Consider the following 236924-nt stretch of genomic DNA (forward strand, 5'->3'; position numbering starts at 1 on the left):
GAAAGGAATTGAAGACACAAATAAATGAAACGACATTCCATGCTCAGGGACGCAAGTATTGTTAAAATGGCCATACTATCCAAAACAAGCTAGAGAGTCAATGCGATCCCTATCAAGAGTCCAATGGCATCTTCCACAGAAATAATCCTAAAATGTGTATGGAACCACAAAAGTCCCCAAACAGCCAGAGCAATCTTAAGAACAAAGCTAGAGGCATCACACTATGTGATAAAGCTACAGTAATCAAAACGGTATGGTGTTGGCATAAAAACACACAGATGAACAGAACAGAGAGCCCAGAAACAAACCCACACCATACAGGTTTCCCCTGCTATCTGAAAGTACAGCGTTCCTGTGAAACCTTTTGTACACCAAAATGACTGATATAAAGTGAAAACTCAATTACCGTTAATTTAGACGGAGAAATTTTTGAGAATTCCCAGACCCCACAAATAATCTCTTTTAGGCGTCTCAGACACATCTTGCTAACGGACATACAAAATAAATTCAAATAAGGCACAGATGCTCCTAGTCCAAAGCTCTGGCATTCGGATGCTGCATGTATGCCTAGGAAGAAACTTGGGGGGCCACTCTCCCAGTGTGGGGTGCTCACTGCCTCCATGATGGCTCACTGGCAAAACAAAAGCTGAATGACATTTTTGCTTTTTAACCTTCTTCGTAAAAGCAAAAATTCCCTTCGGATTTCTTTTGGTTAGTGAAAACAAGTCTTAATGTAGGTCTTTCTTAAAAGCAAAGTGGCCTAACATGAACTTTCACAAAGCAGGGGTTATCTGCGTAAGGCTAACTACTTTATGACAAAGGAGCCAAGTATTCTAGAGAATGGGGAAAGGACAGTCTCTTTAATAAATGGCACTGGGAAAACTAGACAGCCACATGCAAAAACAATGAGACTAGACCACTATCTTACACCCTACACAAAAATTAACTAAAAATGGGTTAAACACTTGAATGTAAGACCAGAAACCACAAAACTAGAAAAAATATGCGATAAGCTCTTTGACATAGGTCTTGGCAATGACATTTTTTAATGTGATACCCAAAAGCAAAGGCAACAAAAGCAAAAATAATCACCTACATCAAACTAAAAAGTTCCCACACCGCATACGAAACCAACAAAATGAAAAGGCAAACTACCGAATGGGAGAAAATATTTGCAAATCTGATAGGGCATTAATATTTGAAATATATAAAGAACTCACACAACACAATAGCAAAAAAAAAAAAAATCCAATTAAAAAATGGGCAGATCTGAATAGACATTTTTCCAAAGACGTACATATGGCCAACAGGTACCTGAAAAGATAGTCACCATCACAAATCATCAGGGAAATGCAAGTTTAAACCACAATCAGACGTCACCTCACACCTGTTAGAATGGCTATCATCACAAAGACAAGAAATAACAAGTGTGGGTGAGAAAAGGAACCCTCGTACACTGCCGGTGGGATATAAACTGGTGCAAGCACTAGGGAAAATAGCATGGAGGGCCCTCAAAAAATTAAAAATAGAACTGCCATGTGATCCAACAATTCCACTTCTGGTATACATCTAAAGGAAATTACCTCAAAAAGATACCTGAACCCCCATATTCACTGCAGCATTATTTACGATAGCCAAGACAGGGAAACAACCTAAGTGACCACTGAAGAATGAATGGGTAAAGAAATGTGGGGTGTGCATGTGTGTATACACACACACACACACACTCATACACACACATTGGAATATTATTCAGTCATGGGCGCCTGGGTGGCTCAGTTGGTTAAGCGACTGCCTTCGGCTCAGGTCATGATCCTGGAGTCCCAGGATCGAGTCCCGCATCGGGCTCCCTGCTCGGCAGGGAGTCTGCTTCTCCCTCTGACCCTCCCCCCTCTCATGCTCTCTCTCTATCTCATTCTCTCTCTCAAATAAATAAATAAAATCTTTATAAAAAAAAAAAGGAATATTATTCAGTCATAAAAGGAAGGAAATCTTACCACTTGCAACAACATGGATGGACCTCGAGAGCATTATGCTAAGTGAAACAAGTCAAAGCCAAATACTGTATGATCTCACTTACATGTGGAATCTAATAATAATACTAAAAAAAAGCTCATAGATACAGAGAACATATTGGTGATTCCAGAGGTGGAGGTTGGGGGATGGGAGAAATGGGTGAAGGGGGTCAAAAGACACAAACTTCCAGCTATAAAATAAGACCTGGGACGCAATGTACAGCATGGTGACTATGGTTAATAATGCCATACTGTATATTTGAAAGTTGCTAAGGCAAGAGATCTGAAAAGTTCTCATCACAAGGAAAAAAATTTGTAACTACGTAAGGTGATAGATGTTAACTGTAACTAGACTTACTGTTCATCATTTTGAGATGTATACAAATATTGAAATAATATGTTGGATACCTGAAACGAATTTAATGTTCTATGTCAATGTTAATTTTTTTAAATAAAAAAAGGAAAAAATGCAAGCTAAAATTAAAAAAAAAAAAAGGCTTTCGATTTATGAATCATGTCAATTTTTTTTTTTTAATATTTTATTTATTTATTTGAGACAGAGAGAATGAGAGAGACAGAGCACATGAGAGGGGGGAGGGTCAGAGGGAGAAGCAGGCTCCCCGCCGAGCAGGGAGCCCGATGCGGGACTCGATCCAGGGACTCCAGGATCATGACCTGAGCCGAAGGCAGTCGCTTAACCAACTGAGCCACCCAGGCGCCCCTGAATCATGTCAATTTAATTAGTGGTCACAACCTACTGTGGATGCAGCCACTGAGAATGTTGGTTCCATTGAGGAGTCAAGGGACCTGTGTGAAGTAGCTCCTTTTGAGTTTCTCAGTAAGACTCATTCCCAGTCACAGGGACGAATGAAGGCAGTTACCCGTCTGCTGTCCGCTGTCCGTTATGATCTCGTGGGCTGTGCAGGGAAAGGACTCCTAAGCTGTGAACCTGGAAGCTCTGTGCCCCAGCACGGGCCCACAGTGTGTCTTAGTGGCAGGTATCACCATATCCACAAAGGCTTCAGGCCTACGTGATGGGCTGCAAAATGAGAAATATTTTCTAACCATTCAGATATGCTCACTTTGAGCTCTGCTCCCTTTGGACCCTTCCTTAAATGGCAGCTAGAGAAGCTGCACTCCGTCCAACTACCAGATGGAAAGAGAGTGGGGGGGGGGGGAGGAAGAGCAGATTACTGAAAATAGGCTCAGTGGACCAGGTGATTTCAGAACTGCCTTTGGAGGGGGGGATGCTTTATCATCTTCTCTGGAAGAATATAAACCTTAGGATGCTGTCCACTGGGAGGAGAGGAAAGGCTCAGGGGAAAAAAACTAAACTCAGTTCCACAAGGTGTTGTCAAAATTCACCTTATTAACAAAAGCTGAATTTCAACTTCAGGCCACCCATGAACGAAGCTCCTATTTTTTTTTCAATAACTCTTGTGTACTCACTGCTGGTCTTCTGCTGTCTCCGTTTCCTTCCCATCAACTTAAGAGGATTCTCAAGGGGCGCCTGGGTGGCTCAGTCGTTAAGTGTCTGCCTTTGGCTCGGGTCATGATCCCAGGGTCCTGGGATTGAGCCCCACATTGGGCTCCCTGCTCGGTGGGAAGCCTGCTTCTCCCTCTCCCACTCCCCCTGCTTGTGTTCCCTCTCTCGCTGTCTCTCTCTCTCTGTCAAATAAATAAATAAATTTTTTTTTTTTCTTTTTTTAAAGAGGATTCTCAAGCCTTGACCATGAGCAAGAGGACACAGCTGCCCTCCCCCCAACCCAGAAACTTAATTAAGGAAGGAAAACCCAAAAAACACAGGGCAGAGAAACTTACATTTCTAAAGTCTCTTATCGAGTTGTTCAATACTGGGCATGTGGCCCAAGGCCTGCTGGCCTAGCTGGCTTCAGATAATACAAACAGGGATCTTGCAATGTGTGATTTTAAGAAGCACTCTTGGTCTAGTTCATCATTCAAGTAATTACACTTCCAGAAAACTAGAAGACATGGCACAAATTCTCCCATCCAGAAGGTCCCTAATCTTTCCCAACCTTTGCCAGTTAGGGCCATATAAGGGAGGAGGTACTGATCTACATACTAAATGCAAGACGAGACACAATTCAGTACATTGTTGTACTTATATAGACAAAGATGGAACAAATTAAGGGTCATTAATCACAAGAATTAAACAAATGTACATCTGTTACTTCTCAAACAGCCGGCCTTGGACACTAACACATACAAGATGCCTACCTCTTCCGGAGAAAGGCAGATACCACTGCGTACGGGGACACTGTCACCGATGTCTGCAAATATGACCCTCTTTTTTTTTTTTTTAAGTTTTATTTATTGGGGTGCCTGGGTGGCTCAGTCATCAAGCGTCTGCCTTCGGCTCGGGGCATGATCCCAGGGTCCTGGGATCGAGCCCTGCAACAGGCTCCCTGCTCCGCAGGAAGCCTGCTTCTCCCTCTCCCACTCCTCCTGCTTGTGTTCCCTCTCTCGCTGTGTCTCTCTCTGTCAAATAAAAAAAAAAAAAAAATCTTTAAGTTTTATTTATTTAAGTAATCTCTACCCTCTGTGTGGGGCTTGAACTCACAAGCCAAGATCAGGAGTCATAGGTTCGGAGCTCGCCAGGCGCCCCACAAATACTACTCTCTTGAAATGTGGCTTTACAGGCCCAGCGTGCTGTGGTCCACTGGGTGTGGCAGTACCGTCGTCTGCCCAACAGCCGTTTCCCCTCTTCCCGACATACGGAATCCCAGGGCATTCCTGGTGGCAGTGTGCCGGCCCCGGGGCGCTCATCACGATCCTCTCTGCTAGATACTCTTTCCCAGCCTCCCCTGTAACTTGGGGTGGCTCTGTGTAGCCCCAGCTTTAGTCAGTAAGATGTAAGAGGAAGTCAGTTGGGGACTGGAGTGTCAACAGAAGAAAGCCCTCACTGCCTCCTTCCTTTCTGGTTGGGTCACTGTAGGAAGGATGTGATGCCTGGAGCTGAAGCAGCCTTCTTTAAGGCCATGAGGTGACTAACATAAGGAGGAAAAACTAACTTGATTAAGGAATACATATTTTAAAAATTAGGATCATGCGGCATATACATACAATGAAATATTATTTAGCCATTAAAAAAAAAGGAAAACTTGCCATTTGCAACAATATGGATGGACCTCTAGGGCATTATGCTAAATGAAGTAAGTCAGAGAAAGGCAAATACTGGGGCGCCTGGGTGGCTCAGTCATGAAGCGTCTGCCTTCGGCTCGGGTCATGATCCCGGGGTCCTGGGATCGAGCCCCACATCGGGCTCCCTGCTCCGTGGGAAGCCTGCTTCTCCCTCTCCCATTCCCCCTGCTTGTGTTCCCTCTCTCGCTGTGTCTCTCTGTCAAATAAATAAATAAAATCTTTAAAAAAAAAAAGGCAAATACTGTATGACCTCACTTAACTGTAAAAACAAAACACTGAGCTCACAGATTCAGAAAACAGAATGGTGCGGGGAGGGGAGGGACAGCTCCGATTGTAGGAGAAATAGGCGAAGAGGGTCAAAAGGAACAAACTTCCAGTTATAAAATGAATAAGTCCTGGAGATGTAATGTACATGTGCATGGGAACTATAGTTAATAATACTGTAGTGCATATTTGAAAGTTGCTAAGTTTAGAGATAAGTTTTCATCATAAGAAAAAATTTTTTTTCTAACTATGTGTGGTGATGGACGTTAATTAAACTTATTGTGATTATCTCACAATGTATAAAAATACAGAATCATGTTACACACCTAAAACTAATGTTACATGTCCATTATACCTCAATAGAAAGAAAAACGACTAAAAATCTAGGATCAGGCAAATAGAGTGATTATATACACAAAACTGAACATAAGAAAGGTACAAAGAATAAAGGGGAGCTAAGAGAGCATCTGAGGGGCCTTACATCACCTCTGCAAACCTATGTCTACCTAACACTTCCAACCCACTCTACCCCTTAAAATTCTTTACCTTTATTTACACAAAGCTCACCTGGCCTCCTCTGAAATCTGGCTCACCTCCCAAGAGACCTCACTCACCTGGAGCACCCTCAAGGGGAGACTGCTCCCTTCCGTGAACTCCATATTCTTATACTGGGAGGTGGGGTCCACATTCTCCTTGCATCCCAATGCTGCTTCCCCACTGTTATTCTCAGAGCAGTAAAAATCTCAGCTCCTTTGCAGTTGATGCCAATCTGTTACACCGTCTCTACCTTCTCTCATCTCGGTCATTCACTAAATACACGGGCACTCAATAGTTACTGAAGGGTATGGTACCCGGAATACTGTTGCCATCCCGGCGTCTTCAATGTATAATGTAGGTTATTCAATAATTAACATCATAGTTCCTCACTGGGGTGGACAATGTAGGTTCCCTCCCCAATGTCCTTTCTACTCCTCCCCATTTGGACTGACTCCAATACACCTCCAATGGCAGACAAACCCTGACTGGCCCGTCAGAGTAACACCATCCTCCTTGTCACAGGGGCGGGCAAAACCCCCATGCCTAAGCCAAACAGGGCACGTTATTTCCCTAGTCATGGTGATTAATTCAAGGGTTGATGGGCATTTTTCTGTCAGTCTAGTCAGAGTGAAGTTCAGGAACTGATTCCAATGGTGAAGAAAAGCTCACTCTGCTGCGCCTGGCTGGCTCAGTCAGTAGAGCATGAGACTCCTAATCTCAGGGTCATGAGTTCAAGCCCCATGTTGGACGTAAAGCCTATTTAAAAATAATAATAATAAATACTTCCAAATTAAAAAAAGAAAAGCTCCCTCTCTTCCTCTTGTGGTATAAGGATGTGATAATACCTGTGCAGCTGAGCCAGATATGGGGAATCCAAGTAAGAAGCTAACAAATGGAGGACAGTGACAAGAAAATTAGAAAATCCCTTTGCGATGTCATGAAATTTCTGGATCAAAATGAACTTGAATCCCACCCTACCTCTTGACTTTTCAATTGCATAAGCCAATAAATCCTCTTTATTGGTTAACCAGTTTTAGTCAGATTTTTGCTATTTGCAATTGAAAAAGCCCTAAGGAACATTCTGCTCAGATCCAATAACCTTCACCTCCCTACCCTTTCAATCATTCACTCTCATGGCCACTCAACCTAGTTCCTGTCTTCCTCTATATCCTTTGAAATTTTAATCTCAAATGCACTATTTTCTCCAACTATCTTACTTCTTCAACCTCGAGACCCAAGCCTGTTGGTGACTTTCTATAGTCTCTCAATCTAATAGGCCACTTTTTTTTTTTTTTAAAGTAAGCTCTACACCCAATGTGGGGCTTGAACTTACGACCCTGAGATCAAGGGTCACATGCTCTATCCTCTGAGCCAGCCAGATGCCCCAATAGGCCACTTTTATACTCATTTCTCTATGTGGCCCGGACCACAAACCCTCTTGGACTCAGACTCCCAATCGCTTCCATGGTCATCCATCATCCCTACCCCACAACACTGTTCTAGCTCATTCATCCAAGCAGCTGAGTACTGCTGGACGGAGGAGATCACTCCCTCGTGGGCTGGTTCCATTACAAGCTCGATCTCCCACAGCAACCGCCCTCCATGCTGCCCAGCAAGTTCATGCAGGGAGCACACAGCAGACACTCGGGAAATGTCAAATGAGTATCTGTGACGGGGTCCCCAGTAAGCCGTCTCCCGCTTTTCATCACACCTGTTTCAAACCTTCACGACTTTCTCAAGCCACCTCCTCCCTTTCTTCTTTTAGGAAATCAATCACCTCATGTTCTACTACAGGGTAAAAATACCTGGGAACTCTCTCAATCTCCTGAATCCCGAATCTATCTCCTTATAAGTAACTTACTAGTGTCAGTTCCCTTTTATCCAGATAGCCATTCATTCTCCAGATATTTGACTGCCCAGTACATGCCAGGCACTGTACTCTGCTCGGCCCTAGAAAGGGTGTGTGTTGGCAGGGAGAGGGGGCAGAGACAGAAAGGATGTGGCAACAACCTGAGAAAAGGGAACATGGCCCCTTTGAAGATCTGAACGCTAGTAGATGTGGCTAGTATAGAGGTGGGGCCGGAACAAGCAGTGTTTGAAGCTGCCGGGGTTTGTGGGCCAACTAAAGATTTAGTCTTTATCAAAACACATGGAAGGATTTTAGGTAGGGAGATGACATGATCAAATGCACATTTTGAAAAGATCACTCCTCTTATTAAAGCTGTAGTTACCTATGTTAGTTTGTTCTCTGTCCTTTCCGTAGCTAAAAATATTTCAAATAGATTCCCAGGCCCTAACACAGACCTAGAGTCAGAATCTTTGGGGGCAGTCTGGAAGTTTGTCTGTTTACAAAGCTCCCAGGAGATTCTGAAGAACAGCTAAGTCTGAGAACCACTGTTTTAGAGCATTAAAAAAATGAAGCTAGCGTACTTACCATAAAATGTATTTTTCTGCTTGTATCTTGCATCTAGTGTGGGCTTACAAAAATGGGACTTGGGGCACCTGGGTGGCTGTCAGTTAAGCGTCTGTCTTCCGCTCAGGTCATGATCCCAGGGTTCTGGCATCGAGTCCCACATCCAGTTACCTGCTCAGCGGGGAGTCTGCTTCTCCCTCTGCCCCTCCCCCGCCCCCCGCTTGTGCTCTCTCTCTCAAATAAATAAAATCTTTAAAAAAATGGGACTTGGAAAAGACTTTATAAACTACCCATGTATCATAAAACATCCTGGTTATGGGTTACCATGAATACCACTTCCTGGTCAAAATGCCAAAGGACTGAAGACATTTTTCCTAATAAATTCTCTCCTATTTACTTAGGAAATAGTGTTCTCTCTTCCTAAACTATTATGCACCTTAACACATTAGCTAGTGTTTAAAGAGCTAGTTAAGCTCTATAGGGTGAACCCACAATTATAGTTAAGCTCTACAGGGTGAACCCACAATTATTCAAGTAACTGAAGATCTATAAGTGCCGTGAAATTCCTAAAGTTGTTCTACTAGTTTTTGTTTTTTTGTTTTTCTTGTTTTTTAAGAGAGAGAAAGTACATGCACAGGCATGCAGGGGGGAGGGGCAGAGGGAGAGAGAGAACGTTAAGCAGGCCCCAAGCCCAGAGTGGAGCCCACATGAGATCATGACCTGAGTCAAAATCAGGAGTCAGATGCTCAACGGATGCTCAACCGACTGAGTCACCTAGGCGTCCCTGTTCTTAGTTTTGTTTTTTTTTTTTAAAGATTTTATTTATTTATTTATTTGAGAGAGAGAGAGAGAAACCACATGAGAGGGGGGAGGGTCAGAGGGTGAAGCAGACTCCCTGCCAAGCAGGGAGCCCGATGCGGGACTAGATCCAGGGACTCCAGGATCATGACCTGAGCCGAAGGCAGTTGCTTAACCAACTGAGCCACCCAGGCGCCCTGTTCTTAGGTTTTTTAATGTGTATTTTTCTTTTACTTTTAAAGACTTGCCCTTTCTAATTATTTTATGTTGAGATAATATTAGAATAAATATGCAATCCCTAAAAACATACAAGTCACATGCTATGCAGGGAGAGAGGAGAGAGGCATTTGTCACAGAAAATCCACATACATGTTGTAGAAATCACCTATGCCCGGTTAAGATCATGTTCAGTACAGTTTGCATTATTTATGATTAAAAGACAAGAATGTACAAAAAATGAAGGCCATTCCTCCGATCTGTTTGCCAAGAGCCTTCATGTTTTCTCTTTGCACTACTTTTTTTTTTTTTTTTTTAAGATTTTATTTATTTATTTGACAGAGAGAGACACAGCGAGAGAGGGAACACAAGCAGGGGGAGTGGGAGAGGGAGAAGCAGGCTTCCCGCCGAGCAGGGAGCCCGATGCGGGGCTCGATCCCAGGATCATGACCTGAGCTGAAGGCAGACACTTAACCATCCGAGCCACCCAGGCGCCCCTGCACTACTTCTTTATAAAGCAGACAAAAATGCTAGAAAGTCAGATGATGCCATAACCGCTTCTACTTGACAAAGTGCCAAAAGAGGGCTACAGCTAGACAAAGGGGAAGAGGAAAAAAAAATCAGATAAACCACATTTTCCAAATCAACTACTGCTGACATGATGAAAGACACAAAAAGGCACTTGTGATACAGCTCTTCCCAGCCTTGTAACCAAACACTTAATAAGAAACGTATTTCTTCTTGCTGCATTTCTTCAGGCCCAGTGAGCCTTTATGGGTATAAAATGGGGAAATACCAACTACTTCATATATTGGGAAGAGTAAAGGAAATTTATTTCACAAACACTTACACACTACTTACTCTGTGCCAGGCCCATTCTATTTTACAAATATTAACACATCTCCTCCTCCCGACAGCCTTATGAGCTAGGTACTATTATCCTTATTTTACAGACGGGGGAACTGAGGCACACAGAGGTAACTACATTTGCCAGAGGTTACCAGCAGATACCTGGTAGAACCTGGGTTCCAATCTAAACTGAGGGGTGTGAGCCCATTCTCTTAAGCTCCCCCTTTGCTGCCTGAGATAATTTAGCCCCTCGAGCGCTAAGGGCTCGCTGGTGGCCTCTGGGATAGCTGCTAACATTTTTACTCTTCCGAGCAGCTTGCCCCAAGCAGCAAACATCACTTACTGCCCATAAAGTTTATTTATACCTCTACTCTGAACCTCTCTGCCCGCACGCCCAGGTAGCCCCAGCCTCCAGCCCCAGGGGCACGGCCAGGGCCCTTCCTGAACCAGGGCCTGACCGGCTGGTACCCTCCCAGCCCAGGGGGGACCTCTGATAATGGTTTGGGGAATGAGGTGTCCAATGCTGGCAGAGATGTCACCGACTGAAAGGGCCGGACGGCCAAGCCTCCGTTCCAGGCGGGCCCGCGAGGTCCCGGCCGCAGTATGGAGAAACTTCAACTTGGGAGAAACTGAGGCAGGTGACCATGCTTAATTCCAAATCTTAACATTTACTTCAACTACCAGCTCATTTAAAAAAAGAAGAGAAGAAAAAGAAAAACCTTGGAGTTACTGTCCCAAGTCACACAGCGACTCAGTGGCCTCTGCCCTTACTACCAAACCGCGCGGTTAAGCTAAGCCGACCGCACCACCGTCCCCGCGGCAGTGAGCGCCGGCCACGGCGCCTTCCATCCGGCCTGCGGCAGCTTCGCCCTTCCCCTGGTTCGGCGTTCTCCCACCGGCCGATCCGGGAACACACCCCAGCCCACGCCAAACGGGGAACGCACGGCTGGGCAAGGGAGACATCCCTTGTGCGGGGGGCTCCCCGCACGGTTTTAGGGTCAGGGGAGTGGACTGTAGGTTGATCACTGCCTTTTAGTTCCGGGACAAGAAGAGCGCCAAAACAGCCTGAGTCACCAACCGCCGCCACCTGCCGGAAGCCACTGTTTGGGCGTCCTCTTCCAGCGAGAGAGCCGCGTTTCCCGTGAGCCCGCGGGCGCTCGAGGACTACGACTCCCGGCATGCTTCGAGGCCGCTGGAGTTAACCCTTCGGGGCCCGCAGCCTCCTCCCAGCGCCCCGCCTCCGCCCTTACCTGGACCCCGCAGGGTGAGTTTTTGGGAGCTGGGGAGGGACTCTTTCCTTTATTTAAGCTTGATTTAAGGTGTGCGTGCGTGCGTGCGTGTGCGTGTGTGTGTGTGTGTGTGATGTATTCTGGGAGGGTGGAATGATTCTGATTTTTCTAAAATGGGACAATGTTCAGTAATGAGATTCAGACGCATTTTTTGCAAGTGGGAGACAGATTCAACTCTCTGAACCCCAGGGTCTAAGTGGAATCACTACTATCTTCCTCAGAACGCTGCCTAAATCCTTTCCTTCCTTATCCCTAGAACAAAATAGCCAGCAACCTCTCCCCTCTCCCAACCCACCTCTGACTTAGACCCTACCCTGGTGTCCCCGGCAAGGTTTGGGACCTGGCGCCAATGTCAGGGTTTTTATTATTCTCTGGTTGGGGGTTAAGTACCTGGAGAGCCCATAGGACCTCCCACATCCTTTTTATTAGAGATTTTAGAATTTAGGCCCTTTGCCTCTCAGGGCCTGCCCTTCCCCTCAGGTGCCACCACAGAGCGAGTCCCTGCAAGTTCAGCAGGCACCCTGCCTTTGTCGGACTTGAATGACCGTGGGCTTGTGGAAAAGGGTTCCTTCCTTGGGATTATGGGTGGTGGGTGTTAAACCTGATCTTTGTCCCCACCCTTACCCTTAATACAATACTGGGAAAGGAGACAATGGGGGGTGTCACACTCCTCTTTCTGTTACTATTCTTTATCTACATTGTGCACAATCCCAGTTCTGGGCTGGGAGGGAGGGCGGCAGGGACTGTAAGATTTGGGGATTATTAGTCTGTGGGGTCAACTACCCCTGCTTCTCAACCGTGGTCAGAGGGAAGTGGAGGACCTGCTTGTTTTTTTCACCTTTCACTGCTCCCAGACCCCAATTTTTTTTAAGATTTTATTTTTGAGTAGTCTGCACACCCAATGTGGGGCCCGAACCCACAACCCGGAGAGATCAGGAGTTGCATGTTCTACTGACTGAGCCAGCCAGGTGTCCCTCCCAGACCCCACTTTAACAATCCTACTTCACAAGGCCCTCCTCCCTGCCTCAGCCTTTAAGAACCTAAAGCTGCTAGGGGCGCCTGGGTGGCTCAGTTGGTTAAGCGACTGCCTTTGGCTCAGGTCATGATCCCGGAGTCCCGGGATCAAGTCCCGCATCGGGCTCCCTGCTCGGCGAGGAGCCTGCTTCTCCCTCTGACCCTCCCCCCCTCATGTACTCTCTCTCTCATTCTCCCTCTCTCAAATAAATAAATAAATCTTTAAAAAAAAAAAAAGAACCTAAAGCTGCTAGAAAAAAGGGCTACTCTGTGTCAGGGGCTTGAGGCCTGGAATACCTGGATCCTCTTCTTTGCTTCAGCCCTATGTCAGTGTCTGTCGCTGGCAAGCATCCTATCCTTACCCCGGAGGTTAACTCCCTCATTCTGGGCAGTCTCTGGCTTCCTTCCCCTGCCCCCAAAGGGGCCATTGTTCTGGCCAGCATTTGGGGCCGGGTGAACAGAAGAGAGAAGACCTTGGGGCAGGAGTCCTGAACCATAGGAGTCCAGGGCAGGCCAGCATATCTCTCCTCTATCTCACCCTCCCCACCGCCAACTGGCTCCCTGCCCCTGCCCCCGCCCCTTGACATCCCAGACTCCCTGGCTATTTAAACAGAGATGGGTGCCCCCATCGGCACACTGTCCTTTGGCCACCGGACATCATGCCTCCCAAGAAGGATGTTCCCATGAAGAAACCAGCGGGACCCTCTATTGCCAAGCCTGCTGCCAAACCAGCAGCAGGAGCCCCTCCAGCCAAGACCAAGGCTGAGCCAGCTCCAGCTGCCCCTCCTGCCCCTCAGAAAACCCAGGAGCCCCCCATCGATCTCTCCAAAGTGGTGGTGAGTCCCGGGAAAGTGAGGAAAGGATTTGGAAGGGATGATACAGGGTGGGAAACAGCCTAGGGGATTTGGGGGTATCTAGAAGACAGGGCATCAGTAAGCACTGGACAGATATTAGAGATTTCTCTTAGTCTCCCCTTTGGAAGCATCCAGGCTTATGACTCTGCTGTTCTTTTTTGTTCTCTCCCTCTAACCTATAACATGTGTGTGGGTACGTACACACATTCTCACTGACCCCCCTGCTGGAGGCAGGGACCCGTGAGATGGGGAACATCTGGGTTCTGAGGACAGTTTCAAGGTGAAGAGAGGGAACTGGTGCCTGTTTCTGGCTGACAGTTCAATTCTAAAAGCCACAGCCCTGAACCCCAGGAGGGAAGGCTGAAGAGGACAGACTTGTTAGACAATCACAGCTGGGGGCCAGGGGTAAATTTAGCTTTTGTTCAGTCCCCAGTTATGTGAGGGATGCAGAGCTCAGGGCACTGGAGGGAGGGAAACAGGTGGCATGGGATTAACCCTGTTCCCAGGAAACCCTCCCCCCCATAATTCCCCCTCTTGGGATTCTCCCAAGGTCCAGAGCTGGGAATGGGACTGAGGTGGCTGGGCTCCCCGCCTGGTCTCGTTGAGCCCCTCCCCAAAAGTGGCTGCCAGTTGGTTGGGAGGAGTGCTGGAGAGAGATTGAATGAGCCCTGTCATCCCTCCTCACCTGCTCTTTTCTTCCACAGATCGAGTTTAACAAGGATCAGCTGGAGGGTGAGGAGAAGCTGGTCCCTTAAGCTCCATGGTCTAGTCCCAAGCCCCTGGTCAGATCCTCTTTCTATTCCCCTGACTCCAGTCCCAACCTTGAAAACTTCCACGCTAGTGGTCTTTGTGTCCCCTATTCTGCCCAGCTCTAGCACATAGTTTCTGAACCTCCTTTCTGTCAGGGGTGGGGGAGGGGTGGTGATGGGAAACCCTGGTCCCAACACTGACCTCTTCTTATACTTCAGAGTTCAAGGAGGCCTTTGAGCTGTTTGATCGAGTAGGGGATGGCAAGATCCTGTACGGTCAGTGTGGGGATGTGATGAGGGCCCTGGGCCAGAACCCCACCAACGCCGAGGTGCTCAGGGTCCTGGGGAACCCCAAGAGTGATGGTGAGGGGGACGCCTGGAACAATGCGGGTTTTCGGGGTGGTGGTCGAACCGAGGAATGTTGGCAAGATGACAAAGGATGCTGGGGTGGGTCTCAGGACTTCAAAAACTGTCAAACTCCGGGTAGAAAAACAAACTGAATGTTGAACAGGATGAAAGCCTTCGTGGTAGGGATGGGAGCTGGGTGCAAGGTGACTCTACAGTGACCTCTCCCTCCCCTTTCTAACCTCTAGAGCTGAAGTCCCGGCGTGTGGACTTTGAGACTTTCCTGCCCATGCTCCAGGCCGTAGCCAAAAACCGGGACCAAGGCTCATATGAGGACTACCTGGAGGGGCTTCGGGTGTTTGACAAAGAGGGGAACGGCAAAGTCATGGGAGCAGAGCTCAGACATGTCCTCACCACCCTGGGTGAGGCAGGGACCAGAACTCCTGTGGGTTGGAGAGGAGGGGGTGGACCAAGAAGGTTAGCCAAGTAGGCAGAGCCAGAGAAGGATTATCGGCCTATAGGTCATGGGCAGGAGACTGAGAAGGTCAGAGCCATGGGGGCAGAATCTGAAGGGCTTCTTCCTGCAGGAGGTGAAGTGAGGGTACATGCAGATGCCTCCCAAAGGACAGAGGAAAGGGGATGAGGTGGAAAACCTGATGTTCTGTGGTGGAAGAGATGCTTGTGCTCTGTGATCTGGTAGCCCCTTAACCCTCTGGAATCCACTTTCCCTCTGTCAAAGCTTTCACCAGGTGCTAATGCAGATGAGATGGAAAGCAAGATGCAGGGACACATTCGAGCTGTTACCATTACAAGGAGAGGATCCCTTTGGGGTTCTGTTGCTATGAGCAAGTTTCCAAGGGTGGGAGAAGAGAAGGTACCACCCAGAAGAGAAAGGCCTGGTTGGGGAGGGAGGGAGGGCAGGGACTAAAATTCTATGTCTGGGGCTCAGGAGAGAGGATGACTGAAGAGGAGGTGGAGACTGTTCTGGCAGGACACGAGGACAGCAATGGCTGCATCAACTATGAAGGTGAGGAGCCAAAGGAGCTGAAGGACAGGGGAGGAGGGGAGGCAGAAGGCTCGCGGTGTGTGGGTGGGGACACCCGGGGCCTGGATTGTCTCAAATCAGATGGATTATCGAAGGGCCTGCTTCTGAACCTCTCTTGCCTCCTCTCTACAGCCTTCCTGAAGCACATCCTAAGCGTCTGAGCTCTCCAGGTAGGGCTCCCCACACCCCACCTGGAGAGGCAAGTTTCCTTTCCTTCCCGCAGCCAGGGCAGAAAAGCAGGGAAGTGCGTTTTCGTGTCCTGCTGCGCGCGAGCGACAGGCCCTGGCAGCTTTCGTCTTTTTCCACAGATGCGGCGGGGTCGGATTCTGCCCCCCTTCCCTGGCAGGCGGAAGCACGTTCCTGCCACTAGGAGGCCACCTCTTGTTTCAAAATAAAGAGACGATTCCTCCCTAGGCGTCCGACTGTTGCTTTCTTCAGTCGTGGGACGGGGGTGGGGTGGGGGAAGGGGGGTTCGGGAGGGAGGGGGCGGGCAGGGTGGGCTCTCCTCTCCCCAATCCGATATCCTCTGATCTTCCCGCTGCACGGAGGAGCAGCTTCCCCACGCCCCGCTCGACCCGCTTCTGCGGTTTCCTCCCCCCAGGTAGCGCTATGCGGGAGGAAGCAGCAGCGGGCCCCGCCCACCTCATTACTAATGTAGCGATATTATCTGCATAAAGCCAGGCCGGGACTCCTATTGGCTGGATCAGCTGAGGGTGACGTCACTGGGACGTACTAAGACTAGGGTTGGGCCGGGAACCGGAGCCATTACTGCAGGAAAAGGTCCCGCGGAGCGGAGCCGTCAAGATGGTGGGGCCCGGGACCTGGAACGATGAGCGGGATTTGGGGCGAGAGGCGGGAAGTCGGGGGTAGGGGTTTGCAAAGGGAACCTGAGGGCCTGGAAGGTCGGGGGTGGGGTTGGAAAGTTTGGGGGTCCGGTCCTGTCGGGAAGCGAGTCCCCAGCACGGAACAGGAGTTTGTGGTTCAGTTTGTGGGACTGGGATAGAAGCTTGGGGGATTGGGGTTCAGATGCTGACTGCTCCCCTCTTCTCTGAGCAGTGTGACTTCACCGAGGACCAGACTGCAGGTAAGTAATCTCTGACCCCTACTGAGGTCATGTTTAGGGAGAGGGACCCCCGCCTCTAGCACCTACCTCCTAACCCCAACCTGTCATCTCTTCAGCACCCCCAGGGAAGTACTTCCTGGATTCCCTTCTCCTTCTTTCTGGATCCTCCATTTTCTTTTCTCACTCTTTCTTCCTCCCTCCCCTTCCACTCTAGATCCGAGCCCCAAGCCCCGGGTGAGTTTTAGGTGGTGTGGGTATGTGAAACAACTTGGTCGCCTAATGCCTGCTGTGTGTGTGGTGTGGGGAGGGTGTATTAAGTTGCCTGTGGTCCTGTCCTTTAATCAGCTTCTGCCTCTTTTCTCCTCCTGTGATAACCCCCGCCCCAGCTTGGAATCGTTAAGATTGTAAAAAGCAGTGACCTGGAATTTTGAGGAAATGGGGACAGGGGGATTTGCCGAGGATACTTCACAGCTGTACCCTCTGCAGGTCTCTTTCTGTACAGGAGGGGTTGGAAGTGGCAGGCTGGGATGACCCCAGTCCCAGGCTGCTGCTCCCACTTCCTTATAAGGACAGGGCCCAGACAGGGCGGTGGCAAATTCCTGCCGAGCAGAGGAGTGAGGAGGCTGGGCAGGCTTGCTGTAGGCACAGGGGCCTGTGAATGGATGTTACCTTTCTGCCCAGGGGGGAGGAAGGCTGTGTCATCATGTGGGACACCTGTGTTGGGAGGCAGGGACACTAGGTCCCTCTCAGTGGACTTGGGTGTACAGTGGTACAAACACCTGGTTTCCTCAGCATGAGCAAAGTTGAATGGGCAGAAGGGGTTGTGAGGGAGAGTATGGGTTAACCCCCATATGCTCAGTGCTGCTGTGTGTCTGAATCTTCAGAGTTCAAGGAGGCCTTTCAGCTGTTTGACCGGACAGGGGACGGCAAGATCCTGTACAGCCAGTGTGGGGACGTGATGAGGGCCCTGGGCCAGAACCCCACCAACGCCGAGGTGCTCAAGGTCCTGGGGAACCCCAAGAGTGATGGTGAGGGTCCTCACGAACAATTTCTCAGTGTGGTAATGGGTCTGCAGTTCTTCAGCTGAGAGCTTCCCTTTATCTTCATAGGCCCAGAACTCAAGCAGGTTTGTCTCAACTAGCGAATCCCACAGATTTCTCCTGCTTTGAGTGGGAGCCACCTGCTCACTTGCGGTCCCCGTAATCTCCTCAGTCCTGAGAACCCGTGTGACTTTCCTTCCACCTCCTTTATGGCAGAGATGAACGTGAAGGTGCTGGACTTTGAACACTTCCTGCCCATGCTGCAGACTGTGGCCAAGAACAAGGACCAGGGCACCTATGAGGACTATGTCGAAGGCCTTCGGGTGTTTGACAAGGAAGGGAACGGCACGGTCATGGGTGCTGAAATCCGGCATGTTCTTGTCACCCTGGGTAAGGCTCTGCCCTTGCTCCTCGCGCGCAGGTGCCACCTGATACACACGGGCCACCCAGTTCCCAAAATGCTTTTTCGCTTTCCCTCTGCAGGTGAGAAGATGACGGAGGAAGAAGTAGAGATGCTGGTGGCAGGGCACGAGGACAGCAATGGTTGTATCAACTACGAAGGTGAGGGATGAACTGGGGCTCTCGTGAAAGTGAAGCAAGTTGTCCAGGCAGGTCATGCCCGGCGTTTGGGGCTCTCCCTGTCCCTGGGCTCCAAAAAGCCAGGCGGCAAGGAGCAGGGCCCAGCCCGGCCCAGGAGTGGGAGGCCATGGGAATAGGACAGGAAAGGAAGGGATAATGTGTGAAGGGGGTGTGTGTGGGGGGGAAGGAACGGGGAGTCAAATCAAGGGAATGTCTGTTCCCCCACTGCCTGACCCCTTCACCCCATGTCTGTGTCTGGTCTTCACCATGAATGTCTCTTCCTTCCTGCAGCATTTGTGAGGCATATCCTGTCTGGGTGACGGGCCCAGTGGGGCGGGTACGGCTCCTCCCAGCCTCCCCTTCTCTAGTTGCCCCCTCCCCAGTGTTTTTCTGCCCAAGCTCTGCTCTCTAGCCCTTGCCCTACCCCTACTACCATCTGACTTCCTCCTAGCATGTTTCTGCATGGAGCTGACTGGGGAGGGGAGGGGAGGGGTTCCTCAAAGAGGAAGACAGCCTGGGGGTGTGGTACCTCCTTTTCTCCTAGAATGGGCTCTGAGGTTTTGCTTATAGGGCCTGGGGTGCTAGTGTCTGGGAACTCGCACCAGCCTGTCCCCATCTTGCTTCAGGGTGATCCTTTGGCCCTGGGGATAGGTGGTTGCACAGGGGGGTTGGTTGCCTGCCCCATCGTGCTGCTATAGCTGATTAGTCTTTTCTTCTTCCTTCTGCTGGGCAGCTTGGAGGTACCCTAACCCAAACCTCTGTCTTCTCCTGCCAATGGCTGACAGTAGCTGTAGGTGTAGTTGAGAACTTCTCTGCCTCCTGCTGTGTCCTTGCTGCTCAGGGTGGGGTGGAGGAGCTAACAGTGGGTGGGAGGGGAGCTGGGGGCCGAGAGAACTGGGCAGACTCAAGGTGGCTCCTCTGCAAAGCCAAGGTTGGTTTCTGCGGGCACGCTCCTGTGCTACCCTTGTGGTCCTATGGTCTCCTGGCCCCTGGTGGACCCCTCCCCGCAGCCCTACTCCCTGGCTCACCCGTCTCTCTGATCCACAGAGCTCGTCCGTATGGTGCTGAATGGCTGAGGACGTTCGAGCCCTGTGTCTTCCCCTGTGTGAGACTGCATGTAGCCCTGAAGGCGTCCTAGGTCCTCTTGTCACAGCACCTTCGCCAGCTCGTCTCTCTTGGATGATATTTGCTGTCAGCGTTCACCAAATAAACTTGCTCTGTGCCCTAAGCATGGTTCTGCTTTCCTTCGTGAGCAGGGTGAAGGGGAGGAGAGACCATCTAGGGTCAATAGACCAGGGGCTGGGGGAAGGGCTGGTAGGATCCATCTTTGTGTCATTTAAGAAATGCTGGCCCCATTCATTGATGCTACTACAAAGGCTACCCCTTGGGGGATTAAGGAAGCCATATATCCCTGTAGGACCAGGGCTGACCGTCCTCATTCTGTCTCTTACCCAGGAGGTCCTCCTAGCCCTCCGACTGGTTAAACCCAGCCCTCACCCTCCCAAGCACTGATGGCCTTTGGTGGGGAAAGCCCAGGGAGTGTCTGATGGAGAAAAAGCCAGGCCCAATCAGCACTGCCCGAGCCTGTCACTTCGGCAGGGCTAGGGGCCAATAACAACACAAGTACGTGAGATGCCTGCCTTCTTCCCGCCTAATAAGGGAAGGAATGAAGCCCTTACTTCTGCAAGGATAAATATACAAAATCTCCAGGTTGTGAGGATGTCCTTCCAAGTCTCAAACAGCTATTTTTGGGGCAGGTGAGGGCCGGTACCCGGCTCCCGTACCCGCGCACAGCCCCACAGTTGTGGAGAGAGGCCCAGTGTCTGCGGGCCCGTGGTGGCGAATGCCCCTGGGAAGGACTCCGGGAAGGCTGCCCCCAGCCCGAATCCCCCTGCCTGACAGCCACGGGTCAGAGAACACAGAAGGCATTCACAAGATGGAACTGAAAGCAAATTAATTTATAAAAAAAAAAAAAAAAAGAAGAAAGAAAGAAAGAAAAAGGAAAAGAAAAGAAAAAAGAAAATTTACAGAAAACTTTTGAACAGAAGAAAGGTGCCAAGACGCAGAGGAAGAGAAACACGGGGACGTGAGGAACAAAGGCCTGGTGGGAGGGGCCAGGAAGAACCGGTGGAGAGCCTGGAGTCCGGGCTGCCTTCACGTCAAGGATGAAGAAGGGAAAGGTGGTAGGGGAGGCAGTGGAATCCAGGAGCAGAGCCGAGCTGCAAGCTGGGGGTAGGCACTACCCGGGGTCTGGCACCCCTCCTCCACTGTCCCCAAATCCCAGGGAACCCCTAGCTACCAGTCAAGGTTCTGACGGTCTTGGTGGAAGAGGTTAGAGGGGTGACCCACCAAGTCATAAGAAGGAGGTGCTTAAGTGCTTTTTGAAAAATTCAGGTTTTTACAACTCCCCCTCCTCTCTAGCTCCCCTCTCCATGTCTTCTAAGAGCCCAGGGAAAGGGCCCAGGGAGGAGGGACAGGGCCCTTTTTTCCTCTATTACCTACCACAGGAATCCCCAAAATACGTTTCCCCACCAAATACACATACGCTGACATCAACTACGCAGGTGACTTTTAAAAACACAAAACTGACATTCAGGGGGAAAGGGGTCATTGGCTGCGCTGGGGTGGCCTAAAACAGCAACACTGAGGAGGCAGCAGGAGAGATTAGTAGGAATAAACTGGGGTTGGGGTGGCTGAGGGGGTTTAGGAGTGGATTCGGTCACTAATGAGGGACTGGAGGAGACAGATTTTGCACCCTATTCTATCCCCAGAGCTCTCCCAGAACCTTAATTCCCCTTTCCTGTCACCTCCCTCCTCCAAAAAATGTAAAAGTTGGATTTTTTTTTTTTTCTTTTTAGTGGGTGGAGGGAGCTCCAATGTGGCCTTTTTATATCTCTCTACTTCCTTTAAAGGGCTTCGTTGTTGTTTTTTTTTCCATCCATAAAAAATGCAGTAGTTTTGAGGGGGTGCACCCTTAAAAGTGGTTAATTAGAACCTCGTATAAACACCTTTCCCCAGCCCTTTCTTTGAGGGCAGCATCCCCATCCTATCCTCTCTCCCAGACATTAGAAACATCTTTTAAACAGAAGTCCTTGAATAATCCGATATAAAAATGCATGCCTCTGACAGGCATGGTGGGGGCTTTGGAGGGGCAGGAGGAGCTTTCCTTACGTAGTGATGAACTCTCCAGGCTGGGGAAGGGTCCCAGTGGTGGGGAGAGGGCTGTTCCTGGAACCTTGATCTCCATAGGGGGTGAGGGAGAGAGATGTCTGGCTGGCTCCTCACTGTGGAGGTGGCACAGGGGTGACTGTGCCTGGGCTCGGGGCCGTGGGGTCTGGAGGCAGGGGGGTACCTGGGTCTGTGGAGAAAAGGAAGAGGAATCAGCCAGGGTGAGCAGGAGAGGGATCCAGACGCAGGCCACCTCAGACAAACAGAACTGGGCATGGCATGCAATGGGTGGGTAGGTGACCGAGGTAGCCTTTCCCCAACGCCCTCTCCCACCTCACACTGGGAAAACTGAAATACCCCAAATCTTCCTGCCCCCAAGGGAACTCTCTAAACGGGGCACTGGAACGTGATGGGAACAAGCAAAGGGGGTGCCGATCATCATGCAAACGGGTAGCTGTTTTGCAAGTTTACAACTGAGATGCTGTGCCTTAGGACTCCTCCGTGACCCACCAGTGAAAGGCCCCAACGTCATCCCAGAGCTGGCAGCTGCCGGGTGGGGAATGGTGGAGGACAGCCAGAGAGGCCCTTCCCCCTGTGTTCTCATTTACCAGAGCGTTCAGAAAGGGTTGTGCAAGTTCTATTAGCTAAGCCCTTCCCCTACCTGCCCCCGCCCCCGCCCGTCCCTCCGTGTGGACCCCTCTCCCTCCCCCTCCTCCCCTCCAGGATGCTGCTCACCTGGCAGTGGGCTGGCACTGGGCAGGAGGTTGCCCTGAACAGCTGCCACAATGGCAGGGCTCTGGGCTGCGGCGGATCCGAGCCCCGGCCCGAGAGGCAAGGAAGATGGCATGGTGGTGGTCGCCGGCAGGTTAGGATGTAGAGGGTTCGCCATGGACACAGGCAGGTTAGGTGGGGGGAGAGTGCCCGGGGCAAACGGGAGATGGTGCTGATGCCCATGCAGGTTAGGAGGAGGGGGCAGGTTAATACTGATGGAGTCGGCTAGACTACCAAATGGGATGATGGATGGAGCGGGAGGAGGAGGAGGCGGCATGCCAAAAGGCAAACCCAAAGGAGCATTACCCGCCACGCCTGGGTGCCCGCTGCCTGGCACTGCCCCTGGCATCATTGCGGGAGGAGTTGGTTGGTTGGGGAACGGCGAGGGGCCTGGGAACAAAGAGCAGAGACCAAGAAGGTTAGAGGCAGAAAGTCTCCCTGGCATAGCAAGGATGATGTAGCCACGCCTCAGCACCGCTTTTCCCGACCCGGGACTACGTGGTACATCCTTGGAACAACACCTCAAAGATCTGGATGTGGGGAGGAAGCCCTGCTGGCTCAGGGATGTCACAGAGGTGAGCCCATCTGTAGAAATCTCCAGTCCTGTCCTACATCCCTTTCGAGGGCGAATCGGAACGCTCACCCGGAGCCCCCTGGCCAGCAAGCGTTCGGGAAGCCATCACTTACCATGGGGTCCAGGGGGGGGTACCCCTGGTGGGACTGCCCCAGGCTGGGGGGCTCCAGCTGGTTGCTGCTGCTGCGGCCCCGCGGCTGACCCTGCCTGCCCAATCTGTTCAGAGGGGCCCAAGCTTCCGGGGGGAGCCCCGCCGCCAGCAGGGGCAGGGGCGACGGAGGCCGGAGCCATAGCCAGGCTGTGAAGCGCGGGCGGCCCGGCGGTGCCCGCCGGTGGGACGGGCTGGGAGCCTGGCGGCAGGGCTGGCGGGGGCTGCTGCTGCTGCTGGTGCATCTGCTGGAAGTGCTGCTGCCGGGCCCTCATCTCTGCGTACTTCAGCTGCTCCATGTGGAAGGCTTGTCTGTCGGCCAGGAGCTGCTGCCTCTGATACTCCAGCTGCCGGAGCCAAGTGAGCACCGGTGCCCGTCAGCCGCGTGCACGGGCCGCGCCCTGCTCTGCCCGCCGACACACCCCGCCTCTCAGTCGGGCAGCTCCCCACACCAAATGCCAATCTTGGGCTTGGGTGTCCCGGGCCCTGCCCCGTCCTCCCTCCACTATTCCCACCACCGAGTCTTCTGGTGCCCGCATGGCTTCTCACTGCAATGGGGTTCATCTAGTGGGAGCCCTTATTCGTTTCAGCTCCAAAGCTCTGACTCTGGCATTCTTTTCTTTCTTTTTAAGATTTTATTTATTTGAGAGAGAGAGAGAGAGAGCACAAGCAGGGGGAGCGGCAGGCAGAAGGAGAAGCAGCCCCCCCACCCCCCAGCAGGGAACCCGATGCAGGCTCCATCCCAGGACCCTGGGACCACGACCTGAGCCGAAGGTAGATGCTCAACCCACTGAGCCACCCAGGTGCCCCTCTGTTATTATTTTCTTTCTTCTTTTTAAAAAAGACTTTATTTATTCGTCAGAGAGAGAAAGAGAACAAGCAGGGGGAGCGGCAAGGCAGAGGGAGAGGGAGAAGCAGGCTCCCCACCAAGCAGAGAGCCCGATGTGGGTCTCGATCTCAGGACCCTGGGACCATGACCTGAGTCAAAGGCAGACACTTAACCAGCTGAGCCACCCAGGTGCCCCTCTGTCATTAGTTTCATTTGGAAAATGCTTCCAGTTCCTCTTGTCAACTCATGTTCTTTTCTTCCCTCAAAATTGACTAAACACTCACCATTCTTAGGAAGCCATCCCAGATCAACTCTTTAGCCTCTGAGCTTTGCCTTTATTTTGTTATCTCTCAGGACTTACAATCTGAATTTGTCAGATACTTGAAACATTCACTGTTTTTGATGCGTCCGTACTGAATATTGGATGTCTCCAATTAAACCGTAGGTTCTGTTAGGATCCCTGTCTTATATTTCTTTTTATATCATCTCAAAAACAAAATGGTTCAATACCTTGCCCATCCCATCCCCTTTCCAAGTTCACCTCCTGGGTCTGAAGCCCCTTCCCTCTCATCCCTTAAACCTACTCGATGGCTGAACAGATATTTATTTACTGAGAGTCTACAATGTGTCAAACACTGTTCAAGGACCTGGACGTGAGGCAATGAAAAAACCGACTAGACTCTCTGCCCCAGGATGCCAACATTCTGTGGGACCTCGGGCTCCAGGCTTCGCCTGTGGGCCACTGTGTCCCCTACCGCTCAGGGCAAGCTCCTCCTGCTCCTCTATGCTGAAGCCAGGTCACTCTCAGGCTTCCTCCACTGCTGCTGACCCCCATCCTAAACCCAGGCCCGGCTCGGTGTCAAAGTGTGGCCCCTGGCTCCACTGGCCCCCACGGGGTGCTACTCACTGCCTCTCGCTCCCGGTCCATGATGGTCTCCAACTCTTCAAAGTGCCGGAGTTTGATCTCCAACTTTTTCATCTGGGTCTCCACCAGCAGGGCCACCAGTGATTTGATCTTCCTCTCCTCCACAGCGGCCAGGTGCTAGGGAAGGCAGGGAGGGCGGGGAGGGCGGCACATGAGCGGGAGGGCCCACCGGAGGCGGGCCGGGGACAGAGCGCTAGGGCGGAGGCCGGCGGATTTTAAGAAAGAATTTGCTGTGGTCACAACCCACAGAGTAGCAAAGGCTTCATATTCTTAAAAGAACATGAAAAGAAAGAGAGTGGCAAAAGATAAGACAAGGTCAAATAATTAGAGGATAAAAACAGGCCTAATGGTAAAAAGCTTTGAAGAGCTTAGAGAAGAGATGACCAACTCTCCCTCTCAGATCAAACTGAGAAGGAAACGGGCCAGCACCATGGAAGTGAGCGTGGGAAGTGAGATCAGAGCAGGGGGCAGCGCCTTCCCTGGGGGTCTTCTGGGCCCTTGGCCCTCACCTTGGCCTTCACGGCGGCGGCGGCCAGGGCGGCAGCGGCGGCGGTGGACAGATTGCCCTCACCGATGTCCCGCTCCACCTTTGTCTTCCTCTCCCCCTCCGACTCCACCACGTCCTTCAGCACTTCCTCCTGCCCTTCCTTTGGCTCCTTCTCCTTGTCCGGGTCAACTGGGCCAGGAAGAAGGTGGGGTCAGGCCTGCCGCCCATTTCTCTCCCCTAGACACCCAACCACCATGCTGGGAGGCTCACCTATGGGGTCCCCGTCGCTCTTCTCTGACTCCTTCTCGCTGTCACCTTGTTTCCCTCTCTCTTCGTCCTTTTTGGGGACCTCGCTGGTCTTCTCCTTTGTTTCTTCTTCGGCAGCCCCAACTCCTTCTCGGGGTTCCTGAGGTGCCCATGAAAGAAAAGTGGACAGCGTCAGGGTGGCCGGTCCTCACACAGAGGGCCAGGCTGGGAGGCGAACCTCCACCTCCTCCGTCGGAGGTACTCTGGCTCCCCTCCCCACGCTGCCGCGCCCAGCACCTCCACCCTCCCGGCCCAGCTCAGTCCCGCTATACCTTGGGCTCCTTCTTCTCCTCCGTGGCCTGGCCCTCTGCCCGCGCCTCATCCGTCCCGCTCTCCTCTGGGCCCAGGGGTTTGGGGGGCGGGGGGGAGAAAATGGAAATGTCTGATACAGAGTCTGTCTCCGTAAGGCTTTTCCAAAAGCCCGCTCTCCTAGCCAAAATCCTAGTGAGAGGGCCGGGAGGGGGCCGCAGTCGCCAAGGTGGAGTCCTGGGGACCATAAAAGCCCCACCCGTTCTCCCCGTGGGTCTCGTGCTGTGAGGACGAGGCGAGGCAGGGACTCCCAAGGGGAGGCCTCGGGGCAGCCGGCAGCCTCACCGATCCGCTCAGGCTCATCAGACGTGGTTCCTGCGATACCGCTGCTCTCCAGACCGAAGGCCGGGTCTGCCTTGCCCGTCACTTTGGCTGCCTCCTCCACTTTCCGGACGTGGGCCTCCACCAAGGCTGTGGGCACTTCCTCCTTCATCTTGGAGAACTCCTCTGCAAGATCCAGAGAGGACAAGGCTGGGGGCAGGGGCGGGCAGACCGTCGCGGCTGTCCCTGCGAAAGCTGCCTCGGAAGCCCATCTCTTCATCTAGACCCGCGTGGAGCTCGACAGGTGCCTGAGCCGGCGCCAGCGGCAGACAGGGCCAGCAGGGCGGCCAAACGTGAGGGCCTTGCTGGGTCTGAGTAATCAGCCTTTCAAACCAAAGAGGCCAGGACCCCTCCACATTACCTAGGGCCGACTTCGCAGCAGCAGAGGCGACTCGAGGATCGACGACAGAGGCCAGGAAGGCAACAGTGCTCATAACAGGGTTGCCTGACTGACTGAAGGGGATAGGCTGGTAGGCCAGGGGGCCCAGGGAGGCCTCTGAGTCCTCCAGGTACGGGTCTTCAATGGGAAGACGAAGAAAATGCAAGATGCACTCATCCTGCGTGCGGCTTCCCACGTGCTCTGACACTTTGTTCCAGTCATCTTTGTACATTTCCAGTGCCTGGTGGTAGTGGTGGAGACACAACTTCCTTACTTAGCCACTTTCCTTGAAGGTCAACTCCCCCCATCCTACTAAGGGCAGCGGGCTTCAAAGCTCTCTGTGTTGTGGTATTTGTGGATTCTGCTGGGTCCCAGGGGAATCTCCAAGTAGCACTACGAGAGGATACGGAGTTAATGAAATGGCCCAAATGCCTGGCCTGGAGCTGTTCCCTGGGGCAGGTGTGGCAGGCATCAGGGAAGAGAGAGACTGGGGACAAGGTCACGCTCTGCCCACTCACGAGTGCGGCTGGCAGCCTGGCCACTTCCGTTTTCATAGAAAACTCTCCTTTTCCTTGCCCCAATTACCTCCAGGAGGAGCAGGGTCTCCTGTTCCGTCCACTCTCGAGTGGCACTGGCTGCAGCTTTACTCTGCAGGAGAAAGAGGCGGGTCAGAGAGAGGAGCCCGTGACTTCTGAAGGCTGAAGGCGCTCCCCACCTGGAGTCAGCCCACACCTCCATACCTTGGAGGGGACGTTCTTCTTTGTGTACATGTCTGTGCGCAGCCCAAAGTTCTGCATGTCTGTCGGCTTCTCTTTGCCTTTGTCAGGGAAGGTGAGCATTTGCTGGGAAGCAGAGGTCTGCTATTTGTGGAGGGGAAAGGAAGAGGTGAGGACGAGTGACCATGGGAGCCAGGGGCGGACAGAGAGAGAAAACAGACAGAAGGAGCTTCCTTCCCGAAGCCAGGGACACCCCTGGGCGGGGGGGGGGGGGGGGGACTTCCTCCCTCACTGCTGTAGCTCCTCGCTCTCACGTCTCTTCTCCCCGCGCAGGGGCCCCCCAATAAAGGGGCAAATAAGAAGCCCAGCGGGGTCTACACCCCACCTACCAGCTCTGGCTTGCCCTTAGCCGTCTCTGGCACCAGGTCATCCAGCTCTTTGCCCTTTCGCCCAGCCTTGGTATCAGCATCAACCTGGCGGCCCTGGGGGACAGAGCTTGGCGTCATGGAGGCTGGGCGGAAAATGACCAGGCCAAGGCCCTGGAGGCCTCAAGACCAAATGCTGGGCGGCCCACAAGCTCTGGGGGCACTCATGCCACTGTTCCGTGTTCCCTTAATGATTAATTAGATCTGTAGTTGGCATGATCCCCATTTGTATTCACATCGAACTTTATAGGTTCCCTCAGGAGCTGGACAATTGGGTTCTAATCCTAGATTTGGTACTCTGTGACCCTGGGCAAGCCACATAATCTGTCTCCACTTAATTTTAGTAATGTATGGAATGGAAGTGGGAAAAAAATGGAAGTGACAATAATTATGAGGCAAAAATGAAAAAAATGTTGGAAACACAACAAAGTTCAAAAATTTCATGCAACTTAATTTTCCGCCATTTTTCTCTATCTGCTCCATGCCCTACACTGGCCTGTCTGCTCCTCGAGGACAAGGAGCATCTCTTCTCCCTCAGCAAGTCCTCACAGTCTTAGGTGCGGAGGCTGAGAGAGGGTGCTAAACACACAGGGCTGCCTCCTGTAGCCCTCTGCATCCCACGGAAAAGGAAGAAGCCTCAAAACACTCCTGAACCATTACCCTAAAAAACCAGGAAAAGAAAAGTCCAAAGAAGCCCAGTTTTTCCCAGCGCCGCCCCGCCCCCGCCCCCACAGCCCCTCACCCTACCTGCGGGGTCTTGGGCTGCAGAGGCACCAGCCCTGACGGCGTGTCTGCCAAGACATGGAAGTGAGAGGTGGGCGGAGGCCCCATTGGGGTTGGTCGACTCTCAGCATCCACCTGGTAGTTAATAAGACCCCACTGTTCTAGGAAGGCATGGACCCTGGCAGGAGAGAGGTGGAGACAGGGTCACGTGGGGCCGCCAGAAAGGGCCAGAGGTGGGGGTGTAAAGCTCCCTTTCCCCAGCCCTCTTCCCTGCCCATTCTACTCGCTGGCAAATCCCTAAATGCCAGTGACACCCAGGCCTCCGTCTCCAGTCGGGACCTCTCTCCATATCCGCCCACCTAGTAATCATCTCTTCCAGGAGAGCCAGGAAAATTGAACCAGGATCCTTCAACTACACGCGCACTCCTCCTTTCTTCCACACGCCAGAGAACGTCACTGCCATTCCCTCAAGTCACACACATGCCCTGAACGTGAACTGTGCCTTTCTCTACAAGTGTTTTTTTTTTTCCTGCTTGTTCCTCTACGCTCTTTGCTGGCAGCTCTCCTTCTGCCAAGAGACCTCTGTGGGCAGACATCCTTACGGACCCCCTCCCCTCAGCTGCAGACCCACCTCATGATGGCACAGACATCACCGGCCAGGTTCCTGCGGCAGGCGGTGGAGGTGAGATACTCTTGGGGGTTCAGCCGGTACGTGTCAATCATGAAGTTTCGATAAGCCAGGTAGCTTAGGGGAGAGAGAGATGAATGAGAGGAAGAAAAATAAGTCTGCTGAGGACTGAGGGGTAGGAAAGGTGATAAAAGAGCTGATGGTTCCTCCTGTGTGACAAAGAGAACAGAGTGGATTGTCTGCCTCGGTAAACACTGCACGTCTACTACGTGCTAGATGCAACGGGTTCAACCGTTGCCACATTTTCCTTGATGGCAGTTGTTCAGTTAAATGAATCATCTCAGGATGCCCGGGTGGCTCAGTCGTTAAGCGTCTGCCTTCGGCTCAGGTCATGGTCCCAGGGTCCTGGGATCAAGCCCCACATCGGGCTCCCTGCTCTGCGGGAGGCCTGCTTCTCCCTCTCCCACTCCCCCTGCCTGTGTTCCCTCTCTCGCTGTGTCTCTGTCAAATAAATAAATAAAATCTTTAAAAATAAAATAAAATAAAATAAATCATCTCCTTGGCTGTACTTGGGGAAGTTTCATCAAACTTTTGAACAAGCAATCAAAAAGCAAGAAAAAGTGCCCTTATTTCCAAAGGCAGGTGTTAAGGGGAAGTCTCTATCCATGCATCCAACTAGTCAGCATGACGTGCTATAAAGAATATATGTTTTTGTTTCTTAAGTAAGCCCCACACTGGGTGTGCAGCTCACTGAAAAAAAAAAAAAATATATATATATATACACACACACACATATGTATTTATATTTATTTCTATTTTTTATTAGAGAGAGCGTGCACAGGGAAGGGACAGAGGGAGAGAGAATCTTATTTTTTTTAAAGATTTATTTGAGAGAGGGGCGCCTGGGTGGCTCAGTTGGTTAAGCGACTGCCTTCGGCTCAGGACATGATCCTGGAGTCCCGGGATCGAGTCCCACATCAGGCTCCCTGCTCAGCAGGGAGTCTGCTTCTCCCTCTGACCCTCCTCTCTCTCATGCTCTCTGTCTCTCATTGTCTCTCTCACAAATAAATAAAATCTTAAAAAAAAAAAAAAAAAAAAAAAAAAGATTTATTTGAGAGAGTGCACGGGAGGAGGGGCAGAGGGAGAGAATCTCAAGCAGACTCCCCACTAAGCCCAATGCAGGGCTTGATCCCACAACCCATGAAGTCATGACCTGAGCTGAAATCACTAGTTGGATGCCTAACCGACTGAGCCATCCAGGTGCCCCAAGGGAGAGAGAGAATCTTAAGCAGTTCCATGCCCAGTACAGAGCCTGATGCTGGGCTTGATCACATGACCCCAAGATCATGACCTGAGCCAAAATCAAGTCGGACACTTAATTGACTGGGCCACCCAAGCGCCCCTAGAATATATATTTTGAAGGTGGAAAGCTCTAAGTTCAAATCCCAGTTCTTCCATGATGGCCTCGGGCAAGTTACTTAAATTTTTTGAACCACGGTCTCCTAATCTGTAAAGTGGGAGTGTCTGCTGAGGAATAGAAAGACCTGTAAAGATCTAGTACAGTGCCAGGCACATTTCAGCAGCTCAGCAAATGGTAGCTATTGGGTGGTATAGCATGAAGTTTGAGAACATGAGCCAGTCTAAAGGATTCAGATCCCGGTTTTTCTACTCACTGGCTGTGTGACCTTAATCAAGTGACTTAACCTCTCTGTATCTCAGTTTCCTAATCAGTAAACTGGAGAGGATAATAGCACCTACTTCTAAAGCTGATATAAAGATTAGTCAATGCCTGTAAGACACTCAGGATAGTGCCTGGGAGATAGTAAGCTTTCAGTAAACGCAGGCAATTATCACTATTTACTATCTCACACGAAGAGAACCAAGTGTAGAACAATTCTAGATCCAGCCCTGCCTACAGACCAGGTTGAACTCCTGTCACCAGGTCGTTACTCCCTTTTCCTCTGGAGAGAGCAAGCTTCTTCATATATACAGCTTTCCCCGGGAGGAAGAGGAGAGAACCATACCAGGCTACAGGGAAAGAACCATGGTGGAAAGGCAAGATGGCCCCAGGGAGGGGAAGCTGAGGAACAGCTGGGAAGCAAACCCATTCAGTTCCCAGGGAGATCAACACCTTCTCCCCCTTCTCATTATGATATTTATCCTGGAGCATCCCTAACCATAGAAGATTGCCAAGACTCATTCAAAGCCAAACAGGTTTGGCTTGAGGCAACACCTTGGCGAAGACGAAGACTTCCAAGCCCCAAGCCTGCACTTTACACAACACTTCTCTCCATAGAGCCTTCTCCAGCCCTTAGTTCAGAGTCTTGGATCTTCATAGTTCCTCCTATTGTCTTTTTTTTTTTTTAAGATTTTATTTATTTATTTGACAGAGAGAGACACGGCGAGAGAGGGAACACAAGCAGGGGGAGTGGGAGAGGGAGAAGCAGGCTTCCCGCCGAGCAGGGAGCCCGATGCGGGGCTCAATCCCAGGACCCTGGGGATCATGACCTGAGCTGAAGGCAGACGCTTAACGACAGAGCCACCCAGGCGCCCCCCTCCTCTTGTTTTTCTATTAAAACCTACTCTCAGGGACCAGCATGGTCATATACATTTTAGTCAAAGCTATTATGAATGCCGGGGATATCTGCGTTTTAGATATCTTAGTAATGATGGATTGGAAGGCTCTGGACTCTGTTGAAAGAAATGGAGGCATCAGAGCGGGTACCCGTTTTGTACAGAAGACCATGCTTAATCCTGCCCCCAGGCAATTCTAGAGAGCAGCTACTGTGGCCATGGTGCTGGGCTGGGGCTGCCCGTGGGCAGAGATCACGTCTTGTAAGAGTAGCCCGGTGCCTGGCTCTTGGAAGGAACTCAAGAAATATTTGCTAAACAGGATATTGCTGGGTCAGGAAGGGTGATCAGGGACAGGAGGGAGAAAGAGAGTCGTGTGCTGAGGTTTCCTTACATTTCTGGAGTCTTGGACTTGTTCTTGCCGTTAAAGAACTCGGGGAGAGCCCTCCGCTCAATGGCATGAACACTGCAAGAGAAGACATAATACATTCAGAAGGCACTGGTGGAGAGATGGGAGCCTTGGAAGGAAAAGCCTAGAAGGAAGGGAGGGAGGGAAAACAAAGCAGTTTTCCCTTCCTTGGGGAGAACTTCCCCCAGGGCACTAATACTCAAAGAGACCAGGAACTCCCCTAAAACCGAACTGTTCCCCAGTCTACCCGGCTGATGAAGAAATAACTTATGTGGAGACAGGAAGAGGAACAGCTCGTTGGCCCCTGGAGGCAGGGAAATAGAGAAGCAGTGAGAAGCTGGAGCAACAATACCTATTATAGTCAAACCAGGCAGCGTAGCTGGGAATGATGATGTGGTGGGTCTGTTCAGTCACGTTGTCCTCATGTAGGTCTGGATTCTTCGTCTGCTCCCCCTTGTTCCCCGTACTGTTTTCATCTTCATCCTACAAGTATGGAGGCTGCTGGACACTCAGCATTCCCATTTTGCCCCTGGCAACCCTCTGCTTCTCCCACACCCCAGGAAAGTGGGAGCACTAAAGATGGGTATAGGAATGAACAGTTATACGCCCTGGAACTTGGAAAGGGTCAGAGTTTTGAGTTTTGAACAACAGCTAGAACTAGTCTAAGGTGGGAAAACTCCAGGCAATGGAAAGCTCTGGGTAGAAGGAACTTAATAAGCACAACTCAGAATCCCATAGAGAGGCAGAGAGGGCCTTTCTAAACTGGCTCCACCTTGCCCGTGGTCTCCATGCTTTCATCCTCCTGTTCATCTGAAAGAGAGAGACAGCAAAAGAGAAGGTTGGAGCCTCCTGAGGGGCAACAGGACCCCACTCTCTGAAAAGCCCCGGCGGGCTAGGGGAGGCTGGTGGCTGAGCCTCCCTCCTCCTTACCCAGGTCAGTCATGGTGCCTCCTTTGACTGGGGCGGACTCTGAATCCTTCTTAGTGTTGACTGCCAGGAGAGAGACAGTCATTTTATCAGACAGGTTCTGCCCAAACCAAGCCCCTACCTCTCTACTGTTAACAATTCTAGAGACCTCGTTCCCCCGCAAAAACTTTCTCCATCGGATCACAAAAGGTGGTAACTCCCTCCAGGCGCAGTCATTCTAGCCCTTGAAACTCACTTGCCATGCTCCCTCCTTCCACCGCCAAAAATTCACTTAACTTTTTTCCTATAAAGAAGCATCTTCTACTCTATGGACACTCATAAAGCATTCCTCTCTCTGCCAGGCCCCTCTTATCTCCATCTATGTGTCTGTGAGCCCTTAATGGACCGAGACAGAGTCTGACCAAATCACTCTGTAGAGGAGTGGTTGGATCTTCAACCTTTTTTTTAGAGCAGAGGGCTTCCCTTAACTGAATCCGTACCCACCAGCTCAGGAGAAAACAGAAGAGAGCCGCTGTGCTCTCTGCTGTGGTTGCCGAGGGGCTGGAAGCCGGCCCTCCTCTCTCTCCGTGGCCCCCCTCCCCGCCCCTGAAATACACTCCTGGGTATCTGGAGCTCGTCTACGGAATACAGGTGGCAGTCCACCTTTGCAGCTGCTCCACTCTCTAACACTGCAGAGCAATGGTCTCCAAAGTGGGGTTTTCACACGGGATATAAGAGATGGTCCACTGGAATTCAGGCAGAGAATCGCAGGACTTCTCTTTATATTGGTTTTTTTAATCTTATCCTTTACATTTTCCCACTTTTAGGTAACGTTTGCATGTGTCTTATAATGTTCCTAAAATAGCCGTATAGTAGCACATACACAGAACTTGTGCTTAAATAGTTTACTGACAGGGCTGTGTGATCAGAAGCCGTCTGGAGAGAACTACCGCCAGGCACACGGCACAGGCCACGACGCTGATACGGACAAAGTCAGAGCACTGTCCGTGGTGATGAAAATAATTTTAATAACCAGCTAAATGGAAGGGAAAGATCCTCCAGACCTGAAGCGGGGTGAGGGAACTCAGCCCTGACAGAAGGTAGGTCCCAGGAGCTTGGTGTGGCCCATACCTGTTTTAGGCAACGTCACCTCCTCTACATTGGGGACTGGTGAAGGCTCATCCATGTCCTTTGTCAGGTCTTCTTGCTCCTCCTCTCTGTGGCCACGCTTCGACTTGGTGTAAGGTGTCGAGGGACTGGGAAGGAAAGGGAGTGAAAGATAACCCAGTCATCCCTGGACAAGGAGTCCCTGGAAGTTGAGGTTTCAAGGGCAGCGAGCAAGAGAGAATCCCAAAGGTGGAGCTGAGCACACACAGAAACCAGTCACTACAGAGTACTGGGAAAGGCAAGGGCTTTCACTTGAAGATTTAGCTCCCTCTGAGTTCACTGGGGGCTGCAACTAGAACTAACAACCGGGCAGCTAGATTCGACCTCATCCTCCCTCTCAGGACACCTGCAGGGACCTGGCCTACCCTGCTCAGGGCCAGGTGGCTACGGGGAGGCGTTTGTCCTTCCTGCCTTCACCATGGTGTGGAGAGAATGGCGAAGGTGGGGGCAGGGCAGGGGCCAGTATACCCTTTCTTAGCGTTTTTCTTCTTGGCTTCCGGGGTTGGTGAAGGAGAGGGAGAGCGCTTCCTCTTCTTATAGTTCCCCCCTTTCTTGTCCCGTCGATCTGAATCTGGGCTGTTCACCTGCAGGTTGGAGAGTGGGAACAAATGTCAGCCAACAAGCCCCACTGAAGACCTGTCCCAAGACTTAGGCTAAGGGATCAGGGAAGAAAGAAGAGGACTTTTCACCTCATCCGTCAGCGTCTTGGCTGAAATCTTCTTTCGGCGGGAGACGGGGCTTTTGTCATCATTTACCTCATAGTCTTCCTCGTTCATCCACTCGTTGAAAGTGTCTGTGTCCAGAATCCACTTTGCGTGAACCTGAAGTACAAAGGCAGGCTGTGCTGGGGAGGAGCCTGAGAGCCACAGCTGTCTCAGTGCCCTTGACCGAAAAGCCCAAGGACGCGGGAGCCCGGGCTTCACCTCCGAAGAGTGCTCTGGTCCCGGTCCTCGTCTTTTTTTTTTTTTTAAATATTTCTAAGGAATACCTACACATAACGTGGGGCTCAAACTTACAACCCCAAGATCAAGAGTTGCACGCTCTACCAACTGAGCCCCCCAGGCGGCCCCTGGCATACTTTCTGGGGTCAGGGGACAAGAAATGCTCACCTTCCTAGGTTTCTCAGGAGTTGGAGCATCTTCCACAGATGCTTCAATTTCACTGGCTGGGATCCACGTGTCGTAACTGCCACGGGAAATTGAGTGTGAAGTACGACCAACAGGACGGAGTCACAGAAAAGTAAAGTGTGTATCTTTCACCTTTTCCACTTATAAGAAGCATAGGGTTGTTGGGTTCTTTTTTGCTATGACTATTTTTCCAATTACACTTGATCTTAGCCAAAAGGCTGAGAAGCGATTATTTTTCCAATTAATATTGGGATTCCTTCCATCACAAAGTAATAAGAGCAACTCCAAAAAAAAAGGAAAGAGAAAAAAGAATAACCCCAACACAACTACTTGGTATATATATTTTTCCCAGTAAATTTTTCCTGTATGATTTTGTTTTTACATAATTGCAATGTCACTAGATATTATTTTATAATCACACTTTTTTGCATTTAATATTTATCTACAAATTATCCATGTGATTTCTTTTTTCCCCCATGTTATTTCTATCAGTTCGATGGCTGCATAATAGTCCACTGAGTAGATATACAAATTGCTGAAACATTTTCGCACTGTTAGACATTTAGATTGTTTCTATCATTTATCACAGATTATACCAGAATAACCATTTCACACATAAAGCCCCAATCTTTTTAGCCTAACCCTCATCGAGTAAGTCCAAACCTCTCCCAAGACAGAAAATTCTCATAATAGAGAGGAGGAGAACAAATGAACAGACCTAGAAATAACCCCAAAAGAGTGTCTGCTTGCTTTGCTAGATGTTCTAAGGCTTCTCAGTCTGGCTCCTATACTTAAACCTGTCCCAGGACCCTGTCCTCACCTGTCAGGATAGTAGCCCCAGTGCAGAAGAACCTGCTTATCCCGCTTCATGACTGGCCGTACCCATTCCTCTGGGGACAGAGACAGAACAAGGAGAGATATAAGCTAAAGGGATACACAGAAAATAACTGTACACAACTCGTGTTGCAGCCAGGGACCTGGAAATAGGAACGTAAGGCAGTAGGAGGGCTCAGGGCTGAAAGGAGAGAGGAGGAGCCCAGGCACTGTGCGGGGGCTGAACAGTCCCCCACTCCTAGTCCAAGCCGTCCACTGCAGAGGCCAGGAAAACCCAGGTCTCACCTTCTTCCAGGTTCCCTGGGACAGGATACACAACATGGGAGGCATTGTTCTTATCTTCAGTGACTGTTCCCTGGATGGCATGAGGAAAAGCAGGTGAATAGTCCCCTCTGAATTACTCACAGGTGTAAATGAGCCAAAGTAAGATTTAACCACAGATCTGCCTTCCTAATCATATTTTGCTCAGAATGGTATTAAAGTTAATTTGCATTCTTTAAACACACACCAGCTGAGACGCAGAGGCAAAGAGCTGGGACAGTGCTAAAATGAAGAAAAACTAGGGGCGCCTGTGTGGCTCAGTCGTTAAGCATCTGCCTTCGGCTCCGGTCATGATCCCAGGGTCCTGGGATCGAGCCCTGCATCGGGCTCTGTGCTCTGCGGGAAGCCTGCTTCTCCCTCTCCTACTCCCCCTGCTTGTGTTCCCTCTCTTGCTGTGTCTCTCTCTGTTAAATAAATAAATAAAATCTTTAAAAAAATAAATAAACATAAAATAAAATGAAGAAAAACTAAAGAACTAAAAGTTGCTACAGATAATCCTCCGAACAGATAATCTGCACATGGGAAATGTAAAGTTGACTGTATGTCCCCAGCAATGGCATCTGCCGGTTATTACAGAGTTCCAAGGTAAAGGTTTCATTTCTCTGAAATCAGGCAATCTCTGGCTTTCCTAATCCTCAGGCCAAGGCAGTCTCTAGGAACAGTGATTCAAACCTGTCAAGACCGGGAAATGGGAGGAGTGAACTGAGAAAGAGACGCTCAAGGCTTTAACTCTAGTCTTTTTCCAAGTAGGGAGAGCGCCTTTGCAATAGAAAACATGTCACCCAAAGGGATGCTTATTGTACTGAAAACATCAGGAAAAGAGTCATGGAGTTTCCAAAATGTCTTCTGACCCACCCACTCACCTGGTGTCTCTTGATAATGTCCTTTAATTTCCCTAGCAGTTTAGGTTCAATTTCTGGGCACAGAAAAATGTTAGGTCGAGACAGGCAGTTATTCTGTGGGGAGAAGAAATAGATGGGATGAGATCATGGGGAAGGCGTGTTTTAGATTTTCACTGAGGGAAAGGAGATGGACGGGGAAGGTTCTTGACTATTACCTGCACCAAGGACTTCTCAATGGTCATGAACATTTCCACGTTGCGGTCCATGCGTGATGGATTCTGGAAATCGTAACGCCGCCTTGAGAAGAGGCAACAATCTAGTGAGTGGTTTAGATCAGGTCTGAAGATGAGGTTAGGGTATGTGACTTTTTAGCATGGGAAATCAGGAAGCAATGTTGCTCACAACTGTTGCCAAAATGGCCTGGGATCTGGGGTTCACTAAGCTCAACTCCATGAATCATTTTGTACTTTATCCGAAAGGACAAAGAAAAGTTGAGATGCCAACCGAAGAATCCCCTTTCCTCTACAATACACACACCGACGCACACATACATGCTCATTCACTCTTGGAGACTATTTTGGCTCTGACTCTCAGCCACTTTTCTGACCCAGCAAGTCAGGCCTACCGACCTAGCAAAGTAAGAGACTCACAAGAATGTCTACCTATGCTCTCCCACCCCCAGAAAGACCTAGGAAATCATAAAGGGGGAGTCCCCCTAAAGGTAAGAAGCATAGAGAAGAAGGCATCTCACCATCCCTGGTCACTCTTGAATTTGTAGGCAGCTGCAAGTATGTGGCACAGGGAGCCTCCTGCTTTGAAATCTAAGAAACATTTGATCTACAAAATTGAGACAGGAAAGAAGTTTGTGAGAGTTACATCCTAAATTCTCTTATTAACAATCCTTTCACAAAATCCCATACTGAACTAATCTCTCTCTCAAAGCTGGAATTCTTTTTTTTTTTTTTTAAGGTTTATCTATCTATTTGAGAGAGGAAGAGAGTGTGTGGGGGGAGAGGCAGAGGGAGACAGTCTTAAGCAGACTCCTCACTGAGCACGCAGCCTGATGGCAGGGCTCAATCCCATGACCCTGAGATCACAACCTGAGCTAAAATCAAGAGTTGGAGGCCCAATCGATTGAGCCCCAAAGCTGGAATTCTTTAACCTCTATGCCACGGTATCACGTGGCCTGGAAGAAGTGGGGGAGAAAGAAATCAGTATTCACAAAGTCCCAATTTGTGCCACATACTTACTGGGTTACCTCATTGACCATTACAGAAACCCTATAAGGTAGAGATATTAATCCCATCTGGAGATGAAGGAACAGATACTCAAAAGGTTTAAATGGCTTGCCTAAGATCACAGAGATACCAAGTGGCAGGGCTAGGATTTGAACACAAGCCTACGTAAATTCAAATCCCGTACCCTTTTAACCGTGCCATTAGAGTTTCGTATAGGAGCTTAGACACTCTCAGATAACCTGTTGAATGAAGTATTTCTTTTTAAGATTTTAAGCAACCTCTCCACCCAACATGGGGCTCGAATTCGCAACCCCCAGATCAAGAGTCGCACGCTCCACGGACTCAGCCAGCCAGGCGCCCCTTGCTGCACGAAGTATTACGAAGACAAAGAAAGGGAGTGGTAAATTGGGGACTAGGGAAGCCAGTAATGCCCTGACCCGGGATGGGGATAAGAGGCAATTACCCAAATCTCAAAAAGGATGAAATTTACAAAAAACCCACAACTCCCTCTCCAGTTTGGAGAATTCATCTCTGCGTTTGCACTCACCGGCAGTTTTGTGAGCGGTGCATTGCTGACATGTTTGCCAAAAACTTCTTCCTGAAACTGTAGCAACTGTACAACCAGGCTAGACAAGGACTTGTTGGTAGGTGGTTCAGCTTGGATATACTGGGGAAACAGAGGCAAAGGGAAGAAAAGCAGACCCCAGATAAATTGTCCACTATCTCCCTTATTTCTTCCCAGGGGACTCTGGAAGCATCTGGGGGAGAAAAAATAGTGTCTTTTTCTCCCACGTGTCTAGTTTTTATCATGAAAATGGCAGAAGGGAAGCCCTCTAAGCCCCTCACAGGAAGTTGAAATTCTGCTGACCCCCAACTGAGCCTGCCAGCATTGGGTGCTGGAGGCAAGTGGGGCTTCCTAGTCCTTCTCAGCTACACTCTGAAATCCGAGTTGCAGGACCCTGATTTCTAGCCAACAGCACTGAGGGCAGTAAAATTCTGAAGGTTCATTAAGTTCAGGCAATGGAAGCAGTATCTTTGAGGCTCTAAGCAAGACAACAGTGTATTTCTTGGGGGTAACTTTGTGAAAGGCCAAGACTCTCCCTATAACGTAGCCTAATAAGAAAGGTGCAAGGAAGTGAGGCAACGCAAACGGACTGAGAGCGTAAGCTTGTGCATTCTGCTTCTGCTAGGAACTGGGCACAAATGTCTTTGTAGGCTCTCCTAGATGGCAAGGACCAGCTACTACCCAGCCCGGTGAGAGACTAAGAAAACATCTATCCTTTCTGAGGAAACTGTATCTGAGACAAGCAACCCTGGGCCTCCTTACACATTTCCATGTTATGCTACCTAGTATCCTAGCCTCCTGTTCTAATTTAAATCTGAGCCAGGAGGCTAACTTTCTCTTTACCTTTTGACCCCTGTTTCCTCAACCCTAATCACAGAGAAAAGTGCTCCTCTCAGTGGGAGATGTAAAGAGAGCCTTGAAGGAAAAGGTAAACGACAAAGAGCTAAGAACTTGAAAGCTGAATTTGAAAGCTCACAGGCTGTCAATCCCCCCAGGGCCAGAGACTAAGCCCCTAGACTGTTCTCCCTTCCAAAAGGTCAAAGGTGGAGGCCTGGGAACCAGAGCCTCACGCTGGGGTAGAGGCAGACCACAGACCCAGCAGCTGTTTGTCAGGATTCTGACATTCAGAGAGACCTCCGAGATGGGGCCAGAACCAGGATCAGAGGGGTGTACTCCTAAACCACCCATCACACTTCTGACAGGCTGCAAAGCTGGGCAGGAAGAACTGGGGAGCTAAAGGAAAGCCAGAAAGAGAACCTCTAACTGGGGGTAGTGAAAAGGAAGAGGCAAACCATCTCCATAGAAAACCCCCATGCATAGATGTTCCTTTCAACCAGGCCTAAAGACAAAGACAACACCAGGAAGAGGTTTGATAGAAAAGTCAGGTAAGGCTTTTTGAACCCTTTGTTCACTACCTTATTCTATCTCCAGTTACGGGCTGGGGGGCTGGAGATATAAAGCGTGTCTTAGCCTCTGAACCCCAAACCAAAGGCAATGCAAGGCCAGGTGGCCGGGTGACTTCATTGTGAAGCTGAGGAATGGTTTAAAAGGTCGCTGCCCAGGAACTGCTACAACCTGACTCCTAAGGGGTTTGTTGCCCCTTGGATGGAGGTGGGGGACGAGCGGTAGAGACAGGTGGGGGGGGGCTTCTTCAGGCTGATGAGCAGCCAAAGGCCTGCTCTGTGGCTGTTTACCCTCCTGCTTTCATCATCTCTCCGAACATACACAAAGCACTAGGGAGGCCTCAGCCCTGCCGGTACCTGGCTCCGTGGGGAGCTCTGGCGGGCACCGTGGCGGGCACGCTGGGGAAGGGGGGGGCATCGGGCACCCCGTCCACCCTCGGCCGCCTCTCCCGGAAAAGCCCGGAAAGCTCTGGCCCAGGGGAGGGTGGGCGGCTGGCACCGGGACCCGCCGGGCAGTGGAGAAAAACAAGGGGCAGAGGGCGCAGGAGGGAGGGCGGGGGCTGGAATCCCAGGCTGCGGGGGGCGAGCGGGGGGGGGGCGGTAAAAGAGGCTGGGGGAGGGGCGCGGGCGCCGGCGGGCGCGCAGGGGCTGCTCCCGAGGCCGCGGGGGAGGGGCCGCGGGCCGCCCGAGGGTGGGCAGGATCCGGGGGGGGGGCTGCGGGGCCGCGGTCCCTTTGTCCCGCCCCCGGCCCCCGCGCGGCCCTGCCCGCGTACCTTCTTGTAGTTCTTGCCGAGCCAGAGCCTCACGTTGTCGAACTGGGTCACGGTGTCCGCGGCCTCGTAGTACTTCACGTTGGGGCCGCCGTCCTTCTTCCGCACCGCCATCTTCTCGGGCTCGGGCCCCGCCGCCGCCGCCCGCCCCGCTCAGCTCAGCTCCCGCCTCCTCCGCCTCCTCCTCCGCCCGCCTCCCGCCGCCTCCCGCCGCCGCGGCCGCCGCCTCCCGCCGCCTGGGCCGGCCCCGGCCCGCGCAGCGCCCCCTGCCGACCGGTCGGGCGCGGCGGCGGCCAAGCTCCCGGCGCGGGACCCACCCTGGCGGCCTCCCTGGCGGCGGCGGCGGCGGCGGCGGCGGCGGCGGCGGGAGTGTTGGGAAGGCGGCTGCTTCCTGGAGGGGGCGCCCACTCCCCTGAGATCGTTCTCTTCCAGACGCGAAGCCGTTCCTCACTCTTTGCCTCTCAGCCCAGGGAGTGGGGTACCTCTCTAGCTTACCCCAAGCGGACGTCCGTCGCTGGAGGAACCCCCAGCTCATAGCTCCGAGTGGTCCTTACCTTGCACATTCCCAACCCCACGGAGCCCTTAATCTCAAGGAACCCCAGACCCCTTTCCCCAGGAAGTTCCTTTCTTTCTTCCATCCCCAGGACTTCCCCGTTTCAACTCTTCCTGAGCCTCCCTCACTCCTAACACCTTGCCTCAGCACCCCCTCTCACTCCTTAACCCGAGGAGTCCTCTAGCCGCCACCCCGGGGCCCAGCCCCTTCCCTCCAACTGATTCCTCTGCAGGCCCCGCCATCGCCTTCTAAATAGCTTTGCGCTCTTTGAGACCCCGATCGTGTCTGGGCGGGAGGACACTCCCCGCTCCCTCCCTGGGTCACCCGGCCCACCCGCCTGTTCCTTTGAGTGGCGTAGAGGCGAGGTAAGGGGCGGAGGGCGGGGGTCACAGGGTGTGTGTGTATGGGGTCGGGGCCGGCTTCCCATTGCTACACTCCCTCTGTGGTCGCAATGCGGACCCCTTCTGTAAGCGCGCGGCGAAACTTGCTTTTGGAAGTCACGGTGGCCGAGTGGTTAAGGCGTTGGACTCGAAATCCAATGGGGTTTCCCCGCACAGGTTCGAATCCTGTTCGTGACGGCTACTTTTTTCCCCCTCCTTCAGGATACGTAAAGGGGACCCCCCGCGCACGTGTCTTTCGTGCACTTCCCTTTCTTTCTCAGAAATAGAAGCCGAGAGGTCTCACCTCTGGATTGGGAGGGATGGAGGTGATCATGGGAAGCTTAATCGTGCACAACTGTATTGGCTGCTAGGACACAAGGCACTTTTCCGAATTCTGTAACTTCAGGTTTCTTAGAGCTTTGGCACACGTTTCATTCTTGGGGAAGGGAATGAATGGCAAAGGATTTGAAGAAGGGTTAGGTTTTTTTGAAATTTGAATGCCTTTTGTGCCATAATAGTCAAAATTAGAGTTTCCAGGAAAAGAGGGCACCTCTGGATTTCATGACCGGAAGTGTGATTATAGTTGAGACCCAGGAAAAGGCATTTCTCTCATTTGGATTTCTTTGAGGAGGCGCATCTCGGCTATCACTGGGCTAGGAGGAAGTCGCCTGTTGAAACGTAAACACTACAGATCTAGCTGGAGCTTGAGTGTGGGGAGATAATACTTTTTACTGAATGCTCATTATGTGCCAAGTACTGTTCTAAATTCTCCGTGTATTAACCAAGCTAGGGAATTAATTCTTTAACCTCTAACCCCCCTGTACTCACCTTATCTGGTTCTTCCTATCCCCCAATTTCTGATCATGGGGAATATGTATGATACTTGTTGAGGATGTTCTTTTTGTATTTCATTTCTTGCACAGCATCATCTTCTCCAAGAAGGATCTCCCAAAGGGCAGGGAGTTCAAGACTAATTCACAGAGCTTTCTACACAATTCTACTTCGCAGTTTCCTGCCTTCGTACCCTTTCTCGTGCTCTTCTGAGATCATCCTCAAGACTGTCTCCTTCCCACCCCAGCACCCCCATCATTTATAACTTCCCATCCTGCACATCCTTTTATCCTTCCTCTTTGAGGCTCTTGATTATTCCAGGTGGAACCCGTCATTCTACCACCACTATCAACTCGGTTGCATGCAAAGCATCTCCTTTGACACCCCTCTGCAAGAACTAATTAAAATAAAAGTTATATTTATTCTGCTTCCTAAATAGATCTTAAATCTGTTCACGTTTCTCAGGGTGAGTGCAGGCTAGGCCGACCACGTGCTGGAGTGATTAGGAAAGTAGGCTGTGAGGACCACATGAGTTAATATATGTGAAGCTGCACTAAAGCATCCAGTTGCAGCTGGAGACCTTAAGCCCTCCCATGGCTGCTTTTTGTGTTTCATGACCTGGTCCCTTTTCACTCACCATTCTTTCCTATTCACTACTTTCCAACCACTGGCATTCTTTTAGTTTCTGGTATGGTATTTGTCTGTGTTCATGCTATTCCCATCCTCACCTTCTACTCAGCCTCCACATCAATGTCGGTTCTCCTGGGAAGTCATCTCTAACCCCTTGCCACCCACCATACCCTAATCATGTTTTGTGAAGTCTTTCTTCCCCAGTAGAACATCAACTCTTGACACTATAAGCCACCCAATTAAAAAAAAAAAAATCTTTGTTGAGTAAATGGATTTTTTTTTACACTAGTTATGTATATGTTTTAATCTTCACTCACACTTAACTACTAGCTTCTTAAGAGTTAGGACTGCGTATTTTGTTTTTGTATGTATTTCCTTTACTAGGCCTTTATACACAGATGTGATCAAGTATGTACTGAATGAAACAGACTAACAAGGCTCAATACTCAGCTTCCTGCCAAGTGCCATTTTGCGCATGCTCTCAGATTTAAGTGTCTGGCGAGGCAAGACCAAAATTGACCAGCAGAGGGCAACCAACAACTGTTGCGAAGGGAAGAAGGCACCGTGGCTTACAAAATGGAGGACCTGGACGGAAAAGCTAGCAAGAGGTTGTTCGGTACTCGGAGATCCTACCTTTGGCTCTCAGATGCTTCCATTGTAACTGTCATAGATGAGAGGCCAAGGCTTCAAACCTTAATGTACAACAGATAATTTCGAATTTCTACCATCCCCACAGCCCACCTGAACTCCCCAATTCCTTCACCTTTCCTCTTCCATCTCAACAAATCCTCTGTCCTTATACACTTCCTTGGGTTATATGATCAGGTACCCCCAGGCATTCCTTAGTTTCTGGTTCGGTATTTGACTTTGCTTATCTGCCCTAAAGCTACCTTCTCCACCTAGGCTTGTGATCCCACTCATTTCAACCTCCCAAGGAAACTTCCATTCACATCCTTCCATAACATGTTCAAATTCTATCCCACTGGATCAATCTGTTAAATCAGAACTAAACTACACCCCCACTTGACAATTCCAAATGATCACATTGTTTTTTACTTCCTTTTTTTTTTTTTTAAGATTTTATTTGACAGAGAGAGACACAGCGAGAGAGGGAACACAAGTGGGGGAGTGGGAGAGGGAGAAGCAGGCCTCCTGCAGAGCAGGGAGCCCCACTCGGGCTCCATCCCAGGACTCTGGGATCATAACCTGAGCCAAAGTCAGACGCTCAACGACTGAGCCACCCAGGCACCCCTACTGCCGTGTTTTTCTTTAGATTTTAAGTAATCTCTACACTCAACTTGGGACTTGAATTTACAACCCCAAGATCAAGAGTCCCACAGCCCGTACTTCTATTTTTTGAATAAAATGTATACTCTCTTCCTCCAGCTTCATACTATCTTAATACCCTGTTGTAAAAACTTTGCTATGTTTGGAACCATTGATTTCTTACTGGACTTGAGAGACATTGTACTTGCGTTTTTCTCTTAGAACATTGTTTCTTCATCTCGTTTGTTTTCTCCCTCCTTCTGTGGAATTCTGCCAAAAGCTTCATTCTTTTCCCTCCTCCCAAGCCAAACTGTGGTCCTATACCTCCAGCTATCTATACATCACCTAAAATGCAAACAAAACTTCTCTGTTCCCAGAATGACATTCTTGACTTTTCCCATTTCTGTTAACACCATTCTTGCAATTCCATTGTTTCCAACCTTAAGAATTAATCTGGCATTTTTCTTTCTCCCATGCCTGACATTCATCAATCATTGCTTCTTCCACCACATCATCTTATTTGTTACAATGGCCTTCCAGGTGCCCCAGTTTCACCATACTCAGAGCTCTGCAACACTGCTTTCATCATATTCCCCTGCCCAGGGACTTCAGTGCCCCATCTGATCACACACATGCTCCTCTGGTCAACACACTCTGCCTAAATCACCCATTTTTAAAAATCCTTAATTCTTTCCAGCAAGATACCCCCAATCTATTCAGGCTGAGTATCTCCACATGACAGCTTAATTCCTTCTCTCATGCAGCTCCTTCACCTTATAACCAAATAGCTAATGCCACCCTATACTGATCTTTTCAGCGACAAATTCTTAGATCTTAACCAAAACTGCTTTTATGTGACTAAAAAGCTAATGTGGGGACATCTGACACACAAGAACTTATTGTCCCCTTCCAAGTTGCTGACTTGTTCCAAATTGTTAAGAGGTCTGGATCTCTGTAGTTTATCCAGTAATCATTAGAGGACTTCAGCTGAAATTATCTCAACCTACACTTACCTCAGGAATGTGGTCATTGCGCAAAAACATTTCTGGGAACTCCTTCACGGCTAGTTTATGAGCCACATTTAAATGATTCATTACTTGTCAACTGTACTCAAAACACACACACCATAATCTTACTATCATACCAAAAAAAAAAAAAAATTCCTTCAAAATTACTTTTAAAAAAGCTGAGGCATTCGCCAACTTTATCATTCATCTATTTTTCAGATTTTGTTCCAGATTACTTCTGGAATTCCCCAAAGTCCCATTCTTAGCCTTCCTCCTATCCTTTTAGTGTTTGCATTCATTCCTAGAATTTCTTGATCACCTTTGGGCAGATAATTCCCAAAGCCACATCTTTAACCCTAACTTCTTGCTCTTAAGCTCCATATCCACGTTTCTATTTACTGGTTAATACCTTTATGTGGAAGCATTTTAACCCCAAAGTTCCCCACATGAGCTCATTACTTCACCCCTGAAACCTGCTCATCCTCTCCTCCTCCCTATTCAGGTTAGTAATGACCCTATCTTTCTCACGGACAAGAAATCTTAGTCTTTATCTGTGATTCCTCTTTGGTTATGTGCCTCTTGTTAGGTGCAGTGGTTAGGAACTCAGGCTCTGAAATGACTTTCTGGGTTCAAATCCCAGTTCTGATATTACCCATGTTAATTTTGTTGTCTATTTCCCCACATAGAAAATGGAGATGGCAATAGCGCCTTTTAATAAAGTTTTGGGAAGTCGAAATGTTTGATACTTAAAATAATGCCTGACTCAACAGTAAATGCTCAACCCCCTTTCCTCACTGCCAGTATCTGAACCTGTTCAGAACTCAGTTCAGTGATTCTTCTGAGAAGCATCTCACCATTGGTAGTAGGTAATTGACCCCTTTCCTCCTCATTGTCCCATTGTACTGAATCTTTATTAGCAATGTATTGTTCTGTATTTCCCATTCCTTACTTAAGTGCATGTCACCTACTAAACTACAAATTCCTTTAAGGACTTGTTTCTCAAGTATTTGTGTATCTTAAATGCCTAACACCACACGTGACACAGGACATGTAAGCTATAAATGTTGGCTGAGTGAATCTAGTCAGTTACTAAGGCCGGTCAGTTTTCTTCCCTGATGTCTCTTGTTCTTTCCTACTCTTTCAAGCTCTAAACCTCTTGCATGAATTACAGCAAAGCTTATTTAATATTGCCACCAGACTCATGAGCTGGAAGTTACTCTTGTCAAAAACTTACCTGTAAAATTAAAGTCAAAATACCCTGCCATGTAGTCAAAGCCTCCCAGAATTGGCCCCAAAATAATTTTCTAGTCTAATCTTTCATTATTTCCTCCAACAAACTCAGTGCTCCAGATGACACTAGTCTCTTCTTTCTTCAACATATCCTTCACCTCCACTTGTTTTTATTCATGCTATGATTTAAACCCAAAGCAGAGGTTGCAAACTGATGGACCCTAGATTTTTTGGGGGGCCACAAGTGTTTTTTTTTTAATTGAGCCAACACTTAAAATTTGTGATACTTGGCATAAGCACTAGGATGGCCAATGGTTCTTGGAAAGTAAGATTTGGCAATGTGGGGCCCCCGTTCTAGTGTGGCAGCAACCGAGCTGAGCTGCACTGCTGGCTGTCCCCTTCTCCCAGGACACGCAGCCAGCTTTTAAAAACCCTCTCAACAATCCCAAGTGTAGATGAAGAAACCAGGCTAACGGTGGGACAACTGGACCTATCTCCTGATGTTACACAACATAAAGAACATCTCTCCTGTGATGTCTTCTATCCCCAGAACTGCTTAACTTGAATCTCTCAGGCTCTAGATCTAATTGTTTAGTAAAAATAGGGGTAAAGGAAGTTAAGGGGCACTGTGAAGAAGCAATCAATCAAATCCAAAAGACTACTCTCCAGGACAACTGGCCCACTCTCTTCAAGAGATCGCCGTTACAAAAAAGGTTGTTCCAGGAATTTAGATTAAGAGTATAAATGGGGCGCCTGGGTGGCTCAGTCAGTTAAGCATCGGAATATTGATTTCGGCTCAGGTCATGATCTCAGGGTCCTGAGATGGAGCCCCACATCAGGCTCCACGCTCAGCACAGAGTCTGCTTGGGATTCTCCTTCTCCCTCTGCCCCTCCCCCCCAACTTGTGCATACTCTCTCTCAATAAATAAAATCCTTTTTAAAAAGTATAAAAGTAGGGCACCTGGGTGACTCAGTTGGTTAAGTGTCTGCCTTTGGCTCAGGTCATGATCCCAGGGTCCTGGGATCAAGTCCCATATCAGGCTGCCTGCTCAATGGGGAGCCTGCTTCTCCCTCTCCTCCCCACTTGTGTGCTCTCTTGCTATCTCTCTCTCAAATAAATAAAATCTTTTTTTAAAAAGTATAAAAGATAGTTAAGACACATAACCTAGTGTAATGCATGCTTCCTGGATTGGATCCAGGACTGGACAAAAATTAACTCTAAAAGTACTTTTCTTGGGTGCCTGGGTGGCTCAGTCGGTTAAGGGTTTGCCTTTGGCTCAGGTCATGATCTCAGGGTCCTGGGATCGAGCCCCATGTCGGGCTCCCTGCTCAGCAGAGAGCCTGCTTCTCCTTCTCTCTGCCCCTCCCCCTGCTTGTGTGCTCTCTCTCTCTCTCAAATAAATAAAAGTACTTTTCTTGAGACAACTGGAGAAATGTGAATATAGATTAATTTTAAGCATTTGTTATGGCAGCAATGTAGAAAAATGTTCTGATTCTTCAAATTAGAATACTGAAGAATCGAAACCAACCTTCATGCTTCCCCCGCCCATTCTCCGGACCTTAAAAGTCTAGAATGGGTTGGCAAACTTTCTACAGAGCCAAGTAGCAAACATTTTAGGCTTTGTGGGTCAGAGTTCTGTGGAACGACTCCACTCTGCTGCTGTAATCTAAAAGCAGCCAGACAATACATAAGCAAACAGGCATGGCTGTGTTCCAGTAAAACATTTTTACAAAAGCAGGCAGCAGGATGCCAACCTCTGATCCAGAACAAATACCATGTCTCCGAAACAAGTCTTTCCTGGTACCCATCAGAGTCAGTGCCTTTATCTTCCCCCTGCTCACATATTGCTTGTAGATCTACTTACCACATTTATTACGTCTTACTCTAGTATATATTTATCTCCCTTATGGAGTAAGTTCTTTCAAAGTGGGTGCTGCCGTGCTGCATGACACCCATCCCCACCTGAGTTCCTTGCAGAATACAGCCAATGAATAGTGTTCCCCAAAACCAAATCTACCCCAAAAGAAAGATTGGCACCATTTGTGACATTCAAAAGAACGGAAAGCAGGTTCTGAAAGTAATTTTGAAGGAGCTTCAGGGAAAAAAAGAGCACTCCTGGTATCCCTAGGTACTATATATATACTAGATACTATACCTGTTCCCTCTGCCGCTCTACAGTGTCATGTGTTCACCAGTATCTTAGAATCAGAGCTTGAGTGCATGCAAGTGTAAAAGACTCAGTGGGCCCAGGGATGTCCTTATGCCCTTTTGCTTTTTAGCCCCACTAGAGTATCTAGAGTGCTAATGGATTTACACTAAGTGCATCATAAACACTCAACAAATTTAAAAGACACTACTGGGGGAAAAGATTTCCTTTTTCTCATGACCGAAGAGCAGGTGGCAGCAAATGCCTAGGTAAGGCTTTATCGAGATTTGACAACCAGAGCAGTAAAGTCATCCCACGCTCCTTCCCCGTGTTTACTTTCTTGGTTAGGACACACTGGGCGATGGAATCCCAGATTCCGAAACAAAGGTGCCTGTGGGACAAGGGAGAAGGGTGCATGCATTCCTTCTGTAGAAACGGTCCTAAAACTCCAGGAGCACTTAGGGAAGACATGGAATTTGGGGCAAAGGCAAACTCTGGAAAGAACACAGTTCAGATCACTGGTGAGAACATGTCGGCTGCTACAGACCAGGAGACAGGAGGGAAGGTGGTAGGAGGGCACAAAGGTCAAAAAAGTGAGGTGCACACCCCCAGACAGACATTGTGCTAAAACAGAGGTTAGTTCTAAGACAAGGGTAGGTTATAAAGCAAAATAAGGGGAATCAGGGTGAGAGAAAGGCCAAAGCAGAGGAGAAAGCTTCACAAGAAAGGGAGTGATGTTGGATTAAGAACTGAGAGTTGAGTAAAAGGTTTATTATTAGTGCAGTCAACACCATGGAACAGCACATATAACACAACCAGCAACCCGCAGAGACACTAGTGCAAAGGGGAGGGAAGCCTTAACTGAGCTTCCTGGCTCTGTCTGAGGGTGACGACAGGAGGGTATGGGCCTTGGTAAGGCAGGCAGGGGCAGAGGGGAGTGGAAGAAATGTAGTAACCAGACTAAGTATAGCAGCGTTTTCAAATTCCTGAGCACAATGTCCTGGAGCTGGAACATAGGACTGTTCCCTACTCCCTTCAAGCTGTATCCCTCCACCCCATTCCCAGTGGAGCATGACCCAACTCCCCAGACCCACAGCAAGCTGGCCTGGAATAAAACTCCAAAGAGAGAAGTAGCTGTTATATGGCCATATCTCTTCAACCCCACTCACACCTGCCTATTAAAATAATCACACCCTCTATCCCTCCCCTTCTCTTATTCTACCAGCCACCCTAAAGATCAAGGAATGCCCGGGTAGCTGAAAATGGAGCTGAAGTCCTTAGAGGGCATGCGTGAGACCAGAGCACAGCCTGTCCTCAGAGACACAGAGACATCATGTCTCTCCCATCTTGCCTGGTGAAGCTTAGAATCCAAGTCTGGATCTCCAAGGAAACCGGGGCTTGGGGGGTGGAAATGTCTTCAAAATTAACACTCTATGAATACAGAGTTTTACAAGAAGACCCGTGGAAGGGCTGGGAGCAAAGTTCTCCAGAGGGCACAGGCATGGATATTGGACCGTCGCATCCATCACTGGAATAGAGGAAGCGCCTCATCTCAGATGGGGTGATGGAGGGTTGGGGCAGACATAGGTTCAGCCGAGGACTCCCTTGGCCCTTCCTATATTAAAGCCAACGGTTGTGCTGAAAAGGAAAAATATAAAACAGATCCCCCATCCCTGTCCCACCCTATCCAGAATCCCCACAATAGGAACATCAAAAAGAAAGTTTTGAGCTTTGTTAATTTTTTTTTCTTTTTCCTTTCTTAAAAAAAAAAAGTAAATAAATTAGATTGCCAACAATGTGGCTGGGCTGGAAAAGTGGGGTAGCCATAACCAGGCCATTCTAAAAAAAAAAAAGTGGGAGGGGGGAAGGAAATACAAACAACAATGGCCAAAGGAAATTATCAAAATAACTAGTTACAATCACAGGGTTGGAGAGGGGTCTGTGGAACTATTACGGCCCATGCCAGAGCAGTGCCTACCTGATATCAGCAAAAGCCAGAGAGCTGCTTCTTGCTGAGCACATCCACCCCAACAGACTAATCCTCTACCCCCAACCCTGACATTCCCTAACTATGAGGAAATGTCGGAAAGCAGAACTCATCTGGAAAATCCCGGCATCCCAGGCTGCACAGCTGCAGAAGCAGCAGGAACCTGCACCCGGAAGGTGGGCCGGACAGGGTATTGCTTGGCACAGAGGTCCTGTCTTCCCCTAAGGGCCATCAGTTCCCCTCAGGGCCAGTTCCTGGCCTCACTGCCTATTTCTAGGGTTTTGATCCCACCCTTACCATTTCTTCAGGATGTCTGCTCCCAGAGCTGCCCTCGCATGCTGTTTAGTGTCAACAGGCCTGCCCGCTCTGATTCCCTGGTTTTGGAGGAGGGGGAATGATCAGATAGTCCTCACTCCGCCCTGATCCTCTAGAGAAAATGAATTCTTTGTGCTTTCTAAAAATAGCTAGAACCAGGGACCCTAGGCAGGAAAACAGATATAGAGGTGGGGACTTTTCCCAAACTGACTGAAAATTTACAGACATCTTAGGGGAAGAAATTAGGCAAAAGGAAGGAATCTGGGTTTCCCACCTGAAAGGCTGAGCAAAGTGCCCTGGGCCCTTCAGTGCCAGAAGTGTAGGGAAACGTGCGGCCCACGTGTAGGCCATGGTACTGTGGATAGTAGGGAGGACTCAGAAGCCAGCTGCTGGAGTGATGGGTTTTCTGGTCGCCATCTCTTCCTGCTAGCCCGTTGAGAGCTCCTATATCTCTTCCACACCATGCGCAAAGATCATGACAAGCCCTGGCTCCTGCACCATGTCATCGCCCATGTGCTGGTTCTCACAGGCCATCACGACCACAGCCTGCTTGCCAGGGATGCGCTTGGCCACGTAGTTCTCATAGTAGCGCCGGTTCATCTGTCTTGTCTCTAGGGTGGCCAGACCCTGGGGCCAGCTCCGCTCGTGGGCATTTTCAATCAGCTCGTTCACAATAGAGGCAGGACAGCCACTCTCCACCAGGGAGCGCTTGATTACAGCCTGGAGTACAGCATCTGGGGTCGAGATCATCCCTCCCCAGCGGGTCACTCTTGCAGGCTGCAGGGAGTTCACCCACCTGTGTGGAGGGCGTGGGAGACGGTCACTCCAGCTCATCCCCCTTCTCTGCACTGGCTTTTTCTCCTAATAGGAATGACCACCTGCTCTGTGCTCGGCTCAACCCTGATCTTCCATCTTCCTTTTTCCATCACTGGTTCAGAAACTCCAAATCTCCCCCTAGTTGGTCCCCTGTGAGTCACTACACGTCACTCACTCACCAGATTAAACTCTACAAGTGAAGAGTTTCTGTCATTTTTCTTAAAATCCCAATACTTAGGGGCACCTGGGTGGCTCAGTCATTAAGTGTCTGCCTTCAGCTCAGGTCATGATCCCAGGGTCCTGGGATCGAGCCCCACATTGGGCTCCCTACTCCGCAGGAAGCCTGCTTCTCTCTCTCCCACTCCCCTTGCTTGTGTTCCCTCTCTCGCTGTGTCTCTCTGTCAAAAAAAAAAAAAAAATCCCAATACTGAGCACATACAGTGCCTGGCACGTACTAAGTGCTCAATAAATGTGTATTGGGGGCGCCTGGGTGGCTCAGTCGTTAAGCGTCTGACTTCGGCTCAGGTCATGATCCCAGAGTCCTGGGATCGAGCCCTGCATCAGGCTCCCTGCTCGCCGGGAAGCCTGCTTCTCCCTCTCCCATTTCCCCTGCTTGTGTTCCTGTTCTCGCTGTCTCTCTGTCAAATAAATAAATAAAACCTTTAAAAAAAAACAAACAGGGGCACCTGGGTGGCTCAGTCGGTTAGGTGGCTGCCTTTGGCTCAGATCATGATCCCAGTGTCTTGGGATCGAGCCCCGCATCGGGCTCCCTGCTCAGTGGCGAGCCTGCTTCTCCCTCTCCCACTCCCCCTGCTTTTCCCTCACTCGCTGTCTCTCTGTCAAATAAATAAATAAAATCTTAAAACAAACAAACAAACAATCATGTATTGAATGGAGCAATGGTTCCTCTACACTGTGCCCCACACAGCACTGTTGGCACGACATATACTGATTCACACTTAGAATCTGAATTGTACAGGACTCCAGCACTGAAAGAGATTTTCAACTTTGCTTGTTTATGTTTGTTTATGCTGCACTTTAGATCACTCTCGTGGATTTGCACTCTCTTCTCTGGACTGTAAGCTACCTGACGACAGGGGCAATATCTCTTCCTTCGTGGCCCTCCTAGCACTCCACAGCCTTTAATACAGGGCTCTATGTGGGCACTCACTTAAGTCTGGATGAACTGCGTCCTTGTGTAAGCTTTCCCCTCCATCCACCCCAAAGAATAAGAGATCCTATAGTGGGGCTGAAAGTTATCCTCTTCTCTGTCCCTGTCCATCCCAACATCTGAAAAGTGGTGGCCCCATCCCAGCCCTCTTATTACCCTCCTCCTGCCACTCCCCTGCTCCTCCTCCTCTCAGGGCTCAGTGCCAGGACGTGGGGCAAGTGACTCCACGTCCCGAGTGACACTCACTCTAGGATCTCGTTGTATTCAATAGTCTCCTCCAGGTTCTGAAGGTTGGGGTTGACACTGCGGATTGCACGCATGTATGCCTTTAGCAGCTGGATATCTCGCTTCTGTGGGCGTGAAGAAGAATCACGGACGATGGTTAGGGCAGACAACAAATGAAAGACAAAAGTTTGTCTTAGAATGAGGGCAACTGAGGCATCTGAGGAACACCCAGACCTGTAAGCGTCACAAAGATGGGGATGTGACTGTCTCATTCGCAGCTCTATCCCTAGTGCTTAGCAGAGTACCCCCTTAGAGGAGGCAGTTAATAAATGTTTGGTGAACGAATGACATTGATGCGATGAAGGAAAGGGAGAAGAGCTCCAATCTGATTCCCTACCAAAGCCACAGGCAGAGCATCTACTCACCCAGCCGTGTGCATGCACGGGACTGTGCGCGTGCGCTCGCGCGCACACACACACACACACACACACACACCTGCATGCTCACACTGGTGCTCCTCGCCCCCAGTTATCCGCATATATACACAGCGTATACACACACACACGTGTAGTCACACACAGTTACATATCTGTTCTATGCCCTTATCCGCACATTAGGGACAGGTTCTCTCCTGCGCTCGCCGGGGCCTACCTGCTCCGCCAGCTGGTGTTTGTGCTCAGCGGAGGTCTTCTCCAGCTCTGCGATGCGGGTCTGCTGCTGCTGCACCACGGAGCGCAGGTGCTTAATGCAGTTGTGGTTTGGCAGCTCATCTTTGGGCATCTCCAGGCTGCCACCCAGGGTGGGGGAAAAAGCAGAACAGAAGCATTCAATGGGACATGTGGGCAAAGGCAGAAAATTGCTGAGACGGCCTTCTCCTAGCCCAGATTTCGAATATTCGGGCCTCCCTCTTATTTATTCCCTTCACTTCCTTCCCCCTAGCTACCCCCTTCCCCCTGTACTCCTTTGCTCTCTACTTTCTCTGGGCCTCCTTCCCTTTCTAAGACAGTGTTTTATCTACCACATGAGTCTCCTTTCCTCCTACAGATTCTGCCTGTGCACTCATTCCTTCTGAGAAGCCCTAGATTCACAGCCCTAGCGAGCAGTATTTAATCAAATACTTCACACCCCAAAGGAAAAAAAAAAAAACAGGGCAAGAGGAAATATGAGAAGCTTAGAAATCAGAGCAGTTAATCTGACAAAGAGAAAGGAGTACCGGGCTGACAGGGAAGAATAAAGGAAACCAGTCCGTAGTATTAGCACACAGACTGGGAATTGTTGCCTCCTCTCTTTTATTAAAGCAAGAGCGAAAAGCATCATGGAAGTGCGGTCTCGGGACAGGGAGCCAAGGAGGCCAAGGACACTCCTGCGTACATTCCGAGGAGACCTCCTGAGCTGCTAAGCAGGGGATCCGGAGACGCAGGAGTGGGGATGGGGAGTGTGGGCAGCGTGTGGGGCGGGTCACAAACTGGAAGGCCCTCATCTGTGCGGGGCAGAGGAAGGGAAGCAATCTCACCCGCAGCCCTGCTCACAGGTCACAGGCCGTTTGGGGTTGTGCTCGCAGTCGCTGAGGTGAGACATGAGGTTGTCAAGCCGGACAACAGCACTACAGCCAAACACAGCGTTGTCGCAGGCAATCTGCAGCTTTGACAACATGTTCCGCATGATCCGAGGTACCGGGCGCAGGTGAGCGACCGTCACGACGCTACGGTCCACCGGACACGTCTGCTGCTGAGAGAACCACTGGGTGATGCAGGCGTTGCAGAAAGCATGCTCACAGTGAGGCGCCTAGAAGGAAAAGCAGGGCAGAGGGGGCACAGGAGAATTAGCAGCAGCTAAGAGCCTGAATACGATAACTCCGCAAAGCCACTCAAGCCTCCGAGCAGCTTCCAGGACCAGAGGTCCCTGGGGTCACAGCTAAGTACAGAGGCGCCACGGGCGAGGCATGGTGCAGGGACAGGCTTCAGATGGATTTCCTGTGCTCAGGATTCCAAATGGATTGTGACATAAGACAAACAAGTAAAAAGTTACATAACAGGGGCGCCTGGGTGGCTCAGTCGTTAAGCGTCTGCCTTCGGCTCAGGTCATGATCTCAGTGTCCCGGGATCAAGTCCCACATCGGGCTCCCTGCTCCGCGGGAAGCCTGCTTCTCCCTCTCCCACTCCCCCTGCTTGTGTTCCCTCTCTCGCTGTGTCTCTCTCTGCCAAATAAATAAATAAATAAATAACCTTAAAAAAAAAAAGTTAAATAACAGTAAGAGGTATAAATAATATTCCAGGACAATAGGAGAGATGACATAAGACAGCTGATTGTTAATTGCCAACTGGACTGCATACACAATAAATGCCAAAGTCCAGAGGAGGACGAGATCTTTCTAGGCTAGGTCAGTCAGGGCAGGTATTTATGGAGAGGACAGAATTTGATACAGGTCTTGAAGGATGAGTAGAGAGGACACAGGGAAGGGATTTACGGGCAAAAATGCAATGTAGGAAAGCAAAGCAAAACAAAACAAAAGCCTGGAACCCCTGGTGAGAGGCTGAGAGTACTCTCTGTAGGGTCCCAAGTTCCTGTCTTCCGAGGGCTGACCTGAGGCAGCGCCTGCATCCTAATGGCAAGGCCGAGCCTCCAGAACACAGCCAATTCCTCATAGAATCACATTCTTTTCAGTTTCATAAAGATCCTATTTCAGCTTCCGTCCCTGATAACTCAGATAATCTCTGAAGTGAATCCCTCAAAGTGAGAGGATTCCTGGGCTTCCGTGGAGACACCATCTGGCTTCTGGCATGGGACAAACAGTACACACTTAGTAGTTGATGAATAAATGGCATGCCATGTCCCAAACACTCTGCTAGGTGCCTAAGATACAAAAACAGGTTCTGTCTTCAAGGTGCTCACAGATACCAAAGACTGGAAACACAGAAAGGCCTCGTAAAGGAAGAAGTCATTTTCAGGGCGCCTGGGTGGCTCAGTTGGTTAAGCGTCTGCCTTCGGCTCAGGTCATGATCCCAGGGTCCAGGGATCGAGCCCCATGTAGGGCTCTCTGCTCAGCGGGGAGCCTGCTTCTCCCTCTCCCTCTGCCTGCCGCCCTTCCTTGCACACTCTCTCTCTCTCCGTCAAATAAATAAATAAAATCTTTAAAAAAAAAAAAAGTCATTCTCAATGTCACTAATTCAACTGTCAATAGATTTTTATTTTTCACTCAAAGACATATTTGAGTCTTTTCAAAATCTTTACAGATCTCAAAAAAAAAAAAAAAACCCTAAATTTGTCCACTTTTCCCCATCTGTCCTGCCACGAACCCAGGTCAAGCTATCATCTCTCACCTACATTATTTAGTACGTCTTCCAGCTGGCCTCCCTACTTCTACCCCACCCCTTTATAATTCAGTCTACTTTCATCAGCCAGAGTGATCACTTCAAAATGAAAACTAGATCTTATCACTCCCCTGCCTCAAACTTTACAATGGCTTCCCACTGTACTTAAAATAAATCCAAACTCCTACTCAGGACCTATAAAATTCTGCTGGATCTGGCCCTGTGCCTCTGACCTCTCCTCACCTCACACCACGCTCCCAGCACTGTGTTCAGGCTAGTCTGGCCTCCTTTCTGTTCTTTGTTTACATCCAGCTCACTCCTGCCTTGGGAGCTTCACTTTTGAGGCTTCTTTGCCTGAAATGCTCTTCTGCTCAATCTCAGCATGAACGTCCCCATATTACTCAGATCTCATCCCAACTGTCACCTCTCTCATGACCATCCCATCCAATCCTGCCACCCCTGCAAAAATATACAGAATGTGCTATGTTCTGTGTAAGAAAAGTTGGACAAATAAACTACTACAAAGAGTTAACTATGGGGTGGGTGGGTTACATGGGCTGGGACAAGGATGGAGTAAGAGTTCTCACTGTATGCCTTTTTATACTGTTTTGATTTCTGAACCATATGAATTTATTACCTATTCAAACTTAAATAAATATGTAGAGGGGCACCTGGCTGGCTCAGTCGGAGGAGTGTGCAACTCTATCTCAGGGTCGTGAGTTTGAGCCCCATATCGGGGGTAGAGATTACTTAAAAAAAAAAAAAAAAAAGATGTAGGGAAATCAGCATTCCTAACAGGTGCCTTCTACCCTTGGATATGTGTCTAGTAACCTGGCATCCTGAGGTCTGCCTGACCTGTTCCTCAGAAGGCGGAGGTGGGGGGTGGCTCCTGACTTGGACTGTCACGAACCCACATTGACTTCTCCACACGTGACTCACCTCAAATGACAGTGCCAGGGGAAGGAAGGAACTGACACAGCCCATGACCTCTTGACACCACCAGGAGAGCTTGCTCCACACCCAGCCAATCTGCTTCTAATGGCAGGTGGCTGCAAAGGCCTGGATAGGGGTTAGGTCCAGGGCTAGCTGCCGCTGGAATGCAGTCTGATTTTCAGTCAGCTCAGGCATCTGCGCTCCTTTGGGTGGGTGAAAACTGGAGTAAGAATAAACTCAAAGGATCAAGAGGAGCCCCTGGGAGTTGTATAAGCAGTGAGTAGGGGAAGGGCCATGAGACCTCACTGACTAGTGTCCTGGTTTGGAAAATGGGATTAGGTCTAGCTAGCGAGGAGTGGCAGAGGATTAATTGGTATTTACAGAAGGCGAGCAATAAGAACCATGCAGGGTGATGTCCATGAATACTGTTGCTAAGAATTCATCTCACGCATTATACTTACCTGTTAATCATGAGTTTCTCCTCGTACTTGCCCCAGGAAGATACAACTGACTCTGGTCTGGCAAGGCTTATAGAGAAATGACCTATTGAAGGTGGCAGCTTTCATATCAAAATGCAGAGTACAAGGCTGCCTCAAAAACTGTTTTTTCTAATAAATCCCAGGAAGAAAAGAGGACAATACATAGAGTCCCCACTCCTTGTTTGTTAGTTAGTAAGCAGGCTGAAAAGGCCTGTAGGCAGACCAGCTGATTAAGCAAAACATTACATCATCACAGAGAGAGAACTTATCAGGAAAGTCTGGAAGTTCAATCATAGCTAGGAAGATGGAACCTAGTCAGAGCCCCTGCAGAGGAAAGGAAGTTCCTGAACTACTGTCAAAAGACAGAAAAAAGGTGACCATTTTACAGCAGAAAAATCTCAGCGCAACCTCTGAAGAAAATCTGAAGCACAGGACTTCTGTGGCACCAACCTCTAGACAGACTCTGGAAGGCCCTATTCCTTTTGCAGCCACCACTGCTTCTCTGCACCAAACCTCTCATCCGTGTACGTGTGGCGTCAAGGCGGTGGGGGAAGGGGAGCCAGAACACGGTGCCTTATATTTTCTATTAGCTCCACTGTCGTCTATGGCCCCCACCAAAACTGCCATCAGACCAACTCACCTGGACTGGCTCCTCCAAGACTCCACTGCAAATAGGACAGATAAGGTCTTCGTCAACATCCCCCTGGAAACGGGTTACATCATACCCCATGTCTCATCACTGAAACCCAGGTCCTGGAAGGAGCGAGAGGAAAAAAAAAAAGCCTAGTTCAAAAGAAGCCACAAATATGTGCCAATCTGAACTCACTGCCAAGATCCATTCATTTGTTCAACAATTATTTATTGAGCGCCTACTATGTGCCAGTCATTTGGGGGGGAAAATCTGACTCAAGAAACTTAATTCTAACAGGAGAAGATACTACATAAGCATACATTTAAAATATGAAATGGGGGGGCACCTGGGTGGCTCAGTCGTTAAGCATCCTGCCTTCGGCTCAGGTCATGATCCCAGGGTCCTGGGATCGAGCCCTGCATTGGGCTCCCTGCTCAGCGGGAAGACTGCTTTTCCCTCTCCCTCTGCTGCTCTCTCTGCCTGTGTTCCCTCTCTCTGTCAAATAAATAAATAAAATCTTAAAAAAATAAAAAAATTAAGTATGAAATGGGGGCGCCTGGGTGGCTCAGTCAGTTAAGCACCTGCCTTCAGCTCAGGTCATGGTATCAGGGTCCTGGGATCGAGCCCCATGTTGGGCTCCCTGCTCAGTGGAGAGCCTGCTTCTCCCTCTTCCTCTGCCGCTCCCCCTGCTTGTGCTCTCTCACTCGCTCGCTCATTCTCGCTCTATCTCAAATAAATAAATAAGATCTTTAAAAAATAAATAAGGGTGCCTGGGTGGCTCAGTTGGTTAAGCAACTGCCTTCAGCTCAGGTCATGATCCTGGAGTCCCGGGATCGAGTCCCGCATCGGGCTCCCTGCTCAGCGGGGAGTCTGCTTCTCCCTCTGACCCTCCTCCCTCTCGTGCTGTCTCTCATTCTCTCTCTCTCAAATAAATAAATAAAATCTTAAAAAAAAATAAAAATAAAAAATATAAAATAAAATAAAATATGAAATGATAAATGCCTTGACAGGGTATTATGAGGGCAAAAGATGTGGATACCTAACCCAGGCTGAGAGGAGAGGGTGATTTTGACAAGTTTTACAGGAGTAGGTGTCATCAACAGGACAAGCAAGAGTAGCTGGGTGTTGGGGATGGGGGCAGGGTGGGGCGTTATCTTTAGGGCTTTAGGCACATGAAACTGTACATTCAAAAGCCCAGAGGTAAGAGGACATATGATGGGTTCAGGGAGCTCTGAGTGGTTCAGAAAAAGGCTGATCTGAAGGATCCAAAGGAGGGAGTGTCTAGATACAAGGCTAGAGAGGCAAGCAAGGGTCAGGCCATGAGAAATCTTATGTAAGGAGTTTGGGCTTTACCCTGAAGGCTATGGGAAACCACTGAAAGACTTCAAAGGAATGATGCAATAGAAGTACTCTTCACTCTGTCAACAGGGGTGAGATTGGAGACAGGAAGAACATGAAGGCAGGAGAGAGAGAGTGATAGTCTGAACTTAGTGGTGGTGATGGGGATAAAGAAGGGAGGTTCAGGAGAGCAAGGACTCAAAGCGCAGTGAGGCTGCCATGCCTCCTCTTCGGACTTTCTGAGGGTCAAACCCAAAGAAGTCGCTGAACAGTGACTGAAACCCTCCTGTGGATTTCCAACTGGTGGGCTAACTGGATCGAGGATGGGCACCTAATACAAGGGCAGCCACGCAAGAGACCAGCCATCAACTGTGATGTCCTAGAAAAGATGAGCTAAGTCAGATAGTTCTCAGGAATTTAGAATCATGGTGTCCGACTTAAAAGGGTAGAAAGAATGGGATGCAGAAAGACCTTGCTAGGTCAGTGCAAGCTAAAGTACAGCACTGGATTGAGTCAAAACTGATTGGATTCATCGGCTACTCTTCACTAGCTATGTGACCTTGGGCAGGCTACATAAACTTCCTAAGCCTGTTTATTTTTTTTTAAATAGATAAAATGGGTATAAATAAAAATAGAAGTGACTTTCAGAGTTATCCACAAAGAGATTATGTATATAAAACATTTAGGGGCGCCTGGATGGCTCAGTCAGTTGAAGGTCCGACTCGATTTCAGCTCAGGTCGTGGTCTTGGGGTCATGAGATCAAGCACTGTTTTGGGCTCCAAGCTCAGCAAGAAGTCTTCTCCTTCTCTCTCTCCCTTTGCCCCCACCCCCAGCACGTGTTCTCTCTAAAATATAGAAATAAATCGTAAAAAACAAAACACATTTAACAAAGTGCCTACTGGCCCATAGTAGGCACTCAACACATGATAGTAATCATTATTTATATGTATGTTTAATTTCTATTACTTGATTAAAAATTCCTTAAGAGCAGGGGCGCCTGGCTGGCTCAGTCAGTAGAGCATGCGACTCTTGATCTCAGGGTCATGAGTCTGAGCCCCACGTTGGGTGTAGAGATTACTTAAAATGAATAAATAAATTAAAACTTAAAAACAAACAAATAAAAATAAAAATTCCTTAAGAGCAGAAACTTAGGTTCTGCATCCAATGTAGCACCAAGCACAGTTCCTTACAAATCAATAAAACGTTTGGTGTGTTCAAATGCTGCTTTCAGTAGAAGCTTCCAGCAGTGAGGGCATAGTGGACATCTCCTACTTCACCTATCTAATATCCCATTTTCTGTAAATAGCACCAGTTTTCCTTTAGGAATCGTAGCCTGCTTCCTGTGGACATGTGACCCAACCCAGGACGGTGAGAGTGATGCCTGGCACTTCTGTGGAGCTCCCAAGAGTGGCTCTTTCCCCTAGGGTTGCACAGCTGGTAGGATGAGGTGTTGAGATCATTTCTGCCATTAATGAGGAGAGCCTGCTTATAGAATGAAGCAAATAATAAAGAAAGCAGAGCTGAGAGACAATTCAGATGAGATCATTTGAGGTCCTGGATTCAGCCATGCCTAAAGCCACAATCACCTTTTGAACATCAGTTACATGAGCCAACAAATTCTCTATTATGTGTAGGCTAGTTTGAGCTGGGTTTTTGTCTCTTTCAACTGAGAAAAATCCTGGGGCGCCTGGCTGGCTCAGTTGGTAGAGCATGCGACTGTTGATTTTGGGGTTGTGAATTCGAGCCCCATAATGGGTGTGGAGATTACTTAAAGCTTATAAACAATCCCTCTGAAATTGTCACTGTAAACCACCTTGGCCAGACTATCGCCTATAAAATGGGGTGGGGAGGGGGGTACCTACCACGTATGTGTCTCCCCTCAGACCTCTGATCTGTTCCAAGACCAACATAATAGGAAAAAAAAATGGAAGCAAAGGATGTAATTCTCTTGAATCCATAAACAGTGATGGGTTAGGGTGAGTACATGAACGGTGATACTGAAGACATGAAGACATGTAAAACCCAGAACTAAGGTCCCTGTGATTCTCCTTGTCACACCTCACTGAACTGAACGAGGATGGTAGTCAGAGAACAAGAGCAGCCCACAGTGTCTTTGTTCTGTGTAACGTAATTATTATTTTTTTAAGATTTTTATTTATTCATTTGTGAGAGAGAGAGCACAAGCAGGAGGCGAGGCAGAGGGAGAGGGAGAAGCAGACTCCCCGCTGAGCTGGGAGCCTGACATGGGGCTCGATCCCAGACCTGAGCGGAAGGCACTTAGCCATCTGAGCCACCCAGGCGCCCCATGTGTACCTCAATTATAGAGAGCTGCAGTCCACCCCATGACACCGGTCACCCAGCAGCCACGCTACAGGGCTTATGCTCCTGTGTCTCTCATCCATGTGGCTCCAGTGGGAGTTGCCCCACTTTACTTAGACCTCACCCTAAGCGACAACTGATTGGGCAGAGGGTTATCCTATCCAGGTGGGGCCAACAGATCCTATCCCTGAGAATTTATTTGAGCTGAACACCAAGAAAGTTAACTTGGTCTTTCTCTGGCTGTCATGTGGACTGAAAAGACAAAAATCTACAGATGGAAAGAAAAGCTTGGAACAGACACAGTGAGAAAGGCTTAGATAAGAGCTGGAAAGAGTCCTGAGGCTTCAAGTGCCTGGTTTGTTCCCAAGGCCTTCCTGTCTTTAGTTTCTGTGAAACACCTTAGTATCCTCTTTTTGCTTACCCTACTTTGAATTGGGTTTCTCTACTTTACAACCAAAAGAATCCTGGCTTCTACAATAGCAAAGAAATAGCATATTAATATCAGAAGTCGGGCAGGGAAGGATAAATTAAGAGCAATGTTTTCCTTTAATCCTAAAACCTCGTTTTTAAAAGTTTAGCCAAAAAACCATACTGTAAAACAATCTACATAGTATTCATTTACTAGACATTTACTGAGTAGTAGCTATACATCAATAAGCCTAATAAAACCTAGTCCCTGTGAGATTAAGTGATGAGGAGAAAAGCACAAGGTAATAGAGGAACACAGAAGAGGGAGTTCTACCATCAAAAAGAATGAAATCTTGCCATTTGCAACGATGTGGATGGAAGGAGAGTGTATTATGCTAAGCAAAATAAGTCAATCAAAGAAAAACAATTATCATATGATTTCACTCACATGTGGACTTTAAGAAACCAAACAGATGAACATAGGGGAAGGGAAGGAAAAAGAAAATAAGATAAAAACAGAGGGGGAGGCAAACCATAAGTGACTCTTAACTATAGAAAACAAACTGAAGGTTGCTGGAGGGAAGGCAGATGGGAGGATGGGCTAACTGGGTGATGGGTATTAAGGAGGGCACTTGATGTGATGAGCACTGGGTGTTATGTGTAAGTGATGAATCACTAAATTCTACTCCTGAAACCAATACTATACTATATGTTGACTAACTTGAATTTGAATTTAAAAAAGGAGCGGGGGGCGCCTGGGTGGCTCAGTTGGTTAGGCGACTGGCTCAGGTCATGATCCTGGAGTCCCAGGATCGACTCCTGCATTGGGCTCCCTGCTCGGCAGGGTGCCTGCTTCTCCCTCTGACCCTCCCCCCTCTCATGCTGTCTCTCTTTCTCTCTCTCAAATTAATAAAATCTTAAAACAAAAAAGAGGGAGATCTAAATCAGACTGGGGATGGTCAGAAAGACTTCTCAGAAATGGCTCTCACAATATGTTTACAACAAGGGTTCACAGCTACAGCACTATAGTCATTTGGGCTAGAAAGCTCCTTATTGTAGGGGGCCGGCCTGTGCACTGAAGAATGTTTAGCAGCATCCCTGGCCTCCACCCACTAGAAGTTGGCAGTAGTCCTCCAGTTTTGACACCCAAAATGTCTCCAGACATTGGCATATATCCTCTGGGGGACAAAAATCACCCCTGGTTGAGAACCACTGTGTTAAAAAATGAGGAGTTAGCATAATGGAGCAGGGCATGGGTCTTCTAGGGTAGATAAAATAGCATGAAGCAAGAAGCAAGAAGTCAGCTAAGGGTTTGTGCAGAGATATGCCAGAAGATGCACAGAGAGGCGGGCAGGAGCCAAGCACTGAAGGCCCTGGGACACGTGACCAGACTTGGAATTAACCTGAAAGCTATGGGAGGACCTGAAGATTTCCTTTGTTGACATACACTTATACTTTTTAATCTTTTCTTTTGGGCACCTGTGTGGCTCAGTTGGTTAGCGTCTACCTTCGGCTCAGGTCATGATCCCAGGGTGCTGGAATTGAGCCCCGCATGGGGCTCCCTGCTCAGTGGGGAGTCGGCTTCTCCCTCTCCCTCTGCCCCTCCCTGCTGCTTGTGCTCTCTCACTCTCTCTCAAATAAATAAACAAAATCTTTAAAAAAAAAAAATCTTTTATTTTGACAATTTCAGACTTTCAGAAAAGTTCCACAAATAGTAAAACGATCCCATATGCCCTTCATCTAGATTCCCTAAATGTTAACATTTTACCACATTTTTTATAATCCCTCTCTATATACATGAATAGATAAAAATTTTCTAAACTGCTTAAGAATAAATTATATACTGGATGCCTTTATCCCTAAATAACTTTATTGTGTATTTCCTAAAAAGAGTATTCTTTGGGGCGCCTGGGTGGCTCAGTTAAGCGTCTGCCTTTGGCTCCGGTCCTGATCCCAGAGTCCTGGGATCGAGCCCCACATCGGGCTCCTTGCTTAGTGGGGAGCCTGCTTCTCCCTCTGCTGCTCCCCCTGCTTGTGCTCACTCTCTTCCCCCGCCCTCTCTGTCAAATAAATAAAATCTCAAAAAAAATTTTGTTATATAATGATAGTAAAATTATAGAAATCAGGATATTAACATTGACATAATACTATTATTTACAAACCCTCTTCCAATTTTGCCACTTGTCCCAATAATCTCCTTTAACAAAAGAACATTCAAGACTACGTGCTGCATTGAGTTGCCAAGCTTCTTTAAACTTTTATGTTTTAAGATTTTTTTTATTTGAGAGAGAGTGCGTGCAAGCAGGGGAGAGGGGCAGAGGGAGAGAATCTCAAACAGACTCCCCGCTGAGCATGGAATCCCAAGCAGGGCTCAATCTCATGACCCTGACCCTGGGATCATGACCTGAGGCGAAATCAAGAGTCGGACGCTCAACCGATTGAGCCACCCAGGTGCCCCTTTAAACTCTTTTAATCTGAAAAAATTACTAATGCTTTTGGGTCTTTCATGACCTTGATTTTTCTTTTTTCTTTATTATGTTTTAAAGATTTATCTATTTGACAGAAAGAGAGAGAGCACAAGCAAAGGGAGAAGCAGGCTCCCCACTGAGCCCGACACAGGGCTGGATCCCAGGACCCTAGGATCATAACCTGAGCCAAAAGCGGAGGCTCAACCTAGTAAGCCACCCAGGCGAGGCGCCCTACCTTGATATATTTTTTTTTAAAGATTTTATTTATTTATTTATTAGAGAGCAAGCGAGAAAACAGCATGAGAGGGAAGAGAGTCAGAGGGAGAAGCAGGCTCCCCGCTGAGCCGGGAGCTCAATGTGGGACTCGATCCCAGGACTCCGGGATCATGACCTGAGCCGAAGGCAGACGCTTAACCAACTGAGCCACCCAGGCGCCCCCCACCTTGATATTTTTTAAGAATACAGGCCAGTATAATGAGAAGGTCTCTCAGTGTGGGTTTGCCTGATGTTTCCTCCTGATTAAATTCAGGTTTCAGGGCACCTGGGTGGCTCAGTTGGTTAAGCAACTGCCTTCAGCTCAGGTCATGATCCTGGAGTCCCAGGATCGAGTCCCACATCGGGCTCCCTGCTGAGCAGGGAGTCTGCTTCTCCCTCTGACCCTCCCCCCTCATGTGCTCTCTCTCAAATAAATAAATAAAATCTTTAAAAATAAATAAATAAATTCAGGCTTCAATATGGGCAAAAATGCCATGGAAGTAATACAGTATTCTTAATATATCACATTAGGAGCACATGTTGATTTGCACCTTTCCTGGTGACACTAACTCTGATCCTTTGGTTAAGTGCTGCTGGTAAGTTTTCTCTACTGTAGAGTTACTATTTTATTCCTTTGTAATTAATAAGAATCTTGTGAGGAGATTCTTTGAATCCTGAAGGATTAAGAAATTGACATGATAAAGAAATTGACACAATCAGTTTTCTGTTTTAGTCAGATAATTCTGGCAGCTGTGTAGAAAAAGTAGGGGGATAGGGAAGATAAGAGAAAGTGAGACCTTTTTAGGACGTTATTGTAAAAATTCAGATCAAAAAAGTATAAAGGCATTTCAAATCAAGGCATTTAGGAGAAACAGTCTAGGGGCGCCTGGGTGGCTCAGTCGTTAAGCATCTGCCTTCAGCTCAGGTCATGATCCCAGGTCCTGGGATCGAGCCCACATCGGGCTCCCTGCTCGGCAGGAAGCCTGCTTCTCCCTCTCCCACTCCCCCTGCTGTGTTCCCTGTCTCGCCGTCTCTGTCAAATAAATAAAAATCTTTAAAAAAAAGAATAAAAACAGAAAATGAGTGGGGGTGGGGGGCGTCTGGGTGGCTCAGTGGGTTGAGCGCCTGCCTTCGGCTCAGGTCATGATCCCAGGGTCCTGAGATCAAGTTCCACATCGGGCTCCCTGCTCAGCAGGGAGTCTGCTTCTCCCTCTCTCCTACTTGTGTTCTCTCTCTCAAATAAGTAAAATCTTGAAAAAAAGAAAGAAAATGAGGGTGGGTCTGAAGAATACAGAACCCTGGGCAGCACTGATTCTTTGCTTTCTTTCTTTTTTGTTTTTATTTTTTTTAAAGATTATTTATTTGAGAAAGAGAGAGGACAAGCAGGGGGAGAGGCAGAGGGAAAGGGAGAAACAGGCTCCCCACTGAGCAAAGATCCCGAAGTGGGGCTCGATCTCAGGGCCCTGGGATCATGACCCGAGCCGAAGGCAGATGCTTAACCAGCTGAGCCACCTTTGCTTTATTTCTTAGCCTTCCTTTTTTCGCAAGTAATATATGACTATATTCTCATTTTAAAAGACTCGGAGAATGTAATTATTAGCCTTTCTTCCCACTTTCCTCTCCCCCATCCATTGCTTGGTGTACACTCATTCTTTCAATTCACCTTCTTTGCTGTACATAGATTCATGTATGGACAAGACAGACAAGGTCCCTGCTCTCATGTAGTTTATATTCTAGTGATAAAAATTTCCAGGGGCACCTGGCTAGCTCAATCGGTGGAGCATGTGACTCTTGATCTTGGGGTTTTGAGTTTGAGCTCCATGTTGGGTGTAGAGATTACTTAAAAAAATCTTTAAAAAAAACAATTTCCAGGGGCGCCTGGGTGGCTCAGTCGTTAAGCGTCTGCCTTCGGCTCAGGTCATGATCCCAGGGTCCTAGGATCGAGCCCCGCATTGGGCTCCCTGTTCAGCGGGGAGTCTGCTTCTCCGTCTCCTACTCCCCCTACTTGTGTTCCCTCTCTCGCTATCTCTCTGTCAAAGAAATAAACAAAATCTTTAAAAAAAAAATTTTTTTTCCAGGGGCACCTGGGTGGCACAGTTGGTTAAGTGTCCAACTCTTAGTTTGGGCTCAGGTCCTGATCTCAGGGTCTTGGGATGGAGACCCACGTCAGGCTCTGCACTCAGCTAAGTCTGCTTGAGATTCTCTCTCCCTCTCCCTCTCTCACTCATGCTCTCTCTAAAAATAAATAAATCTTAAAAAAAATTTCCAATCTACCAGTCTAAACCTTGATTACAGTGTATTTTGCCATTTGCCTCAGGACTTTAGTTTGCCAGGTTGCCATTTTTCCCCCTGAAACAAATCATGTTGCAATTAACATCCTGGTAACATGATTTTTTTTGGAACACAAGATCAAATCTCTCTCCTAGGACAGATACCTAGAGGAACTGCTGGGTTTAATGGTGTGCCTACTATTTATTTTTCTAGATAATATACTTCTATACTATCCTCTGGAAAGGCATTTTCAATTTAGACGCTACCAAAAGTGCTTGAGAATACTTTAACAATGACATTTAAAAGGAAAGAAAAAAAAAAAGAGCCTGCCAAAAAAAAAAAAGACTGAGAGGGGCCGGAGTTGCTCAGTAGATTAAGCACCTGACTTTGGTTCAGGTCGTGATCTCCTGGTCCTGGGATCAAGCTGGCTTCAGCTCTCTGCTCAGCAGGGAGTCTGCTTGTCCCTCCACTCCCCCCCGCCCCACTGCTCACCTGCGCGTGCTCTCTTTCCACCTGCGCGTGCTCTGTTTCTCATATAAATAAATGGGTAGTGTCTTAAAAAAAAAAAAAAAGACTGAGAAAGATTGATCAGAGATGAGAGAAAATCCTGGACAGAAGAGGCTCATAAAAGTCAAGGGAGTTGGAGGAAGGGGACTTTTTGTTTAATGAGTACAGAGTTTCAGTTTTGTAAGATAAAAAAGTTCTGGAGATGTTTCACAACATTGTGAACATACTTAACATTCTGAACTGTACATTCAAAAATGGTTAAGATGGCAAATGTTATGTTACGTGTTTTTACCACAATAAAAAAGTCAAGGAAGTGGAATGCTTGGAGGAGGGAAGGGAAGTGTCAAAAGCTGCAAACAGTCAAGTCTGATAAAAAAACACAAAAATGGCCAGGATGTGGGACCGGATACCAGGGCAGAGCGCGGCTGCCTGCAGCTGGGAGGCGCCCTGAAGAGCAGCTGCGGTGGAGCATGGAAGTGGACCCAGACCGCAGTGGTCCCAAGTGAACGCGACGGGAGGCAGAGGGGCAGGGATGCAGAGAACTCTGTCCAAAGCTTGATTTCCCAAAGGAAGGGAAAGAGAACTACCCTGAGGAGGACAGGAGGTTGAGGAAGTGGGTTGTGTGGGGGTAGTTTCCTTCCAATGAGAAACGCCTCAGGATGTTGATGTACAGAGACGAAAGGGCTAGTGAAGGGGGAGAGGTAAAGACAGGAGAGAATATGGTCACTGAGGAAGCGCTAGGCAGGAGATCTGGAATGATGTTAAACAGGAAGAGGGACACCTCTGAAGCAGGAAGGAAGAATGGTACTAAAAGCAGTCCAGATAGGTTTTCAAAAATCATGTCAGTAAACCTTAAAAAAAAAAAAAATCAGATGATCCCTTACTCATTTACATGACCAGGAAAGTATATAGTTGAGTGATTATGGTAATGTAAGCCCATTTGATGGAATAATGTATCTATTTGAAGTGATGCTTATGAGGAATACGCAATAGAATAATGAAAAGTGAAAATAGAAGGACACAAAATTGAATACTGAGCTGTTTAAGAACATCATATATTTATAAATAATTCATACATAAAGAGACCAGAAAGAATGACCAAAATGTTACCAGTGGTTTTATTTGGGTGTAGGATAGGATGGTTTTTTTCTACTTTTAGTTACCAAAAACTTTAGTAGGTACACATTTTTTTAGAAGTCATAATTCAACTTTAAACAGTCTTCCACGTTATGAAAAAAAACATGTACTTTTTAAATTTAGAAATTACTCGAGAATAAAAAATACAGGAATGCTTTTACTTTTGAGGTACAGTAATAAAAGATGACAGAATTTGATCATACCTGGAAGTGTCTCCCATGGACCTGGTTTCTTAACCTTATGGCTTATATTTGCCTTTAGAGTAAGAATGGACTATAAGAGACCATGTGGTTTAACACCCAGGGCAGGAGAGGATTCTCCACAGCACCCCATAGTCAGTCACCCTGCGCTGAGACACTCCTGGGAAAGGTCAAGGGTGCAGCAAGAGCACAGATGAGAAATACCTACCTAGCCCAGACTCATTTCTCTCACAGCATTCTAGAATGCCCTTGTCCCTCTAAAACAGGGGACCCAGAGCTCTACATGCGGACTGACCAATATGGACACAGTGAAACTATTACCACCTTTCCTCTCTACTTCAAGTAATGCAACCCAAGACTGGTTCGTCTGTTCTGGATGATAGCTACTGCCACTCGTGTAGAGCAGACCCACACACAGGGCTGGGAGAAAGAGGTGGGGAAGAGAAAGAGTCAAGAAGAGGAGCTATGTGAGGTGGCTTCTATAGGATAGCAAAAATATCCCCAAATAGCCTAATTCATTTGTTCAACTGCTGACTTTACAATTTCTACCTCAATTAAATAAATAAATTATGATTTGATATCTCTACAATAGCTAGAACATTCATCAGAAGGGGAAATAAAAAAAAAAAAGGCATTGCTGCCTTTAACGCACCAGGTATGAGAAGACTGCCCTATTAAGAGAAAAAAACTAAGGTACACACAGTATACGTAAAGTATGCCACCATGAGTGACAAAACCAACATGTATGTATTATACGCTTATGTAGGCATGGAACTCCCCAGGATACATAAGAAATTGCCAACAGCGCTTGCTGCTGAGGAGGGGTAACTAAGGAACAGGAATAGGAGGATCTATTTTAATTTCCTGGATTATCTCTTTGAACCTTTGTAAAAGATTTTCTTGGGGGGCCTGGCTGGCTCAGCTGGAAGAACGGGAAACTCTGGAACTCGGGGTCATGAGTCCAAGCCCCACGCTGAGTGTAGAGATTACTTAAATAAATAAACTTAAAAAAAAAAATTTCTTGTGTATGTGTGTATATCTAATACTCAAATAAAGAAATAAGTCTGTAACTATCCTAATTTATGAAAGTAAAGTATTAAGGTTAAAACATGTCCAAAACATTCACTAAATGGGTCATACACTATACATGTCTTATGTCATACATGACATACACACATAACCGGTCATATTCTTTTTTTTTTTTTTTAAGATTTTATTTATTTATTTGACAGAGAGCGCGCACAAGCAGGGGGAGCAGCAGAGGCAGAGGGAGAAAGAGACTCCCTGCTGAGCATGGAGCCCGATGTGGGGCTCGATCCCAGTACCCTGGGATCATGACCTGAGCCGAAGGCAGACGCTTAATGACTGAGCCACCCAGGTGCCCCTAAGCTTTTATTTTTAAGTAGTCTCTACACCCAACGTGGGACTGGAACTCACAAACCCAAGATCAACAGTCGCATGCTCCACCAACTGAGCCAGCCAGGCGCTCCTCCTTCTAGTACTTTTAACTTCACTCACAGTTTTGCTTTATTGTTTTTTTCCTACTTTTTCTATAATGGTCATGTTTTAGTTATACAATTAAATAATAATGAGGGCACCTGGGTGGCTCAGTTGGTTAAGCGACTCAGGTCATGAATCCTGGAGTCCCAGGATCGAGTCCCGCATTGGGCTCCCTGCTCAGCAGGAGTCTGCTTCTCCCTCTGACCCTCCCCCTTCTTGTGCTCTCTCTCTCATTCTCTCTTTCTCAAATAAATAAAATCTTAATAAATAAATAAATAAATAAATAAATAATGAAGTAAAAAATAATAATAATGAAGTCAACATTTACAGAGCATTTCTATATGCTAGGCACTATTCTAAGCATTTCTTGTATATTAACTCATCTAATTCTTACAACTCTTTAAGTTACTCTATGAGGTCAGTACTGTCATTATCCACATTTTACAGATGAGTAACAGATGCATAAAGGTTAAAAAGCTTGTCTAAAATCATACAGTTCACAAGTGGTGGAGCCAGATTCAAACCCAGGCAGACTGGCTGCAGAGCCCAAGCTTTTAACCACCATGCTAAACTGCCTCTCAATTTGAAAAAATGCAAGTTGCAAAATGCATGTTGTACAAACAGTATGGTTCCATTTTAATAAGAACAATTTTCTTTAAAGATTTATTTATTTGAGAGAGCGAGAGAGACCGTGTGCATGAGTGGGGGCAGGGGGTAGGGGGAGAGGGAGGAACAGACTCCCAGCTGAGCAGGGAGCCTGACATGGGGCTCGATCCCAGGACCCTGGGATCATAACCTGAGCTGAAGGCAGATGCTTAACTGACTGAGCCACCCAGACACCCAAGAACAATTTAAAAACTAAAAATTAGGGGTGCCTGGGGGCACCTGGGTGGCTCAGTTGGTTAGGCATCCGACTCTTGATTTTGGCTCAGGTCATGATTTCTGGGTCGTGGGATCGAGCCCTGCATCAGGCTCTGCACTCAGTGCAGAATCTGCTCGCCCCCCACCCTCTGCTCCTCCCCCTCCCCCCCGCCCGGGCTGAGTCTCTCTTTCTCAAATAAATAAAATCTTTTTTTTTTTGGGCGCCTGGGTGGCTCAGTTGGTTAAGCGACTGCCTTCAGCTCAGGTCATGATCCTGGAGTCCCGGGATTGAGTCCCGCATCGGGCTCCCTGCTCGGCAGGGAGTCTGCTTCTCCCTCTGACCCTCCCGACCCTCCCCCCTCTCATGTGCGCTCTCTCTCTCAGTCTCTCTCTCTCAAATAAATAAATAAAATCTTTAAAAAAAAATTTTTTTTAAGATTTTATTTATTTATTTGAGAGAGAGAGAGAGAGAGCAAGCATGAGTGAGGGGCAGAGGGAGAGGGAGAAGCAGACTCCCCACTGAGCAAGGAGCCTGACATGGGGCTCAAGCCCAGGACCCTGGGATCATGACCTGAGCCGAAGGCAGACACTTAACCACCTGAGCCACTCAGGTGCCCCTAAATAAATAAAATCTTAAAAAAAAAATTAGGGGTGCTTGGTTCAGAGATTACTTAAAAATATAATCTTTAGGGGCGCCTGGGTGGCTCAGTCGTTAAGCGTCTGCCTTTAGCTAGGGTCGTGATCTCAGGGCCCTGGGATCGAGCCCCACGTCGGGCTCTCTGCTCGGCGGGAAGCCTGCTTCTCCCTCTCCCACTCCCCCTGCTTGTGTTCCCTCTCTCGCTGTGCCTCTCTCTGTCAAATAAAGAAATAAAACCTTAAAAAAAAAAAAAAAAGGAGGAATACAAATTGTGAAACTTATCTTAATGGGGTCTCAGATCTCATTTCCCAAAATAAATAGCAGAGAACTTGTCTCTGTTGGCAAAGGGATGGCCAGAGGGGGTGGGAAGCCACTAGTCAGGGTTAAGTGGGAAGCCACTAGTCAGGGTTAAGAACTGTAAGGTTCCCACCATAAAGTCAGCATTTACAAAACTACAGAGATGCTGGGCACTGTTCTTTCTAGTTTTTTGTTTGTTTGTTTATTGATTGATTGATTGTAATCTCTACACCCAGTGGGGGCCTCAAACTCACAACCCAGAGATCAAGAGTCACACACTCCAACCGAGCCAGCCAGGCACCTTGGCATTGTTCTTTCTAAATCAAAACCCCCTTTATCAGATTAGAGATTCTCCTGTTTTATCCACTCTTACACAACTGCATTCTTTCAGGGGTACGGCCTCAAGAATTAAGGGGAAATTTAGATTTATATTCTGATGAGGGTATTCCCTATTTGTCATCTATGGGAAACAAATGTCATATACAACCTTGGAAGCCAGCTCTCTGGTCGGCCTTGTCCTACCCCTAGACAGACCGCCAACCTGATGGGCTAGGCTCCTTGATTATTCCTTCGGCTCTCCAGGACTCTCAACACTGCCATGGGGCTGTCACAGGAGCAGGTTATCATTCCAAGGGGGATGCCTCACAAGAACTCAACTGCTCACTGCCCTGGGGGTAGAAGCTTTAATAAAACTGAAACCACGAGAGACAATGAGAGAGAGAGAGTATGAGCGGGGGGAGGGGCAGAGGCAGAGGAAGAAGCAGACTCCCCACTGGGCAGGGAGCCTGGTGCAGGGCTCAATCCTATAACCTGCTCCAATGTAAGGAAACAGGTGACTTCCAGGAATTTCAACATAGTGAAGAAATTAACTGGTGAAGGGTCTCACATTTCATTACAAATCTCCCAATGAAGGAATAGGTATGGAAAAAAAGAAAACATAGTTGGGAATCCAGAAACTTGAGACCCAGTTCTAGCTCTATTACCGACGAAATGTGTGACCTTGGGCAAGTGACCTAACTGCTCTGGGCCTCAGTTCCCTTACCACACAAGAAATGAAGCATCTTGGACTACATACGTTCTGAGGTACTCTACAAATTGCAGGATTCTGAGATTCAGCATATAAAACAAAAATAGCTAAATTAAGGGGTAATTAGATTATAGAAGGTCTCCTGGCTTTACCACTAACTGACCTTGCTCTCTTTAGACAACTCTCTTGACTTTTTAAGTGAAAGGAAGTGGTCTTGGGGCACCTGGGTGGGTGGCTCAGTCGGTTAAGCGTCTGCCTTTGGCTCAGGTCTGGGCCTGGGATCAAGCCCTGCATTGGGCTTCCAGCTCAGCAGGGAGCCTTCTCTCCCTCTCCCTCTGCCACTCCCCCTGCTTGTGCTTGCTCTCTCTGTTAAATAAATAAATAAAATCTTTAAAAAAAATAAAGAAAAGAAGTGGTCTTTTTATTTAAGCAGTAGAGTCCTTAGACTGAAGTCACTACTTCTCTTAGAAAAATAACTTCTGAGGAGGAATTCAGTTTCCTCACTTATGAGATGAGGGGGTGGGATACAATGCCCTAAAGATTGTTTAATTCTAGAATGCTAGGATCCATGCTGGATTTACCACAGGGGATGGATGGATGGATGGATGGATTTATTTATTTATTTAGTAAGTAAGCAAGCAAGCAAGCAAGCAAGCTCTACACCCAGTGTGGGGCTTGAACTCATGACCCTGAGATCACGAGCCTCTTGAAATCAAGAGTCGCATGGTCTACTGACTGAGCCAGCCATGTGCCCCACCACAGGGAATTTTATTTTACTTTTTAAAAAAATTTTATTTATTTATTTGACAGAGAGAGACACAGCGAGAGAGGGAACACAAGCAGGGGGAGAGGGAGAGGGAGAAGCAGGCTTCCCGCCGAGCAGGGAGCCTGATGTGGGGCTTGATCCCAGGACCCTGGGACCATGACCTGAGCCGAAGGCAGACGCTTAACGACTGAGCCACCGAGGCGCCCCACCACAGGGGATTTTAAAATTAAAATTCTTTAGGGGGCATCTGGGTGGCTCAGTTGGTTAAGTGTCTGACTCTTGGTTTTAACTCAGGTCACGATCTCATGGTCGTGGGATTAAGCCCCACATCCGGCTCTGTACTGAGCTTTGCATGGAGCCTGCTTAGGATTCTCTCTCTCTCCCTCTGCCCCTCCCTGCTGGCTCATGCTCTCTCTCATAAAAATAAATAAATAAATAAAATTTTTAAAATTAAATTAAATTCTTTAGTACATTTTAATTGGTTCAATTTACAGAAGAATCCAGAGGGCACACAATTCCTCAAGAACTCATTAACACTTGAAGTGAGGCCTATCAGGCCTAAAGGCCAGCAAGGACCTCCCACTTAGTCACCAACTGCAAGCACTATTTGTGTGGATGCCCCAAACCTCAACTTCATCGTCTACGCACAGCCCCTTTGCCAGTAGAGATGTATAAAACATACAGAAAACACAATCCTTGTCCTCAAACTAAGGTGTAGGCTTGCGCCCAATGAGTATACAAGACATAAAACACATAAAAAGACATAAAATTGACTGAGCAATTTACCAACAAGTAAAAGTTAATAGTTACTGTCAGGCGTAAATATGCACAGAAGAACAGACTGATGTGGGTTAATCACAGAAAGTTTTATGCAGAAGAATCTTAAGAATCAGGTTTTCAAAAGCAGAGGGAATCCAGAAAGGCTGAGAAGAGACCTGAAGCCTGGAATGGGATTCTGAATCAAGGCTCTTTACCTTCCAAGTGTTGGGGGGTAGGTTCCCTGTTCACAAGGCTCCAACCCCCTGAGGCCTCCACTCAGTGCCACTCAGGAGACGCTCCCAGTAACCCATCTTGTTGGCTATTGTCCGACTGAGTCTTCCTTCCTAGTGACAAGCTCCATCGCCAAGGGGATGGATGTGATGTCACAATCAGGAGCACTCTATTAATAGGAACAAGGTAGAAAAGGGTGAGTCAGGGGAACTACCTCCACCTGGCAGGGAGACTAGACAGACTTGGATCTGGCGGCTGGTTGGGGAGGATGAGGTGATTCCATTAAGGGCAACAGGTTTCAGGGCTAGGGCCACAGGACTGCCTTCTAAAGATCAAGATCACTGGCTAAGGAATCACATACACACACAGTCCAGGAGATTCAAACACAGCTGAGAGAGGCAGAGAAAGGAACAAGGAAAAAGGTAAAGAACAGCTGTTTGAGACAGAAAAAGATTCTCTTATTCAGTGCACACAACCACAAGCAATGTCAATGATTCCAGATCTGTGGCTACACAATGCAGAGACCAGTGCTAGCTTACATGCACAGTACGATGCTTTGATGTTTCCCAAATGCTTTCACATAAATTACTGAAGTCATGTAAAAAGAATTCTAATCCTACCCTCCAAACTGGAAAATATCTTCATAAGGAGAAGATACTCAAGAATTCGTACAGGTGTGATTCTACTTCCCAAGTCAGAAAATACTCCTGAGGGGATCAGCCTTTTAAAAAAAAAAAAGAGAAGAAGAAGAAGAGGAGGAGGAGGCGGCGGCAGTGAAATGGGAAATCACTCCCAAGTGGGCGACTGGGAAGACTAGAGGTATGATTAGGCTGACTAGACTATCATTACTAAAAGAATGGGACCAAGTAAAGGGGGACAAGGCTTCAGATGAAGGGTGCTGTGAGATCTACTCAATACTACACAGGAGAACAGTAACTATTCAAACTCGTTACCTCCCCATCACATGGCTATCAACAAATTAAGGGCTGTGTTACAAAGCAATATGATGAGGATCATTTTTACACATAAAACTGAGACCATTTCATCTTCTGAGTCCCGTACACATGCTCATTAGTTTCCTATGCTCATCAGCCACAACACGTTTAGTGTAATATTATTAAACTAACCAGAGAGATAAAGGTGCAATGTCAGACACACTTGCTCTTTGGGGGGTAGCAAGGAAGTTGTTTCTCCCTCATCCATAACACAGAGGAGACTATAATGCTGTTTCCATTTTGACAACACCCTATTTCCCAACAGCCTGGCATATGCACCTGTATTTCATGAAATGCTTCCAGGAGCCACTGTTGCTGGTTATGCTCAGTCTTCTAGTGACAAGCTCCAGACTCAGAATCTTGCCCATGCTGGGATGTTCCCTTAGCCAGAAGAAAACAGGATTTTTCAACTGAGAGGAGGACCAGGAGTCAGGAGACTTGGGTTCTGGTCCCAGCTCTGCCAACTGTAGGACTTTAAACAAGCCACGTATCTCTTCTGCAGTTTTCAATGTCTTCACCTGACAAGTAGGGAAGATACCTGCCTTTATCTACCTTATATGTTGTCCTGGAAAGTCAAAAACATAATAAATGTGAAAACATACTGAATACAGCTATGTTTCAGGTAAGATATTTGTAGTAATAAAATGCAAAATAAATTTAGAGTACTGAAGGCTAGTGAGGAAATGCTTGAAAGGAGCTTTTCGATTACCAGGAACCAGGCCCAGACACAGTCAGGTGGACACACAGAGTAGTAATATCATCACGTCACTCAGATTGCCTACCACTAGTCTACCCCATTCCCATCTGGGGGAAAACTACCAACCAGCAACCCTATCAGCTTCTTGCCCTATTGTCAGACTCTAAAACCACCTGTTTAGGAAGTGGTTAAACTATCACTATCACAGCCCTGTCCCCATGAACAGTGGCTCCTTCAACAGCCACAGATGCTATTACGGAGAATGAAGTCAGTTTCTGAATGGGGAAGATGTCTGTCAGTCCCCCGGGCAAAACACTCTCACCTCTCTCAGCTTTCTGCTCCTTCTCCAGCCCCCTCCTCCCCATTACCCAATTTCGCAGAGTTCTGGGTTGGGGAAGGCTTTCCGGTGTGTGAAGCCTGCGAAAGGGCCCGGCTGCAACGCCAAGGAAGGGATGTAAGGAATGTGAGATTCCTTCAAGGAGGGGTGAGAGAGGGAGGGGGGAAAGGAATGGAGGAGGAAGACAAGGCTGCCAAAGACAAGGCACGGGAGAGGAGCCAAGCTATGGCGCTTCGAGGGCGGGGGTTCAGATTCCGCCGCCCCTGCCCAGGCTAGCCCCCAGAACGTTCCCTCCCTCCCCTCCCGGCCCGTCGTCACTGCCCATTTAAACACCACGTTGTAGCCCCAGGTCCCCTCCTCCCTGTCCTCCAGTCAGCCCAGACCCCCTCCCGCACTTAAGACTCCACTACTCCAATGCACCTCCCCAACAACCCACCCTCCAGCGCCCCTTTCTCACCTCCGGACTCCTCCCTATTCCTGCTCCCTTCCTCCATTTTTCATCTTTACTCCTATCCCTTCTCCTGACCTCCAATATCTTGAACCCCCGCCCCAGTCCCCGTGGGACATCGGCCCTCCCGTCCCACACCCTTTTTAAGGTGGGAGTCGGCGCAGGCGCAGTACGCACCGCCCTGGAAGCGGTCTGGACTCTCCGTACCCCGGCCCGGCTGGAGCTGAGGCCGCAGCGGCCACGGGATAGCTCCGGTGCCGGGTCCCAGCCTATCCTGGGAGGGGAAGGGGAAGGGGAAGGCGAGGGAAGGTTCCAACCACTCGTCGCCTTGTGAGACGGGTCCCTTGCCCCGCCCACCGCTGCTACGCAACCCGGCGGAAGTTCGTCACCAAACTCCGCCTCTTTGTTTAACTCGGATCTAGATTAGAAGCCAAGAGCGACCAACGAGGAGGGGGGACGATTACCCGGGCTTCCTCTCTACACCGGAAATCTTTGTGATCCCAACTAGGACCATATAGCCATTTGGGAGGGAGAACTCTATGTTCTTCCCAGCGTGAATGTAGGGGGCGGAGCCCGAGGCCGCCTCCCGGGAGGGCTAGACTTCGCTTTGCAGGAGCGTACGAGTCCCGACTCCTAAGGTTGATGCGGCGAGGTGCGAGATCATTGCGAGGAGGCTGACCTGCAGTGTGACCTGCCATCTCCTGTTTCCAGAGCGGTGGTCAGCATCCCGGAGCCTCCCGACCCTATGACTCATAGTCACGGGAGTGGATACTGTAGTCTACAGGGCGACCACTGGGTGGAGAATGGGGGAGTGTGTAGCCGCAAAGCTTTGATCTAGGGTGCCCAACGGATTGCCCGCCTCTCTCCCAGCGGCACTCCTGCTGTATCTACGTTGGCTCTCCGGACACTCCTAGAGTTCCCTGAAACATCTAAGGGGAGGGGAGATAAGATGTCCCTCTTCCTACGTTATGCTTTGATTTCCTTAGGATATAACACCGTAATTGGGGGTGTGGGCGGGAGAGAACCTGGGATCCGAGGAAGGTCAAGGCGGAGCCTAAAGGGCTCCGGAAGGTAAGGAAATAATCAAGCCAAGACATTACTACATGACCTGTTAGGCTAATCTGATATTAAATAGTATTTGTTATGGCTATTCGCTAAACAAATGGTTGTGGTTTGTATATATGTAACTGGTTTATACACATTACAGAGATAGAAACTTTTGTTGAGTTCCTAACAAGTCCCCAGGGGAACTAAAGGTTCGGGCCTCCTCTGTTAAATCCTCTGGGGGCGGGGGAGACCCTGGGATCTAGGGAGATAAGTGCATTAGGAAGAGGTGCCTTTCATACTCTGAAAGGGACTAATGCAAATGCTGTCCTCTGTGTCCTGGTTCCATTCTTCCAAAAAGGGTGGGTCGGCCTCTGGTGTGAAGGCTACTTTTTCCAAAACCCTGACGAAGCTGGGTAGTGCATTAAAGATGAGGACCCCAAATCAGGAATAAAGATAAGGGTTATACAATGAGAAAAGAAGAAACTGTGCCTACTGCGTGCTAAGCACTGCTTTTTATATAACTTACGTTTTCTTGTCTGCAAAAGGGAATTACATATTTAAGAATTGTCGAGAAAATAAGTGAAGTGCTGAGCGTGTTTCAGACTTTTGTCCACCGTCTTCCAAAACCCCTGGCCCTTTTTCCAGGGTCACGTCTTAGAAATGAAATCTTGGAGCCTAGCTGTAGTCTCCCAGTCAAGTAAGGAAAATTGGGCCCGAGGCGCCCCCTGGTGGTCAATCTTTCTCGCAGCGCCAACCATCTGCGGGGCTCCTTTAATACTTAAAATCCGCCCCTTTCGCGGCGCGTGAATCTTGGGTCCCGATTGGCTGAGTCGGGGCCGGCGGCGGGGCGCGTCGGGACAGTGCTGATTGGTCGGAGGAGGCCAACCGGAAACTTCCGGGAATGTCCGCACTCCCGCGTTCCACCGGGCGCATCCGGCGGCGGCGGGGCCTGTGGCTCCCCCTGCGGGCGGCTCTGCGGCGTGCGCTGTCCGGCCCGCTGGCTGGGTGGGTGGTGGGCTGTGGGTGGGGGAGGGGATGGACCGAGTCCTGGGTTGTCCGGATGAGGGTTCGGGAAGGTTTGGCGAGTAAGATTCCATTCCTTGGATCTGCACCAGTTTCCCTACCCCCGTCTCCGTCAGCTCCCCGACTTCTGGGCTTGAGATTGAAAGAGCATCCCGGGACGGGGCCTTTCAGCCCCGAAGCAGCCTATCCAGAGACCCTCAAATTCTGATCTTGAAGTTGGAGGCTCCTGGGGAAGTTCGTTTCCTACCTTTTAGAAGAATTAGAGGATTTGCGGCTGCCTGACCCCAGCCTAGAGTGGTAGGTAGGCCTTGGGAAGTGGAGTATGGGGGCGAAGACTCCAAGCCTTGAGCCTTCATTCCCTTTTCCCCCTTCTAGTGTAGTGCCGAGGCTCGGGCAGCATGACGACGGAGACCTTCGTGAAGGATATCAAGCCCGGGCTCAAGAATCTGAACCTCATCTTCATTGTGCTGGAGACAGGTGGCTATTCTGGGATGGTGGGCCCCCTGCGCGGCTTCTCCCGGTTGGGGGGGGGTCGGAGGGGGAGAACACCACCTCCGCACTTAACTAGCTACAGGGGTGTCAGGGCGCACCCCAAGAAACTGCTCACACCCAATCTCTCCTAGACCCTGGCCTGGAGAGTTGTAGTCGAGTGTAGGGTAGATGGAACTCACCAGATCCAAGCCTCCAGGGCCACTTGGGCCTCTTTCCACTCAGGGCCCTCTCCATGGTGCTGTCCCTCCATTCCCCCTCGCCCCACCAGTGTCTAGATCTCATCCCTCTGACCATTTCTTCCTCCCACCCGCCCCAACATTTATCTGTTCTCTCCAGGCCGAGTGACCAAGACAAAAGACGGGCACGAGGTTCGGACCTGCAAAGTGGCAGACAAAACAGGCAGCATCAATATCTCTGTCTGGGACGACGTGGGCAACCTGATCCAGCCTGGAGACATTATTCGGCTCACCAAAGGGTACTTCCTGGTTACTCCTGGTTATCCAAGGGCAGTAACCGCCAAGGGGGTAGAGTTAAGAGTTAACAGCCCCTGTGACTCTTCTGAGTATTCTGAGTCTTACTTTTTTGTGCCCCCACAGGTACGCTTCGGTGTTCAAAGGTTGTCTGACACTGTACACTGGACGTGGGGGTGATCTTCAGAAGATTGGAGAGTAAGTGTCTTGGGGTGGGGATGTAGAAGCACCAGGCCAAGGGGGTAAGTTTAAGGTTTGCAATGAGGCAGCAGAAGGGTGCACAGTCTGTGTCTTGTATCTGGACCTTTCTGAGGCCTCCAGCAGTGGCCCAGAGACTGGGTCTGAGGCTTTAGCCAATTTCTCCCCTTGCAGATTCTGTATGGTTTATTCCGAGGTTCCTAACTTCAGTGAGCCAAACCCAGAGTACAGTGCCCAGCAGACACCCAACAAGACGGTGAGTCCCATGGCCTCGATGTAGGGAAGGAGGGCAGGTCAGGCCAAGAAGCATGGTGGAAAGCAAAGTCTGAGTATTTAATTTGTGCCTTCAGTTGCAGAACGACAGCAGCCCTACGGCTCCCCAGCCTACCACCGGACCTCCTGCCGTTTCTCCAGGTACACCTGTTCCCTTCCAGCCGCTGGTTCTCCTAGCTCCCCTTCTCTCTCCAGCTTGGAAAGATGCATTGCCTTCATCCCAATTTCTCTTCCCTCAGTGTATCCCCATCCACCCAGTTCTTCTCCCAGTTCTTTTGCAAGTCCTTGTGGGGAAAAGATTTAGGGACCTGTTTCTATCACTGATAGAGTTCTGGTATTCTTGTGTCACTACCACTCAAGGACACAAATGAGAACAGTCTCTCTGCAAAGATTGCACTCCTTCCTTCCAGCTTGTTTCTCCCTGCTGCTTTGGAGGGTCCTTGCCCTTTTCCCCTTGCCCTTTCAGTTCATTCCACGGTTCTGATATGGATGTATAGGACTTAACATGGAGTCCACACGGTATAGCTTTAGAGCACCAAGTAGTTCCCTTTTAGGGTCATCACTCTTCTTGAAACTAAAGACCCTTCTTCTACGCCTTGGACCTCAGGATTATGATTCTTTCATCTCCTATACTTCAAGCCCCTGCTTTTTGATCTCTTGCTTTTGATTAGAATCACTCACCAACATCATCTCCTTCATCCGCTCGCTTTTCCTTAGGAACTGGGTTTTTACTGCTCTTTTTTTCCTTTTGGGTCCTCTCCCAGCTGACCCTAGTACTCCCTGGGATTTGGCTGTCTCTTGCCTCTGATCCGTGCCTTAGATTTCTCCCTGTGTTACTGGGCTCCGGGCTGCTTCTGCCCTTCCTCAGTCTGTGTCTACACCCCCAGTTGCCATGGTTTTCAGAATTGTTTGTGTCAGAACCACCAGGGTCATGGGGCTTTTTGGACACATCATGAAATAACATTTAATTCCACCACAAAAATCAGCATCCACGTTTTCTTTTCTTTTCTTTTCTTTTAATTTAAGATTTTATTTATTTATTTATCGGGGGCAGGGGGAGAAAGCACAAGCAGGGGGAGCAGCAGGCAGAGGGAGAAGCAGGCTCCCCGCTGAGCAAGGAGCCTGATGTGGGACTCGATCCCAGGACCCCGGGATCATGACCTGAGCTGAAGGCAGACACTTAACCGACTGAGCCACCCAGGTGTCCCAACATCCATGTTTTCAATGGAAAATATGACATATTTTCAGGTCTCCATAACTCTATAATTTGTAAAAAGCATTTTAAATAAGGTACACATAAGCCTGTTGGCCCCTCGTATTCATCTGCCAGATGTTTATTCACTTGGTTATCTGACAGGTACAAAGGCATAACAAAAAACATGGATGGCATGAAAACTTAACTTTCTATATACTCTCCTAACATTTTCTGTGAATTGAGGAAAAGGCATTATTTTTCCCTCTTGGCTACAGGTGTCTTAGTCTGGAGCAGCCGGGTTTAAGCAGGGATGTGGTTGGAGAACCACTAGCCTATGACTCCTAGCGCATGTAGGGTTCATAGTGCCCTCTGCATATGAGAGGCAGGCCTCTATCTTCACTTAGCAAGGATGTCTAGAGGAGAGGGCGCCTGGGTGGCTCAGTTGGTTAAGCGACTGCCTTCGGCTCAGGTCATGATCCTGGAGTCCCGGGATCGAGTCCCGCATCGGGCTCCCTGCTCGGCAGGGAGTCTGCTTCTCCCTCTGACCCTCCTCCCTCTCATGCTCTCTGTCTCTCATTCTCTCTCTCTCAAATAAATAAATAAAATCTTTAAAAAAAAAAAAAAAGGATGTCTAGAGGAGGATTGCCAAGGAATAAGACGCAGCACCTGCCTTTAGGAGCCAGTAGTCTATGAAGGAGATAGTCCTACATACGGTAACACTGGGAGCGGCAAGGTTAGTCATGTGCGCTGTTGTGGGCGCTCGGGGAGATCATCTCACACACCTGGCTCCCATCAAACATGTAAGCTACCCACAAAAATGTTACTTATTATTTGGGGGGTGTGAGTAATCATTGTTTTGCTCACTCTTACCTAGATTTTCCAAAATGAACATGTGTGTATCATTGTGATACCCACCACCCTTTTTTTTTAAAGATCCTTCTTACATTTTAACACAGAAATTTCGGGCCCTTCCCCTACCCATGCTTCTCCAGTTTTACAGAGACTTTTGATAAAGGGGCATTTTGTCAGAGGTCCTTGAGTAGAACTAAACAGCAAATTCTAGGTCTGACCTCCCTGATACAAAGCTGAATAAAAGAGAAAAATACCACACTAGGGCTCATGTAGCAACTTCCCAAATGATTACTCGAGGCTTCTCTGGGGCTCCGTGCATACAACCTCCACTCCTCGCAATTGGTCCAGTTGGCAGGAACGTGCAGCTATGCTTGATGGAGACTGTGCTCCTCTCTGGGAGCGGGAGGGAGGCCTTGGGGCTGGACCTCTCTCCTACCTTAGTTCTCTAATTCCTGTGTTTCTTCCCCTTCTCCCACTGCTAGCCTCTGAGAACCAGAACGGGAATGGACTGAGTGCCCCACCAGGCCCTGGTGGTGGCCCGCACCCCCCTCACGCACCCTCGCATCCCCCCAGCACCCGAATTACCCGAAGCCAGCCCAACCACACACCTGCCGGCCCTCCGGGCCCGTCCAGCAACCCTGTCAGTAACGGCAAGGAAACCCGGAGGAACAGCAAGAGATAGCAAGACGTCCTTCCTCCCTTCCTGCCACCCACCATAGCCCCAGCGTCTCCTAGAGCACACAGCCTTCTACTAGGCTGCTGGCTTTTGGGGGGCTGGGGGTGGGTAGCTAGTAGTATTTTAGCCACTAAATTTCACTGGAGGGGTGGTGAACAGTGGCCTTATCCACCCTAAGCCCGTACTCCCTGCCTTGCCCAGCTGAAGCTGCCTATCCCCTGGGATTCAAGGCTCTCTGCCCAGCCTCCTTCCTCTTAGAAACGACAGTCACAGTCTGTTTCTGGTGTGTGTGATGTGGAAGTCAAATTGAATCCCTCCTTCCTAATAAACGTTACCACTCTGTACTGGACTCCTTTGCTTTTTGTGGGAAAATGAAGAGGTTAGCAGTGGGACATTTGGGAAAGTGGGCTATCCCTAGGAGGTGGAAGGAAGACAGGTTACAGGTAACCAGGCCTAAGCAAAGCAGGCCTGCCCCTTTAAGGTAGTTCCCTCCCCTGCCCCCTCCCTGCAGGTGACCCTTGCCCGCCTGCCTGCCTACCCCCCCCACAGCTGGAACCAAGAAGGCTGTGTCCCCCTTCCTCTGGGCGTCCTTCCAGTCTCTCGCGGTCAGGTAACGCCAACCTCAACCCCCTGGACGATTGCCCGAATCAGACTGTGCTCCCCTGATCTTAAGCCAGGTCAGACATCTGAGGGGAGCCCCAATACTTCGTTCCTCTTTCCACCAGAGCTTCCCCTTTCTTGGCCACTGGTTCCCAGAGCTCTGGCTCTTACTCGGCTGGGACAAGGAGTTGCTAAGAACGGTTTCTTCGGTTTCTTCCCCACGCACCTGGGCTTGCCACTTACCTGCCTCTTTAACCCCTTTCCAGCCGAGGGACCCCCGGATCCCACTTTCCCAGGGAATGTGGGGAATGGGGGTTGGAAATGAAGGAAGCCCAGTACCAGATGTAAGGTGGGGGGGGTGGTGGTGGTGAGAGGATATGCAGGGAAAGGCTAAAATGGTACCAACTGGGTCAGTGGGGTGAATTATTTAGAAGAAAAGACCAGACTCAGGTTTTCCTTGGCCATGTGGCTTTTCCAGGGGCAGAGGGTGGCCCCTCCCTACTCAGGGGCCCAGCCAAGACTGACCTTTGACCCCCACCCCAGAGACCAGTGAACCATTAACTCCTCTCTGACGTGAGCCTTCCCACACTGGCCCCTCCCCTCCCTGACCCCGCCCCAAGGCAGGTGGGCTAGGAGTTGGGGGGGCTGTCCATCCCAGCCTTCTATCTGACGTGGCCTCCATTCCACCTGACCGCCTGGAGGCTGAGCCCCGCTCCCCTTCCTGACTCAGGAGTGCTTTGGCGTCCACAGTAAGACCTGCCCAGGACCTGAAGTGACAGCTCCCAGACTGCCAGTGAGTGTGAGGCCCTGTGGTCTAAGGGGAGACCCGAGAGGTGGGGCAGGATTGCGGGTGGGGTTTTGGGGACAGGATGGGCAGTCAGCTCTGGATCAGGTGAGGGAGGCACTCTGGGTCAAGGAAGGTGTTCTAGGAACTGGCAAATAAGAGGCTGCTCCAGAAGGAGGCGAGGGGGAGGGAGAAAGGAGGCTAGGAAGGGGGCTGCTGCTAGGTTCAAGGCCGGACGGTCCAGGGAATGAGAGTTCCCTGGGCCTGAGCTGGACAGCAGAGCAGAAGCCCAGGCCCTTCCTCCTTGTTCTTCCAGGGCACAGTCCTCAGGATGCTCCAAGGGGAATAGAAGCCAGAACAAGAGCCTCTATCCCATCCCCCCCAATAATGGGGCCCCCAGTGAGTCATCTGCTGGCTGGCTTGTGTGTGTGGATGACCTTGGGCTGGGTAGGGGGCTCAGCCCCCAACCTGGGCCCTGCTGAGCAGGAGCAGAACCATTACCTGGCCCAGCTGTTTGGCCTGTATGGGGAGAACGGGACCCTGACCGCAGGGGGCCTGGCGCGGCTTCTCCACAGCCTGGGGCTAGGCCGAGTTCAGGCCCTCCGCCTGGGACACCACCACGGGCCTCCAGCTGGTCGAGCTGCAGCCCCAGCGGGAGACAATTCCACGCACAGGTACTGACCCTTCCCCCACCCCGAAAGGCCACATGCCTCGCTCTTCTCAGGGCTTGCATCAGTCTCCAGTTGCCTAGCTCTGGCTTCCTAAAATCAGATTCCTGGAATTACAAATTTTTCCAAATCTGATTCCCTGTATTCCTTCATGGCCCCCTTTGCCTCTGCCTTTTAATTCTCCCCTCTTCCAAATCCCTGGGCCCTTCAACTCCTTGCTCTTAGTCCCAGTGCTCAATGTCTCCAGGCTGACTTGGCTCCCAATTTGTAGCACTTCTGGCTGTGCCCCCCCAAATTCTCTCACTCTCACACACCCCCCCCCATTCCTAGACCCTCCTATAAATCGACAATTCTCAGATCCTCCTAGAACTGACATTCCACGGTTTCTGGGTCCCAGGAACTCCAGCTAGTGGCTGTTCCTTCCTTTCCCCCAAAGCGTGCTAGGAGCCTCAAGGGGAGTGTCTTTCTTCTTTTTTAAAGATTTATTTATTTGAGAGAGAGAGAGCGCACGAGTGAGTGAGCGGGGGGTGGGGGGGCGGGGGGGAGGGGCAGAGAGAGTCTTAAGCGGACTCCACGCTGAGCTCAGAGCCCGACTCAGGACTGGATCTCATGATCCTGAGATCATGACCTGTGCTGAAACCAAGAGTCCGTCGCTTAACAGACTGCACCACCCAGGCGCCCCTCAAGGGGAGTTTCTTAAAGAACATGAGCCAGTCTGACTTGCTATCCCATCCATTCCAGATCACAGGACCCCGAGCTGAGTGTGGATGTCTGGGCGGGGCTGCCTCTGGGTCCCTCGGGGTGGGGTGACCCAGAGGAGCCAAAGGCCCCAGCATCACCCCATGGGCCAGCGCCCTCGGGCCTGGACCTGTTTCACAGGCTCCTGCTGCTGGACCATTCACTGGCTGACCATCTGAATGAGGATGTGAGTCTGATGATCTCCCAGTGTGGGGGAAGGACCATGGGATTTGGATGGCCTGAAATGTTTAAAGAGTAATTTATTTTTTAAGAAGATTTTATTGATTTATTAGAGAGACAGAGCAGGAGCAGGGGGAGAGGGAGAAGCAGGCTCCCCACTGAGCAGGGAGCCCGACGCAGGCTCGATCCCAGGACCCTGGGATCATGCCCCGAGCTGAAGGCAGACACTTAACCGACTGAGCCACCCAGGCGCCCCTAAAGAGTAATTTAATACAGTTAATTTAAAAACCCAGTCCAGGTGTGATCTTAGGGCATGTTATTCCAGTAGTGGGATACGGTTCCTCTGGGCTCAGCGCACACGAGCCCACACCCAAATCTCCAAGACCTGGTTTAGGGACCACACTTGGCAAAGCAGAGAATCCAGAGAAACAGCCCAGGGTAAGATTTAGGGCTGGCTGGCTGGAGAGGAAACCTGCAGGGAAAGGAAGGCTGTGTTCAGCCAGGAAGTGGGCTTGTTCCATGTACACCAGAGGGCAGCAAAAGCTAACTCTGAAGCGGGCCTGGAGAGGGTGAGCACCCCTTCACAGGGGGCATTCAAGCCAAGGCTGGATAAACATGTGACAGGGCTGTTGTGAGGAAGGTTGGATGGCATTTAGAGTTCTTTCCCTTCTAAGATTCTGCAATGGAGGGCTCTGGTCCAACCAACTCCCTCACCAAATCGATGAAGTCATCAGGGGCTTGGGAGAGAGGGAGATGGTGGCATTGTTTACTGGCCCCTAATCTGTATTGAGTTGAATATCTGCACTGGATTGAATATTCACTAATAGTTAACACACACTGATCATACAGAACTATCCCTAATCCTTGATGCACCTGCCGGGGTGAGCAAAGGGGACCCAGGAGAGAGACCCAGGAGTCCATGCAATGGAAGGACAGACATTAAAGATCTGAGTCACAGTTCTCAGCGATGCCCCAATGTATGACCTCCAACTCAACTCCCCTAGTGTCTGAATGGCTCCCAGCTGCTGGTCAATTTTGGCCTGAGCCCCGCTGCTCCTCTGACCCCTCATCAGTTTGCTCTGCTGTGTCCAGCCCTGCTTTATCAGATCGACAGCCGTGTCTGCATCCAGGCCGCAACCCCAGCTCCCCCAGGGGATCTTCTGTCTGGTCAGTGGGTGACAGTGGGTGGCAGGGTGCCTGGAGTCCTGGTAGGGCGTGGGCCCTTAGCCAAGCAAGGGGGTTCACTGGGGGTGCTGTCTCCCCTCGCACTGTATCTCTGCCCCACCTTGCTTCTGAGGCCCTCCGGCCGTCCCTAGCCTAACTTCAGTCCCTGCTTCTCCCCAGCCCTGGTCCATAGTGCCCTGGCAGTCCTGCTGCTCAGCCTCCCTTCTCCCCTCTCCCTGCTACTGCTGCGGCTCCTGGGACCACGTCTGTTGCGGCCCCTGCTGGGCTTCCTGGGGGCCCTGGCCGTGGGCACGCTTTGTGGGGACGCGCTGCTCCACCTGCTGCCACATGTACGTGAAGCCCCTTCCTCGCTCCGCCCGCCCCGCGGAGGTGGACAGCCTCCGTGTCCCCAAGGGGTTCCCTCCCCCTTCCTGTCAGCCCCCACGCTGCACGCCCCAGCCCCGGCTGCGGGCCCCGGCTGCCTTCTAGTAGAGAGCGAAGGCAGGCTTGCCGCCGCCCGCACAGGAGGGGGCTGTGGTCGGCGCGCGGGCTTCTGGGGTCTGCCCTGACCCCCTCGCTGGCAGGCACGAGGAGGGCAGCACGCTGGACCCAGCGGACCACCGGAGGAGGACCTGGGACCGGGACTGTCAGTACTCGGAGGTCTCTTCCTGCTCTTCGTGCTGGAGAACGTGCTGGGGCTTTTGCGGCGGCGCCGAGGCCTCAGGCCAGTGAGTGATACCCTCTTCTCCTCCTTCTGCCCAAACCGCAGTTCTGGCCAAGGGCGGGCCACACAAGCCAGGACGTGAGGCGCCCGCGGTCTGCTCCTGGCTCGGGGGGCTCTGCCATTTGCCTGAGGGGGCAGGACCCGACAACTAACAGGGAGTGGGTAGGGGCTCCTCAGCATAGACCCAGGATTTCTGGCCGAAGGGCCTTCTCTCCCAAGTCCAAGTCAACAAGAAACAGGGAGGTGCCAGCCCGGGAAGGGAGTGGAGAGGCCCCAAAACACCCCCAAGTGCTAGAGGTGAGCCCAGGTGTTCATTTCCCCAGCTGGGAGCCTGGCCTCTCCTTAGCCCCCGGCTCTGCTGCCTCCTCCACCAGGAGGGATACCCTCCCATTTCAGAGATGCTGCGGGCAAAAAAGAAAGGATCTCAGAGTACCGGCCCTGGAGCTGGAGGATGGCAGTGGGACGGCCCTTCAGCCCCTACAGGCAGCTCCAGGTAAGCAGAGAAAATGAAGAGTAGGCTCCCGGCTCCCAGCTCTCCCCCGCAGCCACCGGCACTGTCCTTGTCCTTCCTGCAGAGCCAGAAGCTGGGGGCCGCAGGGAGCAGGCCAGCCAGCCCCCACCAGCCCCAGCCCCCACTGGGCACCAAGGCCACAGTCACGGGCACCAGGGTGGCGGTGGCGCCAACATCACGTGGATGGTCCTCCTGGGAGACGGTCTGCACAACCTCACTGATGGGCTGGCCATAGGTGCGAGGGGAGCGGAAGGAGGGAGGCAGGGCCCAGGAGAGGGCTCCCAGGAAGTGGGGGCGAGGAGGAAGCGGCGGCCGCGCCCCTGGCGAGCGCTTTCCCCCAGACTGCCCACCTCCAACCCTGCCAACCCCAGGCGCTGCCTTCTCCGATGGCTTCTCCAGTGGCCTCAGCACCACCCTAGCAGTCTTCTGCCACGAGCTACCCCACGAACTGGGTAGGAACGGCAGAAGTGGGGTGGGGTGGGGTGGGCTCCAGAAAGGAGAGGCCTGGGCGGGGGCGGGGGCGGGCGGGGCAGCCCTGGCTCCTACCCTCCCACCCTGTCCTCTCTTCCGCACAGGTGACTTCGCGGTGCTGCTCCAGGCAGGGCTGCCCTTCCAGCGCTTGCTGCTGCTGAGCCTGGTGTCTGGAGCCCTGGGACTAGGGGGTGCAGCCCTGGGGGTGGGGCTCAGTTTGGGCCCTGTCCCCCTCACTCCCTGGGTGTTTGGGGTCACTGCTGGGGTCTTCCTCTATGTGGCCCTTGTGGACATGGTGAGAGGTGTGGGGCGCTGCAGAGAAAAGCAAGGGAAGCGGGGAGGTGGGTTCGGCGGGGAGGGAAGTACGGGTCTCTCCACCTCCACCCCTGGCCACCTGGAAGGGTGCTGGAGCCCAGGCCCGGGGGAGTCTGAGGAACAAGGGCCTGGAGGAGTTCGGAGGGGCTGCTGGTACTTTCCGATGCCTCCCTCTCGTGCTTCAGGGGGGGCAGAGACAAGGCCAGGATCCTGACGTTCTTCCTTTCTTTCAGCTACCAGCCCTGCTTCGTCCTCCCGAGCCCCTCCCTACGCTCCATGTGCTTCTGCAGGGGCTGGGAATGCTGCTGGGGGGCGGCCTCATGCTCACCATAGCCCTGCTGGAGGAGCAGCTATGGCCCCCGGTCTCTGATGGCTGATGGGGGCCGGTGGAAAGGCGTCCGGGTTGCCCTTCCTTCCCCCCAACCACAGGAATGGAGGCGGGACACAGGGCCAGTAGGAGCAATAGGATTTTAATAAACAGAACCCATCCCAAAGCCATGACTACGACAGTTGTACTTGCACCAAAACAGCATAGAAAACCAGGATGTGGTGGGAGGAGGGCTCAAAGCAGGTGGGGGCGGGGGGAGAGGACATGAGCAGGGGCCTGGAGGGTGCAGGGTGCATCCATCTGCAGGGAGAGCATTGTGCTTTAGCCCAGGGAGGTGGGGGAAGGGTGGGGCAAATGCACCGCAAGGTCCCCACTTTTTCCTGCTGCCCTCAGCACCCTGGGGATACAGGCATCTGGGCAGATCTGCCCTTTATTGCTGCCCACCAGCATTAAACACCCCCGACCCCAACACTAGCACCACAGGCGGATCCGGGGCAGGGAGAAGGACGGGAACGGGAAAATTGCTTAGAGAAAGATTCGACTAGAATCCAGTGAATTGTGCTCAGTTCTCTTTACTTCCTACAACCGAGTACATGGGTCACGGGGTGGAGGGTGCGACAGGACATGAAACATGCCCCTCGGTGCCCCCAACACACCCCTGCACACAGGATGGTGGTGTCTGCAGCATCACAGGTCATGCAGGGCACGGGGAAGGGGGGGTTCACACACACAGAGACGCCCACAGCGGGTACCAGACAGAGAACACCCCTGAATATACACAGCTGTACACAGGGAACCCCCAGGTCCCCAACCCAACCCTCTCCCCTGTCTTGCCGTCCCCCAGGCCGGAGGAACTGTATTGCTTTGAGAGAGCCGCCCTGGGGGCCGCTCTGCCAGGCACCCTCCCCTCCCCTCCCTTCCCCTCCCCCCCACGCCCATTTTGGCACATCTGCAAGACACGCGGCAGCGAGAGTAGGCACCCTCCCTCCCAGGCTTCTGTGGCTTGGAGTTGAGGAAGGGGGTAGGAGACTTAGTCCTCCATCTTGCCCCTAGCCCTTCCCAAACCCCTACCAAACCCACTCCAGCCAGAACCCACCCCCACCCCCCGAAACACACACATACAAAGCTGAGCTATCCAGGAATACAGGGGAACAAGGAGATTGTCCGGGACAGGAGCGGAGGCAGTCGGGGAAGAAAGGACTGGAAGCAGAGACCCCACCCTGGTGTGGGGGTAAGACTGGCACAACAGCTACTTTAGTGCAATTGGAGAGGGTGCCCAGAGTGAGGGATGGAGATGGGAGGGGAAGGCTCTCCCCGACTTCCCTGGGAGGGGGGGCAAAGCCAGGCTCCCCAGGGAAAGGGCCTAGCAGGAGCGAGCGAGGGCCAAGGGCAGATGCTCTCGTCACCCGCCACCCCCTGCCCTCCCAAATGCAGTGACAGTGTCCCCCTCACACCTAAGTGGGCAACAGCAGCCTCGGAGTCAGTACCTTCAAGTAATTCATAGAACAGACCCTCCCCACCCCAGCTTCCTCCCATCTCTGGGATTTGGTCGCTTCTCTAGGGTTGGGTCGGGGGAGGAGGGAGATCCCAGGTCAGGCCCTTCCCTCTCCACCTCCCTCTTCCCAGACCACTGGGCTTGGTCCTCAAAGATTCCTTGCCTCCGCCCCTTGCCCAACCTGGGTCAAGGCCACGGAGGGCTGGAGCCACCACAATTCGAAGGGAAGGGGCTGCCTTTGCTCCTTATCCCTCCTTCTTAAAAGGTAGGGTTCAAACTAGGCAGGATGGGGCCCCATACTGGTTTGCCCCAGGAGGAGGGCTTCTGGGCTAGGGTCTGTAAGGCTATTTTCCTTTGCGGTGGGAAGGGGAGGTGGGGATGAACACGGGGTGTGGGGAGAGGGGGAGAAATGGCGGAGAGGGACGGAGGAAGGGGCCTCCCTGCTGGAGCGCAGTCGCTGGAGTCATCCGGACAAAGAAACACTCCTGTGCACAAGACACAGAGTGGGCCTGCTCCCAGCCCCTCCAGCCAGGGCCCACCCTCACCTCTCGGGGTCCCTTCCAAGACCCCAGAGGAGGTTTCGGGGGTACAGCTGCAGAACCGTTCACTCTGGCCCCACCCCCCCCACCCCCCCCCCAGCCTCTCCTCCCCTTCTAGGTCTGGGGAGTAAGAAGGTGCTCGGGTGGGCAGACAGCGGTGGAAACAGTATTGAGTTTTCCTTTGGTTACATATTGAAGGCAAAGGTGAGCTGGACTTACAGTCAAAACGGATAGGGATGAGGAAGGAAGAGGGGCCATGCTGGGGTTGGAGAGGGAGGTAGGCCCTCCTCAGCCCCTCCACCCCAAGGAACACATGTCTGAGTGGGGTGGCAGTCCCTCAGTCTCATCTCTCCCACCCCCCACAGCACCAAACAGAAGGAGAAGCCCCCTCCCCCAGGGGCTGCTCCCCACCCCAACCTGGGCTGTACATTCAGTGGTTGTCAGCAGTCCTATGGCTCAGGGGGCCACAGCGGGGGAGGTGGCCCGTCAGTCTCAGCTGGACAGTGGCAGTGACCCGGGTCTGTTGGCCCATCCTGGGACCCACAGTTTGTGCCATTTGTTTTTCTGAAGGATAGTACACAACCCTACCAAAGCCACCGCCCAATCAGAAACGTCTCCCCAAAAATCAGAAACTAAAAACTGGCTCTTTTCAACTCGCCCTCTGATTCACAAGCCTGTTTCCCTGTCTCCTATGTCGCCCTCGCTCTGTCTCCTTTGCTGGGACCTGGGGCTGCTCCCAGGGTCCTCATGTAAAATAGGCCTTTTCTCAAAAGTGCTTATTACTTGAAGCAAGTGCTTTAGAGCTGCGGTGGGGAGAGGGGGAGGGAAGAGGGAGGGCGAAGGGAAGGAGGTGTTTCCTCCCCACCCTACCCCCTAAGATTGGGGGGCATTCTGCCTGTTTTACTTCTCCACACCCGTTTAAGTCAAAGAGGTTTTAAAAAAAAAAAAAACTTAACATTAAAATAAATATGCAGTGCGCACGAGAATGGTCAAAACACTTCAAAAAACACTAGGGGCTGGGGAGCCCGGGGTGGGGTGTGGGATTTCCTTTGGCATAAGGAGAGGAGGCTGCGCGTCCTCCACGCCCCCTCACAGCCACACGAGGAGGGCCGAGGATCCCCCCGGCCTACCCCAGCACTGCTGACCATGTGCTGAAGGGGCAGCAGGGGAAGAGGCAGCCACCAGAAATCTCATCTAGCAAAACAATGGGGCTCCTGACAAATACTCAGGTTCTTCCTGTCATCGCCAAACATTGATAAAGGAGAACACGACTGATACCCCAAGAGTCTTCTCTGGAGGACCCACCGCTCTGCTCCCCCTGCCCCCCATCACCTAATTCCCAGCACCAAAATGAGAGGGAGGGGGTGGAATGGGAAGATTTCAGGAGAGAGAGCTGAAGTTAGGGGCAAGCTTTGCAGAACCAGCAGGGTTGGGGGCGGGGGGCTGCAGCCCTTAAGAGAGGTCACATTGATTGTCGTATAGGGGAGGACAGGGCGTGAAGGGAGGTGGGCAAGAGGGGCGTTGCAAGGCCCTTTGGCTTTGAAAACAAACCTAAAAACTAAAAGCTGCACAATCCTTCTCACCAATAATGGTCATTTGGAAGCTTTGAAATGGTTTAGGAACTGAGGGTTGGGGGAAGCAAGACACAGACAGACGGGATAAAGAGAGACCATAACAAAAAGAATAAGGACTTGGACAAACACCCCAGGCTTCAGGGAACCAGCATGAGGTATGGTTAAGGGTATCTGGTAGGGAGGGAGGGGTCCCTGGGATGCCCCCCCTCTCCCCTCAGCCCCTCCTTGGCGAAGGCGGCAAGACTTGCAGGGGACACAACTGAAAAGTGGGTGAGGTCGTGAACAAAGCAAGCGTGGGTGGGGGAAGGAGACTGAGGGCTCCCCCGGGGGGGGGGGGGCGGGAACCCTGTACTGTGTAAACGAAGCCTGTCCAGTTCTCAGGGGACAATACTGATGGCAGCCAAACTGGGCAAGGATGCACTGTGGGGGTGGAGGGGGCATGACCTCTATTCAAGTTCTGTGTCTTGGCCCCTGGCTGAGGTATTGAGTGTGAGGAAGGGAACACTGGGCTATGGGAGTGGATCCAACTGTCCAGGAGGCTTAGCTGGGAGATGGATGGACAGGGTGTTGGAAGGGACCAGGGCCAAATTCAATGCTACATTTAGAGAGAAAACTGCCCCCTCCTCACTCTGGCCCAGTTTGGCTTTTGGGGATCTTCTCAGTGCAGCCCCTAGCTCAATCCCATCTCTCCCCGCGGCCGGGAGGACAGGGACCAAGCCTCAGCGTGTGTATTCATTGCTCCCTAGGTCAGAGCTTCATCCTCACACCGGAGGGGAAGCTGGGGTCCCGAGTAGCCACGGTCCCTAGTCTGCCCTGCCCCTCCCACCATCTTTGGCTTCAGATCAGGAGTGACTGGGGGCAGTGGGTACTCTTGGACATAACGGACAGTGGGGGCACAGAGGAACTATGGGTTTGGGGGGGCACAGGAGGAAGAACATGGTCCTTCCCTCCCCACACATGCAAACACATGCCTGAAACACACAGGACATACTGGGGCTGTGGTTTTGAAATGGGCAGGAAATTAATTTGTTTCTTCCCCTAAAGGATAAAATGCTTACTTAAAAATTCATGACAAGCCTCAAAGTTAAGGGAGAGGGGAGCCAGGGAAGGAATGGCCACAGGCTCTGCCCTCCCAAAAGAAGTTAAAAGAAAGAAGCAAGGTTAAAGTGCGTGGTTAGGGGGCCAGGCCGGGAGTGGAAGGGAGTCAGGGAGGAGGAGCAGGCTGTGGGGGCAGAACCAGCCCTTGATTTGCATATGAGGAGCCAGGGGAGAGTGCAGGACTGGGGCCCAGGTACAGTAGTTGCTGCTTCAAGTGTTCTGCATTTGAACTTTAGGGGTGATGGGGTACAGAAGTGGGGGAAAAGCTCCAGGCCCCAGTGCTAATACCCTCCCCCCTCATCCACTAGCTGCCCCTGAAGGGGGAGGGGGACACCCCCAGAGTGCTCACACAGTACCAGAAATTAAGGCTTCTCACTGCTGCGGGGATGGAGGGGCCAGCCGAGCAGGGAGGCAGTGATGGGTATGGAAGAAGAGGAGGGATCTGCCTGGCAGTAGGGGCAGGGGCAGGGGGAGGGGGACACAGAGAGGAGAGGCAAAGGGAGGGGAGGGGTGGGGGCAGTTGGCAGCAGAAAGGGGGAACTGAGAGATGGGGTAAAAGAGAGGGTAGCCAGGCATTTAGCAATCATTTGGGGACACTTGGCAGAAGGGGTTGCCCTGGGGGTGCCAAGGGCCTGGGGTGCTCCCTGTCGGTCCCAGACCCCTGCCAGGCCAGGATGGTGTGGCAAAGGGGTGAGCAGCTGCTCCCCAGTGCTTTCCCCCCCCCCTCCGTCCCCCCCACCCAGTCGTGTTCTCCTTTAAAGTGCCCTAAATGTATAGACTTTTTCTAAATAAATAGAATAAGGTATCAAGCCACCGGCAGGGGGAGGGACACTGAAGGGGGGCTACTCTGAGTAGCAGCCGTCTAACCCGATGGCGCCGTGCCGCTCCTGGCTGTAGGGGCAGGAGGCCCCGTGGGGCAGGGCGCCACAGCCACCCACCGTCTTGGCCGCCGCAATGCCGCAGTTCTTGAGCAGGCTGAAGCTGAAAGGACTGACGGCGTCCTTGGGTGGGAAAGGCTTCATGGTGGAGAGGATCAAGGCCAGGCAGTCTGCCACATCTTTGTTGGGGGCGCAGGCCAGCGCTGGGGTGTGACCTGCAGGGCAGAGGGGGAGAACTGAGGCACGGGGTCCTGCATCCCCAGGTCCCCACCCACTTTCCCCCAGGCCCTGAGCTCTCATCTGAGGAGGGGAGCCGAGGCAGACAAGCACCCAGCGCCGTCAGAATCCAAGGTTGACGAGGGCCCGGGGCGGGGGGTGGTGGTGGTGGTGACAGGCAGACTGTCAGAGTGTGGGGTAAAGGGCGGAGCACAGGGGACACAAGGCTGGGAGGCTGAGGTGTGTGGGAGGTCTTCCTGAGGAGCCTGCTGGCTCCGCCTAGTTCTGTCAGACTGCCCTCAGAGACTCTAGCGTATTGGTATTGGGTCCCTGCTCTGAAGAGTTCCCCTGGGAAAAAAAAACCCCAGTTTATAGCAAGGTTAAGAAGTCACCTCCTGAAGAATGTCCCTGACCCCAAACCCGGGAGAGGCGGGGGGCTCTGGACCCCACCCACCTTCTTCATCCACAGCCAGCACTGTGGCCCCACGACTCAGCAGGGCCTGCACCACAGAAGCTAGACCGTTCCGGGCAGCAATGTGGAGTGGCCTTGGAAGAAAGGAAAAAGGAGCGAGAAGTCAGCGGGGTCCGCTGCCCTTCCACACCCAGCCGGAGTAGCACGAGTGCTGAACAAATACTCTGAGTTCCAGAGAACCCCTGGAAGGCAGGTGGCTCTTTCCTCACCCACCTGCCTCCCCCAGCCAGGAGCCCCCTTCCCCAGGCACTCACATCTGCAGCGCACTGTTGGTAGCATTGATAAGGCCAAGGTCTTGGGTTTCTGCCAGGATCATGAGGGCACATTTCTCATGGCCCTGAGGGAGAGGAACAGAGATGGAGTGGAAGCAGACAGGCTGCAGAGCGGGAGTTGGGGAAGGGGGTAGGGAGGACAAAGAGGTGCACAGGCTGGACAATGCCGATGGCCACTCCAGTCCGCCCTCCAGCTGGGCAGCCACCCCCCCGCCCCGCCCCCGTCAAGCCCTGCTCCTTATGCGGCCCTCGCCACCACCGATCCAGACCATACCTTGCTACAAGCCAAGTGGAGGGCAGTGTTCTTGTTCTCATCCAGCACAGTAAGGTCTGCCTTCCCTCGATACAGCAGAAATTCTGCAAGAGAGGGGGAGGAGGACTAACGCCTGCCGTCCAGGGCAGCAATCCTCACGGCTGCTGGCCCTCCTGCCTGCGTACACTTTGCAGGCCATCTGCAGAGGCTGAGCTGTCCAAAGACATGCCTCCTGCTTCCTGAGCCCCGCCACAGGCAGGGCTGCCCCATCCTGCAGAGACCCGAGGGGAGAGGGCAGCCCCCCGCTCCCACGCACGGCCCCTACACACCCACAGCAGCGGTCTGGCCGTTCTCAGCCGCCGTCATGAGCGCCGTGCGGCCAGTGTGGTCCGTGGCGTTCACCTCGGCTTGGTGCTGCAGCAGCATCCGGAGCCCAGATACGTGGTCCGCGAAGGCAGCGGCGTGAAGAGGGGTCCTGGGGGGGAGGGGCAGAGTGAAAAGGGAAAGCTTGTTTGCCTGAGCAGAAAGAGGCCGGAGGCAATCGAGGCTTCTCCCTAAGCCTTCCGCCACTCACCGTCCTTTGGCATCTCGGCTGTTCACAATCTTGGCACCCAGAGCTCCCAGCAGCATCTCTGTGGTGCTGTCCTGGTTATTAATTCTGGGGGAAGAGAAAGGGTCAGCAGGAAGGACAAGGGAAACGGAATGCCTGTCCTAAGCCCCGGTCACAGACAGACCCTCGGGCGGGGCTGAGGCGGAGGAAGGGACTTACACTGCACAGTGCAAAGGAGTGAAGGGGTTTCCCTCCAGGTATGAAAACGGGCTGTGTTCAAGTAACAACTCCAGACAATCTTCATGTCCTGAGCAGGAGAAAGGAAGAGCAGGGGGGGTGGAGAGGGACAATGACCACCTCTGTCCGGTGCCATCTCCGGACACTCCACTTCCAGATCCGGCTTAACCCGGGTCCCTCCCTCACACCCACGGGGCCTCAGTCTCTGTTCTGCTCTGCCCTCCTCCACGCCGCACCCCCACTCCCGCGCCCACCAAGGCCCCAGGCCCGCACCAGTGTAGGAGGCCCAGTGCATGGGCGAGTATCCACTGTAATCCACGCCAGCATCCAGGGGGTCCGTGGAGAGGGCGGCCTGCAGCAGGGTCCGCAGCACGGCAGTGTGGCCGCAGGCTGAGGCCAGGTGAATGGGGGTGCGGCCCTTGAAGTCTCGGCACAGCACAAATGCGTCGTGGTCCAGCAGGGCGGCCAGGCAGTCCTCGCAGCCAGTCACTGCCTGTGGGTGACGCGATGGTGTGAGGGAGGGTGCAGGGCCACTCCCTGCCCAAGAGCCAGTCGCCGGAGCTCCCCCCGGAATGAGAACCATTTCCAGGGTGCCCATCCTCATCTTTACAATGACTCTGAGTGCTGGTAATCAGCATCTCCTGCCTCCATCGTCTCTATGCCAACAGACAACCAGAATGGCAAGGGTTGATTCTGGCACTGTGGAGTAGGGGACAAACGGCGGTGTCGGAAGACTAAGGGATCGACGCATCCCCTGGGGATGAGGAGGAGACAGCTTGAGGCCAGGTGATGGTGGAGAAGGCCTGAGACAGTGGCATCATTAGCCAGTGGGCCAGGATAAGGGTCTGGGTATCCTGGAGCAGGGTCTGGGTAGTGAGCATGTGGCTGTATGAGATTACAAAGCAAGGGAATCAGGGAGACCTGCTACGGATGTCAAGTACTCATCCTGGAGCAAACACAGTAAGGCCCAATAAGACCCTGGGCACAAAATACTGGCCCACCTGCTAGACAATCTGCTGTCCTACTGCTGATGGGTCCTGTGCTCCCATGTCCAGGCCTGTCTGTGAGCAGCCCCACCCAGGAGGTCACTTACCCCACGGTGGAGGGCAGTGCGGCCCCGGAGGTCAGCAGCATCAGCTGTGGATCCTTTCTCTAGCAGCAGATGGACACAATCCACGTGGCCATTCATGATGGCCAGCATCAGTGGGGTTCTACAGAGGGGGCAGGAGAAAGGTGAGGGCCTGCAGGGACAGGAAAAGCTGCATCCTGCCCCTGGCCCACACTCACTGTCCATAGGCATCCATGACATCTGTGATGTCAGCTCGTTCCCCACTGTCGATCAGCAAGTGCAGGGAATCAGTGTGGCCAGAGGCAGCTAGGAGTAAAGGGTCTGTGTCAGGGTACGGTCAAGGGGAAGGAGGCAGCCAGGTCAAGCATAAAGGACTCAAGGGTGATGACGGGAAGACCCGGGGGGGCAGGCCGAAGTCTTGGGAGATAGGAAGGCATGAATCAGGACATGAAGTTTCCATTCTCCTCGCCCTGCTCCACTCCCAACTCTAACCCCATCCAGGAGGGATCTGGGCTCGGTCTCCAAGGCCTGGTGTGGCAAGGGGAGGGAAGAGCGTGACGGGCGTACTAACCAGCAGCGTGCAGGGGCGTCCACTTGCGTTTGCGCTCCTTGATGAGTGCAGAGGCGCCGTGGGCCGTAAGCACCTCCACACACTCAGTAGAGCCTCGCTCAGTGGCCAGGAAGAGCGCGGTCCGGCCCTTGTGGTCCCTTACATCCAGATTCACCAGCGTCTCAGCCAGTGTCTTCAGGGCTTCACAGTGACCATTGTAGGCCTGGAGGCGGGGTGGGGGGCAGGAAACCAATGAGTACAGCTCGGGACACTGCCCCCACTCTGCTCTTGGGCCCAATGGGGAAACTCCAGCGGCAGTCCTCCCCAGGAGTTCTCGGGCCCCTTGGGCTCTCAACCTGCACCATGCCCACCCCTCCCGAGACCACTGCCTGCCTGCCACATCCCCACAAGAAGGCAGAAGCCAGGACAGAGTCACAGTGCTCCCGCCTGCGTGTGGGCCTGGGGCAGGTAGGGACAAGGAAGGCAGGGGGATAGGACTGAGGACTCACAGCTAAGTGCAAAGGGCTGACTGGAATGGTGCTCTCCACATCCTCCAGGCAGTTAAAGGACATTTCCAAGAGCTGCAATGGACAGGAAAGTAGGGGCTGAGGTTCTCAAACTCCTAAGATGTTATCCCCCATCCCTCCCCACAGTAATCCCCTAAGCTCCTAGAGCTAGAGACATCTGAGTCAACCACCCCTTGGTTTCAGAATCCACAAACACAAAGGTGCCTGCCTGCCCTGCCCCTGCTTCCTCTGCTCCAGGCCAGACCCCACACGTACCAGTTCGAGGTTCTGTCTGTTGCCGTAGGCGGCTGCATAGTGCACGGCTGTGTAGCCCTGCCTGTCCCGCAGGGAGGGGTCTGCACCGTTATCCAGTAAGAACTCCAGACAGCTGGGGGACAGGGGCACACTGTGAGGCAGGGACAGGCCCAGCTGGCGAGGAGCCGGTTGTGGGAAGAGCAGAGGACAGGGGCAAGGGAGCCCCTCCAGGCCTCGCTGGCCAACACCCATCCTCTGCTCCACGGAGGCCACCTCCTGCCCATTCGACCCCGGCTCCAGACCTGCCACCTCCTTCACATCACCCCGGAACTACTCTGGCTTCAATGCCTTCCTTTATCCTTGGAATGCTCTCCTAGAGAACCTAGAGCACAATTATCAGTTATCAATCTGCTGATCAACATTTTCTGCCCACCTCTAGACACGCTGACGTCCTGCCTTCTCCTTCCAACCCATTTAAAGAAGTCCTACTCATCTCAAACTCGCTCCCAGCCTCCTCCCCTCTATGGGGCCTTCCCCAACCTTCCCTGAGGTGCCTCTTCCTCTGTACTCCCTTGGCACCCTTCTTAGTAGGGTCAGCTTAGAAGCACTAGCAGTAATAGTAATATTTAGCACTTACTACGTGTCAAGCATTGTTCTAAGCACTTCATGTGTATGAAACCATTCAGTCCACATTATGATCCTATGTCCTATTCTTATTCCTACCATGGTTAAGGAAATTGAGGCACAGAGAGGTTAAGTTATGAAAGGTCACACAGTTGAGTTTCTTCGATTGTAATTATCCTTCTTTTTTTTTTTTTTAAAGATTTTATTTATTTGAGAGAGAGAATGAGATAGAGAGAGCATGAGAGGGGGGAGGGTCAGAGAGAGAAGCAGACTCCCTGCCGAGCAGGGAGCCCGACATGGGACTCGATCCCGGGACTCCAGGATCATGACCTGAGCCGAAGGCAGTCGCTTAACCAACTGAGCCACCCAGGCGCCCTGATTGTAATTATCCTTCTTTAAAAAAAAACAATCCTTTCATTTCAGAACACCTGTAGATTTACAGAAAGACTGAAAATAGTCTAGAGTTCCCATGTACTCTGCACCATTCTCTGTGTTGTTAACATCTTATGTTAGAATGCATAAGTGCCCTTTCATTTACATTTCCCAACAGATTATGAGTTTCAAAGGGCAGAAATTTGGGGTAATTCATCTTTTTTTTTTTAGAGAGGAAAAGGGGAGGAGCAGCGAGAAAGGAAGAGAGAGATTCTCAAGCAGGCTCCAAGCCCAACACCGAGCTCGACGCGGGGCTCGATTTCATGACCCTGAGATCCTGACCTGAGCCCCGAATTCAAGAGTCGGATGCTTAACTGACTGAGCCACCCAGGCGCCCCAAGGGTTAATTCATCTTTTATCCTCGGTACCTAGCACAGTACTTAGTACCTAGTAAGTAAATCCTCACTTAATTCTTACGGAATGGAATAGATAAATGACTTGGAGCGTTTAGCTCTTCTGATTCTCTCAGGAAGACCATCCGTTCCCTGAGGAAGGAACCAGGTCTCATACTTCTGTTCTGACCCCAGTACTCGGTCCAGGACCAAGCTCGCTCCAATCGCCCCGCCGGCGGGCCAGCTGCGAGCCGCGGCGGCGAGCGCCAGGGCCGGAGCGGACACTGCTGCGCAGGCGCAGCCCGGGGCCCGGCCCAGCTACTCACAAGAAGGCCTCCTTCCTGCGGGACTCCTTCAGCGGCTCGTCCTCTTCAGCGTCGTGGCTGGAAGGTGAGTGGGCTTCCGCTCTGGAGCACAGACAGTGAGGTCGGGGGAGGCCCGGGGGAGGGAGTGGGGCGCAGAAGCAGAGCGGGGGGCTCTCACCTCCTGTAGGTGTCAGAGGCAGCGGCGTAGTGCAGCGGAGAGCAGCCTTTACAGTCGGCCTCGTTGACGCCCGCGCCCGCCGTCACCAGCGTGACCGCACACTGGTAGCTGCCGTTGGCGGCTGCGTAGTGCAGGGCCGTCCTGCGGCGAAGGCAAGGAGGGTGGGCGGGAGAGCCGGGCCCCCGAAGCTGCTCTGTAATGCTGTCCCCGCTTAGTCCCCGCCGCCGTCCGTCTGTCTTACCCGGCATCCCCCACGCCTACCCCTGCGGACCGACCCACCTTCCAAACTTGTCTCTCCTCCTCAAGTCAGCTCCACTGCTCAACAGCAAATTAAGACATTCAACGTTCCTAAAAGGAAAGAGGATGAGGGTTAAGAGAGCGAGAGCCTCAAGGAGAAGCCACAGGCACAGGGAGGGGCAGAGGAAGGACGGCGCCGGACAGCCCTTTGTGCCGTGACAGGGGGAGACATCTGGGCAGCAGAGAAGGGCCCACACCCTTGGCCAGATCTCTTCTCAGCGCCTGGGAGGGAGAGAACGTACCCTCCAGAAGCAGCAGCATGAAGACAGGTGCGGCCAAGGTTGTCAGGCGTATTGATGTCAAACCCAGCTGAAAGCACGTGCTCATTGCTGAGTGAAGATACAATGCTGTACAGCTGACCTGCGGGGCCAGAACAGCCACGGATCCCATCTGAGGGCCCTGAGCGGAGTGGGGAGAGGCCCTGACCCGCCTGCACACCTGCCCAACCCCCCAGCCGGTCAGCACATACCTGAGGAAAGAAGCTTACGACAACAGTCAGAGAATCCAAAGAGAACAGCTAAGTGCAGAGGGAACATGTCGTGAATGCCGCGCCTGGGGAGAAGTTGAGGCACTCAGTCCTCAGGTCCAGGAGAGACCAGTTATAGACCTCTTTTCTGTGGGCCCCCCACCAGCCCAGGAGACAGCGAGGTTTGGCAAGCTTCCTTTCGGCGAGCTTCTTCGTGCCTCCACATTTGACGTGAGCAGCCTGGACAGACCCGAGGGGCCCCGACTCACCGGGCGGTATCCGCGCCATTGGTCATGAGGGTGCTGATGAGCAGCTCGTGTCCGTAGCGAGCAGCCACGTGCAGTGGCGTGTTCCCAAATTTGTCGGCACAATCAATCTCGCTGCCTGAGAGGGGAGGCACACGAGCTCAGGCCAACCTTAGGCTCCAGACCACTCACACTAGCTAGCTACCGGGGGAGTGCTTGTTACGTGCCAGGCCCCAGGCTAAGCTTTCCACGGGTGTTATCTTATTTGTAAGTCTTAGGGGACGGGCCAGGCAGACCAGGGCCATTTCCACAGGTGCCTTGCTCAGAGCTCCAGGTGCCCATCCTCACTGGAAGGTGGTGTGGGAGGTGGAATCAGGACACAAAGGGGCTTCTAGGGATGAGTTCTCTGGGGGAGAGGAGAGCACAAAGTCTCCTGAGTCCGTACCATTCTGGATGAGGATCTGGGAGCGGGTGAAACGACCATGGATGGCAGCCATGTGCAGAGGACTTTTCCCTTCCTTGCTCTGTGAAAATATGGCAATTTTTTTTTTTTTTTTTCCAGTGCAAGGCACTGAGAAGGCCCTGTTCCCCCTTCAAAAGGACACATCTCTGAGGACGGACTGGTCTTAGGGACATCTGCTCAGCCCACACTCTCCTGGGTCCCTGGCAAGGTCTGATCAACCCAGAAAGCAAATGGACAATTCCCCAGAGTTATCCAGAGGGGAAGATATGGTCAGGAACCCCAGAGCCAGGTTTCTCTCCCAGGACTCCCAGAGCCAGGCTGCGGCCTCATCCCTTCAGGCACCTGGTAGTTGACATCAGCCCCGTTATTGACCAACAGCTCCAAGCAGAGAGCGCCGTTGGTGGAGACTGCAGCCACATGCAGTGGCGTGAAGCCCTTGTCATTCGGCTGGTTGACATTGGCTCCTGCATTCACCAGCTCAATAGCCACAGCATCCTGGCCCAGGTAGCAGGCGATGTGCAAAGCTGTGTTTCCAAAAGCGTTGGGCTCATCGATCTGGATTTCCAGGGGTGCAGGTAAGGGCATAGGGAGGTATCAGTTTAAATAAAATGGAAGCCGGCACAGATAGGCTAGAGACTCCCAGAATTCCAACAACCGCCCGAGACACCCCAGGTTCCTGACTCAACAGACTGAGCCTATTCCTTATAGCAAGCATTATTCACCACGTCTCACCGTATCCTGCCGACCTCCCCAAACCACTCCAACCATCCCAGCACGCTTCTGTCTCCACACACAGACTCTGACCTCCACCTCCCTGCCCGTGGTGCCTGGCCCCCTGACCTCAGCCCCCATCCGGAGCAGGTACTTCACCACTTCAATCTGGCCACTGGCAGCAGCTGTGTGGAGTAGCCCATAGCCCTTGCGGTCCTTGCAGCCGAGGTCGGCGCCCCGTGCCACCAGCAGTTTCAGGACCTCCAAATGCCCTAGGAAGAGCGAGAAGGCTCTCAAGGGGGTGGAGGGTGAACTGAGACCCCAAGCGCCTCTCTCCAAAGGCTGCAACCCCCACCCGTGCCTTAGAAATCCTGTCAAATTCTTCCTCTTTCCACGACCCCTTTCTCACCTAGAAAAGCTGCCCAGTGCAGAGGCTGCCGCTCCTTTTTGTCACAGACATTCAGGCTGGCTCCCTTGTTCAGGAGCAGGTTCACCGTCTGTATGAGGAGATGAAAGACACCTGTTCAGAGCCGGGTTCATGCTTTCAACGTACCTAAGGGCAGAAGCCTCAGCTCCTGAAAAGGCTGAGGCAGCCACATGTCTTTGTTCTTGAACAGAACAATCTGGAGAACTAGAGGGAACAGAGGAAGCAGACAGTAAGAAGGAGATCCCATATAGATTTGGAAGTTTGAGGGAAACTCAAGGGAGTCTCTTCATATGATCCGGTGGTTCCTAAATTCTTTTGAAAAATCTTCTAACACATTTTGAAAAACATGGACACTCGCTCCAGAAAAAGGCATGTACACAAACATTTTCCAGGCAACTTCAGACAGTTTACCTTGGACTTCCAAAGTCCAAGTCAAGAATTTCAATCTAACCCAACCATTCCTTTGGTGCTTGAGCCCAAGTGTCTATATAGTCATCCAGGCCGCTGCTGCCCAGACCTGAGGGCCCAGAAGCAGAGGGAGGTGAGTGGGGTGGGGTGGGGTGGGAAGGGAAGGCAGGGACAGGACTGGGCTGGGTATGGGCTGGAGCAGTCCTCACCTCTAGATGCCCACTGTGCACTGCGTGGTGCAGGGCGCTGCGCCCACTCCTGTCAGCCACGTTGAGGCTACTCAACAGGGGCGCCAGAGCCTCAGCACACTTGGTGGCCCGGTTGGCGGCAGCCACGTGCAGCGGGGTCTGCCACAGCTTGTCCCGGGCATTCACATCTGCTGAATGTGCCAGCAGCAGTCCCAGCACCTTCTGTTACGGAGCAGGGGACAGGAGAGAAGACAGAGGGGAAGTAGGAGGTAAAACTAATAGTGGAGGGAAGAACCGGTCAGCATGGCACATGTAGCCCCATCCCCCCAAACCCCCAGCACAGAGTCTCTTCTCGTTTTTCCAACATACGTAGCCTCTCAACGCCTCTCAATGCCTACTTCCCATCTTCTGGATCTTCTGAGAGTTTAAAATCTTCCCTACGTTGCTGAGGAAAGCATGGTCCCTTCCTCTTCCTCAAGCCACTCGGTATCACTCCCCAACCCCGACCCTGAAAATCTTCACCCACACATACAGCTCCAACCAAGCAAATCCACATATATAGAGGATCCCAATCCCTCGCTACTTTTCACTGGGAAAAATACACACTCCTGCTACCCTTAATACTCTCCTTCAGTCCTTCCATAGGCACCAAAATCATTTCCATTACTTCAGTAAGCAAACAGATGCTGGTTCCTCTCTAAAACTCAGGCTAAAAGGTCCATCCTAATCACAACCCACCCCATTCCCATTGGCCTTAGTCCCTCCCCCTGGTGGTTGGAGCCAGGGAACTGACGGTCGAACCAAGAGAGAGGTCTCCTTCCCCGCCTTCCCCCACCCCCCCAGGGTTGATGAACCCAATTGATGAGGCATGTTTGACCTCTGTGTGTCAACTTTCATGCTGCTTGAGGGTCAGGGACGCAACAGATCACTACCCTCAATCCCTCCATCACAAGGTAAGAAATCTCAGTGCCCAGAGGGGGATCAGACTCCAAGGTGGCCCCCCAGGGACGGATGAGTCACTCAGGCCTGGCAGCAGGGCCCCCTGCAGTCTGCCAGCCCAGTGTTAAGCTCTCCCCTGACGTCACATCAGCTGGCAACACTCAGCCCCCCCTTACCAGCCAGTTCCAGGGGTAGGAGGGAGGGGCCAAGGTCTAGTCTCCTGACCTAGGGGTAGACCAGCTTGTAAGCAGACAGCTGAGGCTCTCCCATCCTTAACTTCCACCTTTAACCAACTCATCCTCTTTGAAAGGGTGAAAGGACAGAGGAGGCCGATACCTCATTTCGGGAAGCAGCAGCGCGATGAAGAGGGGTCAGCCACAGTGTGTCCTTAGCATTGACATTAGCACCTGTGGGGATATAATTTCCTCTTTTGGTGGGAGGTGGACAGCAAGTGGGGAAGGAAGCCAGTAATCAGGCCAAGGAATACGGATAGAGATGAAGGCTCTCCCGGACCAAGTACCAGAGAACAATTCTTGGATATGAAAAAAAAAGAAAAGAAAAAAGGCTCTTCCCTCAGGTCCCCTCCCTAGGTGCCACACCTTCCAGCTCCCTACTTTCACCTGACATCAGTAGCAACTGGAGGATGGGGACATCGCCTACGTAGGCAGCAGCATGCAATGGGGTCCGCCTCTCTTGGTCCTGGGGAAGGCAGAAAAGGGCAGCAGTTGTGGTGGAGGGTGAACTATCAAGGACCCCAGCCCAAGTCTTAGAGCTCCAGGCCTTTCCCCACCTCTTCCCATAGGTTCTGCAGCCTCCTAAATCCCTATCCTAGGTCAAAACAAGCACCTAGGGAGGGTGGAGTCAGGGAGTCAGGGGGTCAGGGCCAAGGGGCTGTGAGGCAGTCTCCTTCTTCCAGGAGGGGTGGGGGCGCTGCAGACACTGATGGTTCAGAAGAGAACACCGTTTCTGGGCATCCTCAGCTCCACTGGTCTATGCTTCAAGCCTGACCTGCTCTGCATCTCCAAATGTAGAGCAGGCGCCCATCCCTGGGCAGAAAGAGCTGCGGCCTCATCCGAGCCAAGGAGCCACGGAGCCGCCCCACTGGTTGGGAGGGGTCCAGAACACCAGGGCCCAGATTACTGGCTCCCCATCCTCCCTGATCCCAACTCACCAGTACATTGATGTTCTCCTTCTGCGAGAGGAGGGAACGCACTTCCTCCACATCTCGGCTAAAGATGGCCTGGACCAGGGGCGGCTGCAGGAAGAACCGGCGTTCAGAGAGCGGGCCGGAGCGGAACCAGGGGTGGGGGCGAAGGGGGGGACACCCGGTTTGATGAGGGGCGTCGCTGGAGGGGCTCCGCTCTGGGGTCCTGGCTGCAGGGGACTCCCGCGGCATGTTGGCCGGTCGCCAGGCCCCCAAGGACACCGGCTCGGTTGAGGGGAGCACGGCGTGGGGCGGAGCGGGAGCCGCGGGAGCCCCGGGCTCGGGCCCAGCCTAGGCCTCACATCCCCGGGCTCGCGTGGCGGCGGCGCCGGACCCTGGAAGGAGGAAGCGGGCAAGGACAGGAGGGCTGACCTGGTCCGTGATGCTGAGGATCCCCATGGCCCGGCCCGGGCTCCGTCCGCATCGAGCTCCCGGCGGCGGCGGCGGCGGCTCCACCGGGGACACGGGGCGGCCCAGGCGGCGGCTGCGGCGGCGGCTGCGGGGAGAGCGCGGCCCCGCCTACCGGGGGGCGGGCGAGCGGGAGCCCGCAGCGCTCCCTGGCGGCCGTCCTGGGCCGGGCCGCGGGGCGCTTGCCGCGCAGACGGCCCCGGGCCTGGCGCCCTCCGCCCCGCCCTGGCGCCCGGAACGGCCCCGGCGCCCCCCACCTCGCGCGCTGGTTCCCCGGCTCCCCGAGCCGGCCGCGCTGTGCTCTCTGCTCCAGTCTGGAGGCTCGGGGGGTTTTCTCACAAGACGCAAGCGGCAACTCGGGCCTTGGCCCCGCGGCGCCTCCCACCACCCAGCCCACCACAATGCCTCCGCCGGAGCTGACTCCTCCCGTCTGCGATTACATACCCCCAAATCCGCCTCAGACTTGGGGAAACAGGGGCGTGGAGATCTGGGGGCTGCATATGGCAATAGCGCCAGAGAGAAGGAAGACGCGTATCTCCACTGGCGGTGACATGAGTTGGGTAGGAAGGAAATAGCGAAAGTGCTCAAACTGCTGAGAGAAATCCCGAAAAGGACTCCCCAGCGGCAGAAAATCCCCACAAAGAGGCTGGGACAGCTGGCAGCTGAGGAAGGGGCCCTTCCCGAATTCCTGATTACTCCATTGCCGGGTTAAGGCGGTAGGGTGGCTACACTTTAAGAGGCTCAATGGCTTCTCCCCAGAAAAGGGTGGGGTGCTTTCCCTCCTCCATTGGCGAGGCCGGAGAGCAGCCAATCAGGCAAGATCTGGATGGAGGTCATCCCAGCCCAGAAAAGGAAAAGAGGGAAGAAAACTGGATATTGAAAACTTGGTGCAATTTATAAAAGGTGATTCAGGGTCCTGTTAGAGCTCAGCCACTCAGTATGAGTGTTCTAAGAGGGAACACATTTAGAAGAAGTGTAGCAAGTTGGCCCCCTGTCAAGGCACAGATATAATGAAAGCTCTCCTTTGCTCTCTAACAATCTATGCCCTTCGTTGCCTTTGGTGTCTTGATTCCCACCAGAATAGATACACAAGACACCTGTGCTTTTTCCTGGGGAGAGAAACTGGGAACCAGGGAATGAGGAATGAGAGGGAAAAATACCTATCACTACATACCTTCAATAATTTTTTTTTTAAGGATTTTATTTATTTATTTGACAGAGAGAGACACAGTGAGAGAGGGAACACAAGCAGGGGGGAGTGGGAGAGGGAGAAGCAGGCTTCCCGCTGAGCAGGGAGCCCAATGTGGGGCTCGATCCCAGGACCCTGGGACCATGACCTGAGCCGAAGGCAGTTGCTTAACAACTGAGCCACCCAGGCGCCCACCTTTAATAATTTCTTAACTTTTACCACATTGAAAATAAAATTTACAATATTACTTAAAATTTAACCTCTCACGAGGAGTCTTACCCTGGTTAACGGGTTCTTTCCCTTACGTTAGGCTTCCTTAACACTTACAAATTAGTTTACACTGTAGCAGTCAGTTTTATTTTTATTTATTTATTTTATTTATTTATTTGACAGAGAGAGGCAGCGAAAGAGGGAACACAAGCAGGGGGGAGGGAAGAGGGAGAAGCAGGCCTCCCGCGGAGCAGGGAGCCCGATGCAGATGCGGGGCTCCATCCCAGGACCCCGGGACCATGACCTGAGCCCAAAGCAGACGCTGAACGACTGAGCCACCCAGGGGCCCCTGTAGCAGTCAGTTTTAAATTGCACACCTTTGTGGCTTGTTTCACCTTACATCTTTGACATACAAGGGTCCAACATTTCAGAATAGATTTTAAACTCCTTCTTTGCCGATCTTCCAACACAGGGCTGTACCTTGCTTTGGTTTTGTTTGTTTTCCTATGACAAAAGGATTTTGAGCCCTCCTACGGTAAAGGTATACATTATTCTTTGTAGCTCTCACAGAGCAGGAACAGGCACTTAACATTTGAGGAGGAGGAGGAGGAAGATGAGGCTGAAGAAGTAGAAACTGAAGGTAGCTGGGGATCAGATGGGTATGGGTGTTGGGACATGTTGACTTGACTATTGGACCTTCCAGGAAGGGCTGAGCTAGGATATGGCCCAGAGGATGGGGAGGAGGGGACTACATGGCCTTCATTGCCTGAAATAGCTCTTGGTAACCTGAGGAATTGGAGTCAGGGGTTGAGCTGGGGTCACGTGCCTGGTTCTGGCGTGGGAGTAGAGGTGAACAAGCAAAGGTTGCCAGCTGGGTTCTCTGGGCAGCTGGAAGAAGGAGGAAGGGCTAAAGAGTTATTTTTAATATTATTCAGAGCACAGAAAGAGGATTTCCCAATAGGGAAAAAAAGGGATATGATGTAGGTAACACAGATACTTCCAAGGTTCAGGGAGATGCACAGGGTTGGGGGGGGTGGGGGAGTATTCAGGCTGGACGTGGTCGCAAAGCCCTTCTATGAAGACAGTCCTGTGAGTCAACTACTGAATTCACATTTGGGTAACTCTACGCAGATACCTGCCTATTTTTAAGCCTCAGTTTTCATTCTTTTAACAAATCCTGATTGAGGACTCAACCATTATAGAATGCATAGTACAGCACTATACTAACTGGTTTGGAAGTAGAAACTTAGAAGTAATAGTTATGTCTATTTTTATGGAACTTAGAAGAATATACATATATACATATGAAACAACTAGAGAATATAGGATACATACTATTTTACATGGCATTATGTGTTTGGGATAATGTTCAGGGATGGGTTCAGTCAAGAGAGGGTCTTCCTCGAGTAGATGTGTTTTGAGTTAGTACCTGAAGGAAGTTACTGATGTAGAATGACGGGGAAATGGCAGGAAATTGGTTGTTCAAGTACGAGGAATGAACTAGGAAAAGTTTAAATGGCAGTAATTAGCTAATCTAATTAGTAAGGGGACAACAAGCAAATTGGCTTGGCAGGCCTATTGTACCTTGGGGATTCTGCAGCAGTTAACTCGGTTAAGGCATAGTGTTAATGAGGTCACAGTTCAGTCATGTATTCTGGTTAATTTCTGTCTTTTATCCAGCCAGATCCTTTCTCCTCACTCTAAGCAGCTATCTTACACGTGTAAGCCCTTAGTCAGAGGGAGTGGGTCTGGACAAGAAAGCAGAGTTGGAAAGAGTAAATCTGTCCCTCAAGGTCACATGCCCATCTCAGAGTGGCTCCAGATTACCATCTTTGAACTGGAAAGCAATACTGTATCCTGGTGGTGGGGATAGGGGTGCTGAGGGAAAAAGGAGAAATGTTAGGAGAGAAAAAGAGGTAAGATCATTCCCCAATCTGGGGCTTCATGTATATATAATACAAATATAAAATAAGGATTAAAATGCCTTCTTTTAAAAAAATTTTTAAAAGATTTTATTTATTTATTTATTTTAGTCAGAGAGAGAACGCAAGCACAAGCAGGGGGGGAGCAGCAGGCAGAGGGCGGAGCAGGCTCCCTGCCGAGCAAGGAGCCTGATGTGGGACTGGATCCCAGGAGGCTGGGATCAGGACCCGAGCGGAAGAAAGATGCTTAACCAACTGAGCCACCCAGGCATTCCCCAAAAATGCCTTCCTTAAAAATGTTGAATGTAAGGCAGAGTTCAAGGGAGGGCTCTTGCTCTTTGACATTCAAATAAAATAGGCTCAAAATTTAAAGCAATCCAGGGGCACCTGACTGGCTCAGTCGGTAGAGAATCTCAAGGCTGTGAATTCGAGCCCCACGTCGAGTGTAGAGATTACTTTAAAAAATAAAATCTTTTTTTTTAAGATTTTATTTTTTTTAAAGATTTCATTTATTTATTTATTTGACAGAGAGAGACAGCGAGAGAGGGAACACAAGTAGGGAGAGTGGGAGAGGGAGAAGCAGGCTCCCCGCTGAGCAGGGAGCCCGATGCGGGGCTCGATCCCAGGACTCTGGGATCATGACCTGAGCCAAAGGCAGCCGCTTAACTGACTGAGCCACCCAGGCGCCCCAAGATTTTATTTATTTATTTGTCAGAGAGAGAGAGAGCGCAAGCAGGGGCAACGACAGGCAGAGAGAGAAGCAGGCTCCCCGCTGAGCAAGGAGCCTGATGCGGGACTCGATCCCAGGACCCGAAGGCAGAGCTTAACCGACTGAGCCATCCAGGCATCCCTAAAAAATAAAATCTTAAAAAAAAAATTAAATCGGCATTCCTGGGTGACTCAGTCAGTTAAGAGTCTGCCTTCGGCTCAGGTCATGATTCCAGAGTCATGGGATCAAGCCCCGCGTGAAGCTCCCTGTGGTGGGGAGTCTGCTTCTCCCTCTCCCTCGTCTCCCCCCCCCCACTCATGCTCTCACTCTCTCTCTCTCAAATAAATAAAATCTTTAAAAATTAAATCAATCCATATCCAACGGAAATCCCCCCAAAAATGCCAATCTCAAGGAGGAGTGGGGAGATGGAGGATTTCTGTTTCCAGGGCCCCGTTTCTAGGGAAGCTGTTTCTCTTCCAAACCAATTAGACCCCAAAGGCGACACAGTCTTGAATTACTTTATCCTCCTTCCCCCTTCCACACTTACTCAGACAAAACTTTCCTGAGTGTGGAAATGAGACCACAGATTTAGAACAAAAGCAGAGGAAGGGCTCACACTGTAATAAAATAAACATCTCTCAATGCAACAGCAGGCGCCACAGTTTTTTTTGTTTTTGTTTTTTTTGGGTTTTTTTAAAAGATTTTATTTGTTTAGGGATGCCCAGGTGGCTCAGTTGTTAAGCATCTGCCTTGGGCTCAGGTCATGATCCCAGGGTCCTGGAATGGAGTCCAAGAATGGAGGCTTAGCGGGGAGCCACTTCTCCCTCTGCCTCTGCCTCTTTGTCTCTCATGAATAAAATAAAAATAAAATCTTAAAAAAATTTTTTTTTCTTTATTTGAGAGACAGAAAGAGAGCACACACGGGGGGGGGGGGGGTGAGGGGTGAGGGGGTGGAGGGAAGCTGAGACCGGACTCCTGGAGGGGCTCTATCCCAGGACCCTGGGATCATGACCTAAGCGGAAGGCAGACACTTTACCGACTGAGCCACCCAGGCGCCCCAAGCACCACCATTCTTAAAATGGCCTTCCTCTACTCCACCGTGGGAGAATTTCAATGACTTTGGTACCCATCTAGATCCAATCTCTCTTTTTATTTTCCTTTTGTTCTTCCCACTTTTATCAAGAGCATTTTTTTTCCCCTACTTGTATCACGATGGAAAGCAGTACAGTGATATTTCTTTGCCTGGGTTCCCACCCTCAGATCTCACCGTTCATCAAGTGCACACTTCCAGACAAAGACGGTTTTCTCCCCTAAAATTAAGCCTGATTCTTCCCTCTCCCCCACCCCCACTTCTTTCTATAAATATTAAAAGAGAAAACTATGCAAAGTCTTAGCCCAGAGCTTGGAAGATTAATTTCCTTTCTCAAAGATGTATAGTACTAGGCACTATAGAGGCTACAAAGATTAATAGAACTTCTAACTCTGAACGAGGAAGAATATAATAAAGGCTCTAAAAGAGACGTTCAGAAGATCAACAGATGTCTGCCGATGACACGCCCACGACACGCCTCTGTGCTTATGTATCAATTCCGTGACCACAGACTCGCCAAGTAGTTTGCCAGGCGATTTCGTTCCTCCTGGACATCTCTGCAGCTTCTCACACATTCACTCCTGCGCCCTTTCTCGCTAGAGGTGTGAGACTACATCTCCCGAAAGGCCGCGTTGTCCCCTTCCTTCCTCCCTCTCCCCGTTCCGAGCCATGGCAACGGCGTGACGTGGGGGTACTGGGAGCTGCGGGAGCAGCGGTCGCGGCTTCAGTTCTAGCCTACCCCGCCGCCCGGGCGGGAGCAGGGCGAGAGGAGCCGGCAGCCCCGAGCCGCTCCTGTCCTCGGGGACCCTGAACCCGCCCGGCGGCCGCTTCCTGCCGCTTTTCCTCGGGAGTGAGGAAGGCGCAGCGGGTGTCACAGCCCAGAGGGCAAGGGAGGGTCGGTCCTGCGCATGGCCTCGGCGGGCGCGCGGCGGCTCCCAGCCGGGACGCGCGCGGCGGCCCAGCGTTGCTGCGGCTTCGCGCTCCGCCCGGGCGCGCGCCCGGCTCCGCCCCCAGGCCCTCCGCGACGGCCGCGACCAATGAGGTGAGAGGGAGGCGCGAGCGTCTGCGCTGCTGGAAAGGCGGTCGCCCAGGGCCGCGAAGTTCCAGGGCGGGGGGTTGCAAATCTGGGGTGCTGGCGTGGAGTGGGGCGGCAGCGGTCTTATCTACGGGTCTCGTGGTAGAGCTTTGGGGGAATGCTTTTGCAAGTGATTCGCGAGGGGAAGTCCCCGGGGTGGGTGCCCAACCACTACTTGCCCCTTTCGGGTGCCCTGGCAACGCCCGGCTTGGCAAGGCCCCAGAGACTGTGATACTTTCTGACAGTCCTAGCTTTTAACAGTATCGTAGCCCACACTCCAAGGCAACAGCCCCTCGCACGCACCCCACTTTTCCCCATCTCCTCCCCCGGCACTGTTCTCAACCGCCCTCGACCTTTCGCACTCGTGACTGCCTGGCCAGGGAGCCTGGCGGGCTGCAGCAGGTGCTGGGAGAAACGCTTGTACGGATGACCTTCCTCTGGGATGCACCCCCCCCCCCCACCTGGGAATGGTTGAGGAATACAAAGAATCATGAGGTCCTCTCTCCTTTCCTTTTGTCCTTAGATTTCTGATGTCCTGCAGCCTTTTCTTGCCCCGGGCTGCCCAGGTCTTGGTGGCTGAGGTTGGCTTACCTCCTACGCGTTCCTTCATGGGCTTTGCTGCCCCCTTCACCAACAAGCGAAAAGCTTACTCTGAGCGTAGGATCATGGGGTGAGCATCCTCCCCTGTCCAGCATCCTTCCACATTCCCTTCCTCTCCAAACAAATGACTAAATCCAGGCTAGAATGTAAGGGTAGCAATAGTGGGCAAGATTCATCCCTGGCCATCCCTCTCCCCAGCTATTATTATTGATCCTTTATCCTTCCCTGCCAGTCTTCCAACCTTAATTTCCCCCTTCTTGGTTGCCCTGCATGTGCATTAAGTGAACCGTGATTAGAATTGGACAATATAAGACGACAGGGTATTATTTCTCTGCTGACCTTTTAAATGTATTTGTGGGCAAGATATAATACTAACACTGAGCACTTGCTACTGCTAGTAGTTAGGCTATTTAAGTGTTTTAGGTAGGTTTTCTCATTTGATCCTCTCAACAGACCTATGAATCAAGTACTATTATTAACTCTGATTTACAGATGAGAAAACGGAGGCACAGGTAATTTACTTAGGACTACATTGTTAGAAAGTTGTAGAGCTAGGATCTGAGTTCTTGTGTGATCACCAGTAAAACTGATAGCCTTTGTTCCCCTTAGATGTTCCCTCTTAGGATCAAAATAGATAGTAAATGCAAAAACGTTCTGTGAACTACAAAACATAACTTTAACATCATGGAAATTTCCATGTTTGCTTTTGGGAAGTCATTCATCCAGGCTTCTTTGGGATCTCTAGTTCTTGAAGGCGAATAGTTTGTGGGCAAAGTCATGGGGGCAGGGAGGGCACCTAGGGCAAGGAGGAACCTGACCCAGCTGGCAGTTCCTTGGCCTTTCTGTCTGATTCCTTCCCTTAGGTACTCAATGCAGGAGATGTACGAAGTGGTGTCCAATGTCCAGGAGTATCGTGAGTTTGTGCCCTGGTGTAAGAAGTCCTTGGTGGTATCTAGCCGCAAAGGTTACCTGAAGGCCCAGTTAGAGGTTGGCTTTCCACCTATTGTGGAACGTTATACCTCTGCTGTTTCCATGGTCAAACCTCACATGGTCAAGGTGAGGCGCTGGGAGGGATTAATTAGCAAAGTTTTTGTATTCTCTAGTGTTTTTACATTTAAAGGCTATTTTGGCCTTCTTTGTAATGATTTCACCTCCATGTGTCAAATACTTCCCTAATAAAACATTAGAAGGAAAGGAAAGGAAAACATTTTTCAGTTCTTTCTTATACCCTTCTATACCTACTATAGTTTTTTTTTTTTTTCTTAAGATTTTTATTTATTTATTTGACAGAGAGACAGCAAGAGAGGGAACATAAGCAGGGGGAGTGGGAGAGGGAGAAACAGGCTCCCGCCGAGCAGGGAGCCCGATGCAGGGCTCGATCCCAGGACTCTGGGAGCATGACCTGGGTGGAAGGCAGACGCTTAACCGCTGAGCCATCCAGGTGTCCCGCCCCCGCCCCCGCCCCCCCATGGGTTTTATCCCATTGTACTATTATTTAACTAACTGACTGCCCTCTTCTAGGCTGTTTGCACTGATGGTAAGCTCTTCAACCACTTAGAGACCATTTGGCGATTCAGCCCTGGTATTCCTGCCTACCCCCGAACTTGCACTGTGGACTTTTCGGTGAGTCAGGAGGCTGTGTAGCATAGAGCTACAACTGGGTGGTGAGGGTTGAGCGGAGGTACTATGGAAGTTAAGTATAGCTAGCACTTAGCATTTCCCAAGTCAATGACACTCTCCACGGGTCTGAGCTTACATCAGACTTGTACTCTGTGCTCAGTCCTAAGTAAGGGCTTTTGAGGGAATCTAAGGAACTGGAGGGGGAGGGGAAGAAAAGACATGGAATAGTAAGTGTCCTTGTGTTTGGCCAGGGACGATCCAACATGGTCTTGAATAGTTTCTGACTGTCTCTTACCTGTTCCCAGATTTCCTTTGAATTTCGTTCTCTGCTGCACTCCCAGCTGGCCACCATGTTTTTTGATGAGGTTGTCAAGCAGAATGTCGCTGCCTTTGAGCGTCGAGCAGCTACCAAGTTTGGTCCAGAAACAGCCATCCCCCGTGAACTGATGTTCCATGAGGTGCACCAGACTTGAGGCAGGACTGTTCCCTGGCCTCTCCTCTACTCTCCCTCCCAACCCAGTTCTCTTATTTATTTCATTTGGCTCCTGCTCCAATCTAAGAGTCTGTGTTCATAATGACGTTCTTCCTCTCACTGCCCCAGAAATTGGGTTACAAGCTGGCTGGAAATGCTGGGGTGGAAAGGCAGGAGGTTATGGAAAGGCTAGGAAATGGTCAGGCTCATCTTGAGAGTCCCACATGCCTGATGTCTGCAGCCTTCTTACAGTGAATTATAATCAGGACTGTTGGTTGTCTTTGGATCCTGTCAAGGTTCCTTAGTGTCTGACCTGGGGAAGATAGCAACTTTTCTAGGGACTGAATAAGCTGAGCTTTTTCCTCTGACAGGGGTATTGGGCGGTAGATAACTGTTGCCTGCCTGATATGCCTCAGGAAATGCCTGAGATCTGGCCCCAGCTTGAAATCCATATGACCTCACTTTAAGAGTATTTCCATGCTGCCTGGTTAGTGGAGAGCAAGGAGCTGTCTTAACATCGGTGGCACAGGGGCAAGGAGAAAAAAAGCACTGAAGAGAATTGTACTCTTGGGTTGTACCTTTTTCTTCTACTTGGCTGAGTTTTTATAAAATTTCAATAAATTAATTGTGACAGTGTGAATTTGGCTTTTTTATACTGTGTCTTGGGGGAATGATGTGGATATAGCAGAGTAGAAGAAAGTCATGGCTTCCTTCCTCGGGGGAGTAAAGGTGCAAGAAGGCCTCTTGGACACAGTGTCCCTGCTAACTATAGTAGCACATTCTACAAGCCAGGACCTAGTACCCACTCCCTTGCCTATTTATAGACTTTTTCAGAAGGTCAGTTGCAGCAGGAGTCTCAGGACAGAATAATCTGGCCTCATATCTACCATATAGCTGATGGTCTTAGGACCACCTCTTTCTTTTGAGGACTTCCTTAAAAGAGACTGCAAAGAAGAGGCATTCCACACAGTACTAGAGCCCTCTAGTGGCTCAGGTCCAGAGCTAGCAGTCCTCTGTTTGCCCTTGGTATGGTTTGTTCTTTTCACCCAGTGGGCTGCATGCACCAATTTCCCCGGATTAGTCACATAAGCAGTTGTGAGGCTCAGCTACGGTCCTTCAGCGTTCTATCCTACAACAAAATTAGGAAGGATGGGGGGCTAAAGGTCAAGGACTTCTAACCCTGAGCAAAAACAGAACTCTCCTTTGGAAATTTCACAGGGACCCTGTCTTATTAGGGTAAATGAATGTCAAACCCACCGAAAGATAAAGGGATGTGTACAGGATAACTTAGAACCCACTTAGTCCAGGATCTTGCTAGCCAGATTCCTTACTTTATAACAGAGATTCTTCCAGGCCTTATTTAATAGCAGGCTCAAGCATTGTTAATAAAAACATTTATTTTGCATTTTATACAGAACAACCTGAAATCTGGATCATGACTTGACAGTTACCCAGGGGTTTACAACGTGTCCATCTCGGCGTGGTTCTAGGAATTAGGGATCCACACAAACACAGGCAGGAGTTGCAAGGGAGGAAGGGGGCACAGTAGGAGTGTATTTCAATCCTTTCTTAAAGAAAAGGCAGTAGAGCATTCTGAGTCACTGAAAACCTGTGCAAATGGGGCTTCTAAAAAACAAACACTGTACTGTGAGCTCTTGGGGAAGGGGCTGGATAAGGACCTTGATAAATAAAGGGATATTTCCTGGTAGCAGGGAAAGAGGAGGGAAGCCTACTATTTTTAATGTTCTCAGCCCCAGGACCTGATATTCAAAGGAAACCACATCCAATCTTAAATAATTTCCCTGCTCAGAAAGAAGTACCTATATCCCTGGAACCAGACTATGAAGATATCATGCTGGTCATTCCCAAGTCCTTATTCACTGGCCCACAGCATACTAAAATAAAGGGGGGGGGAAGTCAGAGGGTAGTGGCTTGTGTTCCATAGAAGTGAAAACTCAGTTCACGCTAAGCCCTGATAAAGCCAAATGACCGGGAGGGACCACAGCTTAGACAGTGGCATATACAACCCGCTGAAAGAGGTCTCTAGTAAGGACCAAGAAGGGGAGGTCCAGGGCACCCTCAGCCTGAGGTGCAGCAGGTATAGAAAATCTGCAAGGAGGGGAGTATTAAAGTAGTGGGGAATTAGAACACTCCAGATCTTAATTTTCATGGGATAATTAAAAAAAAAAAAAAAAATCAAATACTGGGTGCCAGTCACAACAAATGCCATGGCCTTTATGGTCACCTGGTAGCATTAAAAAAAAATGCCAAAGATGTCCAACTACCCACAGGTCTTTGCTAGGAAGTGTCTGTGTGCATGGGAGAGAGCAATGGGGCTTGATACAGCTGACAATCCAACATGATTCCTATGGAAACAGAAGAGGCCAGAGTCCTGATTTGCTGGCCTATGGAGGGCTGGAGAGAAGAACCAAAAGTTCCGAAGTGACTGCAGATTCTCTGCAACCGCTTTGACCCAGGCAAAGGAAAGCCAGATTCTCACTCTAGAGATGGTACAGGGCCCAAACCTAACCCATACCACATGCACTAGTCCTGGTCACCCTACAGTTGATGGGCAACTCACCAGGCAGGAGAAAGGAACTGGTTGGGGAAGAAGGGGTTACTTTTTATCTTTTAAAGTCTTAATTTATATTTTAACCTCAACCTTATTATCAGTGCCTCAGATACAATTTAATCTTAAATCTTAAAAAGCCCCCTGAAACAAAACAAAATTATACTTTTTTTTAAAGCTCCCTCACTTTCTGGTAGTTAGTTTCCCCCAGTCTTCAGTTTTACCCTGACTTAGAGTCCACAAACTTCATCAGACCATCCGTGCTCATGGACTTGGGCCTCTCTAGTGGGAAGCCTAGGCCTCGGCTCCAGATGAGCTGTGCCAGTACACCCAGTGCCCGTGACACCCCAAACAGGACCGTGTAGTAATTCATCTCTGTCATGCCGTAGTACTGCAAGATAAAAGAGAAAAAAGTTTTGGTAAAGGCCCCAAGGTAATGGCATGCCCAAGTCCAGAAACCTTAACCGAGTCAGCCTTAAATGGAAATGACACTAGGAAAAGTACAGTAACTGGGATTCTGAAAAGAGGACACCCCTTTCCTCCTGCCTGCACCTGCCCTCCACCATAGGCAACTTTATCAAAAGGGTAAGGAAGGAGGCATGAGTCCTTGCTCTGACTAGGAAGTTGATTTTCTGCATGGCAGAGAACATTAGGGTTTGGCACAAATTAAAGGGAAAGCAGGGAAGGGAAGACTCACCTGGAGCAGCACTCCACTGTGAGCATCTACATTGGGCCAAGGATTCTTGGCCTTGCCCTGCTCTAATAGGACACTGGGCACAATCTTGTACAGCTGAGCAACCAGCTTAAACATGGAGTCATGAGGCAGGTGTTTCAGAGCAAACTCTCGCTGACAGGTATATCGTGGATCAGTCTTCCTTAGTACCGCATGGCCATAGCCTGGGACAACCTGCAAAGAGTGAGGGTAAAAAAGCCAGTTGTATTCTCAAGTTTTTTTTTTTTTTTTAAGACTTTATTTATTTATTTGACAGAGAGAGACACAGTGAGAGAGGGAACACAAGCAGGGGGAGTGGGAGAGGGAGAAGCAGGCTTCCTGCGGAACAGGGAGCCTGATGCAGGGCTCGATCCCAGGACCCTGGGATCATGACCTGAGCCGAAGACCGACGCTTAACAACTGAGCCACCCAGGTGCCCAACAAGTAGAAGTTCTTGTCTTTTCTAAATTCTTCAGGATAGATAAATATGGGGGAGGAGGGTCTGCTCTCACTTAGGGGGCCTCTTTTTTTTTTTTTTTTTTTAAAGATTTTATTTATTTATTTGACAGAGAGAGACACAGTGAGAAAGGGAACACAAGCAGGGGGAGTGAGAGGGAGAAGCAGGCTCCCCGCTGAGCAGGGAGCCCGACACAGGGCTCGATCCCAGGACTCTGGGATCACGACCTGAGCCGAAGGCAGACACTTAACGACTGAGCCTTAGGGGACCTCTTTCATTCTATTCTCAATTCTACCAAATTGCACAACCCTGGGTCTTGGCTTCTTTCCTACCTGCTAAGCATCTCTGCTTACCCGTCCTGAGTTCAGTGTGTTCCAAATGTAGTCTCGTAACTTCTCATCTGACACATCTTTGCCAACTTCTTTCTGTAGTTGTGTCAACCAAACAAGTACTTCCTATGGGTAAGGTTTGGGGAATAAAACAGTATCAACACATATGCCAGGAGAGAATGCCAAGATCAGAAGAAAAGCAAGGGAGTAAGAAAAACATGGAGCAGGAAAAGAAAAGGAAGAGTCTTACCTGATTTGCCAAACCATGCAGGGGCCCTGCTAGCCCGTTCATGGCTGCTGCAAAGGACAGGTAGGGGTCTGAAAGGGCACTGCCCACCAGGTGGCTGGTATGGGCACTTACATTGCCTCCCTCATGGTCACTGTGGGGGAAATAAGAAAGGAGAAAAGCTCTAGTAAGAGATGTCCCAATCTCATTACCAGTCTTTGTTCACTAATCCACAGGGCTGGAGAGGTCACTGGTTGATGCCTGTGTGCCAAGCTCCCGGACTCTCACTCCCGCTTTAATAGCAATGGCCAGAAGAGGGAGCTCCTGGAAAGCTGAAAGATCACCTACTGTGAGCAACTAGTACCTTTCCCTAGCTTCTTAGAAGCATTACTTCATTCTTAGTGTGGTTATGGTAAGACTTCCTTTACTAGACTCCTTTCTTGCCTTGTGTGATCCCTTATGCCATGTTCCATCTCCTTGTTGCCTACCACTTGTTCCCAGAAGATGAGAATGTTAAGGAGCTTTTCTTAAAATTTTCTACCAATCCAGGAATCCTGGTGGCTATGGTTGCTGAGTCTAGCTTACCTGTGGATGGTGAGGTATAAGCGCATGAGCTCAGTGAACTGAGCATCGGTATAGCCTAACATGTTGGTGAAATTGTGGGACCAGTCCAGCTTAGAGTCAATGGCCCCAATACTGCTGCCCTCCCGGTAGAGATTCCGGTAGATCTTTGCTGCAACACAAGGTAGCTTTGCGATCAGATCCATACAATCTTCGTAAATCAACTGATGAGAGGAGGAAAATGGAGAAAAAAAGAAAAGGATTTATCAAAAAAGAATTAGGCAAGGATGCTGTTTGTCCTCCATGGATTGGGCTATTTGGTTGATGGTTTTATGCTCAGTGGTTATATATGGAGGCTAACAACAATAACTATTTAACTAAATAATTTTATGACCCAGGCTCTGCACTAAGTGATTCACACATATCTTATGTATCTTGTGTATATTAAAACATTATTTCTGGGGCGCCTGGGTGGCTCAGTCGGTTAAGTGCTTTCAACTCAGGTCATGATCCCAGAGTCCTGGGATCAAGCCCCACATCGGGCTCCCTGCTCAGCAGAGAGCTTGCTTCCCCCTCTCCCTCTGCTGCTCCCCCTGCTTGTGCTCTCTCTTGTCAAATAAATGAATAAAATCTTAAAAAAAAAAAAAAAAAGGGTGCCTGGGTGGCTCAGTTGGTTAAGCGGCTGCCTTCGGCTCAGGTCATGATCCTGGAGGCCCAGGATCGAGTCCCGCATCGGGCTCCCTGCTCGGCAGGGAGTCTGCTTCTCCCTCTGACCCTCCCCGCTCTTGTGCTCTCTCTCTTTCATTCTCTCTCTCAAATGAATAAAATCTTAAAAAAAAAAAAAAGATTTATTTATTTATTGGGGGAGAGAATCTCAAGCAGACTCCCCACTGAGCACGGAATCCCATACAGGGGTCGATCTCATGAGACCCTGAGATCATGACACCTGAGCCAAAATCAAGAGCCGGATGCTTAACCGACTAAGCCACCCAGGTGCCCCCAAAGTCAGATTTTGAAGCCTTTTATGTTTAATCGTGATCTTTCCCAGTACATGACTCAATGAATGTGCTAAGACACTAGGTTTTAACAATTAATTCTATGTTCCATCTTTCAAAGAAAATTCACCATATATGCCAAGAGTCAAACAGTGGCATTCAACTGTTAGACAATAACAAAGGCTTCCATTTTTTAAGCACTTATTATATAACAGGCACTGTGATATGTTATTTGCATTTTTTTTTTTTCTTTTCTCACAAGAGTCCTGTAAGGTAATATATCCCTCATTTTATAAATGAAGAAACTGGGGCTTGGCCAGGTCAAGTAACTTGCCCAAAGTTACCCACTCAGCTAATAAGCATCATGTAGCTTAAACAATTAACTCATGGACATTCTTGTTTCATCGCACCCTTACTTTCTCTTCCCAAATTATTTTGAGTGAATTTCAGACATTTTTTTTTCCAATATATAAATATTTAAGCATGTATCTCTAAAAGATAAAGTCTATTGATAAATAAAAATCACAAAACCATTATCCCACAGGAAAAAAATCAAATCTTCAATATCATTAAGTATCTACTCAGTATTCAAATTTCCCTGATTATAAAGCCCTCCACCTCATTTGTTTGATTCAGGACTGAAAATAGCCCACATTGCAATCATCTCATAGTCTCTGAAGTCTCTTTCAATCAATGTTAAACGCCCTCTTGTTCTCTCTTTTAACTTTGCAATTTATTTGTGGAAAACTGGACCATTCATTCTGGAGAATTTCCCAGTTTAGATTTTGCTGGTTATATACCTGTGGTATCATTTAATGCTTTCCTGCCTACTGTATTTTCTACAAACTGAGAGTTAGATCTAAAGGCTTGAGTAGAGGGGCGCCTGGGTGGCTCAGTCGTTAAGCATCTGCCTTTGGCTCAGGTCATGATCCCAGGGTCCTGGGATCAAGCCCTGCATCAGGCTCTCTGCTCAGCGGGAAGCCTGCTTCTCCCTCTCACACTCTCCTTGCTTGTGTTCCCTCTCTTGCTGTCTCTCTGTCAAATAAATAAATAAAATCTTTAACAAACAAACAAACAAATAAAGGCTCGAGTAGATTCAGGTTCAATTTTTTTTTTTTTTAAAGAAAGACTATCCAAAAGAGCACCCGGTGATATATGAAAGTATTGAACCACTATATTATAACCTGAAACTAATATTACACTGTATGTTAACTAACTGGAATTTAAACTTAAAGCAAAAAAGACTACCTGATAAATAGCACTGTTGTAAGTTCGAGCCCCACATTGGGTGTAGCGATTACTTAAAAATAAAATCTTTTTAAAAAAGAGAAACATATAATCTAGTTGCTTGTGATATTAATAGCCTGCTCAACTCTTATGTCTCAATTTTATCTTCTCAAAGGGATTTTAAGTTCCTTAGGGACAAGACAGGGTTTTGGTTTTGCTTTCTTTTTTAAAATAACTTTAAAAAGTATCATTTAGTCAGTGAATTTTGTCAATGCTGCTGGATTCAGTAAGAATACTGCCAAAATTAAAAAGCTACCTGAAGCAAGAAACAGCCTAACACCTGCAAGTTCTCAGGAGATTACTTACATGACAATCATACTATTAACTATACCTCCTTTATATCCCCCAAGGAAGTAGGTTACTTCCAGAAGCCTGCGTCAAGTATATGCAGTTCTAAGAGACCTGGGTTGATTAGCATAATGCCAAGAAGGACAGGATCCTGAGCTAGATAAATTGTCATCTATGGAATATATACTAACTTGCAAAACTATTTAGAAAGTATGAATGGCCACATCAAAAAGAAAACACATAAAGGAGACTGTGTCAATTTCCACTACTGAGAATGAAGTTTATAAACCAACATGTATCAGACCAGGTATGACAATGTGGGATCCTTACCCTGCCTTTTGTCGTGGTCCGTGCTGTATAGTCAAGAAGAGAACAAAACGAAACAAAAACTGACAAAGAACTCCTGTTATTTCTTCTTTAATAAGCTAAGACTGAGGTGCTATTAGCTATTTGTACCAACACATTCTTCACTGATAAACCCTTGGGAATAAAAAGACAATTAAGACATGCCAACATCACAACTATCTGGAATAAGGGTTACAAAGCTGACTATAATCATTAACGTGAGCCAGCATCTCTATGGCTAGTAAAATCCTGGGCCAGGTAGTTAGCTTTCAATCATTAAGGAGACAGAGAAAAGAAGAAAGCTAGTATTAATTGTAAAGAGCCCCCAGAGTGAAGGAAACTCAAGTTTGAATCTGGTCTCTATCACTTATTAGCTGCATACCTTGGGCAGGCTACTTAACTTCTCTAATCCTCAGTTTTCCCATTCGGTAAAATGAGAATAACAAATAACATCTACCTCATAGGGTTGTTCTGAGAATTAAATCAGATGATTATAAAGCATTTAAGCATAATATCTGGCATGTTTCCAAGAGATTTCAAGTGTTTGGATGATGATTTTATTATAAAAACTTCAAAATCTATGTATACCATTCATAGGCTTTACAAAAGTGGCATTATCAGCAAAAACTTGATCTGTGGGCGCCTGGGTGGCTCAGTTGGTTAAGCGACTGCCTTCGGCTCAGGTCATGATCCTGGAGTCCCGGGATCGAGTCCCACATCAGGCTCCCTGCTCAGCGGGGAGTCTGCTTCTCCCTCTGACCCTCCTCCCTCTCATGCTCTCTGTCTCTCATTCTCTCTCTCGCAAATAAATAAAACCTTAAAAAAAAAAAAAACTTGATCTGTCAGCTACTTAGCAAATTTTACTGAATTCAACATCTTTTTTTTTTTTAAGATTTATTTATTTTTATTTATTTGACAGAGAGAGACAGCGAGAGAGGGAACACAAGCAAGCAGAGTGGGAGAGGGAGAAGCAGGCTTCCCGCTGAGCAGGGAGCCCGATGTGGGCCTTGATCCCAGGACCCTGGGATATGACCTGAGCCGAAGGCAGACGCGTAACAACTGAGCCACCCAGGCGCCCTGAATTCAACATCTTAAGGCTATTTCACAATTAAACAGCTGGTTGCATCACAGCAATCTCATGGTCATGAGTGAGGTCATTCAGCAAGAGCCCTAACTTTTTCAACTCAATAGATTATACTATTAATCTCTGTTATGGAAGAAATGTTGCATGCAGAAGATCATCCTCTTGAGGTATATGTAAAAAAAAAAAACAACAGTATGAATTGATGCTCTAGTAAAAACTCAGGTCATACATAAACTCAACATAAATTTTTTTTTTTAAGATTTTATTTATTTATTTGACAAAGAGAGACACAGCGAGAGAGGGAACACAAGCAGGGGGAGTGGGAGAGGGAGAAGCAGGCTCCCCCCTGAGCAGGGAGCCCAATGAGGGGCTCGATCCCAGGACCCCGGGATCATGACCTGAGCCGAAAACAGACTCTTAACGACTGAGCCACCCAGGCACCCCCTCAACATAAATTTTTAAACAGAAATAACCAGCCTAATGATGTCATGCATTTCTACTTAAGTAGCCTATGGTTAAATTAACCAAGGCAGAGAACTAATAGAAATAGTGTCTGACTTTTGAGAAAGAAACAAGATATAACAGCAAAAGAGCATGAAGCTCTACTAAAGCAGTTAGTGGTGCTAATATTTGTGCAGTGTGAACTTAGACACACATCCTAAGGCTGACAAATACATCAGTACTGCTTATAAACACTCTCCAAAAGATCAGCAAAGTCCTGGAATATAACACATTCACCTCAAGACAGCTGCACTCACATGACATCTCACGAAGAGATAATGGCAGAACAATCAATGACTATACGTTAAAACAAGATTCATTTTAACAATTCAATGAAGGACAGTATGAAGCAATGAAGCATGTTCGGATGCCCGGGAAAATACCTTATAGGCACCTATTGTAAAGCATGAAGAAGCTGTTTTCTCCCCCTCTCCTGACAGTCAAGACAACAGCATTGTAAGCAGTAACAGGCACATCTGAGTGGTCAATATAGGAGAACTGCTGATCTCAATTTAAACTTCTCTGTTATGGTGGCCCATACAAATAACAATTGCTTGAATAGCATTTAAAAAAGAAAATGGAAAATATATTCAGATTATACAAACTTCTGAACCTGCTGATGTATGGCTTTATGTATGCTTTAAGTGCTTGTGAATGTGTATATTTTCCATCATTCCTATACCTTCCTTCTCAATGCCAACCAGAATAATTTCAAACTCACTCTCCCTCTTTCCCCCAACATCAAACACAGTTCTTTATACACAGTTGGCAATGAGTAAATATTGACCAACCAAATGAAGCAGGATTTGCCAAAACCCTGAGGATTGCATCAGACCAGTGGGCCATGCATGCTCTTCTGTGCCGTGCATCAAGTGAACTCTTTGGAGGCTTTCTCCTGGTCAAATCATCTAGTATACCTGCTTTGCAAAAAGGAACCATTCTGTTCCCATATTATCTGTCTCCAAACAAAAAAAGAAAATGAGACGTCTTGCTGTAAACCCAGCCAGGTAACTTGTCTTCTACTCAGTGTTTGTGAGTCCCATGTGGGGTATTGGCAAGAGGATGGAAGGAATTATGTACTATGCACCGGGACAAGGCACAACAGTCTTCACATACTCCAACCAGTTCAAGGGTCACATTTCATTTTCAGAAAATAAAGCTCAGGGGCACCTGGGTGGCTCAGTCGTTAAGCGTCTGCCTTCGGCTCAGGTCCTGATCCCAGAGTCCTGGGATCGAGCCCCGCATCGGGCTCTCTGCTTGGCGGGAAGCCTGCTTCTCCCTCTCCCACTCCCCCTGCTTGTGTTCCCTCTCTCACTGTGTCTCTCTGTCAAATAAATAAATAAATTCTTAAAAAAGAAAAGAAAAGAAAAGAAAGCTCATTTGTGTGTGGATCCTACTTCCAGGATACTAACCCCATTTGGCTGATTGGCATTAGTCCTCCTAGGACTCTAGAACTCTAGAACTGCCTTAGCTGCCATTCACCTAACATCTCAAGGTTCTCCTTATTTGAAGAACAAGAAGGGACTTTTTGGGGTTAGGGTGAGACTACCCTGCAAAATCTTCCTCAGGGACCCTGCAGTTAAGCCACATAATTTCCAATGTCCCAACAGCTCTGTGTAATACCTCTATTACAGCAAGATACTGAACTGTAATTTTTTACATGTATATCACCCTAACCAAACCAATAACCTTGGTGATAGAAAGCATGTTCCATTTATCTATGTAATCCCAAGGACCGAAAGAAAGCAAGCCTAGGGCGCCTGGTTGGCTCAGTTGGTTAGGCGACTGCCTTCGGCTCAGGTCATGATCCTGGAGTCCCTGGATCGAGTCCCACATCGGGCTCCCTGCTTGGCAGGGAGTCTGCTTCGCCCTCTGACCCTCCCCCATCTCATGTGCTCTCTCATTCTCTCTCTCCAAATAAATAAATAAAATCTTTAAAAAAAAAAAAAAAAGCAAGCAAGCCTAAAATAAAATGTGTTTAATGAGCTTCTGGCGTAACTCAGAGAAGTAGTTCTCCTAAAGATTCTACATTCCTTTTTCTTCCTTCACATGCAAGTCCTTTGTATCCTCATCACACATCAATCATTGCCATCAAAATTTCCTACCTCCCAGTACTTGGTTCGGTTGATACCCTCTGCATATGCTCGGGCAAAGTTACTCTCACTGTTGAGGGCTGTAATGGCTGCACTGAGCTGAGACATGGGGTGTAGATTGGTGGGAAAGTTGTCCAGCATGGTGACCACATGGGAAGGTAGAGCTGCTCTCTTTGCCCACTCTTTTGAGAGCCAAGACACCTGTGGAAAGGGAGACATTGCTCAGAACACTAGGCAAGGGAAACGAAGAGAAATAAAGACAGTGACATCTGAGTAAAGAAAATCCAAGAGAATTCAACCCAGGCCACTTATACAGCAGAACCCTGCTCTGATTCCTTCCCCTCACTACACATCCCTATAAACTACCACCCAGAGCCAGATCAGGATTAAGTATCTGAGATTAGAGAAAGGCAAAGAAGGGGAAGAATGAGAAGGGCTAATAACCTTCTGCTTTACCTGTTCCTCTGTTGGGATTTGTCCAGTTACCAGCAACCAAAATAAGCCCTCCGGCAGGGGTTCTTCGCCCCCTTTAGCCTTGGGCAGCAGTTTCTGGCATTCAGGGATACTGTAGCCTCGGAAACGGATACCCTTGAGGGAGAAGAGTAAGAGGTGCAAATCTTAAATTTATCAGCCTGGATGTCACATAATTGACTAGTCTCATTCTTATCAGACCTTTCAACAAGTTAGAATTTCTAAAGCTTAAAAAAAAAAAGTTTTTTTAAAGCTTAAATCTTCACATAACTTAATTCTGTTTGGTACTTTTAGTTTTACTCATTGATATATTGAAAAGGTAGACTTGTTCTTCAGTTAGTCCATATGTACCTATTTTCCATCTTCCAAAACATGAAGGCAGATACTTTGTTTTCCTTACCCTCACCAGTCTAATCCATGGTGTGCACAACAGTCAGTAAACTCTGTGATTATTAGTGTTGACATGAGGGTCTCTTACCTCATCAGGATCAAGAACTGATGTTTCATATACTAATCCTTTCATGCCTCTCATGCCACCGTACATCTAAAGAAAAAGACAGGATGTAACCAGTAGAATAATTCAGGCTAGAGCTTGTTAGTGTTTCATGGGATTTGAGAGAGGAAATGTATTCTTTGACTTGCAAGACTTCATTTGTAGAAAGATTTCTGAGGAGTTAACTTAAAACTTTGCAAGAAGACTGCTAACATTGGAAAATGAAAATTTTAAGTTGAAAAATTGCTATCTTTATTTAATGTGTCTGCCTCTGTTTGCTTTTCTTCTTATATTTTATTTTTTCTTCTACCCACTCTTACCCCCTCATTCCCACCAACCAAAGTCAACAGAATGGGATCTACAGGGGCACCTGGGTGGCTCAGACGGTTAAGCATTTGCCTTCGGCTCAGGTCATGATCTCAGAGTCCTGGGATCAAGCCCCATTTTGGGCTTTCTGCTCAGTGGGGAGCCTGCTTCTCCCTCTCCCTCTGCCTGCCACTCCTCTGCTTGTGCTCCCTCTCTGTCAAATAAGTAAAAATCTTAAAAAAGAGGAAAAAAAAAAAAAAAAAAGAATGGGATCTACAACAGGGAAAGGAAATAAGAGACCAAAGGCTAAACACTGCTGTGGAATTATCATTTGAGCTGCTCTGACTCTTCGGGCTGGAGAAGAAGCCATCCTAAAACTGTTCTAGTCAGCCTGCTAGAGCTGTGGTGTAAATGGATGATCAGCACAGCATTAATTCTAACAGTCCTGGCCCCAAAAGCTGAGCGGTTGGGAAGAATAGAAACTTCATTCATCCCTCCTATAGGTAAATTAGGTTAGGCTCAACTATTAAATTTACGGAAAAGACCAGTCTAATTTTTAACGAACATCATAAGCGCCAACATTTCCATGTATGGGACAGTATGCTTCTGAATAGTCGGTGAAGAGAATGGTATTTCTGTTGAAGCACATTACAGAGCTACTTTTTCCAGCCAAAACCCCACAATCTTTACCATGTCCACAGTGATCTGGCCCACTACTGTCTTGCCATGTTGCTGCCTGAAGGTCTTTATTCTGGCCTGCTCCTTAGGTATCAGGTCGGCCAGTATGTCTTTCAAATTCTAAAAAGAGAAGTAGAGAGGTTAAGTGATGGTCAAAATGTCGATTAGATTTTTCCTACAAAGTAGGTATGTTAAGACTACTTTTTAAAATTTGGCTTTCTTGGGATGCCTGGGTGGCTCAGTTGGTTAAGCGTCTGCCTTCAGCTCAGGTCATGGTCTCAGGGTCCTGGGATCGAGTCCCACATCGGACTCCTTGCTCGGCGGGAAGCCTGCTTCTCCCTCTGCCTGCCACTCCCCCTGCTTGTGCTTTCTCTCTCTCTCTCTAATAAATAAAATCTTAAAAAAAAATAAAATAAAAAAAATAAATAAAATTTGGCTTTCTTGGGGCACCTGGGTGGCTCAGTCGTTAAGCGTCTACCTTCGGCTCACGTCATGATCCCAGGGTCCTGGGACTGAGCCCCTCATTGGGCTCCCTGCTTGGCAGGAAGCCTGCTTCTCCCTCTCCCACTCCCCTGCTTGTGTTCCCTCTCTCTGCCAAATAAATAAATAAAATCTTAAAAAATATTAATAATAAATAAAATTTGGCCTTCTCTATCTGCCAGAGAAATCTGGTCAACTACCCTACACAGATAAGGGTAAAAGAATTAGGCAGAGAGGGAGGGGAATGGATTATTTATTTATTATTATTACTATTATTATTAGGTACAAAATTTCAATTTGGGAAGATGAAAAAGTTCTGGAGATGGATAGTGTGATAGTTGTACAATAATGTGAATGTACTTACCGTCACTAAACTATACACGTTAAGATGGAAAATTTTATGTTATGCATATTTTACCACAACTTTAAAAATTAGGCAAAAATATTTGATATTCTCGGGGCGCCTGGGTGGCTCAGTCGTTAAGCATCTGCCTCTGGCTCAGGTCATGATCCCAGGGTCCTGGGATCGAGCCCCACATCGGGCTCCCTGCTCAGCAGGAAAGCCTGCTTCTCCCTCTCCCACTCCCCCTGCTTGTGCTCCCTCTCTTGCTGTGTCTCTCTGTCAAATAAATAAATAAAATCTTAAAAAAAAAAAAATTTGATATTCCCATCTCACTACATTATTGGATTATTTTTTTAAATACTAGTAATACTATTTTAATATTGATAACAATAACAACGGACACCTCTCGGAGTTACTTAGGATAATGATGAGAGGCTAGGTGGTAACCAACCGCTGCTCCCCACCCGACAATCCCAGGATCAAACTGCCTCAGTGATTCTCAGCCCTCTTTTCCAAACCTTACCGTAGGGGAAGCACTGGCATGCCGAGCAGCAAGAATAAGACAAGATGCATTCTGCAAAGAAAACACAAAACCTTATGCAACAGTTACTCTTCCCTCCTATATATTAACAAAGAGTTATAGTGACTCATCCTCTTTCTCTCCATCTTAGCCTCCAAGGACAGTCTGACATAAAAAAGCTGTCAAAGACCCTGAACAGCTTTGAAGGCATTCCCAGTCTGGAGGCAATAGCAGATTTAACTCTGTGTCTTGCATCCAATAGCTTTAATAGCATTCCCTGAGGAGAGGCTCTTTCCCATCATCTGGGTTTCAGGGCTGGGCTTTGTTAGGCACAGAAAAGGTCAGAAAGGCAGTTGTTAGAGTACCCAGGCCATCCCAATCTAGCTGTCAATAGTTCTGAATGGCTCTTGGAAAAGCAAATGAGGAAACTGATCAACTACTTAACCCTGCTGGTAAGATCTCTCCAGCACCTAGTCTTTTGGCAGCACTTCAACCTCTCCAGTCTAGGAGAGCCCACAGGCAGAGGTAGCCTTTCACCACACTACTTCAAAGGTTCCTGGAAAAAGCACAGAGAAGACAGAATACCTACAATGTAACAACTGAGAGACTACTCAGCAACAGCATTGGGAAACTAGAAAACTGGAAAATTACCTTTCAAGTGCTGAGAGAAAATAATTATTAAGCTAAAGTTGTATAACCAGGTGAGGAAAAAGTCTTCACAAAAGGGGTGAAATAAAGACATTTCAGATAAACAAAAGCTGAGTTTATCACCGACACAACTGTACTAAAGGAATTTTTAAAGATATACTTCAGAACTATAAAGACGGGTCTGAGATTCAAGGCTATTCTTCACTACAAAGATGAATAGTGTAGCTAGCCTATATTTTCTATGTTTAGAGAGAGGTTTTTTTCCCCCAAAAGAAAAGCTACTTTCTATGAAAAGACTGCTGAGTTGCAACAGAAAGTTCAACACTTCCTTTGAATAAGACAACCAACTATACTACTAACCAGCTATAAAGTCTGACAAGCTTAACTTTTCTGCACAAGATTATTTTGAAGATAAAATGAGATAGTCAAAGTAAGCCTCATTTTTCTCATCTATAAAACTGGTGTTAAATACCCACCACATATCTCACAGGTTGTCTTGTGATAAATTACAATGATGTGAAAGCACTTTGCAAACTAAAAAGATTACATATACACACAAACTAATCCAGGAGCAACACCAAACCTTTCCTCTTTTTGCCAAAAGGCCAGATACACCTTTTCTTGTAACTACTGCATTGCTGTCTGATTGCACTGAAAATCATTTGAAGCAATAGTACTGTATAAATTCCAAAACACTACATGCCTAAGGTGAGAGTTCAGTAAGGCTGGAGATGTTTTAGAATTTAGTACTCCTTCTGTTGGGGCATCAGGGAGAACTGAAAAGGGAAGAGAGCCTTCAGAAAAGGTTTTTTTGTTGGTTGTTTTTTAGAGAAGGGGGGAGGGGCAATGGGAGAGGGAGAGAGAATCTTAAGGAGGTTCTGCGCCAACCACAGAGCCAACTGGGGCTTGATCCCATGACCCTGAGATCATGACCTGATCCAAAATTAAGAGTGTGGAGACTGCTTGAGATTCTGTCTCTCCCTCTGCCCCCTCCCATCTCCCATGTGCATGCACATACACTCTCTCTAAAATAAATAAAATCTCGGGGAGCCTGGGTGGCTCAGTTGTTAAGCATCTGCCTTCGGCTCAGGTCATGATCCCGGGGTCCTGGGATCGAGCCCCACACAGGGAGCCTGCTTCTCCCTCTCCCACTCTCCCTGCTTGTGTTCACTCTCTTGCTGTGTCTCTCTGTGTCAAATAAATAAATAAAATCTTAAAAATAAAATAAAATCTTTAAAAACTAAAAAGATTTAAAAAATTAAAAAAAAAAATCAATTCAAAGCTAAATTCAGAGAGTACAAGGTAAGCTACTATGTCCCTAAAACAAAGGGGTACTGACTCAGCTTGTTAACCAGGACTGTCTTTAACTCCTTTCACTAACTTTCTAAAGAGTCTCTTCTGGCTCACTGAGGAACATTTGGGCAAAAGTAGGTAGCACAAACAGGCCTTTAGTCTCTTCACCAAATGGGAACTTGACCTAGCACCTAAGAAATAATTTTACCTTTTCTTACTAGTCACCAAAAAGTGAACAAGAGAAAACAAGAGAATAAGCTCTGTTCCATGCTCCATGGTCCCACCGATCCCCTGTTATAGAAGGGCCACCTCCCGGAGACTACATCAGCCCTGCAGCAGACCTTTTAATTGTGGGTGGTTGGTGGTTGCGGCAGTTTGGTTTCTAAAAAGGCTACAGGGGAACATATCATCTGAGAGAAGAAAGATGTTAAAAAGATGTTAAAATCTCTCCATAATGATCATTTTTCCACTTTTAAATCATCTTTTAAGATTCTATAATGGCAGGGGCACCCTGCTGGCTTAGTCAGAAGAGCATGCGACTCTTGATCTTGGGGTTGTGAGTTCAAGCCCCACGTTGGGTGTAGAGATTACTTAAATAAAATCTTTTTTTTTTTCAAGATTTTATTTATTTATTTGACACAGAGAGACACAGGAAGAGAGGGAACACAAGCAAGGGGAGTGGGAGAGGGACAAGCAGACTCCCCGCTGAGCGCAGAGCCCGATGCAGGGCTCAATCCCAGGACCCTGGGATCATGACCTGAGCCAAAGGCAGACGCTTAACCACTGAGCCACCCAGGCGCCCCCAAAATAAAATCTTTTAAAAAAAAAAGTTTCTACAATGGCTGGCTGTAGTTTAAGGTTAAATCTTACGGGAAAAAAAAAAATCTATCCAAGCTCAACAAAGAGTGAGTGTCCAGATCTTAATTAAGATGAAAATGGAGGGGCGCCTGAGTGGCTCAGTCGTTAAGTGTCTGACTTCAGCTCAGGTCATGATCTCAGGGTCCTGGCATTGAGCCCCACATTGGGCTCTGCACTCAGCGGGGAGTCTGCTTGTCCCTCTCTCTCTGCCCCTCCCCCCTGCTCATGCTCTCTCTCTCTCTCAAATAAAATCTTAAAAAAAATTAAAAAAAAGATGAAAATGGAATTCCCTCAGGTTGGAGGCCTTTCTTCCACAAATATGAACATAAAACAAAAAAAAAAATAGCCTCTTTCCTCGTTGTGAGAGGGAACTGCTAGAATTAATGAGCTGCCCTCTTCTTTTACTTCAAGATAAAACAAAAAACAACAAAAAAGAGGAAATCAGAAAGAAAAGGATGGCAGAACAGCTAATGGGGATGTGAGAATGAGACATCACTTAGAGGAATCAGATAGGTCATAACTGCTGTTTTGTTATAGTCATTTCTCAGATCTATTTATATGACTACTACTTGAAGAGCACGCATAGGAAGAGAAACTTAGAACTAAACTATCACCCCACTTCCGACATCAGCGAAGTCTTCATTACCTTCGTACTGAGCGTCTTTGCCATTTCATGTGAGGAGCCTCAGGAGTAACTCAGAGGGCTGATCTCAACTGTCCCTGATCTCCATCAGCAACACTTCTTAGCCAGATCTCCAATTTGCAAAGCAACACTAGTCTGTGGATAGTGTGGCTAAGTAGCTATATGATAAAGCTAGTATATTTTGTTTCTACTGCCCTTGTTGGCCACTTATCACCTGTGTGATTCCAGCCAAGTCATTTATTTTATTTATTTTTTTTATTAAAAATTTTTTTTTTTATTTATTCGAGACAGAGAGAGAGAGGGCGCACAGGAGCAATGGGGGAGAGGCAGAGGAAGAGGGAGAAGCAGACTCCCCGCTGAGCAGGGAGCCCGACGCTGGGCTCGATCCCAGGACCTGGAGATCATGACCTGAGCTGAAGGCAGACGCTTAACCATCTGAGCCACCCAGGCGCCCCTCCAGCCAAGTCATTTAATGTTTCTATGCCTCGAAAATGGGAACAATAGTACCTATTTCAAAGGATTGCTGTAAGGATTAATTAAGTCAACACTTTCAAAGCACTTAAAATGACATCTGGCCTAAAGCAAATACTTTGCATTTGTTATATAATAAATATATAAAATTAAACAGTATAGCCATTTCTCATACCCTTCAGCATCAGGATCAGTCATATTTTTGGCTAACCCTGAAGCTTAAAAGATGACTGAAGAAATCAGAAGGATTTTATTTATCTTTTAAAGATTTTTTTTCTTTTTATTTGACAGAGACAGACACAGAGAGAGAGGGAACACAAGCGGGGGGAGCGGGAGAGGGAGAAGCAGGCTTCCCGCGGAGATGGGAGCCCGATGCGGGGCTCGATCCCAGGACCCTGGGATCATGACCTGAGCCGAAGGCACACACTTAACCACTGAGCCACCCAGGCGCCCCATCAGAAGGATTTTAAAGGCAGCAATTCATTGATATAACCACTCGAAAGAGTAGAATAGGAAAAATTCAAGTTAGAACAATTTTACCTAATGATGTAGAAGACAGAGCACATAACTTGGAATTTGGAAAGGAAATCTGGGTTCTAGCCCCAGCTCCATTACTTAATAACAGACATCCAAAGCAAAACAACTACCTACAGCTGAACTCTTGAACAATACAGGAATTAGGGATGCAGGAACCACCCCCCATGCAGTCAAAAATCTGGATATAACTCTTGACTCTCCCAAAACTTAACTACTAATAGCCTATTGTTGACCAGAAGCTTTACTGCTAACATTAAGTCTATTCATTCCTATCTTCTATGCCATATATATTACATACTGTATTCTTACAAAAAAGCTAGAGAAAATGTTACTAAGAAAATCCTAAGGAAAAGAAAATATATTTGCAGTACTGTACCATAAAAAACTCACATATAAGTGGACCAGCACAGTTCAAACTATGTTGCTCAAGGGTCAACTGTATTGTTTCCCTTTCCTTCTCCATGTTTAGGATAACACTCAAGCTACTTAGCTCAAAGTCTGATAACTCTAATAAGGACATATGTAAAGGTATTCAAAAGCCTTGCTATTTAAAATATAACTGCCTAGCCAGCAGCATTTGCATTACTTGGAGCTTGTCAGAAATGCAGAATCCTGGGCCTCACCTCAGACCTACTGCATTCAGATCTGCAGTTTAACAAGCTCACTAGATGATCCATGTGAACAATAAAGTTTGAGACACATACATGGTCTAAAGTGTTAGGGGAACAGAAGGATAGAATGTAGACCCTGGGATGTACAATTATTAAGGATCAAGTCTTAAGTCCAGGTTCTGCCACTATCTTGCTATGTTACCTTGGCTATATGACCTAACTTCTAAGTCTCAGGTTTCATCTCTCTCAATTGATAATAATAAAGCCAACTTTGGGGTAGACAAGTAGACTGTACAAAATATCTGCATGAAAGCACCTAGAACAGTGCCTTCTACATAAGTGAGTTCAATAAATATGTGTTTCTTAGAAAGTGTTGGCCTATTACCTACCATGTCAAGTGTCACTGCTCTCTCCTAGAGTTGGATTCCAGGAAAGAGGCAGTCAAGCCTGAGGAAGGGGTGAACGGATAATTCCCTCTACTGGTAGAACAGGAAATAAAGCCCTGATTTCCTTTTTTAGGGCCTTAAGGGCCTCCCGATCAAGAGGGGAGGAGTCTCAAGCAGAGGAAACAAATTTGACTACCCAGCAGAACATATGACTAGAAGGAGATACTGGAGGACTATCATGCCCAAGGCTATACACCTCAGTTCATCTACCTCCTAGCTGCCAAAGAAACCTGCTGAAGAGCTTTGTATAGTGTGTTCAGACTATACTCACTGATGGGACAGGCAGATTACAAACCTCTGAGTCATCCCTGAACTTTCACCCACCAACTCCTCCCCCTAACTCCCGAGGTGTGGCAAGTAAGCTTCTGCCTTCTGGTAGCATGCCCCGTGTAGAGTCACCCCACTGGAACAGTAGCTGTCAGGCGAATCAGGGAGTTACCTCATTCAATAGGTCAGCTCCTTCAAGGGGAGAGATGGAGAGAGCTGCTTCCAAAGACAAGGGCCTGGCTCACGTGTCTGACAGCCCGGGACTCTCTGCAGGGTGGGGGTGGGGGTATTACAATCACTAAGAGGCCTTTTCAAACCTCAAACGCTGCCATCCCTTGCAAGAACTCTCCTAGTGAGTTTGCTATTATTGATGGAAGTGCACTGCAGTTCTCAAATGTGCTAGAATAGAAAAATATAATTAAAAGAACCACTATCTTAAAGGGCCAAGAGAGGAAAAGGACTAATAGTACACGCAGGAAATTCTGCCATGCCAAAGACTTGCCTTGCCTATAATACTTAGGGTATTTTTGGAATAGCGTATTGGCCGAATCACCAAAAATCATCTGAAACTACTCCCTTGTCCCTAAAATTCTACGAACAAAAGAATCCTATGTGAATAAGCACTTAAAAAAGTGGTTCTTTCCCTCTTACTTCTCTTAGCCTATTATCACCATTGATCCATACCTAGGACCTATACTCCAAAGGGGAAAAGACAAATTTTCTTTGATCCTCCATCCCAGGCACATTTAGAACATGTCCTACAACATATCCAAGAGCTCCAACATTAAAAGCCTGAGAGAGATGCTCCTGATTTTAAGAGCCCTCGTCCCTTGTCCTTCATCAAAAAAAGATCAGAGCTTGCCAAGCCAGCAGAACTGGCTTAGCTGATGAAGCAAACATAATGCACTAATAACTGGTAGGAAAAAGCTTGTGTTGCAAAGGCTTCCAATGCAGAAGGAACAACCTGCATTAAGGGAAAAAGAACACGCATAGGACAAAGGCTTCTCTCTCCCCAAAACCAGGTCAGAGAACTAAAGCCTTTTAACATCTGTGTTTCACAATGGTGGTATTGGAAGCCGGCCTGCGCCACTTGGTTAGGCCACTTAATAGCCTAAGCACAGTAATCTTCAGATTTCCTATTTTGACCCTCTCCATACTCATAGGAGTTTCCTTAATAATTCTACCTAATTGTCATTTCCTAACAGACTCTTCTTCCCTAAAGATTCACTCCAAGAAGACCACCAAAGACCTCAGAAAAGAATCAAGAGTCCTAATTTTCCTTTCAATAGAAATCCTTACAGTTCTTTAACAAGTATTTTCTGAACACCTACTTACTCTATGCACACTACGTGTACACTAGTAAATAAAGTATATAGGATGTGCTGTCCTACTAGTTTTTGGGGAACTAGAAACTGCTCTCACTTCCACTAGGAGTACTTACAAGTTTTTTTTTTTAAAGATTTTATTTATTTATTTGACAGGGAGAGACACAGCGAGAGAGGGAACACAAGCAGGGGGAGTGGGAGAGGGAGAAGCAGGCTTCCCGTAGAGCAGGGAGCCCGATGCGGGGCTCGATCCCAGGACCCTGGGATCATGACCTGAGCCGAAGGCAGACGCTTAACGACTGAGCCACCCAGGCGCCCCAGTACTTACAAGTTTTAGTGCCTAACACTTTGGTCCAGAAATTTACAAGAAACTTTTCTTTTCTTTTTTTTTTTTAAAGATTTTATTTATGAGAAAGAGAGAGAGCGCACAAGCGGGGGAGTGGCAGGCAGAGAGAGAAGCAGGCTCTTCGATGAGCAAGGAGCCCGATGTGGGACTTGATCCCAGGACTCTGGGATCATGACCTGAGTCTGACACAAACCGACTGAGCCATCTAGGTGTCCCAAGAAACTTTTTTTTTTTTAAAGATTTTATTTATTTATTTGACAGAGAGAGAGGGAACACAAGCAGGGGGAGTGGAAGAGGGAGAAGCAGGCTTCCTGAGGAGCAGGGAGCCCGATGCGGGGCTCGATCCCAGGACCCTGGGATCATGACCTGAGCCAAAGGCAGACGCTTAACAACTGAGCCACCCAGGTGCCCCCCAAGAAACTTTTCTAAAGACATTTGAAAAAAAGGCCTAGGAAGACAAACCTAGAGAAAATAGCCTAAATGAACTATTGCTTAGAACAGTCACTTGAAGTCCATTTTTAAAATAATCACTAAAAAAAACCCAAATACTCAAAAATTTCATATACACATTCAATAAAGTTGCAAATAAAAAGACCTACATTTGGGGCGCCTGGGTGGCTCAGTTGGTTAAGCGACTGCCTTCGGCTCAGGTCATGGTCCTGGAGTCCCGGGATCGAGTCCCGCATCGGGCTCCCTGCTCGGCAGGAAGTCTGCTTCTCCCTCTGACCCTCCCCCCTCTCATGCTCTCTCTATCTCATTCTCTCTCAAATGAATAAATAAAATCTTAAAAAAAAAAAAAAAAAAGACCTACATTTGGTTTTACTGGCCCAACAGAAAGGGACCACCAGGCATCATCAGTCAACAGAAGTACTTGGAAAAAAAAAAAAGAAAAACAAGTTTCCTGGGGCGCCTGGGTGGCTCAGTTGGTTAAGTGTCTGCCTTCGACTCAGGTCATGGTCCCAGGGTCCTGGGATGGTGTCCCATGTTGGACTCCTTGCTCAGAGGGGAGCTTGCTTCTCTCCTGCCTGCCATTCCCCCTGCTTGTGCTTGCTTTCTCCATCTTTCTGTTTCAAATAAATAAATAAAATCTTAGAAAAACAAAACAAGTTTCCAGATCCCACCCCACCTTTGCTGAATCAGAATCTGAAGATAGGATTCATGAATGTGCAATGTGAACAAGCAACCCACATGATGATGCCCACTGTGAACTTACATTTTTTTATTATTTTTCATTTTTTAATATATATTTTTTAGATTTTTCAATTCATTTGTTTGAGAGAGGGACAGAGAGAGAGAGAGAGCACGAGCAGGATGAAGGGCAGAGGGAGAAGCAGACTCCCCGCTGAGCAGGGAGCCCAACGCAGGGCTCGATTCCGGGATCCTAGTATCATGACCTGAGCCCAAGGGAGACTCTCAACCGACTGAGCCACCCAGGCGCCCCTATTATTTTTCATTTCTTTTTTTTAGGGGTGGACGGGCAGAAGGAGAGAGAGAGAGAGAGAATCTCAACCAGGCTCCATGCCCAGCACTGAGCCCAACTCGGGGCTTGATCTCACAACCCTGAGATCATGACCTGAGCCAAAATCAAGAGTCAGATGCTTAAACAACTGAGCCACCCACGCACCTCAAGAACTTTTAAAATAACATGTTAAAAGAAATACAGGGTGCCTGGGTGGCTCAGTTGGTTAAGCTACTGCCTTCGGCTCAGGTCATGATCCTGGAGTCCCAGGATTGAGTCCCGCCATCGGGCTCCCTGCTCAGCAGGGAGTCGGCTTTTCCCTCTGACCCTCCCCCCTCTCATGTGCTCTCTCTCTCAAATAAATAAATAAAATCTTAAAAAAAAAAAAAAAGAAATACAGGGACCTAGGGGCACCTGGGTGGCTCAGTTGGTTGGGCGCCTGCCTTCAGCTCCGGTCATGATCCTGGAGTCCCTGCTCGGGCCCCACGTTGGGCTCCTTGCTCAGCGGGGAGTCTGCTTCTCCCTCTGCCCCTCACCCTGCTCTCTCTCTCAAATTAATAAATAAAATCTTAAAAAGAAAGAAAGAAAGACAGACAGGGACCTAAAGAATCTGGGCAGTTCAGGAGCACTGGCTCAATCGAGGGCGGGCGACTCTTGATCTTGGGGTCATGAGTTCGAGCCCCACGTTGAGTGCAGAGATAGCTTAAAAACAAAATCTTAAAAAAAAAAAAAAAGTGGGACGCCTAGGTGGCTCAGTCGGTTAAGCGTCTGCCTTCGGCTCGGGTCATGATCCCAGAGTCCTGGGATCGAGTCCCACTTCGGGCTCCCTGCTCAGCAGGGACTCTGCTTCCCCCTCTCCCTCTGCCTGCTGCTCCCCCCTGCTTGTGCTCTCTGACAAATAAATAAAGTCTTAAAAAAAAAAAAAGGAATTTGGGCAGTTGAGGGAAAAACTGAAAGTCAAATACTCAGAAAGACCTATTGCTAGCTTTGCTACACTACTGTTTTAAATTTCATACCCTACTCAGCTCTATCACCTAAAGCACTGAAACAGGGCAAAAAATATTACGGTGTAGCTTTAGAGAGATCCACCACATCTGTCTTCCTGCCTTCTGCCCACTTGGATTCTAAGAAAGAGGAATACCAGCCTTCCCTTCTAATGATCCGCTTTAGCACTGCTCACCTCACTGCTTCCTCACACCCATGCATTCATCTGTTACCAATTTAAAGGCCACTAGGAAGGACAAATGCAGTCATCCCACTATTAGCACATGAGGAGGCTTTGCTTTCCATTTTTCATCTTTAGCCCATCTAGTAAGCATCGAGGAACTGACATCACTTTGGGTAGGCTGATAATCAAAGTGAAGGCACATAGATTTGGGCGCTTGCCTTTAAAAGTTCTAGGCTGTAGGGCGCCTGGGTGGCTCAGTTAGTTAAGCGACTGCCTTCGGCTCAGGTCATGATCCTGGAGTCCCAGGATCGAGTCCCACATCGGGCTCCCTGCTCAGCAGGGAGTCTGCTTCTCCCTCTGACCCTCCCCCCTCTTGTGCTCTCTCTCTCAAATAAATAAATAAAATCTTAAAAAAAAAAAAAGTTCTAGGCTGTAAAGGGTGCCTGGCTGGCTAAGTTGGAAGAGCATGTGACTCTTGATCTTGGAGTCGTGGGTTCAAGCCCTATGTTGGGTGTAGAGATTATCTGAATAAATAAACTTAAAAAAATGTTTAAAAAAATAAAAATAAAAGTTCTGGGCTGTAGGCCTAAGTAACACTTCACAGAAAAAACTGACTTAGTTTTGTTGAACCCAATTTCAGACTAGGATTTATAAAGATGTTCAGTGGTGTAGGTCTACTGTAAAGGAATTATGGGTATTCATTTAAATGTCCTGAAAGGTCTAGAAATAACATAAAAAACCACTTTTGGCTTGATTTTCTCAAAGTCATTGAACATCCTAGCTTGGAAGAGCAACTCTCAATGGTACATGAAGTAACCAGGATTTGTTAAGTCACACTGGTGTTAATAGTCCAGAAGTGAATTGGTGGCCATACCCTAACTTCCAACCCAAATCCAGACCCAGATCACAAGTGAAAAGATAATACATCACAAAGCTAAGGCACCCACAGCTGATACTAAGGCCACTGCTTAGTGTTAAGTTCATCAGGGTAAACAAGAAGTCAAATAATGTGGAGGCTCTGAATTCATCGCTCTCCAACTCAGGTGTTCATTAAATTACCTAAAAGTGGGTAAGGTGGAACAATACAACAATGACTGGCATTTGTGTCACCTAGCAAGGTTTAAAAAAAAATCTCTTCTGAGAAAAGTGAAACTACATCTGACCTTGAGAATCAAAGTGGTAGGGGTCAGTTTTCCCAGATCAGAAAACTATTTTTGCCTTTTAAAGCCTACCTTAATAGCAAAAGTAAAACTGAGTACCAGTTAAGCTGCAGGCTAATCTGGAAAACTTAGGCAGGTGTTAGCAATGCGGACAAACTGAGCAGGCTTCCTGATATCCTGGTCATTCTACTTAGATCTCAGAAAATTTCCACTCCTGCGTTTCTTGGGCTTTGCTAGTTTTAAGGGTCAAAAGCCTTCAAATCACTTCCAAGTTACAGGTTTCTGGGATCCTCAGTTTCATTCCTGACAGTAAAGTAAAGAAAACAATAATGATTCTACAATTATGAGGTGCTGTCATCCCAAAAGCTTTCTGGGCTTCCCCAGAGGCTTGAAAGACAAAATAAATTTAAAAGGTAAATTCTAAAAGATTTTTCAAATTCACTGAGGGTTAGATTATCTATCTGGTCCGGGTTAGGAGCTCTGGAATGAGCTAATTATAGTGTCCTGTCCCCTATTCTGCCAAAACACTATCTAGAACTTGCTTCATTTCCCAAGAGACTTCCTTACCCTGTTCCCTGGCAGCAGAAGAAACAACAGTCACGTAAGACAAGTGCCTCCCAAATGATCAGCCTCCACCTTGCTGCTGGGCACCTGGAAGAACCCCAGTGTAAATTCTACAGGCTTCACCTTATCTGCCAATCATGCAAGATAACACAGCAAAACCATTCTAAGATTTTCCTTTCCTTCAGGTGCCAGCAGCTTTAATCTGCCGAAGAGAAAGTATAAATTCTTTGCAGAAGTCAAGGTCACTTGTGGGACTGTCCCTGCCTGGATTAGAGGACTGGGACTCCCCACTCAACACAGCAGTTTCTCTATTTAAAGAGCTAAGTTACCCAGAGACAAATGTCCTGGCAATTTTAAATTGAAGGCACCATTACTGCAACAAGATTCCTATGATCCAAAGGCAACAAAATTCAAGTAAATTAGGGCCTCAAAGAATGAGAGCACTTTCTCCTGGGTAGACTTAAGAGCAGTAGCTAAACCTGAGTGAGCAAGTACTAGGGTTGGTCATGTGACTTTGGCAATACTATATCCTGCCCGGTATCTTCACTTAATTGGCCTGCAGTTTGGAAGAACAACCTTTCTGGTTCTTTCTCCAACCATATGTGATAATCATGCAGAAGGTTTTACAGAAGGGCTCCACCCCACCCAAGCTCCTCCTATATGAAGAGTAAGTGCAAGAGTCCCAAGGACAAAGAGGATCTGAGTCCCACTCCACTAGCAGGAACTGCTAAAGCTCGGTCACTAAAAGCTTCAAAAATTGGGTTGGTGAAATGGAAAAGGCAATTTAGGAACCAACAAGGCCTTCCCTACAAAGCAGAAGCCGAAATTAGCCACCGCTCCAGCTCTGGCCCTGGGACAGTGAGCACATCTATTCACCCCTGCCACTTCTCCTACCCCCGCACCCCCTCCTCCAAACAGGCCTCTTCCCTAACTCCAATGTAACACAACACCTATGTTCTCCACTGGCAGCTCCTTCTTTTTCCAGGGTTCTTCCACCCTAGACATGCGGGTGACAGTAGGGTCCGAGTTCTCCACCCGCCCAAGACCGCATGCCGCGGGCGGGCAGCGCTCTCTTCACCCCCAGGGGCAGAAGGCCAGCGTAGCACATGGTCCTGAAGAGTCCCACAGAGAGCTGGCGGCCAGCCAAGCGCAGGGCCCCTTTAAGGCTCACGGGGGTGCGTATGGGTAGGGGAGGGAGACCCTGGCGCTGGACGGCCTGCAGTCGCCTCGGCCCCACCCTGGGGCCGCGCGCTCCCTCCCATAGTTGCTCACCTTGGCTCCGAAGAGCCGGGCGGCCGCAGTGAGTAAAGCCATGACGGGCGAACTCGGGGATCTGGTGGGGAGGGAAGGAGGGGAGAGAGCTGCGGCAGGAACGAGAGCCGCCGCTGCACCAAAGGCCGCGCCGACGGGTGGACAAGGTTGAAAGGAGGTGGCTGAGGGAAAGGGTAGACAAACCGGCGGCGGCGCCCAGCCCGGGGTCCTCAGTGAGGCCCCACCCACTGCCCGAACTCGTTCCCGCCCCTCTCAGGGGACTCGCCTCGGGCTCGGCCATTGGTCCGGTGTATGTGGGGGCGGGACCTGAGCCGTTGACAGCAGTTGTGGAGGGCAGGATTGGATCGCCTGGGTTAGGCTAATTAAGGATGGGCGGGTGGGGGGGACGTGTAGGTGACTAAATATGTGCCTGATAACTCAGTTAACTTCCTTCTTAGGCTTCCCTTCTCTCCCTTAACACATTTGGGGTTTGTTCTGCGGGGAATATGAGAGAAAAAGGTCCCAAGGACTCCGACCTTAGAAGATCCTCGGAAGCCAATCCTTTAAGATACTATCACGGCTACTGATCTTTGCCAGCTCCTCCTACCCTGTTGGCACAATTTCGGGATGAATGTCTTTGGTCAATGACTTAATGGCCATAGAGGTGACGTCATGTGTATGATGCCAGAGTTGGCTGTCTGGTGATCAGTTGAGGTCAGCAGAGGCCATGGTATTATAGATACGAAGAGACCCCAATATGTGGAGATGGAAAGCAAAGGCAGGAGCCTGAATATCCAGTGCTCTTTATGGGCTGTCAGTTCGGCATCCAGTGTCCGGAAATCTAAGTCTTACAAATGCCCCCTTAATATGAAGGCTTCCCAAGGACGCCTGGCTGGCTCAGTTGGTGGAGCATGCCACTCTTGATATCGGGGTTGTAGGTTGGAGCCCCACCTTGGGTGTAGAGATTACTTAAAGAAAATCATAAAAAACAAAACAAAACAAAATGAAGGCTTCCAGCACAGGCCAGAACCTTTGGGTCCTGGGCATTAGTCTCACTGCCACTCCAGTCACATAACCCCAAGCAGCCACCCCACCCCACATCTAGCCATAAGATCAAAAGCTGCAGACTAGCCCCACATCCAAAATCAGGCATTAAGCATCCTCCCTTTTTGTCACATCACTCCCATCATTCCCATAGGGCTTCTGAACCCCTTCTCCTACTTGGCTGTCTTCTGTACACTTTTATCCTATGCTTCCCAGAGACCACTAAATGAACCACGGTACTAAAGTGATCTTCCATATCACTCTTGACTAACTCCTCTAGGTAGACGAGACCTCAGGACCTTTCTACCTCCTAAGAATATCATTGTCATTGACCTAGGGGCAGAGGAGAACTGACCCAAGGACCAGGGCACCTTATCTATAAACCCCAAGCCCCAAATGAACAGTCCTTTTATCCCTTCACATAGCAGTAACAAGATTCAGAAGTCTCAGTACCATTTAAACCAAGTTTAGATAGACCTACTTTATAAAGAAACTACTTTATAGCTTGGAGTTGGGGAAAGAGAAGGAAAACCACCATTTTCTCTTCCCAGGTTACCTTGTACCTAGCTTCACACCTACCAACCAATACTCCTTTGGCTTGGGGATCAGATAGATAGGTCTTAGGAAAGAACTTCCAAAAGAGAAGCCAAGCAGAGCCCCAAAGGAACATTGACCTCAACTACCTTCTCAGTGACTTCAAAGCTCCACTGATCAATATTTGCTCCCAATTTAGCATCTCACAGAGGATTTCCTCCTAACCCTAGAATAGTCTGACCTGGTTTCTGCTCTCTGGTTAATTATCCACAGAGACTAACCAGCTGACCAGAGGCTTGAACTCCAGTGCCCCCAAAAGACAGGAGGCATTCTCAGGGTGAGGCTACCAAAGGGATAATAATAATAATAATTATTATTATATTTATTATTATTAGAGATTTTATTTTTAAGTAATCTCTACACCCAATGTGGGACTTGAACTCACAACCATGAGATCAAGAGTTGTATGTTTTACCTAGTGAACCAGCCAGGCATCCCACAAAGAAAGAATCATTGAGCAGCCATAAAGGTAACTTACTTTGGAGCTCTAATGATTGGAGGGAGGGTGGGAAACAGCAGTGCTCTAAGCCTCTTGACACCATGTCCTGGAGCCTAGTGTTATGAAGGCTTTAAGGGCTTGTTTTGAGGTTGTTTAGTCCTGACACCCACTACTATAAAGCCAGTGGGAAAGCCCAGGGATCAGAAGGACTAAATGTTACCTCCCAGAAGCTTAGAATCTCTTTCTAAATGTGAATGGGACTTGGGGAGGAGAGAAGAAAGTTAAGGGAGTATTGGCACAAATAAAGCAGCCAAATGAGCTTTAGGTCCAAATACACCTAAGTGCCTGAGAGGGGGGAGTGGAGAGAAGGCTGACAATTGAGGTCATCTTGACCTTGGAAGGACCTCTTTTAAAAAAATGGACAGAGGCAATGGTGCCCCCTGGTGGCTAAGAGTAAGTGGGAAAATGCGGTCTAAACTTCAACTGCCAACTTCAGTAAATCAAACTCCTGTATTTACTGGGTAATAGCTAAAATTTATTGAATACTTACAATTTCCAGGTATTATCTAAATGTGGTTCACGCATTATCTTACTTGATCCTCAACAACTCTAAGGGATGTAGATAATAGGATCTCTACAGAGCAGGAAAGCAAGGTTTAGATAAAAGTATCCTGCTGAGAGGATCATGGTTCGTAATTGGCCAGAAGCTGTATCTTAACTACTAAACTGTATTGTTTATATGGTGATGACTGTGAATTATCAGCTGCAACTCTGAGTCATTGTTTTTTTTTTTTAAAGATTTTATTTATTTATTTGAGAGAGAATGAGAGAGAGAGAGCAAGAGAGGGGAAGGGTCAGAGGGAGAAGCAGACTCCCCGCTGAGCAGGGAGCCCGATGCGGGACTCAATCCCGGGACTCCAGGATCGTGACCTGAGCCGAAGGCAGTTGGTTAACCAACTGAGCCACCCAGGCACCCTCTGAGTCATTGTTAACTGTCTCCCGGGCACGCCAGCTCAGTGTGTTCTATATTTTAAAATATTTTATAAAATAAGGAACTTACTTATAAAATAAGGAACTTATTCTTACTCATCTGTAAAACCTTTGTACATCCATACCGGAAATACATGATAAATCGTGACCCTCCCAGAGTACATAAAGGTATTTAGCACCTAAAGTGACCAGGGGGTAGAATGGGTTTCTTATTACAATGAATAACCAGTCTGGAAGAAATAGCTGAAAGGAGGATATGATACCTTTTCACTATTATTAGAGTCAGAGGGCATGTGTTCAAACTTGGAGGTAGTTTTCAAACAAAAGTACTAGTGTAAACAGCCACTGGGGACTACATGGAGACTCCACTAGAGGGAACAGGATGTAGCAGAAAGACCACTGGCCTAGGGATAAGACGATCACTAAGACTTGACTCCCCAAGACACAACCTCTTTGAGCTTATTTTCTTCATCTGTAAAATGGAGTAATATCTATTTCTTAGAATTGTAAAGATTAAATAAGGTGTATGGGCTTGTTATAGGAGTATTCATCATATATTAGTTCCTTTGCCCTTGCTATTCATCCCTGTCCTATAAAGGAATCTTGTCCCTGCTCTGAATCCTTTTTAACAGCATAAAAACCCTCTAAAACTTATTTTTATTTTTTTTCACTTTTAAAATATTTTATTTGAGAGAAAGAGTGAGAGGGAGAGAGAGAGAGCACAAGCAGGGGGAGAGGGAGAAGCAGGCTCCCCACTGAGCAGGGAGCTGGATGCGGGATTTGACCCAGGACCCTGGGATCATGACCTGAGCGGAAGACAGACGCTTAACTGACTGAGCCACCCAGGTGCCCCTAAAACTTAAAGGACTAGATTTTCACATATTAAATTTTCTTAGTCACATCCAGATCTCATTTAACACTGTCTTCAAGAGTGTTTAAGTTCTAATGTTTTTTTTTTTTTATTTCTTTTTTTTAAGATTTTATTTATTTATTTGACAGAGAGAGACAGCGAGAGCAGGAACACAAGCAGGGGGAGTGGGAGAGGGAGAAGCAGGCTTCCCGCTGAGCAGGGAGCCCGATGTGGGACTCGATCCCAGGACCCTGGGATCATGACCTGAGCGGAAGGCAGACACTTAATGACTGAGCCACCCAGGCACCCCTTAAGTTCTAACGTTTTACTGAAAACTCATTTAGGAGACATCTAAAGCTTAAGATGTAACCAGATATACAAAGTTACTATTTGATCTACCAGATACTGGGCTAGAATAATTTGTTGTAGGGAGCCTCCAGAAGGGTTCAGATAAATTCGTGGATTCCTTGTGGTAACCTGTGATATGAATAAAGAAATGTGCAAACTATATCCTCCTAACTTTCTGAGGATCAAGTCAAGGACGCTAATGTCCACTCTTCCCTATGTAGGACACACCCCTGTGTAGCAACGGCAAAGACTCTTGGGCAAGAGAGAGTTCTTAACAGCTGTATCTTGACAAGACTAGTGAGGTGTATCACAAGTAATTTATTACCAACTAACAGTATTTTATTAAAACTTGTGAATAATTTGTTTTTTTGTACATTAAAACAATTTTGAGTTCCCTATAAGAGTACTCTCACACTTCATGGGGCGCCTGGGTGGCTCAGTTGTTGGGCGTCTGCCTTCGGCTCAGGTCATGATCCCAGGGTCCTGGGATCGAGCCCCGCGTCGGGCTCTCTGCTCAGCGGGAAGCCTGCTTCTCCCTCTCCCTCTTCCCCTGCTTGTGTTCCCTCTCTCGCTATGTCTCTGTCAAATAAATAAAATCTTTAAAAAAAAAAAAAAGAGTACTCTCACACTTCTGATAAGCTTTCTGATGGAAGAGTAAGTATTTATTTTATTTTTTTTAAGATTTTGTTTATTTATTTGACAGAGAGAGACACAGCGAGAGAGGGAACACAAGCAGGGGGAGTGGGAGAGGGAGAAGCAGGCTTCCCGCAGAGCAGGGAGCCCGATGTGGGGCTCGATCCCAGGACCCTGGGACCATGACCTGAGCCGAAGGCAGACGTTCAACGACTGAGCCACCCAGGCGCCACCAGAAGAGTAAGTTTTTAGACATGAAGCAGGCAATGGACAGAATCCTGGGTATACTCACAGGGGTATGAAGCATGTGAACATTATTCATGTGCATCACAGAAGAAAAAATGGTTAGAAACAGCTGGTCTGGAAAATGGACTTGACAGGATACAGCATTTCTTATGGCTGATGAGAGAAGAAGGAATTAACACTAGACCCTGAGTTTAGTTGTCAACTAATATCAGGATACTTGCTCTGAACTAGTTCATGTGTTAGATTTCATAGGGATTTGTGGTACAAGAAAGCTTCGTTGAACCTGTTCACTTTGTGTGCCAGGCTTAGTGCAAGGTATTAAAAGGAAAAAAAAGACTTAAAATAGAAGCTACTTTACAGCTATATTAGATCAGATTGACACTTGGGAACATTAGCTTATTGATCCAATTTTGCCACTACAGAACTTCAGGACCTGTGGTATCTCTGGGCCTCAATTTCTTCATCTGTAAAATGGGCAGAGGTGAACTAGATGACCTCCAAGCTCTCTTTAGATTCTAAAACGCTTGATTTAAAAAGTCTTCAAAATGTTTATTCAGGTGTTCTTTTCCTGAGGCATTCCTGGGATAGAAATGTTCCATTCCAAACCCCGAGACAGACACACCTCTGGATCAGGGTGTTTAAGAAGCTCCTAAGAGAAGGTATCCTTTAGGTTTTCATCCCTATGCCCCAGTACAGAATCTCTACACATACAAAGCGGGGACAGACTTACAGTCCAGAGTGACAGATGGAGATGATAAAGGTATACTTTAGTGTTGCAGTTGGCATCAAATCTAAAAGCTTAGGCCAGCAAGCAAGGGGCTTCATTAAGTAACATTCCTTACCTCATCTCTCCCTATCTGATAAAGCCCTTACTTTTCAGATGAGTTGATCATATCCATTTCCCCTTTCTGTCTGCTATTGCTGATCCCTCCATCTGGAAGGGCAGGGAGGGGAGAATAATGCATGTCCGTTATTTCAAGACCAAGCTCTGTCTTACTTTCTGTTTCATCAGTATAAATACATGTAATTTCTAGAATCCCATACTACCGTACACTTACCTATGTTTCCTGCTTATTCACAGAGGTTCCTCTTCTCTCCACAATTAGACTCTAAATACATGGTATTGAGTAAGCACTGGTAAGTGCTTATCTAGTTTGTGAGTCCAGCAGGAATCTCAGATGGCAAAAGAATGAAAGCCTCAGACTCCTACCTTCATGCTACACCATTTCCAAAGCTCCTCCTTCCCTTTCCTTTCCTATCTGGAATCCCCTATCTTCAAGCCTACCTGTAAGGGTTGATTCTGGGTATGAAAAGACAACACAGTTCATACTTTTGGTTTCACAATTTTTCAGTTCATTTCAGTAAAAACAGAATATAAAAGGCATTGCCACCCTCTTCCCCTCCTGGGGGTGATCCATCAAGCCTGTCAGTCTGGGCTGCTCCAGTGGTTCAGAGCTCATCATGCGATATGTGCAGGGCATGGTCACATAGATCTGCAAATAGCACATAACAGTTGGAAGGAAAATGCCACTCTCATACCGATATATGCCACTATCGAGAAAATACCCAAAACCAAACTGGCACACACCAACCACCAATTTTCAGAGCATATCCTTTTAAATGACAAAACATTCCCACTATCCTCTCACCTGTATCTCAAGTGAGAGAGCCACAAATTCTGAAAGCTGACAGGAAGAGAATGGAGAGGAAGAACCCAAGTCCCTAAGTCATAGGCAACAGAAGCCAAGTCTTGAGCTAATTTCAGAGGATGGGGGTTGGGGGCAGGAGGTAGAGGAACATGGTAGGGAATGTGCCGGCTTCCAAAGGGCTGTGAGGACAGGCAGTAAAGTGGGAGTAGTTTACCTGTTCGCTTACTACAAAGTTTGTCTTTCACATTGTCAGCCTCTCGCGAAAAGAATTCAATGAGTTCATCCTCATATTCCTCCACAATGCTCTCACACTGTCAAGCCAAGGGAGAAATGAGTGAGAGAGGGCAGCAAGAAACAGCCCTTTGCCTCCACCTCCAGAGAGGAGGAGGATGTTAGCACAACTTGCCAATTCGGCTCTCCAATAACTCCCCGAAGTTTCAAAAACCAGCTACCCACTCCCAAAGCTCACCGCAAACTTGAGAGTACCACTGATGTCCGAATCAATCCGGATGCCCTGTAGGTCCAGTTCACTGGATTCTCCACTCCTGCCCACTACACGTACGTAGTTCTTGCGGTGGGTGGAAGGGTCAATCTGTTCCCCATACTCCTTCATCCGGTCACATACCTCCTCTAGCAGCTCTGTGAGGTGGGCCTCTGAGCGAGCATAAGGCACCTAGAAATGTCCTCAGCCTTGGGTCACATTCTTCTATGTCTGTACGTTAGTAATTTATATCCTTACTTTTCCTTCCAAATCTAGTTCAACCAACCTATTCTAAAAAGCCTTCCCTAATTAAAAACAATACAGTTTATCTGTAGAGTTCCAAAGTGCTTTCAAATGTACGATCGTATTTTACCTCACTATCCAATTCTAAGAAATATAACAAGTATCATTAGCTCCAAATTCTAGATAAACAGAGACCTCTTTGATTAATCCTACTTAACTAGGTGTTCTTTTCCTTTGAATTCCCTTAATTCTTATGCGTGTAAGCTAATGACTGTCTTTCTTTGTATTAAATGAGACTAATACCTGTCCTCAATAGGAGCATTAGAGAGGTAGTATAGGCTTTGAGGATAACAATTATTAAAGCATCTCACAAACATCATAGCCTAACTTTTCTTTATATACTGCTCACCAGATACAGCTTTGTGTATTTGTGTCATGTTTTCAACTAAAACATAAATTTCCTAAATACAAAGATAAGACCTTCTCTTTCTTTTTTGAATGAATGTTTGTATGTCTACGATTATGCCATAGTGAAAACATAAGTGACATGAGTTAAGGATGTGGAGAAGGGGGCTGATCAGGCTTTGCTAACAACCACAGCAGAAATAAAGTCTTAAGGTTTGGGGCCAGGAAGCAAGTGCATAGGGTAGAAGCTTCCAGCCTCTTAAAATCAGAAAACCCAATCTTTTAGATACCTCTCTGGGTCGATGTTTTCTTCATTTCTATTAAACCAAGGTCCTTCTTAATTAGTTGAGTTCTCATTCAAAGTCCAAGTGAGCTACTTTATTTGGGGGAACAGTAACAGTTACCTCCACCACTGACTGGCTGCCATCTGGATTAATTCGGAAAGAGCCCATCTGAATGGTCTTCTTGGGATCCACCTGGGCAATTTCCCACTCTAGTTCATCCACCAGAGCCCTGCAAGCTGGTGTGAGGGGAGAGAGAGGAGGCGGGAGGAGGGGAGAAAGGAATCACCCAGGGATTTCCATTCCTCCTTCTCCCAGAGCCTGGATCTCATGCTCTCCCAAGGCTCTGTCTCCTCCACCCTCCTCTCACTTCTCTCTTTTTGTGCCCTTACCTCCACAGTGTAGATCCTGGCTCCTCCGGGCCCAGGCAGTTCCCAGCAGGGCCCCCAGAAGCAGGGCCAGACAACCCCAGCCTTTCATCTTTAGCGTAACGGGGTTGCTCCACCTGGGTTTGGGTTGGCATAAAACATAGGTGTGAGCAGCCGGCTCCATTACTCCCACCCCCACCCCCACCCCCCACCCCTCGTCCCAAGGCCTACAAAGGCCTCACGGTGACTCTGGCTCTACTTTTCAGGAAATGGCCAGGACACAAAGGGACTCCTCCGTTCCCAGCGCTTGAGGCCTCGGATTCCCCCGGCGGTGAGTGAGAGCGCGAGCTAGGGACTTGGGGCTCAGCCCCAGACACTACGTCGACAGGTGAGGCCCCAGATGTTGGTACTTCAGCGTCGGCTGCCCAGGGCTCACAGGGTTATGTGGCAGCTGCGGAACGGAGGCTGGCGAGTAAGCGAGGACGGCAGGCACCGAGGAGCTGCCGGCAAGGGAGGCAGCTGATTCAGGCCAGGAGGCAGCGAGGTGGTGGGCGGGAGAAGAGCACTCAATAACTGGGGCCTATTTGGACCCACCACCTTAGATTACTGCATCCCCACCTCCAGCCTATAAGCTATTTCCCGTGCGGACCAGCCCCCTTTCTAAGGACGCCGCCATCGCCTCCGCTCCAGTCCATCCCCGACACTTAGTGCCACTCGCACCCGTCCCACCTCTGCTCCCAGGGCCGCCGCCGTGGCCCAGGCGCTCGAAGACGGCCGGACTCTCACTTTAGCTCCGGACCCTAGCACCTGGCTGCTGGGGAGCGGGGCTGTCCAGGCTTCTCCAGAGCGCTCCGGCACTTTCCAGGCACGGATGCCCCAGCGACTGCCTGACCCAGCTCCCCGCACTCTAAGCGGGCGCCTAAGCAGGGCTCCGATGCGCGGCGGTGCGAGCCCCACACCGGAGACCGACCCCAAACCCGCCCCTCCAAACTCTCGCGCGAACAGGCAGCTCAGGAGCGGCTTCCAGGCAGCGAGGACCCCGGTGGATCGCAGAAGGACCCAGACTTGCGTGGCGAGCAGCTCCACGTGACCACCAGGGGTCAGCCGAAGAATAGGAGTGGCCTGAAGCAAGGACAGTGCGCGGCGTGGCGTAAGGAGGCGGTCAGGTGCGCGCGCGCGCGTTTCAGTCTAGGTGGGCTAGGACCTTCCAAAAGGTGCACTGCTAGCGGGTGAGAAGCCCTGGTTTCAATAGTCAGGAAACTACATCTCCCAGGAAGCACCGCAGCACTACACAGATGCTGTTAGTATCTACAGGTCTCAAGATAACCTGAAACCTGTAGTTTGTCAGCTTCCCGAATTTCCCTTTTACACAATTAACGAGGAAACCGTACCCTACGTCTTAAAAGAATCTGACCTTAGGGTACTAGGCAGCTATAGCAAAGACCTAACATTGTGGAGGAAAGACATAATTATATTCCTCCAACATCTTTAACTTTGGACTCCATTGCTTCACCTTCATTTCTAGGTGGGAATTTGAAAGCTTTGTTTTTTTCCAGTTGTTACAGAAAGCCAATACAAAGTAGAGGAGGGCTTAAGTCAGAGCATCCCACACTCCCAGGTCTCTAATGACATAGATGACAGCCAATAATATTTTTGTTTTTATTTTATAAAACATGCAGTTTAAAACAAAATTTTAAAAATAACAAAACTTGGGACAGGAGAGTGGATGGAAGACAGAGGCTTCTCAGCTGTCAGCAGGAGTGAAGCCAGCAGCCAAGCTTCGTCTAGGACCCAAAGGCCCTTTTGGCAATGATGGTATTGGCAACACTGGTTTGCTAGGGGCACCAACACTTTATGTCCTGGCCCCTCCAGGCATCCCTCAAGCAGTCAGAGACTTGAGCTGGCTTGAGCTACTGTTTTAAGTCTGTCACTGTCCAGGACTTCAGTCCTTAGCCAACCAGGAATCGAGAGTACTGGTTCTAGGAGCGTTTTTGTTTTGTTTTGTGTGGTTTGTTTTGTTTTTTGCCTGGATATTAATTACCCAGAATATTTATCGAGATTACCAATTACTTTCCATTTGGGTCATTTCTAGACTCTGCTTCTGGCCTGCTATTTTGCACAGGATGAAAAAGGAATCTGGCTCCTCTTCCCTTTGCAACAACTCTGTTGCATTCCAGTTCTATTAATAGCACCATCTGTAGACCCTGAGGAGGTCCAATTCTGGAAGCGGACAAGGTATAGCCAACTTGGGAAGCCATCTCCCAGTTCTGGGGCCACAGAACACTGAAGGGAGAGGGGTAGTTTGCTGGGAGAGGGTGAGGTCAGAGCGCCAACACTGAGGAGAAGACAGCTGCATCTGTCAGAGACAAAACCAAGAGCATTGACTCTTAGGGTGAGTGTAGAAAAAGCAAGAGAAAAGAGGGCAAACCCGCCCCAAACATTTTAGAACTGGGCAAAAGAAGGTTAGAATCAATGGAGAGTTTCAGTAATAAAATCTATTTCACTGAATGTTGGGAAGATTAAGTGCTTTGTGAACTATTGAGTGCTTTACAAATACAAGGTAGGGGTGGTACTGTTGCTGACATCACCATGATCATTATTATTATCGTGGGTATAATCTTCACATATGCAATCAAAACCCACCCTGTCCAGTTTCCCTTGTCCCATCCCAGGTCTTACTCTTGGGACTTGTCTGGCCCTCAGGTTCAGGCACCTTCCAGTCCATCTTTCGGCCCTTCTCATAAAGACCCTTGAGCACTTTGTGGAAGGACTCAGGCTCGGTGCCATTTTTGCTTAGCTCCAGATATTTTCGGTAGAGCTGAAGGGCTGTGCGGGCATCCTCAATACTGTCATGGGTTTCCCCTTGAATCTTTAAGTCTAGGGGAATTAGAAGTGGAATAGTTTGGGACCTAGCAAAGGAAGGTAAGAACATGTCCCCTACTCACATCTCCAACTCCCAATAAACAATGAAACACTTGACTGCCCCCAAGGGAAAAAGCCAAACACCATCCCTAGTGCAGAGGGATACTGAAGCTACTTAAATCCATTATTAACTCTCACCACTAACTCAGGGTCCTCCCTACTCCTCTGACAACTACAACATTTTTTCCCGCTCTTACATGAGCACCACAAGGGCCTATAAGGTACACCAACTCACCTAGAAAGTACCAAGCAAGGAATCGCAGGGAAATCATTCGTTTTCGGGGCATGTGAAAGAGATAGACAGTGTCAAGGACTTGGTCCTTGGGCACCTGGCAGAGATAAAAGAGTGGGAGACTGAAGGCAGGCGATCTGTAATTTCCCATTCTCCAAAAGCATAATATAAACCCTAAAGAGCCCAAATTCAAGGACTCTTAAAAGAGCCCTGCCCGAACCATGAGGTTGATGACCCGGAAGTCCTTCTGCAGACCATGACCCACAAACTTGACTCCAATGTCTATAAGAAAACGAAGCTTTAAGTAGGTAGACTTGAGAGTTGTGAGGTGCTTAGAGGAAATCTTGGCATCTAGGTCTCCTGGCTTTATTCCCGAATACTGAGTCAAGTAATCCACCACCTAGGCATAGAGAAAAGGGTAAGTCATTCAGGAAGTGAGGTGCAGCGTCTCCCTCTACCACTCTTCCCTGGGTTCTAGAGCACTCTACATACGCACAAGGTCTGTCTCACTTGCACCTCCATATCCTAATACCTGCTCCTGGGTAGAGATGTAGTCATCAATGAAGGGAATACCCTCATTGGGTCCCTGGCCCCGAACACAGGTGATCCTTGCTACTGACATCTGGCTTGGTTTGATGGTAGACTTAGTGCCATCACTGCGTAACTCTGCTTCCTCCTACGTGACAAGAGTTGATAAGGAAATCCGAGAACTGCTTACGACTCCTAATATCTCCAGAGTTCTGTTCCAACACCACACCCTTTTGGACTTTGTTACCTCATTAAGGGTGACAAACTCAGCATCCAGGCCCACCAGGTCCCCAACCTGTGGCATCTCATTCAGCATCAGTGGAATAAAGGTAGTATGTGTTTTCCGCTGCTTCCGTGCTAGTGAGGCTTCAGCCAGCAGGACACTTGCCTCAATAGGGTTCTTGACTGGAAGGGAAAATCCAGAAGACAGATGGCTGGGGATAGGGAAGTAACCAGAGGAGGGAAACCCAGATGGCTGACCAGAGACTGGGTCTACACTGTGATCCCTCAATAATCAAAGGATGTGAGTAAAAAGATCATGTCTGATGAACAGATGGATGGAACAGATCAAATCAGAAAACTTATTAAGGAATATGTTAAGAAAAAAACAAAAAAGCAGACAGGAAAGAATAAGACTTCAGCTTTGGACTTCAGCTTAAAAAATCCATAAAGTTGCAGGGAAACTATGGTTTAAAGACACCAAAAAGGGCCTTAGTAAGGAGCTTCTGTCTCCAAAAGAAGCAAGCTTCACTTGGGAAGAAGAATGATTAGACTCAAAATCATAACCTTAGCCATTTTGATCAGATTTCCCCCCATCACCTCTTCCCCACTACACCTCAGGATCTCCAGATTCTAAATTTAAGCCTGATGAACAGGACTCTCTTTAGTATCCCTGGAAATATTAACACTGTTACCTATCCTAATCTTAACAAGATCTCTTCCTAAAGATCAATCTAAACTGCCCACACCCTTTGGTCTACTCTGTACCACTTACTGTTCAGGTTGTATTTGGAATTAAGATTCCTTTTGACGTAATAAAGGATAGCAGGCACTTTCCAATTCATGTCAAACTGCACAGCTTCGTGCTAGAAAAGAAAAAGCACTTAATGGCCTACGTATATGCCCCTTTTTCTTTTTTCCCTAGCCAGACAAAAGACAGAACTAGGTGCTATTTTTTAATTCTGCTAATGCTTTTTATTCTTAAGGAACCCTCCCTCCCTCCCTCCCGAATCTACATGGCATTCTCTAGGATAAGGATGAGAATGCTAGGAAAAGGGGAGATAAAAGGGAGAACGGAATGTGTCACAACTAACCTTATCAATAGGCTCAATAAGAAAGTCATTAAAGAGATACCACTGCTGGTGGGTAACACCCTGTGGAGATAGAGAAAAAAGACTGTCGCTAAAGTGACAGCTGGACCACTCCGGCTCAGACTCAAGACAGGGACAGACCCAGGACTCCACTGTGGCTACCACCAGGAGTGTATAATCTCACTCACCTCCTTACGCTGGTGGTAGGTCTCTCCAACTTTGATGTGAGCCACCAGGCTGCCCCCTGTGCGTGAGTCCAGGATGTGTACCACAGTAGCCATCAGGTCATACACAAAGACACCATGCTCCTCCTCTGCCCTGGCTGGGCCCCACTGTGAGGGGGGTACCCAGGCTGCTAAGCTAAGTTTAAGGGTGGGGAAGGAAGGGGAATGGGGATAGAGGACAGGGAGTTTGGGGTTTGGGGAGGGGGGGGACCAAGGTGGGTTATCTCCATCCTAGCCCATCTATGACTCTCAATACTGAACTGAGTCACTCTGGAAAAGCCCACAACTGGTAAATACTCAGCTTTATTCCCTACCTTTTCCCTATACTAAGTTCCATCTTCCCCTTGCCCTGCTTCTGTCCCAACCTTCTCTCCCTTATTCCCCTTTCTCTTCCCAGTTGTTCAACAACCTGTATCTCATCCCCATCAGTCCAATTGCAAACATCCAGCCCCTTGTTCTTGGTCATCTTCATGCGAATGGAGAAAGGAAGCCAGACATTCTTCAACTCCTCAATGGAGGAACACATCAGCATACCCTCTGGACTCCCTAGTTCTTTCCTATCAGGAAAAGAGAATTAGAAATTTGTTCTGAAATCCAGCCAGTGACAAGAGGAGCCACTGGGTAGCTCAATCCTTTGACTACTGCCTCAAGGCCGTACCTACCAATCAGCCAAAGCAAACTCCTTGTTCTTGGAGATTTCCCCACCATGCTTCTTCATTGCCATCTTGAAGGCAACCTGAACACAAAAGAAAAAATATGATTCCCAGGGTGTGTGGCCGGCTCAGTTGGTTAAATGTCCAACTCTTGGTTTCGGCTCAGGTCATGATCTCAGGGTCATGGGATCAAGCCCCGAGTCAGGCTCTGCACTCAGCACAGAGTCTATTTGTCCCTCTCCCTCTGCTCTTCCCCCCTGTGCACTCTCTCCCTCAAATGGATAAAATAAAATTCAAAAAAAAAAAAAAAATCTGATTCCCCAGGAACATTATTCATAAATGGAGCACAGAAGGGAGAGAAAACTAAAAAGCACACTTAAAGCCCTGCTTCCAGACTTTGTCCTTACCTCAGCCTGCATTCTCCAGAAATCAGCTTCTTTCAAGCTGTTCACCTCACAGTTGATGACGAGAATCTCTGGCAGATGGCGGATGTTGCGGGTCTGAATCTGAGAGGACAAAACAAGGAATGGCAGGGAGCCTACAGGAAAGAACCCTGGATGGGAACAGTAAAACCTGGATCTGCACTTTCACACTGAGGTTCTTCCCACTCCCTACAGACCCCCGGATGGCAGTGCTGACACAGCTAGTCCCAGATGAGACCCAGCCAGGTCCCCAGCGCGGGAGGACTCACCGTGGGCTGGTACTTTTCACAGTTGTCACACCAGGCCTGTGTATTCTGCTCCAGGCAGATGCTTCGCTTCAGCACCTGAGCAAAGTCACAGTTCTTCCCGGTTTTATCTGAGGGGAAACTGGGTGCTTCACTCTCCGTTCTCCCTTTGGCCCACTGTTAGCCCCCCAACACCCTCTCCTTGATGTTACGGGACATCTGGGGGAGGCTTCCCGACCCAGCCGCACGGTATACCGCTGGTGCCCGCCTCCGGGTAGGAGAGCGTGAAGAGCAAGGTGGACGAGGCCCGCACGGTCTCACTGCCACAACGGCAGAGGCTGCAGTTCTCCATCTCACAGCTGAACAGCTGCCCGATGACTGAGTCCCCCGATGAGCAAAAGCTGCTAAGAGTGGGGAAGGCAATGCATACACATGGAGGCAGTTAGGAGACCCCTGAGGTCACAGGGGGGCCTTCACTGTTCACGGCCCCATTTCATACCTGCCTCCAGCACCTCGATAAGCCTGGGGTACTTCGAGCTCCTGCATGTCCTGATGCAGCTGAGTGAGAATGAAGCGATTCCACCTCTGAATAAGCCTGGCCAGATTGCCTTTGCCTGAGGCCTCATCTGAGTCAGCCAGGATCAGACCAAGGGCTGATGCCTCAGGGATGGTGCGGAATGCCCGAAGAAAATTACTGCCCTGGAATCCAGGAAGTGTGTTGGTAAAATGGGGGAAAATTTTCTCTTTTGTGGCCATCTGCACAGCAATGTCCCTGCCTACTGTCCACCTCCCTTCCCCTTTTATGGTTTCAGGTCTCTAGACACTGACCTGACAAGGGTCACCCCGAGAGAGATCCAACATGTGGAAGAGGAAGCCCAGCTCACAAGCCAGGCAGAACTCCTTCTGGCAAAGATGGTTCTGGATTAGACAGCGAACAGGCTCCAGGAAGTACAGCACCTGGGGGGCGGGAGAACAAGAGAACTGAGGCAGGCAACCGGTACGGGGAGGAAGAAGGACAGGAAGGTTAAGTGAGCTGGCGAAGAATACAAAGCAGGAGGCCACTGAAGGATGGAGTGCACAGAGGGACTTGAAGGCTATGGAGCAAGAAGGAATAGTGGCGGACGCCATGATAAAGTGGGCTTGGTTGGAGAGGCCTGGAGAAAGAGTGGTGGGTGTGGGGCCGCGGAGAAGGAGAAAGGCAGTAGGCGTGTTCAAGTCACCGGCGTAGCCACCCTTACCTGGATCATGCAGTTGCAGTAGGCATTGGGGATGTGGGGCTCTAATCCAGCAAACAGGGTCTTATTGTAGTGTTTGAAGTCAAAGTCCTCCAGCCCTAGCTTGGAGTATTTGATGGTTACCTGAGGCAGAAACAGTCTGAGCAAAATGAAGATATCCTCAGAGCCCCTAGATCTTCCGAGTAGTCAGAACCTTCCCCAGAACCTCCCTCCCGAGTCCAGGTGATAGGTGAAGGCATCTCGACTGAGTCCTTCAGTCCTTTCTCGTATGACCCCCTTGTCCCAGGGAACCTTTCCCCACGTCCCAGAGGGCTCCTTCCTTGGTATCCCCCAGCACCTTGCGGTATTTCTTCGAGACCATGTGGAGATGTGGCTCCTCTTCCCGTCCTATCGGTGACTCAGTGACCTGGCTGAAGCTGTCAAATTCACTGTCTGACTCCTTGAGTCGGTAAGGAATCTAGAATTTTCAAGAAGAGATAATTTTGTTGGCTGTCGTAATTACCTTTGGTTTCCCCCCACCTTGATCCCAACACTGAACACTCTTGATTTCCTGGGGTTTTCAGCAGCCACTGCTTCCTTTTTCTTCCCAAGCCACCACCCCACCTCGTCACAGCTGGACGATGATGGCTTCCACGCCAGGCTCTGCACATTCACTCTGTCCGGCATCACACTACCACACTCTCCCCAAATGCCTATTTCAGTGCATCACTTCTCCCACTATACACTTGGTATTCAAGGCTTCACAACTGGGCCCTTTCCGACCTTAACGTCTTGCGATTTCCCAATACTAACCACCGCTGTAGCCAGACTGGTCCAATCACAGTCCCCATCAGACATGCCTTTTGCAGTTATGCTTTTTGAGACCTTTGCTAACACTGACCTCTCATCTTGAACGTGCTCCCATGTTACTTTCTACTTACTCATCTTTCACCTTTCCAGCTCAATATCCACTTTTTTCCCTGACCACTCACTCTGGCCCAGAGTAACACTTTCCCTCCAAACAGCCCTGGCACTGAATGCCTGTAACATTCCTTCAGCATTTCACGAGAGAACATAAATAATTTGTTACAGACAGGTCTTATCTTTACCAACCAAATACTAAACTTTTTTTTTTAAGATTTTATTTATTTATTTGACAGAGAGAGACACAGCGAGAGAGGGAACACAAGCAGGGGGAGTGGGAGAGGGAGAAGCAGGCTTCCTGCAGAGCAGGGAGCCCGACGCGGGGCTCGATCCCAGGACCCTGGGATCGTGACCTGAGCTGAAGGCAGACGCTTAACGACTGAGCCACCCAGGCGCCCCCAAATACTAAACTTCTTAACAGCAAAGACTATCTTCTGTGTCTCTGAATCCTCCCTAACACCTAGCATGGTACCTTCAATTCAGTAGGCCTCAAAAGACCTTTACTGACTGACTAAAAGCAAAAACTGCCGAGGACTAGTAAAGAAACAAGACAGAGGAGAAATGCCAGGGGGCTGGGGTGGGGGCTGACCTTCTCTCCTCTGAACATACCTGATTGCGCAACCGGGTACGGGGGTTGGGCGCGTAGCCAATGAAGCCCACCTTCTTCATGGTGCGAAGAATCTCTGCATCCACAGGGGGTGCTCGCCTGGAATGTAGTATAGTTCTAAGGCTTGAAGGTTGTGGTGTCTGCCCATCATATCCCTAACCCCCAAGGAGCCAGAGAAAAAGAAGATACTGAGGGCAGACGAAAATCAGGAAAGATTACTACAGGGCTTGCTGAGAATCCTGGTATCTCGGTCCTTTCCCCCTCCCTCCTTCTGGCCCAGATGTGAGGTACAACCTGGGAGCTGGAGCGGAGTTGGCAGCAGGCCAATCAGAGAGAAGTGTGTCAGTGGTGAGCGGGACAGGGATGAGGGAAAGCGGCAGCAGGTCCTGGCTCCAGTCCAGAGGAGGCAGCGAGTCCACGAGACAGGGCAAAGCAAACTCGGTCTCACGGGAGTAAGGGTTGAAGGAAGGCTCAGGGGAATCAGTCCAGAGGTGCACACAGCCCTCAGAATCCCCAAAGGCCAAGGCCTGCTTGCTGGCTGATACGTCAAATGTCATTAGCAGAGGCCCCACAGGATTCACATGAAAGATATCTGCTGGGTTGGCCAGGCCTGTGGGCTCACAAAACTGGCACTGCCCTAGAAGACAGGAAGAAGCTCAATGAGCCCTGGAAGTTGAAAGGGGGCCATCCTCTTATGCCCTAGTATCAAGGAAAGATGGGGCCTAAGTTCATGCCTAGAGATACAAAGAATACCATCTGATGCCTTCCCATAAACCCCAGGCAAGTCTGCTACCCAGTAGAGGCAGTTCTAAAGTTGTTTCGCCTGCTCCGCCTTTATCTTGTTCTATGTTCTTCATGCTCGGGGAGAAAATAAAAGTCCTAATCTCTGACCAAACCTAAGCGTGACCCTGATATGATAGCCCGCTGAAAGGTTACTATTTCCTCCAACAAACAGGTTCCTGGGAGTACAGTCCTTCTGGTACCTAGTTCTCCTTCACTCATCAACGCCTCCCACCCCTCCCTGCATTCCTTCCTACCTGACTGGGAGATGATAGCAAGTCGAGAAGTATAGGTAGGGATGAAGCGCAAGAAGGCAGGATCCACGTGTACTTGAAGTGGTGTGATGGCACGCATCATGCGCAGATCATACACCTTGAGGAAACGGTCACAGGCCAGGCCGGTGAGGCGGCTGGAGAAGCCACAGGCGGCCAGCAGGTTGCCATGCACATCAAAATCTGACAGACTCCCTGAGAAAGCATCGAACTCGTGCTCCACCTTAAAAGTACGGAGGTCTCGCAGGGAAACCTGAAGAAGAGATGACGCGGTTATCCTCCAGCACTGTCATCAGGAAAAGTACCTGCCACCTACCTCACGCCGCCGTGAGGCCCCTGCCCAAAGAACTAAGGCTCTAGGATATGGGCAATTAAAGCACAGAAAAGGCAGAAAGAGAAGCCCAGAGCTGGAGAGGACCCCAAAGAGAACTCTTGTTTACTCTTTGGCCTGGAAGGTATCTAGTTACAATAGAAACCATCAGGCTGAAAGGTAATCTAGTATATCGTGGCTGAGGAGGAACTCTGTTTACTCCTCCCGTCCCCCCACTACAGCCCCAGCATTGAGAGAAAGGAAGAGCCCAAGCACATGTCTGATGAAACAGGGTCTTGTGGTAGGAGGAAACAGAACCGAGCCACCTTGCCAGATGTGTGGCCACAGAAGAAAAAACGATTTGTCTGTCTCATAATAGTGACTCCAGGCGTCTCGACTGCATACTGGGGAGGAAAGCAGGAAAAACCAGTGAGAATCATTCTTCCCACAGACCAAAGGTTGCACATACACTTAGTCATGTTCCCAGCCCACGTATATCCCCAGGCCCCCGAAAGTCTCAGACCCTGCCCGGGTCTTTCCTGCCCCAGGCTTGTACCTTCTGAGTCTCCTGGACAGTGTTAAGGTCAATCTCCAGTATGTGGTTCTGCAGCCCACCAACAAGGAGAGTGCTGCCGTCTGTCAGCAGGAGACTGTGCATATCCTCACTCTCATCTAGCCTGTGGCGGAGAGAAAAGGCTAAGGGACCAGCCCTCTAAAGCTTCCAATCCTTTAGCCTTCCCATTCGAGGAGGGACCCTCTTTCCCAGTACAGAGCTGAGAAGCTACTTACAGGTAATCAAATATAATGAGGCCCCCACGAGCCATATACTTGAGGTTGTTCTTGGTGAGAAAAAGGATACCATTTTCCAGGCTCTGGATCTGTCGAATGTCATCACTGCCATTGACCTGAAAGGATGAGTAACGCTCCAAGGCTGGCCCGAAAAATGAAGTAGCATGGCCCTGTGGGGGGTCGGGGGGGAGATGAGACACACCCTGAATGGAGGGGCAGATACAGGTCTGAGACTGGATGGATGTTGTTCAGCTTTCCTCCATTCTTGCTTGGCCTTTCTGGTTAGCAGCCCCTAAGGCATAAGCCCAGGGACCAATCTAAGTGATAAGGACATTGATCATACTATCTATGTTCGTTTAATGCTTTACAAAGTACTTTTGTAAAATCTACCTCATTTTATCCTCACAATGACCCTCCTAAATAGGTAATGGCTCAGTTGGTTAGAACAGTTTCAGGTCAGGGACATGGGTCCGTTCAATCCTCCACAGGCTTTCTTATGTTCCACAGTCAAGTCTTAATCTTTACCAGCCATCTGGGAAATGTGTACTGTGGGTCACAGGCTGGAATAGAGAGAATATGAAACTCATTCCACCCTTGGCTCCTATGACATCATTCACTACTGGTTTCTCTCCTGACTCTTAGCTCATACCTTCTCCTTATATGCTTCCCTTCAGACCACTCTTAAAATATGGCTATTCCCAGTCCACTATTTTCTCACTAGTCTTCCTAGGTAATCTCATCCATTCTCAAGGTTTTCACCATCCATGTTTTTTAAACTGATGGATCCTAACTCCCTTCCCTAGCCCAGACCACTGCCTCAAGCTTCAGACTTATACATCCAAATACCTACTAAACATCTTTTTAGATATTCCATGAGAACCCCAAACTCATTACATTCCAAATTAAATTCATTTTTACCTCATCTCAGTTCTTAACTATATTCCCTATGGTACCACGACCTATGTAATGGACTAAGTCACTGGTAGTCAACTTAAGTCCTGTTTACTTCCTAAATATTTCCCAAATCTGGGGTGCCTAGGTGGCTCAGTTGTTAAGCGTCTGCCTTCGGCTCAGGTCATGATCCCAGGGTCCTGGGATCGAGCCCCGCATCAGACTCCCTGCTCTGCGGGAAGCCTGCTTCTCCCTCTCCCACTCCCCCTGCTTATGTTCCCTCTCTGTGTCTCTCTGTCAAATAAATAAATAAAATCTTAAAAAAAAAATAATAATAATAAGGGGCGCCTGGGAAGCTCGGTCGTTAGCGTTCCCTCTCTCACTGTGTCTCTGTCAAATAAATAAAATCTTAAAAAAAAATAAAAAAATGAAATCTTTAAAATATATCTATATAAATATGTATTTCCCACATCTGCGCTCATGTATACATCTCTACAATGCTTCGGTCAGGCCTTCATATTCTATGTGAACTGCTACAATAACCTACAAACTGATCGCATGGAGTCCTGCCCTGTCCCCCTTAAATCAAACTCTCTCCTTCTACCTCAGCACTCTAAGATATAAACCTAACCTTATCATTCTGGATAAAAATCTTCAGTGGTGTGAAGGATCAAGTCCAAGCTCTTTTAACACAGCATATGAGGTTTTTCTAGAATGTGATCCCCCCACCCCACCCCCTGGATATCTACATGGCTTCCTCTCTCCCTTCTAGAGGACTCAGAATGGATAGCGCGGCCCGTATCCAGGTCTCCACTCAAATGTGGCTTTATCAGAGAGACCTTTCCCTGACCAACTATCTAAAACAGTAACACCTCCCACCCTTCATTACCTCAACCCCCTTACTCCATTTTATTTTCCTTTAAGATACTAAACAACACTTAATATATTATAAATGTATTTTTGTTGCCTTCTTAAATGTTCATTCTAAACCTAGACCACAGAGCAAGGTCTGGCACCTAGTAGGTGCTCAAAAAACACTAGTTGAATGAAGCCATGTCTACCTCCTCAGCTTTATCTCTCAGTGCAGCAAACCCTCATTCCTTATAGTTCCTGCACTCTGCAATCCACTGTATAGTATCTTGGAAATCTTTATCCTGTTGCTTTGGCCAAGACAGCATTTTCCCCTCTTCTTCACCTGACTCCTACTCACCTCTCAAAAACTCACTTCAGGTGTCACTTCTTCCTGGAGGCCCTCTGACCCCTCTCCACTCAGTACCTGTTTTTATACTGGCACTTAGTAGTTTGTATCTTAGGTTCGTAATTACTAAGTGAAACAGTTTAGTTTCTTCTAAAGTATCATGAAGTTATCTGTTTATGTATCGTTTTCTCCTCATTGTTCTATAAATTCCTTGAGGGCAAGGATTATATTTTATTCAGCTTTATTCCCTGGGCCTAGCATAGCAGTAAATACTGCATACTGAAATGAATGTATTACCAAAAAAGCTCATTCTTTCTAATGAGAAAAGCACAATTCATGCTCTATGGAAGGTAAATTAGTAAACCAAGAATAAGGTGTTATTTCCTACAAAATCTTGGGCTCCCTAGCATATTGGCAATATAGATACCCATTTTTAAAAAATTAACATTGGTAACTGCTCTCACAGAGATTAAAATCAGCCAGAGAAGACAAAATGATTCCATGTAAGGTAAGTAGAAACACGTGTTAAACATTCTATAATTTAAAAAATGGAAAACAGAGGAGGGGCATTAGAGACTGGATTTGGACACTACTGACTAACTGATGGGTACAGTTATCAAGATTAATCAAAGCTTGGAAGGGGCAAATAGTGGTAGAAATAGGATGACTTCTGAAAAAGAACACCTATGTAACTTCTCCCTGGATCCTATGGCTCCTTCCACTCCCCTCCTCCTGACTTGACTTAGAGACCCAACTAACTCTCATCACCTCAACTCAGTTCTGGCTCCCAGTAAAGCAGCTGCCCTTGGGCCAAAACCAGATAAAAGACCTCCAACATCTCCTCTCATCCCTTACAAAGGGGTACAGTTCTTACCCCGTGGCTTCCCACCCACAGCATCTCCTCGTGCAAGTCAAAGTGGGAGACGGAGACAGGCACACCCACTTCAGCCACCACACTGTGCAATTCAGAGTAGACACCTTCCATTATGTGCACTGACTCCTGGACAGGAAGAGCCTCCAAGGCCACCCCCTCCGGGTCCAGCTCCACATTCTGCAGCAGACTTGGGTTCAGGTGGGCATCCAGGACAGGGTCCAGGGCAGAATGCATGGCTGGGGCATACTCTGCCAGTCCAGGGTCCAGACCCTCGAAGTTCATGATGACGATGGCAGATTAGACCCTTGTCACACCCTCCCTTGCAACAGGTCCTTAACAAGCCTGACCCAACCTTCAGCAAAACAGCACCAGTGGGCTTAGAATGGACATCCTGGCCTGCAAAGGGAAAGAGGTAGCTGAGTCAGTGGCAGGCCCAGGTACTTGTATTTAGTGTGTTCTCGATTATCTGGGCAGGAGGGAGATGAGGCAGGCAGATATGAGAATGCCAGGTAGGGGATGAAGCAGGCAGGAAGGGGATGGGCAGTGGGGGTAAAGGTGGAAGTCTTGTCCCTTTTTATCCTCTAGGTCCTCTGTACTCCCCACCACCCCACTATCTAACCTAATGACTTCCTTTCCATCTCCCTTCAGGCCTGCTCACTTGCCTGGTTCACCCCAGAACCATCAGTGGAAGGAGCAGCAACTGCGGGATAGGAGTTAGGCAGAGGGGCTAAGGTGCTTGCTTCCCAAAATTAGGGATGAGGGGTAGGGGATTGGGAGGTGAGTACAAGAGAAGTCAGTTTCCCAAAATCCTCTGCAATGTTACCCAGGATTCTCCAGGGAAAAATAAGAATGCCCAGTTACCCACAATTGGGGCGGGGGTGGGGGGACATGATGAAAATGGCTAGTTACCCACAATTCTCTAGGGGAACCAGAGAAATCAATTACCCAGAATTCTTCCCCGGCAGCGGGGAGGGGAGGGATTAGGGCAGGGGTCAGATGTGTTCTTGGGATGCTTATGGGGATTGGGTCATTACCAAGATTTCTCCATGGCGGATATTTTGGAGCGCGTGGAATTAAAACGAGTAGGGGGAGAGAAAACGCCGTCACCTCCGCGGGAAATTCCAGTTTCCCCAATTCTCCCCCGCGCCTGATGCTCAACCAAACCCTACGGCGGAAAGGACGTCGCCCTCCCAGTCGGAGCTTCCAATCAGGAAGGGTGTGGGCCTCACCTAAGCCAATCAGAAGGAGCCAGGTACAGACGGCTCCTCGAGAAGACGCGTGACGTAAGGGCTGGGCGAAAACAAGGTTACGGGCCGCCGGTGGGGACAAACGGCGTCAGACTCTGGCCGTGTTTGGTGTCGTGAAACGTAACCCCTTCTCTTTTAAGCTTTCTTTGAACAAAACTATGACAACTCGCTTGGAAACCGAACTTTCATACTCCCTATAACTTTAGATCTAGAATAAGGGACGCCCAAGGTAAAGTACTAGGGATCGACTGCTGGGTATTCCCAGCCTGGTCCAGTCCACCCCCTCTGTCCGCTGTGCTCTTGTGAGCTACTCCGCCGCTTCTCACCCTGTTGCCCCCGAAACTCGAGGGCATTTCCTATCATTTCCAGGCATGGGAGAGAAAAAAGGAAGCGGGAGCCAGGTTCTTAACACGGCCCAACTAGCCGCGTCTTCTGCGATTCTGCAGGCATCCATCTGAAACTCCCATCTGTGATGATCCCCTCCCCACGTGCCCCAGTGATAGTCCCGGGGAGCAAGACCCCTCAGCTATCAAATTCCCCTAGCTCTTGAAGCTGGACATTCTCCCTCAGAGGGGGATGAGCACGGCAAATTGGGACATTTGCTTACCCCAAACAATTACAGATTTAGCATCAACAGTTATTTTTAGGGATTCTTGGGGTCTGATTCTGAGCTTGAACTGCTGTGGAATGGGGCCAGGTTGTGAGATGTCTCCATGGCACTTTAGCTCAGTTTCTAAAGGCCACAGAGAGGGCCTCTCTGATGGAAGGAACTTCTCACCAAGGATAGAGTGTTAAAGCACTTCTCTCTCAATAAAGGCTGCTAAATACACTGTAATAAAAGGACTCCAGCGGTGCCTGGGTGGCTCAGTCAGTAAAGCATCTGCCCTTGGCTCAGGTCATAATCGCCCCACATTGGTCTCCCTGCTCAGTGGGGAGCCTGCTTCTCCCTTTCCCTCTGCCCCTCCCCCACTCATGCTCTCTCTCACTCACTCCCTTAAATAAATAAAATCCTTTTTTTTTTTTAAGATGTTATTTATTTGAGAGAGAGCACAAGCAGGGGGGAGAGGGAGAGGGAGAGGTAGAGGCAGAGGGGGAAGCAGGCTCCCAGCTGAGCGGGGAACCCCACGTGGGGCTGGATCCCAGGACCCAGGGATCATGACCTGAGCGGAAGGCAGACTCCCAACGGACTGAGCCACCTAGGTCCCCCTAAATAAAAATCTTTTTAAAAAGAAAAGGACTCCATAATTTAGACTTCCAGCATTCACAGGGGTCCTAGAATCAGTCAGAAGTCAAAGATGGAGAGAAAAACACCTTAATTCAGAGGGTGTCTCAAACTGATCTGACTTCACAGGTCCCTAAGATTTAAAATCTTGGGAAAAGATGAGTGCTGAGAGACCTCGACAGTTTGTACACTTTGAGAAATTTCCATATTGAGGTCTCAGATTGAGAAAGACTTCACAGACCTATGAGAATTACAGGGCCTGAGATACTCAGATATACCTGGGCTAACTGAGCTACTTTATAAAGACACTTTGTGTCTCCTCACAGTGTCCAGTATAATAGAATGATTGAGAATGCAGGATCTGAAGGCAAATCGTCTGCCCTGGGATTCTGGCCACTCAGCTCTGTGATCTTTGGTAAATTACTTATCTCTGTTTCTTCATCTGTAATATAGGGATAATAATAGTACCTACCTCATTGGGTTGCTGTGAGAATTAAATGGGTTAATACATAAAAAGTGCTTAGACCAAGTACTTGGCATAAAGTGAGAGTTGCCTATATATTAGCCATCATTATTAACTCCCTAGGGGAACTTCAACTGGATTTGGAGTCTGGGCATCCAACTGGAAAGGCCTGCCTAGGAGTGTCTTGTGAATGTGATTTGCATAACGGTTGAGTCCCTGCTGACGTCAAGGGGTCACTGCAGCTCCAGGTCAGATCTAGTCCTGGAAGTAGTTCCTGCCACAGAACAGTCCCACAATCACCCCACCAACCTTGCTTCCTACCCAATTCTCGAAGCACCAGGAAGTGAAACAAAGCAGCAGAGCCCCGTGCCTCCAACTCACCCTTGTCTCTGTCATCCCATCCCCCGGGAGTCTACTTCCTCCTCCTTCTTTTACCTTTCATCTCCTATCCTTTAGGCCTCCCAGAATGGGGCCAGAGGTGGGAAGAACACAGGAGATATTAAACACAGGTGAGGTGAGCTTCCCCTCCTTCCTCCCACCCCCATTTCCTTATTCCATTTGTGTCTACCATATGTAGAGAGAGGCAAACCATTTCCCACTCAAACTGAGATAACCTGTCCTGATGCTGGGAACGTTTTATCCAAAGGATAGATTTACAACAGAGTCCTAATATTTGAATCAAAATTTCATTGGGCAGTTTTGAATAGTTCTAAGGGAAGGGAGACTTCTATCAAGGGTAACTTTCTCAGAGAAGGGTCAACCTCTTGGGGAGGCTTTCAGGACCATCTGTGTGGTCAGCCATGTCCTCATTCTGACGTCCAAATTGTTCTGGGGACCCTCCACTGGGGTTGGGGCAGCCCCATATTTGGACCACCCCCCACTCCCACGCCCAACCTCACATTCTCAGCTGTTTCACTGGATGTTGCATCAGGGAGGGTGATGAAATCAGTGTCAGCGGATTTTACCCATGGATGCAACAGGCTGAAGGACTGGCCAGGGTCACTGACACGGCACACCTTCAACTCCCCAGAATTCCTGGACTTCCTAGCTGTGGGATGGGGGCTGGGTGCTAGAATATCTAAATTGGACTCCTAGCCCTTGCTTATACTGGTATCCCAAAAGAACCATCACCTGAACCCCACAGATCCTATGAAACTTTCGGCCACTAAGGCTGAGGAATCACATGGTTCTTAGCAACAACTCTCTCCCTCCAAGAGCCCTCCTGGCCTCCACAGTGAGGCCTGAAGGGGGAGCAGTAATACCTTATACATACAGTTTTATATAGCTTCCCAGTTCACAAAGTGCCATCGGGGCCCCTCTCTTCCAGTGAAAATTACTGTTCCCAAGGGAGAGAGAGAAGCCCCCTGCTTCTTAGATAGAGGGCACCAGGTGGGAACCAAACTTCATTCCAAACTGGGCGCCCTATTCTATTGGGAAATAAATGAATGCTTCCGTTTTTGGTTTTTCCTCAGGCAGGAGGTAAGGAAATTAGGTGCTGGGGAGAAAGATCTAGCTTGAGAGGCAAAAAGATGAGGGAAAGGTTAAACAGGAAGGAACTTGAGACTAGATTCATTTAAATATTCATTCCTCCTACCCCCACCCCCTCCACAGCCATTGCGATTCATGAAGAGCATTACACATATGCCCCATCCCAGGCCTCCAGCCACAGCAACCACACGTCTCATTTCCCTTGGAGCTGAGGCTGCCTACCTGGGCTCCCCACGGAGGGGGATGATGCAGGGAGGGGAATCCCACCTGCTGTGAGTCACCTGCTAGTATAAAGGGCGGGCCTTACAATGCAGCGACCTTAAAAAGAGACTCAGAGACAAGGGGAGAAAAACAGCAGGAAGCAGCTCAGAAACTCGGTGAACAGAAGGAACCAAACCAGAGACACACAGAACGGAGAGCATCAGGCTCAGAAGGAAGGGAAGTGGGGAGAGATTCCACAAGGACCGGTGCGAGGCGCAGAGCCAGCCAGATTTGCGAAGCAGGCAACAAGATGCTGGGGAGCAGGGCTGTGATGCTTCTGCTTCTGCTTCTGCTGCTGCAGCCGCCCCGGCTGGCTCAGACCCGGGCTGTGCCTGAGGGCCGTCGCCCTGCCTGGGCTCGGGGCCAACAGCTCTCACAGAAGCTCTGCACGCTGGCCTGGAGTGCACATCCTCCGATGGGACATGTGGTAAGTAACAGGCTCTGGCACTAAACAGGAGCCTGTCCAAGCTCTCCAAGGCTGCAATGGAAGACTCTGTGGCTTTGGATGGAAGCTGGAGGGTCGAAGGTCAGCCCATCACAGAGTAAGAGAGGACACGGGGGAGGGCGGTTCCTGGGAGAGTCGTGGGCCTGAGGGTCCTAGTGGAGTCTGAAAGCACTTCTCTTATCTCTTCACTCTTCCCACCCCCTCCTCCATTCCAGGACCTCCCAAGAGAAGAGGGAGATGACGAGACCACAAATGAGGTCCCCCGCATCCAGTGTGGGGATGGCTGTGATCCCCAAGGACTCCGAGACAACAGTCAGGTAGTAAGATGAGGCTGGACTACAAGGAAGAGGGGACTGGGACATTGTGGGGTATCATGGTGAACTGGGAAAAGTTCTATCTGTCCTTGTCCGTTCAGCCTGCTGTACCAAATACCACAGACCAGGTGGCTTATAAACCTCAAAAATAATTTAGTTCTCGCTGCTCTGGAGGCTGGAAGTCGGAGATCAGGGTGCTAGCACAGTCAGGTGAGGGCCTTCTTCCAGACTCCAGACTTCTCGTTGTATCTTCATACAGCAGAAGGGCCTTGGGAGTTCCGTGGGTCTCTTTTAGAAGAGTACTAATTGCGTTCAGGAGGGCCCCACCCTCATGACTTCATCGCCTCGTGAAAGCCCTTCCTCCTAATACCATTATATTGGGGGGTTAGAATTCAACATCTGAATTTTGTGGGGACACAAACATTCAGCCCATAGCAGTGTCTAAGAATGGCAAAGAACTGGGTGGGTCTTTGGTGAATGGGGTAGGAGGGAGGGATCTGGTTCCTTTCACTGCTTTCTTTCCCCCCACCCCTGCCAGTTCTGCTTACAAAGGATCCACCAGGGCCTGGTTTTTTATGAGAAGCTGCTGGGCTCAGACATTTTCACAGGGGAGCCTTCGCTACTCCCCGATGGCCCTGTGGGCCAGCTTCACGCCTCCCTCCTGGGCCTTAGGCAACTCCTGCAGGTATGAACCAGGGGCCTGGAGAATGGGGGCTTGCAGGTAGCAGAGACGAGGACCGGAGGATGAAGGATCTAGAGTTCTATCTGATCGTGTCCTGTGTCCTTTCAGCCTGAGGGGCCCCACTGGGAGACTGAGCAAACTCCAAGGCCCAGTCCCAGCCAGCCATGGCAGCGTCTCCTTCTCCGCTTCAAGATCCTTCGCAGCCTCCAGGCCTTTGGGGCTGTAGCTGCCCGGGTCTTTGCCCACGGAGCAGCAACCCTGAGCCCCTCAGGCCAACGGCTTACGGATGGCACCCAGATCTCCTTGGCTCACCAGGGCTAAAATGAACCAGCCCAAGCACCTGTGAGCCAACAAGTTAATTAGTCCATTAATTCTAATGAGACTTGCATATGTGGAAAATTCCCAATACTGACTAACTTATGCTGCTGACCTAGGACAAAGTTGAGTATTTATTAAATAGGAAGGAAAAACTTGAGATTATTTATCCTCAGGGCAGCAGCTTGGGGAGGATTATTTATTATATTTATTCTGAATTATGTACTTTTTTCAATAAAGACTTATTTATATGGATATCTGAGTCTGATTTCTAGGCTTGGCTGGGAAAAGGAAAAACAGGGCCAAAGGACTATAGCATGTATCCTTCTACTCTGCAGGGCTCCAGTGGAGAGGGCTATATCCTCATGACCTTCTGGTGTATCCATAGAGTAACTGGGATCTTTTTGGTCTGGATCCCCATATAGCTGAGCAAACTGAATGGGATTACCAAGGGTTAAGACTAGAAAGTTGGGCCCCTAAATGTCACTGCTTTTGCCACCTGACCCTGTGCCTCCTTGGCCTCTTGGCCAAGAGTGTATTTGGCCAAAGACAGGAGTCCAAATCACTGCAGGATCAGAAGTCAGAGCTGTTTTGAGCAGGAAGGGCATTCCAGGAAGACGGTGGTAAATCCCCCAAATTAATGGGGATTCTCCCTAAATGGACATCTGTGAGCCCCATCAGAGGGTTTGACTACCCAAGGGGAGGTCAACTACCTTTGAAACAAAGAGAAGAGGAAGGCTACTGTGGTCATTCCCCTTCCTTTTCTCCATAGTCACAACATTAAAAACACATGGGCTTTGGAGTCAAACTGACCCAGGCTTGTATCTTGGCTTTGTCACCAACCAGCCGAGTGACAATGGGCTAGTTATAGAACCGCTCACCATACCCCTCAACTCATAGATGGCTCTCAGCACCGCCCCCCCTCCCCGGAAGAATCTAAGGGACAGGAAAAGCTGTTCTAAACAGGGCGGTGAGAAGAAAAACATTACAAGAGGGTGCCTACTGGGGTGGCTGGAAGACAGGTCATGATTTGCTGACCTCGATCCTACATGGCCTGCTGGTGTCTCCAAAGACATTAGTCTTTGTGAGCAGAGAAGTAAAGAAGTTCAGAGAGGAAACACTTCTAGGTCAGTACAAAGTTTATTAGCCACTTCTGCTCAGAAGGGCCTCTTTCTGAACAGGACTATTCCTCTAACATACCAGCCAGAAAATAGCCGTATGTACAGGGCCTCACTTTCAGGCTATCTCAAGTTATACTAGAAACGCATTTTATTTTTATTTATTTATTTATTTATTTATTTATTTATTTATTTATTTATTTAAAAGATTTTATTTATTTATTTGACAGAGACACAGTGAGAGAGGGAACACAAGCAGAGGGGGGTGGGAGAGGGAGAAGCAGGCTTCCCGCTGAGCGGAGAGCCCAATGTGGGGCTTGATCCCAGGACCCCGGGACCATGACCTGAGCCGAAGGCAGACGCTTAACGACTGAGCCACCCAGGCGCCCCTAGAAACACATTTTAGTGCAATGGCAGTTGTCCTGGGGTTCCCTGGGGATGAGTAACGTGTGAGGTTGTCCGGAGCCCCATGATAAACACTCAAGGTTCTAAGTTCCGGGAACCTGGTTTTTGCCCAGGTCCACACCCAAGGAATAGAAACTCTTTCAGATAAGCAATATATTGTACAAAAGAATGAATGGTTATCTTAATAGAGGAATATCTAAGACCCAGGGCTTCTCTTTGCCTGTAAAAACACCAAATTCTATCTAATACTATAAAAAGCGATCCCTAAATTCCCAGCCACCCTACCATCCCTGGCCTCCAAGAGTGATTCGTCTCCTAAGCATTGAGGAAGTGGAGACTAGACAGAGTAAATTATTGTGCAAAGCTTCACAGGCATATTAGATTGGCAGGATCATTTTAGGGGAAGGAATGGGTGTGGCCAGCTTGGGGGGGCAGGGGAGGAGACTGGTAAGCAGAGGAGGTTTATCTCCTATTCCCTTCTTCTGAGGGGAGCCTCACATGGTGGGCTGAGGCAGAAAGCTCTCAGTCTCTGCAGGAACCAAAGGAATTTAGGACTTTAATCAGGAGTGAGGGGAAGAAGGAAGGAAAAGGTTTTATTCTAGACATGAAAGAACCAGAAGAGAGAAATGGAATCCTATCACGTGTTTCTGTTCCCTACCGATGGCCAATGCTAGTGGGCACCACCACGTTAGCCTTACCAACTATTCAAATGTTGACTCCTCCCATACTGGAAAGAAGCCACTCCAAGTGCCTGAGCCCTCTAAGTACCGTCTAATTGCGCTGGCCTACCCTCAGAACTCCTATACCTCCCCAAAGAGCAGCTGGCCTCAAAGATCCCAGTTAGAGCCATGGCTAACATCTATTCTGATTCATTGGTGCCTGTTCCTTCCCCATAGTCTGCCTTTACTCCCCACTCCCAAACCCAGAGTTAACCAGCTTAGAATGGGTTTTCCATCCTTGGAGAGCAACATCATGATGTGGGGGCTAGGAAGGACAAAAGACACAGGAAGAACAGAGGAAATGTCGTTCCTAGTAGTCAGAAGGAATCAAGGGCCCGTCCGTGTAGAAATGGCTGGGGTGGAAGACATAAGCCTCATCCACGGTGTTCTGTCCAGCAAACAGTGGGTCACCATTTGTCATGATTTCTTCAATCTTCATACTGTTTCTGAAGACTAAGGTAGTCCAAAGAAAGAAATGAGGCCCTGATCTTAGGTAAGGAGTTCCCAGCAGGGAAAATGAGGGAGGATGGCAGCAGAGGCCTGAACAAGGCCCGAGGAGGCACTCAGGTCAGGGAAGGAGGAGGCATGTACATTTTCTAATAAAAGGAATCACAAAGAAATGAGCCTCCCTCCAATGAGGAGCTTAGGGCTCAGCCTTTTCTATAATGGGTAAGGGAGGGCAGTTGGTAAAGGGAATGTGTCCTGTCTTCCCCGGCCCCAGCTCATCACTTACTTTCCATTTCCTCAGTGTTCAAGTGTCTCAGGTCATGGGGCAAATCTGGCTCTGGCACTGCCGGTGACTCTGGGTCTAGAATAGGCCCCAGCTTCAGCTCTGGTCCCGTGTTTGGCTCTGACACTCTTTGTACCACATCTGGTGAGGGCTCCAACAGGGGCTCCAGCGCTGGCCCCAGATCCAGCCCTGCCTCCAGCAGTGGCTCTAACTCCAGGCCTGGCTCGTGCTCTAGCAACGGGGCCAGGCCCGACTCCAGCTCAAATGACTCCGCTTCTGGCTCCAGCTTAAGGTCCGGCGGTTGCTGCAGCTCATCTACCTGTCTGGATACCGCAATACAGACAAAGGGGCCGGGCTTGGCTGTTTAGGTGAAGTGGGGAATGGCTGAGCAAGCAGAGACTCTCTCTCTAGGCTAAGAAGGCAACGGAGCGGGGGCGCCTGGGTGGCTCAGTCAGTTAAGTGTCAGACTCTTGATTTCGGCTCAGGTCATGATCTCAGGGTTGTGAGCTTGAGCCCCGAGTCAGGTTCTACGCTCAGTGCGGCGGAGTCTGCTTGAGATTCTCTCTCTGCCTCTCCCTCTACCGCCCGCCCCCACTCACTCGCTCTCTCTCTCTCTAAAATAAATAAATAAAATCTTAAAAAAAAAAAAAAAAAGAAGGCAACAGAGCAACAGAGCAGAGGGCTTAAGAGCACAGGCTTTGGAATCAGGCTTGCCAGAGTTTGAATCCTATTATTTATTAGATGGGTGATCTTCAGCTTTCTGAGCCCCTCAGATTTATCATCGATAAAAAGGGAACACCGCTACCTAATAACACTTGAGAGGCAGTAGGATGGTTAAAAGAAGGACTTTGGAATCTGGCAGACCTGGATCCTTTATTAGCCATGTGCCATAGGCATGCCACGTCACCACACTAAACCTCAGGTTCTTTGGCTACAGTCATACCCAAGGCTGCCTCACGGGACTATTACGGAGATTCGATAAATAAGAAACTAAACACAAACATTTAGCCCCGTACCTGCCATATAAGAAACTTTCATTAAACGTGGCTGTTATCACCTACTTGGATAGATTCTCAAAAGAATTCAATAAAACGAAAAAAAATCTGTTCTTAAAAAAATATCTAGTACCATGCTTCAAGTAGATGCCCATGAACATCAGTGATTTTGACGATTATTAGCAGGAAAGCCCTGTAGAAACAACCAAGGATGGCAGCAGAACACTAGAGAGGAAAGAGGCTAGCGGAACGAGAAAAAAAACCTAGAGGCTGGAGAGTATGGGTCAGTAGGAGAGAAGGCCGGCAAGGTGAACTAAGCAGGTTCAGGTCACTACATCAGCCCACGAGGGTTAGGGAGGATGGGCGAAAAATGCATCTCTCACCTGTTAGAGACCACGATGAGCTTATGTTTCAGGTATTTCCTCCGTTCCTGGAGATTAACTGTGGGGCACACACGCAGGAGGACAGGGAGGTCAGGGGGCTGGACGCATAGCCCCAGGACCCCTCGTGCAAATGGTCCTGATAATCACGTCTCCCTGCTAACCAGCAGTGTCCTAGGCACAAATCCTTTCACTTCTCTGGCTATCAGTTTTTCCACGTCTGGAAGAAAGGCGTTGGATCTGTAGATGCCCGAGAATCCCTGCCAACTTCCAGTCACGTATGTCCATGATTCTCACCTTTCTCCTGGTAGTAGCGCCCGAAAGCCTCATCCCGGGGGATCCGGGGGTAGAGGAAGCGCAGTGGGTTCTCAGGGATGTTCTCTTCAGTGAGCAGCTGGTAGTGGCCAATGATTTTGGTCAGCGGCAGAGACTGCAGCACGTCCTTGGTGAAGGGCTGCACGGAGTAGATGAGCACCCTATCTGTAGAAGGAACAGGCAGGCCTGAAGGAAGAGGTGGGGCCTGGGACGTCCCGCCCTGGCTGTCCAACCCCAAGTCTGCTGAGAGATTCAGGACAGAGCCAGGGAAGCCCAGGGCCGGCCGAGGGGCAGAGAGGACAGGCTGTGGGCACATCGGGGCAGAGCAGCTGACCATCGGCCTGGTGTTCCACCCAGGAGCAGGTAATGCCCCCTTCCGACGTTTCACTGAAGCGCAGGAGAAAGGTGCCGGAGATGGTCTTCTTCAGCAGCTTGCGCTCCTTGCTCCGGCTCACAAAGCCCATGATGCGTCTGAAACACAGAAAAGCTGCTGTTGAGGCCAACCCGCCTCCCTGCTCTCCCGCTCTCCTTGTCCGGGGAGAGAGGTGCCAGCTTTTGGCCCTCGCTCTCGGCCAAGTCACTTCATCTTACTGACCGTATCCACCTTCCAGGGTTGGAAGAGGTGCAAGGCTTCCGCGAGGTCACGTAGATGAAAAGCACCTTGTAAAAGGCAAAGTGCTATACAAATGAGCAGGCAGTGTGGTGGGAAGAGGTAGGCTTGTATTCAGACAGGAGTATACGCATTGGGTGAATTCTCTAACTTCTCTGCGGCTCAGCGTGGTTGTAAAGATTACATGAGAGAATTCATAAAAAGCGCCCAGCAGGCTCTGGAGCACAACAGATGCTGGACGCGCGCTGCCTAAGACTATTTGGCACACGGGAGGGGGTGCGACCTTGCAACCTCTCACCAGTGTTTGCTCTCTCCCTTTCCGCCACATGAGGGCGCCCGGAGTCTGCTCTCAAGCGCAGAAAGGCAGAAAGGGAGGGATGGGGAGAAGGAGGCTGACCAAGGCCTTACCCATCATTCCAGAGATCCTTCAGGTGGTCATGTACCAGCTCCAGAATTTTGTCTAACCACGTCCAGAATGGTAGCTTGCCAGGAGGGCTCTCTCGCTGCAGGAGGAATGGGAAGGCAGGAAGAGACGTGGAGGTGCCCGCAGTGAGCAGAAGGAGTAAGGCGGGGAAGGACTAGTGTTTGCACAGGGGCTAGATCTAGCCGCACAGGATGCAGGGAGTTACCTTAGTGAAGTCAGCCCAGGATAACAATGCACCCTCCGTCCTAGAGTTCTGCCCTGTGGGCAGACAGACAGTGCAGATAATGGAAGGAGGCAAGGCTAGGGTCCCTGGAATAGAAAGGATGGAGGGCTGGGGAAACAACAGCTAGGGAAAGCCTGAGAAAAAAGGAGGTCTGTACCAAACAGCTTGTTCCTCAGCATGCTCAGCTGGTCTGGGTCAAGGCCTCGGCCCACATAGGAGGAGAACTGCCAACTGAGTGCAGGGCCCAGCAAGCTCCAGGGAGCCTTGCAGGGGCTGGAGAAGAACTGTTGATTCTGCAAGGGTAGGAAGAGGGCAGAATGGCTCAGAAGGAGCGCCCTCATACCAAGCTTCCACACCCCTCCTGGCCTTCCCTCACTGTTGGCCCCACCTCTTACCTGGGGGTTTGAGCTAAGCAGATTGAACCAAAGAACCGAGGCCCAGGCAATGGAGACTTGGTTCATGTTAGAAATAATCACCACAGGGAGGGTGTCCGTCTGAAGAGAAAACAGGAGTCAGAGGGGGGATGTGATGTTTCTAGCTCTGACAGGGGCAAAGGGGGAGAATTTCCCACGCTGAGAGGCTTCTATTTAATCCCTCCTTTAATGCCTTCGGCCAAATCTGCTTCATCTCTCCCTGCCCTCCGTTTTCACTCACTTTCAGCTCCTGCTTCAGACCCTGGTAGGTGTATTTGACTGTAATACTGATGATGTGCAGTTCCTCTGTCACACCCAGCATTCCCTAGGACAGCCGAAGACACAACGGTCAGAGGGCCCTTTGGCAAGTTCCTCCCATCCCCCGATCCTCTGTCCAGCCCTCACCTTATTGCAGCCCTTTCCTGAACCACCTGAACGTTGCTCCACCAGAGTCTGTGAGTTGAGAGAAGGAGAGAAAAATGCCAGAGTGGGGACTCCAGGGCCCCCGGTACCCCCTATTTTGCCTCAAGACTTCCCAAGGCCTGGGAACTTCCCTTAGCCTGTTCCATTGGACCAGAAGCTTAAGCTACTAGTCCTTCTTACCAGGTAGCCGAAGTCCCAAATTAAGCCCTGACTCTGCCCCTTCTCGGGGGTCAAAGTTTTCTGGTTTGAGGTTAGAATGTTGAACTTCCGGAAGCTATTCCAGGAGGAAGAAGATATATGGAGAACAGGAGCAGAGTTACTCTACAAACTCAGCAGGAAAAACAACAAAAATTCCACTTCATGTCAGACCTCCCCTTCTCCCTTCGTCCGTACCCCAACCAAATAAACCCCCCCCTCGTCTGTGCCCCCATGTGGCCGTGCAGGTCACGCAGTGCACAAACGTTTGCAGCATCTTGTCAGACACCTACCTTTGTGATTGAGGAGGATTCCTGAAAAGAAATTAAAAAAAAAAAATCATTGGGAAGCAAAACAGTGTAGGAGTTAGGAATTTAGTCGTTAGGATCAGACAGACCTGGGTTCGAACCCAGATCTGCGCTCTCTAGCCATGTGGCCTTGCACAAGAGACACGACCTCTCTGGGCTTGTTTCTTCATTTGAATGACGCACTGATAATACCTAACTCATGGGGTTCCTGTGACAAATGAGGACGTGACAAGCTGCATGTCATATAGTGCTCAACAAAAGCGAGGAGTTATTATTTCTGAGGTAGGAATCGACGGCGTAAGAACACAGCCCCAGGGCCTTATGGTGAAGAATGTGTGTCTCCTCAGCCCCAGCAGCCCATGTCCTGGCCGCCCCATGGTCCCATGTGCCCCAACTTACCTGTCAATGAAGACTTCTGCAGTCAGTGACTCATTGCCTTCCTGGAGTCTCACCAGCAGCCTAAGGGGAAGGGAGGTGGATAGGGGGAAGCAGTCAGCTTTAATCTCCTGGATAGATGAAGAAGAAGAAGAAAAGGAAGGAGGATGAGGGGGAGGGGGAGGAGACGAAGGAGACGAAGACGACAAAGACGACGAAGACGAAGACGACGAAGACAAAGACGAAGACGAAGAAGAAGAAGGTGGATTGAGGAGAAAAGAGAGAAGACAAGAGCAGAAAGATCTGTAAAGCCAGAAAGGAAACAGTAGTACCAGGGCTGGAAAAAAGCAGCAGGAATGAGTTCTGAAATGCCAACCTTGTTTGGACAGTGAACTTGCTCCCAGTCTTGAGGATGAGGGGTCGATGGGGAGTTTGGGGCATGCAGGGCTGGGTTTCTACCACGAAGGCTCTGCGGAGAGAATATACAGCTCAGGCTCTGTAAGAACGGCCCCTCGTGCTCTTTCCTTCTGCCCCTCCCGGGAGGCCCCACCCCGGCCTCTGGACCTTCGGAGCAGGTGCTGTAGCAACTCTGTGACCTGGGCCATCCGCAGGTCCACCCCTTTGGTCAGAGGGTCATCCGGATAGCTAACCAGGCGACTCAATCCCTTCAGCTCCTGCAACAGCTGGCGCAGGTGAAACAACAGCTTGGCTCCAGCTGTGAACCTGGGTGATAGGATTCCAGAGAGAGAGAGAACTGATGAGTTTCCTGGGGCCCCCGGACAGGCTCCAGAAGCTCCCCTTTAACTATGTGGAGAGGCAGAAACTGACTGGGACGAAAAAAGAACCCAGGAAGCATATGAAAGATTATACAACATGATTCATAATCCAAGAAATAAAAATCAGAGCCACTTTCACACATAAAACTGGTGAAAGAGGGCGCCTGGGTGGCTCAGTCGTTAAGCGTCTGCCTTCGGCTCAGGTCATGATCCCAGTGTCCTGGGATCGAGTCCCACGTCGGGCTCCCTGCTCGGCAAGAAGCCTGCTTCTCCCTCTCCCATTCCCCCTGCTTGTGTTCCTGCTCTCGCTGTCTCTCTCTTTGTCAAATAAATAAATAAAATCTTAAAAAAAAAAAAAACTGGTGAAAGATTTATTTCTGGGATGCCTGGTGGCTCAGTTGGTTGAGCATCTGCCTTCAGCTCCGGTCATGATCCCAGGGTCCTGGGATTGAGTCCCACATCGGGCTCCCTGCTCGCCGGGGAGCCTGCTTCTCCCTCTGCCTGTCGCTCCCCATGCTTGTGCTCTCTCTGTCAAATAAATAAATAAAATCTTTAAAAATTTATTTATTTGACAGAGAGAGTGACAGCGAGAGAGGGAACACAAGGAGTTGTAAGTTCAAGCCCCACATTGGGTGTAGAGATTACTTAAAAATAAAATCTTTACAAGAGATGTATAGATGTATATTTATGTATATGCATAGGGAAAATCTAAAAAATGTATTTAAAAGCTCTAACAATGAGTACCCCTGCATGATAAGGTTATGCAGATGGGTAGTTTTTACTTTCTTTTCTTTTAAATTGTCTGATTTTTTTTTTCCAATTGGGACACATTATATTTATAATCAGAAAAATCAAAGCTCTTTTTTAAGATTTTATTTATTTATTTGACAGAGGGAGACACAGCGAGAGAGGGAACACAAGTAGGGGAGTGGGAGAGGGAGAAGCAGGCTTCCCGGAGAGCAGGGAGCCGGATGTGGGGCTTGATCCCAGGACTCTGGGATCATGACCTGAGCCAAAGGCAGACACCTAACGACTGAGCCACCCAGGCGCCCTCCTCTTTCTTTTTTTAAAAAAGATTTTATTTATTTATTTTAGAGAGAGAGAGGGAGAGTGGGGGGGGGTGGAGGAGAAAAGGGGGAGGGAGAAGGAGGGGGAAAGAATCTCAAGCAGACTCCACTCTGAGTGGGGAGCCCCCCATATGGCATTCAGTCCCATGAGCCCAAGACCATGACCTGCCCCAAACCAAGAGTTGGAGGTTTAAACGACTGACTTTCACTCAGGTCATGATCTCAGGGTCCTGGGATTGAGTCCCATGTTGGGCTCTACGCTCAGTGGGGAGTCTGCTTCTCGCTCTCTCCCTCTGCCCCTCTCCCCCACCCCATACTCTCTCTCTCAAACACATACATACATAAAATTTTTAAAAACAAAACAAACAATGAAACAAAGGATCAACACAATAACAATAACACCACCAAAAAGAATAGGTATATCCTTTAACCCAGGAATACCACTTCTGGGGATTTATATTACAGAAATAATTAGGGATGTAAATAAAGATGTAGCTATGAGGATATTTACTGCAGCACTGTTTAAAATAGCAAGAAATCGGGGCACCCAGATGGCTCAGTCAGAGGAGCATACAACTCTTGATCTCAGGGTTGTGAGTTTGAGCCCCGCATCGGGTGCAGAGGTTGTTTAAATAAATAAATAAACTTAAAAAAAAAAATCCTTTCCCATCTTGCAAGATGGTGGGTGAAAAAGATGAGAAGCCGGACGCTAAGGAGAAGAAACCTGGAGCCAAGAAGGCTGATGCTGGTGGCAAGATTAAGAAAGGTAACCTCAAGGCTAAAATGCCAAAGAAAGGGAAGCCCCACTGTAGCCAAAACCCTGTCCTAGTCAGAGGAATTGGCAGATATTTCCCATCGGCTATGTATTCCAGAAAGGCCATGTACAACAGGAAGTATTCAGCAGCTAAATCCAGAGTTGAAAAGAAAAAGGAGAAGGTTCTTGCTACTGTCACAAAACCAGTTGGTGGTGACAAGAATGGTGGAACCTGAGTGGTTAAACTTCACAAAATGTCTAGGTATTATCCTACTGAAGATGTGGCTTGAAAGCTGTTGAGCCACGGCAAAAAAACCCTTTCCGTCAGCATGTGAGAAAACTGCAAGCTAGTGTCACTCCTGGCCCCATATTTTCTTTTTTTTTTAAGATTTTATTTATTTGGGAGAGAGAGAAAGAGAACATGAGCAGGGGGAAGGGCACAGGGAGAAGAAGCAGCAGCAGATTCCCTGCTGAGCAGGGAACCCCATTCAGGGCTCGATCTCAGGACCCTGAGATCATGATCTGAGCGGAAGGCAGACACTTAACTGACTGAGCCATGGAGGCGCCCCTCCTGGCCCCATTGTGATCATCCTCACTGGGCTCCACAGAGGCAAGAGGGTGGTTTTCCTGAAGCATTTGAGCAGTGGCTCGCTACTTGTGACTGGACCTCCGGCCCTCAGTCGAGTCCCGCCATGAAGAACACACCAGAAATCTGTCATTGCCACCTCCACCAAAATTGCTATCAGCAGTGTGAAAATTCTCAACATCTCACTCATCAGTACGCACTGATGCTTACTTCAAGAAGAAGTTGCATAAACCCAGATACCAGGAAGGTGAGATCTTCAAAAGGGAAAAAAAAAAGTGAGATTATGGAGCAGCACAAGGTTGATCAGAAAGGGGCGCCTGGGTGGCTCAGTTGGTTAAGCGTCTGCCTTTGGCTCAGGTCTTGATCCCAGGGTCCTGGGATCGAGCCCCACATCGGGCTCCCTGCTCAGTGGGAAGCCTGCTTCTCCCTCTCCCTCTGCTGTTTCCCCTGCTTGTGTGCTCTCTCTCTCTGTCAAATAAATAAATAAAATCTTAAAAAATAAAAAATAGTGATTCTGTATGCTAAGCCCTATATACCTGTTTTCAATTTACATGAACATTGTTGTGATTCATTCTTAATAGTTTACTTTTTATTTATTTATTTTTAAGATTTTATTTATTTATTCGACAGAGGGGCAGGGGAGAGAGCACAAGCAGGGGGAGTGGCAGAGGGAGAGGGAGAAGCAGGCTCCCCGCTGAGCAGGGAGCCTGATGTGGGACTAGATCCCAGGACCCTGGGATCATGACCTGAGCCGAAGGCAGACGCTTAACCAACTGAGTCACCCAGGCGCCCCAATAGTTTACTTTTTAAAATATTATTTATTTACTTTTTTAAAAAGTAAACTCTACCCCCAATATGGGGCTTGAACTCATGACCCCAAGATTAAGAGTCGCATGCTCTACCAACTGAGCCAGCCAGGCATCCCCATTTTTAATAAATTATAATGAGTTTTCTCATTAGAAAATATTTAAAACAGTAGGTATTCTAAGTACATTGAAAGGCATACTGGATATTTTTTCCACATCACAAAAAAATTAATATAAAAGAGCTTACTAAAAAAAATAGCAAGAAATTAAAAAACAACCTAAATGTCCAAAAATAGGAGTTCATTAACTAAATTATGTTACCTCCATACAGGGAACTATAAGGCAACCATTAAAAATAACATGGGTATGGGGCACCCGGGTGGCTCAGTTGGTTGGGCAACTGCCTTCGGCTCAGGTCATGATCCTGGAGTCCCGGGATGGAGTCCCACATCAGGCTCCCTGCTCAGCGGGGAGTCCGCTTCTCCCTCTGACCCTCCCCCATCTCATGTGCTCTCTCTCTCTCATTCTCTCTCTCTGAAATAAATAAATAAAAATCTTTAAAAAAAAATAAAAATAAAAATAAAAAAATAAACAAACAAACCAACCCAAAAACATGGGTAGGGGTGTCTGGCTAGCTCAGGTGGTAGAGCATGGGACTCTCGATCTCAGGGTGGTAAGTTCGAGCCCCACGTTGGTGTAGGGTTTACTTAATAAATAAATAAAATCTTAAAAAAAAAACATCAGCCTGTCTTATTTAAAAAAGAATAACATGGGTAAATACTGTAATACACTGCTAAGTTAAAAAGCAAAAACCACAGTTCTCAAAATAGTACAAAATGTATCACAGTAGCTACATCTGGGTAGTAAGATAATAACAGGTAATGGTCACTCTTTTTTTTTGACATTATAGTCATTACAGTTAAAAAAAAAAAAAAGTAGAGGGGTACCTGGGTAGCTCAGCTGGTAAAGCGGCTGGCTTGTGATCTCGGCTCAGATCATGATCTCAGGGTCCTGGGATCGAGCCCTGCACTGGGCTCCACAGTCAGTAGGGAATCTGCTTAAGGATTCTCTCTCTCCTTCTCCCTCAGTCCCTCCTTCCCTCCCTCGCCCTGTTCGCACTCTCTCTGTCTCTCTCTAAAGTAAATAAATAAATCTTAAAAAAAAAAAAAGTAAAACATCTATTTCTTGGGTGATTAAAAAGGAAGGAGAAACCACCTTGTGGATTAACCCATTCCTTTCACCAAAGCAAAGACTGGGCTCCGGGTTCCCTGCGTGGTCACTGTGGTCAGACCAGGGAGCCGGGATCATTTTGGCGAGCAGAGAGTAAGGACAGCAACAGCTTTTGCCTAGATAGGTAATTCAGTACATGAATGAGGAAATTCCTTACAATTCACCATTTACAATGTACAAAGCACAGCAGGGTGGCTGGGACAAGGGCAGGCGGGAGGTGCCTCTCACCACTTCTCCAGCTGTTCCAAGCCTCCATCCGCAGGGGCTCCAATGCAGGCTTTCTGCTGCTGGACTTTCCATTCCTCCAACTTGGGCAGCAGTAGCTCAACGAGGGTCGTTAGTTGGCCTAGCAATGCTTTGATGGCATCCAGCACCTCCTACGAAAGACATAGAGTGAGTGGTGAGCACTTCTCACCATCACCCTCCACCACCCAACCGGGGAGGAAGAGACAAAGAAGCCAAGGCTAAGAGGCCAGGGCTCCCACATCCCTCATTTGCCCCTGCTCCCTGCTGCCCACTTCCTCTGTCTGCCTCCCACCTTTCTCCTTTTGTCCAGTTCATTGAGAGTCTCCTGCAGAAGCTGCTGCTGTCTCATCTGATGGGGATCTAAAGAGAGTGTCTTCACTGGATGGCAGGAGCAGGAGTGAGACAGAGGTTCAGACCTAGGGTTCCTTCCCCTCTCCATCCTGACCAGGACCGCAGTCAGAGTCAGGTGGGGGGAATTCTGAAGGGGGAAGAAGGGGAACCAAGCAAAGCAGAGGCACCTCTGGGCCCTCGGGTGAATTCTGAATGGTCATGCTGGAGCTAAAAGCCCACTCAATCTGCTAAGCAGTTTTCCACACATCTCCCCCAACGTCCACCAACTGTCCCTCAGCCACACCTCCAGCGCAACCTCCATAACATCCGCCGGCCCTTGTAGCTTTGCCTGGCAGACGGACTGGAGCCGGGGTGGTGTACTAGCCAGAGGAGGATTATTGCTTCCTGGGGCTTTTCACTTCCCCTTTCTTCCACCCTTGGCCTCCCAGCAGGCATCTGCCTTCCCCCACCCCTCGGTGTGCTTGCTTCCTACCTTGGGCCTGGATCTTATATCGGAAGCAGAAGACATCCTGCTGGTCTTTCAGTTGGCAGATGGATTTCACCAGCTTCTGTAGAGGGGATAAGACCCAGATGAGGCTGCTTCTGTGGGAGGCAGCAGGCTGAGCACTACCCACCCCGACTCTTGCCACATCCACTAACCTCCATCATAGCCTTTAATTCCAGGATCCGGGATTCGATCTCATGCTGCTGGCTCTCTACGGGTGCTTCGAGGGCTGGCTCTCCTTGCTCCTGAAATAAAAGCCTCTGAGCACACTTCAATTCTGACCTTCCATCCCTGAAATCCAGGCCTGCAATTGTATCACAGGATGTGATGTCCTTTCCACGGTCACTCTCTACTCCAGGAGCGTTCAAAAATCACTACAAATTGTTCTTACCAACTGAGCCCTCTGAGCCTGGATCAGAATTCTTTTTTCTTCCAGAAGGAGATTAAAGATCATCTCAGCCAACTGGGTAGGGCCCTGGGGAAAGGCCTGCAGTAGGAAGATAAAGAATTGACTGAACTCAACTGTCTTCAATGATCTAGCCCTCCAGACCTTCCCCACCAGTGACCCCAGGACTTCCCCCTTCAGGGCCCCTAGCTCTTCCCCTCTTCACCACTGGTACCCTAAAACCTAGCCTCTTCCCAACAGGGTCATCTAGACTTTGCCTTTCTCTCTGCCAGTGATCCCCTAAGTCCAGACCTCGTCCTCCCTTTCCCCAGATCTGCCCCCATCCCTTCACATCTCCAGGTCCTCTTCCATACCCTAAACCATACTCCTCTACACTCAATCCCCTTTCTTTTTTTAAAGATTTTATTTATTTGCGAGAGAGAGAATGAGAGACAGAGAGCATGAGAGGGAGGAGGGTCACAGGGAGAAGCAGACTCCCTGCTGAGCAGGGAGCCCGATGTGGGACTCGATCCCGGGACTCCAGGATCATGACCTGAGCCGAAGGCAGTCGCCCAACCAACTGAGCCACCAGGCGCCCCCTCAGTCCCCTTTCTATTCAGCTTTTCGGCTGTGCCTGGCTCCTCCGAGTACCTGAATGTCCCGAGAGAATTTGCGCAAGTTGTGCTGCAGTAACAAGCAGCCGGGGTCCTGGCTGCAGCGGCCACACTCGTTGTTCAGTTGGTCCAAGAAGTGGAAGAACAGCACGGTAGCCTTGGAATCATCATTGCCCAGCGCAGCCTCCTGCCTGGGCACCGGGAACAACAAGGATTAGGATCTCCGCAGGGCTGCTACTGTCTTTCGAGGCCTTCTAACCCCTTCCTACCCTCGGTATCTCCAGGATCCTGGGGTCTCAGAAGAAATTACTTTCCTCATTCCACCCGCACCCAACTTCCTGAGGCGCTCACCAGTTCTGATCTTCAATCCAGACAGCTAAGTACTGTCGGATGTCCATGGGCAGGACGCTCTCTGAGTACAGCTGGTGCAGCTGATCCTGAAACGGGTTGTTGAGGTTCTGCAACATCTCCCACTGCGCCATTTGGGGTCTGAGTCTGAAGGATGCACGTACCCAACCGGAAATTTTGCTGGATTAAATCATCCACAGTTTCATGACTGCTTATCACTACAATAAAAATTTTTAATTATACAGGTAAGAAAAAAATACACACATACACACACACAATTCAAGCTACATTGACCCCACTCCCAATTTTCGTCCCTTCCCCTTCTCTTCACAGGTAACCAGTATTATCAGTTTGGTTCATATCCTTGCATGGAGTACTATTTAAGAGCTCCAGTATGTGGGCCTTTTGTTTTAATAATTTTCAAACACACACCAAGTAGAGTGAATAGTACAGGAATCATCCATGTACCCATCCCATCATTCAGCTTCACTAAGCAATATTTCCACCATCTTTATTTCATCTACCACCCTCAATGAATTTATTTTAGATTGATTTGCTTGTATTTGTATTCACTTATGCTGGAGCATTTCAAGATCATAAATGGGTCATAACTATTTATTTCAGCATGATCCCTGCTGGCCCCAAAGCTTTATCAAGGACCGAAACCTTTTTTTTTTTTTTTTTTAATTTATTTGAGAGAGTGAGAGAGAGAGCACAAAAAGGGGGGAGGATCAGAGGGAGAAGCAGACTCCCCGCTGAGCAGGGAGCCCGATGCGGGACTCCGGGGATCATGACCTGAGCCGAAGGCAGTCACTTAACCAACTGAGCCACCCAGGCACCCAAGGACCGAAACCTCTTTAGAGATAGGTATACCTTATAATCTGCTTTCCATATAGTAAGGAGGAACTCCATTCCAGATATTTAAATACTGCACAAGGGGTCACTCAATCCCTAAGACTGTGATACTTTTTTTTTTTTTAAGATTTTATTTATTTATTTGAGAATGAGAGAGAGAGAGAGAGCACATGAGAGGGGGGAGGGTCAGAGGGAGAAGCAGAGGAGCAGGGAGCCCGATGTGGGACTCGATCCTGGGACTCCAGGATCATGACCTGAGCTGAAGGTAGTCGCTTAACCAACTGAGCCACCCAGGCGCCCATGACTGTGATACTTTTAAGACCTCTATCAACCTCTGATTCTTCATGTAGATTATCAACTTTGTGAAAAACCCGGAAATTTCTTCTTTTATTCTCCCCCCGCCCCCCCACTGCGACAGGGTTGGGCAAAGAAAGCACAGGTGTTTGTTTTTTTTCACTGTGAAATTTCACTCCAAACTGGTTTTTGGGTCACCAAGTAGGCTGGGCTAAGAATCTTTCTTCCTCTCTTTCCCTGCCCCCTGCCATCTGTCTTTTTAGGAAATCAAAACTTATTCTTGCTGCAGCCTGAACCTAACAGAAAAGAGTATTTACATACATCTGTGGTCTTAAAAAGGTCACATGATCTTATTACAAATGAAAGAAAAATGTCGGGTGGGAGAGATTCTCTTCCAACAGTATGAATAATCATGAGATGCTTTTCTACCTCTTTGAAGTAGAAACACAGGGAGGAAAGGACTGGTCAGAAGCTCCTATTTTTCATTTTAATCCTCTTACTAGTGCTTGGCTTTTTAAACTATGCACCTGTACTGCTTTAAAAAAAAAATGGGGGGGGGCGCCTGGGTGGCTCAGTCGTTGGGCGTCTGCCCTCGGCTCGGGTCATGATCCCGGGGTCCTGGGACCGAGCCCCACATCGGGCTCCCTGCTCCGCGGGAGGCCTACTTCTCTCTCTCCCACTCCCCCTGCTTGTGTTCCCTCTCTCGCTGTGTCTCTCTCTGTCAAATAAATAAATAAAATCTTTAAAAAACCAAACAAACAAAAACAAATGGGGGGCGCCTCGGTGGCTCAGTTGATAAGCATCTGCCTTCCGCTCGGGTCATGATCCCGGGGTCCTGGGATCGAGCCCCGCGTCCAGCTCTCTGCTCGGTGGGGAGCCTGCTTCTCCCTCTCCTGCCTGCCGCTCTGCCTACTTGTGCTCACGCTCACTCTCTCTCTGCCAAATAAATAAATAAAATCTTTAAAAAAACAAAACAAAACAAAAAAACAAATGGAGGGGCGCCTGGGTGGCTCAGTAGTTAAGCATCTGCCTTCGGCTCAGGTCATGATCCCAGAGTCTTAGGATCGAGCCCCGCATCGGGCTCCCTGCTCCGCCGGAAGCCTGCTTCTCCCTCCCCCACTCCCCTTGCTTGTGTTCCCTCTCTCGCTGTGTCTCTCTGTCAAATAAATAAATAAATAAAATCTTAAAAAAAAAAACAAACCCACAAATGGAGAAGCCCCACTTCTCAAGGAACGAATCTCGGTTAGTATTAAAAGAGCAAGGTGGCAAGTTACCCCTAAGGTTTAAATACGAAAAAACAAAACAAAAAAACCCCACGGTCTTCCCAAATAGATCGCAAACACGAGGGTTAAAGACTGTAACACAACTTTTTTTCCAGCCATCCCTCACTCTCTTAGGCATATATTTTGTGCTCAATCAGCTTTTTGGAAAAGAACTGCAATTTGTATGTGACCACAGGCAAATCGTTTCACCTTTCTGTCCCTTATACTTTTTTTTTTTTTTTTTAAGATTTTATTTATTTGACAGAGAGAGACACAGCGAGAGAGGGAACACAAGCAGGGGGAGAGGGAGAGAGAGAAGCAGGCCTCCCGCCGAGCAGGGAGCCCGATGCAGGGCTCGATCCCAGGACCCTGGGATCATGACCTGAGCCGAAGGCAGACGCCTAACGACTGAGCCTCCCAGATGCCCCTGTGCCTTATACTTCTTAACATAACAACGAAGGAAGTGAAATCGTATCTACCTTTAGACATCGTTTTTTTGGTGAGAAGCAAAATTAAGACTAAGACCGGAAGGTAAAAGCATCAGCTAAGGGTATCGGAGGCTGCCGGGGAGTTTGGGAAGACGGGTGTTAGGGTTGGAGAGCTGGGCTGGATGGGGAGATTCGGTTATGCAGCAGGAGACAGCTATTTCAACCTGGGGAGGAAGTTTTACCACTACGGGGCGTACCTCCGGGGCCTGCCGCCTTTCCCGGGTAGGAACTCGCGCCTGCACCCAGACCCCCGCACGCCCCCTCTGGGCCCGTACCTGGTAAGGGTCTCAATCCCAGCTTTCTCCAGCGGCTCAGGGCAAGGCTTCCGGCCGCAAAAACTCGGACGCGGGCTCCGCCCCCGGCTTCGACCCGCCCCTCGGATCCGCCCCCTTGTAGCTCACGGTCTGGAGCGGACGGCTGAACTCGGGAGCTCGCCATTCGCTGCCTGGCAACCCCGACGCTGGCTGCCATTCAGCCAAACTTTCCTAAGTCATTGGCGCCGCCACAAGTCCTCTCCCCGCGGGGCGGGACAAGAGGAGCCGAAACCACACACCCCCAGCTCCAGCGATTGGTGGGAAAGCTCAACTACGCCCCGCCCCGTGCCCGCGGAGGGAGGAGTCCGATTAATGGAATAGCCAGGGGCTATAACAGCTGATTTCCGAGAACCCTTGCCTTGGGAAGGAAACTGAGACTGGTCTAGGACGCTGCAGGCTGTAAGAGCTCCATGAGAGGTGGGACCGGAATTTCGACACTTCGGGATAGGAAGGGACGAGCTGTAGTCATAAATATTTATTGATGGTACCTTGCTAAGAACTTGAGGTTCATTGTATCGTTTTTAATTGCCACAAAACCCATCCAGGTGAAAATGATTATCACTACTTTAGAGGTTTTAAAAAACCGAGTTTGGAGTAAAAGTTGTTACTGTCAGTGATCAACTGAGGCTCTTACAAGTGGAGCCTGGATTCAAATCTAAATCCTCGGACTCCAAACCCCAAACTTTAAAATTCCTGCATTTTACAGCACTGACTTCCTCCTTGATAACAAACCAGAGATTGGGATTTTGAACATACACACATTACAGCTTGTCAAAATATTAGATTTATTCATTTTGTGATCACCACCTTTTATATCCCAAGACTGCCATTCCCAGGATCTAAGTCATAGCCATTATATAAGCCCCGAACTAATCAGGGAGGTGAACTAACACCAAAGGGCCATGGCAGTTGTTTCTTCCAGGTCACTCACATCTTAGGTGCCCCCCCCCCAGTCCTCCATGCTGATCTCTGGCAGAGCGGTGTTTGCCTCTTTCCCATAGTAATACTGGATCAACTGTTCAATACCAGCCTTCACTGCAGGTTTAAGCGCAGCGCTGATTAGCAGTCCTGTGGGTCCCCCAGACAATCCAGCCATGGTCATCAGAAGGTCATAACCCATATCTATGACCCCATCTTGGCCTCGTTCCTTGGCCTTGTCTGAACAGTTCAGAGCAGCATAATACAAAGCTGTGCCGAGACTGTAGTAGGTTCCCACTGCTGGAAACAACCTGACTACATTGTGCACACCGTGCTCCTGCTCCTGCTCACAGTCATTGGTAGGGAGGGAGCGTCGGGCCCTTTCTGGGCCTGGTTGCTCCCTGGCCAACAGCTGTAGAGCAGAGGCCAGGGCATCCACTGAAGCTGCCCGCCCTGTGCTTCTGCTTCTCCGGCGCTCTTGAAGATGTTGGATGAGTTTCTGTGTAGCTTTTACAGGGTCCGGACATCAGCCTGGCAACCAGCTTTCTCCAGGGCGATCATCAGTGGTAAGGCTACCAGGAACTTGGGTAGAGGAGCCATGTTGGTGAAGCCGGGCAGGGACTTTGGGAGCAGAGTCTGGCAGGACAAGGGGTCTGAGGAAGGTGGCCAGGATCTCAAGGATAAGGGAATATTTGTCCGGTTTCCCTATGAAATGACATCCACAGGGTGCAGCAGGAGGTAGCAAAAAAGCAGCTCAACTTGTATCGCGATGAATCTGAGGTCACACATGTCTGAAACAGAATGCACTGGGGAGGGGACAAACCGGAAACATACAAACAATTTCCCTAAGGGCTGTGGTCTGAAAGGAGCCCATGACTCGGGGCACACCTCATCCATCATCTCCAAACTTCTGTTAAGTTTAGGTAAAGGCCCAAGAATCAGGAAATGCAGCCCAACTGTTCCCACTTGGCCTTCCCCATCTTCAAGTCACCAGAGACTTCCTCTGCTTTATTTCCACCCATTTATACGGGGCCCCAAATTACCACAAAGTTCATGTGAGGAGCGAGACTGTCTTGATAGGTTTGGTTGCTCCTCAATCCAGTTCTGCCCACTTCTCTGCCCCATGAAGAAAGGAGATATTTGCTTTCCCCCATAATCAGTAAGAGATGCAATCTCTGCAAATATTTGTCCATTTGTATTGGCTGCCCAAATCTTGTCCCCTTGTCACACATTGACCTCAACACCTAAGACCCTGTTCTTTGGCATTTCTGACACGTCCCTGTCACTTTTCCACTCTAGCTCACGCTATGAGCTGGGAGACCCAGAGTCAGGAGAGATTAGATATCTATGATTCTCTCTTATTGTATCTCTTTTCAGTTTAAGAATTAAATTAGTGAGCTACAGCATCTAGTTGGGGATTTAGTACAGGGTGGATGAATGCGAAAAAGGTTAAATTACCTCTCATGCTTAGTACATATTACATGCACAGTATATGATGACTGAAAGAAAAGAAAAAAAAAAAGCAAAATGGAATAAGAACTAGGGGCCGGGCAATACTAAGTGGAGAGGCTCAAGGCTAACACCAGTCCCATGTGTGTTTTAGCACTGGCATGAAATAAGGTACATCTGTCCTGAGTGGTCTTATACGTTTCTTTCTTTCTTTTTTAAGATTTTATTTGTTTGAGAGAGAGAGAGCGAGCACAGGAACAGGGGAGAGGGGCAGAGGGAGAGGGAGAAGCAGACTCCCCGCCGAGCAAGGAGCCCGAAGTAGGACTCGATCCCAGGACCCTGGGATCACGACCTGAGCCAAAGCAGACGCTTAACCGACTGAGCCACCCAGGCGCCCCTGGTCTTTTACATTTCTAACTACTTACTATGTCCCATCCTTAAACATAGTCCTGAGAAAAGATACTTGTTGCCTAGGTGGCATTGAATATCTGAAGTAAGCCTAAACAAATTCCTAAATGAATTTCTCCTTAAAGCACTCCCAAATAACTGTGGAACTTTTGATAAATTATATTGTCATCATCCGTAGACACTGAGAGGTTCTTAACTTGGAGGGTGCTTCAGCTTTTTGCCTAATTCTTCCTCACACTCCCAACACGCATTCCTGCCGCTCTAGGGGATACTGACAGCAACATCTTTGAACTGGGCCACCCACAACATGGCAGATGGCTGGTAGACCAATCACGCCACGTGTGTATTTGCCACCAGCAATACATTCCTCAGGGTAAATAGCTGAGTGTTAGGTTCACCCAAGCTTCCCCGCAGGTCCCCCCAGATCCCTCAGAGTGACCTTAGTATTGCCAATGCTTTCCTCCTCATTGTGCTCTCCTCTCATGGAGAAGAGTTTCAGTGATGTCCTTTCCTCCCATCCTAACAAGCTGAAGCTGAGAACGTGGGCCTCAGTCGGGCAGCCAGCCTCCTCCAGGGCCACCCCCAGAGCCAAGTTGGATAGGTACTCAGGCAGAGGGGCTGAGGAGGAGGCAATGTGCAAGAGATCTGGGAGAGGGAGCTGGCTGGAGAGTGTGTTCAGAGGATGGCCAGTTTTTGTGAAAGATGGCTGGAAGTTCAGGGCCCCTTTCTGGGCATTTCTTGGAAAGACAGCCAATGGGAACAGCAAAACGCAGCGAAGGGGCACCTGGCTGGCCCAGTCGGTAGAGCATGAGACTCTTGATCTCGGGGTTGTAAGTTCGAGCCCTATGTTAGCTGTAGATATTACTTAAAAATAAAATCTAAAAAAACAAAAAGACACAGCAAAGGAGCAGCACAGCCTGGATCATGGTGGGTCAGCAGGAACAGCCCACAGGAAACAGGAAAGAAGTGGTTGTTGGGGTGGGAAGTGGGGAAAGGCTTGGGCCAAAGAGACACTAAGACTAGTCAAAGCTAGGAAGTGATTCTACCCCTGGAAACTTCAGGTAGCCTGGACATAGCTTCACCCCCACCCTTACAAGCTGTGGGCAGTCCTCACCTGCTCCAGAAGGAAACAAGCCAGAGGAACAAGATGGTCCAAACACGTCCTTTCCTCGGTGCTTCTCTAATCTGAATGACAACTTCCTAGAGCTCACCTTCTCTACACCCCAGCCAAAAAAAGTTGGCCCTTCTGAAAACAGTGAAGGACATAATATTCACAAATATTTATCCACCTCTTCCTGGCTCAGGCTTTTCCCCCTCACCTTTGCCCCATGCTGACAAAAGGGCCATTGCCCTTTGTGGCTACTGCTTTTCCTGCCTCGTATCCCTATCACCCTAAGGATTTCTCTAGACCTAAACCTAGATCAGGAAAAATTCCTCAGTCTCTTCTGGGGAAGCAGGGAGGCAAAAGGCAGGGATGCCAATGATTTCTGGGCAGGAGACCCCAAAACAGTTCTTATTCAATGGACTTACCAGGTAGAAAAATGAGAAAATAGAACCTAGTGGCAAGTCAGATCAAATCAGAGCAACTTTTGTTTTTATCTTGTTATACCAGCGCAATACCCTAATTAAACACATTCATTACCCTGATAGGACCTCTTTCTAAGCCTGTATCAGTGTAGGAATTGATCTTCATTTCTTATTTCTAGGGGTCTAGATGAGAAACTGTAGTCTGGAAAATAGAGAATGATGGCATATGGTGCCACCTAAAAACTGGTACAGAAATCCCATTATTTTGCCATACAGGTTCCACGCTGGTGCTATAACCTATCTCTGGCAGACGGCCAAAGGCATTATTAGGCTAATGAGCAAATCCCAGGTTCCTTCTATCTTACTCCTCTCAGCCCCAGGAGGAGCCCTAAGGAGCAAAAAGAAATCAGGGGGAAAAAGTTTTCTAGAACAAGAGGAATAAGTCTTCAGGGAGCTACTGGGACACAATCCTAAAATTGAGAGAGCGAAGAATTGGATCTAGAGGCATCCAACACTGTGGCCTGAAATTCCTGGACTCTAAATCCACAGAGCACCTCAAGGCTCTGCTCCTTCTGGACAGCTCAGGGAAGTTTTTGGACCCCGTCAGATTCTCCCATTTCTGACTTGAGTTCGCCATCGATAACTGGGCCTCTCCTCGCATCCAGTTTGCCAGTCAGCATCAGCATCAGCATCCCCCTCCAGGTGAAAATGGCTTTTGGTGGAAATTCCTCCAATTTCCAACACGAGTGCCTTGGGAGTGACAGGGGAGAGAGAAAAGAATTGTAAACATGGTAGGGGGAGGAAAAGTGGTGATGAGTTTGTCTCCAGGACCAAGGAGAAAAATGACAGAAGGATGATGGCAAAAGCAGATTCCCCTCCCCGCCTCTCCGACTCCCTACCTTTGCTCCTGTCCTTGTCTTCCACCTGTTCCTCATCAATTCCCATCAGCTGTCAGCTGATTTTTTTTGGTTGCTGTCTCAATTAGTAGAGGGGTTTTTTTAGTAGTTTATTTTTTACTATTTTTTAAAAAAAGATTTTATTTATTTGAGAAAGAGAGCAAGAGAGCACAAGCAGGGGGAGTGGCAGAGGGAGAGGGAGAAGCAGGCTCCCTGCTGAGCAAGGAGCCCAAAGTGGGGCTCGATCCCAGGACCCTGGGATCATGACCTGAGATGAAGGCAGACGCTTCTTTTTTTTTAAGATTTTATTTATTTGAGAGAGTGAGAGAGAGAGAGAACACACACAGGGGGAGCAGCAGGCAGAGGGAGAAGAAGGCTCCCCGCTGAGCAGGGACTCCGGGATCAGGACCCGAGCCGAAGGCAGACGCCCAACCAACTGAGCCACCCAGGCATCCCAGTAGTTTATTTTGTAGAGTAGTTTTAGGTTCATAGGAAAATTGAGCATTAAATACAGTCCCCAAATATTAAAATATTTCCGGTATTAACATCTTACATTAGTGTGGTACAATTAATTATATTAAAACTATTTATTATGTATTATTATTACCTAAGTCCCTAGTTTACATTAGGGTTTAATTCTTTGCATCCTATACTTCTTGGTTTTAGGAAATACATAATGTCATACACCTACCTTTATGGTACCATACAGAGTACTTTTCACTGTCCTAAAAATCTTGGGTGTTTTAGCTACCATTCCCTATGAGCCTGGTCTCCCCTGAAATAGGAGGCATCAAAATTAACTCAATCAGCCCCCTAGAGCAGAGTGGCTGGTACATATGTACTCAACAGACAGCAGTCCTGCTCCTCTCCCGTAGGGACACCAGGGCTCCTCTCCTTCTGCTGGCTTACAGAGGGCCCCCAGGGCTTGGGCTTAGCACTCCTCATCAGGCCCTTGCTCTCCGGAGACCTCAGATTCCAGCTCTGGCTGAAGCTTTCCTCTGAGCAACTTAAAGAATCATCTAACTTGGGGTGCGTGACTGGCTCAGTTGGTAGAGTATGTGACTCTTGATCTCGAGGTTGTGTAAGTTCAAGTCCCATGTTGGGTGTAGAGTTACTTAAAAATCAAATCTCAAAAAGAAAAAAAAAAAAAGAATCCTCTAACTTTCTTGGGCTTCAGTGTGTTTGGATTCCACAGGAAACTTTCCTATGGCATCAAAGAAGTTGAAAATGGCAGCAAAGTGAAAGAACCAGCCTCTAGATCAGCACATTGTTAGTATTAACAGCTACTTTGTGCTTCATACTGCACCGGTGTAGATCTGCAAGTGCTGGGACCCTTATTAATATTGCTTTATTCACCTACATATGCCTAGTCTTTAGTAATCACTCCCAATTAACACCCAAAGCCCAGAATGGCGACCATATAGGAGGCACTGAAAACATGTATTAATTGGATATAGTAATAAATGCACCTTTGGGACCTCAAGGTGAGTAAGACAGTCCTTTCAAGGAGCTCACAGTCTAATGGGAAAAGGAACAAACCAGATGAAACACTGTAAGATTGGCACTTTATCAGGGGCATGAACAAATCCCAGCTAGAAAAGTGATTGCTTGTGGTTTGAGGTTCCAAGAGTGACAAAGACTGCATCACAAAAGCAAGCCTATCTGAGCTGATGAGATAGGAGTTGGATAGAGCCCACCAGCACAGGGGCTGTCATAATCAACAGTTTTTTTGTTTTTTTTTTTTTTTAAAGATTTTATTTATTTATTTGAGAGAGAGAGAATGAGAGACAGAGAGCACGAGAGGGAAGAGGATCAGAGGGAGAAGCAGACCCCCCGCCGAGCAGGGAGCCCGATGTGGGACTCGATCCCGGGACTCCAGAATCATGACCTGAGCTGAAGGCAGTCACTTAACCAACTGAGCCACCCAGGCGCCCCATGATCAACAGTTTGGTGGCAGGAAAAGGCCTGCTCTGTGAGGGTGATTCAAAATAGTGTGAGGGGCTGGGGCACATGGCGGGCTCTGTCAGTAGAGCATGCAACTCTTAATTTCAGGGTTGTAAGTTCGAGCCTCACATTGGTGTACAGATTACTTAAAATAATTAATAATAAAATCTTAAAAAAAAAAAAAGTCGGGGGAGGGCAACAATGTAAAATAAGGCAGTTGAAGCTGCAAAGACTTGCCGAGATGAGGCATGCTATTCTGGATCCAGACTCTGTCCCGAAAGAAATGGGAGACCATCAAATGCTCTTGAGCAGGGCAATGACATGATCGGAACCACATTTTAAAAGGAATTCTGCAGGTAGAATGGAACAAGAATGAAAGGGAAGAGGAGACTGGGACGAGGAATCTTAGAGGGTCAGATACTGTAGGAGTCAAGGTCAGAAATGAGGAGTGGTGTACTCTGGGGGTAGAACCAATGTAAGATGTGACTCATTCTCTTAAGCTCCTTTGTAAAGCTTTTTTTTTTTTTTTGATTTTATTTATTTATTTGACGGACACAGCGAGAGAGGGAACACAAGCAGGGGGAGTGGGAGGAGAAGCAGGCTTCCCGCCGAGCAGGGAGCCCGATGTGGGGCTTGATCCTAGGACCCTGGGATCATGACCTGAACCGAAGGCAGACGCTTAACGACTGAGCCACCCAGGTGCCCCAGTGTATTGAATATTTTAAGTCCACTGTTGAGACTTACTGCTCAGAAAAAAAGATTGCTTTCAAAATATTACTGCTCATTGACAATGCACCTGGTCACCCAAGAGCTCTGATGATGTTCAATGAGATTAATGTGGTTTTCATGCCTGCTAACACAACATACACTCTGCAGCCCATGGATCAAGGAGTAATTTTGGCTTTCAAGTCTTATTTGAGAAATACATTTTGTAGGGCTCCCATAGACAGTGATTCCTCTGATGGATCTGAGCCAAGTAAATTGAAAATCTTTTGGAATGGAATCACCATGCTAGATGCCATCAAGAACATTCTTGGGGCACTGGGTGGCTCAGTCGGTTAAGCGTCTGCCCTCAGCTCAGGTCATGATCCCAGGGTGCTGGGATCAAGCCCCGCATCGGGCTCCCTGCTCAGTGGGGAGCATGCTTCTCCCTCTCTACTGCTCCTCCTGCTTGTGAACTCTCGCTCTCTCTGTCAAATAAATAAAATCTTAAAAAAAATAAAAATAAATTTTAAAGAAGAGAACATTCGTGATTCAGGGCACTTGGGTAGTTCAGTTGGTTGAGCATCCGACTCTTGATTTCAGCTCAGGTCCTGATCTCAGGGTCGTGAGACTCCAGTCCCATGTGGAGCCCTGCATCGGGCTCTGGGCTCAGCACGGAATCTTTTTCCTCCCTCTCCCTCTGCTACTCCCCCCGCTTGCGCTCTCTCTCCCTCAAATACGTAAATCTTAAAAAAAGAAAAGAACATTCATGATTATGGGAAGAGGGCAAAATATCAACAACAGGAGTTTGGGAGAAGTAGACTCCAACTCTCAAGAATGACTTTGAGGGGTTCAAGACTTCAATGGAGGAAGTCACTGCAGATGTGGTGGAAATAGCAAGAGAACTAGAATAAGCAGCGGAGACTGAAGATGAGTTGTTGCAATCTCATGATAAAACTTTCCTGGATGAGTAGTTCCTTCTTATGGATGAGCAAAGAAGGTGGTTTCTTGAGATGGAATTGACTCCCGGTAAAGATGCTGTGAAGATTATTATTATTATTATTATTTTTTAAAGATTTTATTTATTTATTTGAGAGAGAGAGAATGAGAGAGAGCACATGAGAGGGGGAGGGTCAGAGGGAGAAGCAGACTCCCTGCCGAGCAGGGAGCCCAATGTGGGACTCGATCCAGGGACTCCAGGATCATGACCTGAGCCGAAGGCAGTCGCTCAACCAACTGAGCCACCCAGGCGCCCTGTGAAGATTATTGAAATGACAGCAAAGAAGTTAGAATACTACATAAACTTAGTTGATAAAGCAGTTACAGGTTTGAGAGGATTGACTCCAATTGTGAAAGAAGTTCTACTGTAGGTAAAATGCTATTGAGCAGCATCACATGCTACGGAGAAATCATTCATGAAAGGAAGTCAATCAATGCACCAAACTTGTGTTATTTTAAGAAATTGCCACAATGGGGGTGCCTGGGTGGCTCAGTCGGTTGGGCATGTGACTCTTGGTTTGGGCTCAGGACATGATCCCGGGGTCCTGGGATTGAGCCCCGCATTGGGCTCCCTGCTCAGCCGGGAGTCTACTTCTCCCTCTGCCCCTCCCCCCGCTCATACTAGCTCTATCTAATAAATAAATAAAATCTTTTTTTAAAAAATTCAAAACTATGGGGTAAATAAATGGAAAAGGACAGCAATACCTCTGTACCCAAGTAAATGGTCTATACTTGGTAAGAGAAACTGGTAGAAGAAATTGGGGCTGGAAGTTTCAAAGATGGCTGACAGGTCAGGGCCCCTTTCCGGGCATTTCTTGGAATGACAGCCAATGGGGACAGCAAGACACAGCAGAGGAGCAGGCAGAGCCCTGCTGAAAAGCAGCAGTGCTCAGGCTGGCAAGTGGGGAAAGGCTGGGCATAAAGATCTACCAAGACCGGTCTGAGCTGGGAAGTGTCTCAGCCCTTGGAAACTTCAATTATCCTGGAGATAGCTTCACCTCTACCTTTAGGGGCTGTGGGAGGAAAAAAAACACCCAGTTGGAGGAACAAGATAGTCCAAACGCATCCTTTACCTAGGGTTCTCCCTGATCTGAATGCTTATTTCCTGAATCTCTCCTTCACCCTGCCTTAGCCAGAAACACAGGGAGCCAGAAAGCTGACGGTTTCCAAGAATTGGGAAGGACATGACATTTGTAATCTTCATCCATCTCTTTCTTGCCCAGACTTTATCCTCCACTCTGCCCCAAGGTGGAGAACTGGCTTTTGCTCCTTTGTGGCTCCAGCTTATTCCTGCTGAGGACATTTGTCACCCCGAAGATTTATCCTAGACAAAGGATCAGGAGGTGAGAATGTTTTCGTGTCTTCTGTAGGGAAGGCAGGAGAAAAGGGACGGGAGATGGTTTCTTTTAACCCGAAGAGTTAAAAGTTCTTCTTCCGAGAACATAGCAGGTGGAAGGCTGGGGTCCTTAGACAGATTGGCACGTCATATCAACACTGGCAACTTTCAATTTAATTAGACACGTTTAATTTAATACCAAACACATTCATCATCTAGCAAGTACTGCATCCTAACCCTACCTCAACTGCAGGAATTAGGTTCAATATGGTGTCTAGGGGGTGATCACAGGAAAGAAACGAGGCTGGGAGCATCTGGTGTCTTTTAAAAATGGTGCAACACCCCCCCCCCCCGTCATGTCACAACGCTCCCCATCTGGTGCTGTGACCCACCTCTAGCAGAAAGCCGAAAGGGGTCCAAGGTGCCTTCTCTATGTTGCTCACGTCTCCCATTTGATAAGGGGCGCTACTAACCCAAAGAAATGGATCCTAGAAGAAGAGTAAGTCCCCAGAGAGCTACTGAGGCATTCTGCTAAAACTGGGAGAAGCAAGGAGTGACTGCAGAGGAATCCAACAGCTGTTGCCTTTTATTTATTTGACAGAGACAGCGAGAGAGGGAACACAAGCAGGGGGACTGGGACAGGGAGAAGCAGGCCTCCCACGGAGCAGGGAGCCCGATCCGGGGCTCGATCCTAGAACCCTGGGATCATGACCCAAGCCGAAGGCAGACGCTTAACGACTGAGCCACCCAGGTGTCCCTGCCTGAACTTCCAGAACCGCAGATCCACGGGGAAGCCCAGGACTCTACTGCTTCTGTCTGGTAAGAGGAGTCTCTGGGTCCTGTGTGACCCTCTGAACTCTGACTTAAATTCCCCACCTAAAAATGGTCTAACCCTTCCCCAAAGCTTCTAGGTCTTCAGTCGCTCTCATCTTCATCCTCAATCTGGAACCGTTTCTTCTTTAGGATTTCTGGAGCTCTTGACTCTGGGGCTAGGGGAACGACAGGGGTGAGAAGAGAGAGTAAATATGTTAAGGGGGAAGTGGGGCAGTAGCGCTGATCTTCAGGACTGAGGAGAAGAATGCTAGAGGTCAGAAGAAAAAGCAGATCCCAGTCAGACTCCCTACCTTTGCTCCTGCCCTCGTCTTCATCCTGTTCCTCATCGCTGTCTAGCAGTTGTCGCTTCCTGGGTGCCATTTTCAGCTGTTCTTTCTCGCCAGCAGCCCCTTCCCCTGAAATGACCATAAGAGGCATGGAATTAGGGAACCGGGCCCTCATATTCTCAAAATACCCTATCAGTCCTCTCAATCAACATGGCTGGCCCATAGTAAGTACCCAATAGGCAAGTGGTCTTACCCCCTGGGGACACCAGGCCGGCTTTCTTTTTTCGGGCTAGCAGGAGGGCCCTTAGGGCCTGTGCACGGTGCTCCTTTTGGTGCTCCTCTTCAGGGCCTTGCTCTCCGGGCACTTTAGGTTCTGGTCCTGGCTGAAGTTCTTCCTCCTTCTCTGGCTGACTCAAAGAAGCCGCTACCTTCCGGAGCTGGGTAGGACTCAGCTTAGCTGGAATTCTCCAGAAGGTTTCCTACAGGAGCAAAGAAGTTGAAAATGGGAGTAACAGGAAAGGAGCAGACTCTAGTTCACCAGATCTTGATATTATTCATTGAATAAATATGATCCCACATTGGTGAAGATCCACAAAGGTTGTAAATTCTTACTGCTTATTTATCCAATATATGCACAGTGCCTGATACATCCAAAGGTTCCCAGGAAATTCAGTTGTTAAGGAAATAAATCAATGAATGGATATCGGGGATCTAAAGGTGAATCAGATATGATCCCTGCTTTCAAGAAACCCACAATCTAGTGGAAGAAAGAACCAACATACTGTAACATCACAGGATTGGGGCTACATCAGGGGAATGAGCAAATCCCAGCTACCAAAGTTACTACTGTCACTTCAGAGGTTGAAGGAGTGATAGGGACACTTCTCTGAGGAGGGGACAACTGAACTGACTCTTGAAGGCTGAGTGGAGGTTCATCAGGAAGATGGGTGACAGGTGAGTGTCGCCTTGTATGTGCAGTCGGAGCCATCCAGTGGAGGGACTGGCACGACCAGCTGTTTGGAGGTATGGAAAGTAGTCCAGGATGACGATGGTGAAAGGGAGGTGTGTGGGTGACGTGGCCGTGAGGGTGCAAAGGCTGGCCAAGGCCAGGCATGCCACTCAGAGGCTGCGGACTCTGTCCCGCCGACAGTGGGGAACCACCCAGTGCTCTGGACAGGGGAGTGATATACTCAAAACCCTACTTTAGAAAGATAACTTGGGGGGCAGCACGGTAGGTGGAGTAGGGGACGGGGAGACCAGAGAACATGAACAGGCCGGGTGCTGCAGGAGCCTCGGTCAGAGCTGACCAGGAAGGAAGTCAGAGATGGCAACTGCAATGAGGAGGAAGAGATGTACTGTAAAGGAGCAGCAACACGCCGCCGTGGCTGAAAGTGGAACCAGGGTATTTACCTGCCCAGAGGCAGGAGGCCGAACCCCGAGCTTGCGCAATAGCTGTTGAAACTGCTCATTTTCCATCGCTTCCTCATTTTCTTCCGTCAGCGGCACCAAAGGCACGGCCTGCGAGCAGCCTAGGACGGGGTCAGTGGTCATGTGGTGAAGAGCGGAAGCCAGACCTGGTGGTCCATCCCACGGCCAGCATCCCACGGGCACGTGTCCGGCAGCTGCCGCTACCCCAGCCCTGGAAACCGCCAGTTATCCGCTCACCGTCCTCTTCTCGGTTGTCAGCTGCTCGAATCAGACAGCTCTGCAGCCACAGAAGGGGAGCAGAGAAGCCTACGGGAAGGAGGGAGACTTACCATGGGCTCATACTGCCCACCCCTCCACCTGAGACATCTCTCCCGGCCCAAGGCCTCACCTTCCTGCGACAGGCTTTGCCCAAGGGTCTCAGCTGAAAGGACTGAGCTCCCCTCGGCTTGTTCTGCTTCTGAGTCCTCCTCCTCTTTCCCTTCATCCTCGTCACTCTCTGCCTCTGGCCGGTTTTCTCCTTCTTCCAGATCTTCCTGGTAAAAATCTTTCTGGGACTCCTCTCCATTAGGCTAAAATTCAGTGGGGTGGGAAATGAAAAAAGGGGACAAGATGAGGAATGGCGTGGAGTCCTCTGGTTCCTGACCACCCCTGGAAACTGGGGGGACCTAGCCAGAAAGAGCCTAAGGCAGGAACCATCCAGGTGAGCTACCTGTGAGGAGCACTGCGGGGGTGGGGTGGAGGGCGGCCTGCAGAGCCAGGGAAAGACTGTTACCAAGCTTGAGGGCGCCAGCTTCTTGCGGCGTTTCTTATATAGCTGCCGCCGCTCAGCCACCAGTCCCAGAGCCAGCAGCTTCTCCACTATTCGGGCCCGTGAGCGTCTGGCCGTGATATTCTTCATGATGTGGCCCAGCACGTCTACAAAGAGGGCAAGCGTAAATACGAGAGCAACAGGGGGAAGGGAGTAGTGAAGGAGAGCAGAGGCCTCTGCAAAGAGGCTAATTCAATTCACTCACAAATGACACCACAAATATAATAAAGGGAAGAAGGGATGGAACAAGCCTTCCTCGGGAACAGGAGGCAGGGGCAAGACACGGACAGCTCGGCTCTCATCTCAGCGGCTCAGGAGTCCCGCCATCACTTACCATCTGAGTCCTGGAACTCCTCAAACAGCCGCTGCAGCTCTAGCTCCTGATCTTCCGTCCACAGTACAATATGGGTTCCTTTCCTGCTTAAGGACACGTCAGTGGAAGAGGGGCCCAGGGAGCAAATGGAGGACTCCCTATCTCAATGCCCTCCAGAGCATGCACCTCTACCTTTGGAAGTCCTTGACGCTGTCAGCCAGGCCCAGCCGTACCAGATGGTGGATGACCTGCTTGCGTGTTCGAGGGGTTTTCAGGTGGGCCAAGATGATGTCCACCACACCCTGACCTAAGAGGGAGGGGGAGTGAGGCAGTAAAGGGGGTCCTGGAGCTCAGGCTGCCCACTTCAGAAATCTTCAGATCTCAAGGGCTCATATACCTTCCACATCCCTATGGGCAAGGTACAATTCCTGAAGCTGGGCCTCCTCCTCGGGGCTCCACATAGGGGGTTTGCGACTGGAGGATCTAAATGGGGAAAGGAGAAAGGGAGCACGTAGGATGTTGGCCCCAAGAGAGGAAACCAAAGGCCCTCTCTGGTCAGCTCTCAAAAGAATAAGAAGGGCAACGCAGGTAAGTCAGAGGAGCCAGCTAGCGGAGGCCTAAGGTGTGCTTCCTTTCCCTCATTCTCCTTCCACTTACGATCCCAAAAGTCAAACGAAGAGACTTTCTGGGTTGGGCCTATGGAAGCCGACACAGCAAGGGCTGAGCGGATTATGGGAAAAGGAGAGGAGCTGAGCTACAGGGAAAGAGGGCAAGCATTTCCATGAATCCTCAGTTTCCTGGCACATTTTGGGACGGGGTACACACGGACTCTAAGGGGCCACCCCACTGCCAACTGACCGCCCCCCACAAAGGCGGGTGAAGGAAGGAAACCAGAGTAGACAGGAGACTTAGGATCCAGTCCCACTTCCTCTCTTGGGTGACCTCAGGGAAAACATTTCACCTTGGGGGCTTGTTTTCTCACCTATGAAAGGGGAAGAAAGTCAGACTAGCTGATCTGCAAGCTCCTCCAGCTTTGACACTCTGTGACCGTGTCACCCACTATTGCCCATCGGTCCCCATCTTCAAGCTCACCCGCCGTCCAGAGAGCCATAGCCCTCGGCCATCTCTCGGACCACAGCTGTGTTCTTCCAGAACAGCAGCTCCACAAAGGCTTTCTGGTTGACTGCAGCCAACGCAAAGAACTTGCCCAGGATGTACTTGGCGAAAGTCACGAGCTCCTGTGGGCGAGGGAGGCTGCTGTGCGACCTCTGGCCTAAGTGTACACATCAACCAGGCCCTCTCGGTACTTTCTGCCTGTTCCCGGCTGCCCCTCCTCACTCAGACTCTCCTAGCCGCCCCCCTCCCCCAGCCCCCTCAACCTGCCTGCCTGCTTCCTCACCGTTCTGTCACCTCTCAGCCCTCGGCACCGCTCAGCACCCTTTGTCTCCTGAACACTATCCTTTGTGACCCTAGCACTCCCCTACGCCTCTCGATGCCCGCTGCTTGCTGCGTGCTCACTTTGTAGGCCCCGGCGGCCGGGTCGCTGAGCAGCCGGTTGAAGAGGCAGAAGAGTGAGAGCTGGAAGAGCAGGCCCTCCATCCGGAGGTCGTGGGCCAGGCGGTGCAGCAGCTTGACCACGCAGCGGTTGGTGTGGGCGCTGTTCTGTGCGTAGCTCCGCAGCAGGAGCACGCAGGCTCGCACAACAGCTGAGCTTGCAAAACTGCGCCGGGACGGGAGGGAGCGAGCGGGTCAGCACGGGAAGGACGCTGCTCAGCCTCCCAGCTCTACAGTCTCCACCCGGGGCCCGACTGCGACTGCTCGGCGCGCACCGTTTCAGGTAGTCCAGGAAATTAAATTCTTTCTCTGACACCTGGACCGCTTGCAACTCTTCCTCCTCCTCGTCCTCGTCCTCCTCTTCCTCTGCCCCTTGTTCCTCTGGCCCCTGCTGCCCTATAGAAAAAGTGAGGATTACTGGGTCTCTGGGAGGCTGGTTCTAGAGGAGAGCTGGAAGGAAGGGCATGTGAAGGACACGGAGACTCACGGGGAAGCGGGGCGCAGAGGATCTGTTTCAGCAGCTGGATCTCTTCCTCTGCAGAAATGTCTTGAGGGCCAAACACATCTCCTTCTGGCCACACCTCCCTGAAGCACGGAGAGAAAAAAGACCTTAGCCAGGGGGAATCTGAGTTACAATTTGAGGTGGGCGAAGGAATTTGGACTCATCTTTCATCTGTCAGCCAGGAAGAGAATGCAAACTATTACCTCAAAGATGAAACAAAGACTCTAGGGAAATCCTCCCTCATCAGCCACACTGCACTGAATACCGCACGAACAAAATGCAAACAATCGAAATGTCTCACACTTGGTTGAACAAAGGTACGTCTCACATTGCCATTAACAATTACGGCACTATATCTCATGAGACACGATGCTCACGACATACTGAGAAGTAAAAAAAAATACTATAAAACAGGACGTACAGCATTTCATTGTTGTAAAAAAAGTTGTGTATGTCTATACATAACACGGAGGGAAAAAAGAAAGATGACTCATCAAAATGTTAAAGATGACTGATTACCTTTAGCCAGTAGAATTATTTGTATTTTTTCCAATTAACTGTGCTTTCTGATATTTCTCAAGAATAAAAGAAAAACGAACAACCCAACCCCCAATATGCCAATCGAAACTTCCCAGGACTCGGTGCTCAGTACAGACCCTGTGCTTCTCATGGGGCTTCTCTCTTTGGAAGACAAAGAAACCTGGACCACCAGGGAAAGCCTCCCTCTGCCCCCAAAAGCCCAGGAGCTGGATCCACGAGGACGGGGGTGGGGGCGCAGAGCTCTTACCGGGCAGACCTAAGGAGGGCCAGGGCCTGTGGGGCCTGGCCAGCCAGGAGACAGTCTTGGATCCGCACCATGGCTTCTGCCCGCTGCTCTTCCACAGACACCTCTGAAGCCGCATCAAAGGGAACCACGGAGTCCACGCTGAGCTCTGGACCCTAGAGCGGGATTAAGGCTATGGGAACAGAGGAGGGAACCCCAGACAGCCCACCAGCGCACTACCCCCGGGTAAGGGAGGGCGTCTGCAGCAACCTACCTGGGCACAGCACTGTAGCTGCTCGGCCAGGGATGGCCACACAGCCTCTAGTGCCCCTGCACCAGAGGGGACATCACCAGAAGCAACAGGCCGATCTAGAACCTTCTTTTTCTTCTTTTTCTTCTTTCGTTTGTTCTTTGGAGAAAGAACTGTTGTTAGGATGGCTGGAAAGCTAAGAGGATGTTTTCCCATCAATGTCTTCTCCAATCATTCATTAGAGGCCTGAATTAATTAATTTGATAGTCACAGAGTGACCACTGTGTGCTATTCATAAGCAATAGGGAAGCAAGAGTGAACGGTCTATTTCCCTGCCCTTGAGGAGCACAGTCCAGTGGAGGAGACAGGTAAAGTATATTACAGTATGGGCAAGAACTAGAATATGGCTGGGCATAAAATGCTACGGCAAAACACAGGAATAGTACTTGACTTATTTCTTGGGGTCAGGGATCTCCCCAAAGCAGTGATATCTTAAGCAAAAGTTTACAGAATGAACAGACTGACTATGAGGATACGAAATTCGATACGAAAAGGCTTTGTAAAATGCAAAGCACTATGTACACATAACCTGTATTTTTTTTCTCCGGAAAAGCAGGAAAATGACAGTCAGCACCCCACCTCTGCTCCCCCAAATCAAGGCTGTGAACCAGTTTGGGGCACAGGCAAATAGTATGGACTAGGAGGCCCTTGAGGCTCACGCTCTATTCAAGAAACTCCTAACACACCAAAGGTTAGTAGCATAAGCTTCGGAGCCCAACAGATCTGGATTTAAGTACTGACACTAGGCACTAGCAAGACCTCGAACAAGCTGCTTCACCACCGTGTGCACAGGTCCTAGCGCTACCATGAGGATGACATGAAAACCTAAGCACAGCATCTGACACACAGTAAACACTCAGTAAACAATGGCACCTAGTATTTCTGAGAATACAATAGAGCCCTGAATGTAAAAATATCTTTTTGTAAGGTCTCACTGGTACTACTTTAAAGTCTAGTTCTGACCAAACTGTAAGCCACAGCAAATAGAATTACAGGAAGATTTTTACAAAGCAGAGTGCCTGTGTCTGCAGGATATACAAATTCATTGAGATTTTCTTCTTGTCTTAGACTTTATCATTGTATTTCATTTTTCTCATCATGATAAGTGTACTCTTTAATCCCCATTCTTTATTTCCCCCATGCCCCCCACCCACCTCCTGTCTGGTAACCATTAGTTTGTTCTCTATCGGTTAAGAGTCTGATTTTTGGTTTGTCTCTTTTTCCTCTGCTTGTTTTATTTCTCAAATTCCACATATGAGTGAGATCATATGGTATTTGCCTTTCTCTGCTGACTTATTTCACTTAGCATTATTCTCTCTAGCTCCATTTGTGTTGTTGCAAATGGCGAGTTCATCCTTTTTTATGGCTGAATAATATTCTATTTTATATATATATATATAAAAAATACACATCTTTATCCATTCATCTATGGATAGATACTTGGGCTGCTTCCATAGTGTGGCTATTATAAATAATGCTGCAATAAACAAAGGGGTGCATGTTTCCCTTTGAATTAGTGTTTTCTTACCCTAGACTTTTATTTATTTATTTATTTTTCAAGGATTTTATTTTTAAGTAATCTCTACACCCAACGTGCTGCTCAAACTTCCAACAGTTCAACAGTTACATGCTCCAAAAACCCAAAAGACTCCACCCCAAAACTGCTAGAACTCATACAGGAATTCAGTAATGTGGCAGGATACGAAATCAATGCATAGAAATCAGTTGCATTTTTATACACCAACAACGAGACAGATGAAAGAGAAATTAGGAAGTCAATCCCATTTACAATTGCACCAAAAACTGTAAGATACCCTAGGAATAAATCTAACCAAAGAGGCAAAGGATCTGTACTCAGAAAACTATAGAACACTTATGAAAGAAATTGAGGAAGACACAAAGAAATGGAAAAACATTCCATGCTCATGGATTGGAAGAACAAATATTGTTAAAATGTCAATGCTACCTAGAGCAATCTACACATTCAAAGCAATCCCCATCAAAATACCATCAACTTTTTTCACAGAACTAGAACAAATAACCCCAAAATTTGTATGGAACCAAAAAGACCCTGAATAGCCAGAGGAATGTTGAAAAAGAAAACCAAAGCCGGAGGCATCCCAATGCCAGACTTCAAGCTCTATTACAAAGCTGTCATCATCAAGACAGTATGGTACTGGCACAAAAACAGACACATGGATCAATGGAACAGAATAGAGAGCCCAAAAATGGACCCTCAACTCTTGTGGTCAACTCATCTTCGACAAAGCAGGAAAGAATGTCCAATGGAAAAAAGACAGTCTCTTCAACAAATGGTGTTGGGAAAATTGGACAGCCACATGCAGAAGAATGAAACTGGACCATTTCCTTACACCACACACAAAAATAGACTCAAAATGGAAGAAAGACCTAAATGTGAGACAGGAATCCATCAAAATCCTAGAGGAGAACACAGGCAGCAACCTCTTCGACCTCAGCTGCAGCAACTTCTTCCTAGAAACATCGCCAAAGGCAAGGGAAGCAAGGGCAAAAATGAACTATTGGGACTTCATCAAGATAAAAAGCTTTTCCACAGCAAAGGAAATAGTCAATGAAACCAAAAGACAAACCGACAGAATGGGAGAAGATATTTGCAAATGACAGGTCAGATAAAGGGCTAGTATCCAAAATCTATAAAGAACTTATCAAACTCAACACCCAGGGAACAAATAATCCAATCAAGAAATGGGCAGAGGACATGAACAGACATTTCTCCAAAGAAGACATACAAATAGCTGACACACACATGAAAAAGTGCTCAATATCACTCAGCATCAGGGAAATACAAATCAAAACCACAATGAGATACCACCTCACACCAGTCAGAATAGCTAAAATTAACAAGTCAGGAAACAAAAGATGTTGGCGGGGATGTGGAGAAAGGGGAACCCTCCTACACTGTTGGTGGGAATGCAAGCTGGTGCAGCCACTCTGGAAAACGGTATGGGGGTTCCTCAAAAAGTTGAAAATAGAGCTACCCTACGACCCAGCAATTGCACTACTGGGTATTTACCCCAAAGATACAAATGTAGGGATCCAAAGGGGTACGTGCACCCCGATGTTTATAGCAGCAATGTTCACAATAGCCAAACTATGGAAAGAGCTCAGATGTCCGTCGACAAATGAATGGATAAAAATGTGGTATATAGGGGCGCCTGGGTGGCTCAGTCGTTGGGCGTCTGCCTTCGGCTCGGGTCATGATCCCAGGGTCCTGGGATCGAGTCCCACATCGGGCTCCCTGCTCGGCGGGAAGCCCGCTTCTCCCTCTCCCACTCCCCCTGCTTGTGTTCCTGCTCTCGCTGTCTCTCTCTGTCAAATAAATAAATAAAATCTTAAAAAAAAAAAAAAAAAAAAAAAAAAAAATGTGGTATATATATACAATGGAATATTATGCAGCCAGCAAAAAATGAAATCTTACCATTTGCAATGATGTGGATGGAACTAGAAGGTATTATGCTAAGTGAAATAAGTCAATCAGAGAAAGACAATTATCATATGATCTCACTGATATGTGGAATTTGAGAAACAAGGCAGAGGATCAGAGGGGAAGAGAGGAAAAAATGAAACAAGAAGAAACCAGAGAGGGAGACAAACCATAAGAGACTCTTAATCTCAGGAAACAAACTGAGGGTTGCTGGAGTGGAGGGGGGTGGGAGGGATGGGGTGGCTGGGTGATGGACATTGGGGAGGGTATGTGCTGTGGTGAGCGCTGTGTGTTGTGTAAGACTGATGAATCACAGACCTATACCTTTGAAACAAATAATACATTATATGTTAATAATAAAAAAAATTAAAAAAAAAAAAAAAAAGAGTCACACGCTCCACCGACTGAGCCAGGCAGGTGCCCCTTGTCCAAGACTTTTAGTTTTTTATTTCATTTCAGGCTTATATTACAATCCCATCTTTAGGGATCTGGGGACTGACATGAGTAGCTTGAGTTATTCTAACAATTACTAATATAGGATGAGATTCTAGACCTCCTGGCTTTTAACTTAGGGCTCCTTCCATCTCACTATAGTACTTATGAAGTATAACCAGAAAGGATCACGGCATAATTACTAAACTCTAAAATTATGAATCCCCAGAGTTTATATGTTTTGCACATAATAGGTGTTTCGTAAATGTTTCCTGAATGAATTAGGATATTTACATTACACTGGAGATTAATTTAACGAAAGAAGGAAACTATAGTAGACTCGCAACAGCAACACCAACAAACTCCTTGCCCTCCTTGGCTCAGAGTAGTTCTAAGAGGTCAGCTCAAGCTGCAGAAATGTGAGGAGAGTTCCCTGTCCCCACCCTTCCCTACGGCTCTTTCCACATCCCAGGGCTGCCCAGTACCTGCACCACCAGGTTCCCACGGCTCCGACAGAACCGCTCCAACATCTTGAGGAAGAGGTGGGTGGTTTCCACCAGGTCACGAAGGAAAGAGCGTGGCTGGCATCTCTCATCAAACTTTCGAAAGAGTGCCAGGAAGAGTTCTCGGTACTCCATCACATAGAAAATGTTGTCTAGGAATGGGGAAGAGAAAGGAATGGAAGGACTGGTCTGGAAACTTTGGGAAAGGCAGAGATGGATGAAGCTGGGGCTGGAAAGAGTGAGATTGTGGTCAAGAGATGGGAAAGGCCAGGATTAGAGACCAGGCCAGGGCCTCACTCTTGATGATGCGGCTGCTCTCCCTCACAGCCTCGTCCAGGGACATGTCCATCTCATTCACTGTGGCCAACAGCTCCTGATAGGCCTTCAGGGCCAGGTGCATCCTGTGAGATGAGACATAGAGAAAAAATGGAGGACAAACGGGCTTGTGCAAACAGTACCACCCCTACCCCTTCCAAAAAACAGTGCTATCAAAAACCATGACCCAGCCGGTCCTTGCTCCCCAGCCTGACCACCTTAATCCTGAAACAGGAAAGAAAGTACCACCCAGAATTCAGGCACTCAGATTGCCAGCCTGGCCAAGACGCCCACTCTGACCCCAATTCTCATCCCACTCACCGCCGTGCCCAGGACGCGGCTTCCTTGCGGTCAGTCAGCATCATCTCATAGTAGTTGGTGAGGTTCTGTTCAATGAAGTGGAAGGTACGGACACTGAGGGTCTCAGAAACCAGGCCTGGCCGGAAGGAGGCAGCTCGGTTGAAGGCCATGAAGAAAGCCAAGGCCCACATGTAGTAGGTCTCATCATGCTGCTGAGCCTTCTCCCGCAGCAGGTGATCCTAATGACCAGGGAAAAAAGATCACCCCATGACCCCAGGGCTTTCAACTTTCTCCTTGTCCTATAGGATGATGGGATAGAGCCTGGACACCACTGTAACAGTATTCTAGGATTCAGAATTTCCAGCCCTCTCTTGTTCTCCCCAGGTCTCTCCCCTTCCTCTGGGGACTTTCTCTAAACCTTTTTTTCTTTTTTAATTTTATTTATTTATTTGTCAGAGAGAGAGAGAGAGAGAGAGAGAGAGCACAAGCAGGGGGAGTGGCAGGCAGAGTGAGAAGCAGGCTCCTTGCTGAACAGGGAGCCCAATGTGGGACTCGATCCCAGGACCCCGGGATCATGACCTGAGCCGAAGGCAGATGCTTAACCAACTGAGCCGTCCAGGCATCCCTCTCTAAGCCTTTTTTTTTTTTTTTTTTAAGATTTTATTTCTTTATTTGACAGAGAGAGACACAGCTAGAGAGGGAACACAAGCAGGGGGAGTGGGAGAGGGAGAAGCAGGCCTCCCGCTGAGCAGGGAGCCCGATGCGGGGCTTGATCCCAGGACCCTGGGATCATGACCTGAGCCGAAGGCAGACGCTTAACGACTGAGCCACCCAGGCGCCCCCCTCTCTAAGCCTTTTTAAAATGGTCCCAATAACGCACCCCCTCCCAACATCCCCACCATCTCTCAAGGGTGCCCTATACCCTGCCTGCCTACTAGTCCACACTCCGGGGTCAGCCTCCCATATCCTCCCCAGTTGCCCTTCTTACCCACCACTGGCCCCATTACCACTCTATTCCATCTTTCCCAGGCTCTCACCTTCACTGAGCCCATGAGCCGGTTATAACAGTTCTCCAAGAACTCAGAGCAGAAGTCTCTGAGGAAGAGTCTCACATTGAGGGCAGAGCGGCGCTGAACGGATAGCTCCCGGGCAGCTTGGCGACGTTTAGGCACCCTTCGGGGCTGCTTTCCCAAATCCGAACTGTAGTTTTGGAGCTGGGGGTGTGGGTTGGGGGGTCAGAATTAGCCCTCACCACCACCCTCCCCCTGCAGCTCTTTCCACATCCCTAGTGCTACAATTTCCTCAGAAAAAACTCTTAGAAGGTTCCCTCTGGTACTAAGTGAAGTATATAGATAAAGACAATAATGCCGGAGGCTCTATTTCTCCTATTGTCTCCAACTTTCTTTTTATTTTTTAAGATTTTCTTTCTTTCTTTCTTAAAGATTTTATTTATTTGAGAGAGAGAGAGAACAAGCACATGCGCACAAAGAGGGGAAGGAGCAGAGGGAGAGGGACAAGCCTGATGCAGGACTAGATCCCAGGACCCTGGGATTATGACCCGAACTGAAGGCAGACCCTTAACCGACTGAGCCACCCAGGTGCGCCCCCCACCCCTTTTTTGAGATAAGAGAGAGAGTGCGCGAGAGCGCGCACGCACGCACAAGCAGGAAGGAAGGTCAGAGGGCAGGGGAGAAGCAGACTCCCCACTGAGCAGGAGCCCAATGAAGGGCTCGATCCCAGGACCCCGAGATGATGACCTGAGCCGAAGGCAGATGTTTAACTGACTGAGCCACGCAGGTGCCCCTGTCTCCAACTTTCTAAGCCCAAGAACAAAGACGCTTTACGTCCAGAGATGCTTGCTTACCTTTCTTTTCCTTTTTATGATTTTATCTTTAAGTAATCTCTACACCCAACATGGGGCTCGAACTCACAACCCTGAGATCAAGGGTTGCATGCGCCACCGACTGAGGCAGCCAGGCACCCCCCAGCTTACCTTCCTTAGGCATCCTCAACTCCACAATGTTCCCACCCCAAATGGGGAGCGTACTCACATTGTGGAGACCTTTGTGAAAGATGAGGTCCCTCTCCCCAATGGATTTCAAACCCTGGACAATGTAGGAGCCCCCAAATCGAGAATGCCTGCAGTACAAAAAATAGTCCAGGGTGATTCCTCAATTCTCTGGAAGCTCTATCTCCATTCTCTCTCATCAGCACATCGGAGCATATCATGACTGCAAACTGTTATCTGGTCCCCACTGTGTTAGCCTTTGGCCCAAGCCCTCAGCATTCCATACGGAAGGGATGGGAACAGAGGCACGGCACCTCCCTGCCACTCACCTGCTGCCTCGCTGAAGGGCTCGAGTCTTCTTTTCTGCCATCTCTCGCTGGCGCAACACCTCCAGTTCTGCCACATCTGTGCTCCGCTCCTGCGCTAAGCGTCCCTGTCCTACTCCGGCCAGCTGTTCAGGGTTCTAGATTTGGAACAAAGCAAGAGTCAGAAGGGCAGCCATTCCTTGTTCTAGGTTCAGTCCTAGTGGGAACAGAAAGGGTGAATGAACTAGGACTGCTGAAAGTACCCCATACTCAAGACATGGCTACTCTGTCACCCACCTGCTCCCAGGTAATTCAGCCACCATTTCAAGAGTAATTCTGGCTACACAGCAGAAAAGTACATGGGTGAAGGGACTAGGGAAATAAGCCAGGTTCTCACCTGGTCACGAAACATGAGGGAGACAATCTCTAGCACATGCAGGCTCCACTGTTGCTCAGCGGACGAACTGGCCAGAAAGAGAAGCAGGTCATCCAGGCCACTGAGGTGAATTGCCCAGAGAAGCTGGTCATGGACACTGGCGTCATCGTCGATCCTCTGAGCAGTGAGTGATACGGGGAGGAAGAGAGGTCATTCACTTCCACTGCCCTGCCTTGAGGTTCTCCAACTCATTCCTTGACCAAGGATCCCCCCTGACTTGTCAGAGGGCAGAAAAGCAAAAAAGTGCAGCTCAACCTGACCAAGCGGAAGAAAGCGGACAACCCAAGACCCTCTCACCTTCTCCTGATCAAGGTCAGTTGGAACATGGAGAATATTTCTGACCAGCAGCAGGATCCGTTCAATCAGCAAGCTGTCTTCCTCCTGCCGTTCCTCCCAGCCCTAGTCAGAAGGACAGTTAGAGGAAGAAACTCCCTGCGGAAGGCAGGTGGCATCTACCCTGGCTAGAGGACAGAGGCCCAGAGGAGAACCAGGATTAAGAAGGAAGAAAAGAGTTCAAGAAGTCCTGAGGCAGCCAGAGACAATGGATGGGGCTTATGTATTGCAAGGACTGGGACCACATCTCCAAACTCCACTGTCCTGACAATGACCAAGCAGCCTGGCGCTCTGCCCAGAGGAGGAGCAAGGCACTAACAGTCCCTCGGGATCCTGGCAGGTGCACCCTCACTCACCAGCTGCAGCAGCTCATACAAAGTTTCACTGAGGACTCCAAAAGCTTTCTCACTGGCAAAGGCCTATAAAATAGGGGAATGGACCTTAAGTGGCACCCACCCCCTCCTTCCCTACTGCCCCAACTTCTGCCCCAGGGACTCTGAAGGAAAACCTCACCTCCTTGTAGGCCTGCAAGTATGCCAGCAGCTGCAGAAAATGGTGCCGCAAGCTAGGCTCCTTGGGCACACTGCCAAAACAGAGCAAGGCTGGTTGTGTCAAGTTCACCATCAGCCTGGGGAGACCAGGAAGGAGGGAGACGTTGCTCAGTTCCCTCACCAGCGTCCAACGCCAAAATCTATCGGCTCAAACACCAAGGGCTGGCGCACGGTACAAGTTAAAGAGCTGGGGAACCAACCTGATAACAGCACCAAAAAGAGGCTTGTCCTGGCGGTGCTGGGTAAGGATGGGTAGAAGGTCACTCTGCAGGATCTGGGCTGCCCCCAGCTGCTGCCGCACATTGCGAGTGTCATCCTCGTGCCTCAAGTAGCGGATCAAATCCTTCACGCTCTCTTCAGGGACAGAATAAACACAGGGAACCCTAGAAGAAGCTCCACCCCGGCCCACAGGCTAGTCATACCCGTGATTTGAGAAATTCTACAGACCGCCTCAATTCAAGCAAGTTTTTTACCTGTTTCCTCAAAAAGGCACTCACCTAAGCAATCTGGTTCCTTGTGGTAAGTGTCTCCCTCTAAGTACCCAAGGGCACTACATGTGGCTAGAAGTTCACAATTCATCATGTGTAAGTCCATACACCAGTGGGCCAGCCAAGAGAGACTGATATAAGGTAGGTGGAGACAGGACCCAGAAATGATGAGGCCTGCAGAGACAGGGAAAGATAACACATGGAGGGGCCTCTCCATGCAAGGGAGAGGGGGATAGAACAGGACCCTAATGCTCAGAGTATTCCAACCAAGGTCCTCAAATGCTTCGCCTTTTTTTTTTTTTTTTAAAGATGTTATTTATTTATTTGACAGAGAGAGACACAGCAAGAGAGGGAACACAAGCAGGGGGAGTGGGAGAGGGTGAAGCAGGCTTCCTGCCGAGCAGGGAGGCCGATGCGGGGCTCGATCCCAGGACCCTGAGATCATGACCTGAGCCAAAGGCAGACGCTTAACGACTGAGCCACCCAGGCGCCCCTCAAATGCTTCGCTTTTCTCAAAAGTACCAGAAGTGCTATTCCTAGTTCCAGGGAAAGCTTAAATTAAGGCTTCTACTTGATCAAAACCAGGGAGACTCCAAGCCTAAGAATTAAGCACCTGCTCCATATTCTAACTTGGATCTAAAACTATGGAGACAGTCTGTTTCAGAGTCAAGATAATGCATAGAAAGAAAGGTTGGTTAGAGAAAGGCATCAGCTCTGAGACTCTCACCCTCAGAGAGCTCCGTAGCCTTCTTGAGGAAGGGGGGGATGGGCTTCCCTCTCCTTTAAGGCCCCTCCACCTTCCACAGCCCCTCCACATACCATGTTACAGTTCTATGTACCACAAGGGCTAAGAAACCCAGCTTTGACCATACAGTGATTCTACTTAGGATCTGACATTCCTAGGAGTCCGGAGGCTTCTGAGGCACTGGGCATGCAGAGAGGAAGTTCCTTCACTCTCTTCCCCAAAGTTACTCTTAAATTTTGGGGATCTTAGTAGAAGCTAGTGTCTAACGGAATGGGTGAGGAGAAGAATTAAATAGGAACCAGTTAAACTCCCCATCATTCTCCCCAGAAGAACCATCTTCTTTTTCTGAGGCTTGTCCCTTTTGATTAAGATCCCTAAACCCTCATCAGATAATCAGGTAGGTGGAGATCCTGAATTTTTTTTTTTTAATTAAAGATTTTTATTTATTTATTTGACAGAGAGAGAGACAGCGAGAGAGGGAACACAAGCAGGGAGAGTGTGAGAGGGAGAAGCAGGCTCCCCGCTGAGCAGTGAGCCCGATGCGGGCTCGATCCCAGGACCCTGGGATCACGACCTGAGCCAAAGGCAGATGCTTAAAGACTGAGCCACCCAGGCGCCCCAGGAGATCCTGAATCTTGGATATTTCAGAACCTGACCCTAATAACACAGATACACACAAACACGTTGTGTTCACTAACCTGTTCCTGTGGAAAACTGGGAATGTCCGTCAATCTTGGCCCCTTAGTTATTCAGCTACACTGCTCTCAGCCCTTGGCAGCTTCCTCTGAAGAGACCTTTCCCTGTTCCATAGCTACCTCTAGCCCCTGACTCCACCCCTGTTCCCCAAGAGTAAATGGGTAGTGTCCAAAGGACTAAGGTTTAATGCCTGATGTCATCTCCTTGCATTTATGTGATTGGTCTACTTCTCTAGGCTACTTGCTATCCTTCTATCCTCACCCAGTGCTAATCTACTTTCCGAATGCTCGGCCCAGCAAGCGTGAGCCTGTAAAACACTGAAGGACCAAGAGTCTGAAGGGAGACTTCTCTTCAGTGCCCTGTCTCATGGGACCTGTAGCCCCTCAGCCCTGGACTCCAGTGTGGTAGGTGCAGTGTGTGGGATCTCTGATTCTCCCCTTAGACACATCAGCTTTTTCAGATAGATCACTGGTGTGTTTACATACGTACGTGCACACACCCAGACTGAAGGGCTTCCCTCTCTGTTCTCTCCAAGTGGCAGCCTAGGAAGCTGACAAAAACGGTCTATAAAGATGCTGAGCCAGCACATCCTCTTCAAAGTAAGACCCAGCATCACACTCTGGTACTGAAAGGTGTGACAGGATAAAGTCTTCTAACAACAGAGACAAAGCCATGGCTGGGAGGCTCTAAGACAGACAACCTCATACACTCCCAGCTCCCCTTCCCCCATACCTTTGTAGTTTGTAGACCAATGCTATGTAAAGATTCAATATTTGTAAAAGTGGCCCCAGCAGAGTACTCAGACATCTGCTTTCAAAACATCACTTTACCTGAAAGGCAAAAATAACAAGGTAGTAACAGCTACCTGTTACCTGGCTACCTGTTACCTGGCTACCAAACTAAGAGGGGGAGGGGAAAGGAGATGTCCTTGCAGACTTGAGAAGGGAAGAGGTTATGTTAAGAGACCCAGGACTTCAGATTCTAATCCCCTGGAGTTTTATGGTTCCTCCCCCCCCCCCCCCCCCTGCAGTTTTGACAAAACCAGAGAGCAACAGGCAAAGCAGAGGAAGAAATGGGTCAGATGACCTATTGTAAAGCTCTCAGGTCATGAAGCAAGCTGGCAGTCTTGGGCCTATTCATTAGAACTGGAATCAAACAGCTCTCACAGGTGTTTCAGCCATTCCGGGTGGAAACACGCTATTAAAAAATCATCCAGGGACAGAAAACTTAAGAGTTCACTCTTTTCATTCATTTAACTAGAAGCTACTCACTTTGTCTGTCTGGTCTCATCTTCCTCTCCTAGACTACTTATAATCTGATTGGCTTATGCATTTCTGAATGCACTCAATTTCTTTCATTTGGGAATCATTCAGTAAAAACTAACACAAAGAATAGGACAATGGTCACAAGGTGGGGTCAGGGTCCTGGCTTCCCTGCCTCCTTCTCTGTTCTTCACCAAGGCAGTCAGTCACAGCAAAGATGCTGCAGCAGCCATGGACGTGCCCGCTCAGAGATTTCTCATCAAGAAAGAGCTTGTTGGGGCTCAGTCGGTTGAGCAGCTGCCTTCAGCTCAGGTCATGATCCCACGGTTCTGGGATCGAGTCCTGCATTGGGTTCCCTGCTCAGTGGGGAGCCTGCTTCTCCCTCTGCCTGCCGTTCCCCCTGCTTGTGCTCTCTCTCTGACAAACAAAATCTTAAAAAAAAAAAAACCTTATCATTCAGCTGCAAAGACTGTGGCTCGCTGACAGTACCTCCAGGACCCACCCCAGCGCTATGCTTCCTGGGCAGCCCCTTGGAAAATGATAAGCACAGGGGTCCTTGGTCCTAGCCATTTCTGTCCAACAAGGACTCCTCTACCAGTCAAGCCTTGCTTCTGAGTTTCTCACTGGCTCAGCTGAGACTGGCAGATCAGCCCTATGGGCTGAGCCTCTTGCTGCCCCCAAACTCGCTGCCTTCTTGGTCTATCACAGGCACTCCTCTCTCCACTCAGTGCCTGCTCCCTGGACCTGAACTGACAGATACCTACTCCACTTCCATTATAAGGTTATTGTATTGTGAGAATCCAGGTAAGTTATATCACAGCACGTTGTAAGCGCAGATGGATAATACAAAGTTAAAATAAAAATCAGTGGTTCCCATGCTTCATGATTTCACGTACCAGTATATATCCCCCCAAACTGGAGAAGCCATCTTGACTGGTAAGGGTATTAAAGATAGGGATATTAATGGGGCACCTGGGTGGCTCAGTTGTTAAGCGTCTGCCTTCAGCTCAGGTCATGATCCCAGGGTCCTGGGATCGAGCCCGCATCGGGCTCCCTGCTCTGCGGGAAGCCTGCTTCTCCCTCTCCCACTCCCCCTGCTTGTGTTCCCTCTCTGGCTGTTTCTCTGTCAAATAAATAAAATTAAAAAAAAAACAAACCCCCACTAACATCTATTAACACCAATGTTTCATAAAAGAAAGAAACAGCTTAACACACACGCAAAAAGTAGATGTTATATAATCTCAGCTATGCCCATTCTTTAAGGTACATAAACAAGTCTTTATGAAAAACTCCCTACATTGTCCTTCTTTTTCTCATTTGACTTCAGACTGATAGAAATGTTTTCATAGACTAGTACTGTTCTGCTCACTGGCACTTAGGAATCATCGATCTATTTATTTATTTATTTTTTTAAGATTTTATTTATTTGACAGAGAGAGAGAGATAGTGAGAGCAGGAACACAAGCAGGGGGAGTGGGAGAGGGAGAAGCAGGCTTCCCGCCAAGCAGGGAGCCCGATGCGGGGCTCGACCCCAGAACCCCGGGATCATGACCTGAGCCGAAGGCAGACGCTTAATGACTGAGCCACCCAGGCGCCCCAGGAATCATCGATTTATATATTTATATGATAATATTAAAAGTCAGAAACCAGCCCAACAAAAGGAAAGCTCCCTGAGGGCAAAGTTTCACTTTACTGTTTAGTGCTGTACTCCTCAATGCCTAGAACATGCCTATAGTGAGCATGTAATACATAGTTGTTGAATGAATTAATTTTGAATTAACGGATTACCCTGGGTCATAACCTCTGAACCAGTGAGCCCATTTTGGAGATTGTAACCCAAGAAAACAATTCAAAAAAGAGAGGAAATCACTTACACAAAAACAAATATAATACCTCTTCCTAGTACATTCTAGTTTATAAAATGCTTTCATAGCTTTATTACACTTTGAACCACACAAAAGTCGTAAGTGATAGATACAATCATTTCCATTTTACAGATGAAGAAACAGAGCCTCAGAGAGAATGAACACTTCAGGAAGATGTTTATAGATGGGTTTTTTTTTTTTTTTTAAAGATTTTATTTATTTATTTGACAGAGAAAGAGATAGCGAGAGCAGGAACACAAGCAGGGGGAGTGGAAGAGGGAGAAGAAGGCTTCCTACCGAGCAGGGAGCCCGATGTGGGACTCCATCCCAGGACCCTGGGACCATGACCTGAGCCGAAGGCAGACGCTTAACGACTGAGCCACGCAGGAGCTCTGTAGATGAGTTATCTTTAATGGTAAAGGCTTGGAAACAAGCCAGATAACCCACGCCTGAGGAACAGCTAGGAAAACTAGAGAATACCAATAAATAATATGTCCTATAAAAACTAACTGCACACTAAAATTCAAAAGCTTACATTAAAAAAGGGCACGTAGAGTCGCCTGGGTGGCTCAGTCGGTTAAGGGGCTGACTCTTGATTTTGGCTCAGGTCATGATCTTGGGGTCTTGGGACTGAGTCCTGTGTCAGGCTCCCTGCTCAGTGGGGAGTCTGCTTGAGATTCTCTCTCTCCCTCTGCCCCTCCCCTGCTTCCTGCTCACTCACACTCTCAAATCTTAAAAAAATAAAAATAAAAAAGGGCACATAAAGTAGAATGTTCATAATAACAACTACATAAAAATGTGAATGATCTGAAGCAGAAGAGGGATCTTGGAAATTAATAATAAAGATACATCTTGTAGGAGGCACCTGGGTGGCTCAGTTGTTAAGCGTCTGCCTTCGGCTCAGGTCATGATCCCAGGGTCCTGGGATCGAGCCCTGCGTCCAGCGGGAGCCTGCTTCTCCCTCTCCCACTCCCCCTGCTTGTGTTCCCTCTCTCACTATCTCTCTGTCAAATAAATAAATAAAATCTTAAAAAAAAAAAGATACATCTTGTATTTAAAAATAAAGGTATTCAGGGGTGCCTGGGTGGCTCAGTAGCTTAAGCATCTGCCTTCAGCTCAGGTCACGATTCTGGGTTCCTGGGATCCAACCGGAGTGGGGCTCCCTGCTCAGCAGGGAGTCTGCTTCTCCCTCTCCCTCTGCCCCTCCCCCTGCTCATGAGTGCGCATCACTTTCTCTTTCAAATGAATAAATAAATAAAATCTTAAAAAAAAAAAGTTAATTCTGATGCACAGACAAGAGAGTGGGGTCTCACTATAGTTACCTCCAATAAATCTTTTCCTCCTGCACAGGGGGAAAAGGAGAAACCGCATGTACTATTTCCAGGCATGGGACAGAATAAACACAAGTCTGTAATTTCTCTTTGTTCTAATAAAAGCATTTTATTACACTTCCTGGATTTTCTGCTTTGAAAGCGATTCCCCCCATGCTGCCTCTTTCACTCACAACAGAGGCAAAACAGGAAAACCAGCCATTCTGGCTTGCCAAAGAACCAACTGAAAAGAAATTCTTTTTTTTCATCAATAAACTCCTGGATAGGTTTTTGGGTTTTTTTGATTTGTTTGTTTTGTGAAATACAGTGGCTTCCAAACTTCTGGATTTCATAGGTGGGTCTTTAATTTTTTGTTTCTTAATTTAGGGTGACTAACATAAGGTTGCCAATTTTACATTTTGTAACTTAAGGACACACACACACACACACACACACACACACACACACACACCCCTCATATTGCTGACTACAAAATGGTTCAGCTGCTATGGAAAATAGGCAATTCATCAAAATGTTAAACACAGAGTTATTCTAGGACCCAGCAATTCCACTCTTAGTTATTTATCTGAGAGAAATAAAAAGTACGTCCACACAGAAACGTGTACGTGAATGTTCATAGCAACATCATTTATAGTAGTCACAATGTGGAAAAAAACCCAAATGTCCATCAACTGATGAACAGATAAACAAAAAGTGGTATATCTATACAATGGAATATTTGACAATGAAAAGGAACAAAGTGCTGATACATGCTACAATATGGATGAAACTTGAGAACATTATTTTCAGTGGAAGAAGACAAATACAAAAGGTTACATACTGTATGATTCCATTTATATGAAATGTCCAGAATAGGCAAACCCATATAGACACAAAGTAGATTAGTGGTTGCCAGGGCCTGGGAGAAGGAGAGGTAGAATACAGCTAGTAGGTACATATAGAGTATCTTTGGGGGAGGGGTTGAAAATACTCTAATGTTAGATAGTGCTAATGGTTATACAACTCTGTGGACTCTACCCTTTAAAAGGGTGAATTTTATGGTCTGTAAATTATATCTCAATAAAGCTGTTACAAAAAAATCCCACGCAATTACTATATATTCTATTTTCTATTTAAACATAAAAAACAAAAACAAAAAAACTAAGAACAAAATCTCAGGATAAAATACAGTCCATTAAATTTGATAACTAGAATTTATGAAAAAACTAATTATATTTTACTTTCACAGTTCATCATAGACAGATGGGAACTTTGTCAAACATCTTAGACTCAGCAGACATTTAAAGGGATGTCAGTTACTTTTCCCACTCAACTAACTACCAGGTGGTTCAAACGAAGCAATATTCCTCTGAAATTAATACTTGTAGGCCTCAAAATGCAAGAACCAAATAAAAACAAAGGAGAAAATATTAAATACACTTGCTATTGAAAATAGAAAATTAACTCACTTCTTGAAAACAAAATAAAGCCAAACAAAAAACTCCGCCCCAAACCAACTCTAAGAACCAGCTTTGAGAATCACTAGTATGAAAAGAATGACATTTGGCATTTGGATTCCAGTTCTGTCCAGTACTAAATTGGTGATCTTGAGTTTGTGGCTTAACCTAAACTTCAGTTTCCTTGTCAGTATACTGAGAAATTTAAATGAGATCATGCATGGAAAGCAGCGCTACTCAAAGCATGGTATGCGGACCACTGCTGGTCCACAAGCTGCTGGTCTGCATTAAGTACAGACACGAAGCATAAGCATTTAGAACATCTTACAGCAAGGTAAGAGTTAATGTTTGTTGAATCTAATAATTTTTTAAAAGATGTATTTATCTATTTGAGAGAGAGAGAGAGAGAGCGATCAGGGATGGGCAGAGGGGAGAGTCCAACGCAGGGCTCGATCCCACGACCCCGAGATCAGGGCCCTGAGATCACGACCCAAGCTGAAACCAAGAGTCAGCTGCTCAACTGCGCCACCCAGGCGCCCCTTGAATCTAATAATTTTAAAAACTCTATATTCTGTATGTTTTTTTCATGTTATTTTTCTGGTAATTTAATTTAGTTCGGGCCCTGCGTATCTCTAGCTTAGATTATTCAACTGCTTCCTAACCTCTTTCCCTGCCTTAGTTAAGTCTATCCATAATATGGTTACCAGATTTCACCATATAACCACCCTACCTAAAACCCTTCAATGGATACATAAAAAACTTCGTGATTATCTCTGGGGAGAATGGGGGTGTCTGGGGTAGGAGAAACATTTATCTCATTTGTCTTTCACTTTAGTACTATCTTAATTGTTTATCATTAGTAATTACATAGTTCCAGTGTTTTACCAAAGTGTTTTTAAAAAAGTACTTTATATGTCAATTATAACTCAGTAAACGTGGGGATGGGGGAAGAAAGAAAGAAAGAAAAGTACTGATTTGTAACACCTTGGAGGGGGAAAAACCTACCTGGTCCTTTACCAAGATAGTTTGAGAAGCACTGATACCAGGCACTTCACTGAATGCTGAGCACAAAGTAAGAAATCTCAAAATGTAAATTTCCTCTCTGCCTACGGGACTCTATGATCAGTCACTAAATGCTTACGATGAGCCCCCAAAGCGAAGAAAAGATAAATGTTGCGCAGGTGCTAAAGAAATTTAAGAAATGTAGTTGCAGAAATAAAACCCGCCTAACAGAAAAGAAATAAGGTAAAAGACAATCAGTATAAGCTCTAATTAAGTGATACCAAAAAAAATATTCTGACAAACTAGGGTTCTTTTCAGGTGAAAGTGGTCAAGGAGGTTTGGTCAGAGGAAGTGTGACTAGATCGGGGCCTTTGAAGGCTCCATAGTGTTCACGCAGCTGAGAGGAGCTGGGGCATTGAGGCAGAGAACTCCCAGAGCGAAAGCAGAGAGGGAAACCATTCGGGTAGCTGAAACTAACAGGACAGCAGTAGAAAGGAGGGGTCGGAACTGACTTTATGGGACAACCTTGTCTTTGTCTACCAATTCAAGGATTTAAACAAAAACCAAGAAGTCATTGAAGATTTTTGAGCTGAAAAACAAAATGATCAAACTGGGGTCACACAAGCAGTACCGCGTGACCTGCTATTGTTATCACTACATATCACTCTCTGTGAGGTGTCAATCTTTTTCCTTTCGTTGCATTCAACCCTGCAAAAGATCCCAACCTCAGATCAGTCCAACCATCCACTTTCTAGACTCCTGAACTTAAATCCTGACTTAGATTTGCTGAAGAAAACCAAACCCTGCAGAATGATACACAACTACTGTGTAGTCTCCAACCTGAGCAGGGCCCTCAGCCTGGCCCAGCCAATCTTTTTTAGTGTTCCTGGCCCACTTCCTCTTCTCTTTCCCAAGGACCAACTGTTTCTAGCTTTCACGGTTATCCTCAAGCCCCTCTACTCCATTGCCTCCCAGATCTTTCAGCCGGTGTCTCTGCCCCCTTCCTCTGAGGAACAACTGAGGTCAGTCATCAGACAAGGAAGAACTCTTTCAACTTTCTCCACCCAAGCCTAAAAACATACATATTTCAAATGCCCACCCAGACTTCTTTGCTTCTAATCTAAGCCCTCCATTTGTGATTTATCAATCATTTCCTGTCCCTTAGTTGGTTGTTCCTCATTTCTTTTTTTTCTTTTTAAGATATTATTGTTTTTAAGTAATCTCCACACCCAACGTGGGATTCGAACTCCCCACCCTGAGATCAAGAGTCACATGCTCTATCGACTGAGCCAGCCAGGTGCCCCGGTTGTCCCTCATTTCTCATTTGTTTCCAATCTTCTCTTTATATCAGCCCATATAAGTTGCTCAAAGCTCTTCCATCTCAGGGAGGAAAAAACCCAACATAAAACAAAATCTTTCTTTGACGCCATATTGGCTTCCCCTTCTCAAGCACAGATGTCCATAGGCCTTCATCTTCAGTTCTCTTCCTGTCTTATTCTACACAGCCTCCTTGGGCAAACTCACCCATTCCCATGTCTTCAGCTACTATCTCTGAGTCATTAGCCAGCAAATCTGTACTCTTGCCATACTGAGCTCCCATGGTGTCAATCTCACATTCCACTACCGAATAGCATTCTCCATCTTTATGTGTCATTGATACCTCACGTTAAACATGTCCAAAATGGAGTATCTTCCCCCTAAATTTGTCTCTACTTCTATTGTGGATCTCTTTAAGGACTGACACTATCTATTTCGTCATTCATATAGAAAGCTAGGTGTCATCCTAGATACCTCAAGTCATTAACTCAGGCTAATTCTACTTCCTTAAGCTCTCCTATCCAACCCCTATAAATCCCCATTGCTACTGCCTTCGTTCAGACCCTGAATATCTCTAGCTTAGGTTACTCAACCACTTCCTAACCTCCTTTTCTGCTTCCAGCGTTGTTCCCTTAAATCTATTCACAAAATAGTTACTAGATTTGGCCATAAAACTACCCTGCTTGAAACCCTTCAATGGATACATAAGAAACTTCATGGTGATTGTCTCTGGGGAAAATGGGGAGGGAGCTACAATAGGAGGAAATATTTACCTTTCACTTTAGTACTATCTGAATCATTTACTACAGCATGCACTACAAAACTAAAGTTTCAGCAGCTTCAAATGCCTACAATACAAGGTCCTTCATAATCTCCCTACTGGTTACCTTTAAGCTGCTCTCTCAAGTTACTCTTCTGTCCTGAATGCCCTCCAGTGTATCCTTTCATCTTTTAAGACTCTGCCCAAATGGTACTTCCTCCCAACTTTTCCATCCCGAAGAGACCTCTCTCTCCTTTATGTCTACTTTGTGCCGTAAATATACTTCCATCATGGCATCTACAGATCATGTTATACGTCATATTTAAACAGATTGTTTGAAATGTCTGTCTCCCTCCTTTAGTCTTAGATTCCGAGGGCATAAAATATTTCTTACTCATCTCTGAATTTCCAGAGTCTAGTTAGAGAATCAGAACTTGCAGAGGGTGGGGCTTGGATTAGAGTGTTTTGAAAATGCTCATCTGGTGATTCTAACTCACTATCCTGTTAACTGATCTAAATTATAAACTCCTTAAGATCAGGAATCATTGTGACCAGCACAATGTGAATGATCAATAAATGGTTTCTAAACTGAAACTGAAGCAGGCAAGTCCTGAAATTGAGGGAGGAAAGGTTGGAGCTGGAGATTTGGAGGCATCAGAATACAAGAAGGTGTGTGAAGCTGTGGCAGTAAATAAGCTTACTCAAGAGAGTACAAAGTGAGAGGACTTAGGAAGCCAGGGCAGACTTCTTTGTCACCCAGTAACTGCAGAGGACTCATTTACATGTGTTTTTCCATCCAGACTGTGAGTTCCTTAAGGTCAGGAACTCTGTCCTATTCATCTCTGTTCACCTGTCACTGAGCACAGTGCACAGTACCTGTTAGGAGCTTAGGAACTTTTTACTGGTCTGTATCAGTGACACTAATAATAGAAGGAGGTACAATACTTCAAGAACACAAAGGAAGAAATGACTACTTTGGCCAGGGAGGTGGGGGCTGGAAATAGAGGTTTTCAGAGGGACAAGTGAGCTCAGTCCTGAAAGAGAAGTTCATTTGGCAGAGAAGTGGCCAGAACTTCAAGCAGAGAGAACAGCAGGAGCGTAGGTACCAAGGCATGAAAGAGCACAACGCAGACACACCCCTTCCGTGTGGCTGGGATTCGAGGGCATCACACAGGAAAAATGTTAGGGAGCTTTAGAAAATGAGGCTGAGAGGATCAGACTGTGAAGGATTTAAACCTGACTGTGGGTGGCCAAAGAGGAATTTTAAATTTAATCTGAAATGACCAGACTGACTTTTTAACTCGTGGCAGTACGAAGGGCAGAGTCTTTATAAAGAACTGAGACCCAAGGAAAGGAGCTTAATTAGCAGCTGCCCGTCCAGCTAACAAACCCAAGCAAGGGCTGTATCCTCCTTAAGCCTGACACCCGAGAGAAAGGAGGGAAGGGAATGAGAAATCCATTCTATAAAAACCCAAGATTTAAGTCAAGCGAATTCCGAATTCCGACTCCTGCTTGGCCCACCAAGCTGCACTTGTTTCTTCGGGTCTGAACTGGATGGAAAGTTCCAAAGTGGAAATGCCCGGGAGCCTTCTGTTCTACCTTAGGGGTTCCAAGGCACTTCCCATCACAGCCCCACCCCTGCGCGAGGACCACCTGTACAGAGAGGCGCGGGGACAACGCAGGAGCTTCTCAGGCGAACGCGGAACGCCGCGGCACCTACTCGGGACTCGGGGTGGAGAATTGCGCGTGCGCATCTATCGCGCAAGCCCCGCCCCCTGCCTTGAAAGCCGGTGGCGGGAAACCGGGCTCAGCGACTCTCGACAGTGCCCCCGCGCCTCCGAAAGGACGCTGTCCCCTAGAGCCCTCTCTCCCACACACTCACCCGCTCCCCGCCGGTCCTCAGGATCCCTGCGGAGCCAGCAGCCCTCACGCGCCGCGCCGCAGCTTTCCCGCCACCCGACCCGGCGGGACTAGTCCCCGCCTGCGTGCGGAGTGGGGCGGGGCGAGCCGGGCTGGTCCATGTAACTCCAAGCGAGCGGGGTGGTGGTGGAGGTGGTGGTGATGAAGTAAGGAAAAGGGAAGCGAGTACAAGTACTGTTTTGTCTGAGTCGACCCCCTATGTTGAGCTAAGAACCACAGCGCTATGAATTTTCTGCTGACTTAAGAAAATAGGGATCAAAGTCCGATTAGAGGTAAATTTACAAACATTCTTCCCCTTCTCCTAGTCAAGTGGATTTTTCCAAAGTCTCAATGGTTAGTTAGAAAAATTAGGCTTTATTTGGGAGGAAGTGGAGAGTTGAGCTACGGGCTAGAGGAGTCTTTGCGGGCGGGGTGTCTTTCATGCTAGAGGTATAGGTTTAAAAGCTTGCGAAGCGTGCAGGCTCCTAAAAGGAAGAGAACAACAATAAATATTCATTGGTAAGTTGAGGATCTCCTCTGGACTCTGCTGAGATTGAGTGTATTTTGCCGATGACAAAAGAAGATAGGGCTCAGACGAATAATTATCTCCTGAATTATTAATCATTTGAATAGAAAGAATCAGTTTCTGGGATATGAAGGGAGTTAGAAGAGATTTGCTGAAGATGAAAGGACACATGAGAGAAAAGTGAAAGGACGCACACAAAAAGAGGAAAATAAAGAAGACTATAAAACTAGGGGTAAAAGCAGAAAGATACCATTTGAAGAGTGTTTTGATCTGCTCTAACTAAATTAAAACTCCGAGGGTCAAAGCCTCTCCCTCCTACGGCCCCCCACCCCTACCTCTGCATTTGCTCCAGGCATCAGATTTCCTGTTTTGACCTTAGGGAGCTCTTCTTTGGCTTAAGTACCAGCTGCCTGGAAGCCCCTCTGGGGATGTCTGGCAGAACCGCTAAACTACTTAAATTTTCTAAATTCTAGGCTCACCCTACCCCTTTTTTAGGTTGGGAGCTCACTGGCCCAGGGCCTCCAAAGAGATCCATCATACCAGAATGAACACAAAACCCAGCCGGTGGATGTAGACAAGTTTATGTGGCTTTACAGAACAGTTCAAACCCCAGTGTTCACTTTTCTCAGAGCTACTTCCCCGCCCAAGTCCCTGGGGCAAGCATCCCTGAGATAAGTAGGCTACACTCTCCTGTTAACTTCCCCAACTTTTTTTGGTACAATTGCAGCCTGATCTGGGGCTCATACCTCCATTTTCTCTCTCCCTGCCCCCAGCCCCTTCTCCCAATCCTTGGAATGCCTTGTCTCCATCTGCCTCCTGTGAGGAGTACTCCCTGCTTCCCTGCTCCCGCATAAACCTAGGGCCCTAATAAACTTGACTGGCAGCAGGGTGAAGGCCAGAAGCTTAAAGGTCTTGGTTCCCTGTGCTCACCACACTGGGTTGGGAGAGGAAGGTATAGGGTGACACCTTTTTTCCCTTCCCTACCTCTCCTGCTGTGCCCCAAAACTCAGACACAGCCACATTCACTCACATTCATACCATTCATACGCACAATCATGCACACACAGCGGCGAAGAGAGGTGGGATGGGGAGAAAGGGAAGGGAAGTTTGCACAAATCAGCTCATGAATGCAACTTGAAAGATTTCACACGGCAAAAGGCAAAAAAACACACACATAAATTAAAAAATAAAGAAGTACATGTCCCTCCCCCAGTCTCTTTCTTCATCCAGGGGCTGGCTCAGCCCCTCCGAGTAAACCCAGAAGCTTCCTACTCCCTCTAGCCAACTGGAGCTTTCACAGGGCCTGGGTCTTCAGTTCAACAGGTTCCCCAGTGCTCTCTGGTTGTCCATTGGAGTCACTGGGCCTGGCACCCTTGAGAATAGACAGTCTCTCAGAAACACTCTTGAGCCGGGGGAAGAGGAGAAAGTCGTAGAGGAGACTGCCTAGTCCCCCTCCAATGATTGGGCCCACCCAGTATACCTGTAGGAAAAGGAGAGGAATAATCAGACTTGGGGAAGGGATCAAGAGCAAGGCTTCTCTTTTTCCAACTCTATGGGTAGAAAACAGACATCTGTACTTGGCATATACAACTGGGCACTATTTAAGCAGAAACCAGTGTTTGTTTGTTTTTAAATTCTAAACTGCTCTACTGCCTGTACCTTGAAACTTACCATTTCTTTTCTGACTCACCAGATTAGTCCTTTATCCCACATATATATTCTATTTCTTGTTACCAGTTTTCACTAGTTTATAGATTGCTTTGAAAAAAATGTTTTAATTGTGGTAAAACATATAACATAAAATTTACCACCTTAACCAATTCTGAGTGTACAGTACAGATATATGTTAAGTATATCATATTGTTGTGCAACAAATCTCCAGAACTCCTTCATCTTGCCAACCTGAATCTCTATACCCATTAAATAACAGCTGCCCATTGCCCCCTCTCCTGAACCCCCATCAAGTACCCTTTTGCTTTGTTTCACTGATTTTTGACTACTCTAGATACTTCACATAAGTGGAGTTATACAGCATTTGTCATTTGGTGACTGGTGTATTTCATGCAGCATAATGTCCTCAAGGTTCATACAAGTTGTAGCCTGTGACAGGACTTCCTTCTTTGTGAGGCTGAATACTATTCCAGTGCATGCAGAGACTACATTTTGCTTATCCACTCACTTGTGAGGGACACTTGGGTTGCTTTCACCTTTTGGTTATTGTGAATAATGCTGCCATGAAAATAGGCTTACAGCTTTGAACAATTTTTTAAAATTATTTCTGTATATTTGGCTGGCATATGGCCAAACAGCACAAACATAGCCAATTTTTATTGAGGTCTTAGTCCATACCAGATTCTGTGCTAAATATTTCACATATATAATGTTCACACTTATTTCTCTCAACACCCCCATTTTATGGTAAGGAAACTGGGGTGCAGAATGACAGAGTCATTTGCCGTGGTCACACACAAGGCCAATAATGTGCTAGAACTGGGATGAGGCACAGGCCCATCTGTACTCATATACATCCTGAGCTCTGAGAGTAGAAGGTTTTGACTCCCTGTTCAGTTGTCTATCCTCAAAGTGCTAGTTTTAGAATCCTGTGGATACTTAGTAAAAATCCCCGACCAACCAGTGAAGGAACAATATGAGCAAGAGCCTCTCTTTCTAGCAAAATAATGAATCCTGTTCACACAGGCATGCCAAACTCTGTGACAGCCCCTTTAGCTGGGTGCTAGTAAAGCAGTTAACACATCCAGATGGAAAGCAGGAACCACACATGGAGCCTGCAGCCCACACCCACACAGGAAGGCTTCAGGATCTTGCCCTTCTCCCCTCACTCACCCAGTGGTTGGTGAAGTTTCTGGTGAGAATGGCAGGAGCAAAGGAGCGGGCAGGGTTCATGCCTGCACCAGTATAATACATCTGCAAAAGACACAGTCATAACTGAGACACTTTCCCCTCCTCTACCTCAGCTTCTCTCCCTACAACCCACATACCCCTGAGGGCTGGCACCTTGCCCCCAGCCAGCAGCAAGTAGGGAAGGACAAACTACGTGGGGGCTCCACAGTGGAGGAAAGGCACTGATACCTTATCTGGGGTCAGACTATGGATCCATAGACAAAGCCCGCATCTACCCATGATGCATACATTTCCACCTTGGGGTCAAGAAGGACCAGATACAGAGGTCACAGAAGAGAGGACTAGAACAGTGTTGAATCCTCTTGTTGCCGACTGAAACAGAGTGAGGTGGCCTATGTTCATGTTTGACAGTGAGCTGGGCAGAAAGAAACTTCAAAAGTTGCGAAAGGGCGAGGGGCCCTAGAATCCTTAAACAAGAAGTTTCTCCCCTTTCCTGCTTACCCCAAAGAGGTGCCCCAGGGTGAGGGAGAAGCCAACAGCCAGGGCTACAGATCCCAGGCGGCCATTCCGCCTCTCGTCGTATGTGGCAAAGATGCAGAGCACAAACTGGAGCGTCAGGAAGATCTCCACCGTGGTGGCCTGGCCCACACTCACCCCAGGGTGCAACTGGGCAAAGGAAGAAGAAAGGAGGCAGCTCGTTAGGGTTGCCACAATGTTACCTCCTCAAGGCTTCCCACACAGCAACCCCCTTATGGCCATCAGTTCCCTGGAGAGGGAGGATACAACCCCCTTCACAGTAATTGTATTTCTTTCTTAATTTCTCCTAATAATACTCCTTCGTGGTAGAAAGAATTGTACCCACTTATGCAGATGAGGAAGCTGAGGCTCCAGGCCCCGTCAGGTAAAATAAGTTTCCTCAAGAAACTGCAAGGAGTTGGAAGGAAAGCTGAAACCAGAACTCGGGTCTCTTGAGTCAGTCCAGGCCTTTATGCCTTCCTACTCCTCCAAACTACCTTTGACACATGCGCGTGCGCACACAGACACAGACACACAGACACACACACAATGTCCCACACCCCTGAGGAGCTGATCGGCCTCCACCAGGCGGGGAGTCAGGGTACCAGGTTCCTCCAGCCCCACTTAGCTGACCATTACCGTATTAAGTGCTAGGTTTCCTCGGACGGCAGGCGGGGTGACACTATACAGCACGGCGGCCCCAGCCACAGCTCCCAGGAGTTGGGCTGCCATATAGCAGAAGGCACGGAGCAGAGACATCTGGGAACCCACAAGGAAGGCGAAAGTGACTGCAGGATTGACATGGGCCCCGCTGATGTGGCCCACAGCCTGCACCAGTGTAGCCAGGGCCAGGCCAAAGGCCAGAGCCACCTGCAGGACATGCAGGGGTCCGGGGGCCCAACGCAGTGAGGCCCCCAATCCGAAAAAGACATAGAAGAGGGTGGCAAAGAACTCAGCAAATATGGCCCTCCAGAAGGAGGCTGACCGCAGTTCCCACATGGCAGGGGGGATGGGCACAATGCTTGGGTCCCTGATACCCCCCTGGCCGTTCTGGGTGGACAGTCCCCTTTATAGAGGACTCTTAATCCCTGGGAGGGGCAGGCTGAAGTGGCTGGCCCAGCCTCTTAACCCTTTCACAGCTGCAGAGGGCTGGGCCCACTCTTATGCATCTGATAAAGCTGCTGGATTTTCCCCTCCCTCTTCCATGGGAGAAGAGCCATGGGTGTTGGTTAGGGTGGGGGTTGGAGTCAGGGCTAGAGAGCCTCTGAGCGAAAAGGACCAAG

At 48.8% G+C, this 236924-nt stretch overlaps 16 protein-coding genes, 2 long non-coding RNA genes and 2 other non-coding genes across 54 annotated transcripts; 9 read left to right on the forward strand and 11 right to left on the reverse strand.

The window, feature by feature from the left end:
• Positions 1 to 2737: 2737 nt before the first annotated feature.
• On the reverse strand, positions 2738 to 3714 carry LOC144382379 (uncharacterized). Its single transcript, XR_013449222.1, has 2 exons — positions 3381 to 3714; positions 2738 to 3054 (listed from the first exon to the last, which is right to left on the reverse strand). It is a non-coding gene; the product is annotated as an uncharacterized LOC144382379 (long non-coding RNA).
• A 2941-nt stretch (positions 3715 to 6655) lies between these two features.
• On the forward strand, positions 6656 to 6728 carry TRNAR-CCU (transfer RNA arginine (anticodon CCU)). Its single transcript has one exon. It is a non-coding gene; the product is annotated as a tRNA-Arg (tRNA).
• Positions 6729 to 11362: 4634 nt separating this feature from the next.
• MYL6B (myosin light chain 6B) lies at positions 11363 to 15963 on the forward strand. The gene is made up of 8 exons (XM_036077438.2): positions 11363 to 11518; positions 13171 to 13393; positions 14116 to 14143; positions 14380 to 14523; positions 14754 to 14927; positions 15455 to 15532; positions 15683 to 15720; positions 15859 to 15963. Exons 2-7 carry the CDS (start codon positions 13217 to 13219, stop codon positions 15709 to 15711), a joined length of 630 nt encoding a protein of 209 aa, XP_035933331.1. The 5' UTR covers positions 11363 to 11518; positions 13171 to 13216; the 3' UTR covers positions 15712 to 15720; positions 15859 to 15963.
• Positions 15964 to 16227: 264 nt separating this feature from the next.
• On the forward strand, positions 16228 to 19460 carry MYL6 (myosin light chain 6). Of its 2 annotated transcripts, XM_036077440.2 has the most exons (7): positions 16228 to 16357; positions 16607 to 16634; positions 17498 to 17641; positions 17870 to 18043; positions 18137 to 18214; positions 18524 to 18569; positions 19280 to 19460. In XM_036077440.2, the coding sequence occupies exons 1-6, from the start codon at positions 16355 to 16357 to the stop codon at positions 18550 to 18552; spliced, it is 456 nt and encodes a 151-aa protein (XP_035933333.1). In that variant the 5' UTR covers positions 16228 to 16354; the 3' UTR covers positions 18553 to 18569; positions 19280 to 19460. The 2 variants fall into 2 exon arrangements, with proteins under 2 accessions (XP_035933333.1, XP_035933332.1); XM_036077439.2 differs by lacking the exon at positions 18524 to 18569.
• A 711-nt stretch (positions 19461 to 20171) lies between these two features.
• SMARCC2 (SWI/SNF related BAF chromatin remodeling complex subunit C2) lies at positions 20172 to 41272 on the reverse strand. 7 transcript variants are annotated; one of them, XM_036077431.2, is made up of 30 exons: positions 41098 to 41271; positions 38904 to 39023; positions 37870 to 37955; positions 37334 to 37415; positions 37140 to 37232; positions 36241 to 36310; positions 35942 to 36011; positions 35104 to 35179; positions 34684 to 34815; positions 34463 to 34578; positions 33959 to 34083; positions 32852 to 32911; positions 32694 to 32731; positions 32274 to 32404; positions 31907 to 31978; positions 28945 to 29058; positions 28338 to 28491; positions 27555 to 27647; positions 27190 to 27306; positions 27035 to 27097; positions 26432 to 26690; positions 26035 to 26196; positions 25713 to 25777; positions 25405 to 25540; positions 25157 to 25323; positions 24630 to 24764; positions 22859 to 23240; positions 22478 to 22561; positions 22136 to 22201; positions 20172 to 21590 (listed from the first exon to the last, which is right to left on the reverse strand). In XM_036077431.2, exons 1-30 carry the CDS (start codon positions 41206 to 41208, stop codon positions 21514 to 21516), a joined length of 3456 nt encoding a protein of 1151 aa, XP_035933324.1. In that variant the 5' UTR covers positions 41209 to 41271; the 3' UTR covers positions 20172 to 21513. The 7 variants fall into 7 exon arrangements, with proteins under 7 accessions (XP_035933324.1, XP_035933323.1, XP_035933320.1 ...); XM_036077430.2 differs by having other exon boundaries at positions 27190 to 27309; XM_036077427.2 differs by having other exon boundaries at positions 22136 to 22561; positions 41098 to 41272.
• Positions 41273 to 42143: 871 nt separating this feature from the next.
• Positions 42144 to 42225, forward strand: TRNAS-CGA (transfer RNA serine (anticodon CGA)). Its single transcript has one exon. It is a non-coding gene; the product is annotated as a tRNA-Ser (tRNA).
• A 7663-nt stretch (positions 42226 to 49888) lies between these two features.
• Positions 49889 to 79165, reverse strand: RNF41 (ring finger protein 41). Of its 7 annotated transcripts, XM_078076124.1 has the most exons (8): positions 78643 to 78826; positions 75973 to 76157; positions 59353 to 59501; positions 59016 to 59128; positions 55166 to 55437; positions 54304 to 54439; positions 53674 to 53777; positions 49889 to 52236 (listed from the first exon to the last, which is right to left on the reverse strand). In XM_078076124.1, the coding sequence occupies exons 4-8, from the start codon at positions 59103 to 59105 to the stop codon at positions 51885 to 51887; spliced, it is 954 nt and encodes a 317-aa protein (XP_077932250.1). In that variant the 5' UTR covers positions 59106 to 59128; positions 59353 to 59501; positions 75973 to 76157; positions 78643 to 78826; the 3' UTR covers positions 49889 to 51884. The 7 variants fall into 7 exon arrangements, with proteins under 7 accessions (XP_077932250.1, XP_035933360.1, XP_035933358.1 ...); XM_036077467.2 differs by lacking the exons at positions 59353 to 59501; positions 78643 to 78826 and adding an exon at positions 79145 to 79163; XM_036077465.2 differs by lacking the exon at positions 59353 to 59501.
• Positions 79057 to 85033, forward strand: NABP2 (nucleic acid binding protein 2). 4 transcript variants are annotated; one of them, XM_036077481.2, is made up of 7 exons: positions 79057 to 79183; positions 80911 to 81012; positions 81364 to 81502; positions 81624 to 81695; positions 81870 to 81951; positions 82046 to 82109; positions 84498 to 85033. In XM_036077481.2, the coding sequence occupies exons 2-7, from the start codon at positions 80934 to 80936 to the stop codon at positions 84695 to 84697; spliced, it is 636 nt and encodes a 211-aa protein (XP_035933374.1). In that variant the 5' UTR covers positions 79057 to 79183; positions 80911 to 80933; the 3' UTR covers positions 84698 to 85033. The 4 variants fall into 4 exon arrangements, with proteins under 4 accessions (XP_035933374.1, XP_035933373.1, XP_035933372.1 ...); XM_036077480.2 differs by lacking the exon at positions 79057 to 79183 and adding an exon at positions 79257 to 79536; XM_036077479.2 differs by lacking the exon at positions 79057 to 79183 and adding an exon at positions 80414 to 80517.
• Positions 85034 to 85223: 190 nt separating this feature from the next.
• On the forward strand, positions 85224 to 91340 carry SLC39A5 (solute carrier family 39 member 5). Of its 6 annotated transcripts, none has more exons than XM_036077455.2 (12): positions 85224 to 85301; positions 86022 to 86084; positions 86392 to 86749; positions 87485 to 87668; positions 88666 to 88828; positions 89006 to 89175; positions 89410 to 89553; positions 89946 to 90042; positions 90125 to 90295; positions 90432 to 90512; positions 90636 to 90826; positions 91080 to 91340. In XM_036077455.2, exons 3-12 carry the CDS (start codon positions 86463 to 86465, stop codon positions 91221 to 91223), a joined length of 1632 nt encoding a protein of 543 aa, XP_035933348.1. In that variant the 5' UTR covers positions 85224 to 85301; positions 86022 to 86084; positions 86392 to 86462; the 3' UTR covers positions 91224 to 91340. The 6 variants fall into 6 exon arrangements, with proteins under 6 accessions (XP_035933348.1, XP_077932248.1, XP_035933356.1 ...); XM_078076122.1 differs by having other exon boundaries at positions 88754 to 88828; positions 89873 to 90042; XM_036077463.2 differs by having other exon boundaries at positions 88754 to 88828; positions 89924 to 90042.
• Positions 91301 to 108886, reverse strand: ANKRD52 (ankyrin repeat domain 52). The gene is made up of 28 exons (XM_036077451.2): positions 108730 to 108886; positions 108325 to 108408; positions 107774 to 107852; positions 107490 to 107560; positions 106236 to 106436; positions 105601 to 105688; positions 105321 to 105463; positions 104823 to 105035; positions 104463 to 104541; positions 104042 to 104156; positions 103776 to 103858; positions 103549 to 103666; positions 103289 to 103357; positions 103010 to 103150; positions 102853 to 102933; positions 101160 to 101271; positions 100887 to 100958; positions 100399 to 100600; positions 100046 to 100133; positions 99852 to 99969; positions 99032 to 99251; positions 98741 to 98828; positions 98546 to 98629; positions 98301 to 98446; positions 97993 to 98075; positions 97701 to 97783; positions 97429 to 97520; positions 91301 to 96973 (listed from the first exon to the last, which is right to left on the reverse strand). The coding sequence occupies exons 1-28, from the start codon at positions 108754 to 108756 to the stop codon at positions 96723 to 96725; spliced, it is 3231 nt and encodes a 1076-aa protein (XP_035933344.1). The 5' UTR covers positions 108757 to 108886; the 3' UTR covers positions 91301 to 96722.
• Positions 108887 to 114549: 5663 nt separating this feature from the next.
• On the forward strand, positions 114550 to 122319 carry COQ10A (coenzyme Q10A). 2 transcript variants are annotated; one of them, XM_078076129.1, is made up of 5 exons: positions 114550 to 114927; positions 115484 to 115630; positions 116424 to 116616; positions 117082 to 117183; positions 122182 to 122319. In XM_078076129.1, the coding sequence occupies exons 1-5, from the start codon at positions 114794 to 114796 to the stop codon at positions 122242 to 122244; spliced, it is 639 nt and encodes a 212-aa protein (XP_077932255.1). In that variant the 5' UTR covers positions 114550 to 114793; the 3' UTR covers positions 122245 to 122319. The 2 variants fall into 2 exon arrangements, with proteins under 2 accessions (XP_077932255.1, XP_035933367.1); XM_036077474.2 differs by lacking the exon at positions 122182 to 122319 and adding an exon at positions 117486 to 118292 and having other exon boundaries at positions 114555 to 114927.
• CS (citrate synthase) lies at positions 119030 to 145680 on the reverse strand. Of its 2 annotated transcripts, XM_078076128.1 has the most exons (12): positions 145459 to 145680; positions 138337 to 138431; positions 132394 to 132444; positions 131060 to 131167; positions 130049 to 130114; positions 129556 to 129687; positions 129112 to 129300; positions 122531 to 122730; positions 121970 to 122099; positions 121744 to 121845; positions 120919 to 121128; positions 119030 to 120612 (listed from the first exon to the last, which is right to left on the reverse strand). In XM_078076128.1, exons 4-12 carry the CDS (start codon positions 131060 to 131062, stop codon positions 120442 to 120444), a joined length of 1203 nt encoding a protein of 400 aa, XP_077932254.1. In that variant the 5' UTR covers positions 131063 to 131167; positions 132394 to 132444; positions 138337 to 138431; positions 145459 to 145680; the 3' UTR covers positions 119030 to 120441. The 2 variants fall into 2 exon arrangements, with proteins under 2 accessions (XP_077932254.1, XP_077932252.1); XM_078076126.1 differs by lacking the exon at positions 138337 to 138431.
• Positions 145681 to 150352: 4672 nt separating this feature from the next.
• Positions 150353 to 159760, forward strand: LOC144382380 (uncharacterized). Of its 2 annotated transcripts, XR_013449225.1 has the most exons (4): positions 150353 to 150575; positions 154275 to 155174; positions 156101 to 156243; positions 159622 to 159760. It is a non-coding gene; the product is annotated as an uncharacterized LOC144382380 (long non-coding RNA). The 2 variants fall into 2 exon arrangements; XR_013449224.1 differs by lacking the exon at positions 159622 to 159760 and having other exon boundaries at positions 150355 to 150575; positions 156101 to 156516.
• Positions 151912 to 154874, reverse strand: CNPY2 (canopy FGF signaling regulator 2). 2 transcript variants are annotated; one of them, XM_078076130.1, is made up of 7 exons: positions 154738 to 154874; positions 154033 to 154145; positions 153764 to 153879; positions 152700 to 152903; positions 152445 to 152541; positions 152231 to 152266; positions 151912 to 152074 (listed from the first exon to the last, which is right to left on the reverse strand). In XM_078076130.1, exons 2-6 carry the CDS (start codon positions 154118 to 154120, stop codon positions 152238 to 152240), a joined length of 534 nt encoding a protein of 177 aa, XP_077932256.1. In that variant the 5' UTR covers positions 154121 to 154145; positions 154738 to 154874; the 3' UTR covers positions 151912 to 152074; positions 152231 to 152237. The 2 variants fall into 2 exon arrangements, with proteins under 2 accessions (XP_077932256.1, XP_035933375.1); XM_036077482.2 differs by lacking the exon at positions 152231 to 152266.
• PAN2 (poly(A) specific ribonuclease subunit PAN2) lies at positions 155654 to 169594 on the reverse strand. Of its 5 annotated transcripts, none has more exons than XM_036077443.2 (26): positions 169438 to 169594; positions 168404 to 168799; positions 165441 to 165610; positions 165208 to 165328; positions 164978 to 165055; positions 164327 to 164594; positions 163584 to 163926; positions 163292 to 163388; positions 162117 to 162236; positions 161783 to 161902; positions 161373 to 161501; positions 161044 to 161243; positions 160800 to 160945; positions 160569 to 160675; positions 160285 to 160383; positions 159887 to 159960; positions 159634 to 159781; positions 159189 to 159332; positions 159004 to 159063; positions 158685 to 158775; positions 157938 to 158095; positions 157695 to 157838; positions 157383 to 157562; positions 157166 to 157259; positions 156688 to 156885; positions 155654 to 156364 (listed from the first exon to the last, which is right to left on the reverse strand). In XM_036077443.2, exons 2-26 carry the CDS (start codon positions 168683 to 168685, stop codon positions 156330 to 156332), a joined length of 3606 nt encoding a protein of 1201 aa, XP_035933336.1. In that variant the 5' UTR covers positions 168686 to 168799; positions 169438 to 169594; the 3' UTR covers positions 155654 to 156329. The 5 variants fall into 5 exon arrangements, with proteins under 5 accessions (XP_035933336.1, XP_035933335.1, XP_077932251.1 ...); XM_036077442.2 differs by having other exon boundaries at positions 160800 to 160948; XM_078076125.1 differs by lacking the exon at positions 156688 to 156885.
• Positions 169595 to 170769: 1175 nt separating this feature from the next.
• Positions 170770 to 175057, forward strand: IL23A (interleukin 23 subunit alpha). Of its 3 annotated transcripts, none has more exons than XM_078076132.1 (5): positions 170770 to 171844; positions 172947 to 173511; positions 173745 to 173846; positions 174382 to 174528; positions 174634 to 175057. In XM_078076132.1, exons 2-5 carry the CDS (start codon positions 173335 to 173337, stop codon positions 174844 to 174846), a joined length of 639 nt encoding a protein of 212 aa, XP_077932258.1. In that variant the 5' UTR covers positions 170770 to 171844; positions 172947 to 173334; the 3' UTR covers positions 174847 to 175057. The 3 variants fall into 3 exon arrangements, with proteins under 3 accessions (XP_077932258.1, XP_035933369.2, XP_077932257.1); XM_036077476.2 differs by having other exon boundaries at positions 170770 to 171287; positions 171459 to 173511; XM_078076131.1 differs by having other exon boundaries at positions 170770 to 173511.
• A 904-nt stretch (positions 175058 to 175961) lies between these two features.
• STAT2 (signal transducer and activator of transcription 2) lies at positions 175962 to 193441 on the reverse strand. 2 transcript variants are annotated; one of them, XM_036077453.2, is made up of 24 exons: positions 193295 to 193441; positions 190124 to 190338; positions 189810 to 189963; positions 189165 to 189260; positions 188929 to 189018; positions 188762 to 188837; positions 188231 to 188298; positions 187921 to 188069; positions 183038 to 183196; positions 182850 to 182942; positions 182498 to 182557; positions 182084 to 182104; positions 181776 to 181869; positions 181578 to 181625; positions 181414 to 181497; positions 181155 to 181253; positions 180917 to 181052; positions 180742 to 180794; positions 180521 to 180615; positions 179837 to 179973; positions 179485 to 179667; positions 179191 to 179248; positions 177816 to 178135; positions 175962 to 177535 (listed from the first exon to the last, which is right to left on the reverse strand). In XM_036077453.2, exons 2-24 carry the CDS (start codon positions 190252 to 190254, stop codon positions 177393 to 177395), a joined length of 2547 nt encoding a protein of 848 aa, XP_035933346.1. In that variant the 5' UTR covers positions 190255 to 190338; positions 193295 to 193441; the 3' UTR covers positions 175962 to 177392. The 2 variants fall into 2 exon arrangements, with proteins under 2 accessions (XP_035933346.1, XP_035933345.1); XM_036077452.2 differs by having other exon boundaries at positions 188231 to 188316.
• Positions 193442 to 193874: 433 nt separating this feature from the next.
• APOF (apolipoprotein F) lies at positions 193875 to 195054 on the reverse strand. The gene is given in 2 exon segments (XM_036077473.2): positions 193875 to 194773; positions 194776 to 195054. Coding segments are annotated over 2 exon segments (819 nt in total). The 5' UTR covers positions 195041 to 195054; the 3' UTR covers positions 193875 to 194219.
• Positions 195055 to 204080: 9026 nt separating this feature from the next.
• On the reverse strand, positions 204081 to 231806 carry TIMELESS (timeless circadian regulator). Of its 3 annotated transcripts, none has more exons than XM_078076135.1 (29): positions 231721 to 231806; positions 219434 to 219598; positions 219137 to 219290; positions 218899 to 218968; positions 218742 to 218804; positions 218350 to 218451; positions 218014 to 218169; positions 217641 to 217774; positions 217355 to 217442; positions 216341 to 216517; positions 215325 to 215542; positions 214986 to 215089; positions 214671 to 214840; positions 210255 to 210389; positions 210005 to 210156; positions 209203 to 209300; positions 208991 to 209111; positions 208680 to 208881; positions 208254 to 208399; positions 207559 to 207644; positions 207354 to 207468; positions 207183 to 207265; positions 206813 to 206955; positions 206429 to 206609; positions 206278 to 206346; positions 206023 to 206141; positions 204866 to 205091; positions 204637 to 204741; positions 204081 to 204501 (listed from the first exon to the last, which is right to left on the reverse strand). In XM_078076135.1, the coding sequence occupies exons 2-29, from the start codon at positions 219528 to 219530 to the stop codon at positions 204428 to 204430; spliced, it is 3588 nt and encodes a 1195-aa protein (XP_077932261.1). In that variant the 5' UTR covers positions 219531 to 219598; positions 231721 to 231806; the 3' UTR covers positions 204081 to 204427. The 3 variants fall into 3 exon arrangements, with proteins under 3 accessions (XP_077932261.1, XP_035973046.2, XP_077932260.1); XM_036117153.2 differs by having other exon boundaries at positions 218899 to 219013; XM_078076134.1 differs by lacking the exon at positions 231721 to 231806 and adding an exon at positions 221598 to 221681 and having other exon boundaries at positions 218899 to 219013.
• Positions 231807 to 233557: 1751 nt separating this feature from the next.
• Positions 233558 to 236640, reverse strand: MIP (major intrinsic protein of lens fiber). The gene is made up of 4 exons (XM_036117109.2): positions 236281 to 236640; positions 235627 to 235791; positions 235108 to 235188; positions 233558 to 233743 (listed from the first exon to the last, which is right to left on the reverse strand). The coding sequence occupies exons 1-4, from the start codon at positions 236638 to 236640 to the stop codon at positions 233558 to 233560; spliced, it is 792 nt and encodes a 263-aa protein (XP_035973002.1).
• Positions 236641 to 236924: the final 284 nt, after the last annotated feature.

The sequence above is a fragment of the Halichoerus grypus genome, chromosome 6 (genome assembly GCF_964656455.1).
Source record: "Halichoerus grypus chromosome 6, mHalGry1.hap1.1, whole genome shotgun sequence".
Taxonomy (NCBI): Eukaryota; Metazoa; Chordata; class Mammalia; order Carnivora; family Phocidae; genus Halichoerus; species Halichoerus grypus.

Excerpts from the sequence above, each read along its gene's own strand:
- MYL6B (XM_036077438.2), top strand. The coding sequence starts at position 13,217 with ATGCCTCCCAAGAAGGATGTTCCCATGAAGAAACCAGCGGGACCCTCT. Across the intron at positions 14,144-14,379 it reads TAACAAGGATCAGCTGGAGG|AGTTCAAGGAGGCCTTTGAG; the intron begins GTGAGGAGAAGC and ends CTTATACTTCAG. Across the intron at positions 14,524-14,753 it reads GGGGAACCCCAAGAGTGATG|AGCTGAAGTCCCGGCGTGTG; the intron begins GTGAGGGGGACG and ends TCTAACCTCTAG.
- MYL6 (XM_036077440.2), top strand. Across the intron at positions 16,635-17,497 it reads CACCGAGGACCAGACTGCAG|AGTTCAAGGAGGCCTTTCAG; the intron begins GTAAGTAATCTC and ends CTGAATCTTCAG. Across the intron at positions 17,642-17,869 it reads GGGGAACCCCAAGAGTGATG|AGATGAACGTGAAGGTGCTG; the intron begins GTGAGGGTCCTC and ends CCTTTATGGCAG.
- SMARCC2 (XM_036077426.2), bottom strand. The coding sequence starts at position 41,208 with ATGGCGGTGCGGAAGAAGGACGGCGGCCCCAACGTGAAGTACTACGAG. Across the intron at positions 37,416-37,869 it reads TTCAAGAGTGACCAGGGATG|GCGGCGTTACGATTTCCAGA; the intron begins GTGAGATGCCTT and ends CCTCTTCTCAAG. Across the intron at positions 25,324-25,404 it reads GAGCGACGGGGACCCCATAG|TTGACCCGGACAAGGAGAAG; the intron begins GTGAGCCTCCCA and ends TTCCTGGCCCAG.
- RNF41 (XM_036077470.2), bottom strand. The coding sequence starts at position 59,105 with ATGGGGTATGATGTAACCCGTTTCCAGGGGGATGTTGACGAAGACCTT. Across the intron at positions 54,440-55,165 it reads ACCTGTGAGCAGGGCTGCGG|CCTGGAGATGCCCAAAGATG; the intron begins GTGAGATTGCTT and ends CCTGGGTGGCAG. Across the intron at positions 53,778-54,303 it reads AACACCAGCTGGCGGAGCAG|AAGCGAGATATCCAGCTGCT; the intron begins GTAGGCCCCGGC and ends TCACGCCCACAG.
- NABP2 (XM_036077481.2), top strand. The coding sequence starts at position 80,934 with ATGACGACGGAGACCTTCGTGAAGGATATCAAGCCCGGGCTCAAGAAT. Across the intron at positions 81,503-81,623 it reads ATTATTCGGCTCACCAAAGG|GTACGCTTCGGTGTTCAAAG; the intron begins GTACTTCCTGGT and ends GTGCCCCCACAG. Across the intron at positions 81,952-82,045 it reads AGCAGACACCCAACAAGACG|TTGCAGAACGACAGCAGCCC; the intron begins GTGAGTCCCATG and ends TTGTGCCTTCAG.
- SLC39A5 (XM_036077455.2), top strand. The coding sequence starts at position 86,463 with ATGGGGCCCCCAGTGAGTCATCTGCTGGCTGGCTTGTGTGTGTGGATG. Across the intron at positions 86,750-87,484 it reads GGAGACAATTCCACGCACAG|ATCACAGGACCCCGAGCTGA; the intron begins GTACTGACCCTT and ends CATCCATTCCAG. Across the intron at positions 90,296-90,431 it reads CACTGATGGGCTGGCCATAG|GCGCTGCCTTCTCCGATGGC; the intron begins GTGCGAGGGGAG and ends TGCCAACCCCAG.
- ANKRD52 (XM_036077451.2), bottom strand. The coding sequence starts at position 108,756 with ATGGGGATCCTCAGCATCACGGACCAG. Across the intron at positions 105,689-106,235 it reads TGCACAGTGGGCATCTAGAG|ACGGTGAACCTGCTCCTGAA; the intron begins GTGAGGACTGCT and ends CTCCTCATACAG. Across the intron at positions 103,667-103,775 it reads TCGTAAGCTTCTTTCCTCAG|GTCAGCTGTACAGCATTGTA; the intron begins GTATGTGCTGAC and ends CTGGCCCCGCAG.
- COQ10A (XM_036077474.2), top strand. The coding sequence starts at position 114,794 with ATGGCCTCGGCGGGCGCGCGGCGGCTCCCAGCCGGGACGCGCGCGGCG. Across the intron at positions 116,617-117,081 it reads TCAAACCTCACATGGTCAAG|GCTGTTTGCACTGATGGTAA; the intron begins GTGAGGCGCTGG and ends GCCCTCTTCTAG. Across the intron at positions 117,184-117,485 it reads CTTGCACTGTGGACTTTTCG|ATTTCCTTTGAATTTCGTTC; the intron begins GTGAGTCAGGAG and ends ACCTGTTCCCAG.
- CS (XM_078076126.1), bottom strand. The coding sequence starts at position 145,500 with ATGGCTTTACTCACTGCGGCCGCCCGGCTCTTCGGAGCCAAG. Across the intron at positions 122,731-129,111 it reads ACCGAACCAAGTACTGGGAG|TTGATTTACGAAGATTGTAT; the intron begins GTAGGAAATTTT and ends TCCTCTCATCAG. Across the intron at positions 120,613-120,918 it reads ACAGTGGAGTGCTGCTCCAG|TACTACGGCATGACAGAGAT; the intron begins GTGAGTCTTCCC and ends TTTATCTTGCAG.
- CNPY2 (XM_036077482.2), bottom strand. The coding sequence starts at position 154,120 with ATGAAAGGCTGGGGTTGTCTGGCCCTGCTTCTGGGGGCCCTGCTGGGA. Across the intron at positions 152,904-153,763 it reads GCAGCCAGTCAGTGGTGGAG|GTGCCTTATGCTCGCTCAGA; the intron begins GTAACTGTTACT and ends GGACATTTCTAG. Across the intron at positions 152,542-152,699 it reads GTGGTACTCTCAAGTTTGCG|TGTGAGAGCATTGTGGAGGA; the intron begins GTGAGCTTTGGG and ends TTGGCTTGACAG.
- PAN2 (XM_036077442.2), bottom strand. The coding sequence starts at position 168,685 with ATGAACTTCGAGGGTCTGGACCCTGGACTGGCAGAGTATGCCCCAGCC. Across the intron at positions 160,949-161,043 it reads TATCGAGGTGCTGGAGGCAG|CAGCTTTTGCTCATCGGGGG; the intron begins GTATGAAATGGG and ends CCCCACTCTTAG. Across the intron at positions 159,333-159,633 it reads CTGATGGGGATGAGATACAG|TGGGGCCCAGCCAGGGCAGA; the intron begins GTTGTTGAACAA and ends CCCCCCTCACAG.
- IL23A (XM_078076131.1), top strand. The coding sequence starts at position 173,335 with ATGCTGGGGAGCAGGGCTGTGATGCTTCTGCTTCTGCTTCTGCTGCTG. Across the intron at positions 173,512-173,744 it reads ATCCTCCGATGGGACATGTG|GACCTCCCAAGAGAAGAGGG; the intron begins GTAAGTAACAGG and ends CCTCCATTCCAG. Across the intron at positions 173,847-174,381 it reads GACTCCGAGACAACAGTCAG|TTCTGCTTACAAAGGATCCA; the intron begins GTAGTAAGATGA and ends CACCCCTGCCAG.
- STAT2 (XM_036077452.2), bottom strand. The coding sequence starts at position 190,254 with ATGGCGCAGTGGGAGATGTTGCAGAACCTCAACAACCCGTTTCAGGAT. Across the intron at positions 189,261-189,809 it reads AATTCTCTCGGGACATTCAG|GCCTTTCCCCAGGGCCCTAC; the intron begins GTACTCGGAGGA and ends TTCCTACTGCAG. Across the intron at positions 188,070-188,230 it reads AACTGGACAAAAGGAGAAAG|GAGGTGCTGGATGCCATCAA; the intron begins GTGGGAGGCAGA and ends TGTCTTTCGTAG.
- TIMELESS (XM_036117153.2), bottom strand. The coding sequence starts at position 219,530 with ATGGACTTACACATGATGAATTGTGAACTTCTAGCCACATGTAGTGCC. Across the intron at positions 219,291-219,433 it reads CAAGGAACCAGATTGCTTAG|AGAGCGTGAAGGATTTGATC; the intron begins GTGAGTGCCTTT and ends CTGTCCCTGAAG. Across the intron at positions 207,645-208,253 it reads TATGGCTCTCTGGACGGCGG|ATCCTCCAGTCGCAAACCCC; the intron begins GTGAGCTTGAAG and ends TTCCCCATTTAG.
- MIP (XM_036117109.2), bottom strand. The coding sequence starts at position 236,640 with ATGTGGGAACTGCGGTCAGCCTCCTTCTGGAGGGCCATATTTGCTGAG. Across the intron at positions 235,792-236,280 it reads GAAACCTAGCACTTAATACG|TTGCACCCTGGGGTGAGTGT; the intron begins GTAATGGTCAGC and ends TCCTTTGCCCAG. Across the intron at positions 233,744-235,107 it reads GAAACTTCACCAACCACTGG|GTATACTGGGTGGGCCCAAT; the intron begins GTGAGTGAGGGG and ends CTTTTCCTACAG.